Source organism: Zootoca vivipara, chromosome 4, assembly GCF_965207765.1.
Source record: "Zootoca vivipara chromosome 4, rZooViv2.hap1.1, whole genome shotgun sequence".
In the NCBI taxonomy this organism is placed as follows: domain Eukaryota; kingdom Metazoa; phylum Chordata; class Lepidosauria; order Squamata; family Lacertidae; genus Zootoca; species Zootoca vivipara.
The window spans coordinates 70684834-70925248 of record NC_142587.1 but is presented as its reverse complement, the minus strand read 5'-3'; the positions used below and the strand labels follow the sequence as shown (position 1 = coordinate 70925248).

Here is a 240415-nt window from a genome sequence, read left to right as displayed (position 1 = left end):
GGATATTCAGTCCAAGTCTGCGGTAAGATAAAGACACGAAAGTGCTCTCTGTTAATGGACTGTTCAAAGTTTGAAACAGGCTTTAGTATATATCGGATGAAATCATTTTAACCTGCTATACTTAACAATTTCCATTACTGAGGCTGCACTGCCATCTAGTGAGTACAGTATTAAATAAGCAAGCTGTTTAAAAGCTAGGCTTCTCATTTTTGCTGAATTTTCTGCCAAATAAGAAGTATTGGGAGAAAAAAAAGAGGACTAAAATTGCACAGGACTTTGTACATTTTTTTTAAAAAAAGGGGTGTGCCATTGCTCAAACTCAATGAATAAGTTTTTATATATAAAAAACATGTCTGGAAGTGTTCTTAGAACTATGATATGATGCATGGGATAACGAATGTGGGAAATGTTTGGAATGACTGATGTTGAATAATAATTACAATTTTTTAAAGGCACCTATTTCATGAAAAACATGCATTTATTTTACATAGGAAGTAATATTACTTAACTAAAATGTAATAATTGGTCTTCAATCTTTGATCTCATATTTTTTCCTTGTAAGAACCCTGTGAAGTAACAGGTAGGTAGCCGTGTTGGTCTGAGTCAAAACAAAATAAAAAAAATTCCTTCAGTAGCACCTTAAAGACCAACTAAGTTTTTATTTTGGTATGAGCTTTCGTGTGCATGCACACTTCATCAGATACCTTTATCAGATACCTTCATCAGATACCTGTGAAGTAAGTTAGGCTGAGAGAGAAGAAGAAGAAGAAGAAGAGTTTGGATTTGATATCCCGCTTTAACACTACCCGAAGGAGTCTCAAAGCAGCTAACATTCTCCTTTCCCCTCCTCCCCCACAACAGACACCCTGTGCGGTGGGTGGGGCTGAGAGACTTCAGAGAAGTGTGACTAGCCCAAGGTCACCCAGAAGCTGCATGTGGAGGAGCGGAGACACGAACCCGGTTCCCCAGATTACGAGTCTACCGCTCTTAACCACTACACCACACTGTCCCAAGCTCTCTCTGTGAATTTCATGGTGGAGAGAGGTTTTGAACTGTGGTCTCCCAGTTTCCCATATGACACTAAGCCTCTACATCATACTGGTTCTCTGAATGTCATTCAGTTGTGTAATCGGTGAATGGCCTAGGCTCAGGGTCACCAACATTTTTAGACTAGTGGACACATCTCAAATTTTGAGAGACTGCTGGGGGAACCAACCGCAGAATGGATGCCATTGAATCAGCATGATATAACACAAAATTAGAGAGACAAGCATCCTCTGACAACCTTCTGGAATATGATCAGACATACACTTTCGAAATCATGTTATGTTCGTTATAATGGGAATTTGTGATTATGAAGAAATATGTAATGTTGATCTTTTTAATTGAAGTGCATTTAAAACTTAATTACTTTTATAGTGACAATCAGTGCAAATCAAACCCATCAAATTTCTGCTTCTTCCCTGACACCTTTATTTGCTGCTTTTGCAGAGCTTGCTAGTTTATTAGTACTGAATGCCTTATTTCTAGGACTTGCATACAGGCATGACTACAGGGCCGTCTTAAGCACATCCAGCGCTGTGGTGCAAAGACCCCTCCGGCGCCCCTCCCTTTCCCAAAATGTAGAACTCGGGGCCCAACTTGTGGACCACCTCGCAGCCCTGGGAGCCGGTGCCCACAGAGGACGCCGCCGATGTGGTGGCCGCGGCATGGCGGGCCAGACCGCTGGAATCCTGCGCTTGCTTGCGAAGTTCCAAGGTGCCTCCTCCTCCTCCGCTGCCTGACGACAGCTCACTGCCGGTGCTCTCGCTGCTGCCCAGCGGCCCAAGGAGCAGGAGGCAGTTGCCACGCCGCCGCCTTTGCCCCGGGAAGTGGTGGTGGTGGGGCGGAGGGCACTGGTGACATGGAGGAAGCCCCTCAGGATCCACTCCCGACACCGCCGCTCCCTCAGATGACAGCGGCTCGGCGGGCAGCGGCTGAGGGGATTCCCGCGGCCGAGGGAGAGGAGGCGGCGGCAGCAGCAGCAGAGCCATAGGGCTTAGTGGCTCCTTGCACCCCGCCAACCAACTGGCAGTGTGCAGGGAAAGGGGAGGCTGCCGGCAAAGCTGCGCAGCTCCCCCACTTGCTGGGGCGCCCCTGAGAGCACCCTGGCGCAATGAGCCACTAGGCCCTATGGGAAAGACGCCTCTGTGTGACTATGAATAGCAGTGACCATGGTGAGTTGGTAGGTTGAAGGGTGTGGGGTCATTTTGAGCAAATATTGACACATTGGTGCAATCTCTTTCTTTTCACAATCTGTTTCTTTCGTGTTTCATTGTAGCAACTGAAGGATTATCAATTTTCCGTTACTAATAATGGATAACTAGTGGGTAACTAGATATCTGCCTTGTTCAACAAAAGACCTAAGTTCAAGAAGCGTAATTAATATTATCTGCACAGTGTATAGCCTCATGAACTTTGATATTCCATGCAATGCGAACTTTAGACTCTTTCTTCTTGATGGCTAAGAGCACATATACATCAAGAAAGGCACTCAGGCTATCAGGAATAACATGGAGAATGTAGGCCTTGATCTCCCGAGATCCCTTTCAGCTCTGATTCCATGAGTGTGTGTGTGTGTGTGTGTGTGTGTGTGTGTGTGTGTAGGTCCAGCACAGAGGGTCTTCTGGTGGTTCCCTCACTGTGAGAAGTGAGGTTACAGGGAACCAGGCAGAGGGCCTTCTTGGTAGTGGCTCCTGCCCTATGGAATGCTCTTCCATCAGATGTCAAGGAAATAAACAACTACCGGTACCTGACTTTTGGAAGACACCTGGAGGCAACCCTGTATTGGGAATTTTTTAATGTCCAATGTTTTACAATTTTTTATGTATTGCAAGCCACCTAGAGTAGGTGAGGAAACCCAGCCAGATGGGTGGCGTATAAATAAAACAACAACACTTTGCTTAACTGGTTAGGTGAATAGGGCATGTGAAGGCCAGTCCTCTGAGGTATCTGTGACATAGCTGCCAAGTTTTCCCTTTTCTCGCGAGGAAGCCTATTCAGCATAAGGGAAAATCCCTTAAAAAAAGGGATAACTTGGCAGCTATGATCTGTGAGTGATTAGACAACAAGCCATACACTGCAGCAAACTGGCTTACAAGATGGTAGATGAGGAAGTAGATAGATATTCGGGGCTTGATAGAGAGGTGTGTGTGAGTGACCCTCTCTTTGCTTTCCATTGGTTCTATGTTTACAGCTTAGCCCGGTAAAGCACATTTGCAATCCTCTACAGTGCTCAGAAGCCCTATTTGGTCCAGCCCTTTACTCTCCTGAGAGCGCACCCCATGGAGATCAATGAACATCGGCGCAGGCACTGCGGAACAGCCTCAGCCATTGAACACGGCTTGGCCTGGAAGAAGGACCCGTGAATGACGTTTTTGCAAATACGCTCCTCTGCCCAGAAGAGACGCCAACTGCACGGAACTGATTACCAGAAACCAACAAGAGAGACTAGAATCAGGCGCATTCATTCCCGCGCATGCGCGTTAACTGGACTCGAGTTGCCTTTCTTTTTATTTTTTTTAAGGTCAAGAAAAATCTGGGTCGCTCTACGTCGCTGTCCTGTACGTAAGCACGCGTGTGTGCCCCACACCCTTTATTTCGCGCCTGCGCGGTACCGGTTTCCTCTGACGAAGCTCTTCGGTACAGCGGTACCCGCTGTCAGGTTATGGGCGGAGTGCGCATGCGTGGTGGCCCGGCGGCAGACGCGGCAGCAGCAGCAGCAACCGCCTTGGCCGAGTCTCTTTGCCACGTACGGCAGCGGCGGCAGCAGTGAGTGAGGAGGCGGAGAGCGGGTGGGGGTACAGGGTCGTGGGGCTGGCTGGCGCCGCGGCCTCCACTTTGTGGAAGAAACGGAGCGCGTGGGGTGGGGGAGCCGGTGTGCCGGTTTGAATGGGAGAGGCCGAGCCGCTGCCCACCGGGGAAGGAGCGGGTAGGACCGGTCGGGGGGGTGGGCTCAGGGCGCCTGGATGAGGCCTAGGCCGCGCCCTTCCACATCCACTCGAAACAGGGGAAGGCCACGCACTGGCTCAGCTGTTGCCACATCAACCTCAACCCATCGGCCTTGAGTCTTGTTTCTTGCTCGCCTCTCCTTCCCCACATAATTCCTTTTCTAGTTTGGGGGAGCTGCTTTAGCCTACTGCAGCAAACAACAGGGCCAAAGCAGTGTAGATTTAATTGTGTTGTAACGAGCTTTCGTTGGGCCACACACACACACACACACGGAAAAGATGCACTTCCCATTTGTGAGAAAAAGTTCCTTAGCTGCCTCCACCCTACCAGGGCTGGAGAGCCTAAAATGGGAAGAGGTCGATTTGGGGTTTCTGATTCTTTGTCACTGAGGAAGGCTCTGCAGAATACACAGTTCCCTTTATTTAAATGCTTCATCTTCTTTGTAAACCTTCGAAGTTTGTTTGTTTGTTTTTTCCTCAAGTGGCCTCTTCTTACTTGGAGTCTTTTGAGTTGTTTATCCAAGGTCATGCCAAGAGGCCCAACAGGACAGTTGTCGTTATATTTGTCTTGCTGGACTCTTTAATTCTTCTACACCTTCTACTCTAATTTGTAGATTTAGAAGACGTGGAAATGTTCACAGTTCAGAATCTCAAAAGTTGAAGCACCGTGCATTTCGTTCATGCAAAGAAATTGTTATTAGCCCAGCGATGCAGCTTTAAAAAGTGCTCAGAGCTGCTGTCAGTATTTAGTTACTTGACATTCTGAGCCAGCTGGGGCATGAGCCAGCAACTCTTCCTGTCATTGCTTTTTTGTCTTGTTTACTCCTTCAGAGAAGTTGGGGGGGGGGTGATCAGGGCAAGTCATTGGGGTTGAAGAGATCTGTCATGGCTGATAGGAGAGTGGTAGAAGAAAATCCTGTTCTTGCAAAACAGTTGCATTCATAAGCACACATACTTGGAGAAATTTGTGGCAAGAGACTTTTATTTTGTTTCTTTTACAGAATTAAGCTTTAATACTGTCCCAAGTATTAGCTTTGGTTCTATGGTAGCAATAGTTGCTTCTACTGTATAGTATAAATATACTAGAAACCCATTACAATATACAACCAGTCATTTAATATTTGTGCAGTACAATTTATACATGTCTATCAGAAGTAAGCCTTGTTGAGCTCAATAGGACATGCTTCTAGATAAGATGATACAGGATTGAAACCTTAACTATAGAGACATAATTGAGTTGCCTGCTTCTAAAGAAAATTTTTGCCATTGAAATTTCATAAACTGATACATAGCCAGCACTAGAAGCTCAGTTACCAAGATAGTTGGCAGTCTCTTGTGATTACAAAGTTAATGATCCTTAAAGGAATTACTTTTCTCAAATATCCTCTACACTAATTTAATCTACTGCAACTAAAGTGCCAGTTTTTATTGTACCTTTAACAGCTAACAGGTTTACTTAATATAAACTTTCACAAATTGAAGCCCACTTTTATCAGATGCATCTGAAATGGTATTTGTATTTAGGGATCTAAATACCAAAGGGTATTTAGGGAGTCATCTGCCAGGGATTCCTGCATTGAAGGGAGTTGGAGTAATGACCCCTTGAATCCCTTCCAACTACAATTTTATGTTAGGTGGGTTACAAACAGAAATATAAATCACAATAATATAAATTAAATATAATTAGTCTTTTTAACGTATATCACAAACTGAAAGTAAAACATGCACACAACAGGAATATTGGAGAGTCTGCATTCAACAGAGGCTTGTGAACAGCTTAGAAATTTTACTACAATAAAGAATACAGTGTTTAAGTTAATAAAGTAACTCATAACAGCATAGCAAAAGCATCTTCATAAGGGTTTGCTGTAAGGAAAATCTGGTGGTTGTAGTAATAAAAGATATTGCCAGCAACAGTTTAGCCACTGGTAGTGAGCTACTAGTGATATGTAGGTGTATCATATCGGTACTTCACAACTGAATTTATTGCTAAATAGATTTGAAGGTCAAATTAAGTCTGATTTCTATAAAGCATAAACTGCCTTGAATACCACACCTGTTTAAAGATTCTGTTCTTACAGCTGTTACAGTGCATTTACTTTTAACAAATTCGTGTTACTTAACTTAAGAAGTGTAGGGTTGTTGTTTTTTATTAAAAGTGGCAATTTTAACATTTAAAATTATAATCTTAATTATCCAATTTGGCTGTATAGGAACTAATGAGTGTCTAGAAATGTCCCAATTATTTTATGGAAACTACAAATTTTGGCTTTAAACCAAAGGAGGACATGCATAATGATATGAAAAAGAGAACCACAGGTCCCAGTGCTGATAAACCTTACAAATAAGCTGATGACACATGCCACTTTAGATTTCACTTTTATCTGGCCTAGACTCTGTAGAATTAGTGCAGCAGAATGTAACAGAATGTAGCAGAATGTGGCTCTGAAAGCATGTCATACAAATGTTTTAACAATTTTAAGTGTACATATTGGGAATTGTATTATTATTCATAGATTCTTAAGCATCCTTCGCCACAAGGTCCTGGGGTGTGTATAAAATGTTACCGTATTCATTTTTAAAAATGCAATTAGATTACTAAAACACATATCAGGTGTCAAAAGCCGGGGTTAATAGGTATGTATTCAGCACATGAATCACATTCTAAGAATTATTTTCCTTCAAGGACATATTTGGATTATTGCATCTACTGTGCTTGCTTGTTTTGGAGCTTTCTGCTGGACACTGCTGGCAGTATCCGGCCAGTGGAACTCTTGCCCATATGATCAGTGGGGCAGAAGGGGGAGTGCTGCACAAATAAATGATGCTTTCTGTGGTGCACAGTGAGAGGCTGGCCTAGCACAGACAGCTGAGCAAAGGCATAAGGAGGGTTTGGATTACTCTGTTACTTGCCTTCTGAATAATAATAATAATAATAATAATAATATAAGAATGAATGTCTATGCTAATTAATGAAAGCCTTTGATGGTGACTGAGACTTAACTAAGTTGCCTTTGTGTTTTAATGCAGATTCCACACACTGCTGCCTATTGTTACATTTTACTAACCACTACTGCATGGCGGGACATCTGACCTCCAGCTGAAAGTAAAAGGGATAATCTGCCCAGCTACTCGATACATTTTACAAGACAGGTACACTTAATATTTGATGAAATAAAGTTATTGATAAAGAAAGTGAATTGTACTGTAAAGTTCACAGTGACAGTGCCTTGTCTGGAAATTCTTAGTACTGTGTTCACTTTTTCATGCTGAAGATGTTAAAACAAGTATGCTCTTTCAAAAAATAACCAATATTATGCTAATTTTTAAGATGAACATTAATTTTTTCTATTACAGCTTTGGATTGTAGGAAAGTTGTACAAAATGGCTACTCACAGGAAGTTGGCATCACCATTACCCCTCATTTCATTCCCCTCTCCAAATGCCTATAGCATTTTTGCAATTGTTAACAGTTTTAAAATCTGTTTTAGGTAGTATACATTATTATATGTGCACTTCTTTCTAGCATCATGCCATTCAGTAATATATTATTTTCCTCCCTAATCTAGTAATATAAAATTGTGCTTTGGCTGGAATGAATCAGTGTAATTGTTTCTCAAGGTATATTAATGTAAATGTATTTCATTTTGAATAGCTGTGTAAGAAGGCCAGAGTTAACCATGAATGGACAACTGGATTTGAGTGGAAAGCTTATAATTAAAGCTCAAATGGGTGATGATATTAGAAGAATTCCCATTCACAATGAGGACATCACCTATGACGAGTTAGTGCTGATGATGCAGAGAGTTTTCAGGGGAAAGCTTCTGAGCAATGATGAAGTTACAATAAAATACAAAGATGAAGGTAGGATTTCTTTGAACTTTTAGTGTTAACTAATAGTACAAAAATCTTTTTGGTGTTCCAATTGTTTTTGTTATGGCACATTTCTCTTCTTTTTCTGACCAGTGTAGAGCTCTGTTCTTGATATGTCAGCACAGTGCTAGTATCCTGCAGGAAGTGTGGTAGGAAACAAAAGTTATGGCAGCATGTCATAGATACTGCTTATTTATATTGTGCATTGCACTGTATAACTCAGTTGCTTACCTCCGTGGTGGTAATGCTGAGTTTAAAAGTCATGCATTCTGTGATGCTGTATCTGTGAGTGATCTCCAACTAAGTTATACATAGAATACAAATGGAAATCAATGGACTTAAGTGTTTCTATTTTCAGTATTGCCCTATGTAATGGGGCAGTTCCATCAACCTAGGAAATTTCAGCCTTTTCTGTGGCTTTAATAATTACCATGGGTTCTCCAGCAAAAACTTAAAAGCAAAGGCACTCCCTCAAGATTTGGAACTAGTCTGGGACAGATGGCCTTGAATAAGCCCAAGAATTAATATTTGTAGAGAGACAAGAGGGAGGCAACTGTGAGACTCGGGGAACCAGTGGTTCTGGGCTTTTATTAGCATAGGAAAGGGTTAGGGCTTTGTTCTACAACTGGATACTGACACCAACAGGAGAAAGTTGGAAATTGACATTGCTGAATCCTGTCAGCAGCCCCAGGGGTCTCTTATACGGTTCTATATTTGAGGCTTGCACCCCTGAACTAAGATGCAAGTGGAGCTGTGACTCTTCAGACGCCTGGCTTGTATCCCAAAGGACATTTGCTATATAATAATTACTGTATTAGGCCTGTATGCACACAATTCCTATAATTCTCAAAAATAATTGTCTTGAACAAGTGCTACTATTCTGATGTTACCTGAAGTAACCTGAAGTAAGGCATTGGGCAAGTCTCGCCTATATCTGCAGTATAATCCAGGGCAGCAACACAAATGTAAAGTGGAAGAGCATGTTGGCATGTATTTCGCAAAGTAGTCTCTGTCTGAACATGCCCAAAGTGTTTCTCTTGCTTTTAGCTTTTCTTGAAATTGCTAGTCATTTTGGGACTGAACAGGACTTTTTGCTCCTGTGGAAATCTGTGTTTTGTTGCTTTGGAATTTACTGGGTGAAATGACTGCCATTAAGATTGAGGTGATATGTTTTCCACTGGTTCTTCTGCATTATGATTTTGGGACTCCCTAGGAACTCAGAAATTAGCAGATGTGCTTATCTACCACAGGGCATTGGGGCATCAGCCAGCAGCTTTCATAATGTAGCACCAAGTACTTACTGTGAAGTGGTCTCTGGACATGTTTTAGAGAACAGATTCTGTGGACATAGTCTTTGCATTACCTCCTTTCATTATTTATATAAGTACTGTAACTGCTATGTAAAGTTGATGTAATGCCAGTGAATATTTTAGAGGAAATTGGAATAGGAGAGGCTAAATAATAATCTGCCAGAAATTGTTCTATGGGTATGTATAGTTTTTTTTTGGGGGGGACCTGCTAACTTTATTATCAAGAGTCATTTTGTCTTTACATATACAATGGTACCTCTGGTTGTGGACACGATCCATTCCGGGGTGTCATGTGCACCCCGAAAAGTCCATAACCAGAGCGGTGCTTTGCGCACGAGCGAAGTGTGATAGAGTGCTTCTGCGCGCGCGGTGAAACCTGGAAGTAAACACTTCCGGGTTTGCCACATTCGCAAGCTGAAAAGAAGCAACATGAGGTATGACTGTATACATTTTTAATTTGTGGAGAGGATGTGTTTACCTCTAACGGATGCTCTTTAATAATGGTCACAGATTATTTGGATAAAATAAGCTGTCGTCATGGACATAGGGCAAACAAAAAATGTCCTGTGTGCACTCCTGTATAATGCAAGTGACATTCTGTAAAGTGATTATTTTTATTAATGTGCATAAGATCTGATTCCTAATTCTCTTTAATTAACAGATGGAGATCTAATAACAATCTTTGATAGCTCAGATCTTTCTTTTGCAATCCAGTGCAGTAGGATACTGAAGTTGACACTGTTTGGTAAGTACTAATGATTTTTGAGTCACATGAAATTCTTGTACTTGGGGGGGGGGCTATTCTTAGCAAACTAGTGCTTTCCCCTTATTATGCATCTTGGTAATAAACTTTCCTTCATGCCCACCCAGCAGTTCAGGCATTTACAGGTGACAAAGGCCACATTGTCCTGGAAAAGGGCATTTATTTATTTATTTGCTAGCTTGGAGTACCTGGAACTTTTAGAAACCAAAAAACATTTTGTTTTATAAATGGATAGTGTAATTTGTCAGTTTGGACCCATCACACCAAAAATGGGTAAAGTTATGCCAAAGTCATGTACGTATTAGTCTGCCATCTTGATTCAAATTGGTTATTGGAGTCCAAGAAAGACCGTTACCACAGGAAACCTTTATGCTGAGTTCAGTGATGTTATATTGAGAGACCGCTAAACCTATGCCAAAAAGTGGGCAAAGTTACCCAAAGTTTTAGTCCGCCATCTTTATTCAATATGGCATCTAGCATTCACATGTTGACGAAGAGCACTGCCCCCACCTCAGGAATCCCCATGCCAAGTTTGGTGACAATATCTTGACAGGTGTCCAAATATATAGCAAATGAACAAATGGATGGGCAGATGAACAAACCATTTCCCAAAATATAGTAAATTTGAGTTCATAGGCACCCTTTACTGTAAGATCTTAAGGTAGGTTTCCACAAAGTGCATTCCATTTTCACAGTTAAGGTTGTTTTCAGTGTATAGCAGGGGTGGCCAACTCCCAAGAGACTGCGATCTACTCACAGAGTTAAAAACTGGCAGTGATCTACCCCCTTTTTAGGAAGGAGGAAGGCCCATTTTGGGGGGTTTCGGGCCAAAGTTGTTGAGTTTTTTCAGGGAGGAGGTAAAATTTTGAGCTTTTTTAGGGGAGCCACAGTTGTTCAGCTTCTTTGGGGGGAGCTAATGATCTACCAGTGATCTACTGCAGATGTCCAGTGATCTACCGGTACTACTATGTACCTGTTGGACATGCCTGGTGTATAGAATTGGCTAGAATAAGGCTATGAAATGCTTTTACTTTAATACTTACAGGAAGGCAATTGAAAATTCTTGTGCCATAAAGACTCATTAGTATAATATTTCTTTTACAGTGAATGGGCAGCCAAGGCCTCTAGAATCTAATCAAGTGAAATACCTCCGTCGAGAGCTGATAGAACTTCGTAACAAAGTGAATCGTTTGCTGGATTGCCTAGAGCCCCCAGGTGAACCAGGACTTTCCACAAGCCTCCCTGAAAATGGTAGGTTGGTGATTGGCACTGCCAAATAATTGCTTGAGCTTCCGCAGTTGTGTGTACATGTATTTCCCATGTAGAACCCTCCACCCCATCCTTTTCCCAACCAGAGTTCTGTTTAATAAAACTGTAATCTTGACAGCTATCTCTCATAAAAAGTATCTGAATACGGATATCTTTTCTATGATCTCTGTTGCGACTTGGGATAAAAATCCTGTGCTAGTATCTTGCTCAATATACACCAAATTTGTTGTGCTAAAGTGTAAAGAAAACGGTATAATTTGTTGAATAAATAAAACTTATGAAAAGTCATCACCTTAATATACAACAAGAACCCCCATTTTAAATAACATAATATTGGTTATTATGGTGTGTTGAGATAGAATACATTCTTCAGTTTACTGCATACATGCTGACCGTACCTCTGGGGAGAAGTTGGGAGTGGTTCTTAGGCATGTCTGGAACATCCTCTGTGTGAAGAGGGAGATGACTGAACCAGAAAATCCTGTGAGTTTTGAATGTGTGTTTAACTACCTCTAATTGGTCAGCTGCCTAGTCAGGTGGTATTTGAAATATTCAAACACATGGCAATCAAGCCCCTGCATGTGTACATTGGACCTTCTTCATATATGAACTTCCAGTTACTTTCTTTGTGAGAGAAACATTTACAGTGGAACCTCGGTTTATGAACACCTCGGTTTACGAATTTTCGGTTTACGAACGCCCCGGACCCATCTGGAACGGATTAATTCACTTTCCATTACTTTCAATGGTTACCCCATGGTGCACAATACAGTGGTACCTCGGTTTAGGAACACAATTGGTTCCGGAAGTCTGTTCATAAACTGAAAAGAACTTTCACATTGAAATTAATGAAAAATGGATTAATCCGCTCCAGATGCATCCGCGGAGTACTCAACCTGAAGCGTACTTAACCCGATGCATGGGTGTAATTGGTTCCGGAAGTCTGTTCATAAACTGAAGCATTCATTAACTGAAGCGAACTTTCCCATTGAAAGTAATGGAAAGGGAATCCGTTCCAGATGGATCCGCGGCGTTCGTAAACTGAAAATTCATAAACTGAGGTGTTCATAAACCGAGGTTCCACTGATGTGAGGTTGCTAAGCAAGCTGTGGTAGTCCTTGAAACAAACTTGGATACTCTATCAACAAGGCCTCTAAAAAGTTATTTTTTGCCTTGCAGATGTTGCAGAGAGTAGGGAAGATAAGCCTGCTACTACTGATTCCACTGTCAAGCCTTCTACTCAAGTTATAGCAGCAAGTATGTCTGCTTTTGATCCATTAAAAAATCAAGATGAAATCAACAAAAATGTCATGTCAGCATTTGGGCTGGCAGATGATCAGGTGTCGGGTAAGAATACATATTTTATTGAAACCCTTGTTGAAGTTTGAACCTTTCAAAATCATCCATGCATCATGAGGATCTTGTAGCATGAACATGAGGGAAATACAAAATTCTTATTTTATTATAGTTAAAAACATTGGTAACAATTAAACGACAATCCTTTTCCAATACCGAAATGACAATTCCCAAGATGTAATTAGATATGGTAGGTGAGCTAACATCTTTTTGGTGTCAGCTGATACTTAGTCTTATGTTCCTACTGTCTCATGAACTTCCCCAAAATGCACAAAAGTCTATAATTTTTTATGCCTTTTATATGTATTCTTCCTGTAAAATGCACACTTCTCAGGGCCTTTCAATGCACCCCCCCCATAAATATCCAATTTTTTTTTGGTGACAAGTAATGCATAATCCTACTGATAGTGGTGTTCCGATCTGCAAGCAAGTTCATGAAGTCGAATACGGTTAGCACCACTGTGAAAAATGGACTTAACAAATTCCTCCCCTATCCTTAGATAAAGCATTTCCCCCCAGACATGTAGCAGCAAATTAGACACATTGATTTCTCTAGCATCATTAATCCATTCCAAGGGCTTTTCTGTGATCTTAATTTGAAGGAAACAATGTATGCGCAGCGTGACATTCCTGCATAGTATACTACCCTTTGCTTCTCTCAGTAGCATAATTCTTGTTTTAGACTATTTTTCTGTCATCTGCAAAAGTGGTTGGATGTATGCTCCAAATTTAGCTTGCACTTCCTGAAGGTTTTGATTTTAATTTTGCACTAGGATCATTAGATGTGGACGACACCAAAGCCCTAGAACCATCATGCCATATGTACACAAAAAACGCTGTTTCTGGATTTTTATGTGCTTGCAACATGAACGCCACGTGGATGGTCAACCTAAACACATACAACCCATGGTTAAATTGTGCTGATTCTTAGTTTAAAGAACTGAGAATAGTCTTTTATGTTGTAAAAGCAAAAGCATTGCCCTTGTGATCACACATAAAAATTTGAAAAGGAATGCAGTGTGTCTGAAAGAGCCAGAAAACAGAAAATACATGTAAGAGGATTTTTTGGTGATACATTAACAATAGTATTTTAGTAATGACTGGATAACTTTTCTATAATACAAAAACAATCTATAATATAAATTGGAAACTCCTGAGACTGTGGTACGTGGCTCATAGGGTGTCACTTTAAGGGATTAAACGTACTCCAAAGCTGTGATCTGGTAATTGACAAGTACTTGTAATTATCACATTAATTATAAATAGGGAAAACTTAGTTGCTACATTGCTATAATGTTTCATAGTGCAGAGTAAGTTGATTGCCCTGTTGCTCAGACTAATAATCACTGTGTGTATTCACTGTAAAAAACAAAGTATTCTCAAGAGAAAATTGGATGTTGAGTTGGTTTCCTTGATGCAAAATTAGCCTTGTGCAAGGCAAATTAAGCATGTTACAGCTGTCCATGTAGACTGTACTTTGAGTGGTGAAAATTGATCTGCCCCAAAGCAGTCAGATGATGAATTCATGCCATAGCTGTTGCATGGTTTGAATTTGCTACATGCTTAGGTCACCCTTGGGTTGCGTGAATTTGGTGCTCTGGCTCTATAAAATATGGATATATTTGGAGGGTTCGTGTCTATATATAAATGATTTCTGAAGATCAACGACAATAATTATCACTTAGTGCTACTATGGCCACATTCATGTCTTACATTTAAAGCACTATGATGCTACCTTAAACAGACATGGCTTCCTTCAAAGTTAACATCTCTACCCAGCCTATAGTATAAAAATGACTAACCTGGAACCTAGATATCCTTTATGTACAGACAACTCACCTTTTGTGCGGGGTTGCATTCTGGGTCATTGTGCATGTCAGTGGTTGTGCACGCAAAATGGTCACCTCCTATACTTGGGGGTTTCCTTGCTGAATAGACTATAATGGTTTTATTAGCAGGGAGGATGCCCTGACATCTAATGAAAGAATGTGGGGACAGGAAGGTGCTGTAGAAGTTTCAGGGAATTGGATTTGATAATTTGTCGTCAATCTGAGCAAATTACCAGAAACAGTGTGTGAGTGTTGAAATTGAAATACTTATTAAATAGTTACTGAATTAATATTTTTAAGTCATCCCAGGCTTCACATCATGGTCTTGTAGCTGCTTCCATATAGATTGTCCTTTTTTTTTTTGCAAAAATATGTTCGTAGTAACAGGGAGGTTTGCTTATTGTGCCTTTGAAATTGACATTTCTGAACATTTTGAATTAAAAAAACCTTCATTTAGATTTCATTAAGCTGAGTATAGCTAGCATTCAAACTGCAAAGCCTTTAAAGCAGGTACATCAGTATAAACCAGCAGTAACTTTGTGGAAAATGACAACAATAATATTAGCCCAGACACACTGAGAAATTGTACAGATGATGTTTTTTTTAAGGAATAAGAGTTTCCCTTGGTAAAGAGGTTTTAAAACACATTGGGAACTTGTTCGGTTATGTTTGTGGTGCTGAAAGAAATTGCCAGATTTTGGAGTATAGTAGATTGTATATTACGCCTTTTAAATATGGAAACATGAAATGGTACACCAAATTTTATTAATGAAAGTCAGAGAGATCACTAGAATTCTGTGTTTGCACTGTTTTCCCCAGGACCCCCCAGTGCCCCTGTAGAGGAGCGTTCCGGAACACCTGATAGCATTGCTTCTTCATCTTCTGCAGCTCATCCACCTGGAGTTCAACCACAGCAGCCACCATATGGAGGAACTCAGCCACAAACTGGTCAGATGGAAGGTGAGCAATACCTGTGCTCCATTATCCTGCAGATGGGGTGTTTACTTGCCCTACCCATCTCTCCTAATACGACGCTGCCTGTGCTCTTTTCTTCTTGAGCTCTACCATTCTCATCTGCGCGTAGATGTCTTGCTCTTTTAAACTACTGTATCCATTGTCAGTTGCTGGCCCTCACTCCATGTGCTCCATCTCTCTACACCCCCAACAATCTCTCAAATGCAGCTGTTTTTCCAGACCTTCATTTCCAACTGAAACCAAGCCTAATTACATTTAGCAGCCCATTCTCACATTCATCACTCACTATGCTTGTATCTTCCCTCCCTTCTGTCAAAATTTAGAGTGTAAGCTCCTTTGAGGCAAGGACTTGTTTTTCGCTACCCTGTCAAAGTGCTGTGTATACTGATAGCACTGCATAAATAACTACTAAAAATAAATAATAACATTGCAGATGATTCCATTAGTTGTTTTAGCATAACGCTCACGAAACAAACAGGTATAAAACAAATTAAGAAGGCCCAGTTCTGATTATGCAACATTTAAAACAGTAGATGGTGCTACAGTGTTTGCAAAGCAAGGCAGTTCTATAAAATGAAAACATAAAGTACATGAAAAGTATTTTGCAGGATTATTGCAGTGGTTTAAAAGGGTTGAAGTGACAGTTCAATATTGTTTAGCAGTACTGTCAAACAGCTAATTTTTGTATTGGAAACATCTGTTCTGTCCAGTTATTAATACTCCAGAAAACTTAAAACCTTCCCTTGGACAGTATAGAAACTGACTTTGCAGGGCAGTGTTAACATTCCTCATGCTAGGTTCTGTGCAACTATAAAATGAATGTTTGCCTAAAAAAACCTGCATTCTATATTGTAGATTAAAATAATTATATTTGGGTGCTATCAAATGAATAGTTCTGTTGGTGCAAGGATTGCTGTCTGTGCAGCACAACTTCCCCTCCCTCTCCTCTTGCCCCATTTGTGCACCCCTATACCCTCCCAAAATCTGCTCTAGAGAGTTGTGGGAACCAACTTTTTGAACGGTTGATTTACTTGGTGTTTAATTTTTATTCTTAATTATGATTTTAATGGTGTTTAATGCCCTGAGATTCTTGAGTGAAGGACGGACTTCAAATACCTCAAATACATTTTTAATTCTTTTGCTTTTAACTTTTTAAATGAATTTTACTGGTATGTTTTTATATTCTTGAAAACCACTATGATATATTTTTATGATAGTGGTATATAAATATTTCTATAAATAAATAAAGTACATACACACATACAAAGAAGCCGTCAACGCTTAAGCCTTCCCAAAGACCTGACTGTTGCTAGCCAATAACCTCTTTCAAATCATGTTTGGATAATATGAGTTTTTTAATATAAAATAAAAGAAAGGGAGTTGGAGGGGGCTTCACTTTTTGTTACACCAGATAAACAGTTTTCTTCAGGAAAACATGTTTAGTTAGATTCAGTAGCTCCTCAGTTTTTAAAAATATATGGTTTAACCTTAAGAAAATAATATTTGAGGCAGGTAAGGCTGAGCTGCTAATATTTCTTAAATTTCTTAAAGCTTTTAATTTAAATTGGTAGGCCAGATATATCCACAATATCCACAACAAGCTGGATACCCTGCTCAGCAGCCTCAGCCTCAGCCACAGTATGGTATGCAGTATCCAGGTAAGCAGGTGGAAGGTACCTCAAAATTTTTGTATATAGTACAAAATGTGTTCACTTAACTATATCCTGAAATGCATGCTCTCTAATTCTGTTCTGAAATCAAACTAATTTTTTGTAAACTTCAGTATTTTCTGCGAAATACCACTACGCAAGGGACCTTAAGACTTCACTCAGCAACTATCTTCTTGGGTGCAATTCAGTTGGAGAAGCATGAAACCTTTGTGCGTGTGAGAAAGTAGCGGATCTTGGACAGCATCTGAATAATGCAACCATGGGGGCAGGGCAGATTTGTCTTTTCCAAGTGGTTGCATCGTCCACATAACTATTACCGTTTTGATACAGGCCCCAGATAATGTGGGATAGCCTTACCAAAAGGTAGCTCCTAAATAGTTGTTTCTAAGTATGAAGGGCATCTCAGTGGCCATAAATATACTACAGAGGTTATTGGAGGAATAGCATTCAATCCTACTTGTTCTTGCTAAGAGGTTGTGCCCCCAAAGGTTTACTGAAGATGATCCAGTTAGAATGCACTGTTTTGGAGCTGGTGGGTGGTGGATTTTTTTTTACGTTAACATGTGGAGCATCAAAATAAAAGGCCTGCATGAGGTTTTTCTTGCTTCCCCATTCTCCCCTGATTGGCCTCCAGAAAGCATCTGGAACTCTTCAGCTGAAGTGAAATTAGTCAAATAGTCCCTTAAAATGCTCAATAAATTGGGAGAGGTTGTGAAAACAGTGCTTTTTTTCTTTTGAAGAAAACTCAGATCTGGTGTTTACATTTGCCTCAAACATTGACCCATTGAAGTCATTACTATAAGCTGCTATGAAGATGATATCTGTACCAGGGCAATTTTTGAGGCCCAATTACCTGTGAATACCACAGAGTTGCTACTCAGTCAAGTGATTACAGGCAAAGTTAACTATTTCCTGAGGTAGAAGTTTCTGAGTTTGGTGTTGTTGCAGTGAAGCCGTTCCCTTTTTATTTGGCTGTCGTGTATGCTCTTTCTAATATGAGACAGTTTCTTATACATTGATACTAGGTAGTAGGATTTGTTTCTCATGATCATCGCCACGTGTCAGTTTTAGTAGCACTAGACTGAGCTATCTGAAGCACACCTAAGCTTGGTAGTGCTCTTGTTATAAAAAGTTTGTTTCATAGTAAATTTGAGCCCAAATTCCAGGTGAGTTCAAAATTTACTCTACTGTATTCTCTGATCCTTGCTTTCTCTGTTCAGGGTCTTGCCTTTTTAATAATTGTTATGTATCTGGTGTTTAATGCTAACAGGATTCCAGTCAATGGAGATGTTTCATTGCAAGTAGTTTCAGGTGTGTTTCATGCCAGAAATAAATGGAGTATCAGTCTTTGTACCAGCTTGTTATTTTACATTTGCAGTCTGAAATTCTTTTCAGTCAGACTGATAGTGAAGCACAAGCGTTAAAAGCACCTAAACTGTTGCCAGGAACTACTTTCGAGACTAGTGTCTGGAGGAATTTTTGTGTGTGCAGAACTAAATATGTTCATAGCTTGATTAGTAAAATGGGACAGCACTGAATATATTTGCAATTTAAAGAAAGTTTTTAAAACATATTGGAAATAATTGCCTAAATTATTGTTGGATTAAAATGGGAGTTTTAACCCAACAACGATTTAGGCAATTATTTCCAATATGTTTTGGCCATGATGGTTGGGATTTGTGGGAAGTAGAGACTTACAACATCTAGAGGGCTACAGGTTGTCCACTCCTGCTTTAGAGCAGCACTATTGGAGAATTTTGCTCCACTTTTGTGCACTGGAGTTGGCTAGTATTGTATCCAGGCTGGGTTTTTTTTTTTTACATGAAAAAATGCAATTCATGTTTTACTCCCCACCCCCTGTTGTTTTTCATGTATGTTTTTTAGCTTTTGTCTGGAATGTCTGTATTTTTAAGAATGCATTACAAAATGAACTGTTGTGTTTCTTTAACTTACGGTATCTGTATTGCTGTTTGGCTCTTCCAGCAGGCTACAGCCAGCAGACTGCTCCTCAACAAGCACAGCAGTTCCAAGCATATAGCCAGCAGCCGTCACAGGCTCCAGCTCCTGGGTTTCCTGGCCAGCCTCAACCTCAGCAGCTGCCAGCTCAGCCTCCCCAGCAGTATCAGGCAGGCACCTTTCCTGCACAGAACTACACAACACAAGCTTCACAGTCGGCCAGCTATAATGTGACCCCAGCTTCACAACCTGGAATGGCTCCCAGCCAGCAAGGTGCTTATCAGCCAAGACCAGGCTTCACTCCACCGCCTGGAACTACTATGACACCCCCTCCAAGTGGCCCGAATCCATATGCACGCAATCGCCCTCCTTTTGGCCAGGGTTACACCCAGCCAGGTCCTGGCTATCGATAAGGAAGCTGTGCTGTTGACGGGCCCCAAGTAAGTCCAAGCTGTTGCCGTTGCTATTCCATCCATACAGACTCCAAGGTTCTTTAACTAAAAAATGGAAACTAATGAAAGGCAGAATATTCTATGGTATCACTGTTGCTGTATTATTTGCTGGGATAAATGACCAAATGAATCTTGTTTTCTGCTTTAAATTGTATTGGCTTTCTAGTTTAATATTGGAAACACTACCTAAATGTTTGTAAAGTAATGACATTCTGACTTGCCATATTAAACTACTAGGTGAAAAATCTAGCTGAAATCTGGCTTGTTTTTACTAATAAAATGCTGTACTAAATTAGATCCACTTGTTAAAACTAGGTATGTTTAAATTGTAACATGCACACTGAAATTGAATAAAATATTCAAACCATTCTTTTTTGTTCAATTGCTGGGCATTGTGTTTTTACTACATCCATTGAAATATCTGCAGCTATAGTAAAGAACCCCCACCCCCAATCAGGAATGCTTCAACCAATATAATTCCCCAGCATTTCCTGGGGGGGGGGGCGCTGCAGAAGACCTTGGATGCTGGCAAATTGTTACCAGCAAGTGTAGGTAATAATTAACTAGGTAAAATGATAGTCACTGTGTAAGGCATCGTACCTGTGTCCTAGGTGTAGTGACTGCTAATCCCTATAGTGGCCTGAGGCACTGCCTGTGCACTTACCTGCGCATGTGCACTAGAATAGGAAGGATCGATGTCCGCTTCATGGTATTCACAGCTATTGAATCACATGCACCATGTCCTTTTCACCATCCAAGGGAATCTTGGAAATAGCTGTTTACTGACTTAAGAACAAATAATGGTTGTCTCAAAATGGATTCACAAACTTAATGTGACAGTGAACGTTCTGTGAAGTACTCATGTGACAGGCTTATTATAGTGCATGGGAACCATAACCTGTTAAGAGCATATATTGAAACACACTGGGTTATAGCCAGCTAAATTCTACTCAGAGCAGACTCATTGAAATCAACAGACCTAAGTTATGCCCATTAATTTCATGATTAATGTTGGAGACAACCCATTCACATTTAGTTCTGTGGAATGAAGCAATTGAACTATTAGAGGTTACATTTTCAAAAGCCCCCATATATGCTAAATTTCATGAAGTAATGTGATTTAACTATTTCAACCAATAATAGACTTAAGGTACCAAGCTATTACAACTGTATGAACCAATAGCTCCTTGTGATACTGCAAAACCATTTCGATTTACAGTATATATGTGCAGCACCATCTTTCAAGCTGCCACAAATGCACAACTTGCTAAGGTTGCATGTGCATGTCCTGTACGGGAGCACAATGTGTCACACAATGCTTCCATGTAAAACAAACCCAGCACATTCATTTAGGCAGCCACATGCGGCTATGGAGCCTCTCGGCTAAGCTATATTGAGGGAGATGCTCTATTTCACATTGTTTACAAAACCTTAGTTAAGGAAGGATGTGGCACACACTGATTTTTCTGTCAATCTGATGTACTGAAACAGGACACTGCCACCTCCCCCAAGCTATCTGATAATTTCAGTTATAATTTCAGAATTGCAACTAAAGGTTACTGGAAAGTCTTTGAAGCGGCTCTCGAGAATTTAGGATTGTTTTCAGAATTTTTCAGTTTTGTGTCTGCTGAATATACCAATGGATCAAATACTACTTATGATTTAAAATACTTTATTAAGAGTACAGTGTACCGGCAATGTACTTAAACGTTTTTTTTATTATAAACAACCAATCCAATATTCCTTGTGTTCTTTTTTAATACATTGAATAAACACCTTTAAAAACCTACATCTCTTTATATATATAAAATGTTTAAATGCTTAAGCAATACAAATATATCACTTTGTGTAGAGGGGAAGCACAGAGCCATTAAAAAAAACAGCTTTCATTTTTCCATTCTACAAAGATCACATTACTGTTTCAACTGTATATAAAGATTTTTGTATGCTTCAGCCATAATATATTCTACATGGTATTTGACTGAAGTCTGCATTCATCTTTACTCAACACAGTTAAAACCTAATAATCACACTAGCTTCTTAAGGGTACATTTAAACCTGATTATTTTTTATTTTATGTCTGTTGATTTTTTTTGAGAGCATTTTATAAATTATGAATATTGCATACATGTTGGGAAGGCAGGTTTCCCCGGAAGCAGTGAATGATTGTCTGCTTTGTACTGTACAGTAAAGGAAAACACTGTGCTTAAAATACATGCCCTTGGTAAGTATTAGAGCACACAATATTTTGAGATGCAGCATCCTGTTTTGCTTCATTATAATGATAGTGATCACAGGGTTAAGGTTTGTACAGATCATCTCCCTGTTGTTTGCTGTAGCAACAGATTTTACCTTTAGGTGGCTGCATTCTATCTTTCGAGCAGAGCTGAAATCAGTCCACTATAGAGAGGCAAAAATCTGCAGAGACATAGCTTCCAGTTACTCCAAAAGCACCATAGAAGCATGTGTATACAGTCCCTTCAATAGTCAGCTCCATCTATGCAAGACAGGTGTCTTGAGCAGGCCTTACAAGCAAGTTGTAACCTGCTTTCGCCAAATCAAAGTCCTGCTGGACATACAGAATTAAAACCAAGAGAGAATAAAACCTACCTTTAGGTGAGTTCTCCACAAAATGATACAGGCATCCAATCTACCTCAGGCTAACTGGTGAGTGTTTTGCCACACTTTCAAATGGCAGAACGATTATTGACATGGGCTCAGTCAAAGGGTTCTCTGGCATATGGCTGCCATGTTTAAAAACACAGGCTATCTGAGTATAGAGCTGTATAGAGAGCATCATTAGCTTTCCAGAGTGTTCAGAGAACTGTATATTTGCAGCCTGGGCATATAAAGTAGCAGAAAAGCTAACCTGACAGAATAACTTAAATGAGTTGAAAAATAAATCAGAACACGTACTTCGGCAGTATGCATCAATAAAATTCAGAATACATACTTTTCCATAAAGGTGCCTTAAACAATGATAAATAATAAACTACATCTTTCAAAATATGTAGAAGGCACCAGAAGAGACTTAAGAGGGAGCCAGCTTCCCAAGTATTTTATGACATGTTCCAAGTTCCTACAACAGATCCATAAATCTGGACAACTATAATTAAGCAGCCAATGCTATCAAACAGTTAACACAGTACTGTTAGTTTTCAGAATGAACAATACTACACCACAACACATTTCCATCTCTCAGCTTGCCTGGGTTAGCCATAGCTGGATTGCAACCATTTGGTATCATCCTTTGCTCTGCCATTTGTCTTATCTCTTGCTCTACCATTTTCCAGGTATTGTTGCTCCACACTCATACCAGTGGACGTAGTTAGTACGCGTCTCCGCACCTATTTTCCCAAACTTGACAGGCTCCTGCCGCACTGCTCTAAAAAAGCCTGGTAAAACAAAAGGAGGGAAAGCAGAAGCTAAACACAGAAATGCTGGTTCTGGTATTAACATTTGCCTAGGCGTACACCTTTTAAAGTGCACATTTTCCCACCGTTGGGACGCATGCCCGTGGCAAATAGGGCCAGAGGCAAACGGTACAGCTACAGACAAAAGTGGGCAGAGCAACTCTTAGTGCAGTAGTTGTGTTTTAGTCATGGAAAAGTCTGAGATTGATAAATCCCTTTTCTCCATCTGGGCAACAATTACACAGTTGAACGACACATTCCAGCCAGCCAAAAGCATTCAAGTAGGGCAGGGGTCAGAAAACTGGATCAGGCCCAATTGCCTTCAGGATCCAGCCTGCGGACTGTCCATGGATCGGTGTGGGGATTCTGTTTGTTCGGGCTGCGCCATTTCCCCCCCCCCCGCACAATTCCATTCCCCCCCTCTCCCTCACACACACCATGGCGGCACCTCCCTCCCTCCTCCTGGCTTCTCCTCACCCTGCCTAGAGGAGGAAGGGGGCTGGGCTGGGCTGGGCTGAACTGGCTGAGTGCCATTTTAAGCAGCCCCTCTCCGGAGCCAGCCCTTTCACGCCGCTCATCTTCCCTCCGCCACTGCCCTGGTGCTCCTGTGGGCCAGAGAGTGGAGTGGATGAGCTCGCTCTGCCTACCCATGAGAAGCAGCAGCGGTGGTGGTGGTGCAGTGACTGGGGCTGGGGGAGGAGGACTACTTGCCCCCCTCCCCACCTCTTCCAGCTCCCCCCCCATGGTGCCACTTCTCCGGCCCACTACAAGGTCTGAGGGACAGTGGACCGGCCCGCAGCTAAAAAAAATTGCCGACCCCTGAAGTAGAGCATAGAGCAAGGCCACTTGGAAGTGTGGCCTGAGGAGAATCTGAAGAGCTGGACAGGGAGGCCTGGAGGCATTCAGCCTCTGGGCCTGAAGTTTTCTAGCCCATAGGGCAAGACAATGACAAGCATGAGCAAATTTTAGTTTGCAAATGTGTGTCCTAAACAAGCTTTAAGGAAACCAAGCTTGGCTGTGGATCCATGTCAAGTGTCCAAAAAGTCCAGACACAAACCCTTTACAACTTACCATCTTTGGTAGGTAGTTGATCCGACTGAACATGTTGCCCTGTTTTTCCGTCTAAATACGAGTCCACAAATTGACAGTGATCTTCTCCATGCCCCCTCTGATCTCCTATGTCGTAAAATTTACCTGAAAACATGAAGATCACCTTTAAAAATGAGTGAAATTCAAATGCCATTAAATAAAGATTAGAGGAGTGTTTATGACCGCCCTAAAGAATTTGACAAGAGGTGCATAAAACTGACCAGTCCCCGACCAGTAGACCATGCCTACAGCCCTATAAACATTTGGCCAAATCCAATTTAATAATATAATAATAAATTTTTATTTATACCCCGCCCTCCCCAGTCAAACCCAGGCTCAGGGCGGCTCACACCAATAAAATTACAATAAAACATAAAAAGCAATTGATTAAAATACAGACCAAAATACAGTATTAAAATTTAAAATGCAGCCTCATTTCGAGTAGTCCACAAATTCAAGCCATGAGGGAGGAAAAACACAGGGGTCAGACTAAGTCCAACCCAAAGGCCAGGCGGAACAGCTCTGTCTTGCAGGCCCTGCGGAAAGATGACAAATCCCGCAGGGCCCTGGTCTCCTGTGAAAGAGCGTTCCACCAAGTTGGGGCCAACACTGAGAAAGCCCTGGCCCTAGTAGAGGCCAATCTAGCCACCCCATGGCTCGGGATCTCCAGAATATTGTTGTTTGTGGACCTTAAGGTCCTCCGCGGGGCATACCAGGAGAGGCGGTCCCGTAGATATGAGGGTCCCAAGCCGCATAGGGCTTTAAAGGTCAAAACCAGCACCTTAAACCTGCTCCTGCTCCTGCTCCCCACCCCCAAAAAGCTAACCAACCCAATTGAAACTTATTTTACATAGCTATGCACACACACATCTATGTGTGCTGGTCCTCATTTAGCTGGTCGTATGCCTGCTTCCATGGGTATATAGCCCACTACTTCAATCGTTTTGCCATCTCAAGAATGTATCCTGTCAGTGACAATCTCTGCTAAGCTGGCAGCAGCCTTTTCAGGTGACTATAGATTCCAAGCCCTTTAAAGTTGAAGGCAGCAATCTTTGTTCCACTTTACCATCAGTGAAGCACTGAATGAAGCAAGTGGGGATGATCTAGCCCACGATGCTGTACATCATGTTCAATCCTTAAAACAACATACTGATGCAGTTGGTGCTGGGATCATAGCTGCCAAGTCTCCCGTTTTCCCCGGTAAATCCCTGCTTTCCCAGCTGTTCCTAGCTGAAAAAATGGATTTTTTTTGTCCCCCCCCCCGGTTTATTCTGGCGTGGCGGCCATTTTGGAACTGGGCAGAGCATGCTCAGAAGCGACTATTGATGCTGCTCTGCCCAGTTCCAAAATGGCTGCGGTGCGACTTCTGGTGCGGCAGCCATTTTGGAACTGGGCAAAGCAGCATCAAAAGTCACTTCTGAGCATGCTCCGCCCAGTTCCAAAATGGCGGCAGCGCTACTTCCGGTCTGCTATTTCCGGCCTGGTCCCTTATTTCTCTGACAGCAACTTGGCAGGTATGGCTGGGATGGCTTCTGGACTTTGGTAGCACAGAGATGAGTCACTGCTAGCACTGACAGCCATAGTCGGTCACTGCCCAGTGCTCTTCCATGTGGCAGATGGAGCACAGCATTGCCACACAAAGCAGTTAAGGGAAGCTTTTTCTCCAGACGGCAGCATTGACAAACTGCTCTGATGGCATGATGCCCCATGACAGCTCACAGCACCAACCATCCCATACTGCTGCCCTCAGTTTTATACCTGTAAGTGAATCGCTGAGGTAAATTTTGTATCGGAGGGAGTTGCACAACTGTACACCAACAAACTTCTTGTACCAAGTCCTCTTGACGAACTGTTTCCCCTTGCATTCAGAATAGGAATCAGAATTGAATTTGATTTGAGTCCAGATGGCATCTTTTCCCACTGTAAGGGAAGAATAAATTATCTATGTGCAAAAGTAGGTGTGCAGACATTGGAATCAAGTGAAAGGAAGTTAGACATAAAGGAATATTTTAATTTTACCCTGTCTTCCACTATAAAATAGCCTCAAGGCAGCTCACAATATCAAAACAAAACAAAACAAAACAAAACAATAAACAAGAGTTGGAAGATAAACCAGCAGAATTAGTAGATAAAAAGGAAAGTAGGTATAAATAGGAGATAAAAAGTCTCATATTTACACCAATTTCTGATCAGAACTCAGGCACAAAAGTGTAGTAACCAGTTAGACTGGAATAACAGCTCTAATTTGCTCAGCTGAATCTGATGGGACACTGATTTGTACATTTCTTTGAAGTTTAGGTTTCAACCAATAAAAAGGTTTAATACATTGGAGCAAGAGAAATATGGGATGTGTGAAAGGGTCTTTTTGGATGCAGCACTGAGATTGCAGAACTTGGTACCTATGGAAGCCAGGCAGGTCCCTTCCTTATTCCAACGTCTGGTAACTTCTCTACTGCATTTAAATTACTGTTTGTTCTGAGCTTTTCTAGTTAGTGTTTCTGCTGTTGCTATAGCCGGCTCTATTCACTTTGTTGCTTTGATTCTATTACCGCTTCAATTGATGATCTAAGCTGCATTAGAGGCCCCTTTGGGGGCTGAAAAGGGGGGTAAAATGGATTTTGTAACTAAAAAAAATGCTGAGAAACACATTCTGTTTGGGGGGGGATGAACCACAGAAAGGAAGACTACCTTTTACGCCATATTAAAGATGAGTCTCCTAAATGTATTAAGAAACTTACCACCACCCCCTCGACTGTATCAGATCCTTTCCTGCTAGTTAAAGACCTTACACGGAGCTTACCGTCCTCCACTATAAAACCGATGGCAGCCAACATTTTTCAGAGAGCTGCAGAAGCAGAAGCTGATGGCAGATTTTCTATAGCAGTGGCTGGACACTGCTGCATGCTCTGTTAAATCACTTATTAAGTGAGAAACAGCCTATTCATTTCAGAGAGCTGTCTTTTAATTTAATGACAGGCCCGAGAAAATATGAGCTGTGCCTGGCTCATTTCTGCCCCTTGGTTCTGAGCCAGTGCAGTGCCACCTCCAATTGATTGGGCAGGCCTCAGGTAAATATTTAGACTGGCAGGAACGCTTTGCAAACAGCGCAGGTCAAAACCACCCCCTGTGAAATCATGTGCAAAATGCCTTTCTCTTCCAAATCCACTCTGTCATACATCAGTACATTATCTCACCTCAGAAAAATGCTCTCACCAGAGTATACTATAATGTATAAAGGACTTACTTGAAATTGGCTCAGTCACTCTTGGGTCCGCTAAAGAGAAAAAACAAGTGCTGGGTTAGACTGCAAAATAACTTCTAGCATTTCAGAAGTATGCTGGGGAAAAGGGTTTACTTCTTCAGTTGACATGAGTTCTAATCTGTACAACTGCAACATGGTTTGAAATCAAGACAGCCTACATTAAACTAATAAGCTCCTCATCTCTATTTTGAAATACCAAAGGACTGTGCTTTTAAAAGTGCTGTCTATCTGATGTTTTGATCTATTTTAGGACCTTTTAAATGTGACAGGGGGTATATTTTACTTTCTTATGTATTGTGTGACTTTACATTGTAAACAACAACAACAAGGCCTTAAATGAGGTTATAGCAATTTTGAGAGTAATTAATGAATGGCATTTTAAACCAGGCAGGGAGTTGTATTTAAAAATAAAATAAAAATTAACAACATTTTCAGGTACCAGATTAAAATGTCATTCTTGAGGAAGTTTGCATAAATGCATAATTCCCATATAGCTTTCACTTTATCTGCTGATTTTTCCTACAGCAGGTAGATATTAAAACACGTAAAGAGCTAGAGAGGCTTATAGCTAATTGGTACACTTATTGAAACTCTTACCTGATTCAGTTTTAAATGGCTTTGATTCGGTGCTTGGTCCTTCACCAAGGGGGTTGCTAGGTATCACAACAAATTCATAACTAGGAAGAAAATGGGAGGGGAAAAAAATACAGCCAGTTCTTTATTGGAAACATCAAGCATCGCATGGTAAAGTAATTGCATTGGTTTCTCTAATTCCTGAGATAACATACATGAAATGTTTTGACCACTTAAGAAAGGTGCTAAGTAAATACTATTATTTTGCTACATAGCTATAATTTCTACATTGAAAATTGCACGAAAACTGCACATATATAATCACATGGACCAAATGCATACATGCATATTTTGCCACATATACATGCTACTGGGACCCACAATCAGTAAGGCAATCATAGAATCATAGAATTGTAGAGTTGGAAGGGACCCCAAGAGTCATCTAGTCCAAGCCCCTGCAATGCAATTCTGCTGTATATGCGCACAAAACACACACATGCATTTGTTACTTGTGATTATTTGGAAACAGGATGGAAGCAAATTTCTGTATCCTGGTGACTTGTGCGCGTATGAAGCCTTTCTGAATGTGTAAGCTTTCATGAAAACATTTAAGACATATGGGTTAGTGCATATGGTCCTCTCTCTCCTCTTGAGGGGAATTCCTTGCACAATGAACTCACCCTCAAAGCTCGTTCAAGTGGTTTTGTGACAGGCCTCAGGGCCACTTCAGGTGTTATCATGCACCTACTTCTATCAACTCCCGCCCTGAAACCAATGTCCCCACTGTGGAAGGATGTGTGGATCCAGAATTGGCCTTCACAGTCACTTACGGACTCATTGTTAAAACCGTGTTTATGGAAGATAGTCTTACTTGGCTACGAGTGATCGCCAAAGCAGCAGCAGCAGAAGACTTCTATTCTGTAATGTAATTACATATTTTTTTCACCACTAGAAAGCTGTGGAAACACAGGCATCAGGGACAATGACTGTGTAAAAGGTGGAAGTGTGCAGGTCCCAAATCCACATGTCAAAGATGCATAAAACAGCCACAATACAGTGCACTGTGTCATCTACATGTTTACTATCTAGTGTTTTAAAGCCAAGAAACAGCTTTCAGCTTCATTTCTTTTGTGTGTTCGATGCAGCTCCTTGGACAGTGAGACAAGCACTGTATTGTTCATTGTCTGAAGTCCTAACACAGATATGCAATCAGCACTCAAGTGCAAGCTCGATTACAAGGCCACGGAACCCCTAAACACTGTATGCCAAATAGTTATTTGCCTTCAACTTTTGGAACAGGTTATGGACCAAAGAAGTCCACCACATCACATATAAGAAAAATGTTCTCGCACAGATTAAGTGAACATTATTTGTATTGCAGTAAAGACTTTTTCCATAGGAAATTGCTATCCCATATGGAATCTTGGCAAGCAGAAGGAATGGCACTATTTTCCAGATCTTGCAACAGTGCAGAAATGTATGTGCATAGAAAAGGAAAGGAAAGGGGAATAAAAAAACCCCTCTCAATATGCAATTTTCAGCTGAGCTGCTGGCTTAAAATCTCAAGCAGAAAAGGCACATCTATCATGAAATCTCTTTATTTAGATTTATTGGCATATTCAGAAAGCTACTAGAAAATCTTTCTAACCATTTTGCTGAGCATGTACACTATTTTAACTACTAGTATTTAGATCTAGAGGAAGTTTGAACTTTAGCCTTATCCCTTCTTTCCATTGTTTCTGCTCACAGTACTGTGTTTTGGGAAAAAATGTAGAATCATAGAATTATAGAGTTGGAAGAGGCACTGATGATCATCTAGTCCAACCCCATGAAATGGAGGAATCCTGCCCATGGCTGCCCCTGGGTGGGCGTGAACCACCAACCTTCAGGTTAACAGCTAGACACCCTGACCCACTGTGCCACTAGGGACAAAATGCTGCTGCAAAGTTTCTTGATGTTTAATGAAGTGTTGGGTGCATTTGAGTGCACTTAAAGCAATAAAGATTCAAGGAAACAGGAAAAGTATGTGTGGCCTGTGTAAGTAAGATAACATTTCCCTAAAACCCATGGGTGTTGGCTGGACTTAAGAAAACAAGCACAGATTGTTGCAAACCTGGGGAAATGACAAGATAGTGTTATTATTGTTCATGCTCAGATTATATAGACAAATTGTGAATTGTTAAAGTATAAAGCTTTTAATCTATGGCCCAAAGCAAGAAACCTGTTTTCTGGTTCAGTGTCAAAGCTGTTCAGCTGAGTAGGCATTCAGCGAGACCAATTCCATTGACGTTCCCTTAATCTTTAGGCACACAGAACTGGCCATTTACCAAACAAGGGTAGCAGAGATGGACAGTTTAATTGGATTGGAAGAGGTCAGGTGTCCTCTTGTATTAAACAACCTTGAAATATTTTTCATATCTCAAGAAGGCACACATAAATTTCTTTAGTGACCCAATTCTAGCTAAGGTATGAAATGGAGATGGCATATAGAGAGATTCAAAACTATATACATCAACATATGGGCAACCTGAGACTTTGCTTTCAAAAACATAAGGAAAGTGATAATTGAAAGCTACATACTCCGGAGAACTTTGCAGGAACAAGAACAAAAGTTGAGCATGAGTAAACTCAAATGTGAAAAGGGCAAGAAATTGTGGATTTCAGAATGTGAGAAGGCATCTTTCTGAAGAATACATTGTGGGAGGAAGACAACCATGGAATAACCACCAGCAATGGTTAGTGTGGTGGGACAGGGGGGCAATAAATGGCTCTTACAGTGATCATGAAGACCTCTTGAACATATTGGTGGTAGAGTCTGGGTCAGCACTATGCAAGCATATAGTTGCTAACTGGAAAGGCACCCCCAGTGTAGACATCACCTCTGACATCATCACATCACACTGGGTGCTGCTGACTAGATACTAGCAGCTGTTTGCATGATGTTGATCCAGCCCCCTTGCCTCCACAGCTGCTTTGGGATGCTAGTAGGTAAGAGCATGGGCCCCTCCTTTACCTGGACTGTTTGCTCAGTGATGCTTGTGGCTGATTCTGTGCCACCTGCCCCACCTCTCGGTACATAATCACCTCACACAGGAAAGTGTATGTTTGACAACTCTACTAAAAATAATGGGGCGGCATAGGCAGTATGGATTAATCTCAGCCAATGCCTCCAGTTGGATAGCTGCTAAGCCTGTGAATCCACGGTAACATAATATGTCAACAAGGACTTTCTTCTATTTCATCCGGAGGAGAGTCTGCATGATAGTTAAGCCAACATTATCCAAGCTGGATTTAACAGCATAGGTTCCATTCCAACACAGACCCAAACATGCTAAAGTCTGTGTTGGATTGTAGCCAAAGTATACAACTAGTCACGGCTTGCTACGGGTGCATAGTATTCAATGGTGGCCCAACTATTATTGTAAGTTGGTCAACCATAACTTATTCTATGCGGAGTTTTTATTTATTGTGAGTGATTTGCTTTAAACTCCTCACATGAAAGCAACTGTTGAAAGATCAAGACATTTGAGTAGGAATATTCATAATACACAAATGTTGTTTTGCTTGACGATCCAGCCAAATGTTATTCGCTGCAACAACATTTAATAATTTGAAGAATGCTGAGTGAACCAAATTATGGCGTAAGATGCTTTGTATTTTCCTAGCTGCTTGCATTTTGTCAAGTCTAAAGATGTTATTTTTCCCCACTCTGAAATGCTGCACACATTATTTTTGATAGCTTGCCAGGTTCAAAAGCCAAAACACTCCTCACCTATGGAAAGCAAAATCAAAATAACCAATGAAAAGGACTGATTATCAGACATGAGTTACTATGAGAGAATGGAACACCTGCACCGGGTCTGCAAAAAGCACATGGAATTTTCCAGCAATGCAGCTGTCCAACAAAATCAAAAGGCAAGAAAGTGTCAGCAAGTTTAAAAACTGTAACTGTGTTAAACAGGTAATGGACAGTATGAATATCCCTTAAAACAACACTGTGGGGCAGAAGAATGAGTTCATGATGTCATGTCTCTACCCTTCTAGTTCCCACAAAGTTATGTTTTCAGCAGGGCGATCATGTGTTTGCTTACCTGGGAGGAAACCTCATTGTGGTAATTTTGTTCATTTATGCATACTATTTTGTGCACACTTTATTCAAATATATGCATTTTGTACACATTCTTTGGCAATTTTTTGAGCATTGCAAATTTTGAAGGATGGCTGTGTTTCTGTGTGTGTATTATTTCAGACAGTGTGAATGAGGTAGGTTTGGCTTTAAGCATGAGCTGAATCAAATTTCTCCCCATCCTTAGGTGTGACTATAGTAGCACCTCTCTAATGCATAAATCATATGTACAAACGTGCACACTTGTCAGCTTCCTTGCACAATTGCATCTTATAAAATATAATGTTAAAATGCTTGACATCAACTATAAAACACATTCATTCTCTCTCCCCTCCCCTCCCTCTGAGAGTAATTCAGGAAGGGGAGATACTGCAGAAGTCAAGAGTGGGACTTGGGGATAGCACACCTTAAAATAAGCCACTCTTGGGTGCTTAGAACCCCTTCATATATCACATGGTAATATTTTCTAATTGTATTACCTCGTGTTAGGTTTCAGGTTTTCTATAGTAGAATGAGTTTGATTTGTCGTTATAACAGTCTTGTCCTTTCCTGCAGGGCTTCCATTTTCAGTCGATACAACTGTATATTCTGAAATGATGAAGAAGATTTGTGTTCTGTTATCCTGTCAGTTTCATTTGTTTCCTTTGATTTCCTGGAGTGATTCAGAAACAGTAATAGAACAAAGCAAACAACATTCTGAATGTACAAATTGCCAACCCAGAAGAGGGAGAGAAAATGAGAGCTTGTGTAGGAAACTCAATGACTTGACTTTTGGGAGAAAGAGAAATGTGCATTATCTGGTGGTCTTTGTTGTTTCTGTTTATTTGAAAACTGAATACAAATTATCCAAAAAAACGACCAATCCTGACATTATATGCAAGGGGTGGAAAGCACAATCTAAAAGGCATTAGTTAGTGTACCAGCCAGATGAGTGGGATAATAATAAAGGGAGTAGAGGGCGCTGTGGTCTAAGCCAATGAGCCTCTTGGGTTCACCAATTGGAAGGTGAGTAATAATAATAATAATAATAATAATAATAATAATAATAATAATACTATACATGTCATTCAGGAGCCTAAGTAACACCTCTAGTTTTTAGAACCAGACAAGAATAGCTGTGGGGGAAAGAGCAGATTCGTAAAGAAAGACTAGTAATATTGCTCAGACTCTAAACTTTAAGAGAACCAAAATCTAACCTGTAACAGTTTCATTTGGTGGTTTTTCCCAATCCAGTACGACAAAGGTTGGGCAGCCTTCGACAGTTACCACAGTGAGGTTGGTAGGAGGCTTTCGTGGAGGGCTAGTAGCTACCTCTGTGCTGTCCCCCTCTTCCGTTGGAAAGTATTGGAGCGTGTCTGTGATGGAGCATGGCACATCTTCTGGTTTCTTTATATACAACACACCTTCACCTAGAAAAATACCGTAGCATCTGTGTTAAGGTGCTTAAAAGAAATATCCAAGCAGCAAATGTGGTGGTAAAACTGTCAGAACTGCACTATTTCAGGTGGTAGGGTCCACAGTTGAATGCTTCTCAATAAAAAAACCCTGAAAGTAAGTTAACATGTCAGATCTCTCTGCTGATATCGATTTTTAAGGTTCTTGGTTGTTTTTTAATGTAGTCATGTAAGTGACCATCAGCTGCATGAAAAGTTAAGTAGAAGCCTGAGACCCTTGAAAGTTACTTACATGTAGGACAGTATCAGGTGTGAAAGCTAGCTTAACAAATCCAGGCTAAACTCTAAGACAGGTAGGACTGGGAGCATATGGCTTTCCTAAGGCCACTTAGGAAATTCATGGAAGAGCAAGGCTTGAATGGGAGACTTTCTGGTTCATATTCATTCTGGTACCTACTTCAACACAATATCAACTCATCTTTAGCTTATGAGTTTATATTGTGTTGAAGTAGGTACCAGAATGAATGTTCTGACTGAAAAAAGCCCTGCCTGCAACCATGCATTGGTTGCAAATCTTAGATGACCATCCATTCCAATAGGACAAGGCTTGGTTAGAGTAAATCCCCCGGTTGGGGCTGCAATGCTATCTTTTGACATGGCAATGTCCTCCTGGCTTTTAGTCAGCTGCAAACCTGCCTTTCCTAGCTTTTGCACATACGGGCTGGATAGTTCTCTGGGTAAATTAAATAATCTATGGGCTGTGAAAGTGTTCGGGAGAGGACTGTTATTATGACGACTATTTTATTATTAGGCTTTTCATTATGTTTTATCATTCTGTACAGTGATACCTCGAGTTAAGAACTTAATTCGTTCCGGAGGTCCGTTCTTAACCTGAAGCCGTTCTTAACCTGAGGTACCACTTTAGCTAATGGGGCCTCCCACTGCCGCTGCGCCTCCACTGTGCGATTTCTGTTCTCATCCTGAGGTAAAGTTCTTAACCTGAGGTACTATTTCTGGGTTAGCAGAGTCTGTAACCTGAAGCGTCTGTAACCTGAAGCGCCTCTAACCCGAGGTACCACCGTACTTACTCTACTTACGAATAACTCTACTTACGAATGGAGCTCCGTCCGCCATCTTGGATGCAGTTTAGATAGGATTTTTTCTACTTACAAATTTTTAGATAGGGTTGCTTCGACTTAGGAATTTTTTCTCCCAATGCATTCCTATGGGATTCAACTTACAATTTTTTTTTGACTTACGAATGTGCGTTCGGAACGCATTAAATTCGTAAGTAGAGGTACCACTGTAATGTGTTTTAATGTTGTACACTGCCCTGGGATCTTTTGATAAAAGGCTGTATACAAATTGAATAAGTCATCATCAAAAAGCTGCACACTAAACATCAGGAGCTGCAGGGATTAAGTTCGTGAGAGCGAGAATGATTAAAAGAGCTTTTAATTTAGGAACTTGGATGATGAGCAAAAATAATTAATATGGTTAAATATCATTTTCACAATCTCACATTACTGCAGCTATTTTAGACATACCTGTGAACCTTCGTTTGCCGGAAGCATCAGTCTCTGATGTAGGCTGTGAATTGAACAAAGTTCTATTACCTAAGGAGAGGAAAACCACAACACAATTTTAATAAAAGCACTTATTTGTAATGTTGAAACGGCACCTCATATTTCATCTCTCATTTTAACTTTCAATCCACTCCTTAGTGCATGCTTGGAATCATGTTCACTTTCTATTAGGAGTGAGCTGAATTTGGCTGTGGTGGAAAATAAAAGCCTCTTTGCACTGCCAAAGCAAAGATAATCATAAAATAAATGGCTGAGCTCATTATTGCTGTTGGAGTCACTTCATGCATAATATACAAAACCCTCTCTGAAATTCTAAAAAAAGATTCTTTTATGTTTTGCTGATGCTCCAGTCCTTAGGGAGGCACATGGGTCTTGTATTTAGCAACACTTTTAAAAAGGTGGAAGGGAAACCTGAGCCAATTCCCCTTTCCATAGCATGCCATGTTCTTTAATGCCCTGGAAGTTGAGTTGACCTCTGGGGCACCGCGGAGGAAAAGAATAGTTCCCATCTGGAACATATAATGTTTCTTTTTTGCTTTGCTTTGTTTTAATGATGCTGTAGGTTTCTTGTCATCCCATGAACCTTGGAGATCTCAGTCCATCAGACAACACTTTTCTGAGTGCCCCCTCTGTGTCCAGACTACAGTTTACAGCTGTAATATTTCCAAAAAACTAAGCATAAACTAGCATACACTGTTGTGTCTACAGTACTGAGGTTTCCTCCATCTCACTTGCTCATTCTGCAGTCTTTCAACCATGTAATAACTCTTGCTATCTGCAGTATTACTATGTAGGATTCGATAGTTTGGTGCAAGATGTGTGAGCTATAACTCCAATGCATATATTATACCCTCCGATATTTCTCGGATGAAAATAGGGATGTCCCATTCCATAATGATAATTTTATTATTTATACCCCACACATCTGACTGGGTTGTCTCAACAACTCTGGGCAGCTTCCAACATATATATATAAACATGATAAAACATTACACATTAAAAAAACTTCCCTGTACAGGATTGCCTTCAGACAGCTTGGGAATTGGATAACTCCATACCCTCCAACATTTCTACGATGAAAATAGGGACATCCTAAGGGATGCGGGTGGTGCTGTGGTCTAAACCACAGAGCCTAGGGCTTGCCGATCAGAAGCTTGGCGGTTTGAATCCCTGTGATGGGGTGAGCTCCTGTTGTTCGGTCCCAGCTCCTGCCCACCTAGCAGTTCGAAAGCATGTCAAGTGCAAGTAGATGAATAGGTACCACTCTGGCGGGAAGGTAGACGGCGTTTCCGTGCGCTGCTCTGGTTCGCCAGAAGTGGATTAGTCATGCTGGCCACATGACCTGGAAGCTGTCTGCGGACAAACGCCGGCTCCCTCAGCCTATAGAGCAAGATGAGCGCCGCAACCCCAGAGTTGTCCGCAACTGGACAACTGGTACCTTTTCCTTTACCTTTAAAGCCTAGCAGGTGATCCTAGGGCTTTGGTCCACTTTGCACTAGAATTCAATGGCCTCTGGCTCTCTGTTTGTAAATGCTCTCCCCAGGGAGGCACCTTCATTATACACCTTTAGGTGCCAAGCCAAAACATTCTCCATCAACCAGGCCTTTGCCTGATTAACACACCATACCTTTCTAAATGTGTTTAAAGGGGGGCATTGTTTTGTTTTGTTCTTTTTATTATGTATTTTGTATGCAATATATTATGTATTTTGTATTATACAGATGACGGGCTGCAAACAAATTTAAACCAGAATCACAACAGCAACCTACAAATGTACAACTAAAATTCTTACTATAATCTGGAGATGATGCTGCTGTAGGGGTTTTTTTATGTGAGCTTGTTTTCCCATGAGCTGCCGGCCCTGTAGGCTTTGCTGTGGAAGATGAAGAGGCTCGTGGCATCAAGACATTTCCTATTGGAAAATAAAAACAAATATGAATGCCCACTTAGAATTAATGTAGCATTGATTCTAAATAAAACATTTCATAGCCCACTGAAGAAATTCAACGTTTTAAGTAATCTTCTTGCTTGATTCTAGAGATGTACAAGCAGATACGAATTCTTACGTGAGCTTCAAGTGATGAAGTGATTTAGATAGAAATTTACATTTTTATTGCATATCTATGCAACTTTCTGTTGTTTTTCCCTTGGTTCATTTGTGCCATGCTCTATGTGTTGAAAGGGATAAATGGATAAACAAAGGTAGACTGGATCAGGCTCAGCTAAGAGAGGGAGAGGGACAGAGAAAGAGAGAGATCCAGACATGTATTAAAGTTTATTCAAAGCACGTTTTACCCTCAAAGAATCCTGGGAACTGTAGTTTATTAAGGGTGCTAGAAATAGTAGTTTTGTGAGGGTGAAGCTACAGTTTCCAGAACTTTGGGGAGGAAGACATGTGCTTAAATTATGAATCGAATAGGCTTTAAGTGTATAGTGTGGGTCTGCCCACAGACATAAATTAACATAAACACAGGCATAAATGCTGTCTATCTATGCTTAATAGCTTTCAGTGGAATGTTCATACTTGATGTACATCTCCATCCACATTCTGGGAGAATGAGAAAAAAATTAAAATACCTTTTGAAAATCCCTAACTGGCTTCCTTTCTTCTCTTCAATTCAGACAAACTCCTTCCAAGGCCCCCTTCACATATGCTATAGTTGTGAAGGCGCCATTCAGATTCTCTACTGCACACATGGTTAGTTCTCTGCAATGTTCATAGAAGAAACTAAGAAAGCCCCAGCGCATTTAGAACTCCATGCATACGCCGGAACCACTAAATGCAGTCAATTCATCTTCATGTGAACACTGAATTATGTTCTATGGTAATATCCCAGGGGTGTGTGTGTGTGTCACAAACACATGGACAAGGTTGATCATGTAAATCTTCTGACTTAATTGCTACTGTTCCAGGAAACAATCCAGATGCTTGTACTATAGTATGCAATGGAACATCAACATAGAAAACCAGCTCCTTTCCTTTCTTGGGATAACTGGGGCTTATAATCAAGACTGGGACTTTTAATCATTCCCAGGATAGCTGTAAAAACATTATCATAGTTCAAAATGAATGCAAAAGAAGAATCCTTCTTGTCTGGATACCTCTGGCACATTCTGTAATTGTAACTGATTCAACACTGAGAAAAACAGAGTTTGTTAGAAACAAATTACAAAAGCCTCATGAGATGTAAGCAAGTGTTTGAGCATATGAAAAAAGCAAGATTTCTAGATTATGCTCACGGTCAAAAACATTTATTTGCCCAGGTATTTGGCTTGACTGAATTGTTGCTGTTGGAGATGAGCCCAGCCCTTTCTGGACTTGCCAATTTGTTGTTTGTTTCAACAACATTTTTAGAAGGTTATATCAATTTATAATGTAGATTTATGCATGGTGTTTAATATATTGCACCTTGCCTTGAAGCTGAATTTAGTGAAGAGTGGCCTAGAAGTGCCTAAAATAATATAATGTATGTATGTATGTATGTATGTATGTATGTATGTATGTATGTTTGTAGAGCAACTGCCTCATGAGACAACATACCTGAACCTCCAGGTTTACCGGTCACCGTGTTTGGTGGCAGAGGTTTTCTTCGCATTGGTGTAGGCTTGGCAGGAGCTAAGGGAGGTCGCGGAGAGTCCGGTGGTGTAGCTACTGTATAACGTTACAAGACACCACTGTTAACGGAGGAACCGCACACCAGGTAATCAGAAAGAGAAAAATGGCTAATAGCTACACTTCTCAAGCAAAATTTTAAGGCATGAGCTTCAGCGATAAGAACTGCAAAAGAACACAAAACACAAGACAGGGAGTAGCTGAAAGGAGTTATTTTGAGCTTGTACATTTTTTGCATGAAAATATGCATGCCTCCAGCACCAGACCAAAACAACAGCACAGCAAGGCAGCTAAGCTAGTTCATAAAAATGTATGCCTCTTGTTCAGGTGAGAACCCTTCTTTCATGACCTTACATTGATAGAAAACAGAATCAAGTGGCGTTGACAAGTCAGTTGGGTCAAGGTGAGCACAGCACCCATTGATTTCTTGCAATAAGGCTATTGCCACTGATGCAAAAATATGGGATTTGGGCACTAATATAACACTGGTCTTGGTCAAAGGAATAGAATAAGACATCCCTGATCTCTCCTAAAACTACAGGGGGAAACAGTAGAGCAGAACCCACAGCTCTTCCCACATTAGATGATGGCCCTAGTGGGAGAGCGCTGATCTTCAGAAACCCACTGTAAATTCATGAGAACCATTGAACTGTAGAGTTGGAAGGGATCCTGCCAAAAGCATTTGACCCATCCTTGTGTTGGCCGGTGAGGGGCGAAAGGCTCAACACACAGCTCTTTAAAAGTAAGTTGCCCCCTGCTAACGCAACATATATTTCTAGGTTTGGAATGTAAGGGCTTTCTAGATACAATGCAGGTGGACTGTATAATATTAGCTGGATATATTCTGATTTCAGAACTATTATAATGGATACCACAAAAAGTCAGTGGGTGGATAATTTAATTCCGTGTGTTTCAAATTGTTCAGTCAATTGTTCAGGTGCCTATCTGTTAAATGCTGCAATTGTTATTTTATTTAACTTGGTGTCAAGACTGCAGTAACCAGCCCTTTTACGTTGATGTAAATTAAACCTCACTGTCCTTTACAGGGTTAAAAGCATTGTGTAGCTTATAATCTTATATTTTTAAAGCTTTTCTTTCCATGCATTCTTTCCAAGATTTAATTAATGCTAGATAGAATTCGAAGGGAGAAGCTTTCAAAAACATCAGTATAACAAGCTCATGCATAGCTTCAGAGAGGTTGTAGTATGTGAATTGAAGGCCAGCAAACAGAGATGCCAAAGCAGCACTGAGTAGTATGGACTTCTGTGATGAATGCAAATTATTATCATGTATACATTCTTTTCGACAGGAGCACACACATTCCCAAGATGACTATCAATCACCCCTCTAAATAGAAAGTAATTTAAACTTCAGTTGTATGCACACTTACTGGAAAGCAAGTTCCATCGGGACTCAGTGGGGTTTGCTTTCAGGTTATCAAGTTTAAGACTGGGCGGTTAATTTATTAACTGAATTTTTCTACTTGTTAAAAGTGCCTTCAATGCTAAAAACAGTGAGCAGCATTCCATTTGTGGAATGGGGATTCCCTGCCTCCTCATTTCCTCTGCTGCTCCTGGCATCTCTTAGAACAGGCATAGGCAAACTCCGACCCTCCAGATGTTTTGAGACTACAATCCCCATCATCCCTGACCACTGGTCCTGTTAGCCAGGGATGATGGGAGTTGTAGTTCCAAAACATCTGGAGGGCTGAGTTTGCCTATGCCTTTCTTAGAAAGCAGCTCCTACGGACTGGACATGAACACATCTGTCAGTTCCAGTTGCTCTCATTCTCTCACTCTTCCGTTCTTCATCAGTTTGTGAATTTTAAAATAAAAATAAAATAAAAAAGTATCACTTTTGGAAGCAATTTCCCCTAATTTAATGTATTTCATGTCATTTTTCTTTGTGGAATGCTCTCTCCAGGGAGGTTTGTCTGGCGCCTTCATTATATATCTTTAGGTGCCAGGCAAAAATGTTCCTCTTCAACCAGGCCTTTTAAATAAAATACAGCCTTTAAAATATGTTTGTGGGAGGGGTGGTTATTGTTTTGCTGTTTTCACCTTGTATTTCAATCTTGTGAACAGCCCTGAGATCCTATAATGAAGGGCAGTACGCAAGTCAAATAAATAAATAAATAAATAAATAAAATTAAATACTGTATTTTCCCATGTATAAGACTATACTTCTCCCCAAATTTCTTAAGTTTAAAATTGGAGGTCGTCTTATACACAGAATGTTGCAATTAATTATTTCTTAATTTGGGGCTCAAAAAATAGGGGTCATCTTATACATGGGGGCATCTTATACACGAAAAAATATGGTACTCACTAGCGTATCCATTTCTATGCACTTTCCCTCAATATACCAATTTTTGTACAACTATGCTGGCTGGTTAGCCATAATAACAAACATTAATTCATTTTTGTAGATATTACCGTAATTGGTTGCAGAACCACATCAGAAATTTCAGAAAAGTGCAAAATTCAAAGGATTGCAGTATTTTGATTGGCATATTATTTTGGAACCTGTGGAGGCAGGTTCACATTAAGATCCTAAACAAACCAAATTGTCTTTTCCACCCCTACTGGGGATTGGAGGAACCTCTGACAAAACCTGGGCGACAGGAACAATAAAAATGGCCAGGAACCTGAGATTGCCTGTTACACAAGCAAAAGTGCCCTCCATTTGCTTAAGTTCTCAAATAAATCCATGCCAAAATGCATTTTTACATCATTGGAAATGTATCATTTAAATATGCTAAATGCCCAGTATAATGTGTAAGATAACAGTGACACTTCAGGCTTTGTAGACAGAGACTTTTTATTAATTCATCCATGGAACAGTTACAACAGGCACACCCAAATTCGGCCCTCCAGATGTTTTGGACTACAATTCCCATCATCCCTGACCACTGTTCCTCTTAGCTAGGGATCATGGGAGTTGTAGGCCAAAACATCTGGAGGGCCGCAGTTTGGGGATGCCTGAGTTACAGCATATTTCATTTTCTTGTCCTGTGCTCTTTTCATGGAGTGACTGGACAAAGTGTGTTTATGTCCTTTTCTAGTATTGGGTCTCCAGTTAAAAATTTAGCAGGAATATCTATCTGTATGCACTTTGATTTGTAACCCATTCCCTCCTGAAGGCCTCAGTGGAATAACAAGGGTGATAATCCAATGCAGTCAACTTTAGGACCTAGATACTCTTCTCAGCTAATGAATGCCAGTGGGAAAGAGGACAAGTGACATTTTTTTTTAAAAAAAAATGCTTTTAATATATAATGGTTTAAATTTAAATGGGAAATTATTTCCAGTCAATATCGCAGGGCATAGAATTTACTTACCAGGGTCTGGGTTTTTCCTTGCGACTGAGGAATGTACTGATGTGTTTGAACCCGTACTAGAGCTTGTACTAAGAAGCCTAACAGCATCCTGGTCTATTAGTTTGTCGCCTGTGAAATAACATTAAAAAATGGATATGTCATATTGCACATGTTCAAAGAAACGTAAGGGATTTCCTCCAGACATCTGGTGAAATGTCCAAGGTCAGTGGATCTGGTCAATAATCCAGTGACCATACTATACATTCATTACTGCAAATCCATAATTTTAATAATTCAAGAGGTGGGTGAAGGACTTTTCACAATTTCTACATTTGGCCTTCACTGTTAAACCCTCACATGAAAATCCAGATTACAGTATAGGAAATATTTAACTCAGTTATAGAAATTGTCCAGATGAAATATTGGGGAAAAGTAATTCAAACACATGGCTTATCACTATTTTAATACCCTTTATGAATATTAGAGATTTCTGTATGGTCCTTACAAGAGTTGATTAAGGCTGTACCGTGTATGAATAGCTGACTTCCTCCAAAGTCCATGAAAATAAAATTGTCATGTTCCCTACATTTATGGATTTGTCTCCTATTGGTCTACCACAGGGGTCCCCAAGCTTACCTCGCCGAGGGCCAGTGCCACCATCACCAATCGCACTGTGGCCTGGAACGCACGGGAGCGTGTGCCCATACACGTGCGCACACACAATTTCCGGCGCACTTCCAGGTTGCCGGAACACCGGAAATCGGTTGTGCACATGCACATGGGCCTCCTCCGGCCCGGAAGTGTGCTGGAAATGACGCTTGCACATGCGCGCAAGCTATTTCTGACGCTCCCAGCGACCTGGGAGTGGGCAGCCGCACCACGCCAGTAAGAGCGGGCAGTGGCAGCGGGTGGCAGGGGTTGCCAGGGGCCGCATAAATGAGTCTCGCAGGCCGCATCAGGCCCCCGGGCCTTAGTTTGGGGAACCCTGGTCTACCACTTAATAACCACATTGCTTCTGAATGAGCCAATTCTTTGATGCCTCAACCAATATAAGCAGCGTCATACAATTGCATATTTGATTGGTTGTTTGGAAAATGTTTTGTGGTAAAATACTCCTTGAATTGGCAAAGGGTTATTAATAAATGGCAGCAGTACATTAAAAGTCTACATGAAGGTCACTACCCAAATTGTTAAGCAGAAAAAGTTACTACATTTCAGAGACTGGAATAATTTACCGAACACAGTTTGAAAGAAACAGTAAAACTCAAACTTGACCTACATAACTCAGATTATCTTTATTACTGTAGTTCACCATATAATGTGCAGAATCCAATGTTGTGCATGGAGTTTTCCACTTGCACAGTAGAACTTCTTCTTTCCTCCCCTCCCCACTTATCACCAGCCCTGCACATCCTCAGAATCTGCTCCTGACGGTCCTCCACTCAAGTAGATTTAGGGAGCCCACAGGGGACTATAGTGGGGATCAGGATCAATACATTCCATCGTCCAGTTCAATCCAAAACAATTCACTTGGAGATAATGGCTACACCTCCATAACCCTAAACACATCGTTTCAAAATAATTTAAATCAAACTTCCTCTCAGGTTTAGGATTCCAGCTAATACACTACCCTTTTAGCTGCAGAGACACCATGCAAATATTAATTATATCATCTTTCTACCTTCCTTTTCAGCAGTTTTGTAGGCAGTTCAATATGAAAGCCCAGACAGGGCTACAAACAAAAATATGCAAAACACAATGGAATCCTAAGGATGTTTACTCTGAAGTAAATTCCATTGAATTCAGTGGAGCTTAGTCCCAGGTAGAACTGAGGTGCTAAATGTCTTTCAAAAGAAATGAAATATGTAACTGATAAATAATTTGTTGCTCATCATGGGCACAAACAATATTTATATTAAAAACTTAACAATAATAACCATTATAATGAAAACCTCTATTACCTATTGGTACTTTACCCCACGTCAGGCCTCCAGGTGTTCTTGTTCTGCCAGGGGCTGGTGTTGTTCTCCCAACAACTGAAAAGAAATTGCAAAGAAAAGTAAAATCAACAGAAGGCAATGAAAAATTTCTTTCCACTGCCGACTATTTCTTGGCAGAGAAGGGAGTTGAGGTTATGGTTTTATGGCTGTTCGTTTCCCTGTTTTTGTAAAAATCTGAAAATGTAAAAATTAAATTCATCAGAAAATATCAGATCATACATGTCTATTATTCCACGAACTTTGCTTCTCAAAAGATTACTAACAATGCAAATACAGATAACTGCAAATACAAGTTCTTTCCAGGGCACATTTTACTTGAAGTATCTGGGTTAAATGTATATTAAATCAATAATGATGTATGGATTAAATTATGTATTTTCATATTGAATTAAATTGCCATTGGAGACCCTCCAAAAATTGAACTAGAACTGTAAATGAGATCAGCCCCAATATCTGGACTATCTCAGAATATGCAGGTTAGAATTGCAAAACAATGCTTCAGTCTTTTGTAGCGATTAACATCTAAGCCAAGTCAAAGTAATAAAAGAAGTAATACTATCCTAATACAACAATTAATAAAGTAAACAGCCAGAACTGGAATCTTACTCTATGGGAAAAGGCTGCAAAAAGCTTTTTCGGAAATAAACTTTAACATGTGCTTCCCTCAAAATGTTGGAAACAAAATTGCTTGTATGTGCAAGACCAGATCCCTCACTGCTTGGAGATTGGGCTGTGAGTAACAATACAGATCTGCAAGCATTTGACTAACTTTTTTAAAAATCCAAAAAGCAATATATTACCGGGTCTGGTCTGTGACTTATCAGTCATCTTCGGTTTTGCAGTAGTGAAATATACTTTACGTGGTGCTGTTAAAAGGAAAACAAAACTAGTTTAATTTCTAAGGATATGATGTACAGTAAAGATAACATGCAGTTTAAGAGATGATCCAGATACTGTAACAAAAAGAAAAATAGGAATCTGTTATGTTAAAAAAAATTCTGGCAGTATCTAAAATCTGTTTTAGAGGATTATGCAAGCTTACAAAGCATTTATATAACCAAATCCACAATTTCTGCTATTTCAGCAATTATCCCAACATTTGACATTTGGTTTTTTAAAAAGCAAAACAAAACAAAACCTCAGGTCTTATCTCAAGCCATCACTCACCCTACCAAGATGAATTCAGTGGTCTTTATCATAATTTTATAAGATACATAAATGTTGGTACTATAATGTAGCAGCTAAGGTATAGGTAAAATAATTCAAACCCCAATTTGGGAGCACTTAGATCCACAGCCAAAACTGAAACCCATAGAAGGGTTTGTTTGTTTTCATTTTTATTGCCAGCAATGGCTTTGCCCACTTTTATTTTATTGTCAGCATGCAGCCCCTAACAGATTATCTTTGAGGCCCCAAATTTGGGGGATGCAGCCTTCAGTAGAAAAATAGTTGCCACTCCTCTCCTAACCTGTGAGCTTGCTCTGAAAAGATTGAGCATGTTGATGGAGGAAGAAGAGGGAAGAGTTGTCTCTGTTACAATCAAATGTTTAAAAAGTAGTTTTTGGAAGGTTAAAATGTGTATATTATTATAATACGATGAATGGGAAATATATCCAGGAGCTGGAAACATTCAAAATACTGAATTAATTCAAATGAAACAGCATCGTATAAACAAGATTACCAGTTTTCAAATGTGGACTTTCAGTTGCTGTTACACCTCTGTAGGGCTTGGATGAGGCTAAAAAGAAAACATTTGAATTAGTGTACACGGTGTCTTCTTTAAATGGAATGCTATGGATTTCAAACAAAAAGTAGACCCTTTTCCAAAGCAGCGCAGAAATTAAAATGCTTGTTGCTGGAAATCTGGTAGGAAGGCATTATTTATTTTTATTCATTTAACAACACATTTATACTGCTTGATTGTAAGAAAACCTTTGAGCCGTTTACAAAGTCATGCATTCATACATGATGGGAATTTTGAGACCAGGAGAAAATTCAGCATTAACAGACTGGGGCTGAGAAGCAGAATGATGAGGTAGTGTTTTGATGACAATCAAGGCTAATGCATGAGGTTGTTGTTTCTGAATGGAACAGCAAAGAAGCTGGCCTGGAAGCAATTTAAGACATAAATCAAGCAAGTTAACATTGTTGCTCGTGCCCCAACCCAGGCATAAACCTGTAGGAAAGGTAAGGAAATAATTTCAGCAAAGGAAAAAAATAAAATAAAATGAATATTACCCAAAGTATCTTTGGAGCCATCGAAAACATGAATGTGGAGGTTAATTGACCCCAGGTCCGTTGTAATTGGTGCTACAGAGAACAACATAGGATTGCCAACTGAGGTTAGGGCATAGTTTGTCTGAGTCACACATGAAATGAGAACAAGCATGACATTTTCTTTATTTTGTTTTAGAATAATAAGACACAATATGTTATTTTCTTGCAGGAGACACATATTACAAAGTAACATTTGAGATTTTTATCGAGTCTGAAATTAGGTACATTGTATGCCTCCTGGGCAGATACTAAGACTAAAGAAGTAGCTATTTATCTCAAGCCTACCTATGCCTCTCTGCCTGTGGGTGGCGCTGTGGTCTAAACCACTGAGCCTAGGGCTTGCAGATCAGAAGGTCAGCAGTTCGAATCCCTGGGACGGGGTGAGCTCCCGTTGTTCTGTCCCAGCTCCTGCCAACCTAGCAGTTCGAAAGCACGTCAAAGTGCAAGTAGATAAATATGTACTGCTCCGGCGGGAAGGTAAACAGCATTTCCGTGCGCTGCTCTGGTTCACCAGAAGCGGCTTAGTCATGCTGGCCACATGACCCGGGAAAACTGTCTGAGGACAAACGCCGGCTTCCTCAGCCAGTAAAGCAAGATGAGCGCTGCAACCCCAGAGTCGTTCGCGACTGGACTTAACTGTCCAGGGGTCCTTTACCTTAAAAAAAAGTTTCTCTGCCCACCTCCCCAATCCCCATTGGCTGCCTGTGGAGTGATGCCAATGCCATTCTGCTGGCACTGCACTCTCCTTTCTGCTTGCTGAATGTGCAGGCATGTAGAAGTGCCACCAGTGGGATCTCTGCCAAGGGCAGTCAGTAGAGAGCTCCAAAATGTGGCTTTCAGGGGTGAACTGATCCAGCCTGGGATCTGTTGGTCCCTGTGCCAGCCCCTGTGCCAGCATCAGGCCCAATCCAGGCTGGTGTAGCAATCTGTCTGCCCCAACCTCCTATCCCAGCTACTCCATAAAGCCCCGCCATGCTAGAGGGAGGTGGGATCACACCCTGAATGTGTTTCTCTTAAAGAACCCAAATCAATATAAAAAGACGTAATTAATAACCCACTCCAATAAATAAAGAAGATAAAACATGAACTAATACTTGGGATACTGCTAAAACTTTAAAAAGATGATGTTATGTAAGTTCATATGTGGATTTGGCCAGCTGCAAAGTTTTAAAAAGTCACGTTATCTCATGTGGGCTCCTTCTTCTTGTCTCCTCTCATGGAAGGAGACAACACAAGAATCCAATTGCTCCTTTGCTACTCTGTCAGTATTTCCCAAGGAGCGAGGCAGAGAGAGGGAAGGCCAGCCCTCTCCCTACCTCTGTTTTTTGACATTACTACTTATTGAACAGAAAACAAACACAGCAATGGATACTGAAGCAACATATACAATGATATAACTGAAATTTCCATCTGTTTTGGATTCTAGGAGCAGACCAGTGGGCAGACTTACATCTAGTTTTTGGGGGGTTGTTGTTGTTTTAATTCAGCTTTCAGTCTATTTCTACAACAATTCACAATATATTGAAAAAAGATGCGACTAATATACTCCCACGATATCACATGTGCTAAGTCTAAAAGCACGATGACACCATTTTCAAAGTCTGCTAAAATCCTACCTATCCTGAATGTTACAAAGAATGCAATTACCAGGTTTTGTCTGGGGTACTTCTGGTTTGCCAGATGTTTTGGGTTTAGGAGGAATAAACCGTGTTTCTTTTGGAGCTGCAAAAAAGGAGTAGGATTGTTATTATAGTCTTTAGAATTCAGATTCATGCCATGTTTAGCTCAAGTGAGAGTACATGCCTTAAAAGCATTAAGCAAAAAACAACAACGATTCCATGTGTTTCTGACAGCTGATGAAAAAAGACTTTGAAAATTAGAAGAGTGTGACGATATAAAGTGTGATACAAAATAAATGATACTGAAGAATGGTCAAGCTCTGTAGAAAGCAATATTGCAGGTCTGAAAGACAGAAAACAGGATGTCCACAGCAGCGGTGTATTGGAGCAAGAACATGAGGTAATGCAGCTCTGGAACATTTTTTTTTCACAACAGGCGTGATGATGCCATCTGTTGGGGTGGTATTTGCTATTGGTGTAAGCTTTGGGGTTGGACAACACAAGAAGAGCACTGTATAATCAACCCAAAGGCCCATCTAGTCCAGCATCCTGTTCCCACAGTGGCCAACCTATGGGATGTCTACAGTATGGGAAGCCCACAAGGAGGACGTGAGTGTAATGGGACTCTCCCTACTTGCGTCCCACAGCAATTGATACTGGAGGTAGTACATAGCCATCACAACTAGCAGCTATAATTTGACAGCCACACTCTCCATGAATTGTCCAATCCCTTTTGAAAACCACCCAAGTTGGTGGCTATCATTACATCTTGTACTAGCAAAGTGCACAGTGTAACTATGTGATGTGTTGGCCTGTTCTGATAATTCCAGTATGGATGACCCCATGTTCTACTATTATGAGAGGAGGGGAAAATATATTTATGTACCTTCACTGTTTTTGTACAACTCTAGTAGGGATTGCCTGGCATACGATCCCATTATTGGCACAGACAGTGACTAGCTCAAAGTCACCCAGTGAATTTCTTGGGTTGACCAAGTATGCAAACATACGTCTTTCCCTAGCCATGTCCAACATGCCATCTACTATATTATCCTATGCTAGCTCATGCATTTCTTACTCTTCCCGGGGGTGTGGCTATGGACTCTCTTTGGGGGTGTGGCTTTGAGAGCTGTCACAATGAGTTTGTGCATTTCAAATTTACTACTAGTCAACATGGTGCTTTCAACTCCTGGGAAACCAGTTCTAAGGTAGCTATGAGAGATTACAGCAACATATATGGAGAAGCAGAAAATAAAATAATGGGACGTCACAACATAAAATAACGACGCAAAATGTTCTTTTTGCTGAAGAGGGAATAAATGGAGCATTAGTTTCAATGTGGAAGTTTTTACCCATAGTTGCCTTTTGTCGTTCAGATGATATGGTAGGTTTGATTATAAGTGGTTGTGGGGTTGTTCGGTGTACTGCTGTTGGAAGGAAAAAGTGAACATCTTTACAAAGCTGAAATAAAGGAAATATAAAAGATAGGATGTACAAATTAAAACAACACTGAGAATAGGAGCAGCTTCCCATATAGTGCAAACAGTTACCACTACCTTGCAGTTCCAAGTGAGATCAGCTATTTGCGCACACAACTGCAAAGATGCATTTAACATCGTGTTCAGTCAGGGTAAGATTCATACAAGAATAATGTTGAAAAATGAAAAGCACACTGAAATGGAAACTATTGTTTGGAAAAATTTATTTGATATGATTTCTCTTCTAACTTAAGTGATCTCCAGCGTTATAGACATAGCTGCCAAGTTTTCACTTTTCTCTCGAGGAAGCCTATTCAGCATAAGGGAAAATCCCTGTAAAAAAGGGATAACTTGGCAGCTATGGTTATAGAGAGATGACAAAGGGTGATTATCGAAGTATCTACAAACGTTTCAATGCATAAAGCTTTACACATGGCAGTTTGAAACAGTTTATGAAGTAGATTGCTGTGGGATCTGGGGGCTGATGAGAAAAGGTAAAGCTCCATTGCATCCACACAGAGTGAGGGAGCTCTGTGGATTGTGTCCTTTGAAATGTAACAAATGGGGTAATTGAACTCAGAGTAGACTCATTGAAATTAATGATGGCTAATGACTACCTGTTAATTTCAATGGCTCTACCCTGAGTAAAGGTGAGCTGAATGCAAGCCATAGATTCCACACACAAGTTGTGTGAGTGTTCAGAATGCGTGAGCACAAATAAGTGTAGAAAGTCAACAATATTAGAAGCAATGCATATTGTGTTCCAAACAGTATCTTAGCTAACTGGGTATGGTGAAAAAGATGCTGATAACAGCAAAAGGCTTTAATTTACCACTGCAGCTCCTTCTAGTCCCTACAAGTGTTCTGCCGCTTATATTTATGTCTTTATTGTTATGTTTCAGTAACAAAATAAATACGTAACAATTAGGATACCCATTCAAGAAGAAGAAAGCCCTGACTATCCAAGATAATACCCCTGACATTTCTGTCTTCTCAGGTTAGGATATTTTGCTAAATCTGGCAACCATATAATAGTTTCCACAGAAAACAAGAGATGTGGTATCATATTTTCCCCTTATGAGTAAAGCTGCTCAGGAATAACCAGGAGGAATTTGGCTATTTTTCCTCTAAAAATACAGAAAGTGAGGTTTGGCTAACAATATAATTATATGAATGTATAGAATTACAAAAAGTGACTCAATTACCAGGTTTGGTCTCTAGCATTCTTGGCCTGGTAGTTGGTTTTGATTTATTGGGAATGAACTGTTCTACTGTTGAAGCTGAAATAGAAGAGAGAGAGAAAATGTAAACCTGGATTATAACCCACAAGAACATATTTGTCTCTCAGCCTGAAGGAAGCTAAGAATGTGAAAGCAAAAATGCAGAAGTCAACTAGGAAGGAGGACCAAAAGTGGAAGGAGGACCAAAAGGAAGACAATAGTGATTATGATGATGAGGAAGAACTTCTGAATAACAAATATTCTTTCAAGTACCGGTAGTATTCCCTGTGCAGGGAGAAGAGAAGCAGACAACAACAAGAACAAAATACAAAAAACCAAAACCAAAATTAAGAAAACGCAACCATCCACAGGATGATGAACTAAATATTTTCATTTGTGCTGAGATCTCTGTGAGAACAGAGATATCAAACCTTCTCAATGCCTGCCTGAAATGTAAGACCCACCCAACAAGCCCCTTTAAAAAAAAATCCAGGGAAGAATAGCAATGTTTGTCTCTGCAACAAAATTTATACACGTGCCCCATTAATTTAGTGCCACAGCATGTTTGTATGCACAGGGGAATGCAGACCAATTTGATGGTGCTTTGTATTTATGTTTCATGCCCAAATTACCAGCATCATTTTAGTCATGGTTTCCTTCTTTGTACTCCAGACCATGTACACATACCCAACACCTTGTCTCTTCACTTCATGTACCTGATGAAGTAGGGCTTTACATTATGATAAACAACTCAGGCTGCATAGTAGGGAGAACAGTGTATGCAGTCCGCCAGACCTTTACTTGACATTTTCACAGCAACAGTAGTGGCAAGACTCACTACTTATGAAATTGAACAGAAGCAACGGTTCCTTGGCAGTGAGGAACTGCTGTAGCTAAATGTCAGTGGTCTGTTTGCATGTGAGGTTTCCCTACTCCCTGACAGATATGTATATATACAGTCATAACTCGGTTTAAGTACGCTTCCGTTCAAGTACTTTCAGTTTAAGTACTCTGCGGACCTGTCTGGAACAGATTAATCCACTTTCCATTACTTTCAATGGGAAAGTTCGCTTCAGGTTAAGTACAGACTTCCGGAACCAATTGTGTACTTAAACCGAGGTACCACTGTATATTGCTTTAGGCTGCAGCTTTACAGTGTAATCCTGCAAGTATCATTTAGTTCAATGATACTTATTTCCAGGCCAAGGCTGCAATCCTATATATGATAAGCTCAATGGATCCTACTTCCAAGTAAGGGTGCACTATAATTGTAGCCTCAGTCTCATATGGTGCCATAATTTGCTGTTTTGCAGTCTGTTCTAAATATTCCTATAAAGTACATCACATCCAAGTAAGGCAAATTGTATTCTTGTTCAAGGGAAATCATGATAACGTGTTTTTTTTTAAGCAATGGAGTAACTTTAATACAGAAATGGTGTTGAAGCAAAATTAATCTTGACGTCTCAAAGATTGAGAATAAGCAGAAATGCCATTGACTTAATAATTTCTTCATGTGAGGTTCAACAGTTATTGCATGTTTTGTGCCAAAGGACAGTTGAGTAAATGGAAAGAGAGGCTAGTTACTAGCTGCAATAGTATGAGGCAAGGTTCTTCAGGGACTTCCTTTGCCTGAAAGAATTATAAGAAAAAACCCTGACTGTGAGTAAATAATAGGATTACCCAGCGTTGCCTTTGCCTTTTCAGGAACATGAGGTATGATGATGGTGGCAGGACCTTGAGAGAATGGAATAATTTCTGCTAGGGAAAAAATTGAGACACATCATGAGAGAACTGGAGAAGATTAATACAGCTATTTGTTTTACATTAGTGCATGTGCCCAGATTGTTCCAAAGAGCTGTAAGCTGTAAGATAGCAGAATTTTCTCGGCTGAGACTTTTATTATGTTTCTTAAACTGTAGTTTGAAAGGAAAAAGCTACATATTTATATGAGAAAGATTTTGGTGTGCTGAAGAGGAAACACCCTTGATTTATATTAGGGTTAGAGCATAGTCGGGATTCGACAATAGGCTGGATTGCATGATATGGCCCCGTCACTTCCCTAGGCAACATTGCAGAGAGTACTGATGTAACTTATTTAGGCTGCAATGCAGCTCACTAACCTGGCAGTAACCCCCACTGAACAGAATGGTACTTCTGAGCAGACAAACCATTTGTTTTCTTTGCTATTTGACTGTCTTCCTTGAGAACCCATTTAAAGCCATTGCCGGCAGCAGTGCCAAATGAAATGATTCTCTGATGGGAATCTTCTGCTGCCACTGCAGGTGGGTAGAGGGGAAGGAGAAAGCTCCTTCTTGCCCATAACTGCATAAGAGTCAGTGTACTGTAGCTTCTGGCTAGGACTAGGGAGACCAGCGTTCAAATCCACACTGACCCTTGAAGCTCACTGGGTGACTTTTGGGCCAGTCACTGTCTCTTAGCCTAATGTACCTCACAGGGTTGTCATTAGGATAGAATGGGGAACCTTGGGTTTCTTGGAGGAATGGCAGGATAGAAATTTAACAACAACAATTGTAGGACAGTGATTCAGTCACCACTTTGCAAGCATGAAGTTACAGATTGGCTGGCAACAGCAGCCCATTCCAACACCAGAAGGCTGCTAGTTAGTCAACAACAGCAGGTTGGCATAGTGCTGGCTGAACTGCTGCCCGCTTCCATATGGCTCAATGATTATTGGCAAAGATAGGCTCTCTTTTCCCCACACTGCCAACCAATGGCTTCTGTCGGGTCCCACATGTGAACTACTTCACCAGTTACTGCTGTAATGGTCCTTACCGTCTTGCTCTCTGAAAGGCTTCTTACTTGTGATGTGTTTTTGTAATATATAGTTTGTTTTCATATATTTAGCACTTTGCCGTATTGGTCACATATTTGTTTTGCCAGATTCCCCTCACCCTCTTATTTAGGCATGACATTATTTCACAGATGAAGTTTCCTTGCCTTTTATGACTTTTATAAGACTATGTTCTTTAACCACGTAGGAATCATTGGGCACTTGTTTGTGCCCATTCTAATTGGAGGTAGAGATTTTATCTGACCCTATTGACTGAGCCATAATGCTGCTTTTGAAATAGCCACTAAGCTTCTGAAATGATTGACCTTCCAGACTTTCCCTTTCAGCTTCATTTGAACCATCCCAACTTTCCCCCCCCTAAATCCCTATCCTGAAATGAAATGCAACAGCATTGGCTTTTTGAGGAAATTTTGCATAAACATATACGTTGAGCTTGACAGCTTTGCGGCCGCTGTTTCCATTTCCAATGAGTTTGACATTTATCCTGCCTTAATGAGTATCTGCTTCTTTACAAAATGAAATTAAAAGAAAGCTTTTCACATCATATTCCATCTCCTAAACTGGATCATTTAAGAAGTTGATATGTAAAAGTTATTTACCATGTCCAGTCTGTGGTGTGTCTGTGGTTGAAGAGATTTTAGATTTGGAAGGAACAGGCTGCATTTCCTTTCGAACTGAAAAAATAACCAGGATTGTTATACTTTTTAATGTTTTCCTGGAACAGAAATTTGTGTGTCTGTACAACAAAGCTTGTGTCTCTCCTGCCACAGGCAAAGAAAACATATCTGGATAAAAAAAAGAACACTGAATCTGATACATACACAAACTTTAAACAAAGAAAAGACAGCTTTGCTTTTATCAACATTAAGAAAGCAATAACAAAAAGAAAACAAACCTGATCCTGTTTGAAGAACATAAATTAGGACAAGAACTCAAGAATACATTAAAATTGGAAATCTCGGCCACTTGTTTGTATGGGTTTCAGCCAATTGATCAGTAATTAAGTCTGCATAAATCTGCCCATGAATAAAACTATATTTTGAAGGGGTGTGTGTCATATTTTGTTTTTAGAAGATATGTAAGCCATGGCATGTCTGATGGATGACTACTTTGCAATTGATTAAAGCCTCCAGCGAAATGGAAAGACCACCAGCACTGAGATAAATGTTCTCATTGTTAAAAAAATTCTTACCATAAATAATGATTTTTAATGAGAGCAAAATTAGGATGGTTGCAAGTTGTTTTCTCCTCCCAATGCGAGGCAGTAAATTTGCCGTGCTCTGGGCAGATCCACCATACATTTAAAGCACATCCAATGCGCATTTACTTATTCCAAAGAATCACATGAAGAGTTGTTTGTTAAGGATGCTGCCAGAGCCCGCTCAGCCATTAGGCAGGATGAGTCCACTGCCTCAGGTGGCAGAAGCTGCTGAGGCAGCACCCCCTGCGCCTCCTGCCTGCCCAGCCCCCTCTGCAGTGTCGCCATCACCACTGAATTTGGGAGATATCATGTCCATTTAGGGTGAGATCTTGCCTGAAATCACATGAGATATTGTGGAGCACACAAAATCTTACCCCAAAGCAGCACAATATTGCCTGGAATTGACACTGATTGTGGCACCACGTCTTCCCCAGAGGCGGATGCAGCAAGGTGTGTGGTGGCAGCAGAGTGGGCGGTGTAGGAAGTGGCAGGTATGGTGGTAGAAGCAGTGGCAGGGCAAGGCCATAGGTGCTGCTAATTGTACCATATTGGCCTGAATATAACCCTCACTTTCCCCCCCACGGGAAAAGTTAAAGTGCGGCTTACATTTGCGACCTTACGGTATGCAGCCAGGAGCGTAGGGCAAACAGAGCCAGGAGAGCGGAAAAGTGGCACCCACCCCGTGCGTAGTCCCCCGCCCTCTCCCTCAAGGACAGGAGAGAGTGAGGAAGGGGAAAGGCCGCTGGCAATGCAGCACAGCTCCCCCCCCCCAGTATGCAGCCAGGCAGGGCCGTCTTAACCGTCTTAACCCCCAGTATACAGCCAGGCAGGGCCGTCTCACCAGAGTGGTGAATGCTCTGGTTATCTCCTGCTTGGACTACTGCAATGCGCTTTACGTGGGGCTACCTTTGAAGGTGACCCGGAAACTACAACTAATCCAGAATGCGGCAGCTAGACTGGTGACTGGGAGCGGCTGCCGAAACCACATAACACCAGTCTTGAAAGATCTACATTGGCTCCCAGTACGTTTCCGAGCACAGTTCAAAGTGTTGGTGCTGACCTTTAAAGCCCTAAATGGCCTCGGTCCAGTATACCTGAAGGAGTGTCTCCACCCCCATCGTTCTGCCCAGACACTGAGGTCCAGTACCGAGGGCCTTCTGGTGGTTCCCTCATTGCGAGAAGCTAAGTTGCAGGGAACCAGGCAGAGGGCCTTCTCGGTGGTGGTGCCCACCCTGTGGAACAACCTCCCATCAGATGTCAAAGAGAAAAACAGCTACCAGATTTTTAGAAGACATCTGAAGGTAGCCCTGTTTAGGGAGGCTTTTAATGTTTAATAGATTATTTTATTTCATTTTTCTGTTGTAAGCCGCCCGGAGTGGCTGGGGAAACCCAGCCAGATGGGCGGGGTATAAATAATATATTATTATTGTTGTTGTTGTTGTTGTTGTTGTTGTTGTTGTTATTATTATTTCTGGCGCCCTGGTGCCAAGATCCCTCCGGCGCCCCCCATGAGTGAGGTGGGCAGGAGGGGCGCACAGGGAGCTGAGAGGTGCGGAGGAGGCAGCCCAAGGCTCGTGCTCCCTGCGTGCCTCCGGAGAGTGGCCTGAAGCCGCTCAAAAACTGAGAGGCGCGGAGGAGGCGGCCCCAGGCTTCTGCTCCCCACGCAAAGCTCTGGAGGCGCACGGGGAGCCCCGCGGCTCTCAGCTGTTCAGGCGGCCCCAGGCCAGCACTCCCCGTGCGCCTCTGGAGAGCGGCCTGAAGCCGCTCAACAGCTGAAACAGAGGCACGGCAGAGGCGGCCTCAGGCTCGCGCTCCCTGTGCGCCTCCGGAGAGCTGCCTAAAGCTGCTCAACAGCAGAGGCGTGCGAAGGCAGACACCAGCGTTCGGCGCCCCTTCCGTGCCCCTGATGGCCAGGCGCCCTGGTGCCTTGCGCCACCCAGCCCAGGCCTAGGGACAGCCCTGCAGCCAGGAGCAGTGAGGAGTGAAGTGGCTTATATTCAGGTATTTTTTCTTTTTTTCTCTCCCCCCTCCAATTTCAATGGTGTGGCTTAGGTTTGGGTGCGGCTTATATTCAGGCCAATACGGTAACTCTGAGGAGGAAACTACAATTCCCAGGATTCTTTGGGTGAAATCATGTGCTCTAAATTTGTGTTTTCAATTCTACCTTATCCCAAAGAAACTGTAATTCCTGCCCTCTTTGGAAGCAGAATACTTAAACACACATCAGGAGCTCTTTAAAGCCCCTTTGAGGCATACAGCCACATGTGAGAGGGCGTTAACTCTGTAAAAGTAGGGTGTTTGTCATAGCTGCCAAGTTTTCCCTTTTCTCGCGAGGAAGCCTATTCAGCATAAGGGAAAATCCCTTTAAAAAAGGGATAACTTGGCAGCTATGGTGTTTGTGCCAGCTCCCATGTCCTCAACCACTCATCTTCCCCACATTGAGAATAAGTTCTAGGGGTGTTCAGGGTATAAGCACCCTAAATAAATAAAATGCTTGAGTATCTGCCTAAGTTATCTCAGAAGATATATCCTTAACTTTGATACTGTAGGGAACAGAAGATAGCACTGTACAAGAGACTTGTGTTGATAGGAACCATTTGTTCACAACAGACAGGAGAGTTTTGTTCTTAGAGCCAGGGCTTGATTCCCACCATTGTATTTTGATAGCTCTTGGTGCCTTAGCCTTCTTTTTGGAAAGTCAATTGCCTCAGAAAATAAACACTCTCATATGGATAATATATTGAAACAAATGCTTCTTTTTAAGGAGGATGCTCAAGAGCTGCCTTCTTCAGACTACCATATAGTGGAAAAAGTGACACTATTTATAATTCCAGCCTCCACAGAATGTAAATCAGCTCTACTGCATTTCAACATTATTTCTAACCTCACCAGGAAATCTTTTTATATATACAAAGCTTTAAAAGACAAATGTGCTAGAAAATGAAATGCTTTAATATAAGATGTAAATATTGTACGGTCACATTCCATTCAAACCATCCACAGAAAAGGAGAGCTGAATTATAGCAACAAAAGCCTTTAACATTAAATGTCCTCTACTTTCCATCTCTCAATTTTAACCACATAATCTCTGAAACATTCCAAGTCTCATTAGAAACCACATCCTGCCCTGCAAGCCCATCACAGAACTAATTCCAGATGACTCAGAACTGGTGGTTGTTACTCAGTGGTAAAGGAAAAAGCTCTCTGTCCACACACCTTATCCTTTGCTGTTATTTTACACATCCCAGAGCTGAACTTGCATCACAGTGAACACATTTTTGGGGTGAGCTATAAGTCAACTTAAGCTCTAAATCTTAACCGACAAGAAATGATCTTGCATTAGTCCTGTGACAAAACCAATGAGGTTTATTGTAGGGGCCTGCGCATTAGAAAAAGACTTATTAAAAAAAGGTGAAAGGGATCCAAACCACCACAGAATTGAACCCTCTGTCATGCCATGAAGTGTTATAAATATCCGTCTAAAAATAAACTTGCCACCTGGTTCAGTGACACATACATTGACAGCAGAATTTTGGATGGCTCACGTACACATTTGTCACCACCCCTCACACCCCAACGTAAACCAACATTTTGAAATCAGCTTACCGTGGAAATCCATTTGGAAATAGATTGCGAGAAGAACCAGGCATGTCCAGAAACTGGCAACTAGCCACTGATAGCCTTCTTCCATGAGCGCAACATTAAAAAGGTAAAGGACCCATGGACAGTTAAGTCCAGTCGAATTCGACTATGGGGTACGGCACTCATCTTGCTTCCGGCCGAGGGAGCCGGTGTTTGTCCGGCTTATGTGGCCAGCATGACTAAACCGCTTCTGGCGCAATGGGACACCATGATAGAAGCCAGAGTGCACAGAAACTCCATTTACCTTCCCGGCGCAGCGGTACCTATTTATCCACTCGCATTGTTACGGTTTTGAACTGCTAGGTTGGCAGAAGCTAGGACAGAGCAGCAAGAGCTCACTCCGTCATGTGGATTCAAACCATAGGTGAGGACAGTGCTCTGGTGCTTGAGGGTTTCCCACAGGCATCTTAGTGGCCAAGGTGAAAACAGGATGCTGGCCTAGATGGGCCATCTGTCCAGCAGCCTCTGCTTCTGTTCTTATGCATTCAGGTTTTGCTTCTCATAGGCATATGGTCAGCCACAGTGAGAGCAGGATGCTTTAGAGTATATGGGCCTGTGGTGTGATCCAGAAGGGATCCTCCTTTGTTTTTAGGGCATGATATGGCTCTAGGTGCAATCCCTGGCATCTCCAGTTAAAACAAAATCAGGTACCGGGGATAAGAAAGAGCATCTGTTTCGGTTCCCAAAGAACTGTTGCCAGTCAGGGTAGAAAATACTGGGCTAGGTGGACTAATGGCCTGATTCAGTATATGACAGTTTTATACCTTCATAAGCAGTGAACTACTGCAAAAGTAAGTTTTAATGACACAGGATTGGCCAAAGACACACTTTGATGTAAAATAATTGTTTAAAGTGATGTGCTCACCTGGTTTTGTTTGAGGTGTTTTTGGGCTGGGTGATGTTTTAGGCTTGGGTGGAACACGGCGACTCCCTTTTTGACCTGAAAGGTACAAAAGTTCATGTAAAGCTGCATCTATACCATCCTATTCCTTCTTGACACAATAAACTATCGCCTTTGAGTTTTCGTCTGGATCCCATTATGCTTCTGTGCTACTTTTTGCATGTTTTCAGGAAAGGGCTCTGGCCTACTGCACAAGACAGGATAAAGCTTTCTCTCTCAAATGGAATTGCTGGGAAAATAGGCCTGGCTGCAGTTCATTGCTGAACCGGTCCTGCAGCAGACCCACATATCATGCTGGAGCCCTTCTTTGCGAGTGACATTAAGACAGGGATGGTGAAACTGGGGTTCTCCACATGTTGCTGGACTCCAACTCCCATCAGCCCCAGACAGCATGGCCAATGGTCAGAGTCAGTGCTTTTTTCTGGGGGGGGGGGTATGCAGGGGTACGCATACCCCTAAACATTGTGTGAACCTTACAGGAGAAGAAACTAAAAATTTAAAATGTTTTAGTTTATTCTCTAGCACGGTGAATTGTCAGTTCCATTGCTACCCCTGATGGCAGCCTCATTTCCTGTCATGGTGTTTCCTGAATCTCAGATGGAAGCGAGCGTTTAATGTGTGAAGTTACTGTGATCTGTCAGCTGTGTAATATGAGGTAATGCATGTTCTTTGTACTTTTGTCCATTTACTGTACTGTATTTATTCTTCCCAATTTGAAGTATAAAATGGTGATTTTCTTGAGTCAAAATGAGAGTACCCCTAAGCATTTTTAAAGAAAAAAAGCACTGGTCAGAGCCACTGGTTCTCCCATAATTGCATTAATGACTGCAGCTACTGCCTCCTCCCTGATTTCCAACAGATCTATTGGCAGAGAAGGGCGCTTAACAAACTACATTAGGACAAATGCTAACTATTAACTGCTGGTTAAAAGGAAGAAAAATTATTCAACAAGCAGAGAATCTAAAATGCATGTAGTGGGTGTTCATAAAGTAATCCGAAAATCTGAAGATTAAAAAACAAATAACAAATTTATATAAAAGGCCTTCTTCCCACACAGAAATAAAAGCTGGAAGTCAATCAAATGTGTATTGATACCAAGATACAGAATGATATGCTGTTTATAAAATAAGTTGTGCATGGCCCCCTTATAACCCATCATATCTCTACTTGGCCAATATCCAAATTGTTACTGCAAGTTGCTTAAGCCAGACAACAACTTGCATTGTTGGGTCAAATAGCACTGACTCTTAGAAGTAGAAAATGGCTACATGGGCGGAACAAAAGACATAGCACATTATGTATGGAAATGTTGTTTACAGAAGGCACCACAAGATAAATGACTTGTTCAGTTGGCTAAAAGTGTGTTTAGAAAGGGGAAACATTGTTCTGGTTGCTAAGCAGTGATTCATCCCGTGCTTTGATACTGTGTTATCTGTTGAGCATGCCAACTGCTAAGAGACTCAACATAGATATATATGGCTGTTATTTATGTACATAGGTCTCTATACATGTTTTATCATGTTTTTGTAATTGTTATTTGTTTTATAAAGTTCTTATTTTTATTCTTAAAATTCATATCGGTCCCTTCATCATAGATGATCTCAGGGCCGGTAACAACAAAATGGAATACAATAAAATATGATACAGTTGAAACTGTCAAACTAATCCATTACAATAGAACAAAAATACAGTGATCATTGTGTATCAGTGAGGAACATGCACGATGCACCTCTATATGTTAAATAGTTCTTCGTAGAGGAGACATCGAATATAATCACACACTGAATATAATTGAGCAGAAACTCAAAATAATGAACCACTTACTAGGCTTGGTTGTTGTTAAACCAGGGCTGGGAGATGTTCTTGGTCTGGCAGGGACACGGCGAGTTTCTTTAGGAACTAAAAGGAATTGAACATGAGCTATTTTACTATAATACCACAGGGCTGCCAAATGCAAGTAGGAGAGGATGCCCACAAGCATCACTTCTACAAAATATATGCATAATTAGTAACAACAAATAATAAGCCACCAGTAATAATTAGAGTGTGCATGCTGAATGGAGTTGGGTGAAATAAATGAAGACATAAAGTCACTGATGAAATTAGCAGTTCAGAGAGATTTGAAGTCTAACTCTAAAAAACAGAATGAAAAATAATTTGAGGCAGTTGAAAACAAATCAACATGATCTCATGTAACAAGCTTCCAGTACCTCAGTGATATTTTTCATCACATCTTGTTTTGTCTCAGGCTGTAGCATATAGGCTCTAGTGGGCCATAAAAAGGTCTCGAAAAGTATTTGTGCAAAGGACGTCTTTAGGCATTCTATACTCAATCATAAGTGAACACGCAGGGCTAGACGGGGCAGGGGGTTAGAGCTAACACAAGCCCTATCACCGTTTCAGCTGAGGTCGATCTTCTTAAGGGAGGAGCCTCTTGTACTTCTGCAATCTCTCTTCATGTTTTGAAGCTGTGACTTCACAGAGCAATAAAATGCATGGGGGACCTCCATTTGTGAAGCTTGCTCTCCAACTCATGGAGAGCGACAGGGATGGCTTTATCGGATTGGGGAGTGGAGCTTGGGTGTTCCTCTTGCATGTGTAAAAGGTAAACGTAAAGGGACCCCTGACCATTAGGTCCAGTTGTGACAGACTCTGGGGTTGCGCCGCTCATCCCGCATTATTGGCCGAGGGAGCCGGCGTACAGCTTCCAGGTCATGTGGCCAGCATGACAAAGCCACTTCTGGCGAACCAGAGCAGCACACGGAAACGCCATTTACCTTCCCTCTGTAGTGGTACCTATTTATCTACTTGCACTTTGACGTGCTTTCGAACTGCTACGTTGGCAGGAGCTTGCATGTGTACTTAACACAAATATACAACGTCTGAAGTGGGCAACTGTCTTCTGCAGCTGGAATGGCTTCATTATATTTCGGTCACTTTGCTCAAACAACACTCTTATGGTAGGTCAGAAATTGTAGAGGAAGACTTTTGCCAGCCGAAGAGCATCTCTGGGTTCGAGTTGCTGTAATTTCTTGTGAACATATACTCTACAAGACCCCTTCCCCTAAATCTTTTATGAGTCCAATTTTAAAAGATGTGGGGTTTTGGTGCAATGTCGTCCTTTTCTAGGCCCAGCGCAGCATGATGATTTTAGTAATGTTATGGAAGAGACACTAGCAGCTAAGAAAGCTGAATGTCAAGGTGAAATGATGAACAAGAAAGTACAGTATGGTACAGAAAGGATTTGAAATTCTCTTGGAAATTAGAAGGCAAGCAAATATGATCATCCATGATTAAAATGTTTTACCCATTGTTGGCTTGGGTTGTTCAGTTCTAAAAGTAACTGCTTCCATGTCTGCATCATCAATAATATTAGTAAATAAAAAGGCATGTATTCAATAATAAGCTTGCAATTCATTATAAGCATAACATGAAAAAAAACCACAGCTTTGCTTAATTTGCAGCTAGCACTCATTTAATGCAGTTTATTTTGATTAACTTCAAGTTACAACTTCAAGTGGCTACAAGTTTGTTCTCTGATAACTCTAAGTGGAAGTATTTCCATTGCAGTGGCAATGAATGTACATTATTTTGTGTGTTTTTACTATTTTCCCAAGGATGAAGTTCCAAGTGCAGCCACTACAGAGGCTGTTTTCCTTAAGAAGTGGATTTTTCTTCTTCTCCCGGTAGAGCACAGTTCTCCTGCTTGTTTTTATTTTGCTAGCTGCACTGTAATTCTGTGCAGTTTCTCTAGACTGCACCATGTGGGGTGTGTCCTAGCGCCTAGCAGTTGGGAGGAAGAGGGTTCTAAAAATCAAATAAATACAGGCAGCCCCCCCCCCCACCGGTTTATGCAGGGGTTAGGTTCTTAGGCACCGCATGTGTCAGTGAAATCACGTATAAAAGCCTGCAAACACCCTGTTCTGCCCCTTTAGAATATTTGACTGCATTTTTAGGAAAAAGAACGAAGTATTCCAAGCTGTGCCAAAATAGATAAAAAGCAAAACTGATGAATTAATTCATACAAAACAAAGATGAATTTACCAGGCTTGGTCTGGGGCACATCAGGGCTGAGCCATGTTTTTGGTCTGGAAGGCACAGGGTCTCTTTCTTCTGGAAACAAAATAGAGCATGCAAGTTATAAATTGGTACATTGTTCAGAAATCTCAGTGTGAGATCAGATGCAATGAATGTGGGTACAGCATGCCTCTGTCTTACTTCCTACTAAAGATAATGAAGAAGGATAAAGGAGAAACATGCAAAGGAATTTTCAAAAAGCATATTTTGACTTTAGGCGCAGATTATAAGAATGGATACAACAGGCTGATTGCCTTTGGTAACTTGACAGACATTTAAACACACAAATATTGATCCAGAGAGATCCAAACTACTTTGATTTGGCAAAGCTCCATGACTAGATATTGAATCAGTCAATTGTGCCATCTGCTCAGGTGTCATTGGATCAGTTTCAGGTTTTATGGTTTTAGTTTCAGGTTGTGGCAAATCCCCCAATTGCAAATATTTTCTTCTTAGGGAAGGTGGTACCGGTAGCTGCTTAACTTCAGGTGCTCTTGGAAGAAGTGGTTTATCTGGACCCATTCCAGTCTCGCTTTAGGTCTGGCTTTGGGAATGAAACAGATTTGGGTCACTCAGATATATGATCAGATGGATTTGGAGAGAGACAAGTGGGACACTGTTGTTTATTAATCTCTCAACCATTGTACTGCTAGACTGCAGTTCAAGAGTTGGAGGCAAGGTGAGTCAGTGGTTCCACTTCTACCTATAGGATGAGTTCTGTATTTTTGTTGATGACTGCTATTGATGTGATTTTCTTATTTTCCTGCTCTGCACTGGTATTGCATTGTGATGAAGGGAAGATTACAAATGCTCTTACATAAAAGTAAAACAGAGAGTAATTATATATACTACTAGCTGGCCTGGCCACACATTGCTGTGGCTCAGTCTGTTAAAAGGACCCTCAGAGTCCCCCTTCAGACTCCCCTCACCTTTAGAGTTCCCCTTCATTTTGTTGAAATGTTTTATGCGTGTTCTGTTTACATAGGGTCATCCCTGTGACTCCCCCCCACCCTGTCCCAACCCATGAGCTATCCCATCCCCTCCCCCCACCCCGACTCATCCCTGTGGTTGTCCCCACCCTGTCCCGACCCATGGCCTATCCCGTCCCCTCCTCCTCCCCCCACCCTCGGCTCATCCCTGTGGTTGTCCCCACCCTGTCCCGACCCATGGCCTATCCCACCCCCCCTCCCCCCTCCCCCACCCAGGCGAGCCCCCACCTCCACTCGGCCCAGTCTGGAAAGCCGAGCCGAGAAGCTGTGAAGAGGGAAGCTTTCCTAGGTGCAGTACCAGTGTAGCCTTTGCTAGAGGGCGCTGTTTTGCAACCTCTCCTGTGCTCCCAGCATGCACTTGAGGGTGATTAGAATATGAACACAAAATGAATGCAAAAGGAGCTGCTTAACAAACACTCAAAATACTGAATAAATTCAAGTGAAACAGCAACACATTAATAAAATTATTAGCTTTCCAATGTGGACCTTCTGTTGTTGTTACACCACTGAAGAGCTTGGATGAAATGAAAATCAAAACATTTGAACTTGAACTTACTAAGTGTACACAGTGCCTTCTTCAAATCGAATAGAATGAAGTTTAACCAAAAAGTATAGAGAAGTGTGGAGGCTGTATTTTGATGGCAATAAAGGCTTATGAAGAAGATTTTGTGTGTGTGTGTGTGTGTGTGGGGTTGTTCTTTGATGGAACAGCAAAGAAATGTTTTGGAAGCCATGACAAGGAGGAAAATCAAAGTGCAATTAGTGTTTCATAAAGCTGTAAGAAGGATAAATAGATAAAATATACTTTTAAAGGAAGTAAATAATCCATTACCTGGAGTAGCTTTGGGACCATTGAAAACATGAATATGGAGGTTAATTGAGTCCAAGTCCGTTATAAAGGGTACTGTTGGAAACAAAATGGGAGGGGGGATCTGAGATTAGGCTTGTCTTGTCTGAGTCACATATGAGATAAGAACAAGACACATGTGCATTTCAGAAAAGAAAATGCATTTCCTATAATACCACTTGGTTTTACTTAATATTTACATATTTTTATCTTCTGTTGATAGTGTACACATCAACAATAAAAAAAATCAAAATAAAAAACAGAAGAATGTAAATTTCAGTGAAGAATCATTACCTAGTTCAGTCTTGGGTGGCTCAGTTCTAAGTGCAACAGGTTTCATGTCTATACAGAAACAAAACAAAACTTTTATATATAATAAATGATGCTTTTTGCCAAAGTGGCTAACAAAATCATCAGAACAATGAAAACATTAGACAAACAAAAATAGTAAAATATAACCAAGAGTATGTTAGAATCTCCTACTCTCGAGTAGGACCCTGGCAGAGACACATGCCTGACTGCCATGTTCTCTCCCTACTAGTAGATCGTTTGGGAGCTTTAAAAGCTTTTTCCAGCCCAAACACCACAGCGACTGATGCCAACTGACATCAGCACACTTAGGGACCGCAGAGTTTGTGCAATTGCGTAACAGACCTCAGCAACTCAGCATTTAGCTAATCTATTTTATTTACATATAAACACACACGGAACACTGCAACATGGCTCCCTCTCTCTCTAGCATCAGACAGCAAGAGAGAAAGAACAAAGGACAACAGTCCCACTTCAGGAACACAGTAAGACAAACATCCTGTCTTCGTCACTTCCCACTCTGTGGAATGAAAACATATACCATCATGTGATAGAAAACAATCCCATGACAGCAGACACGGGGAATGAATCCCCAACAGAGTAAACATATAAAATAAAATATGAGGGGGGGTGACATCACTGTGCTGCCCCCCTGGGATGCTCACCACGGGTGGCACCATCGCATGCAGCTAGCCCCACCCCCGTGGGCACAGCATGTACGCCGCTCCACCTCTGCTAGAGCACCAGTGAATGCAAGCCATTATGGGCTTAGAATGAAATCCTGCACTTCGTTTCGGTTGCAAAATTTCCTTTAAACTGAATGGGGAGTATTTATGTATTACCGAAGGTGACTACACCCATGCAATGTTATTGAGATCCACATATAGACGATTTTAATTGTGACAACTGAGAAAAATTACCAGGTAAAGTATGCAGCACATGAGGGCCAATGGTTGTCTTAGGACTCGAAACACGATGCTTGACTTCTGGAGCTGAAAGAGAAAACTTGGTTAGGAGATGTTAAAGACCAGTATGTTTGGCTCTGGCTTTTCAGATGCGAAGGTGAAGGTGATGTAATAAAATCATGCTGTGGGAAAGAAGTGCACGAAGGCAGACAACACAAAAGACTTTAGAAAGGAAAGTTGCCATAATACATGTATAAGGTTGGTTAAAGTGATTCATATGATTCGTGACCATTTCTGGAGCCTAGCTTAAAAAAGGAATGCGAATCACACACGAAAGACTTGACTGCAGTGTAATGTGGCTACTTCCAGCTGTTTTCAAAAGGTGACAGAATCACTGTGCGAGGAAAGAAAAAGTAATACTGTTGGGGGGGGGGAATTGAAATGGTTACAAGTGTGGTAGTGATCAACATACCTAGAGAAAGGGTGATTTTTAATGGGGAGAAAAGGATGGTGTTAGATGACCTTTCAGAAGGAGAAAATGCAAATGGGTTTCTGAGAAAAGAAAGTGAACAAGACCAGTCAGTGCACGAGGAAAACACCATTACCTACTATTGGAAGTTCATTGCTAAATGTAATAGGCTCTGAAACTGCACCAGAAAAAAGGTAACGATTAAAATGAGGAAAACCTTTCAGAATGAATGTAACTATTGCATTACCCTATAAACATAATGCTATACTGATATTTTAAAATCAGAGCTTGATACAAAATCTTAGAATCAAGTGAGTTAACAGTAGAAAACATACACACAAGAAAATATGATGGAAGAACCACAATCTGGAAGCATATTTCTGCCTCTTAATCTTTAGGTCAGGGGGTGGCTAATCTGTGGCTCATATATGGTCAACCAAGAGATTTTTGTTAGGGTCTAATAATTTTGTGGCGTTTTGTTTAATTTTTAAAAAACAAATAAATGGGGGGGGGGAGTGGTTTCCCATCTTCGTCATTCCCACCTTCATGCAGGATATGGAAGGTTGGCCATGGGTCAAAGTGCCCTTCAGCCTAAAAACAGTTAACCACTCCTGCTTCACTTGCTTCTGTAAGGACTACCCTGTTTGTGAAGGCCTGGGGATAGTTGGATGGATGTCCTCTGCTATTATTTCAGTTGTCGTTCTGCTTTTGCAGTCATAGAATTTTAATGGATTATTTATTGTATTGGTTTTCAAAATACTTTTCTGATACTGGGAAAGGCAGACTAGAGCGATATTTTATGTACTGTACATACATAAAATCAAATGCCTTATCCAACCTCATTTTGAAATGTACCTTTCTGAGAGGCAGTTACTCCCTATTATATTATTATTTGGAATTGATTTGCTCTGTTATTCAATCAGACCTATCGTTCACATTCTTCAAGTACATCTGGAAATGTTAAAACAGTTGAATACTCAAACTGTTAACCAGAGGCCATGTTTGTGATTGTTTTAGACCGCCAGCCTAGCAGGCAGGATCAATTGCTCACAATCTAACAATCCAAAGTGCCAAAATGCTGAGATTTAGATTGCTGGGAGTCTAGACAGGAAACAGTCTGGTGAACAATCAAGATGGCACCTGCAGTATATTTGCAGTCGTACCACCAATGCCCTACTCAGGGATTATGCTTGAACAAGGAATGGCAGCATTAGTAGCTGATGCACCACCAACAAAATCTCTACCAGCGATCACATCCCAGAAAGTTTCATTAAGCCCATTTGTAAAAACACATAATTACCAGATTTAGTAAATGAAGGTTCTGGTGCTGTGGATGGTTTAAAAGGAAACTGATCTGCTTCAGTTACAGCTGGAAAAAAACCATCGATAAATAATTCAAGCGCATGCCAACTCAAAGGATGTGTTTGTATCATATGGTTCAGATGACGCCTATCTTAGAGATTGATGGTGCATTCCTTTGCATGTTTACTCAGAAGTAAGTTTGCTGCCTTCAGTGAGGCTTACTCTCTTACTCGACATGTTCTTGTGATTCACTGAGCCAACATTCATTATCTCCTACCCTTCCTCTCTCCAGAACTCTCAAGTGTACTCCACAAGGATGGAAGCACTCCTACTGGTCATGCTCGAAAGGAAACGTTTTTCTTTTTGAAGCCAGTCCTGTTATACCCAACATACAAACACCTTTTTTGAGATGCATTGTTTCAGCTTCAATTTTTTGCTGAGCCACAGCAAAATGGTCCCTTTTGCAAGCTCCTTTCCCTGAGCAGGACTCCACCATTCAGAGGAACTACTCCCCTTGATTATCTGGTATGACTTATTTTAAAGCATCGGAACTCAATATATTACAGAGTCTGCTTGTACCTTCTCAGGCGCATCATCTATTTAACCACGATTCCACAGAAATTTCTGAGCCAGTCTGGTTTGAATAACCAGTTGATTCAAACCATCAACATTCAAACCTAATTATGAAAGTTTATTTGATTCTGGAGGGTTTTATATGACGTTTTTGTGTCAGTTAAACATTTTAAACAAAAATATTCCTAAAAGATTCCTTATGGATTTAATGGTAAAACAAAAGTGCAATCAGACTGAATATACTTGCGCTATTTATTTTGAGATTAAAATTAATTTAATGTATAGAGTTTACAAATTTTCGCAGCTGGGTTACCAAATACTTTTGCTGGCAATGACTTGCGGAAGTATGATAAAAGCTGACAGGCTGGAGGATTTGGCGGTTGGGAGGAAGACTGGGGCTGTGGGATTCAGATGCTAACTAGATGTGTCTATGGTAATTCCTAGCAGTGAAACAAAGTTAAACTGTCAAGCTTTGCTTAATAGGATATGACATTCCACTCCAGTGCATTGGTTTGGATTATTCTATACTCAGCAGGAGTTCCTATGACATGCTTTATTGCAAAGTTGGCCCCAATTTTTTTTAGGGAAGGCAAAGTGTTGCAATATGTGGCAACTGTAGCATCCATGTCATAGGCTTGGTTTCTAGTGTGTTAGTGGTCAAGAGTTTTACCCATGAAAAGGTTCTTGAAGATTTTTTGCAGAAAATATGGGGCTAGTAGGATAGGGCATGTTTCACATACAGTCATACCTCGGTTTAAGTATGCTTCAGTTTGAGTACTTTCAGTTTAAGTACTGGTACTTGGGGGACCCGTCTGGAACAGATTAATCCACTTTCCATTACCTTCAATGAAAAAGTTCGCTTCAGGTTAAGTACGGACTTCCGGAACCAATTACACTCATACTTCGGGTTAAGTACGCTTCAGGTTGAGTACTCTACGGACCTGTCTGGAACGGATTAATCCACTAATCCACTTTCCATTACTTTCAATGGGAAAGTTCGCTTCAGGTTAAGTACGCTTCAGGTTAAGTACAGACTTCCGGAACCAATTGTCTACTTAAACTGAGGTACCACTGTACTGTACATGGGAACTGCTTTCCTAAAACAGCAGCAGAAGCAATGTCTAAGGTGGATGTTATAGTACAGTGGTTCCCAACAGGTGGTCTGGGGACCCCCAGGGGTCCGCGAGCTATGCCAGAGGGGTCCGCAAGATGCTATTAGAATAAAAAATATATTAAATATATTTCGTATGATAACAGATTTTTTGTTTTGGCCTTTTCCTGCATGAGCAGAGTCTAGCGCAAAACTAGAATTAGATAGAGGCAGTAGTTCTGCTGTATGCCGTTAGGTGGCGCTTTACAAACACTACTGTTTTGCAAAGAGGCAGCGCGCACATTCTACTAACGCTCACCTCCCCAAGATGCTTTGCGCGCGTCAGCTTCATTTGTGCGCTACTGCGCAGGTACCCTGTCTTCTCCATTCCCCTCCCTCCTCCCTGACGTGCGCTGCCTCTTTGCAAAACAGTAGTGTTTGTAAACAAAGCGTTGTTTTTCGCGGAAGCTACAGTTCGCGTAGTTAAAAATGGACCGTTGGTTAAAAAGTGGTTCATTAAAACGACAAAGGCCTACAGATGAAGAGGAAGAACTGTAAAAAACGTATAAATATAAAATATAAAAAGACTCTTAATTTGGCTCTCACTTTTTAATTTTAGGATTAGGAATTAATGGGGGTCCTTGTCACAACAGCGGCTCGATGAGGGGTCCTCGAGAAAATTTTGTTGGGAACCCCTGTTATAGTAGACTAACTAGAATTTGAAAGGCTAGCAAAATTCTAAAGATGAAATGGTGGTAGAAAATGCACATAGTAAATGAAAGGTTCCTTGTAGTAACAAGAAGAAATTAAAAGAACCAGCTAGATAGTGACAATTAGCTGAAGCAAAATATATTACCCATTGTTGCCCCTGGATGTCCGACAGTGTGAGAAATCTTAGTTGTGGTGGGAACTGGAATCAATTTGCTGGTAACTGCTGGAGTAAAGGATAGTCTCTTAAGAATGGAAAATCTGAGCGTTCAGGATTTTAGAACTTGTATTCAAATAATGTGCGGCATGCTCTGTTTTAATGGCATTTTTGGACTGTCTACCTGTCTATCATAAATATAATCAAGTAGTGTTGGATTTAATTTGGGAGACCTAGGTTAGAAAATTCATGGAGGACAGGGCTATATTTACTACCCTCCATGTTCAGAGGTAGCAAGTCTCTGAGTATCAGTTGCTGCATACTCAGCAGCAATGGGCTATTTATTGGGTTCACCTCCTGCCAGTGGGCTTCCCTTGAGTATCTGGCTGACTACTGTGGGAAACAGGATATTGAACTAGGTAGGCTTCGGTCTAATCTAGTAGAGCTCCTCTTATATTATTGTGGGGTTGAATCCTTGCTCAGCTATACTGTTAATGGTCTTTGACAAATCAGTATCTCAGCCTATTTCACTCAAGGTTATTGTGCGGATAAAATAGTTTAGTCTGATGTATTTTGCCCTGAGAAACAGAAATAATTTAAAGGCAAATACTGTATGATATAATATAAAATATCAAGTCCTCCTCCAAAGCGAACTATTTGAAGATGGAAGCATTTTACGAATTCAAAAAATCTGAAGTGGCACCTGTAGTTCTCTACAACAGGGCAGGAATTTTTTTAGTCCTCCCTCCAGACATTGTTGGATTGACCATTGGACATGTTGGCTTGAGCTGATTATATTCCAACGACATATGGAGGCCACAGATACCTTCACCCCTGCTTCAGAGCATTCAGAAGATCACGTGGCTGAGTTATTCAAGCACAATGAAAAGCAGAAGGTAGTAATCTTTTATAGTTGGAATAATACAGCCTGATCCGGTACCAGTAAACTGGAGAAAATGAGGCTTCTTCCAGTGGAATATCTTAAGGATAAGAGCAAAAGTATACAAGCCGTGAAACCAAAATGTTTCATTACTTTCATGAGTGTTCAAAAGGGAAAGACAATGCCCAACTCTGCAGGTTGCTGCTTAACAAGGGGGAAAGGAATGTTGAGGCTAATTTAATAGAAATATGAACATGTTATATTTAGCATACAGCATATATTAACCATCCTAAGAAAGTGAAAAATAACACATCAGTTGTCAACATCCATTCCAAGACACACACACACTGTCAACCTGGCACATTTAAGCCTCTCTGGTGCTAAGGCAAACAGTACACAAGGGAATTGTGTCACCAACATGAAGCCCAACTGCTTTTGACTCCCCTGAAGTAATATTTCAGATTTGTATGTTTAGCTGAGCACACTGGAGAGTAGCTGACCTGTAGGAGACAGGGCAAGCTTTAGGGTATAGATCAAGTAACACAAACCCTGTTCTACTTCTGACTCATAACTAAAAATAGATGCATGCTACTTATCCAAGTGGAAAGCATCTCATCATTTTAACGGTCAGTTTCCCCTTTCAATCTTGGTGAAATTCTATGACTTTCCTTCAGCTCTACAAAAGCATGAAGAAAATAAACAATATGGAAATTTCAGTTTACATTGCGAAAGGCACATCTGCTGCCTCTCATTTAAATCTCTGGATTAATCTTTATAGATGAATGGAGAAGACCACATGTTGCACAGAGCACAGCTGTACTTCTTATTGACTGAAAGCTGATAGTGTATATGAATGAAAAATATATTTCCAACTATATGTCCCTGTGTGTGTTTATCCTCTATATTTAGTTCAAAGTCCTTGGGCTGCACATGGCACCTTCCTATACTATGTGTTTTACTTCAAGCCTAGTAGAGGCTTTTGAAGTCCCTCCTTTCACATTGGAGATATACCTAGATTTTTGGGGGGAGTGGGGGGGAATGTATGGGCTTTTCTGGTCAAAGTACTGTGAGGGGATGATTAAGTCATAGCTAAATGGGAAATTGCACCCAAGCAGCTTGGCTAGAGTGGGTCTGGCCATCACAGGTTGAAGAAATTGGTTATTGCAAAATAAAGTGCCAGATTTTGAGGAACATATTAAGATTGAATGGTCTAATTGTGGTTTCTCAAAGCTGCAATATTAAAAATATCAAAATGTTAGCACATATCACATAAGTCTGTTTAGTTCTGCAGAAGCTCTCAAGAAGAGAGGTAGCATGAAAAATAAAAATTATAATATTTGCTTGGGTCTGAAATATTTACATAAGTAGGGGGCAGCGGTGCCCATCTCAGTTCCTGACTGCTGAGTCACTGCTGCTTATCAGGAAGGAGAGGGACAAGGAGACAGGGAGATCAGTGCTGGGCAAATGAACTGGCACGCCCAATACAGCTCTCCTGGCGGTACATTTGCACCACACAAATCTCCCTGCTGCCTCACCTTCCAATAAATAGTTGTAACTCAGCTTCTGGGAGGTTAGGTGAGCCCCACCACCCCATAGTACCACACTGCTTTGTATGGAATAGAAGTAACATAGCACTTATTTCCAGTCAAAATATTCTTTCATTGAGTTTTCGTTGGTATTTTTCTTGAAACCTCTTTCAGAATTTTATCCCTATCATTATTTATTGCTAGTAGTGACTGAGCTAGCAAATCAACCAACATTAACTTAATTGTCAAACCTGAGCCAGATTTCAAACAAATTAGGTAATGGCAACTTAATTCACCCCATTACAATATTTTAACTTACAAAACAACAGAACTATAAGCTTTGACATGACAGCAAAATCTAATTTGGTGTTTTGAAGCTGTTTTTAATCTCAGACTGTTACTTGCGATTACGAATGGAATTATATTGCATTACATGTTCTAAGATTATATAAGAATGAATGCACACGAACAACACATGTTCTGTTTTTGTGAACGGCATGTCCAAGTCCGTCAGAAGAAAGCTTGATCCATGCTGTGGAATAAAATAGTTATAGGAAAGTACATAGCAATTACCCGGTACAATCTTTGGCTCTTCCAGATGGGGAGGGATTTGGGGCTTGGAAACTGGGATTTTTGTTTTACTGGGAGCTGAAAGGAATAAAAACGAAACGGTCATTTGTATGTGCCCTAAGAAAGCAGCACAGATAGCACGGAGAGCTTAAAATGAGTGGGAGTCCTTCACGACCAGTGTTGTGTGCTCACCCAAGTCCAAAACTGCATAGGAGTATCCCAAACGAACAATTACTGAGATACCAAGAACTGCATGGCATATACAACAGGCTTATGCTATCCCTGTGTGATTATTTACTTTTTAATCCTTCCCCCTTAAAAATAAAGCCGTATTACAAACTAGTCTGGGAGACTCAAAATTAGTTTGCCCAAAGGTCATGGAGGGGCTGCTACTTGAGTTAAAAATTATTCTGTGCATATTTCGAAGCAAATCTTAGCAAGTCGGACAGCTAAGTCTGCATAGGGTTATAGGCACGGCCCCTTGGGCTCACAGAACTAGTCTCACCAATCTTTAGAACTTGATCAATACATGAAGAAAACAACCCATTTCCCTGGGATGCCTGCAAACTGCTATGCATTCCCCCCCCCAGCAGTTTCCTGTCCAACAAACAGCACAGATCACCTGTTTTTCAAAGATAAGGGACTTTCTGAGAGATCGGACACAAAGAGTGAGGATTGGACCTGTTACATCTACCTCCCTGAAGCTTAGCACTGGCACTCCACAGGGATGCGTGCTAAGTCCATACCTGTATTTGTTGTATACATATGATTGCATTTCATCTGACCCATCTACTGCAATTATTAAGTTTGCTGATGACACCAATCTGCACCTAAACATTGGCAAGACAAAGGAGATGGTGTTGGACTTTCAGAGGAAGAGAGGTGAGCTAGCCCCGTTGTATATCGGGGAGGGGGGGCTGTGTGGAGAGAGTCTCTTCCTTTAAATACTGGAAGTCCATCTTAGTGAAGACCTAACTTGAAAGGTCAATACAGCCCAGGTGGTTAGGAAAGCCCAACAGAGACTTCATTTCCTTAGGGTCTTGCGAAAGAACAAGGTTGGACAGCAACTGAGGATTTCCTTCTATCGGTCCACGATAGAAAGTGTTCTCTCATACTGCATTACGGTGTGGTATGCTGGTTTGACAGCCATGGACAGAGAGTCCCTATAGAGGGTGGTGAAGACAACACACTATATTGTGGGCCGTCCCCTGAGTCCGCTAGATGTCATCGTGGGAGACCGTTGCCTCAGAAGAGCGAGGAACATTCTCAGGGATGACTCACACCCTGACCAGCACCTTTTTAATCTCCTGCCCTCGGGCAGGAGATATAGAAGCTTGATAAGCCGCACCAACAGGTTAAAGAACAATTTCTACCCATGGGCCGTGAGGCTGCTGAATGGAAGACAGCAACATTGCAGCTGACGTTTGGAGTTGGTGGTCGTATGACAGCACACAAAGTGTAACAAGGACTGAGAGATTGTGGGGGGAAGGGGGGCTCATTTAATCTCACTGTAAACAAGTGGCACAGTGACAATAATGTATATCTATTCTAATTAACCATTACCCTGTGTTGTTCTTGGCAATTCAGAGGTTTTATAAATTTTAAGTGTAGTGGCTTCCCATTGAGGTTCCTTTTCTGCTGATGAAAAAGAAAAGAAAGAGAGAGCAATAAATCATGCGGGAATTAGACAGTTCTTCATAAAGATGTTTAAAGTGAGATCTATTTTCCATTGCCCAGAATCAGTATATGATTACTTGCAATTGATATAAAAACAGGGTGATTTCTGATTCCTGCATGCTTTTCTTATTATAACTGTTTTCACCAAAATATTTTATGAATATGAATATATGAGGTAGTGCGCAAAGACTGAAGCCTACGCAAAGTTGACCCAAAAGGGTTTTGTATTTCCTCAAACCAACAACATAGCTTCTTTCAAACAGGCTAACTTTGAATTCAAACAACAACAATAATTACAATCCATGGCATGAATTGTTATTACCACGTTTAGATTCTGGTATTTTGGGATGGGCAGAAGGTGTAGAAGGAACCAATTCTGTTTCCTGCAGAGCTGAAAGACACAGGCTGTATTATAGTTTTTTGCTTCTTACTGTCTTTTTTATTTTCATCCTAGGAAATTAGAATCAAATTAACTAAAGTGAAGGTGAAACAGGATGTTTAAAAATTGTAAATTGTAAATCTTTTAAAGCCTCAGATAACAGCAAAATCATATCTGTCTATTCTTTCCCATTAACTCAGGTGCCCAGGTGATATATCTATAGGAATAACAATATTAACCTACCTTACCAAGTTGTTATAAGGATTACAAATATAACGTATGTGAAGTGCTTTGGACTCTCTCAAGTGCCATAAATTACATATACTGTTAAATAATATTTTCATTACTCATGTAATGGTTGATTATGCTGATTATGTAATGCTAGAATTGATGCATAATTGACAAGGCTTGTGGTAGCTCTCACAAGATATACGTGTGGAGAAAATTAGCAAAGCTGGTATAAAAATTATAGAATGCTACATGCCAATTCATAATCATAGGTAAAAGACAGAAGCAGCTTCTGGGGGGAGGGGTGTAGCTGCAGGAGTAGCCTCCTAAACAACAGCATAGCTGCTGCTTACTTGGAGGGGCAAGGAAGTGGAACAATTGGGCATGTGCTGATCCCACAGTGGGAGAATTGGTATGGCTCCCCTACTGTATCTCTGCAGCTGTGACCTCACAACCACTTTGCCCACAAGGAAAGCTATCTAAAAATCATCCAAATTCAAGTACTATATATTTTTTTAAAAATAAATGTTTTCTTTTTATGTGGATAAGGAGTACTTTCCTTCGGGAAAGCTATTTGCTCAATTTGCCATTGGCCCTTTAAAAAAGTTGTCACACTTTTGCTTAAAACCTGGAAATGGCTGTGTCTATAATTTATATGAGGCAAATCTTCAAATAACAACAGCAAGCTCATTTACCCACACTGTTTCACAAATGCTCATTGATCAAAGTGCAGATATTTCAATGGGCACCAGTTCAATGACCAATTTCAATTAAGAGCAATAATGTTTTCAGAATTCAAGAATTAATGCTGTAGCTGTAAGCCAAATACTGCATTTGAAAGTACAGTACACTCTGTTTTTATTATTTGCAGTGGTGAAAAATGGCAATAAAAAGATTTTCAGGGATCTCCAGGGGCTGAATTTTAATGCAAGTTATAAAACTTTTCCAGGAAATGAATGTTACCTGGAGTAGCTTTTAATTGTTCAGTAATTCTAGAAGTTTTAGGTGTATTCTGCTTCAAAGGTGGTTGATAAGTGGCTAGAAAAAGAAGAGAATTCAAACTGAACAGAAAAAGACAAATACAACTAAAAGTTACCAATCTTGAAGTGAAATATTTCCAATTTACTGATAAAACAAAAATGTTTAATGTGAAAATGGAAAGATTGGGTTGGGGGTGGGAACCTATCAAATTCAAAACAGAAGGTCCGTTATCACCAAATACCCTAAACACATTTTAATAACGTCTCATGTACAAAACTGGCAGCAACACCCCCTATTTCAACAGAAAGATGGCAAAAGGGAAGAGGGCACACCCACAAACTCTTCTGAGCTTGATTGTATAAGCCCAGGTAATACATACAACGTGGACTATTCAATAGAAAATAAACTCATAATGCATGAGATCTGGAAAGCAGAAAAAGCTAAAAATAAATTTCAAATTAATCATCAATAGTTGCATACATTGATTTCATGTTCATAATCAACGTATCTAAAACAAAAGTGCAAATTTATTTGATTGTGATATAGATATGTGAACAATCTGCATTTCATTACCAAACCCAGGTTCAATAGCTCCTGAGAAAAAAATAAACAGAAGAAATGTTTTTTTTGGGGGGTGTGAATTAAAATTCATCACAGGACTCAGATTTATCACAGAAAAGTAGTAACTGATAGTAATTTAGCATGCAATCCTAACCATGTCTATGCAGAAGTTACTCCTACTGAATTCAATAAGGCTTACCGCCAGGTAAGTAGGGATAGGATTGATGCTCTAGTAGCTATCTGAAGAGAGAAGAGTTTAAAAAATGCCATCTGTATACATAAAGTGAGTATTTAATTACCAGGGCTCACATGCCATCCTTCTGGAGTGGCAGAAGTCTTCCATTTAAAAGGAATAAATGGTGTTTCGGATGAAGCTGAAAAGAGCATCATGGTTACATTTAAAATCCTTCAAAATTCAAACAAACCATTCATGCAACACTCTTGCAATGATGAACAGAATGGAATAGACCAGCAAGGTTGATGAAAGTGATGGAGTTGCAGACCACATGGCACTGATCTTAAGCATAACCCAGCACTCCAATGACAAGTGTCAATTTCCCTCAAAAGACAGTTGTGCAAAGAGATGGATAATAAAAAGAAATGATAGGGAGCCCATGCAGCTTTCGTAACTGAAATTTAAAATAAAAGTATGACCATGTTTCTACAAAGGTTTGGAGACTTTGTAGAAGCTAGAAGTGTGATAAAAGGTCAGTATGGAAAGCATGGTGATGATTTTATTCTGAAAGAAATGGATTCACGTGGAATGAAAATGTTTCTGATGAAACATGACGTACAGTATGACCATTCACGTTGAAAAAGAGCATTACCCTGTGGTGTCTTTGGCCAGTCAAGAGGCTTGGATGTTTTTGGTGTGAAAGGTTCCAGGGTGGGTTCATTTGTTACTGCTGGAAGAAATGTTGACAAGTATAAGAAGAAGAAAAGCCAGCTTGGTGGTGGTGGTGGTGGTGGGGAGTTTCTGCAGGAGGAAAGCTATTTTTCTGTAGGAAAAACCTGAAGGGTTTCCTTGAATTTTGGCCATTGTTTTTAGTTTACCAGTTTAGTAGGTGTTACAGATGAAGTCATCTGTTTAAATCACACTCTATGAAAGATTTCCTTCTTCGTAGTGTATGTGGATTTGAACAAATGCTGAGTGGTCATCTGTTTAGTTCCTGCCTGCCCGCCCACCCATACTGTAATTGTTTTGGATTACAACTTGGTATCTGAATCAGTGCCACACAGAGAAACTTAAGGTTCTATTAACGATTCAACTCGTGGCATTATCCAAGCAAAGTGGGATACCGTAAGAAGCAACACTGTAATAAGCAACATAGTCTACTAAAAGTTACTGTGCAATGTATACACGTAAACTCAGAAAATCTCATAGTTTACGTGACTTACTTCCAGGTAACTACGTAGCTTTAACCTACCGTAGTAGTAAGAACATATAGGTCACTTTGAAGTCACATTCCGGTCAACTAAGGTGGTCACCTATATCAGCAAAAATCCCCTCTTCTACATGACATTACAGGAACAGAAGCCCTGTTCTCTTTTGCATTTGGCTACACTGGTTTCAGTAGAAGAGACTTAAGACATAAGATTTAACTCTAATACTATTTATTTTCTGTTTTCTTTCCTATGTTTTTTAACTTGTTCTATTTTATCTGTATAAGCTGCCTTGAGTCTCACTGGGAAACAAGATGAGATATAAAAAAATAACAATATTTTTAATACAGTCGCACCGCAGAAGTCAAACAGAATCCATTCCGGAAGTCCATTCGACTTCCGAAGCGCGGCTTTGATTGGCTGCAGGAAGCTTCTGCAGCCAATCGGAAGCCACGGAAGCCCGGTCAGATGTTTGGCTTCTGAAAGAACGTTAGAAAACCAGAACACTCGCTTCCGGGTTTTGATCCTTTGGAAGCTGGAACATTTGACTTGCAAGGCGTTTGGGAGCCGAAGTACAACTGTAATATTATTATTGACATCATACAGGGGGCCTTAAATATAGCCCAAAATAGGCAGGCCTTGAACCTCTAGGAATTAACAGCATACAACACACACTGGGAAAAACAGAAGGTGTATAAGGGAGACAACAGGAAACGCCCCCAAAGCCACCGGGAAACCATCTGGATCCATCAGCCTGCTAGGGTGGACCATCTTAATCAGTCCCCCATCCCTGAAGAGGCTTTGAGTTCTAAACCCCACAAGGCAGTGATTTGACCATGGCAACAGAACTAAAGAGAGTCCCTCCACTCTAAGATCACCACCATACAATCAAACGCAGAAAACAAGTCCAGAGTGTTCCCTGCAGCATGGGTAGGGCCAGAAATTACTTAGGACAGACCCATGGTTGTCATGGAGGGCATGAAATCCTGAGCCATTCTTGAGGGGAACCTTAGTGTGAATATTAAAGTCCTCCAGCACAACCAGCCAGGGGGACTCCAACACCAACCCTGAAAACACACCAGCTAGCTCAGGAAGGGAGACTGTTGATCAGTGGGGTGGGTGGTACACAAACAGAATCCTTAATCTGTCCTGGTCACCCATCTTCAGATACACACTATTGAACCCAGAAGATTGCAGGACAGGACACCTAGTCAGGGGGATGCAATCCTCTATGTGCAGGTGTAATTTGCCAGACAGTAAGGATGGCGTTAACTGGAATTGTAGTCGGTAGATTTGGCTCTCTAAATTCAGTTTCAGATAGATTCATTCCTCAGAAGATTCTGCAAACAGAAATTCTAATGACATGAAAGAAGTATTGAAAGCTGGCGCCTAAGGACATGTCGCCCAGCTTCTTATTTAAGAACAGTTTTAATGATTTCAGTGAAACTATTCTGACGAAAGTACAGCAGTCTGGGGACTGCAGTCTTAATTCCATGAATGGTAAGTATAGGATGCAATGGTATACCTGGTTTGGAGTATGATATGTCATTCTCATCATATCTTCTGGGGCTTGAAAGACCAGGTTGTGTTTTGCTGAAAACTAAAAATAATAAATTGATAGTAGTTGTAATTATGATTTCTTTTAAATCCAATTTTTATTTTCTGAGGTGGCTTTGCTTGTATGTAACTAGTATCAATAGTAAGAGTAATTTTTTGGAAAAGCTTTTGAATCGGTTGGTTTTTAACTAATCAAGTTTAAGCACAATTCACAAATGACAACATCTTAATGAAGATGTCTTTGAGGATCTTAAACTAAGAGGAACACATTTTCTTTTGAAAAACTATACTCATCTGTCACAAACAGAAAAGGGGAATCCAATATTTTTCTTCTTCTTCAAACTTGGACACATAGGATATTCTAAAGGTTTCACAACATGTTGAGGTCAGTATATTTTGCTGAATATTTATATTTAAAATACTTATTAATTTCAGGAGAGCAACATCAGATCCACTTTGCTTTCTCTTGTGGAAATCCATTTACTGTACATGGCACCTGTGCTATGTTGCCATACAAATGGCAGGTAGGAGAAGGCACTAAGAAGGAGTGACCTAATCTGTCAACTACAGTAAAATGGAAATAATTATCTGTACAAACCTACGTAGTGCCCTATTGCCTGCTAGCAAGTGATGCAAAGGGACAGGTGAGTTTTACTCATCTGTCCAATACACGGGTAGTATATTCTGTGCATGAGCTACATATTAGAATTACATTTTGCACTATTCAACTAGCAAGTAAATACACAGGGTGGGATCCAAAGAACTCTGTTAGGCATGCCAAAGGGGTTTGAGGTGCCCAGTGGAAATTTTAACCTTTTTAAAAAAACCGAATAGCAGATCTCTATAGGGAATAACAGTTCCTTCACTTTCAAAAACCAGATTGCCATTTGGCAGGAGGAATCGCTGTACTAGAAAAACAAGTTTGAAGCTTCCATGCGGACATGGAACTCATTGTACAGGGCTTTGGATTCCAGCCACAATGAGCTTCTAGGGTACGTGTTTGTGTGGTGTGTGCATGTCTGTTCCCATCCTCTCTTAGCCCCATCAAGCATTCAAATTATGCACAATCTGGAATGGTGGGGAAGAGCTGGATGGGGTGCAGCAGGTTTGCACAGACTGCCCATTCTCCAGAGTATTCTGTGCTGAGAGAAGGGGAACAGAAATACCTGAACCGAGCCCCAAGGGGGACCTTTCACCTAGGTGCAGTGCGCCTATATGGGGAAGGACTGAACACCCAGTGTGGTGGCCCAATGCCTTTTACAGGATTAAAACAGCAACAACCAAAAAAATCTAACTCGGTGCTTTCCCCCAAGATTATCACCAAAATGGTTGTGTTTGCTTATGATACACACCTCCATATTCTTATGGTGCTAACCAAAGGCACTAGTTAGTGATACACCTAACATTCAAGCTATAAAAGGCACTAATTGTATCTCACTCACTATCTTACACTGCTGTGTCACATTTCAACTCTGAAGAAGCAATTCAGCATTTCTTGAATGAAAATGCATTGCATTTTCCTTTTTTCAAGTCCTTCACTTTCCCATGGGGCAGGCCTCCTACCATGTATCAATATATTTTTCACCTCAAATGCAGCCAACCATTTCCCCCCCTATCATTGCCTAGTATTTAGTTGTTAAAAACATTTACCGGTATGCTATGTATGGTTTTGCATACTTTCCATGCGGAAAAGTTACTCCTTTTCATTTCATGCAGATGTTTTTGTAGCGCTTGGCTGGCCTTATTACAATCAACACCGCAAGCCTTAGGCTTTAAAACCACCCACAAAAATCAGAGGACAACAAAAAAGCCTTTTGTGCCACGAAGCCAAGAAGAGGTTCACTTTGAGGACAGTGTAGGGAAGTACTATATTAATGGAATAAATAACGTTCAGGACGGGAGAAGATATCCTATAAATAACTCTCATTTATGAAGCCAGAGGTAAAAAGGGAAAACAACCACCACTAATAACTGGTGATTATTTAAGGGCAATCTAGCACACGGAGGTAATAGAACTGTAGAGCTGGAAGGAATCCCTAGGGTCATCTAGTCCAGCCCTCTGTTATGCAGAAATCTCAACTAATTCATGCCCAGGACCTCATCAGCATACTAGCTGATGTGGAAAGGGAACCAATTTTCTTGTATCAAGCTACAAACATTGCCTACTGACAAAAAACAACTCTCCACCCAAAGCATTGGGATGTTTCAACTTTTCATTCAGATGTAATTTATTATAAAAACAAATTTCAGCATATAAAATTGAATTAAAGGATAATGACCCATCAGAACTAGCAGGCTGCAATTATCGAATACAGTCTGTGGTCACTCTTAGGCTCTGCATCTGTATTTTCCCACATAGCCAAAAGAAAATTTAGACCATGCCTTCTGAGGTCCTTAGACACATTTTTGGAATCAAGGAAATCAAAATAACAATGTTGACAAAGGCAGCTCAGAAATAGTTATTCTTTCTTCCAGAATCTCCGTCACACCTAACCCAGTTTCCAGCGCTTCCAGCTTTTGCTCCTGCAGAACATTACACTTCCACGCAGTATCCTTTACCTAATATTCTTTTAATGCTGTGCCTGTACCTGTGAAATTTTACCTCTCTTCTTTGCCATGCACAAAGTTAAAGGCCTTGATTTCACATTGTCCTCTGAATTTGAAGAATCCTCTACTATTTTGCCTTAGAATCTAAACACCTTCTGGTTTAATGCCAGCATTCACATGGTCGATTTCTCTCTCTCTCTTTAGTATTACTGTTCTATTGAAATATTTTCATTGGTTTTGTTCCGATGTTAACAAGTTAACAAGTTAAATGCGCATACATTACGGGCTTGCTGTATATCCATTTTTTGTAAATGCTATTTGGCTGGAGAAGTGCACTGCAAAATTTGGAGGACTGCAAATTTTGAAAGATGGCTGTGTTTCATGTTGTTTTGGAAAGTGTGGATTTTGTAGGTGCACTTTTACATGCCTGCTCCGGACAACATGTCTGTACAAAATTAATTAGTACCAGGAGGCTAGGTTCTGAGCAATCAGCAAACTGCAATGGTCAGGTTTTTTTTATTTTAAGGAAAACAGAAAGCTTTTCACAAAGACCAGACAATGGAGATATTGAAAGTAAGAAAATCATATGCCATGTTAGAGTCACACAATACGTGTGTTCTCTATGTGTCCTGGAACAGATGAATTAATAGGAAATTTCATAATATGTTCCATAAAGAAAGCAAAGAAAGTTTAAAAACACAATTTGACAAGAGACTGCAAGATATTTAAAAATGCATCTCCAATCTGAATTCTGTGGTGTAACAAGCTAAGCAGTCCACCACATAAACTCACGATCTGCTTCACTAACTTTTGGAGTTCATATTTCCTACTGCATATACTGTGCTGAGCATTTCCCTCATCAGTGTTTTTTTTTCTAGAAAAAATATGTGCCAGTATTCACAATGAAGTTGTTACAGTTAAGTACCACACTTTTAACCATTGCTTTTTTTCTAGGAAAAAAGCCTCCAGAAAAGTACCTCCAGAAAAATAATAATCACTGCTCCTGATAGAAGTAAATCGGAGCCCCTGTGCTGAGGGGTCACATCCAAGAAACATCAATAATAGACTTTAGATCACATCTAACATTACCAGTTTCACTCCTGGGAATAAGCTACAAGTTACTCCCATGATTAAATCTGTATTAGGACAGACACTCATGTCTAGACATAAGCCAGAGTTAGAGAAACATAGATTTGCTTGGCTCATGAGCAGATATGAGTGTGAGTCCTTCCAACGTTATAATTTCATCAATAGGATGACCAACAAGGAAAAAATTATGGGGACAAGTCATGTACACTACATGAAATAGGAACCTTTTTCAATATAATTTTAGGGTGATGTCTACTGTGTTATTTTTAGAGGGGAAAGTGATAAAAAAAATCTTAATAATAATATTTTTTTTAGAAGAAACTCTAAAAACATATGGAAGGGAGAATTCTGTATAATGCTGCATGCATTATACAGAAAATGCCCACCATCCACAAACCAAATTAATTTACGTCAATTGAATTAAAGGATTTGTTTGCAAATATGGCAGACTTGGATGAATGGTTCATTGCCAACAGAAAGTACACAAGCAACCTTGGAGATTTTACAAGGAAAAAGTTGCATGATTCATAGCTCTTGGCGAAAGGAACTATGTTTTTCCTTTTTGCATAAATGAAGAGCTATCAGAGTACTGTGCAAAATATAACAACCATCTTAACAAAGGCATCTTTTCAGAAACTTAAACCTCACCATAAATTGGCCACCCAGAGCGTTTCTAAATGAAAAGAAATCTCTCCCTCTGGTATACTTTAAATACTGCAGAGGAAATCCAGGGAAAAAAAATCAATGAAGCCTTCCAAGAAAGTGTGCTTGAAATAGTAACTAAAATGCCAGGTAAATAGTAAAACCTGATGGACTGACTTCTGAAATTATGAAGGGATTTGTGGATCTCAGACTCAACTAAGTTAATTTAGGAGAAGAAAAATTAAATTATGAAGGTGATCATTCCTGTTATCTGATCAATATCCACATTAAGAGTAAAGCCTGCCTTGGAAACTTGAAACATGCCAAAAATCTGCAATCAAAATAAGTCATAACTTCTATAAGGCAGAAGGACTAGTCCAGGCATCCCCAAACTGCGGCCCTCCAGATGTTTTGGCCTACAACTCCCATGATCCCTAGCTAACAGGACCAGTGGTCAGGGATGATGGGAACTGTAGTCCAAAACATCTGGAGGGCCGAAGTTTGGGGATGCCTGGACTAGGAGACCCCAATCAAGGATTTGCCAGAATGTCAGCATGTCCACATTTGACTATGCTGATCACCTCTTTGGGACGTAAAAAGGGCATGGAATCCAGCTTGCCTCCATGCAAGCGCCAGACTAGCAGTTCACAAACAGTTCAGGAGCGCTGACAGAACACACCCACCCAGATGTGCTGGCTCCCACCATTGACCACTGGCACCAATGGGAGTTTCCCTCCAATGTTAAAGTACAGCTTTGTGGGGTAGGTGTAGGAGGCAAGGTTCTGTTTCTGACTGGGCTCTCTAGTGGCTTTTATTTACCATAAAAACAATACATGCACTGTTAAAACATGTGATTGTGTGAGGTGTCGTTTGGCACATGCTCAATCACATTATTTGAAACTGTGTCTTGGGCACTAAGATCCTCTTCAGCATGTGCTGCAAACATACCGTTTTCCCCTTCTAAGATAAAAGGGAGATCCTAATACATCAACAGGACTTTTATGACAGCAACAATAGCATCCTGATGCCTTCTTTCTTGCCAATTCAATATGCAAGGGACAAGGTGTCTCAAAGACCTACAGCTCTTTCCACCAAAGCAGCTTGCAGGCAGATAAAAAACTGCTGGTTTAATAGGGTAGCCATGTGTTCTACTTTACAGAGGACGGTCCTCTATTGGAAGAGCTGCCAGATGACAACCCTCTGTTTCTAGGAACCCTCTGTATGAGGGTTGACCAATCCAAATCTGGTTCAAAGATAAGTAATTACCGGTATAAAAAGGGAGAGCAAGAGCCTTGACAATGCCCATCAGCAGTTTGCTGGTCAGCAGACTGGCAAACAACTCATCTAATGTCTTCTTCGTTAAGGTGAGATGTATTGTATTTCTATTTAAATTCTAGATTTTTTTCCTTCTAAATTTGTGCCGATGTATATAATCTCTCCCCCCCCCCAATGCAAGTTGATAGTGCGGGGCCACCAATCTGCATCAGGGTCATATCAGAGGGGGGAAATTACCCACCCCATGCTAAAGTTCTAATCCAGATTGCTCCTCCTGCACTGGCAATTTTGTACTTAAAGGCAAAGATGTGGAGTTAATGTAGTATCTAGCTTGTTTGGCGCTGCCAGCTGAACTGCTACAAATTGCCCAGAAATCCTGTTTGAGCCTACTGAAATCTTGTCCTCTCCCTCTGCATTACCCACATGTGGAGAGGCTATGGAAGTGCTGCTCAGCTGAATGTGCATATGATTATGGGGAGCAAAATTTGTGTGGTCTCCCCATATTACTTTTCCTTATGTGCATGTAAACTTGAGAGATTTAGGCTTATTGTTGCATTTTACATCCTTATTTATTTTTGTCCAGAGTACCAAACTATTCAAATAACATCTGTCCTGAAAAAGGCAACGTAAGAGAATAATAATAATAATTACCCAGCCTTGTTGGTGTGGCTTTTGGAGCAGGTGGCTGGGGTGCTGAAGGAACTGGTTGCATTTCACTTGAAGCTATAGTGAAAGAAATGGCCAAACCTTTATAAAGAGCATCGGTGCAAAATTCACCTTACAAGTCTGTAAGACCCCATTGTCATACAGGGCCTTCTGAGGACATAATTTTGCAAGCTAAAGAAAGATAATTGAAAGAAGTGGAAATTGGTTGCATCACAATCCATCATGTACAGAACTAAAGAAAACATTACCATTTCAATATAGCTTTTTAATGAAATATTAAAGAAGTGAAGTTAAAATGATTGTTAGGTGTATTTTAAAAACTTGCCATTACCCAATGTTTCCGTGGGCATTTGAAGTGTGTGAGATGTTTTAGTTTTAGGAATTTCTGGCAACTTGTGTGGAACTAGAAGTTGGAAAAAGAAGAAGAAGCCCAATGTATTAGTATTCAAAATACTGAAAATAAATACTTACTACTTAGTGATTTAGTGTAACAAACAGACAGAAAATCTAATTAATCTCTATGTTTCGGTGGTGGTGGACAATCTCACTTTGTTAGGCTGTGGTGAGCAACTATTTTATTTGCTAATCTCCACTGAATCAATACAACCATACAACAGCAAGACAAAACAGGCCTAAACTAGTTGCACATATAGACTGACCAAATTAAAAGGAGCAAATTTACAAAGACTGGGCCAAATACAGGAGAGATCACACAGGTATGAATCATAATTGAGGTTTTAATTCAAAATAGCTGAAAGTGCCAATAGTAATAATACTAATTTTTTATTTATACCCTGCCCGTCTGACTGGGTATCCCGAGCCACTCCCAACAGAATACCATCATCATCGTCATCATCATCAACAATAAAGCGACAAAACATTAAACATTACAAACTTCCCTAAACCTGCCATAGGGTGAAGATGATGTGGCATGTGAGAAAGATTGTGATAATATATACCCAAACCATTATCTTTTATTATAAATATAATAACAACACACACACACACACATTTTGGAAGTTAATTATCTGGTTATTTGTGATTATTTTCATATTTATCTAGAAATCTATAGATGTACTCTGTGTCTTATGCCTAAGACATTTTCTAATGATTCCAGAAACCTTTTCTTAAGAATTAACACATAATTCTCTTAAACGTTATTTTTGGTTCTTTATGATTTTTTCTTTTTCTTTATGAGTGAACCTTTGTGATCTGCATGGTATTTATGGTTCACAATATTCTCCCTCTCCCTCTGGCTTAATTTAATACTCTATTGAGTCAGCCATAAAATAGAAAGGTTTCTATAATATTATTTTTGTGATAGAAAGTGGTATAGATAAACAAAAGGAAAATTAGCTGATGAATTCAGATCATTGCCTGTAGAATAGCTCATATAGGCAGACTTGCAAGTAAAATGTTGCTGGATCTTTTTGTAATATTAAAAATTAATATACATGGAATCCAACTGTTATGTATAAATTTTGCCAATTCTGTCTTTAGAGGGGCATAATTTTCTTGGAAATTGCTTTATTTCCTATTGTGAGCAATAAAAAAACCCGTGGGATTGACTTTAAATCCTTTTCTGTTCATATTCAGTATAATTCCTTACAATTTTAAACAAGTGCTAGCAATATATATTTGTTTAGTCGTTTAGTCGTGTCCGACTCTTCGTGACCCCATGGACCATAGCACGCCAGGCACTCCTGTCTTGCACTGCCTCCCGCAGTTTGGTCAAACTCATGTTCGTAGCTTCGAGAACACTGTCCAACCATCTTGTCCTCTGTCGTCCCCTTCTCCTAGTGCCCTCAATCTTTCCCAACATCAGGGTCTTTTCCAAGGATTCTTCTCTTCTCATGAGGTGGCCAAAGTATTGGAGCCTCAGCTTCACGATCTGTCCTTCCAGGGAGCACTCAGGGCTGATTTCCTTAAGAATGGATAGGTTTGATCTTCTTGCAGCCCATGGGACTCTCAAGAGTCTCCTCCAGCACCATAATTCAAAAGCATCAATTCTTCGGCGATCAGCCTTCTTTATGGTCCAGCTCTCACTTCCATACATCACTACTGGGAAAACCATAGCTTTAACTATACGGACCTTTGTCGGCAAAGTGATGTCTCTGCTTTTTAAGATGCTGTCTAGGTTTGTCATTGCTTTTCTCCCAAGAAGCAGGCGTCTTTTAATTTCGTGACTGCTGTCACCATCTGCAGTGATCAAGGAGCCCAAGAAAGTAAAATCTCTCACTGCCTCCATTTCTTCCCCTTCTATTTGCCAGGAGGTGATGGGACCAGTGGCCATGATCTTGGTTTTTTTGATGTTGAGCTTCAGACCATATTTTGCGCTCTCCTCTTTCACCCTCATTAAAAGGTTCTTTAATTCCTCCTCGCTTTCTGCCATCAAGGTTGTGTCATCTGCATATCTGAGGTTGTTGATATTTCTTCCGGCAATCTTAATTCCGGCTTGGGATTCATCTAGTCCAGCCTTTCGCATGATGAATTCTGCATATAAGTTAAATAAGCAGGGAGACAATATACAACCTTGTTGTACTCCTTTCCCAATTTTGAACCACTCAGTTGTTCCATATCCAGTTCTAACTGTAGCTTCTTGTCCCACATAGAGATTTCTCAGGAGACAGATGAGGTGATCAGGCACTCCCATTTCTTTAAGAACTTGCCATAGTTTGCTGTGGTCGACACAGTCAAAGGCTTTTGCATAGTCAATGAAGCAGAAGTAGACGTTTTTCTGGAACTCTCTAGCTTTCTCCATAATCCAGCGCATGTTTGCTATTTGGTCTCTGGTTCCTCTGCCCTTTCGAAATCCAGCTTGCACTTCTGGGAGTTCTCGGTCCACATACTGCCTAAGCCTGCCTTGTAGAATTTTAAGCATAACCTTGCTAGCGTGTGAAATGAGCGCAATTGTGCGGTAGTTGGAGCATTCTTTGGCACTGCCCTTCTTTGGAATTGGGATGTAGACTGATCTTCTCCAATCCTCTGGCCATTGCTGAGTTTTCCAAACTTGCTGGCATATTGGGTGTAGCACCTTAACAGCATCATCTTTTAAAATTTTAAATAGTTCAGCTGGAATATCATCACTTCCACTGGCCTTGTTATTAGCAATGCTTTCTAAGGCCCATTTGACTTCACTCTCCAAGATGTCTGGCTCAAGGTCAGCAACCACACTACCTGGGGTGTATGAGACCTCCATATCTTTCTGGTATAATTCCTCTGTGTATTCTTGCCACCTCTTCTTGATGTCTTCTGCTTCTGTTAGGTCCTTACCACTTTTGTCCTTGATTATGGTAATCTTTGTACGAAATGTTCCTTTCATATCTCCAATTTTCTTGAACAGATCTCTGGTTTTCCCCATTCTATTGTTTTCCTCTATTTCTTTGCATTGCTCATTTAAGAAGACCCTCTTGTCTCTCCTTGCTGTTTTTTGGAAATCTGCATTCAGTTTCCTGTATCTTTCCCTATCTCCCTTGCATTTTGCTTGCCTCCTCTCCTCCGCTATTTGTAAGGCCTCGTTGGATAGCCATTTTGCTTTCTTGCATTTCCTTTTCCTTGGGATGGTTTTCGTTGCTGCCTCCTGTATAATGTTACGAGCCTCCATCCATAGTTCTTCAGGCACTCTGTCCACCAAATCTAAATCCTTAAACCTGTTCCTCACTTCCACTGTGTATTCATAAGGGATTTGATTCAGATTGTATCTTACTGGCCCAGTGGTTTTTCCTACTTTCTTCAGTTTAAGCTGGAATTTTGCTATAAGAAGCTGATGATCTGAGTTACAGTCAGCTCCAGGTCTTGTTTTTGCTGACTGTATAGAGCTTCTCCATCTTTGGCTGCAGAGAATATAATCAATCTGATTTCGATGCTGCCCATTTGGTGATATCCATGTGTAGAGTCGTCTCTTGTGTTGTTGGAAGAGAGTGTTTGTGATGACCAGCTTGTTCTCTTGACAGAACTCTATTAGCCTTTGCCCTGCTTCATTTTGAACTCCAAGGCCAAACTTGCCAGTTGTTCCTTTTATCTCTTGATTCCCTACTTTAGCATTCCAATCCCCTGTAATGAGAAGAACATCCTTCTTTGGTGTCATTTCTAGAAGTTGTTGTAGGTCTTCATAGAATTGGTCAATTTCACTTTCTTCAGCACCGGTAGTTGGTGCATAAACTTGGATTACTGTGATGTTAAAAGGTCTGCCTTGGATTCGTATCGAGATCATTCTGTCATTTTTGAGATTGCATCCCATTACAGCTTTTGCCACTCTTTTGTTGACTATGAGGGCCACTCCATTTCTGCTACAGGATTCTTGCCCACAGTAGTAGATATGATAGTCACCCGAACTGAATTCGCCCATTCCCTTCCATTTTAGTTCACTGATGCCCAGGATGTCGATATTTATTCTTGTCATCTCATTTTTGACCACATCCAGCTTACCTCCTCTCATGGTTCTTACATTCCAGGTTCCTATGCAATATTTTTCTTTACAGCATCGGACTTTCCTTTCGCTTCCAGGCATATCCGCAACTGAGTGTCCTTTCGGCTTTGGCCCAGCCGCTTCATCAGCTCTGAATCTACTTGTACTTGTCCTCCGCTCTTCCTCAGTAGCATGTTGGACGCCTTCCGACCTGAGGGGCTCATCTTCCAGCGTCATAACTTTTATATGCCTGTTGTCTTTGTCCATGGAGTTTTCTTGGCAGGGATACTGGAGTGGCTTGCCAGTTCCTTCTCCAGGTGGATCACGTTTAGTCAAAACTCTCCAGTATGACCTGTCCATCTTGGGTGGCCCTGCATGGCATAGCTCATAGCTTCTCTGAGTTATTCAAGCCCCTTCGCCACGACAAGGCATTGATCCATGAAGGGGAGCAATATATATTATATGAGCCTATTTTTATTGCCTGACATCAGTGGTGTAAGGAACCATAGATTCACTTTCATACCCAAAGCTTTCCTTTCCATTCAGTAATAATAGCTTTGAATTAACTTCTCAGAGGCCACTTGTTCATAAGATTCCTAACTCTCCATTATGGTTCAAATTTAATTCAATCAAAATATATTCTTCTTTATATACTCATCTTATTTAACTAGAAAGATTATCTTTAAAATAATTAATGAGAAAGGTGCTTTGCAGGCTTTGTAAAGTTGTAATGATCAGCTTTAACTGAAACAGGTATCCTTATTTATGTCCATACACTCCCCACCACCACATTGCAGTGATTACTTCCTGGTTATACGACAGCCATGACTTCAGTAATACAATAAAATTGTTTCTCTTTAACATATATGCACCTACACATACCAGAGGTAGCCTTCAGCAGCCCTGTGTCTGCAGCAGAAATACTATGTACAGAATGTGTGTCAAGTGGCAATTCAACCAAAGGTTTTGAAGACTCCACTTCCCTTTCAGTGTGAGCTAAAGAGAGAGAGAGTTAACATCCTTTCTTTAGACATTCAGGACACTATGGCCACATTATGCAAAGCAGGACAGGGTGATGAAGACAACTTCACAAAGATAATATTTTGTCTTCAAGGGAGCTTCCAGACTTCCACTATCTTCAGGTGGTATTCAGCCACATACCTGCAGATTCAGGTTGCACAATTAAAGCTGATTTTGTGTAACAAATCTGCTCCCCTCCTAACCCCCCCCAAAAAAACCCAGACTGCTAGTGATAAGGGAAGTGAAGGATAATGATTGCTTGATGCAATATTGTATAATTACCCCGCGAACAAATCACAACGAATACTCAATAAATAGCCAACATTGTCTGCAAACTTTGTGCAAACACATCAGGATAAATGCTCAACAAACAGGTCACCCAGAAGCATCTTTTGTCTCACTCCTTGAATAGTCAGGATGTATTTTGCTGAAGAAAATTTGATTTTTTTAAAGTTGACAATACAAAAAGACATTAAATATCTCTCCCAGCTAGCAAGCATGTTTTCCAAAATCACTGAAAGAAACACTGAAAAGATGCTAAAAAGCAACAGAGACCACAATCTTATGCATGCTTCCTTAGCTTTAAGTCACACTAAATTCAATACTGAGCAAACAGGTATAGGGTCACAACTATATTTCAAGAATGCTCCATGAATACAGGAAGCTGGTGCAAGTCTGATTGCATTCCCCTGCATGGCAGTAACTACTTGCTTATCTATTATGTAGCAGTTGATTCTGTTTCATATGTATGCACCCACACATATCAGAGGTAGCCTTCAGTAGCCCTAGGTCTGCAATGGAAATGCCATAAACAAAGTATTTACCCAGTGTGTCAAGTGGCAATTTAGCCAAAGGAGTTTTATTAAGTTTTGAGGATTCTGGTTCACTTTCAGAATGAGCTTTAAAAAAGAAAGAGAAAAGGGTTAATATTATTTCTTTATTGGAACGAGGACACCACATTCTGCTAGCACAGCAGTTACAATTCTACCATAATGTTCCTAAAGCGCTGCTATCAAAAGTTGGTCACATTGAGCATGTGGGGTATATGCAGCCTCATATAACCAACATGCTTAACTGTAATTAATGCATGAAGGGGTTAAGACCAGAGAGTAAGCTGTCCTGCCACGTTCAGCAAGGTCCTTCACCTTGGGAGGAAATGTTACCAAATTCTTCTTTTTTTCTACTTCTGCCATATGAACCTGACCAGTAAGGATGTCTAAGATGGATGCTCTATGTTTAGACTTAGCAAGGCTTCCGCAAGCCATCTTTGTGTTGCTATACAAAAAATATAGAAACTTTTACCACTTTTTGAAACTAAGTTGTACTGCCTTTTTTTTTTTTTTGCTGCTATATGGAGAAGCACATGGATCTGACCTTTGAAGAATTTGTAAGTAAACCATTTGTAACTTACCAAACATGTAGTCTCTTTCTCTGCAAAGGGGAAGTGGGGAGTTTTGAAAGAAACTTAGAAGGGAAAATTTAAAGGATCTAACAGCCTATAGTTTCATGCTTTATTTTGCTGCATGTTTTGTGATTTTAAATCTCTGCAGGGGCTCGCTCACTAAATAGTACTTGCAGCACAGGAAGGATGTATTTTACCTGGAGAGCTCTTTGTTTCTTCTGAGGCACTGGCAGCTGTAGGTTTGCTGCTTCCCCAGTCTAGTTCAGTCATAGCTGCAAGATTTAAAAAGTTAGCATAATTCTTAGTGTAGGGTAGGATATCCAAGTATAATTGAATTAGGTCAAGTAGCATGTAACAAAAGAAACCTCATTTCAGAATATAAGGTCATTGTTAGACATTTAAAACTCTTTGATCATTCAATCAAGGAAGGATATGTACAACTATTTATAAAACACAGTATCTTGGGCTTTCTTTCAAAGTAATTTCTCCTTGAAAATAGGCAAAGGTGTAACTAACAATAGCCAGTTCCAGTGATCATTTTGGATTTATGCAAGGGAAAAATTCATTGGTGGTTTGAGTAATTTAGGAGACCAAGTTAGAAGAGTGAAGAAATATCAGAAAGCGTGAATAAATACAAGCTGTATTATAAAGAGAAAAGTGGTAAATGGAATAAGGAAGGGATCAAATAATGGAAAAGTACATTTACTGTATTGTGTTTTCAAAAACAAATAAGAAAAGGATGAAAATGTTCTGATAATGAAAGGACACCAACATCATTTTCATATAAGTTTAAAAACTTGACAGTGAACCAAATATTACACTGAGCATAAAAGCACATATACAGTATTTCACCAGAAATGTACGGTCACTGAAACTCCATGATATAGTTTTTTTCAGCTTGTGATTGAAAACCATTCACTCAATTTACCCTTAAAGATCATGCATGAAAAAATATCTGGATAATTGTAGTGGCTACCTAAGACTCTGTAGAAAAGATACAACAGTGCATCCAGACCACCTCTCCATCTCCAAGAAGGGATACGGCTGGTTCAGGAGGTTGGTAGAGGCACTACCAAGTTATTGGATATTATTTGCATATCCAATGGCAATGCTGGATCTAAAAACCAGCCGCAAGTTGTAGATGTCTGATTAATGTGTCCTTTCCCCCTGTATACCCCCTTTTAAAACCAGTATTCTAAAATATATCCATCGTCTTCTGCTTCATAGTTTGCCTCTTCCATGTTACTGAAACAACTAGCAGTGCAATCCTATGCATAATTTTTTGGCTTCTGTGGTGGTTCTTCTTAAACAGGGCTGTCTTTACCGGGGGTGCAAGGGGTGTGGGGCACCCGGGTGCCGAATTCAGGGGGGACCAGATGTATACCTACTGTATACCGGTCCCTCTTGATCGGTGGCAGTGAAAAGTAATGGAGCAAAAGTCCCCGCCCCCCTCCTCCGTCACTCTGCTACTCTGTAGTGTTAAATATTCCCAACGAGTCAGGAAACAAAAGCTGTTTTTTCTGCTGTGTCATTGTTACAGGTGAGCGATTTCCACGCTAAAAAAAAGGTCAACAACTTTGGCTTCCCGCCCTCCCCTCTTTGCAGCCTGCCGGTGCATATGCTAAAGACGGCTCTGCCCTTAAATATGTGCACACTGGATTGCAGCCAAAATATCACAGGCAAAAAAGGAACCCCCAAAAACAGCTTGCTATAATGCAACAGAAAACATTAAACTGGACAAGTGCCAGAGTGTGTCCCTGATTGCTGGGTAGGACTCATTTAAGCATTATCCCAATTAAAGACACCTCAGCTATCAAGCAGACTGTTCCATCTGTAACTGTTTCTTCAGCATATAGAAGTGAAAAAGTATTAGATGGGAGTGCAGTTGACCTCTATAAAGGTTTAATAATCACAACACACAAACAGAATATTAAATGAGCTTCCGAATCAGAAAATTCCTGAAGTTTATAACTCATATAAAAGAAAATGGCTGTACAGAGATGCTGTGGGAAATAGTTAACATGCAGGAAAATGAGAATACCTCAGTACATTTTGCCTAACTGATGTAAGCTCAGCTTTATGTAGTGTTTTATTAATGTGGTCTAAATAAATGAATGGTTAATTGAGCACACAATCTAATTAAAATAAAATAAACAATAGAAATAAACAGGAAAAAATAATCACCTGGCTGGGATTGGGGAGAGATTTCTTGTACTTCTGGTGTCTTGGATTCCGCAGGCCATTCCTGGGTTTCATTCTTAGCTTTTTAAAGAAAATGTAGGATTTAGTAAACACATATATTATCCATTACAACTACAAAGAATGTGACAAGAAGCAAAGGATCTAAATTTTTGGAAAGTAAATTCCCTAACTTCTCATTGTTCTTCTTTTCTTAATGATAATTGACCCAGCATGACTACCATAAACACTAACATCCCTGATGTCGCCAGTGGCCTCAAAACGGGAGACAGTTGAAAACACCCCTTCCAAACCAGACCACATCATATAATAGTGTTTCACATAAGCTAGTCTGATGGACCTTGGTACATGCACAAGTAAGTAAACAAAAAAATTCAAAACCACTAATTTTTCATTAGCAAACGAAGTTAGGATACCACAACCACAAAATTCAGGATATTGAACTTCATCTGCAAATTATTATTTTGAATTTTCTCATTAAATGGCAATTCAGAGTCTCATCAACTTTGAAGCCTGAACAGAAGATGGTCTTCCCAAATAATATCAATTTTTTAAACGTTATTGATTTTCAGAAAACCACAACAAACTCAAGAACCCTGTAGAGTCTATTAAGGCTGCACCCTTATTTTTCTGTAAGTCCTTTCACACCAAAAGATCTTTCCGTATTGTTTCTCAGATATTTAGTTCCTTCCTGCTTCTCCTCCTAGTCAGTTGGTGTTTAACTTCATAACTCCACATGTAAGCTTTGTTTGCCAGGAGTAATAAACCTTAAGTTTATTTATTCCTTCAAACAGCATTCTTAGCAGACTGTTTATTTGTGTACTCTGCTGCAATATATATGTGGAACCCCAACAATGTTGTCTTGTAATACAGTTAATCTCTGTAAAATCTTTTAGACAAAATTGACTAAATAAAGGGTATGTTGCCCTAAGCTTCCATAGTCTTTCCAACATTTTGAATCTATTGACTTATTTATTTTAACTGGCAAATGTGGATACATGTGATGTGCCATCAATGGATAATTTTAAGTGTGAGGCATCGTGATACCATTTATGTTCGGTATTCGTCATCTTTCATGAGCAAAATCTCTGAATTGTGCTTTTTTTACCTAGCCTATGTTTTCCTCCTAGTTAAGATAGTCTGTCATCTACTAAGCTTTTGATCTTGCAGGTCAAGTAAGTTTACTTGAAAAAGAGGAGTTATTTTGGGGGGGAAACACAGTTTTGACCGTTCATATATGGTCCTAAACAGGACAACATATATTTAGACCATTCATGTATTTTAGACAATTTAATTTTGTAAAAAGAGGCTTATATTTTAAACTTTCCAATTTATTTACCTTTTTAAAGATTTGCACACCCCTTTGCAGCCGCCTTTGATCAGCTCATTGGTGCCAGCTATGAACTTTGCTTTAGGCAGGGAACAGCTCCACTTGGTGATTCCGGATCAGAAACTCCTGAGCACAGCCAATCCCTATCTGGTTTGCCAGCCACCAGCAATCACCAAATCAGTGCCAGCTGCAAATTCCACTTTCAGCAGGGATCAGCTCCAGTTTTCCCCTAGGCACTCTCAAATACTTGGTAACACAAGGCTAACAGGTTGTGTGATGCTTTCAGTGACCAATGGAGGAAGACCCACAATGGTGAAACATTCCCACTCGATTTCCAAACATGGATGTCTAGCCATCTTGGAATGTCAGAAGCTGGGCAGACCTGATTTACATGCTTCCAAATCCAGCTACTTGTTTCTGCTTACCCGATGTTTTCTCTGGTCTTTCAGAGATATCCAGTGATGGCAGTTTCTGTCGTGTTCCATTGAAATCTGGTACAATAAGGTGCACTACACAGGAAGGTAAAGGAGTTGTTCATTCAGGAGTAATTTTTTTAAGTTGATGGTTGTAAATAAAAACTAATATAAAGGGTTAGTGGTGTGGAGAGAGAGCAGTAGGGAAAGAAGATATAATCACGATGAAGGTACTAGTTTCATATTGTAAGTACTACAACCTCTTTAACAGCCTCAACCAAGTTCCCATGCAAGCGTTTTATCTTTATGGAAAACATTTCAACTTTATGGAAAACATTTTTTACTTACCTGCTGGAGACAAGTAAAGGGTTGCCCCCACTTTACTCATAAATAAAGATAACAACAGTGTAGCTACCAGCAGTTTTAAGAAAATGCCTTTCCTTATCTCTCTCTGCTCAGATACAATAGTAGTAAGAAAGATGCAAAGCAAATAATTATAAGAAAAGAGAAAACTCTAAAAGATAAGGGTTGAAAGTGAACCCCAGTACACCTATCCGGAATAATGGACATCTTAGTCACCTAGTATTGGTCCTGCTAATGGAGCCTTCTCTGGGATTTTAGATTGTGCCCGATGTGTGACATTTTGAAGTACTGTGAAAACAAGAATGGAATGGAACAATTCTCATTATCTACATTGTCTCCTAAGTTGCTGCAAAATTACAAATCAAATTCTCTCACACACATGATCAGTGCTTGTGACAATATGCAGCCCATTTCAGTAAGGTCCATTATTACGATACCGTCAATTTATGTAAGTAAAGAGACAGATCTAAATGTCAGCAATGGGAAGAATAGAGTCCATTTGATTAGGCAATAAGGAAATCGCAGGGGATTTTAATGAAAGTAGTTTCAATGGAGAGCAAAAAGGCAGATGCCAGGTTGCAGGGATCAAAATATGAGTTGGAAGAGAGGAAGTCAAGGCAGCATAAATTTGTTCCTTTATTACATTTGTATGTCACCATACCCATAGTTATCAGGGCAATTGACATGAATAAAATACAATTCACAAATAAAAAATACAGAAACCAAAACAAAATAAATCACCAAAGCAAAAAAGTTCAGCAAAAGACTTGAGCTAAAACCAACATAAAACATAGCAGCTAGAAAATGTAAATGATTAAAACCAGCACATAAACCAGCAATTGGAAACTTGGTGTACAATTGAAGTACCAATGGCTCATAATGAAAAGGCAGCAAAGATGCCAGGTGAGCCTCTCTGGGGGGAGATATTCCATAAGACACCACTCTATGTCAGGTGTTTTGAGATAAATGCAGGTAGAACCTCAATAACTCCATCCATTGTTGTTGTTGTTTAGTCGTTTAGTCGTGTCCGACTCTTCGTGACCCCATGGACCATAGCACGCCAGGCACTCCTGTCTTCCACTGCCTCCCGCAGTTTGGTCAAACTCATGTTCGTAGCTTCGAGAACACTGTCCAACCATCTTGTCCTCTGTCGTCCCCTTCTCCTAGTGCCCTCAATCTTTCCCAACATCAGGGTCTTTTCCAAGGATTCTTCTCTTCTCATGAGGTGGCCAAAGTATTGGAGCCTCAGCTTCACGATCTGTCCTTCCAGGGAGCACTCAGGGCTGATTTCCTTAAGAATGGATAGGTTTGATCTTCTAGCAGTCCATGGGACTCTCAAGAGTCTCCTCCAGCACCATAATTCAAAAGCATCAATTCTTTGGCGATCAGCCTTCTTTATGGTCCAGCTCTCACTTCCATACATCACTACTGGGAAAACCATAGCTTTAACTATATGGACCTTTGTCGGCAAGGTGATGTCTCTGCTTTTTAAGATGCTGTCTAGGTTTGTCATTGCTTTTCTCCCAAGAAGCAGGCGTCTTTTAATTTCGTGACTGCTGTCACCATCTGCAGTGATCAAGGAGCCCAAGAAGGTAAAATCTCTCACTGCCTCCATTTCTTCCTCTTCTATTTGCCAGGAGGTGATGGGACCAGTGGCCATGATCTTGGTTTTTTTGATGTTGAGCTTCAGACCATATTTTGCGCTCTCCTCTTTCACCCTCATTAAAAGGTTCTTTAATTTCTCCTCGCTTTCTGCCATCAAGGTTGTGTCATCTGCATATCTGAGGTTGTTGATATTTCTTCCGGCAATCTTAATTCCTGCTTGGGATTCATCTAGTCCAGCCTTTTGCATGATGAATTCTGCATATAAGTTAAATAAGCAGGGAGACAATATACAACCTTGTCGTACTCCTTTCCCAATTTTGAACCACTCAGTTGTTCCATATCCAGTTCTAACTGTAGCTTCTTGTCCCACATAGAGATTTCTCAGGAGACAGATGAGGTGATCAGGCACTCCCATTTCTTTAAGAACTTGCCATAGTTTGCTGTGGTCGACACAGTCAAAGGCTTTTGCATAGTCAATGAAGCAGAAGTAGACGTTTTTCTGGAACTCTCTAGCTTTCTCCATAATCCAGCGCATGTTTGCTATTTGGTCTCTGGTTCCTCTGCCCTTTTGAAATCCAGCTTGCACTTCTGGGAGTTCTCGGTCCACATACTGCCTAAGCCTGCCTTGTAGAATTTTAAGCATAACCTTGCTAGCGTGTGAAATGAGCGCAATTGTGCAGTAGTTGGAGCATTCTTTGGCACTGCCCTTCTTTGGAATTGGGATGTAGACTGATCTTCTCCAATCCTCTGGCCATTGCTGAGTTTTCCAAACTTGCTGGCATATTGGGTGTAGCACCTTAACAGCATCATCTTTTAAAATTTTAAATAGTTCAGCTGGAATATCATCACTTCCACTGGCCTTGTTATTAGCAGTGCTTTCTAAGGCCCATTTGACTTCACTCTCCAAGATGTCTGGCTCAAGGTCAGCAACCACACTACCTGGGGTGTATGAGACCTCCATATCTTTCTGGTATAATTCCTCTGTGTATTCTTGCCACCTCTTCTTGATGCCTTCTGCTTCTGTTAGGTCCTTACCACTTTTGTCCTTGATTATGGTAATCTTTGTACGAAATGTTCCTTTCATATCTCCAATTTTCTTGAACAGATCTCTGGTTTTCCCCATTCTATTGTTTTCCTCTATTTCTTTGCATTGCTCATTTAAGAAGACCCTCTTGTCTCTCCTTGCTGTTTTTTGGAAATCTGCATTCAGTTTCCTGTATCTTTCCCTATCTCCCTTGCATTTTGCTTGCCTTCTCTCCTCCGCTATTTGTAAGGCCTCGTTGGACAGCCATTTTGCTTTCTTGCATTTCCTTTTCCTTGGGATGGTTTTCGTTGCTGCCTCCTGTATAATGTTACGAGCCTCCATTATTCCCCTCTAACTGATTGAAGTGGGACATAAGAATGGGGGAAATGGTGGTGTATTCGAAGGAAGTGAGGAAAGAGAGAAGAGACAGGTTGCTGATGTGGTAGTGGAATAATCACAGAGTAGATGGCTGACAGGAATGGATAGGGTCAAGGGGAATTGAAGGCAGATAAAACTAAGGAAGAAGTGTGGCCATCTCATTGAAATATATTATAGGTGAGGTGGGAGAAAGAATAAAACACTGGTTTTCAACAGACGGGTTGTGGTCTGTTCTAAGGTGGGTCACAACAGGAGCACTACCACCATGCAAATACATGAGAAATGGTTAAGAAATGGGGCCCAAAACACATGTTTGGGTTAAAAGCAGGTCCTGGGTCTGAAAAGGTTGAAGACACCAGGAATAAATGATTCTCAGAGATGGTGGGGTTTTCAGAAGGAATGCAAGAATATAAGAACACCCCTCTGGATCAGGCCATCTACGCTGCTTCCATAGTGGCCAATCAGATGCCTGTAGGAACCTGCAAACAGGATGAAAGCAGAACAGTCCACTCCCATGGAGGTGGACCATAGCCATCCTGGCTAGTAGGCAGGAGGAATATAGTAAGAAAGGTAGGTAAAGCGCTTAATACAAATAACTCCATTTTTTAGCTGAAAGAGACAAGGATCCATGCAGATTGCGGGGCCTTCACAGGACATCAAAAGCAGAGAACAAACAGATTATTATTAGATGGTGCACAGATCAATGTGCTGCCTGTCCAAGAGAAGGGGAGTAGGAATTTAAAATGGACAGGCGGCCAAGACTTAGTGTTTCCTCCTAAAGACGTTAGCATCATGAGATCATGAATAAAGTTGTTGGATAGAGGGGCAGTGGAGGCTAATCTATTAGGCGAAACGGAACACTCCTCCATGAGCCTCAGTCTGCAATCAGCTTTGGGGCACTGATTGCAGAAGCTGTCAATGCACTGACTACATGTTGGATAGCCACAAACACAGCGGTTCAGCTGTTGTGCCAGAAACAAGCTTTTGGTGTGCACTTCATACCTCCCATTTTTGAGAAGGCAGAGGAATGCATTGTTGTTTTCAGGTACCCCAGCTAAGACTGATGTGATCTAAGCCTGTGCATGAAAAGAAACAAAGAAGCAGCTTTTAGAGTGGGTCTCAAAAAGAGGTAACAGTTTTCGGTTCTGGGAAGTGCCTTTTGGATCTCCCTCTGTGGGGGACTGATGTAAGGCAATGTGACTGCTGTTGGAGTATCTAAGAGGTCTGTTTCCATTTATGTCCCAAGTGTAAATAAACTGAAGTGCATCATAATGCTTTTATTCTCCAGTAATCTGTCCTCTCAAAGGAATCAAACCCAGGTCACTCTGTTCCTATTCAAGGTTTAACTTTAGGTGTCCCACAATATTTTTCCAGGCTCCAAAATTCCATTTGACCTATACAAAACTGGGCTCTTGGGCTGGATGTAGCCATACGAAATGCTGTATCGCCCTGGGGTTGTGCCCCTAGGACAGTTTGGTATGCATCTTCAAAATCTTCCCCTTTTTGCAGCCAGAAGAGATAATGCAGACTGCTAACAGGATATGGACAGGGACTTGGTTGTTGCCAAAAATATTAATTTAACCCAAGATTTTTTTCTTTTCTTTTCTGCAGGGATAAGAAGTCATATTATAAGAACTGATCAGAATGAGTTACGTTTTGCATTCAGTGTGACAATGGAATTTGGGCTTAAAGAGGTTAGATTTGAATATTTGAGAACATTTCATCCTGTCTTAAGACAAGAATATTCCTTTCTGTCCACGGACCCCCTCCCCCGACACACCCCAATTATTTTCATGCATAAAGAAATGTCTTCCATTCTATGTAAATCAAGAATGAGAAGTCACACACATTACCTTGTTTGATTACTGTATAATCAAGCTGAACTTTTGAATCTGCTGGTATAAACTGGAGAGGAAAAGAAAACATTCTATAAAAATACGGATGTTACTTGCTTTTTTTGAGGTGGCAAAATAAGTTTTTTCCTAAAGCTCACTTGTCCCAAGAATGGACATATCTTCCAAGTGCATAGAAAAATAATACTGCTGGTTCAGTTTTATCTAGGTATACAGCCAGTACGTGTTTAACTTCATAAATGCAAGTGACCCATGCTGTCTTGGCTGCTAACAGCCTAGCAGGACAATCTATGGCTTTTGATTGCTGAATCTGCCACTGCACTATCCATGTGGCAGATAGCCATAAAAACAGGGGTTCAGCTTTGGCACCAGAAAACAAACTTTTGATGTGGATTTCATACCCAATTTGGACAAGGCAGAGGAATATGTTGTTGCTTTGAAGTTTCAACCACACAGAGACAACATCCCACCTGACATGATAGAAACTGGATTTTAGATTTGGCAATTGTATAATGTGTTTTTATTTGATAATGATTGCTTTCCAACAAAATAAAAATCACTTTGTCTTTACACGGAAAATAAGATCAATCGTCTTAAAAAAACTAGCTTTCTGTGTCACAGAAGTGGCAAACTTCATCTCTCTCATATTGGACCTTCTGGATAGCCACTGCTTTAGGCAGCTCCCACAGTCAACATTTTAACTGTAGAAAGTCTGGAAAGTACAAGAAAGGCCAGAAATGTGGAAAACTCATAGCAGCAATAACACTAAAATCTTCTCTGAGTATAAGGCTAATGTAAGAATGTAATTGAACACATGCATTATGTCCATTTTTTAGTATGGGAATGTGTATACATTAAAATGGCAAACTTATCACATGCATCAGAACTATAATTCTGTATGGACTGCAGTCCAAACAGACCCTCTCCTGGCCTCGAGGAGCAGCTTTTTATGGGGTACAAGAGGTAAGGGGATCTGGAATAGCTCAAGTGATCCTTTAGATCCTGTCCATAATTTGGAAACAAGTGCACTGGGCATGATCCAGCAGGTGTATGACACTTAACTTGTTACACTTTTCATTAACTTCCCCAAGTGGCAGACTTGGGAATTATGGTGCCCTATGCATGGCCCTATGCACAACGGGTGGCGCTGTGGGTTAAACCACAGAGCCTAGGGCTTGCCGATCAGAAGGTCAAATCCCCGTGACAGGGTGAGCTCCCATTGCTCGGTCCCTGCTCCTGCCAACCTAGCAGTTCGAAAGCACGTCAAAGTGCAAGTAGATAAGTAGGTACTGCTCCAGCAGTGTCTCCGTGCGCTGCTCTGCTTTGCCAGAAGCGGCTTAGTCATGCTGGCCACATGACCCGGCAGCTGTACACCGGCTCCCTCTGCCAGTAAAGCGAGATGAGCGCCGCAACCCCAGTGTCGTCCGTGACTGGACCTATCAGGGGTCCCTTTACCTTTACCTTTATGCATGGTCAAAAAATGGTGACCCCACCCTTACTCTGCCTTCCCAAAGGTGGGCAAGAAGGCACCTGGCTTTGGGAAGGAGGCGCAAAGGGTGTGGCAGGTTCAATTACAAAACAGCTTTAACAGAAGAATCAAGATTTTGCAATTCAATTTTAAACAGGACTGAAATGGTTAGACCCCAGCACAGAATGAGAGTAAAACTGCCACATAACTTGGTGATAATTGTACAAGCATCTAATATAATTATTTGTGGTCAGCAAACATATGGGCAGAAGAGAAATGGTTGTTTTTCTACATCCGGTTTTCAGAAGCTTGTTCAAAGAAAAAAAGGCTAGGTTATGAGATCGCAGGATCAAAAAAATGATAAAAAGCATAGGAAACTAAACTATTTACACTAGAAATAATAATAATTGCATATCAATAGTTGGAGCAGAAGTTAAGTATCTGTGTTAACCCAGTTTCTGCTCAAAAAACTCAACAATCTTGAGAATGTTTCCTTCATTCTTAGTCCCAGTGGATAGTGAAGTATATTATTAGGGATCTTTGCAACAAAAAGGCTGGAAGCAGCTCCTATTTTTTATTTACTTATCTCATTTCCTCCTAAAGGGGAAGGAAATTCTGACATAATGTTAAAAGACCTTTGGCATTCCTAGGGATCAGGCACCAGCCTGGCTGTAGATACTGTAGTTGTAAGAATTACCTGACAACCCCAGACTATAAATAAGGTTGTGTAACTAAGTCTACCTACAATATAAGGTACCATGAAAGCATGATTTGATGTTCAGGAGACATCTAAAAATTAAACAAACATGGTTATCCCAAAGAGGATAAATTATGCAATATAATTTACACTGACAGCTTTACTGATTGACGTGAGGTTTGTTAAGCTTTTATTTTGCAGAGAACAAATGTGAGAAATGAAGGACTGTTGCAAGTATATAAAAAAGCAAAGAATCTTGTGGCATCTTAAAGAGTAACAAACAATTAATTATGATTTAAGCTTTCATGACTACAGTCCACTTCATCAGATGCATAAAATGTAATCCTCAGGCACATATTAAAAAGTGAAAGTTGGAATTAAATGGCAATGAAATTGAAAAAGTACAGTCCAACAATTAAATTAGAACTTAAATTCATGCAAAAAGTACCCTCCTGAGTGACCCTTCACAGCAGCAGTAATTAGTGATAACGTAACTATAGTATGTTATCATTGCTGAGTAAAATAATTAATAGACCAAATTAATAGAATATTTGATAAGTTTTAATAGAGATGGAAGGATCTGCCATTTTTTTGTTCTCTCAGTTTGTTAATTTTTATGATCTTAAATTAATTTTTCACATTTCTATGATGTGGATAAATCACTTGTGATTTTTTTTAAAGAATACCTCATGAAAATTCTTCAACATTTGAGTGTGAATTTCTCCTAACACACAATTTTTGTATGTAGTTTTTCACTACATACCATAGTCCATTTTTGTATATTTTCATAAATATCATTTTTTTGCACAATTTTTTGCACAATTTTGATATATTTTACCCAATATATCCATTTTTGTAAATATTGTTTGGTTGGAGAATTCCACTGCAAAATTCAAGTGTGATTTTCGGATGGTTGGGATTCAGTTCTTATATTGTTTCAAAGTGTGAGTTGCATGGATTTAAGTTTGAATGCAAACTGAATCAAATTTCTCCCCTAATTTAGCACTTTCATGTTGGTGTTTCCTTTTGAAGTTCCCTTTGTTCAAGGATGGCCATAAATAGGGATGCCATATTTCAAAAAGTAAAAAGCAGGACACCCCGAAAGTCATTGGTTGTTTTTTTTTAAGATAATAATAAAACAATTATTAAATTGACTTGCCTAAGATCAATTTCTCAGGAATTCCCCCCGACATCAATTCCGCTGGGGAACCTTTTTCAGCCCAAGGGCCACATTCCCTTCTGGATAACCTTCTGGGGGCCACATACCAGTGATGGAAGGGCTAAAGGCAAATGTGGCTGGAGCAATAAATATGATTTTTAGTCTTGAACACTGAGTTTCTTCACTATCCTCTCTATGCTTCACTCAGAGAAGCAAGTAGCATTGTCGAAGGACACATTCCAGCCAGGCAAAACCACTTATGGAAGGTGCAAAACAAGCAGATGAGGAATGTGGCCCAGGAGGGTGTTTTGCCTGGGGAGAGTCTCGGGCCTGAGATGGCTAAACATTACTGCAAGATTTGTGTTCTTACACAGAATACAGAAGGAGATTGATGTGCCATAAGATTATATGTGACTGAAAAATGGGAGATTAATGGAAGCGAGCACTGCATAACTAATAGAAGATTAGTTATACAAGCAGTGCCAGAAACCAGACATATTGACTCTTGATTGTATGCCTAATGCATGTAACCATCTATGTTTCAAGTTCATCTGGTCTGGCAAAAACATAAAAGAGTAGTAAGTAGCCATGTAGTTTTTGGCAGATGATACATCTTTCCTTTCTTTCCTTTTTTTGCTGACTTTTTGGGAAATGGCCAAAATAACACACATACATTTTAAAGATGCAATACATCTCTTTTAAGTCAGGCCTGCACCATTTGACTGGACAAATCTTTGAGAAAATCTTGTTTTTCTTTGGAGATAAGCAAAAAGAAGAAACTAAAGTTCCCGCCTTCTTGGTCAGAGAATCAAGTAAAGGACTCCACCTTGGAACTTGACATGATAAAACTGTTGCATCAGAATCAAGTAGAAGTGAAATACATCTTCTGACAGTGTTTTCACCTGCCTATTCCATACTCATGGCTTATAGAATAAAATAAACAACAGACCAAAGGATGGCATGTAATTTTTACAGCTTTCCTATGACCCTGCATCTGGCTTGCAAGGAGGTTAAGCGAGCAGAATTGGAATGAATAGTGTTTTAATTCTTTCCCACACAACTTAGAATTTTGACATTTGGTAAACATGCAGCCAAAAGTACCCCAATTCCAAAAATGCAGTATCACAAACTGAAAAATAGGACATGTTTTCATCTCTGGTTCAAACCTTGGAGTTAAACTACATCCCGAAATGATTTAACAGCATCCCACATGAGCTACGAGTCTGAAATTCAGTTCACATGCAATGGCACTCTATTAGTTACACTTAGGTAATTGCTAGAATAGTATGAAAATGGAATATTTACAGTGAACATTGTAATAACTAGTATTCTTAACAAGCCAAGCCACATATGAGATGGAATGTTGGGAGATTTGCCTATCCATCATTTGCCTATCCAGTATTATGAGGGAGAAAATCTTTGCTCTACCCACTTTCTCTACACATGCATAATCTTAAACACTTTTATGTGTCGCCTCTTACTTGCTTTTTGCCTAAATCAAAAAGCTGCCAAATATTTAAACTTTCCTCGTACGGGAGTTTCTCCAGCCTTTTGATCATTTTAGTTGATCTTTTGTGAATCTTTTCCAGCTCTGCAGTATCTTTTTTGAGGTGAAGTGACTGGAAATGTACATAGTATTCCAAGTGAAGTCACATAGTAGATTTGTAATGATGGCAAATTCATGTTGATTATGATATTAGCAGTTCTATATAACCATGCAGTTCTGTTCTGGCATTGTTAGGCAGAAAAGCAAAGTAAAATCAGGTTGAAACCTGATTTTCTAATTAACACTGATTCTTTCAACAACTCAAATGTTTTTTGACAGAAACAGTGTTTGGGAAAAACTTTGAAATTGATATAATCTATAGCTTTTATCCATGCTTGTTGCAGAAATAGAATCAAACAAAGTCTGTCTACACTGTAAAAGCCCCCCCCCCTGAGAGAACAGTGTGTATCAAATTGCAATGAAAAAAGGGGGGAAAGCAATTATATACAGTGGTACCTCGGATTGAGGACCCAATCCATTCCAGGGTGCCGTTAGCACCCCAAAAAGTCTGCAACCTGAGCGGCGATAGAGCGCATGCGTGAAAGTGCGATAGAGCACTTCTGTGCATGCGCGAAGTGTGCAGGACGCTTCTGCACATGCGCATGCAGTTGAACCCGGAACTTCTGGGTCTGCCGCATTCGCAACCTGGAAAAACGCAACCCACAGCGGACGCAACCCAAGGTATGATTGTACCATGTTTTTCCATCTCCAAAAATAATTCTCATCTGCCAAGGCTGGATCTGGTATAAATTAGATATACTGCACCCAAAAATGCAACTAGTAAAACCCAGTTTTCTGTGAAATTGCGATGGATAGGATACTCTTCTGATTTGAGGAAGTGAGAAGTACTTGTGTGTTGAGAAAAAACTTTAGTTGAGAAAAACTTTAGTTGAGAAAAATAAAATAAAAACCCCAGAACTACCAGATTTGACATATTAGTCTTTTACACAGTATCAGACCCTAAAATAAGCTTAGTTTCATACCTGAGTTGGGATTCTTGATATTTTGTAATTATTCTGGAGTTGTCCATTTTCTTTGTTTTTACCTGGTTGAAAAACACAACAAAGTGACTCTCTGTTCTTCAACACACAAACCCCCTTTTAATATCAAACATAGGGAGATCTATTCCAGTTGGTCCCCAATGTTGATGGCTGTTAACGATCAAACTGTTATTTATTCTCCTATTATTCCATTTACATTCTCAACAGAATAGAGCTCCCACTTTTTGTCCAGTGCAGACATATACAACAGTTCAAGGGTAGGGAACGGACCCTCTTGTTCCACCAAAATATTTATTCTTGTATACAAAATCCACATTGAAAGCTTAACTATAGTAATGGTTATGGCTGCACCATGCTTAACCATTATTAATGCTAGCTAGAGTTTCCATTGTAACTATGGTTTGAAGCAATACTTTGAAAAGGAAGGAATTGGCATGTAAGTGACAAGTGACAAGATAGAAAATAGAGTACATTACACAGCTTGAGAACATTCCACACAGACACAAAAAGTTTTCCACTGCATGCATGAAAGATTTTATATCAGAATAAAACAAAAATGTATGCCATACATAAAATGAAATAACCACAACCCCAATTAAGGAAGCAAATATGCCACTTCAGAACCTAGCTTTTTCAGGTGAATGAACGGAAAAAGGGAATCTTCAAGTTATGTGTAAGAGACAATGCCAACACTAGCAGATGCTAGTACTGTAGGAATAGTTGGATGTAACAAAATGGATATGATGCTATTTTGCCACGTAAAATGGGAGAGAAAGCAATGCAAGGGAAACAGGAATTAGAGACATCTATTCTGCTTTCGTAGGTGCAGAAATCAATAGTTGTCAGATTGAGAAAGGCTATTCAAAGGGCAATTAAAACATTAATTTCCTAGCTGTGATCAATAGAAAGAAAGAAATCCAGAAAGATCTGCAAACAGGAAACTTTTAATTAAAGCTACAAGCACCCTGAACAGCCTCAACAGTACTTTGTTCATACTGGACAGGCTAGTGCTACATGTAATTGCGAACAACAACAATGAAGCAGGTTATTAAAATATGACATGTTGCACTGCACTGATTTGACTACAAGGAACCCTAGAGAAAAAGACAGGTGAGAAAAAAATAACGAGTTCATGAAATGTCTCAAAGTGCAGATTAATACTGGAGAGCAAACTAAATCTGTTTGGAGGCATTCTGTGATGTCAGATTTGGATTTTTTTATAAAAAAAACCATCTCTAATTTTTTATTGATTCTCAACATGCAGTAGAGTCTTGACATTAATAATTTTAACAACTGTATAACTTGCCAATAACCTGACATTTCTCTTCAATAACATAGAGCCAAACTATGACATGATGGGACAGCTGTGCTTAACAGTCTGCATCATGCATAGATGTAGGGAATCTATTATTTCAATAAGAAAAGAGCGCACAGGGGATGTGAATGAAACCCATGCACACCCCGGCCATACTCAACTTTGCTCTGCTGCTTCAAACAGTTTCTCCCCAGGTCAATTTCAATAATGGAAGTGAGCCTGGCAGAGGGAAGTTTGCTGAAAGCAATACACAGTACAGCAAGGCAGGAAATGGAAGGTTTCACTTTCTTCACCCATGTGCTGCAGATGGTGACAGCAGTCATGAAATTAAAAGATGCCTGCTTCTTGGGAGAAAAGCAATGACAAACCTAGAAAGCATCTTCAAAAGCAGAGACATCACCTTGCCGGCAAAGGTCCATATAGTTAAAGCTATGGTTTTCCCAGTAGTGATGTACAGAAGTGAGAGCTGGACCATAAAGAAGGCTGATCACCGAAGAATTGATGCTTTTGAATTATGGTGTTGGAGGAGACTCTTGAGAGTTCCATGGACTGCAAGAAGATCAAACTTATCCATTCTTATGGAAATCAGCCCTGAGTGCTCACTGGAAGGAGAGATCGTGAAGCTGAGGCTCCAATACTTTGGCCACCTCGTGAGAAGAGAAGACTCCCTGGAAAAGACCCTGATGTTAGGAAAGATGGAGGGCACAAGGAGAAGGGGACGACAGAGGACGAGATGGTTGGACAGTGTTCTCGAAGCTACCCACATGAGTCTGACCAAACTGTGGGAGTCAGTGGAAGACAGGAGTGCCTGGCATGCTCAGGTCCATGGGGTCATGAAGAGTCGGACACGACTAAACAACTAAACAACAACAACGAAACTTTATGTCTGAGAAGAGCTAAAATGTGTATAAATGCCTACCCTGTAACATCTTGTTCTGCTCAGGAAGACATACACGTTACTTACCAGGCACAGAAACTTTGTGATTGAAAATCTTGCTCCAGACCCCATTATCTGTATTGTCTTTCACTCCAAATTCATAAATTGTGTTGGGTTTCAGATTATCCACCACAGTTTCTGTTGTTGGACAAAGCTGGAGAACCCACTTCTTATTCTTGTCCTTTTCTCTGTAGCGGACTGTATAAAATCTAGTCAAGAAAAAGAAAATTGATACTTTTAATCAAAGGGGGAAATACAATTTAGATATGAGGTACTGTGGTGCTTTTTTCATTTAAGGAACAATAGGTGATGTAGTCAGTATCATTTTGCTTCTGGGATTCAAGCAAGACTAGACTGAAATTTACTATACCCATCCTTAGGATTCTCTATGCAAATATTTGATTCTCTATTAGTTTAGACTCATTTCAATCACTGGAAAGTGACTGTTCAGAGCAGCCAAAATGACAATTTGCTTATTGCCAGGATAGTAAACCCAAGCTCTGCAGTTCATTAGAATTAACAAATATGGGTTTAAAACATTACTGAGTAGTGTCTAATCAACAGATATCATTAAGCAACATCACAGATTTAACATTAAATTTTTTAATTTTGATAAATTTGACCTGAAAATCTAAGCATAAGAAAGCAACAGCTCTCATAAACTACTTTTCTAATCAAATGATAGTTGTTTAAAGCTTACTTTAATGTTTGATGGAAATATATTTCAACTACATGTCTTCTTTAGCATTTCCCACCTTAAAAATATGCCCCAGTTTTCTAATCTGTTTATTCCCCCCCCCATGGAACTCATCAATCAATTAAGGGGGGAAAGAATCGGCATTGATTTTTGTTGTTACTGCATCATGTTTGGAACTGATTGGCCTCCAGGAATAAAAACATGAAGGAATCTTAAATGTCCTCTCAACTTATTCCAACTATGCCACTTAATTCAGCAGTTCTTACTGATTTATCTTGATCTAATTGAGATTAAAATCAAGCCTGGCAGCATTTTGGGAGCAATCCAAGGTTTATGCAGGAAAAGCAATATTGAAAAACGTGCCAACAGCTCTTAGGCAACAGCCACACGATAAATTAAACTATAAATGACATAGAATTGTGACTTAGGGAAGGGAAACTTCAGGTCCAAAACTGTTGCAGGAATTATTCCAACACTATATTTGTGTCAATGTTCTCTACTTTCGATAGTCATCTCAAAAAGTAGCTTGTTTGCCACAGTTGATCAGACAGTTGAAAAATACTTACCCTGCTACACATTCACATTTTTTTGCTGCTACTGCTCAGCTAATGCTACCATATTCCTTCATCTTCATCTCACAGCCTTCATTTAGTCTCACACTAATTCATCTGGCAGGAGCAATGTGAATTTGTTTACTAGTACATGTAACGTCATCAATTCCACAGTAGCATTGTTGGAAAAAATAATGTGGACCACCACAGCCAACAGGCATCGTGGGCAAATGTGGGTGAGGAATGTGAGCACAAAGAAGTTCAAAGAAATAGCACTGAAATAGCATATGTGTTTGCAATGTGCCACAAATTGCCAAAAATGGAAGGTATTTTGGCACTTATAAAAAGGAACATGAAAAAGGTAAGTTCTGACCAAAATTGATAGGTTTCATTGCGTCATTCTGATGCCTTTTAATTATCAAGGCTTGGATCCTATGCTTCTGCTCTGTGATTAGGATCTTGCACCCATGGAAGAACCCCTTCAACAGTCGTTTTGTTCTGAGTGATCATCAAAAATGGCACAGAGTGTGTGTGAAGCATGTGGCATAGCCACAAGCTCAGCTATCCTTCCAGGGCAGTCTTAAGCACCTCTGGCGCCCTGGCGCCGTGATGCGACGGATCCCTCTGGCGCCCCCCCGCCCCGTTTCCCAGCGTGGCGGGCGGGTGGGCAGGCGTAGCACTACTGCCAAGGGCGCTGCTGCGCGGAAGAGCGGCGGGCGGGCGGGTGGGCACAGCTGCGATGCGCCCCCCTGGTGGGCCGGCGCCGTGGCGCCCTGTGCCACCCAGCCTGGCCATAGGGCTGGCCCTGTATCCTTCTATGAATGCAGAATCCTTCCGTTTACAGAGCAGCAACTTGGAATCCAAGCCAAATGGGCAAAGCACCATCCCGTAATCTTCATTAGCTGTATCTTTCAGTTGATTACCTGTCATTTGCACAGTTATTCATTGTGGTCCAATCATGCTTTGGGTTGACTAAGATCCCCCAGGACAAGAAGACCGAAGTTGGAGTTAAAGTGCCTATTACCAGCTGGAGAGGCTTTGGTGCATTCGTTTTACCTATGTAAGAAAGCATAGAAACTTTAAACAATTTTATATATTAGAAGATGCATCTAAAGGGCCTGCGTAACTTATGATCCAACCATGTACTGTGGTCCTCCAGCAGTTCAACAGCCCTTTTTTTCTTTTTTGATGGATCACCCCAAACTGCACAAACAGGGGTATGTGTGTGTGGGGGTGTGTGTATAGCACATGGCATAAGCTGAATTCAGTTTAGTGTGTCACCTAATAGAGGGCAGGAGTAAATCTGAGCCTCACCTAAAGGAGCACAATTCAAAGTGTTGGTGTTGACCTTTAAAGCCCTAAATGGCCTCGGTCCTGTATACCTGAAGGAGCGTCTCCACCCTCATTGTTCAGCCCGGACACTGAGATCCAGCGCCAAGGGCCTTCTGTCGGTTCCCTCATTGCGAGAAGTGACGTTACAGGGAACCAGACAGAGGGCCTTCTCGGTAGTGGCACCCGCCCTGTGGAACGCCCTCCCATCAAATTTCAAGGAAATAAGCAGCTATCCTATTTTTAAAAGACATCTGAAGGCAGCCCTGTTTAGGGAAGTTTTTAATATTTAATGCTGTATTGTTTTTATCACTCTATTGGGAGCCGCCCAGAGTGGCTGGGGAAACTCAGCCAGATGGGCGGGGTATAAATTATTATTATTATTATTATTATTATTATTATTATTATTATTTTATTACTACATCGGTTGTGTTTCAAGGCAAAGGAAACCAATTTATATGCAGTTTGATTTGTATGGTGCTTGCCAGAAAGATTACAAAAGCATATAACAATGTAACATGGTTTTGAAGGTTAAAACCACCTTCCAATGCTTCACATCCCTGCCCCCCAATGAATTTACTGTTTGTCTATGGCAGATAGATAGATAATAAATAAATAAATAAATAAATAAATAAATAAATAAATAAATAGAACATTAAAGGCCATTGCAGAAATGTGTTGTGCCACAGGCACTCTCCCTGACCCCTTCATGGCACTGTCTCAGCGCTCAGGGGATATCATGACATAAACACACAGAACTAACACAATTGTTATAACAATTTGTTAGGTATTGCTATTAGCCACTGAGATCTGCCATCTCAAATAAATGTTTTCTCTTCTAACTGTTTATGGAAAAAATGTTTAATACTGCTACAATACCTGAGCAGGGTTTCTTGTAATTTGGAACAGGTGCTGACCTCACTGCAATCAAGTATCTTGGCTCTGCGTCTGGAAAACATTAGGATGATCATTTGTAAAATTCAACAAACTTAAGAGTGTACATTGCATCTTATTATTACCTATGGCAGGGATGGAGAACCGTATGTTGGACTTAAATTCCCATCAGTCTCAGTCAGTATGGTCAACGGTTAGTGATGATGAGAGCTGTAGAAGAACATCCACAGGTTCTCTGTTCCTGGTTTATGAGATGACAAAATTTTGATATGTTTTGAAAACAAAAACATACCTAATTGATTTGGATCCAAATGCGCCTTTCACCAGTGGGAGGGCACTTCCACTTATGCAAGGCATTTCCCCACCTTCCATTCTGATTAACCCACTGCAGCCCCTTGCACTCCATCCTATACCACTCCAAAGCGTCCTCTAACCGCCAGGAGTTGACTTTGAGGGACATAGGAGGCTGCGAGGAGGAGGGGAAAGGGGCAGGGAAACCCCACTGCAGGAGCAGAGTTTCACTGTGTTCCCTAGATCAACCTCATTATAAGTAATAAAAGTATGAGGGAAAAAGTTGTGGGTTAAGTAGGAATAGAAATACTTGAACTAATACAATAGTGATATACAGTGGTACCTTGGTTTTCGAATGTAACCCGTTCCGGAAGACCGTTCGAGTTCTGAAACGTTCGAAAACCAAAAACTCAATAGCCGAAAGCTAGGCCTCAGGATTTTGCACTCAGTGGAAGCTGCGTGGCATGTTCGACTTCTGAGGCGTATTCGAAAACTGAAGCATTTACTTCCGGGTTTACAGAGTCCGAAAACCGAAATGTTTGTCAATGGAGACGTTCAAAAACCGAGGTACCACTGTATACATTTTTAATTTTTATTTTAAGTAAGAAGAAAAAGAAGGAAAGAACATCTGAAGGGACAAGCTCTGAAGATATTAAAACAGAACTATTGTGTTGGTTTAGAGATTTATGCCTTTGAATTAAGCGGCTACTGTGACATATAGCAATGAACCAATTAACTATTTCAATTTTCCAGTGGATAAGCCAAAGTCTTAATAGTTTGAGGCAGCATGGGACCTGAGTTTATTGAGCTCATTCGAACTTCATCACCTGAAGCTCATGGGACAGTGATGAGGACAGGACTCTCCCATTTAGCAAATGGGGCTTGAAGGTGCCAGGATCAGGGCATATATCAATCAACTGAGCCGAACCGAGCTTGCTGTAAAAGATGGGCTTTACTGGGAGGAAAATGATGCCAACAGCAAATAGTTACCTATACTGGAATTTAGGATTTAACATTAAAGGTAAAGGGACCCCTGACCATTAGGTCCAGTCGTGGATGACTCTGGGGTTGTGGCGCTCATCTCACGTTATTGGCTGAGGGATCCGGCATACAGCTTCCGGGTCATGTGGCCAGCATGACTAAGCTGCCGTTTACCTTCCTGCCGGAGCAGTACCTATTTATCTACTTGCACTTGACGTGCTTTCGAACTGCTAGGTTGGAAGGAGCTGGGACCGAGCAACGGGAGTTCACCCCGTCGTGGAGATTCGAACTGCCAACCTTCTGATCGGCAAGCCCTAGGCTCTGTGGTTTAACCCACAGCGCCAAGAGCGTCCCATTAATAGGCAGTAATTAATCCACTGCAGTTCTTTGCCACCGAAGTATCTCACCTCTTTATTACCATGTCTGCTGCAAACACATTGGGCTAAAGAGTTAGACATGCTTAAGTCCATTTCAATGGGACCATGCCTAAATCTGTGTGGATTTGGTCTCTATAAAATGCTGCCCTTTGGGCTTCTGATACACAAGCATGAAAAAAAGCAAAATTTTAGAGTATTTTATAGATAGTATATAATTTAGCTGTGGAAATGCCATTTCTATAAAAATAAAGCTGTAAATCAGATAGCTAATAATTCGTTAGAAACAGTTGCGGATAAATTAGGCCACATGAGAATGTCAAAATACACACATATATATTACAACTCTGTTACAATAGTAATAATTTGCATAAACAGAGGCTCCTTTTATAAACCTAACCACATTTTTTTCCAGTCTCAGAATAAATTGCTGTCTGGGTGCATTTTCTGAGAACCATCTTGCAATTGTTTCAGAAACATTGTTCTTTGTCGGAAACAATGAAATGAAATAAACCAAAGCCAAACTCACTGATATTTTTACTCACTAGCTAACAAATTCTTAGTACATTTGATATGCTCTGGAAGAACACATGCTTTTGTGGTTAGAGGCCATAAGTTCATGTAAATGTTTCTAGTGAAAACCAGCTAACTTCATCCAAGAGTTGATCATAATAAACTGATTAAAACAATGCTTATGAGAAAAAAACTTTTTTTGTTGCAAAAATGTAAGGTTTTTTTGTTTGCTTTTTGAATATATCTATTTCCTCCATTGATAAAAGGATATTTTCGGCATTTTCAAATATTTAGTTGTGCAAATTCAAAATTATTTGGGGCTAACCAAAGCCCTCAAGGTGTAAACATTTTAATCAGACTTTTAAAAATTGAATATAAAGAATACTATGATTCTATGACTACTGAATTTTAAAAGACTTGATTTGTAAAGTTTTAAACTGGTATCTATTCATTGATTAATGTTTTAGAAAAATGCAGTCCGTGGAAAATCACAGATGTAGGCAGAGACTTAGCATGCAGATCCAGTTTGCTCTCAAGTAGGAATGAAGGTGAAAACCAATTATCTTTCTTCCTTTCTTACTGTTATGTACTGAGCTGAATCCTAGAACAATAGGATTCAGAATCAGCGGGAGCTACCCAATCCAACTCCAGGTGGAAGTGAATCCTCAACCTGATTGGCCTGCTGGAGCAGCCAATCAGGCGGCTGGCAGAAGTGAATCTGCTACCTGATTGGCCTGTAGGAGCAGCCAATCAGGCTGCAGGCAGAAGTCAATCCACAATATAATTGGCCCACAGGTGTAGCCCTGAAGTAGCCAATCACGCAAGGCCCATTGTGTAAATAATGTATATAAGCAGACGGTTTGGGGAAAAGAGCCATTCGTCTTCTCTTCTCCTCCTTGATGACTATGAGCTGAATAAAGAGCATGAAATTCACTCTTGACTCCGAGTATATTTCACTGGCGACGAGGATGGGATAGTGAAATATACTCGGAGTCAAGAGTGAATTTCATGCTCTTTATTCAGCTCATAGTCATCAAGGAGGAGAAGAGAAGACGAATGGCTCTTTTCCCCAAACCGTCTGCTTATATACATTATTTACACAATGGGCCTTGCGTGATTGGCTACTTCAGGGCTACACCTGTGGGCCAATTATATTGTGGATTGACTTCTGCCTGCAGCCTGATTGGCTGCTCCTACAGGCCAATCAGGTAGCAGATTCACTTCTGCCAGCCGCCTGATTGGCTGCTCCAGCAGGCCAATCAGGTTGAGGATTCACTTCCACCTGGAGTTGGATTGGGTAGCTCCCGCTGATTCTGAATCCTATTGTTCTAGGATTCAGCTCAGTACATAACACCCCTCCCCTCTAAGTTCCAGTCCTGCCCGGGAAGTTGCATTCGTAGTCCCCAAGGTCTGCTGGCCGCCTCCGTGTGCGTTGTGGCCTGGGGTGTTCCTTGGTCAGGGGTTCTGGTTCTGGCTCGTGTTCCGAGGCCCGCCGGGTCCCGTTCGCCCTGAAACCCCGCATAGACGAGGAATTGGACCGGCTCGTGGAGCAAGGAGTGCTGGAGCCGGTGCCCAACGCCCCCTGGGAAACTCCAATTGTCACACCCGTCAAGCCTAACGGTTCGGTCCGCATCTGTGCAGACTACAAATGCACCATAAACAAGGCTCTCACGGCCCATGCATACCCAGTGCCAGTGGTCAGCCATGTCCTCGCCACCCTGGCTGGGTCAAAAATCTTTGGCAAACTGGACTTGGCCCAAGCGTATCAACAGTTGCCTGTGGACGAAGCCACAGCAGAGGCTCAGACGATTGTGACGCACAGAGGGGCATTCAGAGTAAAGCGGCTGCAATTTGGCGTTAGCGTGGCACCAGGCATATTCCAGAATCTAATGGACTCTCTCCTTAAAGGGATTCCTGGCGTCACCCCCTTCTTCGATGATGTACTGATCGCCGGGCCCACACCAGAGGAATTTGAGGACCGCCTCCGCTCCGTCCTGCACCGTTTCCAGACGGCGGGCCTCAAGGTGAAGCGGGAAAAGTGTTTACTGGGAGTGCCGCAGGTGGACTTTCTGGGATTTAAGGTGGACGCAGAAGGGGTCCATCCAACCGGTGACAAGGTACGGGCCATTTGTGAGGCCCCAGCGCCCAAGAGCAAGCCCGAACTTCAGTCATTCTTGGGACTATTGAACTTTTACCATGCCTTCCTTCCCCATAAGGCAGCGGTAGCGGAGCCCCTACACAGACTCCTAGATAAAAGGGCCCCTTGGGTGTGGGGCCAGCGACAAAGGGCCGCATTCCAGGCAGTCAAGGACTTGCTCGTCTCGAACTCGGTCTTAGCACACTTCGACGAGAGGCTGCCAGTGGTGCTGGCATGCGACGCCTCTCCCTATGGCATCGGCGCTGTCCTGGGACACCAACTCCCGGATGGAAGAGAGGTGCCGGTGGCATACTTCTCCCAGACGCTTGCTGCAGCCGAACGAAACTACTCACAGATTGACAAGGAGGGTCTGGCAATCGTGAAGGGCGTAAAAAAATTCCATGATTTCTTGTACGGGCGGCCCTTTACCATAGTGACTGACCACAAGCCGTTGCTTGGCCTGTTTGCTCCTGAGAAGCAGACCCCCCAAGTGTTGTCTCCACGTGTCCTCAGGTGGTCAATTTTCCTTGCCGGCTACCAGTATGCACTAATCCACCGCCCTGGGAAGGCGATGGGCCACGCAGACGCCCTCAGCAGGCTACCACTACCAGAAACAGGCCCCGACCCAGCGCCTGCGCAAGAGGTTATGACCCTGGAGCGGCTTCCCGACCGACCCATTCAGGCACAAGAAGTTGCGCACCATTCCACAAAAGATAGGGTCATCTCCCGGGTCCTGGACTGGGTGTGGCGAGGATGGCCCAGCAGCAGCCCCGGCCCAGAATTCGCTGGCTACACAAACCGCAAACATGAACTGTCGGCCCACAAGGGGTGCCTGTTATGGGGAAGCAGGGTTGTTGTTCCCCAGCCCCTCCGCAAAAGGGTCCTCACAGCCCTACACGAGACACACCCAGGGGTAGTGAGGATGAAGGCCCTTGCCAGGAGTTATGTGTGGTGGCCGGGGATTGACAGAGAGATAGAGGCCTGGGTCCAACACTGCCAGACCTGCCAAGAATCCCGCCCGGATCCCCCAAGGGCCCCAGTCCAGCCCTGGGAGTCCGCCCGACATCCATGGTCACGCTTGCACGTGGACTTCGCTGGCCCCTTCCAGGGAAAAACATTCTTCATAGTGGTGGATTCCTACACCAAATGGCTGGAGGTCGCACTGGTACCATCCACTTCTACGGTGGCGGCCATCCGGGTACTACGTAAGCTGTTTGCGACCCACGGGCTCCCTGACACCCTCGTCTCGGACAATGGAACCGCATTCACGTCAGAGGAGTTCCAGACCTTCACAGCGCAGAACGCCATCCGCCACATCCGCTCAGCACCATTCCACCCTGCCACCAATGGCCAAGCGGAGCGCATGGTGCGGACCACCAAGGAAGCCTCCGCCGCATGACACAAGGGGACTGGGAATACCGCCTTGCCGCATTTCTTCTAGCACAGCACAGCACCCCAAGCACAACGACGGGCCGGAGCCCAGCTGAATTACTAATGGGCCGGCGCCTTGCAACTAGACTGGACCGACTTCACCCCGACAGAGCTCAGGATGAGGTAGTGGTGGGGAAAGGCAGGAACCCCCGGACATTTGTGGCCCAGGACCCAGTGTATGCAAAGAATTTTGGGGCAGGCCCAGCATGGGTACCCGCCACAGTCACCAAGGTGACCGGTCCCGTGTCGTACGAGGTACTAACGGAAGGGGGGCAATGTTGGCGCCGCCACTGCGACCAGCTACGGCGACGATTCCAAGGAGGAACCCGGGAGGAGAGCGGGACAGAGGGGTCCCAAGGGGACAGCAGGGCAGTGAGGCCTGTAGAGCGAGAGGGGTGGGCAGGGGAAGCAGAAGCAGTAGGCACAGAGGGGCGCCCCGAGGCTGGAAGGACACCGGAACCAGAGCTACAACCTAGTGGTTCAGTGGCGCCAGACCAGACAGCCCTGGCACAGCCAGCAGCCTCGGAACACGAGCCAGAACCAGAACCCCTGACCAAGGAACACCCCAGGCCACAACGCACACGGAGGCGGCCAGCAGACCTTGGGGACTACGAATGCAACTTCCCGGGCAGGACTGGAACTTAGAGGGGAGGGGTGTTATGTACTGAGCTGAATCCTAGAACAATAGGATTCAGAATCAGCGGGAGCTACCCAATCCAACTCCAGGTGGAAGTGAATCCTCAACCTGATTGGCCTGCTGGAGCAGCCAATCAGGCGGCTGGCAGAAGTGAATCTGCTACCTGATTGGCCTGTAGGAGCAGCCAATCAGGCTGCAGGCAGAAGTCAATCCACAATATAATTGGCCCACAGGTGTAGCCCTGAAGTAGCCAATCACGCAAGGCCCATTGTGTAAATAATGTATATAAGCAGACGGTTTGGGGAAAAGAGCCATTCGTCTTCTCTTCTCCTCCTTGATGACTATGAGCTGAATAAAGAGCATGAAATTCACTCTTGACTCCGAGTATATTTCACTTACAGAATGAGAAAGGGAGACACTTCTCATCCTACTATTCTTGGGAAGCTCAAGGCTAACCCAGTTTCCCTCCTTTACTTCTGCTGGCAGGAAGGGACCTTGCCCAGATGACCCTTGTCTTCTGTTTAGGTGCATCTATTAGGTGGCAGAAAGAAGATTGTTGCCACTGTGAGGTGCCACATTCTTCTCCCTTCCCCTCTCCTAGGTTAATAAGTGCTACCTGCTTAAACTAATTGATTATTTATCCTTTGATAACCTTAATTCATCCTTTTGTCTCCATCAGAACCATCATCATCATCATTATTATTTATTGAATTTATATACTGCCCTATTCCCACAGGTCTCAGAGTGGTTTACAGGACAAAATCAGAATGTAAAACCATTATACAAGGCTTTCATTAGTAATATAAAATTATTTATACTGGCTTCATGTTTCACAACTCAAACCTTTAATTTCTGTTCTCTGATCTGCTGCTAACATCAATTGCTGCTTTCTTCATTGTTTTCATGCTCCTTTTCATTTTCAGTATATCTTCCCCTTTACCTATGGTGGTTCTTCTCTATCTACCCTAATTTCTCATTATTCTCCTGCTCGTTCCCTTCAGTCTTGTCAGCGACTTTTGTCCCAGTCCTATAATCCACTTTGATTCTTGTGATTCACTCTTTTCTTGTGCTTCTCGGCATCTTTTAAACTCTTTCCTTTGTTACATTCACAGCACTGCAGCTCTTTGTCCTTTTGAAATGATTATTACAAGCTGCAATTCAACACTTTTCCTTGCAGATCCTTCTTGAACTATTCTAGAAGATTACAAGCTAATTTTTCTAACAACCCAGCTTCCATCCTTGTAACTAATCTTCACCATCTCTAAATTATATTACTTCATCTAGGTCTGTTGTTATTATTATTATTCTCCCCCTTCTGAGTCTTGTTTTTATTATGCTGTAAACCTTTTTGCAGGAACTCTACTATTTGCACGTTTTGTTCAGTATCTTTCCTCAGTGCACTTTATGGATATGGAACAGCAGCAGAGAGATAAGTCTCCTTGATCCTTGCCCATCCTGGCTAATAAAAGTGAGCTGGGAAGGGCTAGGCGATGGGCTCTGCGGAGTGGTGAATGCTTCCCTCTGCGAGGAAGCCTTCCCAGGCTCACTGAAAGAGGCGGTTATTAAACCGCTTCTTAAAAAACCATCTTTAGACCCGGCCAATATGGCCAACTATCGCCCAGTCTCAAATCTACTATTCTTGAGCAAGGTGATTGAGCGGGTGGTTGCTGAACAACTCCAAGCATGCCTGGAGGATGTGGACCATTTGGATCCCTTCCAATCGGGATTCAGGCCTCACCATAGGACTGAAACTGCCTTGGTCGCGCTGATCGATGATCTTCGGCGGGCTAGGAACAAAGGTGAGAGCTGTTTCCTAGTTCTGCTGGATCTCTCAGCAGCCTTTGACACCATTCACCATAACATCCTTCTGGACTGTCTAGGGGGGCTGGGAGCTGGGGGCACTGGTATACAGTGGTTCTGTTCCTTTCTCCTGGGCCATGTCCAGAAAGCGGTGTTGGGGGATGAGAGTTCAGACCCCTGGGCTCTCACGTGTGGGGTGCCTCAGGGTTCCGTCCTCTCCCCCATGCTTTTTAATATCTATATGAAGCCGCTGGGAAAGATCATCAGGGGGTTTCGGCTGGGTGTTCATCAGTATGCAGATGACACCCAGCTCTACCTCTCTTTTAAATCAGAACCAGTGAAGGCAGTGAATGTCCTGTGTGAGTGCCTGGAGGCGGTTGAAGGATGGATGGCGGCTAACAGGTTGAGGTTGAACCCTGACAAGACAGAAGTACTGTTTTTGAGGGACAGGGAGCGGGTGGGTGTGGGGGACTCCCTGGTCCTGAATGGGGTAACTGTGCCCCTAAAGGACCAGATGCGCAGCCTGGGAGTCATTTTAGATCACAGCTGTCCATGGAGGTGCAGGTTAATTCTGTGTCCAGGGCGGCTGTCTACTAGCTCTGGAAACTGCAATTAATCCGGAAACTGCAATTAATCCAGAATGCAACAGCTAGACTGGTGACTGGGAGTGGCTGTCAGGACCACATAACACCAGTCCTGAGAGATCTACATTGGCTCCCAGTACGTTTCTGAGCACAATTCAATGTGTTGGTGCTGACCTTTAAAGCCCTAAACGGCCTTGATCCTGTATACCTGAAGGAGCGTCTCCACCCTCATCTTTCAGCCCAGACACTGAAATCCAGTGCCTTCTAGCGGTTCCCTCATTGTGAAAAGTGAGGATACAGGGAACCAGACAGAGGGCCTTCTTGGTAGTGGCACCCACCCTGTGGAATGCCCTCCCATCAAATGTCAAGGAAATAAGCAGCTAAACTATTTTTAAAAGACATCTGAAGGCAGCCCTGTTTAGGGAAGTTTTTTTTAATATTTAATGCTGTATTCTTTTTAACTCAGCTAGATGGGCAGGGTATAAATAAAATAATAATAATAATAATATATTATTATTATTATTATTAATTATTAATTATTATTATTATATTATCTAAGGGCAATGCTTGCAAGCTGTTGAGGAAAAAGCATGTCAGCTAAGCTCAGGTGCTAGTTCTGTGCTAGCAGTGACTGGACATCTACTAAGGAAAGAGGTTTCCCTAGAGAAGCCTCTCCGTCTCCAACCCAGCATAAGAGAAGCTGCCAGTTTAAGAGATTATTATGCAGAGCTTCTTGCATGCAACAGCACACACACTGTTGCTCATAAGAATGGGTGGAGGCAAGCTATAAATTCATTCAGTGACCTGACCCAATTCCTCCTCTCTCTTTTTTTTGTAAGGGATAAATGTTTTGATACACAAAAATCACAATGATTATATATGCATATCAAACCATTAAGAGCTGGAAATCACACAGTTTCAACTGTGCACAGGTCATGTCTGTAAATGTTTGTGAGAACAATAACTATAAAGGCATGAAACATAGCATTCTGTAGACTTTGGTCAACTAAAGTTTCTGAGCAATTCACAATGGTTGACTTCCAACTTTGGAAGAAGCACACAATTTCTGCTTGAGTTTTGTCCAAAGCTGACATTAATCACTATCTATCCCATCTAGGAAATGTTGAGACTTGGCAGGGAACAGTGTCTGAGTATTTCACGATGTCCTCAAACTTGTTACATTCTCTTCTCTAAGACTCCTCCATACTTCCAGGATCTCTTTTGAGATGTGATGACCATTACTGGAGAAACAGGTACAGTAAGTTACTCAGCCTGCAATATTATTTAAAATCTTCTTGGAAACAAAAGCTATTGAGTTTGATGGGAAAATAACTACAAGACTGCAGTCTTAACCCCTCAGTTTGGACAGTGGCCACTCAGTATACTGAACATATAAATAACCAAAATGAAGCAAGTCATTACTATGTTTCTGAAATCATGTATACCCTAATGGATTCACACTGTATTTCTGTAAAGGGCAGAAAGATGGCACAACTACAGACTGCACTGTTGTTACATTGAAGCAAACATTGTTGTGCATGTGCACAAACACATAAACGCAAACTTCGTCTAATGGCTTTTTTGAGTGCAATGTAAAAAATGCTACAGATGCTGTCATGAAGTCTGCACATTTTGTTTTATGAGGCTTAAAGACATGTCTTAAAATTGGAGGTTATTACAATTTTTCAAGTTATTTCAGTTTTTAATAGTAGTTTTTAATACGAGTTTGGGCATCCTCTTTCTGACTGAATCATATTTGAAAGATCAACACAGCTCTTTCCTTTTAGTGTCAGTTTCAATCATGCTGCTGTCCTAAATGTAAACACAGCAGGAGACTTTAGAAGCTTTCGTGCTCTTCTAACTTCCACCTGTCAATGATACTTTCTTATGATGTTTTTGCAATGACAAATGTGTTTACTGGTGCTCAGAACTAAATTCAGTGGGAGTCACTTCCCAGAAAGTGTGTGTATAGGAAGCCCACCCCAGGAGTACAAAGAAATAAAGTTGCCCCAAATCACCAGAAGGTATTCGAAATCTCCAGACCAGCTGTTCTTCCATGTATGAAAAAAATGTCAGCTACAGCCTTACAGGCAACTATTCAAGCTATTAACATCCTTGTGGCTGTTCTAATGTGTGCCAGCAGCTGATTTTAGGATTAGCCATCTTTTATGTGTTTTCCTTATCTCAAAGAGCATCAACTGTTCAGTCCTGGCCTAGGGTAATCTGCTTTAAGCAGTCATGTTGCAATATGAGGGAAGACTTCAATAAGCCTATTTTTTAAAATAAGAAACATAAAAGGGAATATTTCTATTCAAATAAACAAGTATATTAAGTGTATATTAATTTACCTTTTTAATTTCTAATGCATCCACAGTGAACATAATTAATATGAGTAAGTCTATTATCTTCACACTCATTAAGTGTTTGGACCCTTAGCCTATTCAGTTTCTCTTTTTATTATATATGCAAGGAAAAGTCCTTAGTAATGGATTGAAGTCTTTCTCCACATCACACGTTAGCAGTGTTTTTTAACAGGTATAATTGTGATCTCATAGAATCATGGAGTTGGAAGTGACTCTGAGGATCATCTAGTCCAAACTCCTCCCACCGCTCAATGCAGGAATATGCAGGATCAAGCCTGCAACCTTGGTGTTATCGGCACCATGCCCTAACCAACTGAGCTATCCAGCTGATTTAAAACACAATTCCAAAACAAAACACAGTGTATCACCAGATTATATCAGAGTATATCACTTAATCTTAGTGAAGCATGGCCACACAAACTCTATAACTGAAGCAGAACAAAGCACTTTGTGAAGGTCATCAACGTGCTTTGTTGTGTCTGGCTAGGTTAGGGAGTATACAGCTTTTCATTCCAAACTCTTGGTGTAATTTTATTTTTCATCTCTTGTTTTGAGTTTTCACTGTTCCATTAATTTGTTTTAACAGCAATAGTTTTAAGCAAATGTGAGTCTGCTGCTGAACTCTATATTTAATTTCTGTAATTCCTAGTAGAGAAAACAATTGACATGTTCTGTTAAAGCCAACTGGATAGACCATAAGGACTATGGAAAATGCAAGCCAACACTGTCAGGTGTTCTTAAATCCATTGAACAAAATGGTGTTGAGTACACCTTTGGCTCCAGTAGCATAGCTCTCCAATGGAGCACAATGGCATTAACACTTTTATCTACAGAGAGATTATAGTTCCTGAAAAGTTATATCTTAATCAGTTTAGACTATAAACCTACACATTCTTAGTTGGAAATACAAGTGCCACTGAATTCAATGGGACTTACTTCTGAGTAGACAATAATAGCATTGCACTGCAATAGTATAGCTAAAAGTGATCAAGAGTCAAATGACAACTTTAAAAAGAGTAGCAAATCCACTCTTATTTCAGGAGGCATTTTAAGTACATATTTCTGTCTTTATGGTCAATTTTAATCATGTTCCTGATAGGCAGGAATACAATTCTCTTCTTGAGACGAGGACTGATAAGAGCAAACAGAGTTTCCTTAGCTTGTTTACTCTTCTTGCATCTAATGTGCAAACTAAATAACAGCAATGAATTTTGTAATTGGCCATGCAGAAGTGTGACAGTATGGTCAAATAATCTTTTTTCCCATTAAAGGCTTGTTTTCCTCACAGAGGGTGTGATCAGTTTTGCTCAGCTGTACCTGTTTCTATGGACACAAAGCAGCATATCCAAATGAACTGAAGCTTTAAGCCAGAAACAGATTTGCTTTTTGGAAGCCATGTGTTAACTAAAATAAACTTTAGGAGCTTCCAAATTATTTTGGCCCAGCTTACAACCATTTTAATATCCTCATTAAGTCAGTACTTTATTTTACTATCCTGTTTTCTTGTTGTCTTACATTCCTGAATTTATGTTCTCCCCCCCCCCCCGAATTATCTTGATGCATGTCCTTGTTCTTCCTGGGGTTATTCTAGAATAATGATGTCACAGACTTTCCTGCCACAGGGTTACTTTACATATGTATGAATGAGTGAACTGGCTTCCCAAAATCTAAGTGCAACAAAATAAATATTTGTATGTTCTTCACTAGGGAAGGATAGATCAGCCTATTTCTGGACCGCGGCAGTTCTGCATGTGGTCATTCAAACATCTGTTCCATCCCCACCAAAATTTGCATTTCAATACCTATTTTATCTCAATATATGCATTTCTAAGTTACCTTAAAAATACACATTTTGATATATTTCTTAGGCTGAGAACTGTATTGCCAGATTCAAAGATGTGCAAAATCCAAATGATAATTATATTCAAACTAGCCTCTGCCCCCCTTTCACACATTGCATAGATTATCTTCATGCAACAGAAATGCCATGTGTGAACTAGTTCTAGCAGGCACCACAACAAAATAACCAGAACAAGAGCTGCCTCAAGCAGCTCCACTTTCATCTAGAAGCAGAGATCATGCCTTTGTTAAAGACATCTCTAATGAATAAATTAACTATTTACAGCACCTTAGGTAAGAGCATCTAGAATTGAAAGTCAAGTTGATGTTAGTAGACAAAATTCCAAATTAGTGGTAAAGTAGTACCAAGTAGGATTAACAACTCTATTTGGGCGATCAGCCCATACGATTAACATTATGTGAGGCAGAAGAACAAGGCCATGCTCACCTGGTTCCCATGGTTACAGCCTGCCCACACCCCTCCTCAATACTAATCACATATTTGGAAGAATATTTGCAGCAGGGCAATGTGCCAACATGCACAGTTCCTGTGAGTTGCAACTACAGAGGGAGGGAGAATTTTATTTGCTCACAGGCTTAAGTGAGCTGAGCTAATTCACATCTCCCAAAACTAATACATGGAGCAGACTAGAATGATTCTTCATAATATTCAATTCTCCAAAATTTGGTCAAGAAATGTACCAAAATGCATACAAATGTGCATTTGAGGATAACATGCAGTTAGAAGTACATACAGTGGGATAAAAGAAAAACAACCTATTTTGCAATAAAATATGTATATAAGTATGGCATTAGTGAGGGACTTGCATTGGGGGTGAGCACAGGGCAAATGTGCATGGCCCCATTCTCCTAATTCACATAGTGTTAATTGTAGAAGAAGAGTTTGCATTTGATATCCCGCTTTATCACTACCAGAAGGAGTCTCAAAGCGGCTAACATTCTCCTTTCCCTTCATCCCCCACAACAAACACTCTGTGAGGTGAGTGGGGCTGAGAGACTTCAGAGAAGTGTGACTAGCCCAAGGTCACCCAGCAGCTGCATGTGGAGGAGCCGGGGCGCAAACCTGGTTCACCAGATTACGAGTCTACCGCTCTTAACCACTACACCACACTGGCTCTCAGTGTGCCCCAAATAAGGTTATACTCTGCCTTTCTCCCAAATATTGGCTATTGTCATCACTGCCCACTGATTTGAGTCTCAGCAACAACAAGCAATGGCACTTCTAACTACATCAATCTCTTTGGCACGATAGGCTAGGAGATGTGGACTACAGCTCCTGGCAACCCCAGCCAGCAAGGCCAATGGTGATAGGAGTTGTAGTTCAACAAAATTTGGAGGGCGATTTTTCATTCCACATTAGAATTAATATTGAAATAACAGATCCGTGAACAGCAAAACAAAGAATATGCAAGCTGACTTAATAGTAATGAATGATGATCTAAAAGCTTAGATTCACTTCTTAAGGATTACGGTGTTAAGACCCACAGCTTTAGCTACAAATCAACAAGTAACTGGCTAACATGCAGTGCTTATATTAAAGATCTGTTTGGATGGCCTGTTCAACATTTCAATTGCATTTGTGTCAAATTAGCCTCTTTCATTTACATATTCAGTGCCTCTGGAAAATGTCAGTAACTGAAAATTGCAAAGAAGGGAACAAAATAACAAACAATTCAGAAAATACAGAAGTGTTTGCCACTGTTGAAATTCGATATTTCCTTTGGTTTTAAGCCTCGGGTATCCCCACCCAGACCACAAGTAAATGCAATTTCAGATGCCACAACCATCTCTCCAAGATTCAGATCTAGGCATTGGCTTACCAACTTCAGTTATGTAAGATTTCCCGTCTGATGGCAGAGGAATATACTGGTTAGAGAAGAAGCTGCTGCCGTACCCCAAGATGAAGCCTTCCAGTTTGGTGCTTGGACTGGGTCGAATGTATCTCATGCACACTGCATCACTGGTTGCATTGATCTGAACTTTCAGGCTTTGTCTCTTAACTGAGGTTGGGGGAGAGAAAGCAGAAAAATATGGGATGTCACCAACTCAAGCAGAACAAACTTTTCAGCATACACATAGGACATGCTTTCAACAGCATAAATACAAGCAGGTGTGGTAGCCAGTGCTGTCTCAACAGATGCTTCAGAGTGGCATCATGTAGCAACAGATGTGGCACAGCTGAGAGTACCACATGCCCCACAGGTGCACCTGGTTTGTGCTAGAAATCAGGCTTTTAGTCTTGCAGCTACAGCTTTCTGGAATCAATGGTCAGCTGAAATTAGAAAGGCACCCTGTATCATAGTGTTTAGATGCCTACTGTTTTAGTCAAGACGGCTTTCTCTGAGGTGTGACATCCCCCGTCATTTATAAAATATTAATTGTTCATCTACAGGGATGGTGCCTTTAGAGCAGGCACCCCCAAACTGTGGCCCTCCAGATGTTCTGGCCCACAACTCCCATGATCCCTAGCTAACAGGACCAGTGGTCAGGGAAGATGGGAATTGTAGTCCAAAACATCTGGAGGGCCGAAGTTTGGGGATGCCTGCTTTAGAGTCTGCAAGAATAGTCTTAATTGTTTCTAGAATTTGTAGTTTTTTGTATTTTATCTTATTTGTATTATGTCTTACATTGCTTTGTTGCTGTGAAGGGATAATACATTTGTAAAGCAAGCAAACATTTGCAAAGTGGCAGCTGCAATCACATGAAAGCCAGTCTACTCAGGAAGCCGTTTGCAGTAATTTCCCAGAAGTCTTCAGTGATTTCACTGTAGCACCACAGCCGTTTACAATAATCTTGTTATGGTGCCACAGTCATGTGTTCTGAGAAAGGATAGAGTGGGTCCCATTAAGAACATAAGAAGAGCCTGCTGGATCATGCCAATGGCCCATGTCATCCAGTATCCTGTTCTCAAAGTGGCCAACCAGATGCCTGTGGGAAACCCATAAGCAGGGCCCAAGCACACCAGCACTCTCCTCTCCTGCAGTTTCCAGCAACTGGTATTCAGAAACATACAATAGTCACCATACCAGTAGCTAGTAGCATACCACTAGTAGCCATTCCTGTAATGTTCATATGACAGATATTGCAAATGACAGAATATTACTTCTCTTCAAAAATTATTTAAGAAATGCCCAATTCTGTTTGTCCTCTATGTTAAGTCCACTGAGTGTGAACAGTTGAGAAATTAAAAAGAGCACTAGGTCATTGCGTGGACAGGCAGAGACCCCCCAACCCCAGGCAATTCCTGAGTGGAATAATGGCTCAAGACAACGTGCTATGGGATTAAAATTGGCCACAACTTTATTAAGTTTCAGGTGTAGGGAGACCTTGGCTCAGGCGTTGGGCGTTTATCCTTCCCAGTCCCCAGCCGGGGATCTGGCAGACATCAGGGCTATGCAGAATGTGTGGTGATTGCGCTGGCTCTGGGGAACATATGTTCAAGCAGAGAGCCTGCCCCCCATTTCACTGCCGTCACAGGGGAGAGCAATGACAACCTTTCAGCGTATGGCCAATGCCTCCCCTCAAGACCCTTTCAACGGGGAACCCTGGGATCACCGCTGCAAGGGAGGGCATGGGTCACCGCTTTATGCCCCCCCCCCCATTTAGGGAAGATAGACTAAAGGATTCTGCCCAAGGCCTGAAACTGCCAAAGTTGTGACATTTTGCTACAAGGAAGGCAAAACCTGCCAATGCAGGAAAATCCCTTTCCAGCCCTTCAACAGCGACCCTGACGTAGCAGCACCTGCATACCTGTGGAGAAGAGGTTAACCTGCAAAAGAAGGCTTCACTGAGGGAGGGCAGGGTGGAAGAAGCTCTGGAGCCAACTGACGATTTGCAGGTAAGATTTTTTGTGGGGGCAGGGCAGTCCTTCCTCCTACCTGGCCGATCCCCTGACAACGCCTCCCCAGGTGGGATTGGATGATTGGCTGAGGTAGGCGGAGACCTCCAGGTATCCAGCCTGTGGAGGGAGAAGCCAGCCTGTACTACCTGGAGCTGCACGGGATCCAGGGGAGCACTCATTCTGTTGTGTTTGTCAACTGTAGTTAAGTGCTAGCCATAGCCTGATCTTGATAGTTTATAAACTTTGCCACTTTTCTCTTTGAGTTCTTTGCTATATATCCACTTATTAGTCATATTTCCCACCATTTGGGTGCTTGAAGTGATGTACAGTCAATAAAAACAAACCCAATGAAATTGTATATTTAACAAAATGCAAAGTATAGTAGAACAATACTGTTTGGGTTTCAAACAGTGTTGGTATGCTATATTTTCACTACTGCAACAGAGGCTTTGTGGCATCAAAACTGGACTGATAAACAACCACAATAGCATTACAGTGACCAGATTCCTCATCCTGACACATTACCCTGTCCAGAGCCAATGTTGTAATTCTCAGTAACATTACCCCATCTTGGCTAGTGCTTACATAAACAGTCACGCTAATTAAAATATGCTATCATATACACCCTACAAATCATTGGAGTCTGCTTGCTATTACCAAAATGACAGGTAGTCACAGTTACTCATCTAGAAAATGCTTTTGTCATAAAACAGGTATAATTCAATCTATGTCAAAATGTCACTGTGCTGGCCAACAGCACTATAGTCATCACGCTGAAATCCTTAAGTGCCAAGTCCAAGCCAGTGTTCTCTCACTGTTCAACACAACTCTTCATTATGCATTTTCTTTGACATGTGTAGCATACACATTATAAATGTGCACCTTCATTTTAAGGCGCAAACAGATTTTTTATCTGGAATCAAATAAAAGGGATACCAGACTTAAACATGTTATGTAGTCCTTTAGTTTTCTGAAAGTGGTTTTTACATCATGTGAAAGCTCACATATAACACAGATATTAACTGTTAGGAAATGGGGAAATGGAATAAGCTATGGGGTGAACGCAGCCAGAATGAAGTGCTGCATTGAAGTGGCAGGATTCTGCAATGCAGCACTTCATATTACACAGGAGGGGTTAAATTTTGACTACAGTGGTACCTCGGTTTACAAACACAATTGGTTCTGGAAGTTGGTACTTAACCTGAAGCGTACTTAACCTGAAGCAAACTTTCCCATTGAAAGTAATGGAAAGTGGATTAATCCGTTCCAGACGGGTCCGCGGAGTACTTAAACTGAAAATACTCAAACAGAGGCGTACTTAAACCGAGGTATGACTGTACTAACAAAAGTAAAAATTCCCTACATGTAGTAAAGTAAATAATACATCTGAGAGAGAGGTTTGGTGTAACTCTCTTCACGATATGCTAAATTTATTATAAAGCAGGGAGAATTTTTTTTAACATAGGAGAATCATTCAAAAACATAACAGCTGCACACCTGCAATCTGAAGAGCTAGAGCAGAAAATTCCTTAGGGAACAAGGACAAATCAGAGAACATCTGGGTCAGGGCCAGGAGTGTTATCCAGCATTCTGTTTCCACATCTGGCCAGTCAGAAGTTCCCAGGAAGCTCCCAAGAAGAGCACAAGTGTTGATGCTGACCTTTAAAGCCCTAAACGGCCTCAGCCCAGTATACCTGAAGGAGCATCTCCACCCCCATCGTTCTGCCCGGACACTGAGGTCCAGCGCCGAGGGCCTTCTGGCGGTTCCCTCGTTGCGAGAAGCCAAGTTACAGGGAACCAGGCAGAGGTCTTCATCTGACTGGAAAGTCAGAAGCCAGGAAGTTTTGCAGTAGGAGGAAAAAGCCACTGGTGAACACCGTCCTTGGCTGGTGGACTATTTCCTGCCTTTTAATAGTCCCCCAGGCAAAGGACGGTGTTCACCAGCAAAACTTCCTGGCTTCTGACTTTCCAGTCGGACAGCTCCCAGTTTAGCTCTCCTTTTGCTCATTGGTCATTCTCTCCCCCCATTTCTTTCTTCTCTCACAGCTTCACATAGTCTCCCTTTAAAGCTCCATCCACTGTAGTTGTGTCACAGTATACCCTGCCCTGGTGTTAGTTTTGATGAAGCGAGAGTTATAAATATTTTGAATAAGTAAATTGATAAAGGTACCAATTGGAATAACCTGCTTTACCTTGCAAAAGGGCTAAAAACATTTATAGACAGGTAGCAATCACTTTAGGTCTTATAGCCTGCCTACTTTTAAAAGGTGATAATTTTACTGTATTACGATTTTATTGGCACCTACTCCCCCTTTCAGTCACACAGAGTCAATAGAAAGCTTTTTAAAGATACTGTATAAGGCATTTGGTTCCACTTCTGGCATGTCCCCAAATATTGGGTCTTAAATTATGTCAGATTCCTTGCTTTCCTCAGATTTCTGCTTTTGAACTTTACAGTTATGTCAAGATGAAGAACTGTTTGACCTAGAGAGAAATAACTAATTCATACTAGCTGGTTCGTGTTTATTTATTTTTTAAAAAAATACTCCAGTGGACAAATCTGGTACAGGTCTAAGTCATTAGACCTGTACTAAGTCAAGGAGTGTGGTGGAGTCTCCTTCTTTGGAGGTCTTTAAGCAGAGGCTTGACAGGCATATGTCAAGAATGCTTTGATGGTGTTTTCTGCTCGGCAGGGGGTTGGACTGGATGGCCCTAGTGGTCTCTTCCAACTCTACGATTCTATGATTCTATGATTACTGTACTTTACTACTCTAAATCTGTTGAACATTGTGTTGAAGCAGGACTTCTGCTAAAGAATAATTTTCGTTCTTTAGAGGCTGGTCACTTATTTTATATTGCTGAAAAGAGGAAAATGCATCACCCAAAAAAGGGCACTGATTGCCTGATGTCGATGTATTTATGCAAACTAAGAAACAATGACAATTTAAATATAAATTCAAAACCATAGTGTGGAAGACTGTAACCAGGTGATCTGCATGTACAACTTCCAATTCAGTTCACATTTAAAAATGAACTCACCTAATTTGCACCAATAAAACAGCAGTCTAACAACCCATAAAAAGCATATAAAAACCAAATAAAACAATTTGAGAGGATCCAAACATGCAAAACAGGGTCAAATCTTATGGGTCAGGGTAAGCCTGGGCCAAAAGATAAGCCTTCCCAAGGCATCTGAAGCCACTGAGAGTTCATGAATGATAGAGAAGGGCATTCTACAGTAGAGGAGCAACAGCAGAAAATGTCTGTTTGGGGTCACTGCCCTATTCTGTAGGGTGTGGTTTCATGGGCAGAATTGTCCCAATGCATGAATCACAATGGCTAAGCTATCCTTGTCAAGGAAAGGGTATAGTTGGCATGTCATTCTAAGCTGATAACAGGTGTTCATTGTGACAGATGTCACCAGAGCCCCCGGTGACAGAGATTGATCTAGGAGCACCCCCAAACCACACAACTTACGTTTCAAGGGGTGTGCAACCCTACCCAGAACTAGTGAATTCCCCAACCCCTGGATCTGGGAAGTGCTTGCCTGCAGAATCTCAGTCTCAGCAGGATTCATTCTGTTTGCTGCCCCTTGTCCAGCCTACCATCAGGAGGACCAAGGTAATTTATAGTAATAAAATATTATTATTAATACCTTTATGAATTAATAATAATATACTGTAAGCTGTTTTGCTCTTTAAGTTGAAGTTCCAATTAACTCAATCCAGACTATGTGCTCAGCTTTATATTATCCTAGGAGCCTGCCTGCATTTCCTTTGCACCAGAATGTGAAATCAAGTAGTGGGTCACCCGCTGGAAAAAAATATGGCCAAGACACGTTTCTTCAGAAACATGCAAAGTTCAATCCACATCTTATTGAGGTCAATGGCAAAACTCCCACTCATTTTAATGGGGCTGGCCTGCACTCACTGAAAAGAAATTATTGGGAAATTTTGTCCAGCTGTGACTACCTCGTCAGCGAAGAGCCAGATGAACAAAAGGGACATCTGCACTTTGTATATCACTTTCAGTCCATCTGTACAATTCCCATGATCATAGCTGAAATTAGCATGTTAAAGTTCATGTTGTATTTAAGATTTGGGGGCTTTCCGCATTTTTCCTCTTCTGCCTTTTCTCCGAAGATCCCTATTGTACAGCCGAGTATGAAAGAAATTAACACCACACACCAAACTAGTAAATGATGCTATCTGTTTAACAGACTGAACAAAGTGAGGCGGGTTTAACTCCACAGTTTGGCTTTCTCTGTTAGTTTGTAATCTCCTTTAAAAACAGAGCTGTTACAATGAAATCTCACAAGTGTATCCAGGACACAATCCTACATTTCAAGTAAAACCCAAAAACTAAAAACCCTGAACTTACCAAATAGGAGATAAAGGGTCTAGATATCTCTACTGAACACTGAGATATCAGACTCTGTTGTGTGAGGTTCAAAAATGGACTATTTCAACCACCTGGTTTTTTGGAGAGATGGCAGAGCATCTGATTCAGAACTGAGGAGAAGATGAACCTAGCTTTTGCTCTGGTTTTGAGACAGAAACTACTCTGGTGGACAATCCATGTTGGAGGAAGCGCAACCTTGTTGCGTTCTAATGACCTCTCAGTGACTTTTCAAACCATTAACTGTGGTTTATTTCTGGATGACACTTGGAGGTGTTATGGTGACTGGTTCTTTCTGGAGGGATAAGCCTAGAAAGAAGTGCTGCAGGACCTCAGTTCCACCTCATAGCCTCTATGCTTTTTTAACATTTTCATGAGCCAGCTCAAAGTCAACTTGAGATTCTTCTGGAATGTAGAGTTCATTCTCTCTTTCCCATCAGCTCATCCCAGAGAGGCAGTGGAAATTCCAAGCAGGTGTTTGGAGACAGTTTTGGGATGGATGAAGGCAAACAAATGGAATCATAATCCTGGTAACACAGTACAGAATTAGTAGTGCTCTTCAGATATTATAGCCATGCAGTGGGGTGGTGGTGTCACCAGTTGTAGCTCTGGCCTCAGTTTCACATGCTCCTATCACATCCAGACTGAAATATTGTAATCTATTCTACACAAGGTTGTCTTTAATGATGGTTAAGGAATGTCAAGTGCTACAGATTGCACTTGCTATGTTTATGCTATTTGAAGGGTGGCTTGGTCCAAGTCTGTTTTAGAGATAAAGAATCCTAAGGACAGAGAGAAGTAGATTTGCTGTTGCTTATCTGCAGGTAGCATCTGAAGAGCAGATTGACCAGGCATACAGGTCACATTCCCTGGTATTGTTCTTCTATCATGATTATTTCTAGATTTGCATCTGTGCATATGCATTAGAATATGTGCATTTTATGCAAATCTGTCCTTTTTCTGGTGATGTTTTCCTCTTTTTTTAAATATTAAATTGGCCACCCTACCACTTGCAATATGCCTATTTATTTCCATTCCCATTTTAAAGTGTTGGTCTTAAGCCCTAGGCAGTTTGACAGCAGGTTATCTGAAGGATTCCCATGTACATACGAGTTAGCCTAGGTCTTAAATCCAACCTCCTGGGCTTTGTTCTCCAGCACAACAGTAAGGTCCATTATGTGGGTAGCTTCTAGAGCCTTTTTGATGGTGCTCCCACATGTAAGGATTTCTTACCCTAGAAAGGAATGCATGGCCCATTCTGCATTGGCCTTTAAATAAACTCTGACCAGGCTTTTATTTCTGTCTTTGTTCTGAAAGAAAGAAGTGTGGCATGCTGGGTTTTTTAATTGCTGTTGTTATTAGAGTTTAGATTTTGATGGAGTTGTTGAACATTTCATTGTTTTATGCTGCTTTAATTTTGTGAGCCACCTTAGGACCATTATGCCTTGAAAGGCAGGCTCAAAATCCATTAGTAAATAAAATATTTATAGTCTGCATACAATTCCCTATTTGACATTTTTGGCCCTTGTATTTAAATAGATATTAACAACTGCAGAAGACTTATTTGCTATAATTAGAACATACCTCATCACTGAAACATGGATGGCAAATAGTTATCTAATTATGGATACTAAAAGCCTGAATTGTGCCATTTTTTCTTCGTTTTATATGTAACTGAAAACATAAGGCATTTTATAAATCTGGATTCAATTTAATGCACTACAGTAAATTTCAGTTACTTACTTGAAACCTCAGTATAGGGTAGTTACAGTAATTAAGCTAGCACCGGCAGTTTTCTGAATATTAGGATGAGAACGCAGGACCCAACTGAACAACTCTATTCTTGCAACCAATCAAATGCTGGGAAAAGACAGAGGTTGTTGGCTCCATTCATCTATACCCTGAAATTGGATCATTATTATCTGGACACAATTAAATGGATAAAGGAAGGCACAATCTTTAGCAGAAGGCTAGTCTTCCGGCTAATTATTTCCATGTTTTCTACATGGCAGGTAACTTTATATTACTAGCACTGTTAGAATTTATTTAAGGATTGTTTACCTAGGTGATGGATAAACTGATCCTGTTCCAACTTGGAATCTAGCAACCAAGCTGCAATCCTAATGTTATAAACTGATGCAAGAGCTCTCTTCTCTTAAAATCTTTCAAAACATATCTGCATTTTTGCAGATACACATCACCAAAGTGCATACTGGGAATGTGTGTGTGGCATTATTTTCTACCTCCCACACCAATCCTTCTCTGATCGGATATTATTCTATGTGCTTTGTTTACAATGGTAAGCATATATGCACACAGAGCCACAAGCAGAGACAACAGCTGTGGAACAAGTCCAGCAAACAGAAGCCACAGTACCTGTGCCTCCTTGTTGCTGGAGGACTCCTCTTGTTGCAACAGTCAAAGAGGAAACTGTTCCTGCCATTTGCCATTTCCAGCTTTTTAATTATAGTAGTATTATAGGCTAGTATATTTTTAATGATATAGGGTGATGTCTTTGCAATTGTTTTTCTACAATAAGCTCTAAAGAACAGGAAGCACGCTACGTATAGTCACTCAATAGGTTTTGGGACCAAAGTACCACTCTCTTTCTGCTTGACTTCAGTATGAGCAACGGGGGTGTGGGGAGAGATGCCTCTATGGCAATGATGGCTGATTTAGTTCATTGGCTGCTGCATGTAGCCCATGTCTTTTCGTGGTGGTTCTTCAACCTAGGGTCCTCCAGATGTTTGGGACTGCCACTTCCCCAACTTGTCCCGCTCCCTGTAACAGTAATCCATCAGGGCAACCAAAGCCAGCAGTTGAACCTCACTTCGGAACTAGCTGCCTCCAGGGCACCAAGCTAGTGAGTGCAGAATGGACCTCTTGACACACACAATTTGGACCTCCAGCACCTCACCACAACTACCTGCCTCCCTCCTACCCTCTGCCACCTGCGGAAGTTGCCTGAAGGCCAGCTCTGCTTATGAGTTTGAGTATACCACAATCTCAGGTACAAGATGTTGCCAGTTTTGCCTGCATTAAAGAGCAGCCAGGGTTTAAGAAAGTGGGCAAAGGAACCTGACAGTTAGTGTCTCTGGTAGGACAATTCACAACGCCTTATTCACAGCAGTTTTGCTCTTTTACAAATAGAGATCAGATGTAAAAAAAAATAGTTCAAATTAAGCAGATTTATTTTGGGGGTCCTCGTTTAAATTCTACCATGAACAGCAGCAGCAGCTTGCTCCTTCCTAGTGGCCTCATCCACTAACACCAGTCCTGGCACATTATTTTGGCACATGGCATCCATTTCACATACAGGATACAGAAGTTTAACAGCACAGTTTTACGCTCTGCATGTAATGTTGTTCTTTTCTGTTAAACAAAACGAACAGCATGTAAAGTTCCCAACATTAAAAACAAGTGCTACAGATACATTCTCTCTAAGGAGTTGGAACATGTGGTATTAGTTAACACAGTGCCAAAAATATTTGTCCTTAACACAAGGGATTAATACAGAGGAGCACAAGAGAGGATTGGGCCTTGGGTGGTTTTAAACAGAAACACTTAGCATAAGTTTCATGAAGTTGGAAAAGCCTTGCATGGAAATCTCTTTGCTTGAATTCGAGATTAAACTCCTATTCACCGATCTCATTTCCATTAGTTTAAATTTAGCTCAGTTTTTAGAACCCATGGCATAGTACATTTGAAAAGGCAATGTTCTCTCTCTTTGGTATAGGTTCAAAGTAAATTGGATGATTTCAAAGGAAAGATGTACTGCTCAGTAAGTTAGAAAGCAGACTTTGGTCATATGATATTAGAAAGTACACACAGTCACCCACTTTCAAAAAGTGTTTTCCAGAACATAATGGAGCCTTTCTTCCCATTTCTTTCCTTTAGCTTCTATAGGATCTCTATCCCCAAGCACTGTCACAATAAATTACACTTCCATAACTCTGAATTTCATAATAATAACAATGAACAGTTAAGTAACAACATATGTGGTTTGAAGCAGCTCCACCTAAAGCTCTAAATGAGAGCTCTTAGGTAAGCAACTTTAGGTCCAGTTCCAACTTCGTGTTGTTGTTTTAGCTGAATCATCTTGTAGTATGAGTTGAGTATTTTTGCTATGCATAGCTATTGTTGTTTAGTCGTGTCCGACTCTCTGGGACCCCATGGACCAGAGCACGCCAGGCACTCCTGTCTTCCACTGCCTCCCGCAGTTTGGTCAGACTCATGTTCATAGCTTCAAGAACACTGTCCAAATCTATATTTGGACATAATTAAGAGTTGCTGCCCAAGAAACTAAACTGATCTTTACCATGCCTTAAGTCATAGAAGACCTCCTGGATTAGACCTAAAGTGATTAACCAGGTATCTCTAGAAAGCCTGCAAGCAGAACGAGAGGGCAATAGCCTTCTAATGCTGTTCTTCCCAGGAACTGGTATCCAGAGCATGGTCCATCTGATCTTCCAGGTTATATGTAGCCATCTTGACCAGTGGTCAATGATAGCCCAATCCTCCACAAATTTCCCCTTTAAAAGCCATCTATGTTTGTGGACGTCACCATATCCTTCTGGAAGCAAATCCCATAAATTAACTATGTCTGTCTGCTACATACTTCCGTTTGCGTGTCCTAATTCTCCAGGATTATATCCACAGATTTGACACCAGTTTCAGATTCCATCTATCAGCTCCATCTGTTACACAGGTTGAGACCCTACCTGCCTGCAGACTGTCTCGCCAGAGTGTTGCATGCTCTAGTTATCACTCGCTTGGACTACTGTGTTACCTTTGAAGGTGACATGGAAACTACAACTAATCCAGAATGCGGCAGCTAGACTGGTGACTGGGAGCGGCTGTCAAGACCACATAACACCGGTCTTGAAAGACCTACATTGGCTCCCAGTACGTTTCCGAGCACAATTCAAAGTGTTGGGGCTGACCTTTAAAGCCCTAAATGGCCTCGGTACAGTATACCTGAAGGAGCATCTCTACCCCCTTCGTTCTGCCCAGACACTTAGGTCCAGCTCTGAGGGCCTTCTGGCGGTTCCCTCGCTGCAAGAAGCCAAGTTACAGGGAACCAGGCAGAGGGCCTTCTTGTTAGTGGCACCCGCCCTGTGGAATGCCCTCGCATCAGATGTCAAAGAGAAAAACAACTACCAGATTTTTAGAAGACATCTGAAGGTAGCCCTGTTTAGGGAGGCTTTTAATGTTTAATAGATTATTTTATTTCATTTTTCTGTTGGAAGCTGCCCAGAGTGGCTGGGGAAACCCAGCCAGATGGGCAGGGTATAAATAAATTATTATTATTATCATTATCATTATCATTATCATTATTATTATTATTATTATTATTATTATTATTATTCCACCCTGAGATTCTCTCTTTAAAAATAAGATTTTAAACTGATCAAACCTGCTCATCTCAGAGAACTAGGTTCACCTGGTGCCATTCTTATATGTCTGATTAATCTGGGGAGAAGTCTACATGAGTAATTGTCAGGAGCCAGTGTCAGGAATAGGTCAGCAATAAAAACAACAATACTGGTGTCGGTGAAGTTTACTCTTTATTAAAAGAACCAAAAAACCGTGCAGGTGATTACAGCAATTCTTCCTAGTAGGTCTTGCCCTCATTGAGGCAGTTGTGAGGATTGAAGGTCCCCACCTTCCCATTGCTTTCTAAGGTTCCTGCCCTCGTTCTTTCCACAGCAGCCTAAGGCTTTATTGTCTTGCCTCTCATTACTCCACCCTCTTCATTTCTCTGCATGTTCTGGGAGTCCAGGAGGGAGAGAAGCTGATCGCAGCAGGAGGGAGAGGCCCCTGGGCTTCTTCAGCAGCCTGCCTGATCTCTGCCTCTGGACTGCCTTCTGCCACAGTCTCTTCCTGCTCACTAAACCCTGTTACTTCTTCAGCTTCCAACACCTCCTCCTCCCAGTCTGCTACCTCTTCTCCCACTAACTACTCATCGTTGTTCCCCAGGTTCATCTGGCAAAAAGCCGACATGAAGGTTGTAAAGAAAAGATGACTGGCTTACAGTGCTTGCCTCTGGGATGCTTCTTTGGAAAGCATTATTACTACTTATTTCTGACCACAATGGAGATATTTCTTGGCAATTTATCTTTTCTGGGTTTTTTTTTTTTTTGACATTTCATTCTCATTCATCCTTCATTGGGGCTCATTCTTTTTCAAGAATTCATTTGATACCTGGCAAGAGACAAGCAATGCTTATCCATATCTCCCCTCCATTCACCCCCCCATCCCCGCTTTATCAAGATTCATGGTTTGGAAACTTGTACAGTAGCTGGAAAAATCAGAGGAAAGCAAAGAGATTACAGCTATTAAAATTTATTGCCTTCCAGAAATGTCTAGGAATTTTCTGCTGTTCTGACTACAAGCACAGGTTGCACGTTTACTGGAATGAGGTCAAATCCCAGTAGCAATTTAAGTTCTATTACTTCTTTTCCCTACATTTCAAAACACACACACAAAAACCCAAAGCATGATGACACTAATAATATGGGCGATGTGTCACATCGAGACATTGTGTCCTACTTTTAAATCAGTTCTTATCTAATAAATCAATTACACTTCTTAACTCTATGTGAAAGATCTTCATTTTGAATTTGTTCTTGGTGAAATCTCAAAATTGGCAAAATACAAGTTACTTCTGCTTGGTTGATTTATCAGTTCTATCATAATAATCCACAAATGAAATAATATTGAAATGAAAGTAGCAATCTGTTTTCTACTTTGATCTCTCAGGTTGTAGTAATTACACTAGCGAAATGTTTGTACATCTACAGTCATATGAATATAAATTTTATTTTATTTTTACTCTGTAATTCCAAGGGTAACTACAAAATAAATTAAACTTAATCTGTCTCTCCATTAAACTGAATCTACTCGCACATGAATTACATGTGCTGCATCCATTTGTGTTCTGTAAGTGTTGGCTTGAAATACTTATGATTCTAACAGCTGGAAGAATTTATTCCATCTTGCATAAGAGAAAATGAGTCCCAGAATACTGATGACCTGGCCTCTTAGATAAATTGCAGGTAAGATAATGAGAGATGACCATTTTGTTCTTCTACATATTCTAATCTATTCCTGTGAAATTTATACACATCAAAACCCTGCAATCTTAAGAAACTATTGTAAACAAGAATTAATTAATGATTGGGAAGTTAATCTTTTTCTTTTTCTTTTAACAAATATTTGTTTAAATGATGTACTTTTTTCTTTGTATTGTATTTTAATGACTTAAATAAAGGTTATTTTTAAAACTAAAAAAGAAGAAGAATTAATTAAACCTGAATTACTATTACTCTATAACTGAAGAAAGGAATTAACACAGTGTTCTGGAGAAACAAAGTTAATTGTTTCAGTGACAATGTTTTCTTTCATACTTCGAGAGAAAATGTTTTTCCAATTCACATACAATATGCAGGTTGGATCTGGCAGCAGGAAATAATCAAGTATGAACAAATCTTGCTTTAAGTGGAGTTAAATGGGGCAGGGGGAGAAAGACAGGTTTTCAGCCATTACCCATAGAAAAGACCAGATGGCAAGATAAAAGGTTATTATTATTTCTTATGTAGCACTATTCAACATGCACACAGAGATTTAAAGAAAAAGAAGACAAAGAAATCTCTCTGCCCTGACAAGTTTACCATCTACATTGTGACAGCAGGGAAAACAATGAATGGATCAACCTATTTCTGTCTCATAACAGCATCCTAGGCACTGAATCATAGGCCTGTTTTTGCAAATTTTCTTTTTAAACACAAAAATTTGTATTTAAATTAGACACATTGTATAAAAGGTAGGTCCAGTCGTGACTGACTCTGGGGTTGTGGCGCTCTATTGGCCGAGGGAGCTGGCGTACAACTTCAGGTCATGTGGCCAGCATGACAAAGCTGCTTCTGGCGAACCAGAGCAGCACACGGAAATGCCGTTTACCTTCCTGCCAGAGCGGTACCTATTTATCTACTTGCACTTTGATGTGTTTTCAAACTGCTAGGTGGGCAGGAACTGGGACCAAGCAACAGGAGCTCACCCCGTCGCGGGGATTCGAACCGCTGACCTTCTGATCGGCAAGCCCTAGGCTTTGTGGTTTAGCCCACAGCGCTACCCGCGTCTCTCAACACATTGTATATTCACTGAAATATGTGGGTTTTTGTATGCCTTTCTGTAAGTAGAGGTTCCTGTTGTTGGGACCACAGGTGGTTTGTGAGCTTCATTCATGTGATCCACTGCATTGCACATGCAGGTGGTGCTGTGGTCTAAACCACTGAGCCTCTTGGGCTTGCCAATTGGAAGGTTGGTGGTCCAAATCCTCACGACGGAGTGAGCTCCCATTGCTATGTCCCAGCTTCTGCCAACCTAGCAGTTCGAAAGCACACCAGTGCAAGTAGATAAATAGGTACTGCTGTGGCGGGAAGGTAAATGGCATTTCTGGGCACTCTGGTTTCCATCATGGTATCCCATTGCACCAGAAACGGTTTACTCATGCTGGCCACATGACCCGGAAAGCCATCTGTGCCGGCTCCCTCGTCCTGAAAGCGAATTTGACTGGATTTAACCGTTCAGGGGTCCTTTGCCTTACCTTTACCATTGCATGTTTGTGGATTTGTGGTTGAAGTAGTGAAATGGCACATCTGTTGCATTATATTTCTTATTGATTTTTAACCACACTTTTATTGCTTCCTTTATTTCTTGTATTCTATTGTATTAAAAATTGGGATTCAAATTGTAACGCTATGGAATACGATGCACAAGCAATAAAATTGCAACTAAAAATCATACAGCATCTAGTGCAGAGCATTACACTTGCTACAATAGGCAGAAAAATCATTAAGTGGTCTGCCAAGGGCCTGAGCAATTTTCAAGTGGTCGATGGCGGGGAAAGGTTGGGAACCACTGCTCTAAAATACACGTTTTGTGCATATATATTTTTAACCAAAACTGCCTTGCAAAATTTAGGAACCTGCCTAATCTGATTGACAGATACACTGAACAATCTGCACAGAAATCGGGGACTGGTGAATCATGAATTAAGTCAGATGTGGACTGAGCAAATTTCTCCTCCATTCCCTCAATAGAGAGAATGACAAGGAGGAAGGAAAGACCAGCAGTTTTAGGCAGGATTTCCCTAGCCTTACCTGGAAATGCCAAGTACTGAATTTGGGACTTTTAGCGTACAGATCTTGCACTGAGTAACAGCCCATTCCTCAGCTCCAGGCCTGAGTAGAAGTCAAAAGTCTATATTGTTTACTTATATCTTATAGTGTTTCAATGTTCTAAACTCCTTAGGGAGAAACACCAGGATATAAATAGTTGTAAATAAACTGTATAAACAAGAAACATAAGGCCAAGGAAGCAACTGCTCAGTTCTAGTACTGGACCAAGTGTGATAAAATATTGGAATTGAATCCAGACAGCAGTTGCTGAACAATCATGGACTCTGTCCTTGGCACAGTCAACAGCCCTTCACTATCAATTCACCATTTACAAAATTTGCTATTTGCCTCTTATGTTTGCTGTAAGGAACTTACTGTTTTAAATAAATTGCACCAGTGGTGAAGATAAAATAAATCTCAGCAAACCTTCACACAATATGCAGAGCACTACTTTTACTGAATACAATGAATTCCAAAGGGGTAGTTGTGTTGGTATGAATCAGCAAAAAGAACAGAGAGTCTGGTGGCCTCATTTTCTAACCATGTCAGTTGGGGATAACACCTCGTGCATCAGATAAAGGGGGCTCTACACGACAATAGTTTATGCCACAATTTACTTTTAAGTATTGACGCATCATTTTTCAAGCACACAACCTCTCAAAACAGGATCAATAAAACAGGAATATAACTTATAATTAAATTTTAATTGGATTTTTACTAAATGATTATGATGATTATTTAGTAAAGGTACCCCTGGCCGTTAGGTCTAGTCACGGACGACTCTGAGGTTGCACCCTCATCTCGCTCTATAGGCCGAGGAAGCTGTCCACAGACAGCTTCCGGGTCATGTGGCCAGCATGACTAAGCCACTTCTGGCGAACCAGAGGAGTGCATGGAAACTCCGTTTACCTTCCCACCGGAGCAGTACCTATTTATCTACTTGTACTTTGATGTGCTTTCGAACTGCTAGGTGGGCAGGAGCTGGGACTGAACAATGGGAGCTCACCCTGTTGCGGGATTCGAACCGCCGACCTTCTGATCGGCAAACCCTAGGCTCTGTGAGAGTTGTCATAATGATTTTAGTTAAAAGTAGAAGTTAGCACGTGTCCTCTTTTTAGCTCTTCAAAATATGGCAACCCTAGAAAATAGCATATAAGGCAGAGTTGATAAAATGAACTCCTGGCACAGTTGTCATCAGGACATACAGAAGCAATCCAAATCTAGGAGCACAACCCACCTCCAACCTGCTCTTTAATGGAAAGTGACCCTGTTTCAAGCAGGCAGTTTCTCCCAGATAGATGCACTCACCTGACTTGCCTGGATTTATTTTGGTTTATGCATCCTTGCCAATGTTTTTCCCGATACTTACTAGCTATTATTTTACAAAGATGTGCTTATTAATTGCTAATTTCAGGCTTGAAATGAGGCATGGAATAAACAAAACTTTGCCAGCACATGTGTAAATGACTTCAAAAGGAGAAGACACATTTCTAGGAATTCTCAGTTGTGTGTGTGTGTTTTGGTACTAACCACAATTTCCTTTTATCCAAAAAAAGGAGCAGTCTTGTGTAATAACAAAAATGTGGATGATGGAATGTACTGAATATACATAATAAGAGAGATCTCCCTAAGCTAACCCAGCAACAAATAGTTACATTTTTCCATATCCAAAGCCAAGCTCTATGTGCTAGGAAGTGCTAACTTCTTATCTTGTTGCTATAGTAATAGCAGCATTACAAAAACTGAATTACAGCCACATGCCAAGACATCGCTTAAACTGTACTGGAGCAAAAGAAGGCTGACACTACTGCAGCTAAATTGGCAAGGTTGTGCTAAGCCCATCAAGGGAGAGCTGAAGAAATCGCTCTCTGAAAGGCATTGTTCCAGAGGTGATGCCTTTGATCATTGTAACACAGCTTCTTCCCTGCAGCAAAGCCTTCTAGGTCGCAATAGGATATAAGAATCCAAGGCAGAGAGATGGAGGCAGAGTAGATGGAAAAGCTTGTCCTTCATGGTCTCTAACCACTTCCTGCTTCTGCCCTTGTCCCTCACCACCCTGATCCTACTTTACAATTAACCATTTTGCTGCTGCTGACATGGTGGCCACACCAGCAGTGTTATCTGTGGGTTAGGCAGCCAACAAGATTATGTGAGTTGCTGTTGCTTTGTTGCTGTACCTAGAATTTTTTGTAAAAAGGTGTTTCAAGTTGCTGTAGCAAAGCAGCCTACAGACACTTGTTCTCCTGGGCAATCTGGACACCCTTCTCAAGAGAGCTTACGCTGGCAGGGGTGCCATGGTAGCAAAAGCAAAACAACTGTTAGAGGAGGAGGAGAAGGAAGAGTGTGGGTGCAGCTGTAGGACGAGCAGAACCCAGCCTTCACTCCAATGAAATGGGGTTCTTCCTCAGAACAAGGAATGGGGATTGGTCAGGTGCCACTGGAGCTTCCTATACGGAACAGGAGTTTCATGGGATGGGTGTGTAGGTGGCAGGAGCAACAGCATCTGGCCAGATAGTGAGGGAAGTGTGCAAAGGCCTGATGCCACCAATTCTTCATTCCCAGCTTCTGCTACCAGAGGCAACTGTCTTATTTTGCCTCAGGCCTGCACCTGCCTAGACCCTTATAATGATCTTCTGCCTGAAATACTGCTGCAGAGCAAGGGCTGGTTGGACTTGCAAGCATCTGGACTTGTAGAGTGGGGTTTTATAAAAATAGAAAACTGATCCTGGTTATTTTGAAGATGCTTTTATTGATCTGTAAGTTGCTGTGCAGATCAATAAAAGCATGTATGGCATGCTCTGGTCCATGGGGTCACAAAGAGTCGGACACGACTAAACGACTAAACAACAAGTTGCTGTAAGATGCCCTGAGTCCTGTGACTGTAGGAAAGAGAAGGGTAGAAATCGTCTTAAATAAAGCAGAGCAAGTGGTGCAGAGCTGCCTGCCTTTGTCTCACTTGCCACTCCAAAGCTATAAGAGCACTGCACCAAAGTGCCTAATTCTGCTTGATAAGGGAAGGACTCAAGGGTTCCCTGCAAAGGATGCTAAGCACCTGCCTTTGTCCTAAATTATCCTTTCCCTGCATGTCACTTGCATGTCACAATTATGTGGCATGCAACTTTATAGAAAGCTCTGGTAAGAGCAATTATGGACATGTGTTTATGGCGCTGCATTTGCTTTGCTGTAATTTTGTGTGGGTGATTTTAATTGGAGACACACAGCAAAGAGGGCACAAAAGCTGGTGGAGTATAACACTAGAAATTCCCTGTCATTCAATGAAATTTATTGCTAGCAGATTCAGACTAGACAAAGAATCTCATAATTTATGGCTTTTGCTGCCACAAAATACAGTGACAGCTAATAGCTTGGATAGCTTTAGAGGAGGATTATACAAATATTTGGTTCCTAGGTTCCTGAATGACAATTGGTCATAATGAGTTATGCACAAATTGGTGGAAGCAACTACAGAGTGGGTAGCTTATGCCCTGCTTGTGGGCTTCTTGAAAGCATCTGGCTGCCCCATGTGGAGAGCAGGATGCTTGGGGTGATGGACATTTGGTCTAATCTAGCAAGCTTCTTCCTATGCTGATCTAGCAAGCTTCTTCAAATTCAACTTGGCAGTGTCTGGAATACCTTTAACAAGAGAAGTTTTAGCACTTTCTTACTGAAACCTTGCTGGAAAAGGTTCTTACTTGTGCTCTTGGCCATTTTCTCAAGTTCAGCTTTCAGTCACAGGACAAGTTTAAATAAATACTTCATGGAGCACATACAAGAAGGGATAAATCATTCCTTCATCATGTGACTACTGTGAAACATCTAGTGCTATCCTTAGCCAGAAAGAAAATCCTCAGCTAGATTACCTCGGGCTCAGAATAACAGTCCTTGTGTTCCAATAAATGAACGTAACATGGACTTCGGCACCAACTCAACTGCAGTATTAATGACAGTATAGTGTCACATCAAAGAGCACTTGCAGTTCACCTTCAACAAATAATTTGCAAAACTAGACATATATTAAAATTGCAAATGGAAATGGAAAGTAGACAGTTCAGAAATAAGCAATGATTTTGTTTCAAAGATATACCGGTAGATTAATGTTGTGTCTAAGGGTAAAATTCTATGCATGCTTAGCTGCAGTGAAGCCACGTTTAATACAGTAGGACTTACTTCTATGTAAGCTTACATAGGATTGTGCTTTCAATTGCCATGGAACTAAAAATCAAGGTAATTGTAACAGAAGGGGCTGCAGCTCAGCTTTGCATGTCAGCAGTTCCCAGCATTTTCAGGTTGACTGAGGATAGTGGCTCCCAAAATTGCCCCCACCCAAGGACTGCTTGAAAATTGCTGCTGGTCTTGGAGAACTACTTATTATTATTTTTCTGCCTGCTGTATGACTGCATTGTGCTGTGCTAGATGCTGTATGATTTTTAATTGCATTTGTATTGCTTTCTTTCTTTATTATATTACATTTGATTGCATCAGCTTCCTATGCCTTTAATGCCCATTTTCAGGAAGCTGACATTGCTTTAAAAGTCTCCCCTCAAATTAGTAAATGGCAAATCCATGGAATTCTGTATGACTTTTGTACTGCTGGGGCTGGTGTTTAGAATACAGTTGTGCTGTAATTTTATAGGATCGTGTATTGCTTACAGCCACCAATTATTATAAATATTACATGGAAGCCAGAAAACCTTTAGCAAAAAATAAATGTAAAAAGTCAAAGTTATCAGCTGCCACAGAATACACTGTAAGAAATTACATTGTTTGACAAAAATGAATGAAAGCACATGTTGAGGTTAAGGGCAAGTGTTACCTAATGCAACACAGATGATCAAATGTAGAAATGATTGCAGCTAACTATACTCTCAAAGAGCCAAATAACAAGCGATTTGTAATGGAGAACAGTGGGTGGCACAGGGCTGCCAGGCATTGGCAGAGAAGTGCATCTTCTAGGGTTAGCGGCTGGGGCAAAGGCTGAACTTTCAAAAGGGGAAAACAAAACACCACACCTCAGCCTGGGAGCATTTTCTACTGCACCATCAATATCCCAGTTAGTAAACGTATCCCAGTTAGTAAACGGAAATACTGTTGGATAGCATTAGACTTGGTAATTTCACTGAGAAAGTCATAGGTAATCCATTCTGACTTTTCTCCTATTTATCTTGATTATTTCACACAGTTCACCTTGCTCTTTCTGTTTAAATCAAAGTTAATCATTGCACCAGTTAGATTTATTTTCCACCACAAGGTAATTTCTCATCATTTATCCATGGGTACAATGAAGGTGCCTGTAATGAAGACAACTGTGTCTCCCTTATGTATATTCATAGGATTTTGTCCAGTGCTGTGCAAATGTCATTCAACTTCTGCAGCAGAACTTTCCCTTCTTTTCATCATGTTGCTTCCAAAGCTGCTCCGGAGGGTCTTCCCAACCCTCTGGGGCAGATTTTGAAGATCCACGAGGGCCTGCACAGGACAAGGAACATAGGGAGGGGGAAAGTTCCTTTGTAAAAAATAAGATTTTATTAAGACTTTTCATAGTATATTGCAATATGAAAGGGGGGATAGAAGAATATGAAGTCTTCTCTCTCTCTCAAGTAGACCTTTCCCACATAGAAAGAGGTGAACTCTCTCAGCTCTCATCTGGGAGCTTCCCTTCCCTGCCTTTCACACAGGGTCCTTCACCAACCATCCATTACCTTCATTTGTGTGCAATGAGAGGGGGAAGTTCCATTGTGGCAAGTGGAAGTCTGTTGTGTGAGTGGAATGGCAACATTCGATACAACCCACTGATTGTACCATTTGACAAGACATCTCCATACACGCATAATGGGGTCTGCCTTTGGGAACCTCCTTTTCCAGGGTTCTTGAATAGGGAGGTTCTTCAGACTGAAGGCACATATGTTGCAGTCTGCTGCACCTTCACACACATTTTTGTTTACACTGCAAAATGGTGAAAAGGGTTAAGATGATACAAGTTTAAGAGCATTTGTTAACACCAATATAGATTTCTTGCCATGCTAGAAAGGGGTATATGGAATAGCAAGGAAAATGGAAGGCTATGGTAAACAAAAGAGAAAAGGAATAGGCTAGTCATCTGGTGTTAATTCTAAAATGCTGGCTGGTTCTAGTCCTTGGGGAAAGTAAGAAAAAAGTTGACCTACATTTTGTTGCCTATGGGTTCCAGTTCTAACATGACTGCCTTCCACTGCACTTCTAGACAGCATCTTGGCTCATTCCACCACACACAACATCCACAATACACTAGAGAATGAATATCTGTAAACTCATCTTTTGCTACGCCGTCCATAAAAGCAAAAGCATTATGTTTTCTTTACCTGGTAAAGGTCACCAGCTTTTACAAAATAAGCTCCAGGAAATGTCTGCTGCACAATACAGCATCTAAAACAGACTCTAAGACCCAACTTGTTGGGTCTTGTTTCTTTATCACAGATTCTTTTTGAGCTGCATAGCATTTACTCTGCAATGTTTACCAAGTTCCATTTCATGCCAAGTGTTTTCTGTTTCACTATATTTCTGTCAATAAGTGAATGTTTTTATTTTACAGAGTCGCATATAATCAGCATACTGCTCGCGACTTAATTCAAGAAGCCTGGAACTCTTTTGTCATTGTAGTCAGGTAAAGCTAAATCTGTCATCTGATCTACTTTGCTGACTTGTCCCCTCAAACCCAGGAAGTATTTGGGGTCAGATGAGTTAGTCTTGCCTTATTGAATACAGTTCTGGGAGGTACCCTTCTAAGAACAGCCTGAGGGCTAATAAGAATATGAGGCACTATGGAAAAACTGGAGCATTTGTTTTTATTTCAAACTGCTCACAGTAATGTTTCAATACACTGGGGAACATGTAATAACAAAGTTTCCTTCTGGTGCACTTTGGCGTCAGAATTAGACTGCCCTTTTTGACTGTTCAGAGAGCAAAACTGTTTCAGCACCAATGCAGAATAAGCATAATCAGTTCAGAAGATCTACCGGAACTTGCTGTCGAAATAATCCCAAAAGATGATCAACCTTCTCAATGAAATAAAGAATCATCAAACCAAAATGTGAAAAATAAGGAGTGCTCTAGTATCAATTCAGCTAAATGTTTCATTGCCACCACACCCCTGGAATGAAGACATTAGACAACAATTGGAATTAAGGGATCATATTTATTTAATCAAGGATCTGCAATGAGCTGACTCAAAATCTAACTCTTCCCAGGAAGAATCTCTGAGGAAGCCCAGATTTTCTGCCTTGGGCAACACTGTCCTGGCTCCGTAAGGTTGGATGATACATTGTGTGTCTGCTTTAAATGCAACCTGAGTTTGTGTTTATGCTGCTCCATTTCACCTCCACTGTTCAGTGAGAAGAGGCTCCCCTTCTTTCCCCCCCTCAAGCCAGCTAGCAATAAGAGGTAGGTTGAGAAGACCTGTACCCACCTTCTATGAGATGCCTCCTAGTGCTCACCAAAGTCTATTACCTGCCCACACTACCTGCCAACATGTGGCAAAACTGAATGGGAAGCAAAATATGCCACTGCATCCCAGCTGAATCAAGCAGCATGGAGGAAAGCAAAAACATATGGTTGCCCCCAAACTGTGGAAAGACCAACAACCACAACAACAACAAAATCATATGACCTCCAGAAGGCAACCAGCTACACCCACAATTACAAATGGGATGAAGTGTCTCACGAAGATGCCACGTTTGGGAGAAGACAGACCATATACTGTAAATGCTAGCTCCCTTACCATTCATTTGGTGGCCCCTGTCAAAAAAAAATTCCATGGTGCCTCTTTCCATGCCAAGAAGGTGTGGGGCAAAATTGCCTCCAGAATAAGAACCTAAGAAGAGACTAATGAATCAGGACTATGGGTAGTCCAGCATCCAGTTCTCACAGTGGCCAACCAGATTCCTGTGGGAAACTTGCAAGCTAGACCCAAGCGCAAGAACACTCTTCCTCCCCGCAGTTTTGAGCAACTCATTTTCAGGAGCATGCTGCCTCTGATCATACAGGCAGGTTCCACCATGGCTAGTAGTCACGGATAGACTTATCTTCTATGAATTCCTCTGATCCTCTTTTAAAGCTATTCAAGTTGGTGTTCACCATTGCCTCCTGTGGATGCCTATTCCACAATTTAACTATGTGCTGAATGAAGAAGTAATTCATAGAGCATAAGGTTATCAGTAGCTATGAGGCCTGATGACCATCTTCCTCCTCCATTGTCAGAGGAATTCTTCCCAGTTGCTGGAAACTGCAGCTAGGCAGAGTGCTGCTGTGCCCATGTCCTGCTTGCATGCTTCCCACAGGCATCTGCCTGGCCCTGTGGCCTAGATGGGTTGTCAGCCTGATACAGCAGGCTCATGATATCTTCTTCTTCTTGCTAGCTTTGGCAGCTGGGAGAGTCTGGACGTCAGGGCTGATGCCGGACATTGTGCCAACTCAGGTGGGTGGCTCCACTGCCCTGCAACATCTCTCCCCACATCCCATACTTAATTAAAGTGGTTTGTTGTTGTTGTTTAGTCGTTTAGTCGTGTCCGACTCTTCGTGACCCCATGGACCATAGCACGCCAGGCACTCCTGTCTTCCACTGCCTCCCGCAGTTTGGTCAAACTCATGTTCGTAGCTTCGAGAACACTGTTCAACCATCTCGTCCTCTGTCGTCCCCTTCTCCTAGTGCCCTCCATCTTTCCCAACATCAGGGTCTTTTCCAAGGATTCTTCTCTTCTCATGAGGTGGCCAAAGTATTGGAGCCTCAGCTTCACGATCTGTCCTTCCAGGGAGCACTCAGGGCTGATTTCCTTAAGAATGGATAGGTTTGATCTTCTTGCAGTCCATGGGACTCTCAAGAGTCTCCTCCAGCACCATAATTCAAAAGCATCAATTCTTCGGCGATCAGCCTTCTTTATGGTCCAGCTCTCACTTCCATACATCACTACTGGGAAAACCATAGCTTTAACTATACGGACCTTTGTCGGCAAGGTGATGTCTCTGCTTTTTAAGATGCTGTCTAGGTTTGTCATTGCTTTTCTCCCAAGAAGCAGGCGTCTTTTAATTTCGTGACTGCTGTCACCATCTGCAGTGATCAAGGAGCCCAAGAAAGTAAAATCTCTCACTGCCTCCATTTCTTCCCCTTCTATTTGCCAGGAGGTGATGGGATCAATGCCTTGTCGTGGCGAAGGGGCTTGAATAACTCAGAGAAGCTATGAGCTATGCCATGCAGGGCCACCCAAGATGGACAGGTCATAGTGGAGAGTTTTGACTAAACGTGATCCACCTGGAGAAGGAACTGGCAAGCCACTCCAGTATCCCTGCCAAGAAAACTCCATGGACAAAGACAACAGGCTGATCATAGCTATGTAAAGTAGGACCAGGTGAGCTTTTTGCTCACGAAGGTGACATGCAGTGGCGAGAGGGTGTGCCTGGCAATGGACAGAGTGTGGCCAATGGTGGGTGGGGCCACTAACACACACACACCAAACTAGCCCCCGACCACTGACTCTCATACAGCCTTCCCACTACTTCTCTCTCACATATACACAGACTTTGCTTGTATTATCTATAAGCAGCACAGTGGCAGAGATCTTTTCTGGACTGGTAACTGTGTTATCTGGTTGTTAAATTCCTCTGAGAAAGTTTTATCTTGCTTCAAAATACCCATAAACAGCTGAACTATGTGCAACTTCAATTGAAAATCCTTGCCTGTGCATAAAAATAACATTTACATTTCAACTGGTGCTGCTCGGTTGGTATTGAACTTGACAGAGCCTCCTTGGTGGTGGCTCCCAATTTGTGGAATGTTTTTACATGTTTTATATGGATTTATTTACTTGTAATTTTGCTGTTTTACCATTTTCATGTTTGCTGCCATGAGCTATTATGGGAAGAAGGAAGGGCAGGACTGAAATTAAGTAGCAGTGTAAATTACAAAGCATTTGTTTAACAGAACCATCCTATTCATCAGTGCACAGGAAAGTTTTAAAATAAAGTGTCAGAAGACACAAGTGATTTTGTTATGTTTAAAGTGAAGGCAGAGGGTGGAAGAAAAGAATTTTTTTCTACCAACATTAACCACTGTGACTTCCAGCTGCAAAAAGTCACAGACCAGTTATGTGGCATTAGGACAGTCTGTCAAAATCATGCACTTGCAAACAATGAGCTAACTTTGCACACCTGCTTTTGCAGTCACATAACTTGTTTTTTTCTTGCAGTGACTTGAGTGCAGTTATTAATTCTCTTTCCACTGCATTTCTCTAAGTAGCAAACCAACTTTCCAAGAACTCCTACAGAAAGTAGGATTTTCCCTGCCGACAATTCCAAAACTGACATTTTAAAACAGATGTTTCTCATCATGATATTCAGTCAGGTGCCTGTGGAAGTGGCAGCACCTCAAAAAGTAGAACCTTCAGGTTGTAAGCTTCAGGAATAGCATATTTGTGCAAACAGCTTCTCCAATGGCCCTGCAAGTAATTGGCATACAAATGTCTTATTGGCTCTCTTTCCTACAGCTGCAGGAAGCAAACTTTCTTTCCTTGCTTGTACCAGGGAAAGGAAATCCAATTTCATGACATAATGCCAGGAAGAAGTAGATTTCACATCCTGGCGTGGAAAACAGAGTACTGGGATTCTAGAACCATAGAGTGGGAAAGTTCAGGCACTGGAATGGTTAAGTCTACCCAGAAATAAATCTGGCAAGAGAATCTCATAGGGATTATGAAGTGACTTGAAAGCACTCTCATCGGTTGGAGTCCTTATGCTGAATCTATATGTGTGCCTTGTGGATAGGATTAAACAATACTGAGGAAAGTGTGCCTTGTTTGCACTTCAATGTGCCTTAACTTTTTTATTTGACAAGACAGTGGAACAAAGAGACAAATCTTGTTTCTAGAATGCAATTCCAGCCAAACTGAAATGTTTTGACAAAAGACACAACCCTTCAGTATATTTCTGAATAGTTAACACAGCAAAATAAATAAATAAATAAATAAATAAATAAATAAATAAATAAATAATGAGCAGCATGTTCAACAATAAAAATAATCTCATATTAGAGCTATAGATGCTGGAGTGGCTGCTCACACTTACTCTTTTGCAAAAGGGAGAGTTATTTGAAACCAAATGAAGAATAATACACAAGTTTCTCAGCTGTTGACATAATCTGAGAGGTAGACTTGTGGCTTTGTTTTACTATACTGGGGAAAATATTCCTCCAGTGACTCAAGCATAAAATCGTAAAGCATTTTTCTTTGCCAGAAATCTACCCTCAAGGATAGTTATGGCTATCATCCCACAAAAATGGATAGGAAAGGTAAATAAAACCATCTGCAAGGTTTGCACCTTGGAAAAGATCCATATTCCAAATGCAGACAATACATACTATTTAACTCCAGAGTGTAATGACATTGCTAACTGTTAACCTATATTCATGCATTTTTTAATGTTTAGATGCTTCAGAATTTGAGGTATAGCCCCAAACCAAAGGAATACTTATCTAGGAATAGTGCAAAAATATAGTTTATGTAGCGACTCAATGTATTTCATCAGGAAGGATAATGAACATAACTTCCATTCAATGATAAATGGGATAGCATTCCAAAATTGCAAACTTTCAGAAGGAAAGTCAAGATGAAGGGTTATTCAGTATTTTGCAGGTGGAAGAAAATTGCTGTTATGACCTCAGCTTGGTCATACAGACATCTTCATGGATGCTGTTCTCTGACTTAGCATTCATCTAAGCCAGTGTTTCCCAACCTTGTGCCTCCAGATGTTTTGAGACTACAATTCCCATCATCCCTAGCTAGCAAGACCAGTGGTCAGGAATGATTGGAATTGTGGTCCGAAAACAGCTGGAGGCACAAGGTTGGGAAACACTGCTCTAAGCAACTGAACATTTAAAAAGAAAAAATAATAATGTTTCTCCTATAAATTGTCTTCTTGAAGCATCTGCAAAGCACACTGTGTACTTAAAAGACATTTCAGCAAAGTCAACAGAAAAATGTCAAGTCCACAAACTGTAGTGAAGCGTGCTGCTTTGGTGCCAAGGTGTTACAAAGTATTTCTTGATCTTGATTTAGAAATATGGTATCAATTTTACATTACAGCTGAGTGTTTTTGTAGCAAGAGAATACTTGCCAACTGCCTGAACAACACAGATAAAATTAAATTAATAGGGATTGGGGTTATGCCTTAGATTTTACATACCTTCTTTCAGACTATAGAGAAGGAAATCAAGTTCAGTTCTTGTAACACCCCCCTTGCCTCTTCCAAACATGCATTTCAGTAGAAAACATAAGCACTTTGAAAAACAGAATCCTTAGAAAGATGGGGTGCACTCCCCCCCCACATTTCCTAGTGATCACATCACCGGTATGAATAAGAAGTAAATGTGCAAACAAACAGTAAAATCAGTTCTCATTTACAACACAGATTTCCTCATTGGAATCATGAAACTACAAATCATTTGCTTTGTTTTGACAAAGAATTTTAAGCTCTCATACATGATTTTTGCCCTTTTCCCCATTACATTTCTTTCTCACTCCCCTTTCACACATGCTGAAAACAAGATTGTCTCATTAAGACCAATCATCCCCCCCCCAACCCTCAAGTAAAGTATAAAAATATCACATCTACTTGCCTCTTGGCAATTTCTGAGCATTTCCAAGGTTTAGTGCAATATTTCCACAGAAAAGTAGAAAGACCAGCCTTGATATCATGCTTTCAAACCCAAATGTGTACAGTTCAAGATGCTGAGGGTGTCATGCAAGGTAATGCAAGCTGCAAAACTGTTCTCTGTCACAGAGGCAGCAAAACTTTGACAGGAGTTTAGTTTACACTGTGGGAGGAGACAGTATGACATCACACCATCTCACTTGAAATGAGAAGGGAATTAAAATACAAATGATATTCTCAATCTCTTTGCCTGAAACAGAATTCCTGTTGCTGTCAACTGAGCACTCCATCACTGAGATTTACAAAATCTTAACTTGCAATCACTTGCGCTTTCCGTTTAGATTGGCAGGAATAATTATACAAGGAAGATATGTTAATGTATTTAAGGAGACTAAGTAGAAGTCTGTGGAAACAGACTTTTGAAGCACATAGGGAAAAAAGCTTACCCTAATTGATTTAACAAGAAAGAGGGGGATTAGTGGATACAAAGCAGATGTGTTCAAGAAACAATGCAACATGCTTAATGAATATAGTCATTAATATGAAGTGGTAAATGAAGAAAAACAACCAATCTTTGCAAAAAAAAAGGTAACATCAAATTAGAGCTCTGAACCAAAAGAAGCACACAGCCAGATAAGATATAGTTAATAAACATAATCCAAAACATAGGCATGCTAAGGACTCATTGATTTCAATGAGATTTAAGTCAGGTACAAAGTCACAACTATAGTAATAATAACTAGGCAGACAAGATCTGAGACCTCCTTGACTCAAGGGAGTTGTGAACAAAACGTGCCAAGTGGCTATGCCATGGAGAGAGCAGAGTCTGGTACCTTTATGAGAGCCACAGAGTCCCCAATCTTCTCTTTGAGCATCAACCCAATCACCTAGATCTCATTTGAATCATTTAATACCACCTTATCCAGGAGTAGGTGCTGAACAAAGAAAGACTCACCTCAATGTTTCCAGAACTGGCTGGTGAGGGTCAGGGAGAGGGGAATGAAGTATGAGAATTTAACATAAACTGGGTCAAAAGGGCTCAAAATGGAGGTTCTTGATGAAGTCCCCACACACGTATCCCTCTTTCTTTCTTTCTTTCTTTCTTTTGTTCCAAAAGCAGAAGGCTACTTAGGCTTGGATTTTGTAACTGATGAGATGGATGGTAATATTTCAATGTCATTGATGATACTGAGGTGTCACTTAGCCTCCCTGAACACCAGCACCCTTTCAGTCCAATGAGATGGTCTCTGCCATCATCAAAGAACAGCATGGGCAGAACTGAAGTGGAGAGGGGGTGGCCTGAGCCCCGACAAAGAGGTTTGGAGGGCTGCATTTGGTCCCTGAGCCTGATATTTCCTACCCGTGCTGTAGGGTTAAGCACCCTTAACTACAGTTCCCAGGGACGCACCATTTTCAAGTTCACCACAGGCAGCAAAATGTCCAGTCAGCTCTGAGTATACCAGACTGTTCAAGCCATTCTTCTGAGGAAACTGCTTTAGCTGTCTCCAATGAAGAGTCTCCAGAGAGTCATTAAGATTTCCTCTTCTCCTTGTTTCTGTTCTGGTACCTTCCATCCTTTCCTACTTTGGGTATGATGTGTTTCTGGGGAGCTGGAGAGCATCCTTTGACTAGCAGTGTTCCCAAATGACCGTGCCTTTGACAGGCATAGCCAGCTGTTCAGGTTTGAGACTGACTGATTGCCAAATGAAGTGTTGGTTTAAAGGAGAAAGCTGTTTTCCCTCCCTACAATTTATTTATTTTACATGCATGCATGTTGGATGGTTATGCATTTATAGGGAAGGAATTAGCCCCAGAAGAGGCTATATTATTGTACGTGTGCTGCTTCAGACTCAACATTTAGAAGTGCAGGTAGGTGGCAGCAGTAGCAGCACAGCACATTTAATGTTGGCCTAAGCTTGGGCCAGACAGCTAAATGGCAAAGAGGGACAGCTGCTCCAGAAGGATACTATGGTTGATGGTATCAAAAAGCTGCTGAGAGGTTGAGAATTAACAAGGACACATTTCCCTTGTCTCTTTCCTGACATAAGTCATCACACAGGGTGACCAAAGTACTTTCTGTACCAAAATCAGGCCTAAACCCTGATTGAAATGGATCTAGAAAATCAGTTTTTCTCCAAGAGTGCCTGAATCTGGTCCATGACCACCTACTCAGGAACCTTGCCCAAGAAGATTAAATTGGCAACTGGCAAGTAATTATTTAAGTTTTTCCTCATTTAGGGCTTCTTAAGGAATGGTCTTCCAGGTCATGTGGCCAGCATGACAAAGCCGCTTCTGGCAAACCAGAGCAGCACATGGAAACGCCGTTTACCTTCCCGCTGTAGCGGTTCCTATTTATCTACTTGCATTTTGACGTGCTTTCGAACTGCTAGGTTGGCAGGAGCTGGGACCAAGCAACGGGAGCTCACCCCATCACAGGGATTCAAACCGCCGACCTTCTGATCAGCAAGCCCTAGGCTCAGTGGTTTAACCACAGCGCCACCTGGGTCCCAGGTGGGCTCCCTCGCCGGCTCCCTCGGCCAATAATGCGAGATGAGCGCGCAACCCCAGAGTCGGTCATGACTGGACCTAATGGTCAAGGGTCCCTTTACCTTTAAGGAATGGTCTTACCACTGCTTCCTTCAAGCAGCCTCCATGCAAGAAGGCATTAATCACCTTCCTGGTTCAGCCCTCCTTACAGTTTTTATCAGCCAAGAGTCCAGAACACAAGTGGTCAACCTGGACCAACCCAAGCACCTTGTCCACATCTCCAAGCCTTACTACTCATCCAATATAGCAAGACTAGACTGTGCTCTGGACACATGTTGAGATTCATCTGTTGCAACAGTGAAGTCAAGGTCCCAATGGATGCAAGTGATTTTATCCTCAAAATACTTTGCATAAAAGTCAGTTGTGTCACCTCCTTCGGGCCAGACTGTAAAAGGCCCTGCACTACAAAGAAATGCTCTGCTGGATGACACAATGAGGTATAGGTAAAGGACCGCTGGACAGTTAATTCCAGTCAAAGGCGACTATGGGGCTGCGGTGCTAATCTTGCTTCAGGCCGAGGGAACCGGCATTTGTCCACAGACAGCTTTCTGGGTCATGTGGCCAGCATGACTAAACCACTTCTGGCAAGGATGCAATGGAGGCCTTCTTTGCTGCCTTCACTACCACTAAGTAGACTCAATGATGAGCCCTCACCAGTGTTTGGTTACATTCGACTGGAGTATTTCTCCACTCACGTTCAGGTTCCATAGCCATGGGAGCAGCCACCTGGGCTTGCTGTTTAGCCTTCAGCTGAATGCTGTGCAGCCCAAAGAGGAGGAAACAGGCTGAAACATCTTTTTAACTCCTCATCTCGCTATACTGGCCGAGGGAGATGGCGTACAGCTTCCGGGTCATGTGGCCAGCATGACTAAGCTGCTTCTGGCAAACCAAAGCAGCACACGGAAACGCTGCTTACCTTCCCGCCAGAGCGGTACCTATTTATCTAATTGCACTTTGATGTGCTTTCGAACTGCTAGGTGGGCAGGAGCTGGGACCGAGCAATGGGAGCTTACCCCGTCGCGGGGATTCAAACCACTGACCTTCCGATCAGCAAGCCCAGGGTTCAGGATTGTGAGTGTGCTGAAATGAGTCAGTGAAAAACAGTGGGGTGGGTGTGTATGAATGAATAAGAGATGGTGAGAGAGGGGTGTATGTATAAATTATATAGCAGAAATCTTGTCCTCCCCTTCCCCATTCTGCCCAATTCTGTACAGTGAACCAGCTGGAGGGGTGTTTAAACTTTTCCCCATTCCATTTAACTCCTTTCCCCCCATGCTATTATTCTGAAATAAACTGCTATCCTGAGCTGCTATTACCAATGTGAGAAGCTACCAGATATCAGTACAGTCGTACCTTGGAAGTTGAACAGCTTAGTTCTCAAATGTTTTGTCTCCTGAACGCCGCAAACCCAGAAGTGACTGTTCCTGTTTGCGAACTATTTTTGGAAGCCGAACATCTGGAGGAGCTTCCGTGACTTCTGATTGGCTGCAGGAGCTTCTATGGGGCGCTCAGCAACTTGAGCAAAGCAACTTGGGTTGAGAAAAGAGCATCATCAAAAAGGCACAGTGAAAAGGGATTAAATGACCACTCCTCTAACAGGGCTGCTACTGCTATCAAAATCAGAGCTTCCTGCATCTGCTTCAAACACTTTTAAAATGATGGAATATCGGATCATAAATTCCCCATGTCATATCTGTTTTAAACCTTAAAGAATTGGCTCATTTTCTTGAGTGATCTGCTCTGCATGTGTTTTCAGTTCTGTCATAAATTCACCTATTGTCTTGTGCTTAGGTACATGTTGGAGTCACCAGCTTTGCAGAGATTTAGAGTTTTGTCCATGGATTCACCAAATATTTTCCCCTAGAATGTCTTCTAGATACTTAGTTCTTCCATAATCTGCGGCATATATACAACTAATCTGCTTATATTATGCATTTTTTTTACTCCTTATGCTTGTGGCATATCTTGTCTGCAGAGTGAGGCAATGGTCTCACAGGTGGCTGATTCCCTTCTCTTCACATATGCCTGTTCCTGCTCCCAGCCTCCAATATGGCTTGCTGCCTTGAGTATGGTGGGAGATGCTACCCTATCACCAATGTTCAATTAAGAGTCAACTGCCTGCCCATGGAGTGGGAAAGGGGAGCCATCATGTCCTTTGCTTCAGGCAGCAGAATGTCTTCTGGATGAGTTCTTTGGTGGCACAAGAATGTGACTTTTCAGTGGTAGCTCCCCATTTTGTGGACTACTCTTCCTAGAGAGGTTTGTCTGGTGCCTTAATTGCATATATTTAGGCACCAGGCAAAAACACTCCTCTTCTTCCAGGCCTTTGACTAATTAAGCAATCCATGGTTTATTTTATTTTATTATTATGTTATGTTTTTTTTTCATTTTGCATCTTTATGTTTTAAACCTCTCCATGATCTTCAGGTGAAGGGTGGTATAAAAATTTAATAAAAATAATTTCTTAAAATGCAGCATTTTCTGTGGGCTCTGCCCTTTACTGCTGGGTTTTGCAATTTGGTTCTGCTTCTTGACACCAACAGCCTCTTGCCCCCAATCCCTTCTGAACACCATGCCTTTAACACACGTCTCCCTGAGCTCCACCTGTATGGGTATCCTAATTTTATCTTTCAAGAGTTAGTAAGCCTAATTTACAACAAGTTGTACAATCCTCATCACTCAGTTTATTTCCATTTTTCGTCTTAGCTGCCCATGATATCTACCAGCTGGCTGTCACTGTCCCTTCAAAGTTGACTTGACTGTACTTCCTGTTCTATGTATATTACAAATCCCACATGTTGCGGTACTTTGTGATTAAATAAACATTCAGTTGTATGAGGCTTCCATAGTATATGACTCATTTATTGGACTTCTTATCTTTGCCATAAATCTGTCACAAGATGTGTTGAAAGGTTTCAGGAAAATTGTCTCAGATCTGCTACCAGAAAGAAAGAAAGAAAGAAAGAAAGAAAGAAAGAAAGAAAGAAAGGGAAAACCCTTTAAAAATGCTCACAACGAAATCCATAAATTACTTCGTTATTCCCTTACTCTAAGCAACTGCACAGCTACATCTAGTACTTGTGGAAGCAGAATTGTTGTAAAATTTACAGATTTGTTAGACCTCCTTAATAATATGCGAAACACAACTGCCCAGGCTTCTACTATGTAAAAGACATTGTTCCTTAGAAAAGAAAAATGGCATAGCACAGAATCAGTGTTACAAGCACTGCCAAAACACTTGTACGTGTTCTCTAAAGTGGAGTGGGTAGCAACTCGTGGGGAAAGAGAAAGGGCTCATCCACTGCCTAGAAATCACAGGTCCAAGAGGTTTTTCTCCTGCTCCATTCCTTTCTCAGGGAATACCCACTGTCAGAGGAGCAAACTCTTAGGGGCCGAGGTTCCTTCACCACCACCCCATAAAATATTTGAGGGGGCTGCCCCCGCCCCAAGTTGGCATTGCCATTCAAATAGTATAAGATTGATTATGCAGGGTGAAGCTTACCTGGGCCCTCCCAATATGTTATTCAAGTTGGCACCCCTGCCTGCTGCTTTGCTTTAAATCAGAGCAAATGGCAATCTGCAGAAAACCCGACTGCCATTTGCTCTGATTGAGTGCTAAAGAGCGGTTTTCCCTGGGTGTAAAGCAGCAGGACAAGAGGAAGTGTGATTATGCTCTACTTTACAGCAGAAAACACACAGAGAGATACAAAATTCTCTTAATGCAAATAGACCTTCCAGAATGCCAGAACTGAAGGGGAAGAGGTTCTATTGTATTTTCTATGTTTTCAGCAATTCTTGGGCTTTACCTGTAAATTGCCTTAAATCCCACCAGGGGAAAAGGGATGTGTGTGTGTGTGTGTGTGTGTGTGTGTGTGTGTGTGCGAGAGAGAGAGAGAGAGATCCATTTTTGTGTTTTACTCTCTGAACATATATTATAAGAGGAAGGAAATAAGCAGAACAATATGGAACAAGGAGACAGTGACAGAAGAGGTCATGTTTTTATTCTCATGAGGTGAAGTAACTCTGAAAACCAGTCAAGCAATGACAAAGATGGATTTGTCAAAGTACTGTCAGGTGGAAGGACAAATAGAATTGATAATGTGCTTTAAAAAAGGATGTTACTTTAAGAGTTATTTTACAGACCTTGAGTCTTGGACTGAAATGCAACTTCTTTATCCCACTGAAGCTGCATTGTGAACTGTTGTGTGCCTTGTTATTGGATCCTGATGTTTTCATCACATGCTTGGCTTGATTATCCTAATGGATTACCATCCCTTGTCTTTTTGGCAACTTAAATCTCTGCTGATAGCTTATTTGCCTAGCATTATTCCCATTATATTCTCCTGAGAAATTTACATTTGCTTTTGGTGCAGTGCTGCTATCCACATTCATTTTTCCTCATCAGTCTTTACACCTGAGAATGAAAGCAGGTCAGTATAGAATTTTCCATTCTCGCACAAGTGTTCTGCTTCTAATATCATTGGGATGTAAGAGATAGTAAGATCGCCTGGTCATATCTTCTGCACTAAAGCATCAGGTAGTGATTAGAGATTCCTCCCTTCTGCGAGTTAGGACACGGGTGGTGCTGTGGGTTAAACCACAGAGCCTAGGGCTTGCCGATCAGAAGGTTGGCAGTTCGAATCCCCATGACAGAGTGAGCTCCCGCAGTGGCGAACCGTGCGGCTTGGCTGCCCAAAGGCGGAGGTGCCCTCTGGGGGCGGGACGTCATGACGCATGACGCATTACGGGCTGCCGTGTGCGAGCAGCGGTCTGGGGGGGCCGCCGTACGCCAGCAGCAGCATGTACTTACTGCACATGTGTATCATCCCAGCACATGCACACTCCATATGTGCCAGGATGCTGCACATGTGCAGTCAGTATGTGCTGCTGCTGGCGTACGGCGGCCCCACAGGCTGCTGCTCGCACACAGTGACCCGTAACGGGCTGCCGCTCATGAGGCAGCCAGCACGGACCGTGTATGGCATGCATGGGCGGAGGTGAGGGGTGCCCCGCCCCCACCGCCCCAATTTTTCTACACTACTGAGCTCCCGTTGTTCGGTCCCAGTTCCTACCAACCTAGCAGTTCGAAGCACGTCAAAGTGCAAGTAGATAAATAGGTACTGCTCTGGCAGGAAGGTAAATGGTGTTTCCGTGTGCTGCTCTGGTTTGCCAGAAGCGGCTTAGTCATGCTGGCCACATGACCTGGAAGCTGTACGCCGGCTCCCTCAGCCAATAATGCAAGATGAGCGCCGCAACCCCAGAGTCAGTCACGACTGGACCTAATGGTCAGGAGTCCGTTTACATTTACCCTTCTGGCTAGCAGGGCCGTCTTGAGCGCCCCTGGTGCCGTGGAGCGACGGATCCCTCCGGCGCCCCCCCACCCCGTCTCCCAGCGCGGCGGGCGGGCGCAGTGCGCAGCGCGGCTACCACAGGCGCTGCTGTGTGGCGGGTGGGCAGGCACAGCATGGTTGCCGTGGGCGCAGCTGCGCGGCTGACCGGCGGACCAGCCGGCCAGCAGGCGGGTGCAGCTCACGGCACCCTCCTGGCGGGCCGGCGCCGTGGTGCCCTGCGCCACCCAGCCTGGCTGTAGGGGCGGCCCTGCTGGCGAGTACTTCCTCTTCTAGTTCCTCCTTTTCAGTGCTAAAAGTCTGCCTTGCATTTATTTTCCTCACTCTGGTTTTTGAAATATATACATCCTTTAGGACTCTATAATGGCATGCCTAAGCAGACTGAAAAGTGGTCATCGACATTTTTTGAGCGCATTAAGAAAAAAAGGGGGGGCGAGATGGAACATCATCTGTCTTAGTTCTGTGTCTATGTGGCAGTTTTGGGTTTTTTATTCTCCGAAACATGTTTGTCAGTCTTGGCACTGAAATCACAATTAAAAGTGTCCAGCCCTTTCTTGCAGAGCATTCCATGACCTCCTGCTGCAGTGGATTCCATTGGCTTACAACACACTGTGTAGAACATTTCCTTTCCTAACTGAAACAAGACCTTTTGCAGAGTGTTCATACAATTGCTTGGCACAGCAGGATGGGCCCATAACACAAAGTCAAAGGTAATTTCTGGCACTCCAAACTCCTTATCATAGGTAGGGAGCTGAACATTCCACAGCATGATTGTTTTAAACATTATAATTAGCTGTCATATGGCTTGTCCTTGAGTTTGTACAGTATTTTTAAAAGGCTAAATACTGTAGGAGAAGGATCTAGGATTGACCGATATTCTTCCCTATATACTGGTAACTTGGTCTGCCTTAACTTAATGTGCCTATATAATCGGGGGGAAATAAGCACTGCCCCCCCCCAGTATATATTCCATCCAAATTTTATCAAGGCTGTGGTATATCACAATAAATCCTGCAGAGATATTTATATAGGACTCCTGCAGAATGCATCACTGGCATCTCAGCATAGCTTTCGTCCACTTTCTAAAGCTGGGATTGCAGGCATGACTAATGGCAGCATGCCGTGAGCAACCCCCTTCGCCCCTCCATGCACACATTCTCGGTGTCACTTTTCTGTTAGTGAACAAATACCGCCAGAGCAAATACCAATAGATTTCCCATTCCGCATTGCTGTCCAATGTCCATGCCAGACACTTCTAAGAATGCTACCATTCTGTACAGTAAGAAGCAGATGATGTCAGGAAAGCTGATTGACCCAGACTCCATTCCATATGGAGCAGATATCAGACCACTTTTACCAGACTGAGGCTGGAGATCCCATTATTTGGTTTCACTGGGATTTGCATGATATCAATGGGGATGCAGTGGTACCTCGGGTTACAGATGCTTCAGGTTACAGGCGCTTCAGGTTACAGACTCCGCCAACCCAGAAATAGTACCTCGGGTTCAGAACTTTGCTTCAGGATGAGAACAGAAATCGCGCAGCGGCAGTGGGAGGCCCTATTAGATACAGTGGTACCTCAGGTTAAGAACAGAGCTCCAGAACGAATTAAGTTCTTAACCCGAGGTACCACTGTATATCGATTGAAAATGTATTGTATTGTTTCTGTATTGTAACTTTTGAATTATTTTTTTTGGGGGGGAGCTATATAGGAAGCAGTGGTGTAGTGTTCTAATGACAGTTATCATAACCATCCCCAAAGGGGCAGTCCAAAACACAAGCAGCTGTGTTTAGCCAGTATTTAATAAATTATAATAATAAGAATGACAGATCCTGAAACTGAGGCTCCAATACTTTGGCCACCTCATGAGAAGAGAAGACTCCCAGGAAAAGACCCTGATGTTGGGAAAGATTGAGGGCACTAGGAGAAGGGGACGACAGAGGACGAGATGGTTGGACAGTGTTCTCGAAGCTACGAACATGAGTTTGACCAAACTGCGGGAGGCAGTGGAAGACAGGAGTGCCTGGCGTGCTATGGTCCATGGGGTCACGAAGAGTCGGACACGACTAAACAACAACAACAACAACACACTAAGACAGCAGCAGTGTGCCACCCAATTTATTAGGTTCAGCATGGCTTCAGTCCTATGCTTTGGGCAGATCCAAACAATAAATTTAAAACATATTCAATACAAATTTGAAAGGGCATGACTCCCTCCAAAGAATCCTGGCAACTGTAGTTTGTTAGAGGTGCAGGAACAAAGTAGCTTTGTAAAGGGATCCCAGGAATTGGGGGGAGTCATGTGTATGATGTTTTAAATGTATACTGTGGATCTGCCCATAGCTTCATGGGAGGAAGCTCCATAGAACTCAGTGGGGCTTACTTCTGACTCCAGTGTTAATTTCTTCTGGCCTTTGGCTAGAATAAACTTATAAACAATGACTACACAGATTCAACATGTAAAACACCATCATCTTTAACAAAAGATTTCTAGCCAGCTGAAACGCGATCTTTAACTTTTAATTAGAGAGGGAGCCAATCTTGCCAGTAAGTGTTACTATTTGAACTGCAAGTTTCAAAGAACCCAATAAGCAGCAGTACGCAGTCATTGCTTGATTACTTTCCTCATTAACACATTCACTTGCCAGAAGAATAAGGTCCATCAATTACCATGAGGTTCTTGCGGAGGACGTTGGTGCTCCTGCTCTGAAAAAAAGTGCTCCTTAACATCCCCCTTTCACTACAACACTGGTAACAGTCAGGGCAGGAAAGTTAGTATATATACCCTACTATATGGTTTAGTGATCATAGTATTGCTGCTTGTCTGGTTTTAAACTGGCCTTCACAGGTTTTTTTTCATCTTTTTAAATCATAGTTCAATCTTAATGTTTGATATTTCATGCTCTGCACTTGCTCAGGGTGGTAAGTACTAGGGATCAGCTGTGAAAGATTGTATCTTTATACAATGACCGTGCTGCTAATTTGTGATGTTTAGCATCTGTTTATCTACAAGCATACAAGGCCAGCAGGGTGGAGTAGGTAGACCAGTATTGGTGAATCTTTTTCAGCCTGAGAGTCACAATTCCTTCCATGGCAGTCATGCTTCTGAGTTGCTGGAAGCCACAGAAGATGGGAGTGCTCTTGTGCTCAGATCCTGCTTGCTGGCTTCCCACTGGCACCTGCGTGCCCACTGCAAGAACAGGAGGCTGGATGAGATCATTGGCCTGATTCAGAGGGTTCTTTTCTTATGTTCTGTCCTCCACCAGGCAGGCAAGCAAGATAGATTACCACACTGCAAGGGCACATTCCAACACTTGAAGAGGTGGGTGTGGCCTGAGGATGGGTAATGGCCCAAAGGCCAGAGAAAAAGATGCCTGATGGGCCATGTTTAGCCACTGAAACTGAGGCTCTGAGATATTGACAAAGAAAAACTTCCAGACAGTTCATGCTAGCCTTTAAAGCAGATCTCCACAAGTTTCACAAAAGCAACTGCATACTCTTGCAGCAGCCCAAGACTACCACGACTTGCCAACAAGCAGCAAAACCTTACTTTCTCCAGCTCTTGCTTTGATTCAAACAGCTTCTTTTTTGACTTCCTGCACAAGAATACACAGGAATTTAAAGCAGTATGCCCTTAAAGGGCAGCATGGGCAGAGGCAAAGGAGATGTTAATTCCACTTCTGCCTGCGTTCCCTCACACGCCCTCATTGTTTCATCCAAACTGATTTTCTTCCAAGGGTGGAAGAAAATCCTGGTGGAAGAAAATCCTGCTGGGAGAACAACTGGGTTGCATGAAGAAAAGCTTATGCAGGGAAGGGTTCAGCTTAGCTTTCCTACTTCCTATACTGCACTTTAAATCACCTGGCCCCTGCAATGTAGGAATTTGGCACAATCCAAAATGGGTTCAGCCAACACCAAGTTTACTCTCGGTTTCACCATCAAACATCCGACAAGCAGTTTTGATCCACTTTCCTAGCTCTGGGAATGTCAACTGCCATTAAGCCCTCATCACTTACTAAAAGCCTCATTTTGCAATGGCCAAGCTGTTGAGAACAAGGAAATATTTACTTGAAATAGCTCGTAAATGAGATGTGCACAGTCTTCTACGGAGAGATGGCATGGATGATTCATGGGGATTGGAGGGTGGCAGGATAAATTGCTTTTGTGATTTGCTGTGTGGTTCTTTTTTTTATCACTAGAGCTCACATCTTTGGAAACTTGCTGCTTTGAAAAACTGCTGTAAAAGAAAAAAATGTGTCTCTGGAGCTAGGCAATAAATTCATCCATGTTGTGCATCTGAGTAGGGCTGAAAGGAAAAGCCTTGCCCAGGGCTACAGCTGGAAATCTGGGTGTGGCTCCCCCCCCAATTGTGGACACATAGTGAGTCACTTTAGCACACTGTTCCATCCAACATTGTTACCAGAGTCCCCCTTCCTACTCTAGGAAGTAAACAGTTTTGCTTAACATGGATGAAACATATTACATCAGGAAGCATGTACTGTGTTACATTCAGGGAGCTAACTCTCCGTTGTTCACTAGAGGAGAAATGACCACTGGGAGGCTTACAGAAAGAAACAACACTATGGTGAGTCTGCAGCAGCAAAACTGGATACCTTCATCTGCCCCAGCTGCAACAAAACATCTCTCTCCTATACAGTGGAACCTCGGTTTATGAACACCTCGGTTTATGAATTTTCGGTTTACGAATGCCGCGGACCCATCTGGAACGGATTAATTCACTTTCCATTACTTTCAATGGGAAAGTTCGCTTCAGTTTATGAACGCTTCAGTTTATGATCAGACTTCCGGAACCAATTACACCCATGCTTCGGGTTAAGTATGCTTCAGGTTGAGTACTCCGCGGACCCGTCTGGAACGGATTAATCCACTTTCCATTACTTTCAATGGGAAAGTTCGCTTCAGTTTATGAACGCTTCAGTTTATGAACAGACTTCCGGAACCAATTGTGTTCTTAAACTGAGGTACCACTGTATTGGTCTCTACAGCCACAGCAGGCACTGTAACCTTCCCACAGTTTGACTTCACTCCCAAAGGCGCTCTCCTCCATTGTCTCCCAAGACAGATGGATGCCAACCAATGAGTGATAAGGCTCCTAGCAGGCAACATAGTATGGGGTAGTTTTGTGATTGTCAGCTAAAGATAGCTAGACATAAAGGAGACATATGCATGCTACACACAGAGACAGAAAAGCATGCATGCATATATCTCAACTATCTAAACAATGCCACTGACCAGCCAATAGCTATGCCTGGTACGGAATTAGCGGAAGTGGAGACAATTCAACACAAAGCAAATGAATGCATTTATACTGAAAGGAATCTCCTAGCCAGCTTGAAGGTAGATCAGGATCTACTATTATATTTCTGGCTAATTTGCAGAAGATCTGACAGCAAATAACAACAAAAAGACAACTTTTCTGACCTGTGTTTGGCTGCTGATATGAAATAGGGGACACTATTTTCTTTTGCATCTTTGTCTTTTGCTTGAAAGAACTTGTGGCTCTAGCAAAAAAACAACAACCCTAAAATCCAAAGAGCCTAAAATCTGCCAACCCCTGGAATAGCGTGTGATGAGATTTCAGAGAATACTGTGTGATAACTAAGTTAACTACCTGTTTTTCAACACTTATTTTCAGTTTTTTGCTATGTCGTGATTGCAGTCTTGTTACCAGATATTCACCTTGTAACTATGTCATCAATTAGAGCTTGCTTATCATTATTTCTACATTCTGATCACAATAACATCAAATTTGTAGACAGAAACAAGCTTTTCTAACACTAGAGGGCAACATCAAAGTAGTATTAAGGCATTAGGAACAGTTTTCATTTAAAAAAAGAACATTGCAGATTATTAATTAATTATCCTTAAATACTTTCTATAAACACAGCAAGCTTAAGAAAAGTATTAATATTACTGATCTTAGTTAAACTATATGTTTTGCATGTATAGGAAATTTTAATATGCATTTATGAAAGAAAACAAAATGAACTTTAGTTTCAGTTGAAATACACATTAAAACAATAAACCAGGCAATTCATCACAGTTATAAGATGTTTATTAAAGTAAATATCAATTCATTTTGATTGAAATCCTTTATGGTTGTTCAGACATAGAATATATCTGAGTGGAGTGACAATGTCTTGAAATATATTTTTCCAAGAAAACTTCTGAGATTGCCACTTTGCAGAATTTTCTCTGGATACGGGCCACCGTTCTTTTGTGGCAGCTGCCATTCCTTAACACCCCCTGGAAGGACAGCAAAATGGTGGCCAGGTTACCAATGGCTGATGCTGTCACTTGCAGCAGCAGCAACAACAAAAGACCATTGGAGAGGTGGAAAGAAAGAGGTTGTGCAGTTGTCACTTCCAATACTATTTAAGGATGGGCTTTATGCACAACATCTGCATTGATTTGAAGCTGAGCTCTGAATAATAATAATAATAATAATAATAATAATAATAATAATTTATTATTTATACCCCGCCCATCTGGCTGGGTTTCCCCAGCCACTCTGGGCGGCTTCCAACCGAATATTAAAAACAGTACAGTACTGTGAATGTTTATGATACATGTAGATAACTATTTTGGGAAAGCTGGAAAGGGCACAATCCCCAGTCTTATGTAAGTAGCCTGTGGGCATGCATCTGTGTGTAGGTTCCATTCAAACCTTTGGCTGAATGTGCAGAGTTAGGGGAAAATGGGTGTGATCCCACACTGTTCATCCGCCCATTCAATGAATGCAGATACAGCATGTGTGACTAGCTACGCTTCATCCCTAGATAGTAAATGGTGCTGAAGGTGTTTGAGTTGCAACTCTTCCATATCAACACAATCATCTCCATTGTGAGCCGAGGATCCATTAAATATTCTGGCCTCGCCCTGTTCCTGGCATGAAAATGGATCCCTTACAGAGCAAGGGGACAGGGACTGGCTCCTTTTGGGCTGAGTCACATCCTTACACTTACACGAGTTAAATGGGTTCTGCTGCACAGGGTGACTCATATGATCAAACTGTAACAGCTTTCGAAAAGATACTGCTCAGATGTGATATTCTGCAACAAGTCCCTCAGGAAGCTATTACATATGGAATCATGGGGAAGTGAATAGATGAGAATGGACTAAAACAAAATGCAAATGTGATTTCTGTAAATTGCTATTGAGGCAAGAAGGAGATCTCAGCCATTAAGAAAATAGAGAGACCCACAGAATTGGATGAGATGGGGGATGTAGCGTTTTCCATTCTAAAAGGGGCTCCTAATGTCTGTGATGATTTGACTGTTGGACCAAACTTCTTTCCAGAAAGAAATTCTTTCCTTGGCCACTCACTCCAGACATGATGGATGTTTGCAAGGATAACAGATAAATTATGCATCTGTGCTCTCCTCCCCATCGTGAACGGCCATGGCTTAGAAAATGCCTTCTGCAGACATTTCTGCTCAAAGCACTTCACTATGCTAGAACCAAGATAAGATTTTATACAGGGGAAAAAATAAAACCAATGTACATATTCCCAAGGAAGGCCAACAATCGTATGAAGAATTTTGAAAAAACATTCCAATGCAACCAGAAATTCTGGACTTTAATTCAAAGAGGGGGGGGGGTTAGTCTATTTTGAAAGAAAGCGGCAGAAAGTCTGAAAGTCTGAAAAAGTCTGAATTTTTTGCACCCATTCCTGGCTATCTTTCAGTTTTCAGTTCATTCCCACCCCTTTTCTCTTGAGAAATTGCCACAAATGTTTCTTACTGCACATGTTTAACAGCTCATGCATGATTTGGATGAATTAAAACAAAAGTTAGCACATAAAACAAAACAAACACAAAAGTATCGTTTTACTGTAAACTCTTTCCTAAACCAGTCTTAACTTTTCTCTCTTTTTTTGCATGTGTTACATATGTTATGTAAATCTGTGTGAAAGCTAAATAATGTATATGCCAAGCACATTGCTGCATCTCTGGAGACCATGTTAAAATATTAACATAGTAAAATTCTACTAATAAAGTTTTGACATTTATAGTTCTTTCCATCCAAGAATCACAATCTATTTGAAGCCATCTTGTAAGGATGGTGGTACTTAAAGAATGATTCATTGTCCATTCATGTTGGCTAGGGGAAAACAACTAAGCCAACAAAGAAAAGGCAGAGCTCATCATGTGAGCTGTCCATACCTCGCTGCCAGCATGTGGTTGTAGCACACTTATGGGTTCATGGTTCTATAGGAAAATATACCACCTAAGGTCCATGAAACAGCTATAATAATAATAATAATAATAATAATAATAATAATAATAATAATTTATTATTTATACCCCGCCCATCTGACTGGGTTTCCCCTCCCCACTCTGGGTGGCTTCCAACAGAAAAATGAAATAAAATAATGAATCTATTAAACATTAAGAGCCTCCCTAAACAGGGCTGCCTTCAGATGTCTTCTAAAAATCTGGTAGCTGTTTTTCTCTTTGACATCAGATGGTAGGGCATTCCACAGGGCGGGGGCCACCACCGAGAAGGCCCTCTGCCTGGTTCCCTGCAACTTGGCTTCTCGCAGCAAGGGAACCACCAGAAGGCCTTCGGTACTGGACCTCAGTGTCCGGGCAGAACGATGGGGGTGGAGACGCTCCTTCAGGTATACTGGACCGCCTGAAGGGCTTTAAAGGTCAGCACTAATATATCTAAACTTTTGACAAGGTTCTTCATTCTGAGTGCCTGACAAGGCCAACCCTACCATTACACAGGGTGAGGTGGATGCCTCAGGAAGTAGATGCTGAAGTGGGTGGCAGCAGCAGCAGCCCACTGACCAGTACTCTTGAGCAACTGAGCCACACAAGTTGCCCTACACTGCCTAAACTAGCCTGCTGCCCACTGCTGCAATGGAAGACTCTGTCCAGCAGCCATGGTTGCTATAAGGCCTACTTGCTAAGGAATAACCACATTTGATACCAATAGGGAATGCTTTCGAGTAAACATGCATTAGATTGGGCTGTTTGTCTGCGTCCTAAAATACATTTACGATGGTGCAGTAACAGAAGAATCTGCACTACACTGAGTCAAACCATTGGCCTATCTACAGTGGCTTTCCATTGTTCCAGGCATGGAATCCCTCCCAGCCTTATCTGGAGATGTCAGAGACCAAACCAGTGACTGTCTGCATGCAAAGCAGAAGCTCCACCACCGACTCACAGCTCTTTCCCAAAAGTCAACTCCCATCAACCCTGATCTTTGGCCATGCTAGCTGTGGGGAGTCCAAAAACATGGGAAGGGCATCGCAGGTTCCCCATCCCTGCTCTACAGTGAGTGGCTTGAACAGAACATTTGCTCCATTTTGTGGGTAAAGGTAAAGGGATCCCTGACCATTAGGTCCAGCCGTGACCGACTCTGGGGTTGCGGCGCTCATCTCGCGTTATTGGCCGGTACAGCTTCCGGGTCATGTGGCCAGCATGACAAAGCCGCTTCTGGTGAACCAGAGCAGTGCACGGAAATGTCGTTTACCTTCCCGCTTGGAGCAGTACCTATTTATCTTTGACAATCCATTGTGAGCACAACACTTGAAGGTATTTTCTGAAAATCATGTGAAACAAGAGAAAAACCCATACAGAGCTCACAGGGACTTTCCAGAGGAGTCTGTAATAATCATACCCCCCCCCCCCAAAAAAAATGATGCTTTGCTTTCTGTGATCCAAAAAAGCATTTAGTCTCTTTGACTGAAAAAAGAAAAATGAAAACATACAGCTCAAAAACAAAACTGAAATTGCCTATTCTTTATTGACATTTAATGGGTCTTCTCAGAGAATGACTAATATTGGCTACAACTAAGAGTCCAGTAAACTGCACTTTCATAATTCCATAATGTCATACTCTATTCACTGAGATGTGAATCCCTTAAGAGGGAAGGTATTATTCACCTCATAGTCCTATCTCATAATGTATTGGTGTTATGCTTGCATTTTTAATGTTTTCAGAGAGCCTTCACTATTTAAAATCTGTGTCTGCTACACTTCCAATTTGTCTTGTGCAAGTAAATACCATCCTGTTGGGTACCATACGAAGCCAAAAAGAATTTGACTGTCCTACAATTCTGTGACCTTTTAGATTTAAATGAGTAAAATGAAAGAAAAGTGGTTTTGAAAGTAACTTATAAAGTCACGAAAAGAAGGTATTGGCTTACTGGTAAAACTTTTCAAATGTGTTTCATTTAAATAATTTTCATGGAAGGAATGTGAGGGGAGGGGAAATAGCCCTGTTATGTACATTTTTCATTTCATCGTGACACTAACTCTTGTTCAAATAAAAGCGCCAAATCTCTTATAGTTACACATGGCTTATGGTGTATGTACATAGAAATATTATCCAAACTGCTAACATGGTATTATTGGGAGAAATACACATGTTGAAATAGCCATAAATCCTGACATTAAAAGAGAAGCAAGCAGAGTACAAGAATATTAGCCAGGGAACAAAAATATGCCTAGCATTAGTTACTCTATTATTAAGTTGTATATTCTGGGAGATACATGTTTTGTGACATCTGGCAAAAATGCAACGTTTAGGCTGCATTCCCTTTTGCCAGCACCATCCTTTTTGCCAAGCTAAGTTCTGCCAGTTTTCCAGGTCATGGGACTGAGCTGAAAGAGGTTTCAATTTGGTGTAAGTCTCACCCTATCCTGCCTCCAGAGTGCCCTTTTGGGGATTTACGCCAACCTTGGTTGGGCCAGCTTTGGCTGAGACGGCTGGAGTGACTTATTTCTGTATTTCTGGCAGAGCCAAGTTGAGGACTGCCATCCTTGCAGGCTTTGGTCTTGGCCATTTGAGGTCTTATTGCAATCTGCCAACATCCAACAGTTCCCTCCAAAGGACGAAAGGTTCAAGGGGGTCCAGATGCTGTACCTCAGCAGTGGCACCCTACTGCTTTTTCTCACAAGGCACTTGGTTCTGATGGGCTCTGTGGTGGGAACAGGCCAGCCCATGAAAACGGCAGCATGTGATTGTTCATTTGTGGTTGTCTGTGATGATCCTTAGTTTCTTGTGTGAGTGGGGAGGGAGGGTGTTTTGATTAGGTTAGCCATATTGATTTGTATGCTGACGGTAAGTTTTTGTCGTTGTCTTGTTGGGCTGTATAAGTGATGAAGGGGAACCATACTGGGGTGAAGGTGTCTTCTTCTGTTTGTCCCCATGTCAGTTTCAGCTTACTGGTTAGTTTTTCTAGTAGGGCTGTTTCCCATACAACTTGGTGCCATTGGTCCATGCTTACCCCTGACAGGTCCCTCCAGTGCCTGGCTATGATGTTTCTTGTTGCTGACAATAATCACATCTTAAGACGAATCCCGACCTCTCTCACCAACAGAGAAGCACGAACAAACAACAGAGAACCTGCACAAATGACGCTGACGCCGAACCCCTACACATATCAAGAAAAACAGAAACATTGACAATCCACCACACCCAACTCCCCATCCCACCCACCTCTTTCCCCCCCTTCCTCATAATGTCTCAACAAGTAAAATTGATGTGTAAAAATGATGCATGAGACACTGCACTACCTTTGTAACCCAAGAAAAGCATGTGGATATATAGATAAGCTTTTAATGTTTAGTTTTTAATGTTGTTCTTTTAATTAATTTTATTCTAACCCTTTTAAGGTGCCCTAAGGTTCAAGTGTATGGTATTAATTCCATATATTAAAAAATGTCAGGTTGTCCCTGTGACAGAAAAGTTGGTTTGAAAAGGGGGAAACGCACGGCAGCCTCTGATTGGCTGAGGTTCCAGGAGGGAAAGTATAAAAGGAACGGATTTTGGAGAAACAGTAGGTTGATCGGGAAGGAGGGTTGGTTGGATCTGGGAAGTTGGTTGGTGTGAGGAGGGAAAGGGAGTGAGGTTGGTTGGTTCAGAGGTGGGTTTTGGAATTGAGGTTGGTTAGGTAGGGAGATAGGTGGAGATTTTGGGACTGTCAGGAGAGAGAGTTGGTTCAAGATAAACATCCACTCTGAGTGTAATATGGAAGGTACCTCAGGAGCAGGACTGTTTAAAGGGGTGTGAGTGTGAAGTAAAGTACAACCCTGGAAAGGTTAGATACTAAAGCAGTACCTAAGTTTTATCCCTCTACATTGTTATGCCACCTTGGATTTAAATAAAGCGTTCTTGTTTATTTAAAAAGAAAACCCGACTGAGACTCCAATTCTTAGTTTTCCCCTCACGAAGGTCCCCCAACATTATAGTCTGGGAACGTTTGTATGCCTGCGGGTTAATGGTTGTTCTGAGAGGTGGGGGCAACATAACCAAGTGAGAGCGGGTCCAACAGTGATAGGGAAAAAATAATTAAGTGCTGTTGCACTCGCTGGTGTCCTGTCCCAGTCCCATTTGATATTCTATAAATTCAATGAACCTATCCCTAGCTTATCAACAAAAACATTTCAAGGCCAAGGTGATGCTAATGATAAGCAGAGCTAAACATGTGAATGGGCGTTAAAGTTGGGTAACTAGCCTTTAAAATTGTTTATGTCTCACATTCAATTCATACTTGAATTATTAATTTTCACACCCAAGTTTACAATGGCCAAATGATTCAAAGCAGAAGTCCAATTATAAAGTGTCAGTTGGTTTTTCCAGCCTGACACCATATTTCCGCATGAATTTAATACCCAATATCTCATTCCATCTGAAAGATTATGGCATGCATGTTTACATGCAAATATCAATTGTGAATAATTATTGAAAACATAACTTTTCACAAGAAAAATCTTGTTTCATGGTGTCTCCTCCTTTGGCCTATAAATTAGCATGTGTTACATCTAAATAGAATTACCTTTCAATGATAGTAAAAAAGAGAAAGTTTTGAGTCGGCAGCCCTTTATGTTAATATATAAAGCATCTTCCTAGAAATTCTAAGAACTCGACTGATTGCCCGGACTAAAAATCTTTAACATCAGGGACTATGAAATCTCATCATCAGCCCACGCAATGTTTTCCCCTTGCCAATCAGTATAACACAACACATGGCCCTGTTATGATAACAGCTCACTAAAACAGATTTAGCGCAATAAACTACGAAATAGCCTCAAACCCCAACAAATTATATTAAATTCCATGAGACTTACTCTGTGGAGATGGGACAGAAATCCATAGCAGAGCAACTGGCACACCCAACCTTCTGCCATGCAGCTGCAGCCTGGACAAGGGGTGTGGGAGAGCTGTTCCTTTTTCACCCTTCCAGTCTCCTCTTCCCCCATTGACTACAACGCTCCAGGAGCTGTGTATGTCAGGGGAATGAGGCTTAGAATCCTGAGCATTTAACTTGCCCCAAGAACACCTCATTCCTGGCAGGATACCTGCAGAGCTTTCCATGAACGTACCATGGGCCCTTCAGTGTCAACTCGCTTTTGAGCTGTCCACTCCAACTGTGGAGTAGCACTTGTGTTGCATCCAGTGGTCCCTGAGAGGATCTTTGGCTGGTTCAGGACTGCAGCTATGGTTCTTTTGTGACTAACTTATCCCATTCATCCAAAGAATGCAGGACCAACAATAATTCTTTGGGTTGGGACCTGTACCATGGACCCAGGTTTTAAATAGTTCTACAGCAAGAAACCCCATTTTGTCAAGATGAACTCTGTCACCTTCAAGTATTATTTTCTTTTAAAAAAAGAATATAAAAGCTATGCTAGCTAAACAACATATGTTAATTATAATCAAATATAAAAATGAATTGTTTGTGACAACCAAGACTTGTACATAACACGGCACGTATATCCATATGTGGTAGAATTGTAACAAAATCAGGGTGTTTTGGGAGATGATATACAAGGAGCTAAAGAAAATATTGAAATATTCTTTTAAGAAATGCCCCGAAATATTTCTTTACGGAATATCAGAGGACATCAAGCCGAATGATAGATGTATCATAAGTTATTCTGTAGCTGCCGCTAGATTATTAATTGCAAAAAATTGGAAGGCCACAGAAGTTCCAAGTAAAGAGGATTGGCAACAAAAATTATTCTATTATTATAATTTGGCGATAAAATATGAAGAAATTAAAAGAATAAAATTAGAAGAATAAAAAAAAATCTGGAAACCATTTACAGACTATATAAAGGATAAAATGGAAATTCCAAATCTCATCTCAGATATTTAAAGGTTCTATTAAGGAAAAGATTAAAGATAAAATATAAAGAAAATATATTGAAACAAATGTATATAAAAGCTTATGGTATGTAGTTTTATATCTGGAACACAGGGACAAGCTCAGAAAAGGTTGAGAAGTAGATGGGGAAGGGAAGAGGGAGGGAAATGAGGGGGAGGAAGGGAGGTACGGGATGGGGAAACAAGATAATGTAACGCTAAAATTTTGATTGTACATCTTTTTATTTGATTGTAAATAATGTTTTTTGAAACCAATAAACACTATTTTATTATTTAAAAAAAGACGTACATAACACTATGGGAAAAAGTGAAACTGAGTTTATTTGTTTTACAAGCTGTTCCAGGAATGCAATTGCTGTGATGTTGCATTTGTTTTTCCTGGTAAATATTCAAAAGGAACTGAAAGGGATGAAAAGTCTAATTCCCGCCCCCCGCTGAAATGTAACTTAACAGTATGTACATCCCTATATCCACTTACCTCAGAAGAGCCTGAGGAAGCAGTCTGCTGCGGTAATTTTTTTAATCCTTTGCTGTGTAGTGATATATTATCTTTATCATAGGGACAAAGAATAGGAGGCTGGTATTCAGGTCATAGAATTACAGACAAATGATATTATTATCATTTATTTATTATCCCTGTTTAGGGAGGCTTTTAATGTTTAATCGATTATTTTATTTTATTTTTCTGTTGGAAGCTGCCCAGAGTGACTGCGGAAACCCAGTTATTATTATTATTATTATATTATTATTATTATTTCCAATTATTTCTCAATTAACAAAAGTTTTTTTTATGATTTGCCAATAGAAACTGAGGGCTTTAGGATCTATATGTCCAGAGTTGCCTCGGAACGCTTTGGATTTCTGAGGCAATTCAGTCAGTCAAACTGCCATTTGCCTCAGCATTCTGCAAAGTGAAAATCTTATTCAATGTGGACTACAGAATTTTTTCCTGATGCTGTGACTGTTTTAAAAAATGTATTGTTATGAATTTGAAGGGAATAGGCTGTTTGCCGAGACCCTTCTAAACCGTGGATCCAGCAAATGTTAAAATATAAGCCCGGCTAGCTTCCTTTTGAGGTGATTGCCTGGGTGATGGGCCAGTAAGGGGAACAAAGTAAGTGGATCTGTGTGAGATGGCAAATGGGTGTCATCCTCCCCCCACCTGGCTGGTAGTTGGAAAAAGACAAAGGCGAGAGCCCAGTGTTTAGTGAATGCTTGATTTCTGTTTGAATAGCCACACTGTGAATAGCCACATTCTGTTTGAATAGCCACACTGTGGCTATAAGAAGAAACAAGACCCTTTGGCGGTATTCATGCTGTCAACCTCTCCTTCACAGGCTCATGTTGTACGTATGTGTAAATAAACCAGATATCATAAAGTTACCACCGTCACTCCAAAGGAAACATGTATGCGGCTGGAACCCCTGGAATCTCACACCACTCGGATATTGGGGTGACGTGCAACAGTTTTGTAATTTGTTATCTGTTCTGTGGTGTTTTGTGTTCTGATATATTACAAACCCACAAATAAAACATTTTAGAAATGAGGGCTTGTTTTTCCAAACTGCCATCATTTTCTTAAGACAACACATAAAACAGGTTCTTCTTCTTCAACAACAGGGATTCCCATACTTCCTACCCCCAGAAATCACTTGAGAGAGGAATAAAAATCACTGAGGCCTACTAGTCACCAAATGGTAGAGAGACGGTGCCAGTAACAGAAAAAAATCTACCTACCTAAACTATAGGAGCACTACCTTGCTCCTGTAACATATCACACTCTATTTCCACAGTGTATGAACTGCTTCAAAATACCATTGAAAAGCAACTGTGGGGTTGATTTTATTAGCATAGGAAATATGTGGCTCATATGAGAAACATATGGATACATGCCCTTAATCCAGATGCAGTCAGCCAGTATTTTGCAAATTTAAGAAAGCACTGATAGCATAACTGATCTCATATGTGTGTTTTTTTTGTTTTTTTGCTAGACTGTAACATAATGTCTATTTGTAGACCATTTCATAGCACTTTGGAAATTTAAAAGACAATGGCTCAGACCCAGACGAAGTTGTCCACACTAGGTCCCATTGAAATTATTGGAATATGTGAGTTATGACTAAGTTTTTATGTGGATTTCAATGGGACCTGTGTGACTAAACACTTCTGACTTGTTATGCACAGTCAGCACATCTTATTGTGATTCTGTTAGAGATATCCCACTTTACAAACTCAAGAACATCAATACTGTTACACTCCACCCAAACAAGTGGTGTGAGATTCCAGGGGCTGCAGGTGCAATTTACCCAGGGTCTGCCCAGGCATTTTACCCAGGTTTTACCCAGGACACATGGCCACCATATATCTCATGCTTTCTGCAGCCTATTCTAATTGACTGTATTGCATTTTGAACCCATCCACTTGTATGATTCCCAATTTTGTGGTATCACTCGTTTAAAAAATCTAAGAAGAAATCACTTGTGCTTTTCCCTATATAGTCACACATACAAACTTGGAGAAGTCCACTCCATGAACTAAGAACTTTTGCTCAAATATGCCATAACTTATATATCCCTAGTTTCCATTCTTGGGGAACTATTCCTCATTTAAAATCAAAAATAGATTATCATCTACTGCCTTTGTGACATCCATTCTTTTATTACAGAGTATGAGCTTTAGAAATATGGAAAGGGCATAGAAGTAATTATTTTCACCAAGATTGCTCAGAAAGGGAAACATTCCCCATCAAAAATATCCCTGAAATATGACCAAACAGCCTCTTTTCCCCTCAGAGAAACAAAGCATTACCATAATTGTACTAGTATGCTAATTGCACTGTTGTACTTCCCTGAAGTGAAGCAAGTGGGGAATCTACTGGCAAAAGACAGGGGGATTTCCAATTATGTCTTTTGTGGGGTTATTGGGTTTTATATATATATCCATGAAATAAATTCTTCAGCTGAATTATCCCACATGTTGTGCTTGGAGGTATTCCCAGTGATTTGCTCAACAGGAGACAAGTGGGAGACGGGCCCAAGCTCACCCAGATCCAGTTTAGATACCATAGTGATAGTTTATTTTCTAAATAAAACAATGAAATCTACTTCTTCCCTGCAAGTTCTGCTTTATGTATAGCTGTTCATATTCTAAATTCTTTCCCTCTGCCTAGCCCTGTAGAGCTATAACTCTGAAGGTGCAGGGAGGGGGTGGAGATACCTGGCCACTTAAGATACAATAGTTCCGGCTAGATGATGAATAGATTTCAGCATTGTCAAGGTGAATTGTGCATCAGTGGCACAAGATGATTGGGAGAACGATACTATAGAGCATGCAGTTAGTAATCGGATTTGTCAGAGGCACAACAAACGCAGGCAGCCAAATGAGTTATGGCATTGGACTTTCATTGACACAGAGATGAAGGAGTCAGTTTCTTGGAAGGGTGGGAGTTTAGTTTAACTGGTAGTTTAGTTCAACAGCTATGCTGCACTCTGCACAGTTTTCATTTAACATTTGTGTTTCAGTTTCTCTCATACCTAAGAGCTCTCTAGCAGAGTTTAGTTTCAGTCCAATTGAAAAAGGCACAAGTGCAATATTGCTGGGAATTATAACATTTCTTCAGGGTTGTATTCAGGGCAACCCTTGGATAGATGTTACACCAGCTCCTGCCTCCTTTAATTCTAGTTACAGGGATGAAAGGCTGCTCCCATCTGCATAGCTCTTTCCTGGATTGTGTTTTTTGGTCACACTAGGGCCCACTTTTTGACCCAAGAAGCACAGGCCGATGAGCAAGCAGTGAAAGGCCACATGACTGTGGGTGTGGTCAGGCCCAGCATTTCCCTGTTACACCCCCCCCCAATTCTTCTTCAAACACACAACTTTCCACCAGTACACATGCAACAGCTGCCACAGGATGACTGGGGAGAGCAGGTTTTAATCTACACCCCTCAACAATTCAAATGCGGGTAAGATCACTGTCCCTGCCCTGCACAGGAACAGTCATAATTCCCCCTGCCACCCAGTTTATGGCTGATAAACTGGGAAGCAGGGGAAAGTGGGTTGGGTTCCCCAGGCCTTGCCCAGGTCACACTGAATGTCATCTAGACTTTAGGCTAGGAACTGTTTTGGACATAAAATATTCGATAGTGTGGCATTTCACAGGCAGAGTTATGGCCCTCCCTTTTCATCCAGGTGTTTCCCCCTTATGGCTTCCTGGATCTCTCTTTCCTCCCCACTCTCCACCTCTGGGTTTACACTCTTCTCCCTATGTTTGCAGTTGTCCCTCCCCAAAATGTCTTTGGCTTTCTTTTCTCCATTTCTCACTTGCTCACTGTTCTCTTGCTCTAACCCCTGGTTGCACAAGGTCTTTCGTTCCTTTCTTTGTTTCTACACAGTGACAGATCGGGTCCCCCCTAACAAGAGGGCACGTGTTGCGGTGTGATCTGGCAACCAGACCCTGTGTTGTGGGTAGGAACGTTCGGATGGCCACAACACCCTATTGGAGGTCCCTCGATGCTGGGTGCAATTAGACCAATGGGACGCCAGTGAAATTGTACCAAGGGCGGTGGTGTGAAAAAATAGGGATTTAGAAAGTCTTGTGTCTCATTTAGTTGCATGCTGTCAACAGCTGACAGCAAATAACCACCTTCGCAGAGCTTTACGCAGTCACAAGTGAAAAACTAAGCCAGAGTAAGGCCTGTATAAAGCGTAGCTTCCACAAAAGCGGCAGGAAGGGACTGGTATGGAGAACCAGCACATAACAGTTCCAGGAAATCATTTTATCCACATTTATTGTTGAACTTAGCATTCAGGAACAATTCTATGGATGTCCCCCACCTAATAATAAAGTTTTCAGAAACCATAGTAAAGCAACATTATATTGGGATGGCCCAAGTCTTTTCAGTTGCTTATTTTAAGTATGGCATAACATATAAGAAGCATATGCTCTACAACTAGTAATTTTCAAGCTATCTTGATGGTGTAAAGAAGCTTGCATGTTGGGTAGGCAACAGGGGCACCATTGTCGCCATGTTCCTGTCCTCATATTTTTCCTAAATCATTTCTATTTGCCCATGTCTTTAGTGTTCTGAACACCATCTTTCATCTCTTCAGCAGCTTCACTTAAATACCCTCCATATGTTAAAGAAGCCTCTGAGTTATAGAGACATGGTTCATTCACTGTATGAAGTAATGGTCACTGACATCAAGAAATACAGTTAACAGGTCAAGGAGGATTTCTAAAAGCCAACATTACGCTCAGTAAGCTCAAAATAAAAACAGTTCCCCAAATCCATGTAAATATCACACGAATCTGACTTGGGAGGCCATGCTTTATCATGCATAAAATAATTTTATTTCAGTATTCGACTACTACCCCCAGTGGAATCAAATTGCTGCCCAGTGCTTCCTACATTTCCTGTGCTCTTGCTGGAAGCCATGGGAAAGACAGATCTAGTAGCTTTCTTCCACAGTTAACTTCTGTTGCCGCAAGCAGTCACAAAAGAACTGAAGGAACATTTGGTGGAGGTGCTTTTGGGGAGGGTGGCATAAAGGAACACTACATTCACACGGTTGGTATCTGTATCTCGGGAGACAATGGAGGAGTATGCCTTTGTGGTCAAACAAAGTTACTTGCTGTAACTGTAGAGACTGATGTGGGAGACACATGTTTTGTTGCAGCTGGGGCAGATGAAGGCGCCCAGTTATGCTGCTGCAGCTGCACTATGGCGTTTCTTCTCTCTGTGCTCCTCCCAGCGGTGGGGGTTCCCTTGATGGTTCCCCAGCAGGTGCCTCCTACCACTCCTCTGCATCCAGCCAGTCCATGACAGCTGTCAGCCAATGTCAGCAATATCAGGCTACTTGGACTTGGACTTATACTGATCTAAGTCAGTATAAGGTAACTTCCTACATTCCTATGCAACACATCCACACTGATGTCTGCCAAGGTCGATTCTAGAGTTCAGTGTTGGACCTCAGAATTGTCAAATGTGAACTGAGGTAAAGGTAAAGGGACCCCTGACCATTAGGTCCAGTGTTGACCGACTCTGGGGTTGCGGTGCTCATCTCGCATTATTGGCCGAGGGAGCCGGAGTACAGCTTCCAGGTCATGTGGCCAGCATGACAAAGCAGCACACGGAAATGCCGTTTACCTTCTTGCTGTAGCGGTACCTATTTATCTACTTGCACTTTGACGTGCTTTTGAACTGCTAGGTTGGCAGGAGCTGGGACTGAGCAACGGGAGCTCACCCTGTCGCAGGGATTTGAACTGCCGACCTTCTGATTGGCAAGCCCTAGGCTCTGTGGTTTAACCCACAGTGCCACCCTAAAAACATGATTACTGTATTACATTGCCCTTGGATAACATGGTCAACAAACTGTCTTTTCAGTTGTTCTTCTAATTAAGGAATTCCCAATAAGCTTCCACAGAATCCCTGGTTCCCTATGGATGGTTATATCATACTCCTTAATACTTTTGAATTATTAGGTTGCAATGTTTAAGCACATTTCAAATATTAGCAAACATTCAGTTCTGCTTGAATGTGAGCCTTTTTGTAAGACACATACATGGCTAAACTTAAAGTTTGACAGTGATGCCTTCAGCCATGTTAGTTTCCTGTATACAGTATCTTCTTACTAGGAAAGGATATTACCAGTCGAGCTTGTACATCAAATTTCCTCCCACCATCCAAAATCCATCAACTTCATTTAAAACGTATCGTACACTTCCCATTGTAGACAGCCAACATGTGTTAGCACAAGATGCATCTGGCATTAAAAGGCAGTATTACAAACGTCTGCTTTGGCAGAATTCGTATGACAAAATTCATATTCGGTCTAATTAAATGTGCACTTGACAGCTGATCCATAACCATCCTATATATACTAATAGCAAAATCATCATTCTCCAATAATATTTATTTCTTATTTATACACCACCCATCTGGCTGGGTTTCCCCAGTGTGGACTCTTATGTAGCCAGAACTTTACCATCCATGCACAAGGGGCAAATATCAGCAGGCTTGAGGGAAAACACAAAGAAATAGAAATAGTACCCAAACAAAAGCCTTTTAAAAAAAATACTCAGGGGAGGAACCTTAAAGTAGCCAAATAACTGACCATGCTCAGTTGGAACAGAATACTGTCTGTCAGGGTGGGGGTAATGAAAAACCCAAGAGGGTGTGAATGGAGTAACTTGGAAGAAAGCTGGCTGGCAGGCACCTTGGACTGGGGCGCTCTGCATTTCTACAATTGTATCGCAGGTCATATTTGTCTCTTCAAATAGCCATTAAGAAATCATAACTAATATAATTCTGATCTAACACAGAGGCATGCATGCAGAAGACAAGTAAGAAATTCAAAGAGAATATCGTAAGAACTACCGTAATTCACAGTTTAAATTCTTCCAAACTCTGATGACTGGATCTTGAGTCACAATATTGTTGAGTAGGTCAGATTACTGAACAAAGTAGACAAACCTACCATATGCTAGGACTTCACAATACTATAAATAAAAAATAGTGTTTCCTGAGGGGGGGTGTCATTGTTTCATTGTTTTTAACTATTTGTGTTTTTATTTCATGTTTTTATCTTGTGAACCTCCCTGATTTTTTTTCATGAAGGGCAGTATATAAATCCAATAAATGAAATAGACTCGATTATCTTTGTTCTGTGTGCGCTGCTCAGCATACCTGAGTTATCTGGTCACTTACAGTGTGCCTACTAGCTTGTAAAATATCTTAAAGTTGTGTCCTGTTTAAACTTAGAGCCTGTTGCACTGTGGTCTCCTTCATTTGCCTCACAAATCTCTGTATCCGATCATACATTCTTTTAATTTCAGACATTGCAAGTTAAGACAACTGAACATTATGTTTGTGATGGTCCCATTTGTCAAATTCAGGTGTAGTATGAACTGAGCATCTTTTCATCTGGCAGTAAAGCTCCTGCTCAGAATATTAAAGGACTTTCTGCACCTGTGTGATCAGTATTCAGCAGACTAGACAACTGCTTTGTGGGAACATGCGTGTAAGTTCTTCAGTGTAACCCACTACTCTAAATTAAGCTCTCATTGGTTCTTATGTACTATATGATCAGACCATCCTCCGTAGCAGCCTTTCATTTTGGGAATATCTTTCTTTGTGTCAGTTCTCTCAAAGGCTATATCAAAAAATGTAATGAAATATGCAGGAATGGTAAAACAAAAATTCAGTTCTTGGAGAATATTATAAAATGCATGTATTTAGCACCACCAGCTTGGAGATACTAACATTAGCTGGGAGAAAACAACTTAGCTTTTTCTCCACAGTCTCTGAGAAGGCTCATAAAAGCTGAGCCATACTGAGCTGGGGCATGTTTGCCGCCCTTAATTTAGGTACGTAGCCAAAATTATCATCCATTTCTGGAAAGCTAACGTCTACCTAAATTTTCTTTTGTCCTTATTTAAAGTGCATTGTGACATTTTAAATAAGAGTTTCAACACACACAGCTCATTCTCTAGTTAATGGAGGAAAGTTGAAAGGGCATGCAAGGATAAACAAATTTGTCAACTACTTAAAATGTTTATACTTCTTGGAAATGTAGTGTTTCTAAATATAAACCCTGTACTGTTAACATTCTGTTCAACATTCTGAACAGCAAGTTCTACGTACTTCTACAACTGATGCATAGCAATTAACAGGAACTAGTACAAAGACAGGTTACTTGTGCCCCAGAGGCAGAAACATAGTGGATGAAGCCTCTTGGAAACATGCAATGGCCACTGAAACTGGGTGTATAATGGCCACAAACATTATTGGATATAGCTTCACAGAGGCAAGTGGCATGGCATAAGGTCAGCAACCTGTTTCTGACAACTCAAGTGTTGCTAAATGTTTCGTTCAACCTAGGCTGCCAAGTCATGCTGGGTAGTCAGAAAGCAGCAGCAATCATCAATAGCCCACGTGATTATGTGCCCAAACAGCAGCGCCCTCCACTGCCCCAGCTCTGTGGAGAACCACCTCCCAAAATAAAAATTCACAGGGCGATCCTGTAAAACTCGCTCCGCACCGTGGCTTGCTCGCAGTTGGACGGCAGCGGAGCTCCAGCACCGCTGCAGCCAAACCCGCTTCGTAGGGTGCGTGCATCCCTCCGTAGTGACATAGGGACATGCTGTGTCCCTACGTCACTACACAGCACGTCACTACGGAGGGACGCTGCGCACCAAGGGGCGGGGTGCCGCCTCCGGTACCAGGGGGGCTTGTGACACCGCTGCTCTAGCATTTTTCTTCTGTTGGCCACCAAATGTGGGGTGCTTGCGTTGCTAAACATTCCACTTTCAAACAAACACAAAATTTAAATTCAGCTCTAGTTAAAATGTGCAAATTATATGATTGTCTCTAGACTTTCTGTTTTGACTTAATTAACCCTTCTGGCAAGTACCATGACTAGGGTGTTAAATAAATATTGTAGCTATTGGCCATAGTCCAATCATTAGGTATGTTGAGCAGTCTGCATGCATCCACCTACTTTTGAAAAGAATATTGTTGTTTGAAAAGGAAAAGTTTGAAAAGTCTGAATCCCTTGAAGTTCTGGACTGTGGTGAATGCGTTCTGGGTTTCTAGATATTTTCCACCCTGAACACCAACAGTATTTTGGGTTGTACATGACGGCATGATCAGCTGGTGTTGCAAGGTTAAAACTTTGTTGGTTTTCATTTCACTTCAGGAGAAGCAAAACCTTGTCCAGGAAGGGCAATTCTTTAGCTACTTTCTTACTATAAGAATTCTCTAAGATAAAACAAACTTCATTAGGAACACTTTAAGAAAATGTTTTGAGTTGATCTTTGTTCATGACTTGTCTCTGTACTGCTGTTCATTTTCCCTGTCAGTGTGTTGAATACTATATAAACAATAGATAATTTAAACCGCAGTATCAGTACAAGAAAACACCTTTCCATATGGCAATAATCACTCATTTTGGCTCTCATGGGCCAAATCTTCATCTCTGGTAATTTATCTAAGCCCATTTTGTCATATACAACCAATCCTATTAAACAAAACTTTGATAAATTATCACAAAATCCAGCCAGACACCATTTCTCTCTCTAATACAAATTTTCCTTCTGCCATCATAGCTACAAACTAATCTTTTTGAATAGGACGGTGCTGGTTTTTTGTGTTAAAAGACATCCAAGCAGTTCTCACTTATCCTAGTTTCTTTCAGTATGATTTGTGATGCACCTTGTTCAGTTGTTTAATCACAATAATGTATATCCTGCTCCTCCACTGAGATCACAGTGCTTAGGGCAGCCTACAATAATATAAAATTATAAAAGAAAAAACGAACAATACCATATTGTGAACCTGGATAAAGACAGGGTGTAAAGCAGAGTTTGCTAGCTTTTGGGGGGCTAATGGACACATTCTGAATTTTGAGAGAGCGATGTGGGCATCAGTCACAACATGGGTGCCATGAGGAATCATAGAATTGTAGAGTTTGAAGTCAACTATTCTAAACCCTGCAATGCAAGAATCTTGCCCACAGCGGTCCTTGGGTGGGCTTGAACCACCAACCTTCTGGTTAACAGGCAGACCCACTGACCCATTGCACCACTAAATGGCATGACACAAAATTAAACAGACAACCACCCTCAACCACCTTATGTTTACCAAAGAAAGTGTCCTGAATGCCTGGCCTACCTGGCAGCAAGTCAGCAGGCGAGGTCCAAAGTTCAAAGCCCAAGGGTCTATCCACACAAGCAGAGGATACAGACTAGAGTCAAACCTGAAGCATAGTCCCATGGAGGTCCAGGAGCATCCAAGTCAAGGTCCATCAACATGGGCGTTTGAACAGACACAGCAATTCAGCTCTGCTGCTCTTTTAGACTTTGCCTGCTGATTGCAGCATCTGGGCTTGATGAGGCAAGTGACCCTCACCTGTTCCAAGCCTACTCCAGCTGAGGAATCACACTCTGCCTCCCAGAGCTAATGAGCCCCACCTGGCTAGCAAGGGAGCTGGGCTGTGGGCCCTTGCTTGCCTCAACCTCCTGGAGCACCCTGCCTGCTGCTCCCTATACCTCATGTTCATAGAGACAGGGGCCTGCTGCTCTGGTTCCAGTGCCCTTACTCCATAGCTGCCAAGTTTTCCCTTTTCTCAAGAGGAAGCCTATTCAGCAAAGGGAATTTCCCTTAAAAAAAGGGATAACTTGGCAGCTATGTTACTCCCATCTCCTCATCATCCTCTGTCACCCCGTGAGTACTTCCTACACCAACTTCTCCTTCCCCATCCCTAGCTTGCCCCAGTGTGTCCCAGTCCTGGCTACACCCCTCGCCAAGATCCTCTTCCTCCTCTGCCTCCCTCCCATTGTCCTGCCACTTCATGACAGAACGTTTGCTATATCATGCTGATCTTAATTATGGAAATATATATATATATCTCTCTGTGTGTGTGTGTGTGTCCGTGTGTCCCTCTCTCATGTTCACAGAGAGAGCTCCTGTTCCTGTCTAATAACAACAGGGAGCATTTCTCAGCACCCAGGAAAATATACAAGGTAGCCAGCCATTTTATTCCCATTTCACAGAAATCACTTAGAAAGTACCTGCATATTTTGCCCCATAACCTCCTTTCCAGGATGGCTATAGGGTTAACTTTAAAATTAAAATAAAAAGCTCAGAGTCTGGGGAACCTGCCCAAGGGTTCCACTGGAAGCCTTCAGGAGCATAATGGTGCCCATGGGTTCTGGGTTGGCAACCCCTGGTGAAGAAGAAATAACACCACAGAGTTAAACTTGGGCTTACCTCAGCCACTTCTTTATTGGGCAACTACACAAGTTTAGCATCGCATTGTATGAGGAGGAGGAGAAGAAGAGTTTGGATTTGATATCCCGCTTTATCACTACCTGAAGGAGTCTCAAAGCTGCCAACAATCTCCTTTCCCTTCCTCCCCCACAACAAACACTCTGTGAGGTGAGTGAGGCTGAGAGACTTCAGAGAAGTGTTACTAGCCCAAGGTCACCCAGCAGCTGCATGTAGAGGAGTGGAGACGCGAACCCGGTTCCCCAGATTACGAGTCTACCGCCCTTAACCACTACACCACACTGGCTCAACTGCTGGCTAATATTCTAGTACTGACCCAAGTGCTGGGGTTCAGCTTTAGGGGAGTGAGCATGATTCATGAGTCCATCACTGAGTGAATAATTTCCATAGTGCCTTCAGGAAACCTGGGAGCCAGTCAACCCCCTACCCCCTTCAAGCTGGGGTTGTGAGCATACAGCAGCACCCAAGATCCATTATGGTGATTCCCACACACACACACACACCTTGGGAAAGTGATGTGCCCACCCCCTGCTTAACCTGACTATGGAACCTGCCCACCAGAAGGAAGTTGTGACAATAAATGTCTACCTCTCCTTTTTGCTATGAGGAAGAAACACCTCCACACCCCCACACTGGAGAGCAAGGTCCAATTGCGCCTGTGGTTAAAATCCCTATGTAGCTCTGTCCATCAGGGGTTAACTGCCATCCATAGCTCTGTACAATAGCAACTCCCAAGTGGTAAAAAAGCAGATCTGATGAACAAAACAAAGGGAGCTGGGTAGGGAAGTCGCCAACATGACCGCAACCATTTTGGTTTTTAGAATTGTGAACCATTTGAGCCCAGATAAAAAAAGCTAAGAAGTGGGCTATAATAATAATGCTCCAAGATCTGTGTTCGATATTTGAACCTAGGATTTAATATTTAATAAAGTTGGTACACAGAACTGTCTGGTACATGCTAATAGGAAAGACGTGCAAAACTGCAATTTTCTTTTCCACTGTTATCTTCGACAATGTTGCTTTACGGGGTTCAGTTGAGGCTTCAACTGGAAGCCATACAATGCCACTTAAAGGGCTGTTCCCATTTGGGTTTTGACTTGGCAAGAATTGGGAAATGTTGGAATTCTCACATGTCCCATTTTTCTAATAATTTCTAACTGCGTAAGTAGGCAAATGAAGTTCTGGAAGGCTGTCCACATTTTTCTATTGTTCAAACCAAACCTCTGGGCCTAAAATTTGGCTCTGGCTCCTCCAACATAAAAATGCCATTATTTCCATTCATAAAATTCCCAGCTTTTACTGGTAATTGGAAGAGATGGTATCTGAGCAAAAACAAAGGGGGGATTAATACCCTCTCCCCCAATTTTTCTGTTATGGAATGCCACCAAGATGTTTTTGACAAACCACTTTGCTGTTTTTTTAGGCTCCAGGAGAGAGTTGGGGAAAACATGAAAGCAATATTGTACTACTTACGTATAGTTAATCTGATGCACACATGGTACTGTTTCTGAGCCTTAGTTGAAAAGGGATGCAGACGTTTTCAGGACAAATATTTACACCATTCAAAGTTGTTTGTACAAATGAAAACTCACTCATGCCATCAGAAAGTTGCTTTCATTAATCATAGTCAAGCTGCAATCCTCAAGGGTTTACGGAAAACAAACAGTTCAAAAACAATTAAATGTATATGTGACAATTGATGTGAGGGACTTGCTTGGCATGGAACTGCTCTGGATGAGTACAGGGGAGAAAGGTGTTACAGGGCCAGGCTAGGTGAGGCTGAATTGTAATCACAGCTATTGGGCTCCAATCTGTAGCAGGGCCTTGGCATTGGCAGGGGTGTGTGTAGAGAGAGTTAACCCTTTGTCCACTGCAGCCATCTCAGTCTGGCCGAGGGCCCCTATGCCTGCTGTTTGGATTGGGGAAGAAAAACTTAATTCACTCCAGTTGTGTTGACTGAGAACTGAATGCAGTTTATTGCCTACTGAAAATTGCCCTGTAGCTTAATAAATTTAGGTAGAGATATCTTTCTGTAACTTTGCCATAACTGCTTTCTTTTTATGTTGGAAGGGTTGTGGAAAGCTTAGTTCATTTAATTATGTTTTAATTATGTTAAAAACGTTTGAAATAGGGACCCAGGTGGCGCTGTGGGTTAAACCACAGAATCTAGGGCTTGCTGATCAGAAGGTCGGCGGTTCGAATCCCTGCAATGGGGTGAGCTCCTGTTGCTCGGTCCCAGCTCCTGCCCACCTAGCAGTTCGAAAGCACATCAAAGTGCAAGTAGATAAATAGGGACCGCTCCGGCGGGAAGGTAAACAGCGTTTCCGTGCGCTGCTCTGGTTCGCCAGAAGCGGCTTTCTCATGCTGGCCACATGACCCGGAAGCTGTCTGCGGACAAACGCCGGCTCCCTCGGCCTATAGAGCGAGATGAGCACCGCAACCCCAGAGTCGGACATGACTGGACCTGATGGTCAGGGGCCCCACAATATATATCCACAAGCACAACCTCTTTCTCCAAATCCTGCCTCTTTGGATAGACCTGGGCTACCCTCTGCACCACATAGAACTACTAGGCTTCTTACTGATGGCAGCATAATATTTGGGTGAGTGTCTCACCAGACATAGGAGGGCAATTTAAAGCATATCGAAAAGAGACACGTTCCAAGAAACATGAACCCCTTTCTTTAACTATGTCAATGGCCAAAACAAAGACCTTGTTATACCAACCGTTCAGTCTTGTGTGTTCAGACCCAGAGACCCCCCCCCTAAATAAAAACACATTTGACTCAAATTTTAGTTTGGTTTTTGGCAGAATTTAGGCCACAACTTTATTAATTACAGAAAGTGAGTGGTTGCATAGGCTCTGGTTTGACTAGCTCCCTGCACCCTTGCAGGTACTGCTAACCCAGAGCTCTATCATAGGTCAGCCAAGAGTGAACACCTGAGGTAGGTAGAAAGCCCAGGTACAGGCTATGTCCACTCCCCCAGATGCTCCCCTGGACTCAGGCACGGGCACAACCCCCTCTCAAGTTGAGTCCCTGGATTCCTTTAATGGAATACCCTTCACATAGGGATGGCGAGAGCGTTCTCCCATCCCTATCACCTGAACCAGTGCCTATCTCCAACCTTACAGGTTGCGACCATTTGCTACGCGGCAGGTGAAACCCAAATGGCAACAACCAAACAGCCAAGTGGGGGAAATTTCTGTCGTGCCCCTGTCCCAATGAAAGACGACACACGATGGCATAGCAAGGTCAATCACAAAATGCCCTAAATATAGGGAGAGGTGGACAGGTGTTATGATGCATGAGCTGAAAGAGGAAGCTCTGGGTGACGTGCATGGGTATATATTGGTCCCTCAGCCCGTTTAGACTGCACCCATTGGCCAGATTAAACCCAGTGACGAGGGACCTACCAATTGGGTGTTGTGGCTGACCAATAAACCCACCCGCAACCAGGAGGCAGTCTCCAGGTCTCACTGCAACACGTGCCCTCTTTTAGGGAGGACACACTTTCTCAACAGAGAGGTTACATTAAGTAATATGCTGGAACATTGAATGTGTAAATTAAAGTCTAAATTCAATGGATAGAACAAACACTATTTGATGTACTGCTGTACGAGTGTCTAATGGTTCTTGGTCTAAAAACCAATAAAAAAATTTTTTTTTAAGAGTGCACCATGGGTGTAGAGTTAAACCATTGCAGTTACAGTGCCAAACTTGACAAGAGCCAGGGCACTCTTCAAAGCGTTGCTACTTGTCTTCTCAGCTGCCGTGGTGGTGGGGGGAGTCACATGCTAGAAGTGGTAGGGCATGTGGGGTGCCACCTCTTGCGCTTCTGCTGCCTGAGGCATTTATTGTTTTCATTTATTGTTCTGGTAAAAAAGATTCATTTGTGGTTACTCAGCTCTATCCGTTATAGAACATGGGGGTTCTGGATCACAGCCAGCAACTTTTATACAGAAAAGCCCAATGGACCTAAGTTAATGGATTAATTTCAGTGGGTCTATTCACAGTAAAAGTTAGCTGAGTCCACCCATTGTCTCCATTATGTTATATTAGGGCTAGCCAACATGGCACCCTTCAGATGTTGTCCGACTCCAGCTCCCATCATCCCTGGCCACTGCCCATGGGAGTCCAGCAAAATTGGGAGAGCACCAAATTGGCTATCCCTGCATTACAAAATACAAATACAAATACCCTTATTGGCGTTATGAGTTAAAACATTTCAAAACACTAGGATAAATTTTAAAGGGACAGGAATGAGGCTGTTGAGGATCACAAGGTATTCTCTGCATTACATTAGGAGAGACTTTTAGAGGTGGGAAGTACCTTGAAACTCTTAGGAAGTCAAGTATATGAGAAGTGAACAATGTAGACTCCAATTTGGCACACCAGTTTCTGTTTTCCTAATGCACATTGAGCAGTGTCGTACAAAACCAAGATGTGCTTATGCTGGCTACACAGCCATTCTACCACAAACTCATTTTTTGACCACAGAATAAAAATAAACAGTACTAAGTGGACTTTGCATGAGCATAAGTGTGATATGATTTGACCCCGAGTGTGCGTCTAGTGCTACAACATACAGAGCCTGCTGCTTTTCTGTTTAAGATGAAGTCAGGAGGTCTGTGTTTCAGTCCCTCTGTATGTCAGCCAAGTACGCAGCTGCCATACACATTCTTACTCAAATTAGCTTGCGTGGTTGGCCTTTAACATTACCTCTCAATTCTGCAAAGCTCTATTCTGAAAGTTTGCTCTCCGTGTTATCCTAAAGGCTCAAAGAAAAGCTTTGAGCAGCAGCTGAGACAAAATTGTGTCATATTTTCTTAACACTACAGCGTGTGACACCTGCTGCTTATGACGAACCGCGAAAAGAGAGATGTGCCAGTAATTTAAACTGTTTACCAACATATGCATATTGCACTGCTCGTTTCTAGGACTCCAACTCACTTTCAGAAGAGTGTGCCAACAGAATAGTTTACAAAGACATTCAAGACAGACGCTAACCAGATCCACTATGGATTGATGTTAAGGATAAAATGAGTTACACTCTCCTCTTTAGAGTCATATCCAACAAGGTATCCATTTATAACTTGCCTGAGAAGTTCTTATTATATTAACAGTGAAAATGAAGAGTCAAGCCAGCTTGGAAACTCATTCACGTTACTAGGAATTTAAAAAGCCCAACAGTAATACAAGGCCTTGCCCAATCTGGACATCAATGGATTTCAGTTTCTATCTATCTATATTTACTGATCGAGCTCCAAAGTCACTGAAGGGACATGGGACATGTTTTGTAGGAAAAATAAGAGCAAAATAATAATAATCATGTATATAGCAATGGATATACAATTCAAGCTCATTCTCACACTCAGAAAGAGCAGACGAGGCTACCATACTAAAAGATGAAGCATCTAATGTCTCTTTTTACACAACAGGAAAATGATGTCACCACAATTCTGGAACTAGCTTGTGCCACGACAATTACAGCTATTAAAGAGAATTAAATCATGCCTTTCAGATTTTCTACTTTTCCAGCTAAGAACTCTGAAATCTTCCTGGCACACAGTGAAACAAACACTGTGCTCACATAGCATGGTTTTCCTGGAACATTCCCTGCTTGTTTTGAAAAACTCTTTTAAGCTCACATGTTAAATGCTTCTTAATGGGAGTATTTGCCATACCAACATAGTATTCAGACCAAAACACCTCCACCCACGATTTATGATGAACAATTCCCACTTCATTCTCACCTAAAAAGGCCTTGTGAGAGCTACAGTTAAAGAAATACTATGTTGGACTTCTAAGAAACCACAACAATTCCCCCATACCAAAGCTATGTCCGCACTAGGACATTAATGCATATTAGAGTCAATGTTTCTGCATACGCATTTGTACACCTACCCACACAAATTCCCCATTCACGCTACTGGGAAGCACTTGATGGAATGTACTCATGCTGTGTGTTGCTGCCCCTTCCCCTCAAGTAGTACTTCCTCACCCATCATAACATGTGCAAACCTGAGGGCTCATGGGGGGAACTGCAATAGATGTCATCCAGGGAAATGCCACCAAACATGCAAGGAAACCCACCCACACAATGTGTTTTAGTCAGGGAACATGTGATTTTATATTGGCTCCTCTTCCCTTACTGGATCATGTATTAGGAAAATCCCAGCGTTTTTTGCAGGGTGGGGAGAATACAAGCGGATGAGGAGGATGTGATATGAATACTGCAAGAGAGAGAGAGGCTGGATCTAGACACATCAAAAAAGTAATTCAGTTAAATGTGTTGTAAGCTTCGTAAAGGGAAATTCTGTCGGCGAAAGATGGGACTCCACGGCGCCATCTGGTGTCACAGTGTTATTATGCATATAAAGCGCTTTTTTGTTTACTAATGTAGCTGAGTCCAGATACAGTAGATAAATAGGTATCGCTACAGCGGGAAGGTAAACAGCATTTCCATGTGCTGCTTTGTCATGCTGGCCACATGACCTGGAAGCTGTACGCTAGCTCCCTCGGCCAATAACGCGAGATGAGCGCTGCAACCCCAGAGTCAGTCATGACTGGACCTAATGGTCAGGGTTCCCTTTACCTTTACCTAATTATGACAAAGCTGACACATTATAGAAGACAAGCAATGTGCAAGCTAACATATTTTAAAGAAAACTCGTCTTTGTTTGTTATATTTTGAAACGATAAATTTCAGAATATCCATCTATGTCATACAGTGCTTTTCATCTGTTGTAAAAACGGAACGTGTGTGTGTGTGTGTGTGTGTGTGTGTGTGTGTGTGTCATTTTTATCAGAGCAGCTAAAGATGGAAGCTGAAAGGTTTTGCCACATAAATAAAAATACTGTTTTGTTACAGGCTAAGACACATATTGCTGTTAATTATAACAACAACAGTAATAAAAAAGGAAGAAATAAAATAAGATCAAGCAGATGAGCATTTCATAAGAGATCTGCAAAATATGTTTCCTTGGAAGTAATTCCCAATCAATTCAGTCACATTTATTTCCCAGAAAGCATGTGCATAATTTTAGCCTTAAAGTCTAGAAACAAGCCTGCTGGTAAGAGGTCTAAATAATTCAGTCTCTAGAATTGATCAAATATTAGGCTGAAAGATATCTTGGTATGTTATGCATAGCTCTTAACATAGAATAATCATCTGACAGGAACAGCTCCTGGAATTCAGCAACTGGAAGTTAATCTGAGACCAATTCAGCCTCAGAATAAAAAAAATTGTGTAGCAGTAATGGTAATTAAAGACTAGTATTTGTCTCAGGAGACAGGGTAGACCCACTTTAGGTTAGATATTTCAAGTCACACTTCTGATCTTAAGGCACCGCCCATCAGATGCTGAAGGAGGCTCCACCTATTGCAGGGGGGGGCAGGAGTCTCTGGAACTGATGTGATTAAATATTGCCACTTATCTGGAAAACTGGGGCAATGGATCTGGGGCAGCAACCATTGTATCTGACCCTCAATGAAGTCAGGGTGAGGCAAATGGGTGCACCCCTGGTCCAGAGCTGTGCTTTATCACCAGCTACGATTTTTTTAAAAAATAATATTTTTAAAATTTGTGATATGTCATACAATGGCAGCCTCCGTTTAAAGAATGACAGCTTGTTTTAAGAACAGAAGCAATTTAGGAATCGAACCCTCTGAAAAATTCAGGGACTAAGGCAGGGAGAGCACACAACAAAAGCCACACCTGGAAGAGTCTCCAAAAGTCTGCTCACTCAATCTGATTTGAGAGTGGAATTTTCATTATCACAGTCACCGGATAATTGACATGACCCTTGAAGAGTAAAATATTAGTACTTTGTAGTATGTGCTAGAGTTAGACTCCACCCCTTAGACTTTCCATTGCTCTGCTTTTCAGTTTCAGCTGTGTTCTCCACCCAGCCAGTAATAAAGAAGAATACTTGTTTTTCCTGCAATAAGAAGCAAAAGTTTGCTTATTCTGCAGTTATTGTGATGAGCACAGCAGGGTTTGATGCTTATTAAAATAAAGAGTTACCAAAAAGTGATCTGAAAAAATATCTACCTCGTTACCCTTTCCTCTTCTAAAGCACTCGCCATACTCGCCAAGATTTCTCTGATGAAAACAGGGACATCCCATTCTATAATCATAACTTTGCTATTTATACCCCACACATCTTACTGGGTTGCCCCAGCCACTCTGGGCAGCTTCCAACATATATAAAAAGATAATAAATTATTATTATTATTATTATTATTATTATTATTATTATTATTTTAAAAAATCCCCATGCAGGATTGCCTCCAGACAGCTCCGGGGTCAGGTAACTCCATACCCTTCAACATTTCCTCCGATGAAAATAGAGACATCCTAAGGAAAAGCAGGACATTCTGGAATCAAATAAGAAATCGGGATGGCTTCTCTAAATCAGGGATGTCCCTGGAAAACAGGGACACTTGAGGGTCTGCTATACACACAAACATAGTGGTTATTTTTTCTTCTTTTTCTTGAGTACATGATGGCAAATAATAAAAACAGTCCTAGAGGAACAGAAACATTGTGGTGCACAGTACAGTTACCGGTAGCTTGGCTGGCCACCTAGGCTATAACTCAGGCCTAATTTCTGATTTTCCCAAATTCTAAGTTCCATAGGCAATTGTCTATATGCAGCCTACAATATACAGCCAGCCCTGTGTTAATTCTTTCACTGGGTCTGGAAACAGTAAGTTGCTGTGAAGTTGGGCAACAGAGAAACCTCTGGATCTATTTTGAAATTAACAGAAAAGTCCTATGACATGGTCAAGTCATGGAATGCGACAGAATACAAAAGGCTTGGGGCAAAAACACACTTATCAGACTACTCACACGAGACTGCAGGTGTGGGAATGTAGGTTTCACTGCCTCTGTACATAATCCCCGTTCACGCAAAATTAGTATTTCAGAGAGAAGGATTCTAGCCCTGCTTCATTGTATTTCTCAGCACATTGGATATACCAAAGTAGAGATTAACATGTCAGATATGCATGTTATCTTTCTGACAGAGTTATATTTAAATACAAAAAAGAAAAATGGAAATTATTCCTGAAACGCTTGATGGATGTGTTGCAACAGTCATGAATGCTAAAATGAAAAGTAAGTCTATGGTCCTTTTTATTAGCCTCATTGTTTGCAATCCTTGGTTTTAATTTTATTGGCCTCCACAATGTCTATGAACTTACTGTAACATTGTCCATAAAGAAAGTTGTGTATCAAGAGGGTTGGGGTAAAAATTGTGACACAGGTGGGAGCTAGTTCTGGTTAAACTGGCAAAGTTTGAGAAGGAAGGAGGGGAGAGGGTTGGGTTTTTTTTTGGACTTTGTAAACTATGGCATATTTTTAAAACAAATGTGCACTGCAATTCTTGGGAGCCTAACAAATCACACTCTGAAGTACCTTCCAAGCTGCACATGGTCTTTATGTCTCCCTTGTAAGTCCCACTAATGCCACAGTTGGCCCAAAGGATGTTAACAGGCCCCTTGCCTACTAATAATAGGCCTAACTTACAAACAGAACAAAATAATTGGCCCCACTCCTGAACAAATTTAACTCATACAACTTAAAAATAGAATTTAGGAGAATGATAAAACGTGGAAAGAGAATGAAAGGAGCCGAAAGACAAACACACACTGCCCTGCCCTGCCCTGCCCTGCCTGAGGTGTGCAGCACTTGTAAACTACCAAAAACGGCATTTCAGATGTTTTCCATAACACGGCAGAGGCAACTGTTGGCGGCTTCACAGTGCTATATATCCATGTACCCAAGAGGGCTGTGTGCAGTAGGGGTGCCAGGTTATAAAATGGCACGATTCCACTGGGAGGCAAAGCAGAATGACACTCTCTTAGCACAGGAGCAGCTGCTCGAGGAAAACCATGTCAAATCAAGCAGCTGCTTCGTGTCTGTCATTTAAAATCAGCCTGAGAATGGTGTACAAATTCTCTCATAGTTGCTAAATCAAGATAGCTTGGAGGTGTTTTGTAATGGGTTAATTTGAGCTAGGGCTCCTCAGGCCGACCTCTGTTACCTGTTTTCATTGCTTTGGGGGGAAATGTATTAATAATTTTTAAAAGCTGTTAACATGTGCAGAGTGCCTTTCCCTCATAATCCATGCATCTGGGATTATGGGTAATCTGTGATAATGGCTCCCAGTTGGTGTTTTTGTTTTTTTAATAGGCAGGAAGGAATTTCTACATCTTGTTTTAGAAACTACTAGCTGGCCCGGCCATGCGTTGCTGTGGTTCTTTCCTGTGATTCCCCCCACTCTGTCCGGACACATGATTTATCCTGCCCCCTCCTCCCCCTGGTTCATCCCTGTGACTGCCCCCACCCTGTTCCGACCCATGAGGTATCGAGCCCCCTTTCCCCCCCACCCCTGTAGCACATCCATGTGACTGGCCCCACCCTGTCCCGACCTATGAGCTATCAAGCCCCCTCCTCTCCCAACGCCCCTGTCTGAGTCTTCTGTTGTCTCCGGGGAATGTTGGCCCCTCCCCCTGTTTCTCCATACCTTGGCCCCCACCCTTGGAGAAGGAACTGTCAGCTTCTGGGTTCTGTTTCCCAGCATGCACTTTTGTCTAAGCCCTCTGTTGTCCCCGTGGATTGTTGCTCCCTCCCCTCTGTATTTCCATACTTGGGCTCCCACCCTTGGAGAAGGAACTGTCGGTTTCTGGGTTCTATTTCCCAGTATTTACTTTTGTCTGAGCCCTCTGTTGTCTCTGGGAAGTGTTGTCCCCTCCCCCCTGTATCTCCATACATTGGCCCCTGCACATGCATCGTGAACATTTTTATATATTTAGATTGATTTTTTTTAAAAAAAAAGAACATGAGAAGCAGAAGTTTTTATTGTTTAATTTTATTTTTGGGGTTGTCATTTATTTTGGTGGGTATTGTATGATTTGGGCGTTGTGTGTTTTGTGGTGTGTGGGTTTTTTTTTTTTTTTGGTTATTTGGATTTTCTAATTTTGGAGTAGGTGTTTTGAATGTAGGATGTGTTGTTTTTTTAAATTGTGCTGTTTGCGATATTTTATTTCTCTAGTTGGGGTTGTCATTTATTTTGGCATGTAGTGTATGATTTTGGTGTGGGTGGTGGTTTTTTATGTTTGGTGTAATTTTTTAGAATTTAGGATGGGATGTGTTTTTTTAAAAAAAATGTGTTGTTTGTAACTTTTTTTTATGGTTTTTATTGTGGGTATAATCAAGGAGTATTTGGTGTTGAGGAAGGTGGGGAGAAGTCCATGTGGGCAAAGCCCAAAGCCAGGGGGGAGAGGTCTGTTGGGCATAGAAAAGGATCGGGGGTGATGATGCACCCCGGGACCCAGAGAACTACTTTAAAAATCAAATAGCGAAGGGGGATTGCGACAAACCCAGGACGTTGCCACCAATTATGTGTGACAATCCCGGCGTTGTCACTAAAACTTTCAATGATCCCACCTAATATGTGTGGATCCCACCAATGCGATGTGCCTCCCTTTCTATACCACTAGCAGAGTGTTGGAGGAAACTGGTTATTTCCCAAACCACCCACCTATCCTTCTTGCGCCCAAATAAACTGCCTGTTTAGGTTTGGGGTCTGCTAGTAATCGATGTGCAGTTACAGTTCTCCCAATAACGTGGCTCTGTATCCCTTTTAACTCCCGGCAAGTGTATCAAGAACCACCTTGTGCTCACAGTCAGGATTCCCTTTTACCTAAGGTTCACCTCCACAGCCTGTTGCTACTTTGTGGCAACTCCTCCTGGCACTTGTCTTCCCTGGGCTTGACCTTGAGGTTTTAAACTATTTTCCTGCTCCTCAGGTTTAGTCTAACCTCCTCACTACCGTCACCACCCTCTTGAGTTAGGATACTTCACTGTAATAACTAGGCACAACCGTTTTTAAAGTAACATTTAAGAAAGCTTTATTAATCTAGAGGACATGTAAAATGTGTAATGGTTTCATGCGTACAAGCTCTTAGATCAGGCATCCCCAAACTTCGGCCCTCCAGATGATTTGGACTACAATTCCCATCATCCCTGACCACTGGTCCTCTTAGCTAGGGATCATGGGAGTTGTAGGCCAAAACATCTGGAGGGCCGCAGTTTGGGGGTGCCTGTCTTAGATCATGTTCTTAGTTACAGATAACATGGACTGAATAATATAGTTCTAATACTAGTAAACTTCTCCCAAAACACTCTAATATCTCCTACTACTATACACACGCTCCCTCTCCCAAAACCCCTCTCAACTCAATCAACTGAAATAACTGCTTCCCATTCCTTTTAAACTCATGGCAGTCCGGCCCCTCAGGAATGGAATGTGTCACTCAACAAGGAGGTTGGGATTAACACTTTCCACCCTGGGGTTCTATCGCAAGCCAGCCCTGTCCGTTACAGGGATCAAATAGCGAAGCCCCACAGCCCCGTAGCAACAGAAGGTGGGTTCCAAAGCACCCGAGCTGTTCGGTTCCATAAAAAACCCAGGGAGTGGCGAGGGGAAGGTAGGGGATTGTAAATTGGGGGGGGGGGGTTGACAACTGCAAATATCTGAGGACTTAAACTGGGGAGAGAAAATGCATGGTTGTTGTGTGTTTTTTAAGATACAGAGGCTGGCAATCAGTCATAGTAAAAAGCCATGGTTAAAAGGGGCACGACTGCCCTTACTTAAAATGGCCGCTGCAGCCTCACATGTGACACAACGCCCACTAAATTAAAAAGCAAAAACCCCTCACCGTGCCCCCAAGTGCATGTTAGGGGAAATGATGAATGACTGCCTAATGCTGCCATGCGTTTAGTAATGCAGCCGCCGGGAGAGGCTTTGGGCTTGGGCTTTGGAGGTGGAATGGAAAATGCCCCCACCCCCCACAGCTTTGGCTAAATCAGGGTCCTACCTCCCCCCCATGGCTATGTGCCCCCCCGGTTGTTGTGCCTCATCCCTGTGATTCTCCCACCCTGTGAAAGGCCCAGCCATATTCTGTTTGTTTTTGCCTGTGGCCTACTGGGTAATGTTGCGGCCTACTTAGTTTTCCCTGTCCCAACCCACCCCCCACTGCTTTGGCTGACTCAGGGTTATTCCTTCCTCCCCAGGCTATGTGTACCCCCCGTCCCTTTGTTGTGCCTCATCCCTGTGTGCCGCCCCCTTGTGAAAGGATCTATTCTGTTTGGTTTTCCCTGCTTGGCAATGCTGCGGCCTATTGAAAAACCTGGGCCTTGTTGCTGCAAAAGGACTGTTTTCAGTTGGTTGCTGTGGAATTTTGTGATGTCATCTGGCGGCGCAGCTTTGGAGCTGCTGGAGTCTGCAGAGCTTCTGGTGGTGATGTCTAATTTGGGTGCCACTTTTTTGTGTGTTTAATCATTATTTTAGGTGTGAAAGGTGTGGGGGTTTTTTGGGGGAAATTATGCCAGATCCCTCCCTGATGGGCATGCAATGTTGTGGCCAAATTTGTTACATTGCGGTTCAGCAGTTATGGAGAAAGGCTGTGACCTCCGCGTGCGCAATGCCTACATTTGTATATATATAGATACCCAGCATTTTTAATATACAAGATTTGATATGGAGTGAAATTCTTCCCCAACCAAAATCCAGGTTGGAACTCTGCCTTCCAGGTGGAACTGAAGTATTTCCAGAGTGGAATGAAAGACCTGCTTATTTGGGTGCTGTTGTCAGGCTGTAGTCCAGAGGCAGGAAATTGACTGTTTCCGGCAGGCCAGATTTTTACCTCACCCGCCCACCCTGCAGGCCAAGTTTCACAGGTGGGGTCATAATGACATCATGTGTGCTGTTTTTGCCCATACAGGTTTGAAAGCAAACCACACAGGCGAAGGCACTGAAAACCATCTGATTGTTGGGGTTTGCCAAGTCCGGTGTCCAATGCTTTGTGGGCACCACTGGTTCAATTCCCTCCTGACTCAGTTGCATCTTTACCTGCCCCACACTGGACATAACATATGACATCAGGTCTAGTACAGGAGCCTGTCTTGGCCAAATGGCCTTGATGGCCAAATTAGGAGCTGTGGCATAGTCTGCCTCTGTTTTTAGCTTCTCCTCCCCGCCTTTCAGGAAGTAAACTCTTCTTTCCAGGTCAGAGACACAGCAAGAGCTGTTGGGAAATATAGTTCTGGGGCTCCACAATCCCCTTGCAATACTAAGCATGTTCTGGAAGCTCATTAACAGAGCTTTATAAAGCTCTGTTAAGGAAGTATGGATAGCCCCATCAATGGCGGACTTTGGGCTCTCATATTTAAGGGGCGCCTTATGCAACGCTAAAATTGGGTGCCCACCAAAACTTGCACTCCATTCTACAGCATTGTTGTGGTCATGGCACCCTGAAACTGCCTCTGCCCACATCACATTCTTCGAATGGTCAGATTAACAAAAAGAATGTACATGGTACTCTTTGTGTTAGCAAATGTATTTCTCTTTTCCTGGAATTAGCGATTGGCATCTTTGTCAACAGCAAACATATCACATTCTCCAAAGGCAGGTAAAGAGAAAAAAAGAACATGCATATATCAAGCAAAGGTATTTCTCTTTCCTGGAATAAACTATCAGTATCTTTGTCATCAATTAATATTTTCCATTTTAGACAAAGCAATCATCTTTCAGAATAAATAGTTCTCATCCAGCCTGTTACAGGCAGCATTCACAATTAACAAAACAAAAGGGCTTGCTTTCTCCATATTCGCTGGTCTCAGACACAAGTCAGAGTTCTTTCGCTTGGACAGCACCTTTCCATTAGTCAATATTTAGCCAATTTGTTCATATATTTATTTATATTTCATGAAATGTATGCTTGATTAAAAAGGGAAAAAACAACAACCCTCAAAGCAGTTTACAAAGAGAATGTTCCCTACTGCCTAACAAATCCAAACCCCTCCTTCCAACACCATCATCACATCAACACATTGTGACCACAAAGCTGCTCCTCCTGTCTAACTGGCCCTGCACTAAAGAGAAGGATGTACAGGAGAAATTATCATGCACTAACAACTGAGCTACACACAAAAATTGGGAAGCTGTCTTAATCAGATCAAATTCTTTGTCCATTTAAATCAGGCACCCCCAAACTGCGGCCCTCCAGATGTTTTGGCCTGCAACTCCCATGATCCCTAGCTAACAGGACCAGTGGTCAGGGATGATGGGAATTGTAGTCCAAAACATCTGGAGGGCCGAAGTTTGGGGATGCCTGATCTAGATTCTAGCCATTGGTAGCTCTCCAGGGTCTCAGACAGAGACCTTTTGAGTTGGAGATATCAGGACTTGAATTTGGGACCTTGCACACGCAAAGGCCTGAGCTACAGCTCCTTTTGCTAGCATTACATTCTGTCTTACTTACATTGCTGTCTTACTAGAGGCTTAAAATTTTAGCTACCCTATTTAATTCAAGAATTACTATGCTATAAACAGCAGATGATTACCATTTAAGTCTGGCACCGCTTTGTCAGAAGTTTGAAAAGCCTGGCAAAAAACCTTTGTTTGTAAGCAATGGAATAGTTTAAAAGAACCTTTTTTATTATGGAGCAGGTTTCTTCATATCCTCCCACACATTTCAAATTTATTGTTGATTGTTCCATGCTTGGATAGGAAAGTGCTGAATATGGCAAACCCACAACTATGTAAAGAGTGGGACACACAAAATAAAGGAGAGATTTATGTCAGGTTCATAAATTCAGACTTTTATATGATGCTTTTATTCGAGCACATGATATCAGATATAAGCCTATAAGCTTTGAATTCAATCAGGGGTCTACAAGTTTTGGCTGGTCTTGCTAGCCAGCCATTGCTTATAGTCAATTTCTCTGTGGGAGAGGAACTGGGTCAGACTTTCACTTGTCACAAGACTTTGGAGGTATACAGAAACAGCAATATAATTTCTGCTTGTAAGGGTCAAAGTATACATGACATGGAAGGTCTGTGATGAGATTTCCTGATACCTTCCATAGTGACTGCAGGAGCCATTGATTTTGGATCAGGGCTGCCATGCAGGGGAAAGCAGGTTAACCCCCACACCCTGCTTTTGAATCATTGCCCTGGAACTGAGTTACAGAAAGGAAAACATGCATGTACACATATATCAATATTTTTAATAGTGCAAGGAAACCAGTAATTAAACCCAGTATAAAGGAACTGAAACTGACATTGGAGCAACAGAATGAGGATCTTCTAGGGCAATTAAGAAGCTGTTATTGTTGTTGTTGTTTACCAGTAGTCGTTTAGTCGTGTCCGACTCTTCGTGACCCCATGGACCATAGCACGCCAGGCACTCCTGTCTTGCACTGCCTCCCGCAGTTTGGTCAAACTCATGTTCGTAGCTTCGAGAACACTGTCCAACCATCTCGTCCTCTGTCGTCCCCTTCTCCTAGTGCCCTCAATCTTTCCCAACATCAGGGTCTTTTCCAAGGATTCTTCTCTTCTCATGAGGTGGCCAAAGTATTGGAGCTTCAGCTTCACGATCTGTCCTTCCAGTGAACACTCAGGGCTGATTTCTTTCAGAATGGATAGGTTTGATCTTCTTGCAGTCCATGGGACTCCCAAGAGTCTCCTCCAGCACCATAATTCAAAAGCATCAATCCTTCGGCTATCAGCCTTCTTTATGGTCCAGCTCTCACTTCTATACATCACTACTGGGAAAACAATAGCTTTAACTATACAGACTTTTGTAGGCAAGGTGATGTCTCTGCTTTTTAAGATGCTGTCTAGGTTTGTCATTGCTTTTATCCCAAGAAGCAAGCGTCTTTTAATTTTGTGACTGCTGTGCATTAGTAATCCACCTGCAAACAAGAAATGTTTAATTCGCACTGGTGAGGATTTTGTGGGTCATGACCTTGTTTGCATAAACAATTTAGAAGATCATGGACAATGACACTGCTGGGGAATCCATATTAGGTGTTCCATGGAACTGCCAATGCAGGGGTGGGGCTACTGTATGTCCCGGATTCTAAGGTAAAAATGTTGGAGGCTATGAAATATCGATCTTCCAAGTTCATTCGTAACAATGAATGGATGCTAAGTAAAGATACAATATCAGGCAGGTGTGGCAGTTTCCAAAGGTTTTTGCTTTGTTTAGAAAATGCAAATAAAAGAAACACACTAAAATAAATCACTGTCCAGGGTATCACATATTTTCAGTTCATGAAAAATGAAATAAAAATCTGAAGCAAATTTGCAATTCAACATTTTCTGGAGGATCCTAATCACTGCCTGGAGGTTATGTTGATGGCAAAGACTCATGCTGATGACTTGGTTGCAATGGGTGCCGTGATCTGTTAAGTCATAGGCCCTGTTACAAGCATGTCCATCAGGATCCAAGTGCTGCTGGGAACCATGGAAAGATTAGTTCCCAAAGTGCAGGGTCACCAGTGGCCATGTGCGCCCACAGAGGCCTTTTCTGGTGCCCAAACTGAAATTAGGCTTGAAATAAACATTCTATTGTAACCAGTAGAACAGACTGCAGTGTGTGTTAGATTGGGGGGAGAGGTGAGCAGTTGTCCATGATAGTTTCTCCACTTTGAAATATGCCCGTGCCCCCCCCAAAAAAAGTTGCTGACCCCTGCCATAATGCCTATTGTCCCTGGGATATTTTATTCAGGTATATGTTGAATGTGTTCCTAAGGAACCAGTTTTACATCAATATACTTGGTTATGGCTCGAAATGCAGTACACAGAGTAAAAAAAGTGTGTGGCAGTTTTACAGTTTTAGCATTTAAAAACCTCAATTATATGAATTATATAAAATTAAACGAATGACGTTGCTTCATTTGTGTAAGAGACATTGTGGAGAACCTGGGAGCCTTGTGGTCTACCCAGTTTTGGAGCAACTTTAAATCCCATTTGAAAGTCTCATATTGAAATGTTTAGCCATTTTCAAATTCTCTTTATTCTTCGTTCTTCTGTGCCAGTGGTGTGCTCTGTTCATAATCAATTCAGATTAGGAGATGCCCCTTTTCTACCGCATTTTATTAGTCTGTGCCCTGATTTATCACTGACTTGATTATTCCATTGGCTGCCATATAGCTATGCTAGCTATTATTCCCACCAAGGGAACGTGCGTTGATGCGCAGCCATGGAAATTCCATTATCTACTGAATGGATGCTGCCAGACAGTATGTATGGTTTAGTTTTGACTTATAGTTTTGATATCAGTAGAGACACAATAGTAACTGAGGCTTCAGCTCCTAGAATCACATCTGTGTGTCCAACAGCAGATGACACTTATCTAAGCACCCAGCAGGTAAGTTGCAAGGGGCAAGGTTGGTGCAGTGTGGTGCAAACACACCAGCCAAGTGAATCCTGTGCTCTTGCTGGCGTGTTTGCACTGCGCTGGCCTTGCTGCTGCCACCACATCATGGTAAGCAGCAATGCCTCACCTGCCATGAGTAGGCACCTTCACCCCAGTCTGCTACTGTATGTGTTTCAATGAGCTGGCACAACTTGCTCCCTCTTGTTGGACCTGAATCCACCAACAGTGATGGCTCAGTCAACAGCACTATCACTGGCGTTGTGCCACAAGCCCAGCCCAGATGTGACTCCATTAGGACTGACTTTTCTAGAGTGCAGTAGAACAGAGAGTCATTTAGAACAGTAGAACAGAGAGTCCAAGCACAATTCAAAGTGTTGTTGCTGACCTTTAAAGCCCTAAATGGCCTCGGTCCAGTATACCTGAAGGAGTGTCTCCACCCCCATCATTCTGCCCGGACACTGAGGTCCAGCGTGAGGGCCTTCTGGAGGTTCCCTCGCTGCGAGAAGCCAAGTTACAGGGAACCAGGCCTTCTCGGTAGTGGCGCCCGCCCTGTGGAATGCCCTCCCATCAGATGTCAAAGAGAAAAACAGCTACCAGATTTTTAGAAGACTTCTGAAGGCAGCCCTGTTTAGAGAGGCTTTTAATCTTTAATCAATTATTTTATTCTTCTGTTGGATGCCGCCCAGAGTGGCTGGGGAAACCCAGCCAGATGTTGTTGTTGTTGTTGTTTGTTGTTGTTGTTGTAGCATAGAGGGTAGGAAACCTGCATCTCTACAAGCGCTGTTGGATTCTTAGCTGCCATCAGCTGCAGACAGTGTTGATTGTAACTACACTGTGATATTTAGGGACTTTTCTCAAGCATGACAGTAGGAGAGCCAGTAGAAATGTCACTTACAAGGGGTATCTCCCACTCCACCCCCACCCAGTAACTTATGAGGTCCTCCACAGTCTGGAGGATGCTGTCAACTACTGGACTCTTGAGAGCACCAGGCTGTTATTTGCCGCATAGCTGTTGCAGTGAGATCCCTAGTGCTAGTCCTTGAGGTGGTTGGAGCAGCAGCCAGCAGTATCCTTCAAAAAAAACTCCTCATTTCCTCCACTGACAAGGCAATGCAAAGGCCTCTGATCTGTCTGCTCCTTGCGTAACGGATAGTCAGTGTTGCAGTAACAAGGACATGGATGAGTGAAGCCTTGAAAATGTCCTGGCTTTTGTCACAGACCTATTACACTCTACTGAAAACAATTGTGTTTTGTTCTTCCACAAGTGAATGCAGATGAAAGCGACTATAATGAATAGATTAACATCGCAGAGAAGAAAACAACAGAAGTCTCCGGATGCATTTATGAAAAATTTAAAGTATTGACGTAAACATGCTTCTCTTTAACTAAGGTTAAGATTTAAAGCAATTGGAATTTTCTCTCCTAAATGAATTTAAGAGAGAATTCATGTGCATTCTTGTTTTCTTCTCAAATATCTTTAATACTCCAGTGCCTGTTTCTGTATCACTCGAGCCACAGTGCCATGGTGTTTCAGTGCTCTTCCTGTGGCAGTTATGTGCCTCCACGGGCACTATTTTCTAATAAACTGAATGTGGTAGGGCTGGCATGAAAGAAGAGCATAGACAAGCAAACCAGGATAGAAAATGACTGCATGTGTCAACACATAAACAAATTAAGTTTCTCACTCTTCCTCTCATCACTTATCTTTAGAGGGAAATGTTTTTGCTGAATAATTTCGTAACAGCCCTTAATACTATCTCGAAAGACAGGTTTGAGAAAAAAAAGGAAAAGCAGTAAGCAATGCAAATGAATATAAGGGCTGCAGAAACTTATCTTGGCAACAGAATTCTGTTAGGGTCATCTAATAAGTAAACGATGTATAATAGTGCTGTCTTTCAAAGCTTCCCCAGTCAGTGTTGTTTCAGCTGCTGCTTTTGGGCTCCCTCTGCTCCCTCAGTACCTTCAATAATTATTGCTTGTTTCATGCACTATCACTTTTTCCTGTCAGGCTAAACCAAATTGATTTCCTCCCCAACCACAAAACATCTTACTTCAGAGCCTAGGTAACAACAACAGCAAAGCAGGTCATGTATTAATATTATATGCCTAGAAACCATTTTTTAAAAAAATATTTAGAATTTTTAGTGGGTCTTTTCCCACCCAACATCATTTTTGGGAAAATTCAACATCTCCTGGAGAAGAGTCATACAGTGGTGCCTCACTAGATGAATTTAATTCGTTCCATGGGTCAATTCATATAACGAAAAATTCGTCTAGCGAATCCCATAGGAATGCATTGATTTTTTTTTTGCCCATAGGAATGCATTAATTGAATTTCAGTGCATTCCTATGGGAAACCGTGATTCGCTAGATGAATTTTTCACAAAACGAATTCGTCTTGTGAGGCAACCTCCACTCGAAAAATCTCTTCGTTAAGCGAAAAATTCGTCTTACAGGGCATTCGTCTAGCGAGGCACCACTGTTTAGAAACTCCTCAAATTGAAAATGTTGGTTAATGTGGAGAGAGGTAAATTGTAGAGAAGAGAAGGCCTGCTCAAGGCCCTGTCCATGGGTGAAGTAAGTTTATATATGTGAAGATGATCAGAGATGGTCTCAAGTTCCTCTGAACATCTATTCAAGAAAGAAAACCTGTGTGCACATTTGTGAGTCTTCATTATTTAAAAATTAGATAGGTATATTCTCCTGTCTTTTGATACCTTTTTCTTTGTTCTACATAAGTAACTCGAGTGTTAATCCTATGTACAAATAGTGAACACATTCGCTGAGCATTGAATCTGATCCTTCTACAGCCAAAATCTACACAGAAGTGTGGTGTTTAGCAGACTTAGGGGAGCTCCAAGGTTTGCTAAAGTGCTCAGAAAATGAAAGAAAGACTGGAGTAAAACACCTAAGGAGGGGAAATATCCAAAATATCTCAGTGATGACTGAGAACATTCAGTAGCCACAGAATGGCGACTGTCTGGTGGGGAGGGGAAAACACAGAAAAGAGGAGGGATGGAATGGAGCATGCTGGGAGAGGATGTGGCTGTCCGGAACCCTGAACAGGAGCACTGCACACTGTAATCACAGTAATGATGACGACAACAACCACCCTTTTTTTTAAAGGAGAATTCTGAGCCTGAAAAAAACATATTCTGGGATTCCACATCTGGGAAACATCCCACAAGCTGAAGACAGAGTAGTGTTAACATGTCAGCTTCTGAATCCACATCAGGCTTACAGAATAAAATATTAGCATATGGAGAAAATACCATTTTCAAACCTCAAATTTTATACACTAATGTTCTTTAGGCTTTAGCTGTTTTCAGGGAAGCATTAAAATGACTTTGTACCCAGTTGTTTTGATGTGAGTTTCAGTAAGTTAAATGGTTTGGCAAATTTATAGTGGGAAGTCTCATAAACCAAATACTGGTATCTGTATCTTTGAGTTTAGTCAACATGCTTACTTCAAAGTCTGTTGAGTGTTGACATGGCTGGCTACCTGCAGTCAACAAAGATTCGGTTTGGACATTTAATTGCAACGGACAATGCTTAGAGTCACTGTCAGGGCTTGAGTATAAACCTGACAGAGGAGTAGAACCCTGAAGTAAATATATTACCCAAGGGGCTCCCTGCTTGTGCTAGGATGGGAAAGTTGTCCGCCAGGTGTTATTAGACTCCAGCCTGAGCCAGCATGGCACAGGGTCCCCATCCTTGGTCTTGAGATTTAGCCTACTCTATTTCTTGTTTGGTCTGAAATTCCCATGTTTTTCAAAACGTTGTGTCTATTCTGTTACCTTGTAAACAGGAGGACAGTTCCCATTTTCCCAGTTTGGGGAAAACGTTAGGACTATAGGAAGTTGTCTTACACCAGTACAGGCCATTGGTCCATATAGCTCAATATTGTCTACACCGACTAGCAGCTTCTCTTCAGGGGTTGAGACAGGGGCCTCTCCCAACCCTATCTAGATTGAAGATTGAACCTGACAACTTCTGCATGAAGAGCAGGTGTTCTACCAGTGATCTGTGGCACTTCCCAGGGTTAAACACAGGTAACCACCTAGAGGACAGAACTTACTTGATGCCAAGAGTCATATAATGGAGAATAGGAGTTGTACTAGGATTTCTGGTTCAACGTCATAGGAGTCACTGCATTACAAAAAGGCTATGAATACTCTGGGGGTCCTTGCCACATGCTGAACAATGTAGTTTAGCTTCAGAAATCCATTATGGAGTCCATTTATCCACACTTTATTTGTAAAAATTAGCAAACAACTGCAGAGCGCTTGCCGAGGCGGTTGTCAGGCAGCCATTACAAAAGGGCTATCGGATGTCACTTAACTAAATCCTTGAGCTTATTTCGAGGAGCAACTAATATGCAACATCTTGTGGGATTCTCTTTCTGTGTCAGCTGGCTAAACCCAAGCCAGGAAGACCAGTAATACTTGGGACTCAGCTATACAGCTGCAAATGAAACGTTTTAAGTGTGTTTTAAGTGCAATATACAATGTGATACTAGATGACGATGGTGAGCCTCATGGAAAATTCAATGTACAGTATTTTTAAAAACGCTCTTCAAAAAAAGCATTTTCAGAATGTTTTTAATATGTGTGTAGATTCCACCTTGGCCTCTGCAAATAGATCAAATAAACGTTTGCCATATGATAGGTCTGCAAAGAATGAAACCACCCTTGTGGCAAATTCTTTTAGGCTGCATTCCTACACATACCCACTGGGAATTACTGAGTTGAAGGGAACAGAAGTTTGAGTGTATGCTCTGGATCACACTTTGGATGGTCGAGTGCCCACAGGAAGTCTGAAGAACTATACAGTGCACAGCACTTAGAAGTTCCCTCTACATCCATAGTGTTTGCCCTTTTAAAAATGAAATGCTCAACTAACTATGTCACAGCATTAAAAAAAAGCAACAACCCCAAAACTAATTACCTGACAGTGAGCTTGACATTGTCCAGGATACCTATATCAAGAAGATGGTTTAACAATCAGCTTCTTATATTAAAAATGGGTCATAAAAGACTGAGCTGGTTGCAACAGAAAGAGGGAAAAGTTGGCCATCACAATGGTATTTGGAAAGCTGTCTTACAGTAAATGTCACCAGCAATGGGCCAAGTCTATAAATGAGCATCACAGCTGGTATGGTATTACAGAAAGGCAGCACACTTTGTCTTTTTCTACTTAAGTTGTACTTCTTGTGATGCTAAATGTTGGACAGTAAAGTTGTAAAGATTTGCAGTATTGGCAAGAGTGCTCAGAATGGGCAAGAGAGTGGAGATTTACTGAACTGTCCTATTTCTCTGTATTGTATTGTATATGCAATATCATGATGCCTTTTCTCTCCTCATTCCCATCTATTATGATGCCTGCAATCCTATGAAATCCTATTTAAATCAGCAGAATTACTTCGTTCCAAGTCAACATACTTGTAATTGGACTGTAATTTCTTTTTGTTTTGAGGGTCAATAAGAACACATCACTTTCTTATTCCCCATACTTTAGTCTCAGCTTTAGACCACAATTACAATAAATTATACAAATCAAAAGTGGTAATGTAATGGTTATTATTTAAGTCTACTATGATCAAACTCTTCCAGGATGGATAGCAAAAGCTCATTAAAGTAGCAATCCCTTATGAGAAGGAATTAATTTGTGAATTTCTGATCTGTGTGACTTTTGCATGCTTTTACCTACAATTCTGTTCCACCCCTACATTAATTTTTGAATTTTAAAAAACCCCTCAAGATACCATTTAAATACATTTGTTGCTATATATTTAAATGCATATTTTCTCTCAAAATGCATATTGTATTCATATATGTAGTTGTCTCAAACATAGCTGCCAACTTTTCCCTTTTCTCACAAGGAAGCCTATTCAGCATTAGGGAAAATCCCTTAAAAAAAGGGATAACTTGGCAGCTATGGTCTCAAAATAGTACATGTAGGTCCTACTATCCGACCACTCATTGTGCACAAAGAATTACTGTATACCCAAACCTCGCTACATGCATGACTCATTTAGATACAGTATCCCAGCAGCCAGAGTTTGATCACTTCCTTACATGTTTGTGCTTAGCTGATTGGTGGCTGTCATTTGGGGGCAGAAACCATGCAGGGAGGGAGGGAGATCTGACAAAGTTTTTACTTTGTTTCTCTTTTGCTGCACCCATTTTTAGAAGAAACCATTGTTGGAGTACAAGAGAGATCACAAATTATAAATGTTTACATAGGAAATAATGGAAATTGTCAGCCTGTTATGCAAAGACTTGCCTAAAGAAGGATTTCCTGGGAATGTATTGTGTTTGGTAAGTGGGAGTTGCGTGTATATAAATGTATATTATGATCCATTTATTAAGTATGCACACAGGCCCCAAGACTCATTTTGTATCATGACTTTTTAAAATTCTGATCTGTTTCTGAGCCACTTGGTGCTCTCTGTGCTGAATCTGAACTAACTGAATGCTCATTGCACACTATATTACAGTACAGCATAGTGATTATAAAAGTATCTGCTTGAGTATATGTTACAGGTAGGTAGCCGTGTTGGTCTGATGCAGTCAAAACAAAATAAAAAAATCCTTCCAGTAGCACCTTAGAGACCAACTAGGTTTGTCATAGGCATGAGCTTTCTTCTGTTTCAATGTATCTGAAGAAGTGTGCATGCACATGAAAGCTCATACCTATGACAAACCTAGTTGGTCTCTAAGGTGCTACTGGAAGGATTTTTTAAATTTGTTTTGCTTGAGTCTATGTTTTCATCACGCGCAAAACTCATAAGGAATAAACAAATAGTTCCATATTGTGAGCAAGTAACTCCTAGAACAAAATCATAAGTTTTAGCTTCAGAAAACCAAACTGTTTCCAGTTGCTTTTAGCCAACATCCCGTTGCCAATGTAGCTAAAATTTTAGCACTTCTGATTGTTAGTTGATAACAGTGAAGTATGGCAAGAGATTGGTGGGATGCTCTCCTACAGATTTCTAAAACTGTTCTACTACAGACACAGCCAGGACATTCCAGAACAATTCTATCTGATACTGTAAATGTCAGGTTTCAGTTTCACTCTAGCTAGAAAGAACTGGTACATATGCAACATGTTCTAGAAGATTGCCAAAAGTGAGCTCTTGGCCAGAGCATTATCCACTTCAGTGAAGTGTTATTTCTCACAAAACTAGCAATCGTTTTCTAACTACACATGTTCCCTAATATGGTTAAAGCATTGGAAATTATGCAATTCCAACTGTTGGGCTTAAAGGCTTACTAGATTCTAGGACTAAATAATTATTGTACTTCTTCTTTACAATTTTGCCCACAGCTGCCCTGCTCACTGGGAGAACAGGTAATGGATCTGGAACAATTCAACGCAGTACCATTGCTCCCAGGTGTCATGATTTCTGTATGAGGTGTTAAGGAATGATACATTTGGTTGCCTAATAATCTCAAAAGGGGGGGGGGGTCTGGGAAGGGGTGCCTCTGTCCTAGAGACAAATCGGGGGTGTAGTGGTGGCCCTGTTGGGCTCATCCCAATTAGATGTACTGTATGCCATAAGGTGACTCCAGAGGCGGAGCTAGCTGTTCCGGCACCCGCAATGGCACACATGCTGTGCACCCAGGGGTGGGGCTAGCTGCCCGTGGGGTGAGGCGAGCATCCCAGGGGGTGCTGCCCACAGCAAGCGTTTCAGGGGGCGGGGACGGGGCGACGATCTGACATGTGGGGATTTTGTCACGCCCCCACCCCCTGCCACTGGGTGACTCTTTATACAGGGTTGACCCAACCTCTTATCAACCTGCAGGTGGGCTGCCTGATACCTGATACAGACCCAGTGCTTTTGCCAAAGCCTATTTACATCTGCAATCAATAAAATTTGCGGCCTATTTCAACCCAATACTGATGTCCTGGGTCTTATTTTCACCTGAGGTGGCCCCGCACATTTTTCTTTACTTCTTCCTTGTCCTTATTTGTTCTTCTGGTCTTGTCACCACACCCTATTTCAGCCTTCATTGAAATGCTTTTTTAAAAATAAAATAAAAATCCCTGGATTTACATAAAGAAATGTGTTGCAAATGCCCATGGAAGGAGACGTACAAAGAAAAATGAAAGAATGAATGGTGAATGGTTATGAACAGAGTTCAACATAATGTTTTGTTCCTCTTATTTGCATCCATTCTAATTTTGCCTTTACTTGAGTTAGGGTCCTTTTTTTTTTTGCAAATATGTACATCACAAGCTAGTCTGCAGCTACACACACACAAGATGGGTGATATATTGGATCTGAAGCTTGATAGGACACTTTTTCATTAAAAAGTATGATAATTTAAATGGATCATTTCTGCTTTGCAGGACATTACCCCCTCTTTTGTTCAACCCTATACTTATCAATATGGTTTCAATAAAATGCATTCAAGTAATCATGCTAACAGCCACGCTAAGAAAAAAGGAAATTCTTATGTAATTTCCTCTGAGGCAGTATCTTACTCAGAAAGAAGATAATCATGAGATTAATTCAAGTCAGATTTTTCTTTGAAGAGGCAGGCAGAATTTGATGAACATTGGAGTAGTTATGAAATACTGGACAAGAATGAAATGACAGTGTGAAGCCAATCTGAACCTACCAACATACGTATATGAAAGTGTTTTCATTGCTATCTATGATCTGTGTGAATTGCACTTAGAAACTGCAGATAAATATAAAAATTTGGTTGGGTTTTTGCTTTTCAGGTGTTTTTTTTTCTTCCTTGAAAGATTATTTTTGCAACCAGTAAATTTTACAGACAGCACAGATATGTTGAGTCTCTGTCTACAATACTTCTAAAGTACTCACTTCTTTCTTTAAAAAAATTTTTTTTATTGTTACCATTCACATTAACACACCATATGGAAAAAGAAAATAAATTCTATCACCACCAAAGAAAAAAAGAGAATTAATACATCAACTAATAACCTTCAAAACATAAAATACATAAAATAAAAGTGGTATTTTTCTATGTGCCAGACTCCCCGTCTATTCCTTATTACAGATTCTGTATTAATTGTTCGCTGCCATTGCATAACGAGTTTTGTTCAATTTCAATATCCCTTAATCTATTCATTGGTTTTACCACATTTTTAACACTGCTACTGAAATTATTCGAACGCTGCGTATGACCTTAAACTACTACTATTATTTTTCAAGTATATTTTAAAGACTTCCCATTTTGAGATAAATACCTAATTTGGTTTATTTTTTTATCTTTTCTGACATGCTATCTAATTCCCTTATTCAGCCATTTTTTGAATCCATTCTAATCTTGATGGCTCTTTATCGCTTTTCCAGTTTGCTGCAATGAGAACTCTTGCTGCGACCGTAGCATATAAGAAGATCTCTTAACTTTTTTAGGAATATCCGAGTCTGTGATTCCCAAAAGGAAAGCTTCTGGTTTCCTATTAAAATATATTTTAAACATTTTTTCCCCAATTCTATGTGGATATCCTCCCAAAACACCTTGATTTCTTTACACTGCCACCACATATGTACTCACTTCTAAAGTAATCCATTACTACTTGAATCGTATAACAATCTACAAGTCCCATGAGCTCAATGGGATTCCCCCTCTCCCCCATTTATCATTTTGGTTGCTCTCCTCTCCACAAATTCCAGACTGTCAAAATCCTTCTCAAACTGTGATGTCCAGAACTGGACACAGTTCTCCAGGTGGGGTCTGACCAAAGCAGAATTGATACAGTCCATCATCATTGTTGTTGTTTAGTCATGTCCGACTCTTCGTGACCCCATGGACCATAGCACGCCAGGCACTCCTGTCTTGCACTGCCTCCCGCAGTTTGGTCAAACTCATGTTCGTAACTTCAAGAACACTGTCCAACCATCTCGTCCTCTGTCGTCCCCTTCTCCTAGTGCCCTCAATCTTTCCCAACATCAGGGTCTTTTCCAAGGATTCTTTCCTTCTCATGAGGTGGCCAAAGTATTGGAGCCTCAGCTTCACGATCTGTCCTTCCAGTGAGCACTCAGGGCTGATTTCCTTCAGAATGGATAGGTTTGATCTTCTTGCAGTCCATCATAGAGTCCGTCAATGGGTTACCAAGAATGCCCCCTTGATTGTGGTAATATTCTAAGGTGATTTTGTGCCAAACCATGAATGGTAGACTTGCTATTGATGTGCAGAGTGAAAGAGAATCAGATAGATAGATAGAAGATAGACCTCTGCTTAACAGCTAGCTAGCACCTGGGCTGGACACAGACTAACAATTTTAAGAGAGTTGAAAATGCAATGAAAGAGGCTTCATTGCCCATAGTCTACATACAATTCTTTGGCTGCACTGTCATTTCTCCTCAAAGAGACTTGCAGGTATGTGAATTCCTGTCATGCCTGCTTAGCATAGGAGAAAGTGGCTAATAATAACTACAGTGGTACCTCGGTTTAAGTACACAATTGGTTCCAGAAGTCTGTACTTAACCTGAAGCGAACTTTCCCATTGAAAGTAATGGAAAGTGGATTAATCCATTCCAGACGGTCCGTGGAGTACTTAAACTGAAGCGTACTTAACCTGAAGTGAACTTTCCCATTGAAAGTAATGAAAAGTGGATTAATCCGTTCCAGATGGGTCCATGGAGTACTTAAATTGAAAGTACTCAAACCGAAGCGTACTTAAACCGAGGTATGACTGTATGTCACATCACCTGCAGTGTGCTGTAAACCAACAACCATCCTGAACAATTAATTCAGTATGATGTTAATTCCATGTTTTGTGAGTCCTTTGGGCAAGATGCCCTCAGATGACCCGCCTCCTGAGTAGCCCCACCTCCTCTCTTCCATTGGTGCCCATTCAATTGCCCATTCAATTGCCTTGCTCTTCTGGGCCCAATCCCAGAGGGAGAGAGCATGGCAAGTGGAAGCTCCTCCCCCTCCTTGCTCTTGTCACTTCTCAGTCACTTAAAGGGGAACAGGCAGCAACAGCAAGGAATGGGAATAGCAGTTCAGAGGGCTCAGGTGGTTGTTTCAAATTTTTAATTATTTAAGGCATTTATCTACTGCTTAATCTTTAGCATTTCTAAGTGGTGTGCATAAAAAAATGACCACAAAGAGAATGAAAATAGAATAAAAATTCATCATAAAACCAAGCAGAAACACGCCTGCTGAAATAAGAAAGGGCCTGAACAAATCTCTTGCTGGAAAGGCTATCCTGGCAGATGTTTTCCCTTGTGGGCTATGCACACTGCAATCAGAATCACCGATAGTCACAAATAATTGAAAAGGCAAGTGCACCAAAGTATTAGCCAAGTGACGAAGTCCTAAACTTTGGACAGTTCATTGGAAATAAGTATTGCATTGTATTTGTAACTGATGGAAGATACAGCTTGGAACCAACTGTGTTGAGGATAGATTTAAGGCAAGTGATCTAGGCATGTAGGCAGGCAGGGATTCCACCCACTCAGTATTTTCTGCTCTCCCCCCTCCCCTTTTCACCTGTTTGGATACTGAATGGGAGTTGTTTTAATCATCTGTAGCAGCTGCTTTATATATAAGCACTTATGGGCAAGACTGGTGTTTAGCTTTAGGCTACTAGTTTTCAAAGTGTGAGGCTTTAAATTCTGTTAAATAAAATACTTTAATTAGTTCGAAATGTTTTTTGACTGTTTTATTGATAATTTTAATATTTATTGCAAACCGCTCAGATGTTTTAGTACAGTCATGTTTTATATATATGGAAAGAGGCACAGGGACCAGACCCCACAGCAGACTCAGATGCCCACTGTGTCTCCATGTCTAATCCTGAAAGATTATTACAGGATACAATAATGTCATCTGCAACATCAGGGATTCAATCAGCTGCTCATCTTTTGGTGGGATCTATGCCAAAAATCTCCCAACAATGCCCATCTGCATTCTACCTCAGGCAAACAGGCCATTCTCTACCCAAAAGAATGAATGGACATATATCTGACATCAGAAATGAGAATACGCAAAAACTAGTAGGGGAATTTTTAAACCCCCTAGTATACTCTGTAAAGGAACTTCAAAGGGAGACTGGAAAGTAAAACTGCACAATTAAGAGGTTCAGGGCTATCATGTATGGACTGGAATCAGTACAAAGGCTGTGCTATTAACCATCTTTATAATTAAGCTTGCCACACCACATGTGTTAACTGGCTTACCAATGTTAGGATGTCTGCTTCATCAACAATTTGTGTGCGTGAAAATTCAGCATTGCCAATGTAATTATCACTGTACTTTCTACATTTCTTTTGCTTCTGACCTCAGTATTTACACACACACACCCCCGTGTTTTGACCACATGACTCAGGATAACACTTCATTTGTCTAATGAGGTGGGCTGGAGTCAATAAAACTTTATGTCGTAGTAAATATGTTCGTCCTTAAAATGCTGCAAGGCTTGTTGTTGCTTCCTTCCCCTTGTGTGTCTTTACTGGGCTGGAACGCAAGGTATAGTTCCCTCCACTGTCAGTGAAACAGGAAACTGTTTCTGCTTCAGTAGATTTCCTTAAAGGAGGAGCTCAGATTGTGCTGTAGATCCCCCTTCATCAATAAAGGGCCTGTGGGCAACATCATTATTTGAATATCTTCTCCACCTGGCCTTCCTTCCCTTCACTGATATTTTCCCCATATCTTTCTCTACCGTTCCCAGTACCCACTACTGCGCCATTCTCAGCCCTTTTATTGCCTTACATCAGTAGCTTTCAACCAGTGTACTGTGCCTTGAATGATGGTCAGGGGTGCCACAAGCAACACTGGCCTCTGTCCCTCTTTCCTTCCCTCCCTCCTCTGATGCCCTCTCGAGTCTCTGCCTCCCAAAGGCTTGCACAGCTGTTCGTTGTGGCAGCCCTGGCTATAAGCTCCACAGGCGAATGGTGGCTCTGGGAGGCATCTCTCTATGGGGTAGGGTGGGGGGCAGCTCAGAGACCAAGGGCGGCAGCAGTGGCTGCCCAGAGGACTCTCAAGGAGAGGGGAGGAAACACTCCACAAGGAAGGGTGTTCGAAAAAGGGTGAGAGGCTGCCAGCTCTGCAGGCAAGGGGTGACATAATGGGGCTCCTTTGCCCCACAGAGAGGGGTGCCGCAGAAAGAATGTAGTTGGTTAAGGGAGCTGTGGACTCAGAAAGGTTGAAAACCTCTGCATAGTTGATGCAAAAGATTCAACTCCATTTGGGAAAGAGAGGCTTATTCTGGAATGCACATTCCTCTATGTACTTCTCCACAAGAAACACATTCAAAATTCCGTATCATCTTGCTAGGCGCTTGAGAACGGCAAAGTGTGAAGTCATAAAACTCTTTGCCAGGATATATTGGAACAACCAGAGAATGTGTCGTGATTAAAAGGAGACTTGAGTGAGACTTTTTTTCATTCACCCATTGTATCTGAATGGAAAGAAACATTACATATAAGTAAGGTATTTGGAGCAATTTCTTTTTCTTTTCTTTTTCTTTTTTAGCCTGGAGACTTGTTAACATTACCATAATAGTATGATTATATTAAAGGGGGGGGTGGACACCCAGAACTCTTATATAGAACAAGCTGAGACAAAGTATAAAATGTCCTGATGTGCCCTTTGCAAATATGTACAGATGTTACCACATTGCGCAAAAATAAAATGAGCTTGATTAAAAGGGTTTGACAGCACTAGCACTTTTCCTCCTTTTCATCCCCAAGTCCTTAACAGCACTCGTTGCCATATTCTTACGCAAGCTGTGATGATAACAATACTCCGACCCTCAGAGCCTGAGAGGTTCCCAGCGGCAAACTTGTTTTGTCTGTTGAAAATTGACAATGGAATACACGCTTTTCCAATAAGTTAGTAATTTAACAGATTTATTAACAGCTCCCTAGCAGGGCTCTTGACACAGACCTGCAGCGGGGTTTCCCCTAGGACGAAACAGCAGGAGCAGGAAACAGGAAGCTGTTGTTGTTGTTTAGTCGTTTAGTCGTGTCCGACTCTTCGTGACCCCATGGACCATAGCACGCCAGGCACTCCTGTCTTGCACTGCCTCCCGCAGTTTGGTCAAACTCATGTTCGTAGCTTCGAGAACACTGTCCAACCATCTTGTCCTCTGTCGTCCCCTTCTCCTAGTGCCCTCAATCTTTCCCAACATCAGGGTCTTTTCCAAGGATTCTTCTCTTCTCATGAGGTGGCCAAAGTATTGGAGCCTCAGCTTCACGATCTGTCCTTCCAGGGAGCACTCAGGGCTGATTTCCTTAAGAATGGATAGGTTTGATCTTCTTGCAGTCCATGGGACTCTCAAGAGTCTCCTCCAGCACCACAATTCAAAAGCATCAATTCTTCGGCGATCAGCCTTCTTTATGGTCCAGCTCTCACTTCCATACATCACTACTGGGAAAACCATAGCTTTAACTATACGGACCTTTGTAGGCAAGGTGATGTCTCTGCTTTTTAAGATGCTGTCTAGGTTTGTCGTTGCTTTTCTCCCAAGAAGCAGGCGTCTTTTAATTTCGTGACTGCTGTCACCATCTGCAGTGATCAAGGAGCCCAAGAAAGTAAAATCTCTCACTGCCTCCATTTCTTCCCCTTCTATTTGCCAGGAGGTGATGGGACCAGTGGCCATGATCTTGGTTTTTTTGATGTTGAGCTTCAGACCATATTTTGCGCTCTCCTCTTTCACCCTCATTAAAAGGTTCTTTAATTCCTCCTCGCTTTCTGCCATCAAGGTTGTGTCATCTGCATATCTGAGGTTGTTGATATTTCTTCCGGCAATCTTAATTCCGGCTTGGGATTCATCTAGTCCAGCCTTTCGCATGATGAATTCTGCATATAAGTTAAATAAGCAGGGAGACAATATACAACCTTGTCGTACTCCTTTCCCAATTTTGAACCAATCAGTTGTTCCATATCCAGTTCTAACTGTAGCTTCTTGTCCCACATAGAGATTTCTCAGGAGACAGATGAGGTGATCAGGCACTCCCATTTCTTTAAGAACTTGCCATAGTTTGCTGTGGTCGACACAGTCAAAGGCTTTTGCATAGTCAATGAAGCAGAAGTAGACGCTGAGTTGTAGTTTAAAAAGGAGCCATATTTTACTGATAAAGTCTTTGTTTACCTTGTATGAAGATTCATCATAGACTTTCCAGTTTTGAGGGAGGGTCCATTGCTTCTATTTTCATCAAATGGTTGTGTTGCCTAATGAAATTGTGGCTGGGGGGGGGGGGTGTTGATTATGTATTGACTCCATGTCCAAGCCAGGGACCTTGTGTTTTTGCAGCCTCTTGGTTTTTTCGTACGTGTGTGTGTGTGTGTTTACATGCTGCTTCATCATCAAAAGCTCAAAGCGGTTTACATAAAGTATTCATTAAAATTACTAATAACTCAAGTTAGCCAAATTTAAACATTGTGAGTATGCGCACAATGTTCCATCCTGACCAATCAGCTATGAAGGTCAACCTGGAACATACTCACATGGTAGCCAGAAGAGCAGGACTGGTGGTGGGTCCAGGGTTTGTGTGAAGGGATGGAATATCGTGGCTATTCCTGGGGTAGGGGGTACCATTCTGGATCTGACAGTATTTAACAATCCAATTGCAAAAACCTCCTTTTGGGGCAAAGCACTGGAGATGGTTGTGGCAATGCAGCTCCAGTTGCAGGTCTTGTTTGAGGAAACACATTATCTGGGTTCAGGATGGAAAAAGCTGGTGACATTTATTTACAAGTTAAAAAGCACTGGTCCCAATACCAATCTCTGGGAGACTCTACTTTCCACGTCCTCCGTTGAGAGATCTGTCCATTTATTTTTACTCTCTGTTTCCTTTTTCTGAATCAGTTACTGATCCATACTAAGGATACATTTAATCTAACACTTTTGCAAAATAAAAATTTAGTTGGTCTTTAAGGTGCTGCTAAAAGGAATTTTTTTATTTTGTCTTAATTTGAGTGTTCAAGATGATATGATACTGTGAGCTTCTACTGCCCTCTAGTGAGATGCTGTATAAATAAAGGACAGATGTTTGAAGAGAGCAAAATGTTAAACATTATTGTGTTAAAAGAATGTATTCAAAAAAGAACATATGCCAAAAAGAATTAATATAAAACCCCAACAACACTGTGATTTTCAGAAAAGTCTTATGTGTATATAGAACATTAAACATGTGGACACTGCAAAATAATATTTATAAGGCACAGCAATAAGAGCATTCAGAAATATATTTAATGGCTGCAGTCAGATTGGATTGGGACCTAAGGGTGCTTCCTGACTGTCACTGTTTTGCAGGATGGAATCAAACGCATATCAGGAAATATAATTCTGCCCAATTAAAGTAGATTTAAGCACTCAGCTGCCCCAGCACAACCAGCATGCTTTTTAAAAAGTGGAAATTTACTGATCCATTCTGAGTACCAAATGCACAATTCTTTTTCAGCTTTCTCACCACAAAATGAGACTTGATAAGATTGTACAGTTTCTAGGCAAACTGAAGCAGAAGGAAACTTCATCTTCCTCTGGTGAAGGTTCTCACAACACAGGCATATTTCTGCCTTTATTCCTGATCTAGAGTTATGGACTTTCAGGTGCCTTTCAGATGCCATTTTTATTGTGCATTCATGATTATTTGTGCTCATGATGGTACCAGGACACTTATGCACAATCCCTTTCGATGCTATTCTTGCCTGCAAAAGTTTCAGAGCAGACATTGTGCTTTGTTCCCATCAGTGCGTGTTCCCTAAGTTCCTGATGAAAGAAAGCTTGTAACTTTTTGCACCACAAATGTTTCAGTTTATTCATTTTTGTCCTGCATTTGTTGGACTGTAGTGCAAGAATACCCTACAGGCAGCAATAATGCAATAACATTTAAGTCCACCACTAATGCACTATTATTGCATCAATATCATGCTGCAGAATACACCTCCAAAAAAAAAAAAACCCTACCACTAGTCTGAATGGGCTTTTTATCAGCTACATTATCCATGGCTTTCAAGATGTGTAAGCAGTAACAGAATTAATTGTCCTTCTTAAGTAGCTCTCAGTATTGTACAACTATCTTAACTAAGACTAGGCAATACAATTCCTTTAGTCCCATCAGCACACAAGTTGTAATCTAGTTTGATTGCAAGAGCTCCCTAAATAGGATCAGTGGACCTTTGCTGACTTCCAAGCAGAAACGGCATATGGAAAAGCAGCAGGTTTTTCAGTGACAAAAGGGGCTGAACCAACAGTGGCCAATAAATTCAGCATTTCACCTGCATTCTATTCTCTTTCAGCTTTAACAGTGAGGTTTTGTTCCTGCATTTATTCTTATAGAATACATGGAAGGGAGAGAAATGTGACAATGTTTTCATTATAGACAGTAACTATATATCAGCGTTGGTGGAGATGGGAGAACTGTACTGCAATTTCTAAGGAAAACTTTTCTGTGCATACCAACTGAATTCAGGATCTCTGAACTGCTTCCAAAAGCCTGGTAGCATCTGGTGTTTATAACAGGACAGGAACAAGAAAAGCAAAGGCCACTTAAATTGAGTCTTATTTTCAAGACAGGGATTCTGCCAATCTCTTGGGCCAATCTGCCACCCAGAGCAGCTTCCTGACAAGCACTTCTTTTTTAAAAAAGACAATGCAGTTGGGAAGTTCCCAGTAATTGTTGTGTTACAATGGAAAACTGGAAGATGTTAGTAAATGGCAAGCTGGCATGTTCAGAAATCTGCGGTTTTTAAAAGAAAAAGCAGGTTCCTCTAAGCCACTTGTTTTTCTTCCAGCTGTAATATTATTTTCCCGTTTCCCTTCAGTGGCTGGAGCAAGAAAACATGCCAAAGTCCAGGGCCAGCCAGCCCGTGAGGCCATGTGAGGCGACTACCTTGGGGGGCAAGATCTGCTCAATCCGCAGGGGTGGCAGATGATCTGACCCCAAACACATAGATGCCGCTGCCACATAAAGCTTCCTCCAGCTGCCACCCACCCCTCTCCTCCTCTGGCCTTGCCTTCCAGCTCAGCTTTGGATGTAGCTTCTGCCTCCTTTTTGCCCAGAGACCCCTGTGCAGCAACTCTGCCTTCTTTTTTCTGAGTTAGGAGAAGAGTGGCAGTTGGAGGAGGAGGAGAAGCCGAAGTCGCCGCTTCACTTCCTGCTTCTTCCCACGTTGATCTAACCACTACACCACACTGGCTCTCTACCTCCAACCAGGATTACTCTAAGTATTAATTGTGGGTCAGATTGCAAATTTAATTTAATTTAATAATAATAAAAATAATAATAATAATTTATTATTTATACCCCGCCCATCTGGCCGGGTTCCCCCAGCCACTCTGGGCGGCTTCCAAAAAAAACAACAGAAATTCTAAAATACAGAAATCCATCAAACATTAAAAGCTTCCCTAAACAGGGCTGCCTTGAGATGCCTTCTAAAGGTCTGGTAATTGTTCTCTTTGACCTCTAGTGGGAGGGCATTCCACAGGGTGGGTGCCACTACCGAGAAGGCCCTCTGCCTGGTTCCCTGTAACTTGGCTTCTCGTAATGAGGGAACCGCCAGAAGGCCCTCGGAGCTGGACCTCAGTGTCCGGGCAGAACGATGGGGGTGGAGACGCTCCTTCAGGTATACCGGACCGAGGCCGTTTAGGGCTTTAAAGGTCAACACCAACACTTTGAATTGTGCTCGGAAACGTACTGGGAGCCAATGTAGGTCTTTTAGGACCGGTGTTATGTGATCTCGGCGGCCGCTCCCAGTCACCAGTCTAGCTGCCGCATTCTGGATTAGTTGTAGTTTCCGGGTCACCTTCAAAGGTAGCCCCACGTAGAGCGCATTGCAGTAGTCCAAGCGAGAGATAACTAGAGCATGCACCACTCTGGAGAGACAGTCAGTGGGCAGGTAGGGACTCAGCCTGCGTACCAGATGGAGCTGATAAACAGCTGCCCTGGACACGGAGTTGACCTGTGCCTCCATGGACAGCTGTGAGTCTAAAATGACTCCCAGGCTGCGCACCTGGTCTTTCAGGGGCACAGTTACCCCATTCAGGACCAGGGAGTCCTCCACACCCGCCCGCCTCCTGTCCCCCACAAACAGTACTTCTGTCTTGTCAGGATTCAATCTCAATCTGTTAGCCGCCATCCATCCTCCAACCGCCTCCAAGCACTCACACAGGACCTTCACCGCCTTCACTGGTTCTGATTTAAAAGAGAGGTAGAGCTGGGTATCATCAGCATACTGATGGACACCCAGCCCAAACCCCCTGATGATCTCTCCCAGTGGCTGCATATAGATGTTAAAAAGCATGGGGGAGAGGACAGAACCCTGAGGCACCCCACAAGTGAGCGCCCAGGGGTCTGAACACTCATCCCCCACCACCACTTTCTGAACACGGCCCAGGAGGAAGGAGCGGAACCACTGCATGACAGTGCCCCCAGCTCCCAAGCCCTCTAGACGGTCCAGAAGGATGTTATGGTCGATGGTGTCAAAAGCCGCTGAGAGATCCAGCAGAACAAGGAAACAGCTCTTACCTTTGTCCCTAGCCCGCCGGAGATCATCGACCAGTGCGACCAAGGCAGTTTCAGTCCCATGATGAGGCCTGAATCCTGACTGGAAGGGATCCAAATGGTCCGCTTCTTCCAGGCGTGCCTGGAGTTGTTCCGCAACCACTCGCTCAATCACCTTGCCCAAGAATGGAAGATTTGAGACTGGGCGATAGTTGGCCATATTGGCCGGATCTAAAGATGGTTTTTTAAGAAGCGGTTTAATAACCGCCTCTTTCAGCGGGTCTGGGAAGGCTCCCTCATGGAGAGAAGCATTTACCAACCCGCGAAGCCCATCGCCCAGCCCTTCCTGGCTAGCTTTTATAAGCCAGGATGGGCAAGGATCAAGGAGACAGGTGGTTGGTTTCATTCGTCTAAGCAGCCTGTCCACATCCTCGGAGGTAACAGATTGAAATTGATCCCACAAAACTTGACTAGACAGGACTCTAGCACTCCCCCGCCCCGGCCCTGCTCCCACGGTGGAGTCTACCTCTTCCCGAATCTGAGCGACTTTATCTGCAAAAAACTTTGCAAAATCATTGCAGGAGATCATGTGGCCCGTACTGGGCCCGGATGGAGCAGGTGGTTCCGCTAAATTGCGAACCACCTGGAAGAGTCTCCTGCTGCTGTTTTCTGCAGATGCGATGGAGACGGTGAAGAAGGTCCTCTTCGCCGTCGCCATTGCCACTTGGTAGGCTCGAAGTTGAGCTCTAGCCCGTGTCCGGTCTGATTCAAAATGAGTTTTCCGCCACCGGCGCTCTAGCCGTCTCAACGACTGTTTCATTGCCCTCAGCGCCGGGGAAAACCACGGGGCTGTCCGGGCTCCATGCAATCTGAGAGGGCGCTTCGGAGCCAGACAGTCAATAGCGCTGGTTAACTCCGCATTCCAGCGGGCCACCAGGGAATCAGCTGAAAGGCCATCGACATGGGATAAAACATCTCCTACCACTCTTTGGAAGCCAATTGGATCCATTAAGTAGCGGGGGCGGACCATCCGAATCGGTCCCACCTCCCTGCAGAGGGAAAGGGTTGCGGAGAAGTCCAGTTGCACCAGAAAGTGATCTGACCATGGCACTTCTTTTGTTTCGCTTTTACTTAATGTCAGATCACCAACATCCATAGAGGTAAACACCAAGTCCAAGGCATGTCCGCGGCTATGAGTTGGGCCAGACTTATTCAGGGACAGCCCCATGGTGGCCATGCTTTCCACGAAGTCCCGAGCGGCTCCTTGTAAGGTCGTGTCGGCATGGATGTTAAAATCCCCTAAGACAACCAAGCTAGGTGTCTCCAGGAGCACATCCGACACGACCTGAAGCAGCTCGGGCAGGGAATCCTTGGTGCAGCGGGGAGGTCGGTACACCAAAAGGAATCATGATTAGAACTGTTTGACAGTGGAACTTGCTGCCAAGGAGTGTGGTGGAGCCTCCTACTTTGGAGGCCTTTAAGCGGAGGCTTGACAGCCATCTGTCAGGAATGCTTTGATGGTGTTTCCTGCTTGGCAGGGGGTTGGAGTGGATGGCCCTTGTCTCTCCCAACTCTATGATTCTATGATGATATGAAAGACACCAGTTTGCTCAATGGAGGAATGTGATCACTGAAGGTCTTCAAAAGATCTATATGGGGTCTGTGTACTTCAACAGGCTCAACCTAGACATTCTGTTAAGTAAGAATTTGTCACCCAAAATGGCAGCCGTACGGCTTCCGATTCGTCGCGCTGGTGAAGTTGGACGCAGGGACTTCGTGCTCTGAAGTCCCTGGCTTCGTGGAGGGGGGGGAAGTCCGCAGAGCGAGCGGACTCCCCAAAAAAACACCGGGTAGAGAGTCCCGGTGACATAGTGCCCAGCTGTTTGCTCCGAACGCGAATCCTCTGCTGCCCGAGAGCTCAGTAGAGCAATCGAGAGCCAGCGGAGTGGAGTCGCGGGAGCCATTTTTGGGTTTCATCTTACCTCCTTGAAGTGAAGCTCCGAGTCCTCAGCCTGCAAGCGGCGGATTCTTCCAAGGCAATAAAAGGCAATAAAAGGCAATAAAAGAAGGCAATAAAAGACTTCTTCAAAGTAAGTCAAATCTCTATTCGGATCTTAAAAAATTTAAATTTGAAGATAGGAAGAGATTCTAAAGTAACGGAAGCCGATCTCTTCCAAATGGACAATCGGGAGGCGCATTAAATATTCCCAAGCCGAAAAGGGAAAACTTTTTTCAAGATTGCGGACCCGAGAGAAAGAAAGACTTTTCCAAACCTCCCCAGCCCCCCGGTGTCGTTGCCCCTTGAGGTTCAGCAGCAACAAGGGGGAGGACGTTTTGACAGCTGTCAAAAGCTGTCAAATTGTTAAAGGGCTAAGAAAGATGATTTTATTCCTGTGAATTGGAAAAATTGATTCAAAAGGTTTTAAAAGGATTTAAGCGGACTGTAAATTTGAAATCTGATGAGGTTAAAGACAAAGGATAAGAACAGCCAAGATGGAGCCGAAAACGTGGTAGAGAGGAATTTTCCAGTATCCTTCTGCCCTTATCTCTGGTCTGCCTGTGGTCAAGTGAACTATGAAAACAAAATTCTCTCGAGCTTTCCAGGAAGCTGTGCTGGGTTATCTACAAACATGGGAAGATATCTACAAGGAAAGGCAATGTTTCAATCCAACAGAAAAGGAGAATGTGGTGCAAGAGCAAGATTTAGAGGACAATTTTGATTATGAGATTGTGTGTGAGGAGCAACAATTTGAGGACAATTTGGAGACTGATTCAGACTATAAAAAATATGTGTTGGATGATGAAAAACAAAGATCAGAACAAAGAGATGAGGCCGACAAGGAGAAGCAAAGTGAAGAGAAGATTGATGGAAGTGAAAATCCTGGAGAGACTGAAATGTTGAATGGTGTTAGTGAAGGGAGGGAAAGGCAGAAAGAGGGAGGAGCAGAGGTCTGGAAGTGGATGTGGGAAAGAATTGGTGTGGGGTAAAAATTTTAGTTTAAGGTACTGTTTTTGGTATATGAACAACGGTGTCGGAATCTTGGCCTGTTAAAGGATATGCTGATCTAATTGGGAGGAGGGACATTGGGGGGGGAGGAGGGTTTTTTATAGTTTAAGGTTAAGAGCTTTCTGGAGGGAGTAAAAAGAATGGCTGAGGAAATATGCTTAGAGTTTGTTTTTGAATAATTTTGGTGATCAGGTGTTTGGGTGGAAAACTGCCTGTCTCCCCCTTCTTACTCTTGGTACCCAGTGGCAGGGGGTGCCTTGAGGGGAGAGGGAAGGGTGGAGGGAAACCCAGACACAAAAATGGAACCTTTTGACTGCTGGACTCCTCGGGCTACCCCAGTGGCAGGGGGGGGGGCTCAGAGGGGGACAGCATGAAGAAGGAGGAGGATTGTGTTAATATTATAAGAATAAGATTCTGAATTGGATTAGAAAACCCGCCATAACTATGTAAAGAGGTTGGGAAATCCAGGAGGAGGAGAGTCGTGGAAGCCATTAATATTTTTCCTTTTTCCCTTTTTTTTCCCTTCCCTTTTTTTTCCCTTTTTCGTATTTTTGCTTTTTTCTTTTTTCTCTCTCCTTTTTTCTTTGTTTTTCTTTTTTCCAGTACAGTGAAGAAATAGCTGGGGGATAAGCCAATCCCCAGAGATCCTCCGCCTTTGTCCTCTCAGTGGCAGGGGGGGGATGAGGGGGGAGGAAGGAGGGGGGAGGTCAAACCCAGCTTAAAATGGACCCCTTTGTTCCCCAATACCCATGGGGCTCACTGGTGGCAGAGGTGGGCTTGTGGGTGGAGGGAAAATGAAGGGACAGAGTTTATGTTGTATACTTTGTATGTGTTTTCTTTTTCTATTCAAAAAACAAAACAAAATGGCAGCCGTACTTCTCATTCCCCCTCTTCTCACTGTAATATCTAATTAGAGACGTATGACATGACACCCATCCACATTTCTCTAACCTGGCTCCACAATATCGACTGATCTTAGTTTTCAATGTAAATTGAAGACATTTTAGCAAGTACTTAAATCTTGAATTCTTGATCCCTCCTGTATTGATATTTGTGTTGCTATTCCGTGCATTTTCTGTACATTTTGAGTGTGTGTGTGTGTGTTTTGCAGTGCTCACCCCCCCTGAAAAATCTCCTGAAATGGCAAGGCCATAAATTTTTAGAATAATTTGCATATATGCCATACCAGTGGACTGAGTGTTGGACCTAGTGGGTTGTGTAGACCTAGTTTAGGAGGTCGAATGGGAAGGAGAAAAATCTCAAACCCACTTGATAAGGATAGGATGCTGCTGTAGCTGAAATTTTAAAAAGCCTCTATTACTGATGTAGAAATCAGAGTTGAAACATAGGACTGGACTCGCGTGCAACTACTTAACTTGGACCATGACTACTAGGCTTCAGAATTCCTTATTACTTTAGTATAAACAGCAAGCATTTGTAACTTTCTGTTCTTCTTCTGTGCGTCTCAAACCATAAGTGAATTTAGATTGTTCTCTATCAGACAAATAAAAAAAATCCTTCAGTAGCACCTTAAAGACCAACTAAGGTTTTTTTTTGGTATGAGCTTTCGTGTGCATGCATGCACACGAAAGCTCATACCAAAATAAAAACTTAGTTGGTCTTTAAGGTGCTACTGAAGGAATTTTTTATTTTGCTTCGACTCAGACCAACATGGCTACCTACCTGTAACTAACTCTATCAGACAGTTCACATAATCCCAGTTTACTTTCGACCGTGCTACCATATATGAACCATTGTGGGAGTTGGATGGAATTCCTTCTTGGCAGGGGACCTGAGTGACAAAAAGGGAGCCCGTGGTCACACAAGGTAAGCAGGCCTGTCTATGGGGTCGTGATTTAGCCCTTCCCACACAGTCTGCCTTCAGCACGTTGCATCAGCGGCAGATGTCCAGCAACCTGCAGTCAACTCCTTCTAGAAAAGGAATCACCCCCTGGTGTTGGCATCCATTTGGTTCGGGAGGAAATGGAAGTGTGTGCCTTTGGGGGTGAAGCCAAACCACTGGAGAGTTATAGTGCCTGCTGTGGCTGTAGAAACCAATACGGAAGAGACATGCTTTGTTGCAGCTGGGAGTCTGGGACAGATCAAGGTGCACAGTTGTGCTGGTGCAGGTATACAAATATCAGCCATTAACAGTTTGCAATAGTCCTAAGTGTGGTTTATATAAAACGACAGCCAAATAGAAGTGTCCCACAGTTGAGGGGGGGAAAACCCATAAGCTCATATCTAAATAAGCACTCACACTTTGAGGCAATTTTCACACACCCAAAAGTAGGGTTGCCAGACTCAATAGAGGACAGGATTTCTGTGCCTTTAATTGCCCTGCTCTCTTTTGAGTCTGGTTTTTCTTTAAGGTTTCCAGACTCAAAAGAGAGCAGGGCAATTAAAGGCACAGAAGTCCTGTCCTCTATTGAGTCTGGCAACCCTACCCAAAAGGTATTAATGCTTCCTCTCCTCTTACAATAGTCTATTTATTGTTTAATTATATCAGTTGTAGTGGAATGAGATATTCAGGATTTGAACCCCTTTGTTGTTGTGTTTGTTGAGTTGATGTACATTTCTGTTGTGACTTATCACTGCTGAGAACGCATCATCTGATTAATGCTTGGATCAATTTGTTGCAAACGCCTATTGATTAGTTAGATAGCTGCTGGCATGGCAATAGCCTATATTTAACCTAGCATTTGCCATCAGCTGAGATAAAGGAGCTCGTCTGACTTATGGGAAAATCATACAGCATACTTTTTCCCAGCCTCAGGAGGGGAGAGGAGGGGACAGAGCATTTCAGCTTAACAGAGATTTTACTCCGCAGTTACCATGGCAACTTGGTGTGTGTTTTAATCTCTTCCAATGGAACTTCAAATTCCTTTCAACTAAAGGCAGTGTGGTGTTCCTTCCCCCAATTGCATTTTGCATGCATTTTCTCTCTCTTAAATCCAGCACTCTTATGTGGTTGTTTGGTTTTAAGCCAAAGATCATTAATGACTCCACTATCCAGGACACCTGGCTTTGACATCACTCTTAATAAGGTATAGCTGAGGTAAAATGCCTAGGCGTAAAGGTGAACAGCAAAGGTGAAAAGCAAGTACTGTGCTGTGGCTGAGGAAATAGCACAGTGCAGCAGGTGAGTGAACTTAAATCGAAAGACTTTTCACATGGCTTCCCATGCAAACGCTTCCGGTTATTGTGAAGGCGTGATGTTGTTTTCAGAAACCCTTTCCTCTCATAATTATTGTTGACTTAATGGGCGAAGGAAGCCTTGGAGAGAGGGAGGCTCCTCCTGAGGTTATCCTGCCAATCCAGGGGTCATGTGGGCAACATAGTGTTAGATTTTTATACAGCAAATAAAATTTTGGGTACACGGTAACTTCACAAAGTCAGGAGTGGGGACAGAAAGCCTTGCTTCGATGCCTCATGTAAACAATTGAATTATGCTTTGTGATGATCACACAAAACCAAATAAGTGCTTCTTTTTCTTATTTTGAAATTTTAGCTTATTTTGTAAACTCCTGCTGGAACAATAGCCGAGAGTCAATTTTCACAATATGTGCTCCCCACTTTCAACTCAGCCCTCAATTCAGATTCACTCTGTTTTCCATACAATACCATGTCTGTGTTTAGTATTATTGAGTACAGACTTAATATAATATAAAGATTTTGGCCATTCTTCAAATCATTTGGGGGCAAAAGCATTAAGGAGACACAAGTACTAAATTTGGAGATGAAGAACAGAGCTTAATAGATTTGTGAGGCAACTTTTTCCTTCAGTGGAAAATGTCTATTTAGTTGGAAAAACGCATTGGAAAATGCCTCTCAGGAGAAAGCGAAATGTAATTAAGGAAAAGTCCTCCTGGCTGAGGTGGTCAGTTTTGGCTGCCCACAAGGAAGTTGAGCCAGATCTCCACGTTAATGACTGCAGAGTTGAGCTGTCATTATGACCACCTGTCCATTCTAAACTGGATTGAGAACCCCAGTTAACTTCTCTGGGGTAATAAATTAACAGATGGTAACAAAAACAGATGGTAAATGCTGATCTAGCTGGATTTGAGCCGGTAATTGGGAAGAGAAAGGAACCATATGCTGATGTTAATCTCCGGAAGCACCAGGACCCTTAGTACACCTTTTTTTTCCATCATGAGTTCGTCCTTCTATTCTCTCTTACTAGCAGTACTGTTTTTCTAGAAAGAGAGATGCTGGAACTCACCACGAATGCCTCCCTTATTCTCTTATAATGGCAATGGCGCCCACCTGAGAGGTGCCAGAACTGAGTTGTGTGGCAATGTCCCTCTCCCCCCCCCCATGGAAATAATGACACATGAGACATCAATTAAGGTTAATGGGCAGAAAAGGCCACAACTTTATTGGTTATGGATGTTGAGTGGCATTAGCTTAGGCAGACCCTAACTGGCTATATCTGACCCCAGCCCGTGTGCTGGGAGTGCGGGAAGGGTTAACCACCAGCCAAGGAGCCCCGTGATGCAACAAGGAACTCCCCCTGGGGTCACCGATAGGGGCGTGCCTTAGGCCCTAACCTCCCTAGGCTTCGGGCAGGGCCACGCCCCTGGAATACTTTAACTGAATACTCAGCCCTGCTTACTAATACTCATGGGCCTTGCCACTGAATTACAGTTTGTGAATATGGGAAACGGGGACCTAGGCCATCCAGGTAAGCGGCAGTAATGCCACTGCAAAGGGGGCTGCTCCATGGCACTGTCCTACCAAAACAGCCTCTCCTGACCCTGCCTTGTACTTGGTAGATACTACAAAGAATAACATCTCAACGTGTCCCCTGTTTGACAAGGGAGCCAATTGCATCATCTTAAGGAATGATGGCATGCAAGTTTTCCCTGAACATGGAAGAAAAGGCAATTAATGGCTACTAAGTGTGATGGCTCCCAGAACGTTTCCGAGCACAATTCAAAGTGTTGGTGCTAACTTTTAAAGCCCTAAAAGGCCTCAGCCCAGTATACCTGAAGGAGCATCTCCACCCCCATCGTTCTGCTGGGACACTGATGTCCAGCTCCAAGGGCCTTCTGGCAGTTCCCTCACTGCGAGAAGTGAAGTTACAGGGAACCAGGCAGAGGGCCTTCTTGGGAGTGGCACCTGCCCTGTGGAATGCCGTCCCATCAGATGTTGAAGAAATAAACAACTATCTGACTTTTAGAAGACATCTGAAGGCAGCCTTGTTCAGGGAAGTTCTTAATGTTCAATTTTTCTTATCATGTTTTTAATATTCTGTTGGGAGCTGCCCAGAGTGCCTGGGGAAGCCCAGCTAGATGGGTGGGGTAACAACAACAACAATGGCTATGTTCTACCTTCACTTCTGGATGCAGTATGACTTTGAATACCAGCTGGGGAGCACAAGTGGGGAGAGTGCTATTGCACTCAGGCTCTGTTTGAGGGCTTCCCATAAGCATCTGGTTGGTCACTGTGAGAATAGGATGCTAGATGGGATGGGCCTTTGGCCTGATTCAACAGGGCTGTTTCTTATGTTCTCATGGCAGAAGCAATCTGGGAATCAGCAAGGAGGAACGATCACAGTAGAACTGTTGATTCTGAAACACGAATGGGAAATTAGGACTGAAGCTTCAACAAGGCTGAAATTAGAGTCACGTGCCTTTAAATTCCAGAATTTATGTTATAGGCACATAAACGGGCTGTATCAGCTTTAAAAATCTATATTGCTGCTGATATTGTGGCAACGTTTTAAAGTTAAGTAAGACTGTTTGAAATGTATTAGCTTAAGAATTCTAAGCAACCAGCCAACACATGAACTCAAAGTAAGAAGAAAAATTTGAACTATGGAAAAATCTTTCCAAGCTTGCTGAGCCAAAAAGGAGGCATACTGAAATAACAAGCATATGGTATACAGCTTAACATTATGGAGTAAAGATCCTTACCATCTGTTCCTGTGCTATATTGTGCTAAGCAACCAAAAACCTTACTTGCAAGACTTTTACCGTGAGAAATATATTTATTTGGGTATTAATTACTTTTTATCATTGAGCTTGTACTTATGGTCCTGTTAACATTCTGGACAATTCCTAAAATTCCTAATCTTCAAGAATTAGTGCAATGATATGTCAGTATTTAGTCACCCTTGCAAGTATTATATCAGAAGTAGAACTTAACACTTCAAATGACATCTAGTTCTGTCTGTATCTGAAATGTCTCCCTCACTTTAGCTAGTTTTGGACTCTTCGCGACTTTGGAAAGTTGAAATGATCAAAGGGGAAGCTGAGTCAGGCAGCTTTTTATCTCAGAAGATGTGTTTAGACTATGTTTCAGGAAAGGTTTGAGTTGCTGATAACTCAGTATTTTAAAGTGGAAGTTTGCAATGAAACTTACCTAAATCTCCCTCCCTCTAAATACAGACATTTCTGATCTAGGAGAAGGCAGAGGAAAAGTAGCACCCTTTTTTTGGAGCTTAGACTCCCTACATCAGTTTTATGAAATAAAAAATGGGCTTGAAATGATACAAATGTTTTGCACTGGTATTCTTTTTAAAGTTAATAGTGTATTTTTGTTGTCACTTGTGTTATTTTGCATCTAGTGTTTTGTATACAGAAAAAGTAGAAATTGGCAACTAGTGGGCCCTGAACTATAAAGAGGCTAAAGGAAAGCCATCAGAGATCCCTCTTATGACTAGAAAACACACTCTGCTTCTCCGTGCACCTGGTAATTCCTCACAACCACACTGCTAGCACTTAATACTGCATGTTACTGTATTTTGCAAAACTGTTCAGTGCTGGCAGGTAAATTACTTGTGGTTCCAACATTTGTCCATGTTCAATGTGCTGGTCATAAACTCTGTAGAAAGAATGCTGACCTATTTACAGTCCATTGGAAAAAGCAATTGACTCCTGTTGCTGATGTCTCCAAACTGCAAAATGATGCAAAACTAATTTCACTAGACAGCACCATTGAATCACTTCTCTCTCTCTCTCTCTCTCTCTCTCTCTCTCTCTCTCTCTCTCTCTCTCTCTCTCTCTCATATTTACAGAGGAGGCACAGACACAAAACAAACTTCTATAGGAAATGTTTGTGCACATGTCCGACTGAAATAAATAGCTCAGCATCTACTGCACTTTTGTTCAATTATGGCTTCTCTGAAAGAACTTCCTGATTGGAATGGAGAGGAAACTCAATTCACTTCACATTTAAAGATGAACCTCCTTAAGTCACACTTTGGGAAACAATATGTGGACAATATGTGAACACTGCTATCCATTAAAATTCGCATTTCTCTGAATTTTACGTTGCAATTTTCCAGCCAGGTAATGTGTACAAAAATGCCTGCATTAGGGTAACATGTGCATATTGGTGAAAATAACATCTAGAAATGCATTATATTGGGGGGAATTGCTTTGCAAAAATATATAAGGTAGGCAAAATTGCATGCACAAAGATGCATATTAGAAGAGGTTTGCACTAAAATCCAGTGAGGACTTTAAAACATAAAACTTCACAAACTTATGTGGAAATGTGGGAGACCTAAACTTAAAATTTGGAAAAATGAGAAACTGAGAATAAACTAAACTGAAAAGTTCATGCACCCCTGATAGATCGTGTTAACCGTGTTCTCCATTGGATCTTAGGGTGTAAACTTCTAAAGTTCTAGACATATAACATATTTTTTAATGGAAGTAATATTACTGATCACAGTGTGGCCCTTGAATGTATGCGTGTAGGTGTTGGTGCGATCAGTTTTTCTCAACTTTAGTCCATAGAATAGTCTTTTTTATTTTTAGGTGTGATAGCTTTGATGCCTTGAGTGTACTTTGGAGTTATATATAAACATTCCTGTTTAGTCATATAAACCTATTAGCGTTATCTCTCTTTCTGGAAAGAGCAGAATGGAAGAATGGAGGTGGTCACTTCCTCAACAAATGATTATAGATGGATGCAATGTGTACCAGGAAACCACTACCTGCAGGTCAAACCAGGAAAAGCCCCTTCATTTAGTCCTTCGCGAGGCTTGAGCTGCCTCAGGAAGTGCTCTGTGGTGCCCTCTTTCTCTGCAAGGCGCCACTAATCTTTTGCAATATTCTTTCAACTAATCCTCTTTCATCAAAGCTGAGAGGCTTCTTTTGTAACTGCCTCTGCGAGACTGTGCTGCTGTAAGACTACAGGACCTTTAACATGGACTGGACATTTGTCCATATTGAGCACATTCTGCAGTCCCCTTTTCAGTCATATTCCCCCCCGTTTTACACATAGTAGAACTAGCTGCTGCCGCCTTGGTGCATTTAGCTCAGAATGCCACACTTGGTTTACTATAACCAGTCTTTCAAACAATGCAGCAAGCTGAACAGGTCTTTGACTCTCGTGATTTGGACTATTTTTCTCCTTTTCTTAATTAATTGCAGCCGTGGAGAGTGGGGGGTGGGTATGCTGATAAGTGCCCCAACTGGCGTGAGTGGGTGAGTTAACCCTTTCCTCCCACTGGTGGAGGAAGGGGGTGCGGGGGGTGCGGTGCACCCTGGGTGTCATCCCTAAGGGGGGTGACATTGCCATTGGCAGTGTCCCCTGGGATGCTCGCCCCGCCCCACAGGTGGCTAGCCCCGCCCCTGGGTGTACAGCATGTGCACTGCTCCGGGTGCCGGAGCAGCTAGCTCCGCCTCTGTTTCCTCCCATACTGTTTTCCTGCTGAAAATTCCCTCTCCCAAGCCAGCTTCATATACGCCAATAATGGCTTCACTTCAGAGGCAATGTTCAGTAAATGGTGCAGGTGGAAAGTGTTCTGTTTCAGGGAGCAAAAATTCATAGTGTGGTAATATGTGCCCTACAGGCAGGGGCTCCTAGATTTTGCTGCGTGCTAATAACACTTATTAGCTGGCCCCAAGTTATACTTGGTCAACACCCTCTCCCCCAATTCT

At 41.7% G+C, this 240415-nt stretch overlaps 2 protein-coding genes across 43 annotated transcripts; one reads left to right on the top strand and one right to left on the bottom strand.

Annotated features, from left to right (window-relative positions):
- Nucleotides 1-3691: 3691 nt before the first annotated feature.
- TFG (trafficking from ER to golgi regulator) lies at nucleotides 3692-19811 on the top strand. Of its 5 annotated transcripts, none has more exons than XM_088668173.1 (9): nucleotides 3726-3970; nucleotides 7020-7142; nucleotides 7645-7853; nucleotides 9834-9917; nucleotides 11040-11186; nucleotides 12384-12461; nucleotides 15209-15349; nucleotides 16936-17022; nucleotides 19021-19811. In XM_088668173.1, the coding sequence occupies exons 3-9, from the start codon at nucleotides 7670-7672 to the stop codon at nucleotides 19401-19403; spliced, it is 1104 nt and encodes a 367-aa protein (XP_088524299.1). In that variant the 5' UTR covers nucleotides 3726-3970; nucleotides 7020-7142; nucleotides 7645-7669; the 3' UTR covers nucleotides 19404-19811. The 5 variants fall into 5 exon arrangements, with proteins under 5 accessions (XP_088524300.1, XP_088524299.1, XP_088524298.1 ...); XM_088668172.1 differs by having other exon boundaries at nucleotides 19018-19811; XM_088668171.1 differs by having other exon boundaries at nucleotides 12384-12551.
- ABI3BP (ABI family member 3 binding protein) lies at nucleotides 19548-157136 on the bottom strand. 38 transcript variants are annotated; one of them, XM_088668137.1, is made up of 52 exons: nucleotides 156973-157136; nucleotides 128735-128914; nucleotides 113929-113997; nucleotides 112644-112776; nucleotides 110500-110681; nucleotides 108203-108264; nucleotides 102350-102401; nucleotides 97706-97777; nucleotides 97139-97222; nucleotides 95369-95446; nucleotides 93382-93456; nucleotides 92607-92681; nucleotides 91645-91758; nucleotides 86686-86757; nucleotides 86340-86411; nucleotides 80104-80178; nucleotides 78023-78100; nucleotides 77495-77569; nucleotides 76617-76691; nucleotides 75369-75437; nucleotides 74933-75007; nucleotides 73373-73447; nucleotides 70385-70462; nucleotides 67864-67932; nucleotides 66700-66741; nucleotides 66110-66181; nucleotides 65175-65222; nucleotides 64866-64937; nucleotides 63012-63080; nucleotides 62275-62322; nucleotides 60792-60866; nucleotides 58932-59006; nucleotides 53823-53897; nucleotides 52092-52169; nucleotides 50397-50471; nucleotides 49066-49140; nucleotides 47742-47816; nucleotides 46056-46127; nucleotides 45499-45555; nucleotides 44618-44683; nucleotides 43779-43853; nucleotides 41839-41946; nucleotides 38427-38537; nucleotides 36678-36800; nucleotides 34847-34915; nucleotides 33102-33314; nucleotides 32385-32493; nucleotides 27804-27883; nucleotides 27189-27218; nucleotides 25703-25864; nucleotides 23927-24049; nucleotides 19548-22837 (listed from the first exon to the last, which is right to left on the bottom strand). In XM_088668137.1, exons 1-52 carry the CDS (start codon nucleotides 157049-157051, stop codon nucleotides 22722-22724), a joined length of 4461 nt encoding a protein of 1486 aa, XP_088524263.1. In that variant the 5' UTR covers nucleotides 157052-157136; the 3' UTR covers nucleotides 19548-22721. The 38 variants fall into 38 exon arrangements, with proteins under 38 accessions (XP_088524263.1, XP_088524267.1, XP_088524265.1 ...); XM_088668141.1 differs by having other exon boundaries at nucleotides 70385-70459; XM_088668139.1 differs by having other exon boundaries at nucleotides 74933-75004.
- Nucleotides 157137-240415: the final 83279 nt, after the last annotated feature.

Coding starts and splice junctions, on each gene's coding strand:
- TFG (XM_088668174.1), top strand. CDS start 3,707: ATGGGCGGAGTGCGCATGCGTGGTGGCCCGGCGGCAGACGCGGCAGCA. Junction 12,552..15,208: donor GGCAGATGATCAGGTGTCGG/GTAAGAATACAT, acceptor TGTTTTCCCCAG/GACCCCCCAGTGCCCCTGTA. Junction 17,023..19,017: donor GTATGGTATGCAGTATCCAG/GTAAGCAGGTGG, acceptor TGGCTCTTCCAG/CAGGCTACAGCCAGCAGACT.
- ABI3BP (XM_088668137.1), bottom strand. CDS start 157,051: ATGATATCAAGGCTGGTCTTTCTACTTTTCTGTGGAAATATTGCACTA. Junction 66,182..66,699: donor CAATGAACTTCCAATAGTAG/GTAATGGTGTTT, acceptor TTTCTCTTTCAG/CTCCAGAAGTCAAGCATCGT. Junction 52,170..53,822: donor CACACCACAGACTGGACATG/GTAAATAACTTT, acceptor TTTTTTCCCTAG/CAGAAATTATTCCATTCTCT.